At 32.6% G+C, this 237,399-nt stretch overlaps 9 protein-coding genes across 17 annotated transcripts; 4 read left to right on the top strand and 5 right to left on the bottom strand.

The window, feature by feature from the left end:
• The first annotated feature begins 11,435 nt into the window (after positions 1-11,435).
• On the top strand, positions 11,436-17,945 carry LOC129940124 (cytochrome P450 315a1, mitochondrial). Of its 2 annotated transcripts, XM_056048373.1 has the most exons (7): positions 11,436-11,865; positions 14,980-15,186; positions 15,268-15,464; positions 16,859-17,208; positions 17,265-17,477; positions 17,526-17,741; positions 17,798-17,945. In XM_056048373.1, the coding sequence occupies exons 1-7, from the start codon at positions 11,444-11,446 to the stop codon at positions 17,918-17,920; spliced, it is 1,728 nt and encodes a 575-aa protein (XP_055904348.1). In that variant the 5' UTR covers positions 11,436-11,443; the 3' UTR covers positions 17,921-17,945. The 2 variants fall into 2 exon arrangements, with proteins under 2 accessions (XP_055904348.1, XP_055904349.1); XM_056048374.1 differs by lacking the exon at positions 14,980-15,186 and having other exon boundaries at positions 11,437-11,865.
• LOC129940123 (sphingomyelin phosphodiesterase 4) lies at positions 17,943-28,092 on the bottom strand. Its single transcript, XM_056048372.1, has 12 exons — positions 27,968-28,092; positions 27,603-27,642; positions 27,226-27,525; positions 26,656-27,162; positions 26,296-26,558; positions 26,072-26,231; positions 25,894-26,009; positions 25,502-25,829; positions 25,247-25,369; positions 18,447-18,569; positions 18,285-18,393; positions 17,943-18,216 (listed from the first exon to the last, which is right to left on the bottom strand). The coding sequence occupies exons 2-12, from the start codon at positions 27,627-27,629 to the stop codon at positions 18,026-18,028; spliced, it is 2,247 nt and encodes a 748-aa protein (XP_055904347.1). The 5' UTR covers positions 27,630-27,642; positions 27,968-28,092; the 3' UTR covers positions 17,943-18,025.
• A 6,603-nt stretch (positions 28,093-34,695) lies between these two features.
• On the top strand, positions 34,696-41,510 carry LOC129944694 (uncharacterized). The gene is made up of 4 exons (XM_056054319.1): positions 34,696-34,711; positions 38,962-39,989; positions 40,067-40,357; positions 40,926-41,510. The coding sequence occupies exons 1-4, from the start codon at positions 34,696-34,698 to the stop codon at positions 41,436-41,438; spliced, it is 1,848 nt and encodes a 615-aa protein (XP_055910294.1). The 3' UTR covers positions 41,439-41,510.
• Positions 41,511-44,381: 2,871 nt separating this feature from the next.
• On the top strand, positions 44,382-46,138 carry LOC129939943 (putative nuclease HARBI1). The gene is made up of 4 exons (XM_056048136.1): positions 44,382-44,960; positions 45,015-45,453; positions 45,526-45,670; positions 45,719-46,138. Exons 1-4 carry the CDS (start codon positions 44,794-44,796, stop codon positions 46,102-46,104), a joined length of 1,137 nt encoding a protein of 378 aa, XP_055904111.1. The 5' UTR covers positions 44,382-44,793; the 3' UTR covers positions 46,105-46,138.
• Positions 46,139-46,236: 98 nt separating this feature from the next.
• On the bottom strand, positions 46,237-47,357 carry LOC129944691 (uncharacterized). Its single transcript, XM_056054308.1, has 3 exons — positions 47,331-47,357; positions 46,933-47,121; positions 46,237-46,857 (listed from the first exon to the last, which is right to left on the bottom strand). Exons 1-3 carry the CDS (start codon positions 47,355-47,357, stop codon positions 46,237-46,239), a joined length of 837 nt encoding a protein of 278 aa, XP_055910283.1.
• A 3,271-nt stretch (positions 47,358-50,628) lies between these two features.
• Positions 50,629-54,095, top strand: LOC129944684 (uncharacterized). The gene is made up of 2 exons (XM_056054294.1): positions 50,629-52,451; positions 52,571-54,095. The coding sequence occupies exons 1-2, from the start codon at positions 50,629-50,631 to the stop codon at positions 54,093-54,095; spliced, it is 3,348 nt and encodes a 1,115-aa protein (XP_055910269.1).
• A 3,595-nt stretch (positions 54,096-57,690) lies between these two features.
• Positions 57,691-149,799, bottom strand: LOC129943035 (uncharacterized). Of its 5 annotated transcripts, none has more exons than XM_056052239.1 (14): positions 149,687-149,799; positions 148,874-149,206; positions 95,727-95,781; positions 85,001-85,353; positions 81,772-81,888; positions 81,391-81,571; positions 74,611-74,862; positions 71,785-71,901; positions 71,537-71,668; positions 70,141-70,400; positions 69,940-70,084; positions 66,198-66,347; positions 63,333-63,510; positions 57,691-63,262 (listed from the first exon to the last, which is right to left on the bottom strand). In XM_056052239.1, exons 4-14 carry the CDS (start codon positions 85,330-85,332, stop codon positions 60,324-60,326), a joined length of 4,803 nt encoding a protein of 1,600 aa, XP_055908214.1. In that variant the 5' UTR covers positions 85,333-85,353; positions 95,727-95,781; positions 148,874-149,206; positions 149,687-149,799; the 3' UTR covers positions 57,691-60,323. The 5 variants fall into 5 exon arrangements, with proteins under 5 accessions (XP_055908214.1, XP_055908212.1, XP_055908213.1 ...); XM_056052237.1 differs by having other exon boundaries at positions 149,602-149,796; XM_056052238.1 differs by having other exon boundaries at positions 149,681-149,796.
• Positions 149,800-159,222: 9,423 nt separating this feature from the next.
• On the bottom strand, positions 159,223-174,841 carry LOC129938374 (zinc finger protein swm). 2 transcript variants are annotated; one of them, XM_056045885.1, is made up of 6 exons: positions 174,669-174,841; positions 170,201-170,477; positions 167,402-167,675; positions 165,071-167,341; positions 160,153-160,281; positions 159,223-160,091 (listed from the first exon to the last, which is right to left on the bottom strand). In XM_056045885.1, exons 2-6 carry the CDS (start codon positions 170,257-170,259, stop codon positions 159,876-159,878), a joined length of 2,949 nt encoding a protein of 982 aa, XP_055901860.1. In that variant the 5' UTR covers positions 170,260-170,477; positions 174,669-174,841; the 3' UTR covers positions 159,223-159,875. The 2 variants fall into 2 exon arrangements, with proteins under 2 accessions (XP_055901860.1, XP_055901859.1); XM_056045884.1 differs by having other exon boundaries at positions 165,071-167,675.
• Positions 174,842-181,110: 6,269 nt separating this feature from the next.
• On the bottom strand, positions 181,111-236,684 carry LOC129939714 (uncharacterized). 3 transcript variants are annotated; one of them, XM_056047829.1, is made up of 4 exons: positions 235,999-236,684; positions 187,572-187,650; positions 182,810-183,002; positions 181,111-182,417 (listed from the first exon to the last, which is right to left on the bottom strand). In XM_056047829.1, exons 1-4 carry the CDS (start codon positions 236,353-236,355, stop codon positions 182,153-182,155), a joined length of 894 nt encoding a protein of 297 aa, XP_055903804.1. In that variant the 5' UTR covers positions 236,356-236,684; the 3' UTR covers positions 181,111-182,152. The 3 variants fall into 3 exon arrangements, with proteins under 3 accessions (XP_055903804.1, XP_055903805.1, XP_055903806.1); XM_056047830.1 differs by lacking the exon at positions 235,999-236,684 and adding an exon at positions 206,206-206,834; XM_056047831.1 differs by lacking the exon at positions 235,999-236,684 and adding an exon at positions 196,431-196,632.
• Between the last annotated feature and the right edge of the window lie 715 nt (positions 236,685-237,399).

Here is a 237,399-nt window from a genome sequence, read left to right as displayed (position 1 = left end):
ATAATACTATATGGTTAATACCTATTCTGTATTTCAAAATACTGTGTCTCAAAATGCTGTATTGTCAAAATACTGTATCTCATAATACTGTATAATACTGGAAGTTTTGACAGATCAATTAGTTTGGTGCCATTGTTTATGCAATTGTTGATTATGATAGGAACAATTCATATGCAAATGTGAGAGAGATACAAACAATTAAGAAGAAGAAAATGAGAAAGAAAAAATAAAAAGAAGATACCATATTATCTTTGTTTTTATTATTTCAGATACTTATGAATTATCATAGGATATACAGTGGTGGACACGAATTTAGCACATTGAAAAGAGTACAAGTATTTTTCTACTTTCAATTCTTTATTACTTGCAAGTAACGGTTCATTTTTATATTGTTACTATGACTACCTTATATGGTAATAAAAATGTGTAAATGATTGAAAAGTAAAATACCGTTTTGCAAAATATGAAGATTGTTTGTGATTTGCGTTGTTTTTAGCTGGACATAAATTAAGCCTGTTTTGCAATCAAAGAGTGTTTTTTTAATTTTTTTTTTTTTTAAGAAAATAATATTTTTTGAAGTAATTAATTAATGATCTGTACTAAAAAAAATTAATTAATAAATGCAAAAGGAAAATGGTGTTCAAAGGAAAAAAGAAGTCTGATCTTGAAAATGAAGTCAAAAGGGTGGACGGTAACAGACATTTCTAAGTTGTTAGAATGCTCCAGGAAGCTAGTTTATAATGCCCTTCGTCATTTTAAAAAGTGAGTGATTGAAAAGGTTAAACAAAACCGCCGGGCCAGAAAGACAACTACAAATGAAGATAGAATTATTTATATAGGTTATCGACCAAGGATCCGTTTAAGGCATCCAGTGCCATTCCAAACGAACTTTCAACAAACTATGGAGTAAATGTTTCCTCATGGACCATAAGACGTCGATTAAATAAAAACAATCTACGTGGGTGCGTTGCTCAGAGAAAACCGCTTGTATCACCTAGACAAACCAATTCGTTTTTGAAAAACGTGTTCTGGAGCAATGAATCCATATTCTGCTGGTTCGGATGGGATGGGAAAAAATATGTATGCCGTCTAAAAAACGGAATATGATATGAATATTATTAAGACGGTGAAACACGGTGGAGGCAACGTTATGGACTGGGCTGCTTTTCCATGGCACCGATCGTAAAAATTGACACCAAAATGGACCAGAACGTGTACAGAGATGTCCTGTAGGATCACATGATACGCAGAGAACAATAGCTCGTGAACAGGAAGTGATACATTTTTTGTTAGTACATACCTATGTATGTAAGCATTATTTAAAAAAAAAATTTCAAAGGATCGATTTAGTCCAACATCGAATTCAATGCTTTTATTTTTGTTTAAGGAAATACAAAAAAGTTTAAAAAAAATTTGTTTTCTTTCCAAAAAAGTTTGCGTCAAGGTATTATAATGTTTGCAAATAGTTGTACATTTTGATCGCAGTATATTGTTGTTTGTTCGAGTGTGACAAAGTAGTGAATTGATTGTTTTTTGAGTTTCGCGAAATTAAAACAAAAAAGAGCTAAGCATGAATGAAAGGGAGTTGACAATTTGAAACATCTAGGATGTCAGCTCGGAACTAGAAACTCACCATTACACTAAAGTGCATCCAGAAACGGTAACCATAGTTTGAAATGGATTTAAATCGTGCACCGTTAGAAAAAAGCTATTAGTTCGCTTGCGTTCGCCAAGAAGTACGTTAAAAAGCCTTCCGAACTTTGCACAAGGTAATTTTCTCGGACAAGCCCAAGAGTAAAGAGTAAAGTTTGGAGAATGCTTAATGATTCCTCAATCCGAAATACAGTTTAAGGACTGTAAAGCATGCTTATGGAGATCTTATGTTGTGGGGTTGTATGGCGTCTTCCGGGGCAGGTAAGCTGGAAATACCTGAAGAAATTATGAATCAGTTTGTGTACATTCATATCCTCAAAAGAATTAAAGACTAAGTGCAAAGATGCTGGGTATTTCCAATGACTAGTTCTTCCAGCAAAAAACACACATTTAAAGTAAGGCCCGCAATTCAAAGACGCTTTATTACTCGAATGGAATAATATAAATATGTGGTTTTTACACTGAGAAACTTTTTGCATCCATGGAAATCCGTTTAAAATAAGTAATAAGATTTATAGGATATCAGACAAAATATTAATACCAAAAGTTTGAATTTGAAAATCATTTTTTAAAAATATATTTACAAAAATGTATCACTTACCGTTCACGAGCTATTGTTCTCTTTTTCCGTATTTAATCGTTATGCGCAAACTTTTGTGTAGCACTGTACATTTTTCAGTACTATCTTGTTCGAACCTTTGATTTTGTTATTTCTACCCTTTCTTCATTAAAAAATTTATTGAATTATATTATATGTGCATTGTGAAATATTTTAAACTGATGTACGTACATAGCTGTATGTATTATAATATATTACATGCTATAAAACAGTTACTCATTATTACTTCAAACAAAAATATTACGTGCATTAGTCATAAAGATGATGCAATTTGAAAACATTTCGTAAAATTATGCAAGGTCATAGGGAGCTCGTGATAATGCCTAAAACAGAGCTCGTTTTATTTCAATTCTTTATTTTAAATCTGCAATGTGCTATTTTGTTTTGATTATTTATATTTACATATTTACAAATGTTATTTTAAAAAAAAACTTAAAACTGGACATTGTACAATTCCTATAAACACTCTTTTAAAGCAAAATGTGGACTTAGAACAAATTATGGGAGTTAGAACAATTATTAAGAGTACTAAGTACTTATTATAATAATTATATTTATGTACTTTTTTCAGTTGTTCAATATCCTACCAATATTTAAATATTTGTTTAATATCAAAAAGGCAATCGAAATCAAAAACAAGGTTTAGAATAAAATGTGTTTATTTCGACAAAAATAAAAAATAAAAATTTAAATAAAATGCACGACTGGGTCGCACGAACTTGCTCCTGTATGCAAATAGTCTGTTTAAAAAATATATAGGTATATAAGATTTAAAAATAAACATGTAAATTAACTTTATCTTCAAAGATATAAATGCCATTTGATTTGTTAAAAAACGTGTGATTCATCCCAAGACTCAACTCATCCTAGGACAACTATCAAGGAAATGAAAAATAGTTGTAAGCATACTTATTACTTAACGAAAACAATTGTATGTGTATTCAACTTGTTCGTTCAAAGCTTTTTGCTTTGAATAGCTTTATTTTAATTTCATATTGGAAGAACCAGGATGGAAAATAAATTTGCTGAAGATAGGAAAGAGGAAGGTTAGGTTAGGTTAGGTTGGAGTGGCTGTCCAGATGTCATTGACACACGTAGACCTCAAGGGTCCATGGTGATACCACTAATGAGGTTACTCATGGGAGAGTAATGAATTTAAACAAACCATTTTGTACTTTTAATAAAGTTAGAGAGGCGTTTTGTGTCAATCGTTGCCAGTTCACTGGTGTTATCGAAGAAGGGATTACCGAGAAAGTTATTCCTTCTAATGGAGAGTGCTGGACATGTACACAGAAGGTGTTGGACTGTTTCCTCTTCCTCCTCGTCCATGCACCTTCTACAAAAGTCATTTGTGTAGACCCCTAGCCTCAGAGCTATCTTCCTATGAGGCAGTGTCCCGTTATTACTCCAATTGTAGAGCTTATACTTTGTCTGCTTAGTAATAACAAGCTTTTTGACCGTTTTAAGTCAATACTTGGCCATATTTGCTTGGTTGCTAGGCAGGTAGTACTTTGTGACCATCTAGCATTTGTTGTTTCTAGAGCATATTGCTTGAGAAGATATTTGCATGTAGCAAGTGGTGTTCCTATGTTATGTTTTTGTCTAACATAAGGCAAAAGTGTTCCGTTTTTGGCGAGCTCATCGGCTTTCCAATTTCCCGGAATGTCTCTATGGCCCGGCACCCAAATGAATGTTAAACTGTTCCGTCATCTCATTCGGAGATGATTGACAATCGTGGACTGTTCGAGAGTTTGTGGAGACAGACGCGAGAGATTTAAGAGCGGCTTGGCTGTCTGAGAAGATTCGTATATCCTTACAAGATATAACGTTTTCTTTGAGCCAGGATAGTGCTTCTTTAATTGCCATTACTTCTGCCTGGAATACACTACATTGATAGGATAGACTGAGACTCAGTTGTTCTGAAAAGATACCACTTCCAACTCCGTGATCGGTCTTTGAACCGTCAGTATAGAAGTGTACCGCATCGTCTTCCAGGGGTCCCTCTTCTTCCCAGGAGGATCTTGAAGGGATGGACACATGGAATCTTTTACCAAATGCCATTTTTGGGGTGGTATAGTCCAAGCGATCTGGGATAGATCTGAAATTGTCTAGAATAGTTGTATGTCCAGTATTGTTACTGGTCCATTAAGACGTGGCTCTAAGCCTTACACATGAGTTGGCAGCCACCTTTTTAGAGAAGATGTCAAGTAGTGTTAGGTTTAAAAGCACTTCCAGTGCTGCGGTTGGTGTTGTGAAGTGCTCCTGTGATGTACATACCTGCCGACCGCTGGACTTTAATGAGCTTATTTAGATTTACCATCTTGTCCAGTGCGGTCCACCATACGACGGCTCCATAAATGAGTATCGGCCTGATTACCGAAGTGTATAGCCAGTGGGTTATTTTTGGGGAGAAGCCCAATTTTGATCCTATGGCCTTTTTACAAGTAAAAAGCGCTACACTAGCCTTTTTGATTTTTTCATCAATATTTGCCTTCCAATTTAGTTTTTTGTCTAAAATGAGGCCCAAATATTTAGTTTGATCGAGAAAGCTTTATGGTATTCCTCTAATCTTGGGTGGGCTAATCTGAGGAATTTCATATCTTCACCTTCCAATGCTGTAAGTAGGTCGTTTACTACCATGTTTCATAAAAGAGGCGAAAGGACTCCACCTTGGGGAGTGCCTCGATTCACCGATCTGGTGGTAGTAAAACTTTTCATGTTAGAAATTATTGTCCTGCTTTTGAGCATGAGACTTATAAGATCTATGAGTGACTTCTCTAATTTCAGCTTATCCATTGCTGTTGTGATCGCCTGGTAACCGACGTTGTTGAAAGCTCCTTCAATATATAGGAACGCTACCAGGTTATATTCTTTGTATTCGAGGGAATGTTCAATAGTACGTACCATCTTTCCAAGGTTTTAAGAACTAAGGATGATAGACTGATTGGTCGAAGATATTAAGGGTTAACGTGTGAGGGTTTCCCTGCTTTGGGAATAAAGACTACTTTTGCCATTCTCCAGGCTTTGGGAATATATCTCAACCTTACACAGCTTGTAAGAATGATTTCCAATGGTGGAATAATCATGTCTGAGCATTTTTGTAGTTCGGCCGGAATGATTCCATCTGGTCCTAGAGATTTATATGGATCAAAGCTGTCTTTGGCCCATTGCAGTTTTTCCCGCGTTATAAAATCAACTAAATCGCTTGTATAAGCTAAAGACTCTGATGTTAAGTCATTGATTATGTTAGAGCTACCTGGAAAGTGGGTGTCTAATAACAGATCAAGAGATTCTTCATCTGTGATAGTCCACGTGCCTGCTTCTGTCTTTAAAGCACTGGGTATTGTTGGACTTTTTGAGAGAATTTTCCTGAGTCTTGAGGCTTCTAGTGTACTAAGATCTGTTGAAGAGTTTGCGACAGCTCTTTCTGAATGGTTCTACTTCTTTATGCCACCAATGAGGTTTCTTTTTACCCTTTAAAATGGTTACAGGGCATGAAGATCTCATTGATTCATTTAAGGCTTCGGTGAGATGATTTACAGAAAGGTCTAGTTCATCTTTACTGGAGGAGCTTTTAAGAAGGTTGTGATTAAGCAGTTGTGCTAGAACCTCCCTATAACGCTCCCAGTTTGTATTCCGGTGATTTCGAAATCCCGTAGATGTATTTGCTACATCTTTGAGCTCAAACTGAATGTATTTGTTGTCAGAGAAGGAATTCTCTTTTGAGACATGCCAGTTTAAAATCATATTGTGGATCGAGTCAGCGGTAAGTGTAATATCAAGTACCTCTTTCCTATTCTTGGTTACAAAAGTGGGTTCTTTACCAATATTACTTATGAGTAGGTTAGTGCTTAGTAAATAATCAAATATGTACTCACCTCTCTCATTTATATCAGAGCTACCCCATACCGTGTGATGGGCGTTAGCGTCTGAACCAATTAGGAGACCAACTTTTTTCGATTGCGCGTCCGCAATTGCCTTCCTCAAGGTGTTTCCTGGAATTGGGCTGTCGTGGTAGGAGGATATGAGCCAGTAGGTGACTTTATCCGTTATTAGGACAGCGGTGGTGGTGTCCTTATCGCTGTAATTGGGGAGTAAAAATATGTTTAAGTCATTTTTTACTAACATGCATGACCTTGGTTCACCTTTCTCTGATGCATACAATATTTTATAGCCAGGAGTCCTGAGACCTCTGATGATAGAGTTTGAGACCCACGGCTCCTGTATTAAAACGATGTCTTCCTTGTTCATATGCAATCGGAGTATCAGGTTGTTCGTGGCCATGATGGCATGATGGAGATTAATCTGTACTAATCGCAGCATTGCTACTATTAGTCAGATCAACCTCCATCACTGAGCGGGGAAGAGGTGGGGTGTGGAATTGCCGCCCTTGGGACTGCCGAGCGTCACAGCTGTTCCACTGACGGGTAATTCCTACAAGTAAATGTTGCGGCTAGTAGAGGGAGAAGGACTCTCGCCACTAGTAGCAACCACAGGGTTGACAACACGTTCACACACCTGATTTGGCTCGACAGCCTTTTCAGATGTTGTGACCGCATTGGCAGCCTTGGTGCGATTTTTTTGTTTTAATATAATTTTGTTTGTTTGTTTATTTTTTAATTTTTTCATTTTATTCCCACGAGTAATGCGCAAAGACGGTCAGCCCCGGCAGAGCCGCTTGCCGGGGTAAGGCAGAAATATGACGGACCTTGCCACAGCATCCGAAAGAGCTCGTTAACGGCTGGTTTATCCCCCAGCCTTTCATTCTTCGGCACGGTTTTCGTACTAGTACGCTCACACCACCACTGAAATTATGAACCTCTAAACTATGATTAAATTGGGTTTCCGAACGTTGCACTATTGAGGAGTTACAACAATTCAGCGATCCAACTCAACCTTAGCTAATCACCATCCTGCCAAAAACGCACAGGACTACTGTGGTGATCATTGCCCGCCTGGCACCCACTTGGAGGGTTTGAATGAGGATTTTGCCGGGCAAAGAGGAAGAACTTGCATGTTTAAATTGTAAAGCGATGGCCTATTGGTTGTGTTGTTAGGTAGGTGATTAAAACGAATAAAGAATAGTTCATTGGCGTGCTCAGCTTTATGCAGATAGATAGATAAACACATGTTTAAGATGATAATGAAGGGATGTTATTGGTAGGTACAAGTTACTTACTACAATGCAATCAAATTCCTTTTTTCCTACTAGTTTTCAGCGCAAAGATGGAGTTATTAAGTTCAGTTTATTTTTTTAGTTAAAGTTTAAAAAAAAAAACAAGCATACGAAAAGGTACAAGAAATTGCTATTCCTGTGTTGTTTACAGTCAGGCCCTTGTGCGTTTTGTATTTTAGTTATGAAGTGACATGTAAGCAGTAGTTGTAGAGGTTGTAAGTAATACAATATATAAGTGTACGTTTAAAAAGTGATCTAACACAAACCCGATGTAGTGGAGCTACATGGCCATCGTTGGTATTTACAATAGTTATAGTTATAAAAATACATAAATATGTACCAAACGCATAAACTTGGATAAAAGATAGGAATGTAATTAAAATGTTGTCAAAATAATGCGCTCTTTTGGGCTCATGCATAGGATTTGATCAGGTGAGATGGGAGGGGGTTACATTTAATACAGTTAAAGTAATTAAAAAAAAAAACTATTTTAAGATTCAAAATTAAATTGTACCTGAAAAATAAATTATTAGTTATTCTATGATACTACAAATCAGGAATCCGCAATCACTAATAGGCAAGGAACAAATGATAGTATTAATTCTTTTGTGTTTTAACTAAGATTACTTGAAACTTCTAAGTTTTGGATTCGAAAGAGAGCAAAAGTCGATTGAAAATTCACGCCTTTATTCCTCGTTTCTTCACCTTTTTTCGAGAGTTGCCTTATAGTGAATGCAGTTTCATTCATTGTTCAGTTAAGAACTAAGAAGGGGAGTAACAGCTTAATTGACATAAGCAATTTTTTAAATAATAATATTTTAGCTAAAGGTTTGACTAAAATTTAAACACAACAAATTTCATTTTGTTTTGCTTAATTATATTTATCAACATTTATTTTTAATTCGAGTTATTTTCTTTGTGTATTGTTACAAAAGCCAAATACAGTATTTACAAAAATGATAAATTAATTATTTTGACTTAAAAGTCAAAATAAAGGTAATACATTATTAAAATAAGGGTTGAAAACAAAATTCAATAAAAAAAATACACAGCTAGCATCAGGGGAACAAGTCAAAGCAAGGCTTTTTTTTGGAAACTAATTTTAAACTACGGTAACATACGAATCCTCATGCAGAAATGCAACTAAATTAGAAACTGTCGAAAGTTTTTGCATACAACCTTACTATTGATTTTATAGACTATTCTTGTAGTTAAAATTTAAACTATCACAAACAATTTGTTCAAGCAGCCCCCTCCACCTCCTGACTAAAATCCAAAGTATGCCCTTGCACAAAACTTTAACTAAAATTGACCACTAAACAAAAAAATTACAGAGTAATAAAGTTTAACTTTCAGTTGAATTCAAAACATGATCAGCTGATTTTTTTAACGTATAGTAATGGGGTTTTACCGGTTTTACATATGAAAATTCACATATTTTCTTCAAAAATTGCCTTTTTTTGTAGCACAGGGAACACGATTGTTTTTTTAATTTTCTTACTACATTCGTGTACGTGTTAACGAGAACGGTAGAGCTCTCAAATTTCCAGCTAACATTTTTTTTATAATTCGATTAGTGCAAAGAGGGGCCGAAAAGCCAGTTCTGCAAATTTGATCTTTTATTAAAAAAATAAATCAAATAATTTTGCCCCATGGAATGCCTTGGATTTCCTTTTTGTACTGATGATGTTTTCATTATGTATCAATAAATGAAGGAAGCTAATTTTCTAAGTGCGTACAAGATTTAATTATTTATAAATATTACACTGCATGAAATGTACAAATTTTAATATTTTTTTTAATATCATATATTAATAAATTTAAGAAAATAAATGTATTCTTCGCGAAAAAAATGTAGTTGATATGAACTGTCAAATTTTATTCGCGTTCCACATTATCCATAATCGCGCGTATTTAAAATAAAAAATTATTCTTATTTTGATTTCGGACTTCAGTGGTGAATGGTGTTTGGCTGTGGCTTCTTGTCAAACTTTATTCGCGACGAGTTAAAAACTCTCATGTGGAATGTCAAAATCGACGAATATTGGTTCATTCGTTGGTCGTGCTCATATGAATAGTGCTTAACTGCGTAATAAATGTATTGGCAGTAGGTAAAGCAGCTGCATCATATGGACTGTATTCGATATAATATACACATTCGTAAAAAGTTTTGAAAAATGCAAAAAGACGAAAACAACTTTTTCAAAGCAACTCCAAGATTAAACAAGGCCCTTTTTTATTAAATCTTCTTATCTTTTAATTTTAAAATGTGGTATTTAATTATTAAGAATACATACATATATGTAACTACTTTAAAAAACATAAGAAACTGTTTTATTTTTTCTGTCAAAAATTCAAATTTTTCTTTAAGCTACTTAATGGTAGGTATCTAAGAGTTCCAACATTTTAATCTTTAAAGCGCAAGCAAAATGCTTCAGACGAATTTCTTGCCGATATGTACTGTACATACACTCCGCTTCAATTAAATACGCACAAACAATTTTCAAAAGGCTTTTTACATTTTATCCATATATTGGAGATTTTTGTGACATCTGTCGATTCTAAAGTTCCATAAAAGTTCAATTTTGGTGTTTTAAGTGAAATTCAATTGCACATACTTTATAAGTGTTTCAAAAGTTAGAATCGACTTAATTAGACATCAAGACCTAACCAGACATACATCAGCTGATAAAACTCTTTATGGCTTTTCTTCTTACAATTTAAACCTCATACAGATAAAACATGAAGGGAGGTAAAAAGAACTGCAAAAACCACAGCTTGAAGACGAACAATTTTGAGGTGTGCATTTGATACTGATAAAAAAATGAGCGTAAACCCAAGTTATTAAAACTTAAGCCATTTTAAACGATTTAAACTTAAGAAAAAACCACTACTCGACCAACAACGGAAAGTAATGCTATAAGAGTTGTTCAAAACTCAAATAATCTGGAAAAATGGTATCACCTGGTTTTTCAGATGATAAAACTGTTTAATTTCGGTGGCCCTGATGGGTAAAACAGTGTTGTTATATTGAAACCTGTCAGTTATTATGGAACAGTTAAAGTTAATTACTGCAGCTGAGTATAAGGTAATCTCGAAAAGAAATGTGCCTAATGATCTAACATTTTTTCTACCCATAAATGCAAAACTAGCACTTCCTTCAACAACTGCCGTAATCATCTAATTTAAAAATTATGTAATATACTTGGGGATGTAAGTACCCATAGTTTATGAAGGTCATTAATTTGAAGACAAGGAATCCTCAATTTCGAGAGTTAAGTTAGCGTTGATCGAAATTTCGTTGAACTTTATCAAAAGACTGTTAGTACTAATTTACGAAATGATTAAAAGTAAAAGTGGAAGTACCCACTACCAAATTTAACAAAAACCTGTTTTAGTCCAATCCAACAACAAATTTTTCCTAGTGCAAGTATGCGAAAGAAAAACAAGTGGTTTCGGATGATTATTTTTAAATTCTTTTTTTTTTTACATCTTAAGATGTGACGGTGAAAAATATGTTCAAAAATAATTGTGCTTATTCAGTTGAAGCGGAGTGTATATCGTATGGCCCTATGATAAAAAGTATAGATGTACCTATATACATTCATAAAAGGAGTGCATAATCTGAGATTAAAAAGTACCTTTATCCCGGAGCGCGTAGTTGTAACTATGTACGTAGGTACATTCTTTTGATCTAGAATCTTTAAATCTATACTCCATTGCTAAAAAGGAACAACGTGACTTGATTACTGGGTACCTACTTTGTGTAGGAACTCTAAAATGACGATCCATATGTTTTTAAAATAAAGAGTATTGTTTCAAACTCAGCAATATTCTAAAGAAGATAAATATTAAAAATATCTTAGGTATAGACAGATACGAACAAAATGTCGAAGAATATCACAAAGAAGAAAGACAACGATGTCGATGAAGACAACGATTACAACTGTTGTGGTGCTGGTGAGGGTCAATAAAGACCCACCGCCAGCCAACTGATGATTAGTAACTCAGTGTCGCTGTCATCTTATACATTCAGTACTGGGTTCGTTAGAAGTTCTCACGATTCCATAGAAATCGCTTCAATCATGAGCGGCAAAGGCAATTCCAATTACAGATTTAAATTTCATTATTTGTGCGCGCTAATCGACCTGGCATATAGCTGGCTTCGGACTATTTGTTTTTTGTTTACAAAACGGTTAAAGCAAAAGCTTTTTGTACAAGACTTAAGGAAGGAGCCACGCTTACGACGAGGACGTTCCTTATTTACTGAGTGGAAAACAATATTAAGGAGTCAAACCAGTAATATTAGCTCCAGGCCCAGGGGGTCGGCAAAACGATATGAGGAAATTCCAATGGCCAAGGGTTGGCCATTGATTGGAACAACGCTTGAACTGATTGCAGCGGGTTCTGCTCCAAAGTAAGATGAGTATGCATTTTATAAGTAGATTCAATTACTGCAAGCTTTTTGATTTGAAATTAAGTATTAAATATGAGTGAACTGTGAAATTTGTATTTGGGCCTATCAATCGGACAAACAGATTGGGGTGAACGGAGTTCATTAGCTTAAGTTATAAATATTAAATGATTTCATTTATTACTCAAAGCTCAACACAATTATTATTAAGTGCACCCGAAGATAAAAATAATATGCTGATTTCAATAACAATATTTTTAAAATTTTGTATGAATAATGTTAAAAGCATTCATTTAATTATCATTTCTTTTGTTTAAATGCACTCATTATAAATATAACATTTATTTATCATTATTATGGGGATTCCATCAAAAATTGTTATTGATAAGTGCAACTTCGTTTACTTCTTAACGAGTGTGGTAGAGCTGTCAAATTTATAGCTAAACGTTTTTCTTTTAATTGTAATATTATAAGTGCAAAGAGGAGTAAATCTGCAGATTTGATCATAAACTAAAAATCTATTTTTTTGCCTCATGGAACGCAAAAACAGGGACATTTTTGTTTTGACATATCTGGATAAAAAATAAATTGAATTATGTTACCCATGGAAAACCCCCATTAGTTTAAAGGAAAAGTAGTTACCTTACTCAAATTTCGTGAATGATTAAAAAAGACGAAACCTGGTTATGCAGCTGTCACTTTCATTCGAAATGAAATTAAATTCGATTCAAGATAAAAATTGGAGTCCTGAAATTCATTTTTATCGATTTCGTTTTCATATTTTTCGAACTTAAAACGAAGTAAATTTACTTGTTTTATCCATTTCGGTTTTTGCGATTTTCAAGTGCTTTGATTTCGACCGCATTCAGTTGGTGTGATTTAAATTCTACATAAGGAAATGTTTAAAAACAATAGTAGATTCATTTAAAAGAAATAAAATGTAACTTTTTTATAAAATGCATTTGATAAGTGAGAAGTTTCATTTTCTACTTTGTATCATTGGGAACGGACAAAGTATTTAAGATATATTGTATACTGATATTTTAAACATTTTTAAAACAACTTTCAAGACAAATTCAGAAATTAGATAATAGAATCTTTCCCAACGATATTTGAAAACTGCTTATCGCAAAGAACCGCCAATCTGCAGCTAGCTGTCATATGCAATAACTAAATGAAAATACAAACACTAATTATGTATATTTATTTTATTGAAAAGTACAGAACAGATAAAAACATAAGAAATTATGAAAGTTATGACAATGAAAAAAATTGTTGACCGCCATAACGAGAACTGAATTTCGTTGTAAAATAATTTTTTGCCAACCTCCGTACTTTGAATTATATTCCGCTTTCAGGGGCCTTCTAATGTAATAACGAAATCCTTTCCCGTCTGACAATACAATTTTACAATACAATTTTACTTTCATCTGTCCATAGAACGTTGTGCCATTTCTCTGGTTCTCAATTTAAATAATGCCTTACAAAAAATAAACACTTTTTAGTATGTTTTGGAGTTAAAAGCAGTACTTTTCTGGGACTACAAACTGACAAATTGTGTTCCTCAGTGAGCTCAGTGGCAGGCTTAAGGAATTTTAATGGCTTTATTGGACAAGGCGTCTGATGAGAGATGTCATCATAACAGGTTTTCGTCTACGAGTTTCAGTTTTTGTTGTGCATATTAATGAATTTTGGAAATCTGCGGTTGGTGATATTATTTTTAGCGCCCAAAATATGTTTTTTTCCAACATGACCTTGTTTTTAAGTGCTCAAGAGTTAAATGTTTTCTGCATACACAGTCTTTAGCGTAGCCCCACAAAAAAATTATACAGCGGCGTCAAATCGCATGATCTTGGTGGACAGTTGATTTTACGCGGCTAGGAAACGTCTCTTGCAATAAAGCCATATTCGCTTGAGTTGTGTGGCATCGCCTTTTTGAAACCACAAATTCTCGAAGCCGTATTCTTCGATAGCAAGGAAAAAAAGTCGGTTATCATAGGACCATAACGCTCCGAATTGACAATGACAGTCGTTAAATCATGGTTTTCGAAGAATTAAGGTCTTATCACAACTCCGGATCATGCTTCGTCGCTCAAGAAAATTTAGTTCGAAAAATTGACGTACAATCTACGACGTTGTGAATGGTCTTTATATGGATATAGGTGCAGATCCAAATGCAAAATATGCCATAATGTGTTGTAAGACAGTCCTGATTCCTGAGAACGACGAGAAATCGACACATGATGCACAAGCCCTACAATATTTGTAACGAATCTATTCACTTCAAATTTCTTCATAATTGTGCCGAATGCTTGCGTAGTTGGACGATTGAGGCACTATATCTGGTTGTGGCAGAATCACCATTGTTGCAGTAGAATTTAACAATTTATATGCGTTGTGCGATAGTTAAGCGATCCATTTTCGTGAATGTCAGACTTTCAACTAAACAAAAAATTGGTTTAACAACTTAGTTTAACAGATGTCAAATTCCAGTCCTATACTTTTTAAACCGCCAAATGCATAACCCGTTAGAATGCTTAAAACAATTTAACTCGATCTTCAATAAAGAATTCAATTTTATTTTACTGGATTTTGGGAACCAAGCTAATGGTCTTTAAAATTTACTTACGTGTGCTGAAATTTTTGAACAATAAATAATATAATATTTCAATATTGAGGTCACCGCAAAATTATTATATCTATGCTAGCTTTAAAATTTTACTTTAAATTGTTTATAAAGTCTTATAGCTTTCTATTGATGTTTGTTTAAATATAATATATTTAGTACCTATAAGTCAGAAGTTTTGCAATATTAAACAAATCTAAACTACTGACATTTTTTAAATTGGTGAGACCGTTTTTGACTTTCTAACATCTCATATTATTAATCATTCCTACTTTTTTTTATATATTTGTTTAAGTATAATTTGTAATCTTTGTTACCGTTTTAGAACTTCTGAAGTGTATTTTTAACTACGAAAAATATGCTAAATAAGCGGTGTTATGGATGGTTTTTTTCCATAATAATTGTATTTGTGAATATATAATACGAAAATATATTTACATACATATATACTTATACATATCATATTCCAAAAATGTTTATTTCATCAAAAGCTTACATAAATACATTGACAAACGACATCAGAACTTTGGTCACATATTTCGAGAACGTTTGGGGACACAAGAAGCAGTTTTTGTCTCATCAGCAAATCTAATGAGATCTGTATTTTTATATGAGGGACAGTACCCCGCCCATCCTCTTCCCGATTCATGGGTTATGTATAATAAACTTCACAATTGCAAACGAGGTTTATTTTTTATGTATGTATTTGTATTTATTAGAATAATTATTATTATTGAAGTGAATAATAAAACCGAATCATTTTTGTTTGTTTGTTTAAGGGACGGACCTGAGTGGGAAACAAATAGAAAAATCATGAATCGGCTGTTATTGAATGGGAATTTAAATTGGTTGAATTCCCATATTGAATATTGTACAAACAATTTAATAAACGAATGGAAGAGTGCAGCAAAGAGTGTTGAAGGTTATTTGAAGGTTGATGATTTGGAAGGCAAACTCTATAAATGGGCAATAAATGGTAAATTTTGAGAATCATACCTATTTTGTATGCAACCACTTGCAAGAATTTATTTCAAATTCTTCAAAATTGTTATTAAAAATATAATTTCAAATCAAAACGAAAAAGTTACAGCAAAAAAGAGCACGGTACCACTATTTTTATTGGTGGGTGGTATGTTAAAATGCATTTTAAGACTTATTTATAATAAAAATAAGTTCTACACCCACGATTCGAAATCAATAGCTTTAATTAAATTAATATAATAGACGCATTCTAAAAATATATGCCGTCTATCTAAAGCTAAGTATATTCGATTGGAAGGTCTTCCAATACTGCCCGAAAAGTCTTCCAATAGCATCCAATTTAGTGACAATCGGCAGGTTCAGGCGAAATAAGGGACTTAAAAGTAAGGCAAATTTCTAGTATCTGATTGGTCAAGCGTCAAACAATGTTGTTTTCTGCTCAAAAACGTGGACAATCGTCCAATTATTTTTAAATACAAACAATTGGGTGAAAGAAGGCAACTAGTTACTTTTTTAAGCGTCATAAATTTCAATCTCGGAACTTCGCTAACCTCTACCTTCAGTTCATCATACATAAACTATCAAAGGCATTACAAAACAATCTTCAGATAAGCTAAAAGTTTATCACGATTTGTTTTTGTATTGTAATTTTAATTATTTATTTTCCAATTCGAGAAGGACCTCTTTTTTATATACATATTTTATATTGCATTGTAAGGAAATGTTTCTTATTTCGATTCCTAATGTATATACATGGAACCTTTTTTAAAAAAAACATTAAATAGAATTATCCAGAAAATAAATTAATCATAGAGTAATAAAGTTCATCTCTCAGTTGAATGAAAAAACATGATCAACTGTCATTTTGACATAAGTAGACTTGACTTGATACTTAAGCCTAGTACATACTTGTGAACCATCTCGTGAACCCATACAAATTTCAGTTTTTGGTTCACCCGTGAACTTTCTCGTGAAGCTGAGTGGAGAACAAAGTGGAGAGTTTTCGTTCACGGGCAATTCACGTGCAAAATGTACGGGAACTGTTGGTGAAGCTGAAGTCAAATGTTCACAACGTGTACTCACAAGTGTGTACCAGTGAGCAATGTCAAAAGTTCACTTTCTCCACTGGTGAACGTTCACTTCACGAGGAAGTATGTACTAGGCTTTAAAATCAACTTTCAAATAAAGTTGTGTTAAGTTGGCAACCCTCCCTACAATGCCTTGGCGGTGTTGCCATCATCCTAGGTACTATAAGCGTTAAAATTTAGGCAAAAATGTATAAAAAGCTTTCAACGTTGTTTAAAAATTGACATCAATGGTCAAAACAAATCTTTATTCTATTTATTTTTCAAGTTGATACTTGAATTAATTAATATATTTTTTTTCCAGTTGTGTGTTCGGTAATGTTCGGATACAAAGATGACGATTTGAATACCAAATTGAAAACAACCATAGATGAGTTTTCTAAAATAGTTCATAAAATATTCGAAAATAGTGCTCATTTGATGAATTTCCCACCAAAACTAGCTAGAGTATTAAGATTAAAAATTTGGACTCAATTTGAAAAAGACGTTACGGAAGTTTTGAAAGTGGGAGGCGAAATTATTGATATGCAAATGAAACAATCTTGCGAGTTGGGATGGGATAATGGATTGTTTGTAAAAATGCGATTAGCTGGTATGTCAATAGAAGATATAAAACGAATTTTTGTTGATCTAATTGTAGCAGCTGGTGATACCGTAACCATAAAATTGTATGTTTTGTTTATTTCAATTATTAATGACATTTATTACAGACGGCTTTTTCAAGTCAGTGGGCGTTATATTTGCTCTCACAGAGTAATGAAATTCAGACAAATATTCGTCGAGAAAATTTTACTAATTTGAGTGAATGTCCTATTTTACAAGGCCTTATAAAAGAAACATTGAGATTGTATCCGGTTGCTCCATTTATAGGAAGATATTTAAAAACAGATGCGATAATCGGAGACTATGAAGTCAAGAAGAATGTAAGTATAAATTCAATGTTTGTTTGTTCTTACTAACAAATTAATTAGGTAATGGTTATTCTTTCTTTGTATACATCTGGACGAGATGCAGAACATTTTCCAGAACCCCTTGATGTGCAGCCTGATAGATGGATTCGAGATCCTGACACTGGACACCTAAGAAACGTCTTACAAGCGCATGGTACTTTACCTTTTGCAATCGGCAGCCGTTCTTGCATCGGGAAAAAAATTGCTTTGCATCAAATGTATTCCTTAGTGTCAGAGGTATTTTTAACATTTTAGGTACTGCAATAAATTTAATAACACACATTTTTTTTTAGGTCACACGCAATTTTAATGTTAAATGCTTTAACACGAAACCAATTGAAGTTGTTCTTCGATTAGTCGCAGTACCAAATGCACCCATTGAGTTAGGATTAAAACTTTTAGATAAAAAGCATTGAAAATTGTTTAAGTATTCTTAAAGTTTTTTTTTTTTTAATTTCCAAAAATTTCGTTTACAAAAAATCAAAACAATATCTTTATAAAAACATAAACGTACGAGTATATCAAATAAAAGCTAATATAAATAAGTATATAGTTGTCAAAAGAAACAAAGATAAGAGTCCATAACTCGGAGCGCCCCATAAAAGTTGTCCAACAATTAACGACGCTCCTATAAATATCAAATTTTTGTAAGATGCCAAGGGGCGAAGGCATATTCTTGGTGGCAGTTGATCTTCACATAGCTGGCTTACACCTGAGTAAAATAAAAAGAAACAACAATCAGATCTAAAATTAAATTGATTTTTTAAATGTGAAATTCACCTCTTTGCTTGTCAAACCATTGTGCAGTCATAGGAGGACTCAAGACTTGTCTAGATAATCTACCCCAAATATCTGATCCGTTCCAAATATTTTGCATTTCTTCGGAAAACTAAAGATAAGCTTAGTACTCATAAATTTGGGCTATTTAAGTTATTATCTTACCATTTCGTTAACCTTGCAAGAAACTTGATGTAAAAATCGAACAAGAATGGCACATTCTTGACTTTGAATTGGTAATAATGCAGGGTCAATTGTAGTTTTAATGTTGGCAATATTGTTCCTCATCTAAATATTGGACGTAAAATATATTGTATTTACACATTGCATGTGCACAAAATTGACATTTATTTATTTATTAAATAATAAGGCACTTTAATAACGTTAGAACTTAACAATTTAAATATAATTTTAATAAACTTAATATTACTTACAACATAAACAAAAATATAACCAACATTAATTGTTGGGGAAATGTTGTTAACTTTTTAGGTTGCCGTTGATAAAAGTAATGAAATATTATTCATTTATTGAAGATAAATATCAATTTATTTTTCTTTTGCTGTAAATCGAACATAAATGCCTTTTTAGACTGTCAACTTATTGGAAAAAAGTCAGTGATGCTACACTGCGCCGGAGATTAAAAGAAATTAACATAAATAAGTATGTTCTGCGCAAAGTGATCGATATTTTTGAAAACGCCTTTCAATTGCCTTGGAGTACATCCAAAAGGCTCCACAGTTTTGGTATAATGTGTTGTGGACAAATGAGGCTGCATTTCAATTCCAGGGCTCGTTTAGTATAAACGTTATGCATTTACAACGTGAAAAGAGGGAAGATGCAGTTCAGCCGCTTAACAGATTCGGAGGTGGCACGGTGATGTTTTGGGCATGTTTATCTTACTACGGTTTTGGAGATTTGGTACGAATTGAGGGCACTTTTAAGCAGTCTGGGTATACAACAATCTTAAATGACCATGCCTTTGTATCCGGCAATACGCTTTTTCCAACTATTGACTGGATTTTACAACACGACAATTCTCCATGTCATAAAGGATGGTTGCCTACAAGACTTTTAAGTGCAAATTGATAAGAACCGAAAACGCAATGACACAATTGCTGAAATAACCGAAATTTGGTCCAAATTAACTGTTTAATTTGCGCGCAATTTGCTTGGATCAATTCCAGCCAGATAGCAGGCAGTTATTGATGCCAAAGGAGATGTAACCAATTATTAATTTCATATCTTAAAATAGTTAGTTAAGCTAAACTTCAAAATTTAAGAATTATCATTAATATGGAGCATAATAATTAATTTAAAGTTTTGTGGAAATACTTTTGACCAAATAAAAATGAGTGTAATACTTTTGACTACCGCTAATCATCAATTCATTTGCTTTGTTTTCTGTCCAATGTACCGTTATCCTTACCAAATAGACTTCGGTCGCCAATTCATATACAAGGCTTAAAAGAAAAAAGCATTTTGTTGGACTGCAAAAACAACAACAATGAAAAAGGTTGTTGTGTAAATATGTACTTTTGACTATCTCTGTATATATATATAATAATTGAATATGTCAAGTTAGTAGCTCAGTGAAAAATAGACTTAAAAATTTATATTAAAGGTGTGCGTTTGGAATTTATTTCCATAATGGATAATGGGCATATTTGCATAGATGGAATACGCCCCTTTTACAGTGAGTGCCATTAATATTCGGTTTTTTTGTTTCTTTACATAAAAACACTTTACTTTTCACTTTAAACTTTAAAAAAGTTAAAAACTAGTTTTTCTTTAAAATATTTTATATTTAATAATTTCAATATGTATACATATATACATTTTTCAATTAAAATAGCAAATTAAATAAATAAAATAAATAAAGAATACGACAACTCAAAAAACAACACTTCATTAATATTCCGTGTTATTTACATCTTTATATTTAATTAATCTTTCTTACCATTGATTTTAATATTTGTTGTTGTTGGATACCCTTGATTGAATAATTATCCGTCCAGTCGCTTGGGCATATTTTTTATAATTTTGTGTAGGTATTTAATGCCTATTTTGCTCCATTTTTTATACAAATTCTCGACTGGATTTATTTCTGGAAATTGTGGAGGTGTTTGGATAACTTTTGGACAGTTATAGAGAAGATCCCTTACAACATGCGGTAAAATTTGAAATTCCTTAAAATGCCCATTTTCTCAGCACTTTGCCTTAAATTTTCTTTTAAGATCCTCAAATAGTATTCTTAATTCAATGTACCGTCGATGAATATTAAATTTCCCATGCCTCTTGCCGAAATGCACCCCAAACCATGATGTGCCAGCCTCCATGCTTTACTGTTGGCTTTGTGTTCCTGCTTTTAAGCTCTTCATTTGGTTTGCGCCGCATCATAACTCTTCCATCCAATCCAAAGAGGTTGTACTTACTCTACACGACCCTTGTCTTTGTCTTTACGGTTCGGCGTACTGTTGATGCAAATATTTTCTTTTTGCATTCCATTAACACTTCTTCCACAATTTTTGGTGCTGTTAAACGAGGATTTACTTAAATTTTGTTTGCGATAAGTCGTTCTTCTTTCGTTTTTAACTCCTTTGGTTGACCCATCTGCTTCTCTGGGTGGATCCTTCCTTCTCTTTTATACCTCTGAACAATATCGTTTTTTCAAGGCTTGAATTTTTTCCTTTGCGCTCCATGATTAACTTTTTATATAAAAACAAACGATCTTACACTAAATTGTTTTAAAAATGTATGCAAACGTGTAGTGAACATTTTATTTTACCGGTACTCTTGATTAGACAAACTGTTAATCGGGGCAAATGTCAAACTCAGCCCCGAATATTAATGAAGCGCTTACATGTGTCCTTTTTGCGTTGCATATCGTATATCTTAATGCAGTTAAGTGACTGCACCATTTTGTTTAATGAAATATTTAGGGAATATTATACTAATTTATAAAATAACCGAATAATAAACCTAAATTCAACTTTTACTACGGGAAAAACACCAAAAGTACATATGTTTAAAAATAAAAACCTAATATTAATGACACTCACTGATGTAACACATTGAGACCTTTATCACTGAAAAGGTCTTAATTAATGCAAAAATAGCAAATTTCTTTATTGGGTGCTTGGAAGAAAGCCCTTCAATGATGTTTTTTTATTGATTTAGTTTTTTTAATTTAAATTAGGGCCATTTAAAAAATAAGGAGGATTCGCAGTTAACAAGGACCAGGCCTATTATTTTACCCAAAAAGTTTGATCAGCGCACAGTGATTTAAGTCTGTTTGTAGAAATTCATCATTTTATTTATGTACTATCAGTTGCAACACATGACCAGTATCACGAAAAATCTATCTTTTTTCTATGAGTTTAAAGCTGTACAGTTTGCAGGAAAAGCAATTTTTTAAATAGTTATTTTGTACGAATTATACTAAATTAACTTTACTTTGAGATGAATTTTCATTAAATGTAAAAGTATCAAAAAAAAAAAAAATGGTATGGGATTGGAGGAGTAAAGAAGGAAAGATTTTGTATTTTAATTGTGATTAGAAATCACCATCCTAATACAACTTTTTTTAAAGCCAGAAATCCATTCTTGAGTGATATTTTTAAAATAGAGCTAGTTCTGTCCATAGTTTTGTGAACAAATAGTTTTTTAAACTCAAATTTAAAAAATAAAAATATATCCTAACAAAAGGGGAGTTAATAAAGTTGCTTTTATAAATAATCCAAGTTTATTCCACGAGTAATGAAACCAAGCAAAGTCGCTTTTTTTTCATTTGCTGGATATTTAAACACTGCTGGAATAAAAATGGGATTGCTCGGAAAGACCAAAGGACTAAAATTGGTATCATATAAAAGGTGACGTTTAGCTTGATATATGGGTGTAAATGTATATGAATTATTTGGGATTGAATTTAAGAAGTTGTAAAAAGAAAATGATTGTGTTTTCTGGAATAATTGTTATATCTTGCGTGATGTAATAGATAGGAAAATAATTTGGCATTGAATGAAAGATGTTTTTGTTGTTCAACGTAATTAAGATTTTTAGAAGTTCGAGTATACAGTGACCTGTTTTGGTGCTGCTGAAGGGAAATATCTTAAAAATAATTTGGCATGAATATAAAACTTATTTGAATGCATTTAAATTGATATATAATTTAGTTATAATAAATTAATTAAAAACCGTGCAATAAACATAAATATATAGTTTTAAAATACACGTAATATTCCAACCGATTTTGGACGATGTATGGGAGCATAATTTCAATCTCTACAATAGTTATACATACATTTCTTAATAATCTGTACCTTACGTTGTCGTACACAATTTTTTAGAGAGATAATGAGTGGTTCTTCCACAAGATTCGACCTTTTCTTCCAACAATATTAACAAAATTATCTAAATAAAACTGCTAGTCTTGTTTTCATACGTTGGCGTAAATGCAAGTCTCTTAACAGTTAAATTCGAGTCACCTTAAATGAATTAAATTTAAGAAAAAAATAAGAAAAACTACTTGACGAACAACAAAAAGTTATGCTATTAGTGTTTTTCCCAGCTCAAACAATATGGACAAAAGACTGATACAACGTGATTTTTTTTAGACGCTAGAACTATTCGATTTCGATGGCCCTTATGAATCAACCATCTAATTTCAGCTTCATCAAAACTGTGAAGGAGTTGTTACAATGTGAAAAGCTGTCAGTTACTATGGAACAGTTAAGGTAGAGGTTGTTACAATAACTATTACTGCAGCTTGGTATAAGGGAATCTTGGAAAGAAATTTGCATAAATAATCTAACATTTTTGTTCTGTAAACTTGGCCTACCAACATTATAAAGCACTTATTCACTCAGTGCGCATAATTAAAGCTTGGAAATAGGAGCAAATGACTACTACACTCATCTGATGCAAGCATTATTAAATGTACTTAAGGATGGTTCACAGTTATTGAGGTTGGCCGTCAGTTTGAAAACCTTAATTTCTGCAATAAATTTTGCGATGAGCAAAATTTCGTTGAACTATATCAAAAGGCTGCAGGATCATATGTGTGGTAGGTATTCTCTAACTAATAAACTTGGTCAGTTTTTCATGAGTCTACCTTTCACGAGGGTCATATGGGATCGGAAGTCTTATGTAGGGAGACAGATTAAAAGTTAACATATAAACACTTCCAACCATTAGGATGAGGCCACACATTTTGAAACAGATTTGCGCTTGGAAGTGTTGATCTCCAAAACTTTTACTATTAAAACTTTTATAATCAATATTAGAAATTACTAAAATGTAAGGAAAATTTAGAAACAAGCTTTGGAATAATAAACTACTAAAAAGCGTATACAAAAATGTTCCACTAGGATGAAGTAACTGCGAATATTTCCGTACAGTAGTTTTCAATTGCGATCTTTTAAAAACGTTTGTATAAAATGTTCTAAAAGAGTGGTTAAAACAACAGTTTTAAATTAATTTGAAACACATAAGGGCTTTGGAATGACTTTGACAGCTATAAAAAGAGCAACAATAGATGTTCTAAAGAATTTACGACTCTCAGGACGTGCAATAGCAAGGAGACTTAACAGAAGCAAGAAAGTTGTAAGGAATCATACTGCTGATCCACACAAATATAGGAAAAATCAAAAAGAGTACAAGGCAGAAAAAAAGTTTAACTCAGATCGGTCTTCAAAGTTTTTTTGGAAGGAAGTTAAGAATATTGGTTTGAGAAAAGATGTTCAATCTTGTGTAGATAATATTCATTTGGAAGGTTTGAATGTTCTCTACTTCACAAACCCAATTATGTTAAATGTCTTCTAGACGTGCAGAGAATGATACTACTAACGCCTTTTTGGTAAGTGCCGTAGATGATTATCAGGTAGGTTAAGCAATTTTCTCCATAAAATCTAAATGCACCGGACTTGAAAATATTCATCCTGACTTTATTAAAATCCTCCTACCCTTCCTTCTTTCCCACATAACGCACTTATTCAACACTATTATAATGACATCTACATATCCCATCCTATGGAAGACATCGAAAATTATCCCTATCCTAAAACAGGAAAAAAGAAGGAATATAGAGCGATAGCTATCCTACCTTTTCTATCTAAAGTTAACCAGATAAAATATTATATTAAAGACAAGCAATTATTGGATCCTTTGCAATCTGGATTTCGGTCTGGCCATAGTTGTGTCTCATCTTTACTCAACGTATCAGATGACATTAAACAATAAATTTACAACCTTACTTGACTTTTCAAAGGAATTTGACTGTGTAAACCATAATCTTCTCTGTGATAAATTGACGACCCTATTTAGCTTCTCTGACACAATTAAAAAACTTATTTACTCATATTTGACGAATCGTATGCAAGCCGTTCCCCAATGATCGATGCTTGGACCTTTACTATTTACCGTTATATTGAAATGACCATTTTTAATTAATTTTTTGTTAATTTTGTTCTCACACGTTTGTAAATATTTCTTTTGTTAATTGTATCTTAAATCAATGTTTTATATCCTGTACTATTTATAAGTTTAACTTGATGTACAGTTGACATAAATATCAAAATATCAATCAGAAGAATAGGAACTTTTGCCATGGCCTCTATATTCACCGCAATTTAACATAATTAAAAATTTGTGAATTCAAACGCTTGTTTTCAATGAACCCTTTAATTTCATAAATTTGTAAAGGTGAAATATGTACGCACCTACCACCAGCTATAAAAAGCGAAAATTAATTTTAAAACCTGTCACCTCATCCTAGTGGTTGGCAGTGTATAATTTTTAATTTGCTTCTAAAAACTTAAATATATTTCACAATATCTGTTTATATTCTTATAGAATGTATTCATCTTAAAAAATAAAGGGCACAATTACAATAAGGAACCAGTTAAAGGCTCATACACATTTAAAAATTAAGTTTAAAACATATTTTCTTTTTAATCAAAACTCACCTGCATTGGAGAAATTTTTGAAATATCCAAATATTCACTATTATCGTAAAGCGAAAAGTTGACATGCGAATTATATTGTTCTTTGGAAAGCAGTTGGTCCATTGAAATTTCCGGAATACTTACCTAAAATTAAATTAAATAATCGATGTTGGATGTTTCCAAAATCATTAAATATTATAGTAATTAATGTATGAAAAATAAATTGAGAATTTAAATAACGATTGCATACATTCAAAATAACAAATGTTTACTTACATCAAACATTATACCTAAAGATTGCATTGCCAAATCCAAGATATCGGGAATCTTGACTTTTTCCTGTAATTTCAATTCAGTTGTTGATACGTCTTCAAATAGGCTTTTCATCGTTCTTGCGAAGAAACCAATATTATTTCGTTTCTCCAATTTATCACTTTGAATCATTTGAATTTCTTGTTGAACATACATCTTTGCAATGTTCACAAACTTAATAAAATTTTCAATTTCATATTGAATGCCCGGTCCAAACATTGGAATATAGTTGTCTTCATCGAACAAATTATCCCATTCTCCACCACTACCACCTGAACTATCAAGACGGTTTCTAATGTTAAAAAATGAATAAATAAAACTGGTCGGTTAAAAATAATGTGAATTTCATTAATCACCTATAATTACGACTTATTTGTGTGGAATTTAGATGATTAATACCGAGCGTATTATTTCCACAAAATGCTTGTTCATAGTTGTATAATTTTTGAGGAAGCGAAGTCTGACTAAAAACCTTCGAAATGAAATCTATATTTACATTTAACGCTATAAAATTTTGTAGTTCAATTTTTTTACCTTCACCAAACGATGCAACATTATGACGTTTCTGAAAGTCGTAAAGTCCAAACGCTCAAACCGGGGCAGAATGTGAATGAAGATCTGTGTGTAGATTGCAAGATTATCTTGAATAAAGCTGTCAAAACGGCTACTAATGGGTATTTCAACATTTCCATGACTGCAAAGATAAATTGAGTAATTTAATAAAACAACAAACAAAATAAATCAAATCTGATAATTACTTATAAGTTTGCCACTCGAAAGTATACCTCCAAGGTTGAATATAGCTAAGCCAGAGCTCTAAAACAACTGAAAGTGAACTATCTAAGGGCCAGCGAGCAATGATGCTTTTAAGAAATGGAAATATTCTTGCCTTCATCATCGGCTGTGACATTTTTCGAAGGGAGGCCATAGGTGTGGTATCAAGGTATGCACAATTACCAAAAGTATGCATTTGTTTAACTAAAATCCGGACAACTCTAATAAATTCGCTGCTGGGAAGATCCTAGATTATACAATATTATAAGTTTTGAAACTATACGCTTAATTTTAAATCAACCAAAACAATGATTTGAAATAAATGTGTATATAATTAAACATACTCTTGCTTCTTCTACATCGTAACGCAGCCAAGAATCAACAAACAAATGTAATACAGATTCTGTTCTCCAAGCATAAGTCCTTGGTGATTCTGCCGTTCGTGCAGCTTGGTTGTTTGCAGCTGAATAAGGTGACACATTTGGAATCTTAAGATATTTTGGAGATCGTGTTGGCTGAAGTGGTTGTACGGGCATTGGTTGGGGGGCTTTTACAGTCACACATATATTTTGAGGCATCACAATCTGATCGGGACTCTCAGGAAGGAATGTGCACAGATATTGGGCTGATAAAAAAAAGTAAATAGTCTTCATTCGCTCGTTGTGTACTTGCAAAGCTGCAGCAACACGTTTATGAAGGGGAAAAGTTCCATGAATTGCGAAGTTAAGAATGAAATAATCGAATGCGTTAAGAGAAAGCGCTGTAACACATCTTCGAAAAGGATCTACACTAAGCATGTCGGAGTAAAACATCGAATATTGACCACTTTGCAGCATTTCGCCCAATTTATGCTGAAATGAAGATGAAGCTGTTGTAAAAACTATTAGTGAGTGAACAATCTAGATATAACTTACAGGTAGCAAGTCCATACTGAATTCAAATTTGATAGCATCATTGAGTAGTCGATAACAAAGACGAAACATTGGCCCATGTGGTATGAAGAAATCATGTAGAATATCAAAAGCATGCGGGGAGTTCTCTTTGGTTGTACACCTTAAGCCCCAGCCAATGCCAGCACTGGGGATATCAAATATGGAATTAACTATTATTGGAAATAGTTCTTGCATTTCACGAACACTGCAACGATCAAAAAGCAGACCAAGTTCAGGACATCTTTCGATGACCGGTTGACTAAGAAGTTCCAAAATACGATTCTGAAAGAACAAATCACATTTTTAATATCTTGCAAGTCTTTATTTTCGGGAACCGGTAGATAATAAAAACTACTTACACCAAGCTTTTCACTGTAATAACTCATTGCGGGTGATTTTCTGTTAAATATATAATTAATTAGTTCCGAATTGAAGCTACAAATTATAAATATTATTAATTTAAAAACTATTGTTTACAAAAAGCGTTGGCGCAAATAAAAATAGTCGGTTTTGTGATTGTGACATATGACAAATGGCACCTATTTTTAAGCTGTCATATTTTAAAGGTTGGGGTTGAAAATCACTGCGTTTACACACAACGGTCAAACAGATTTAAACTGTATAGCAACTTTACATACTCGACTGTGCCCTGAAGTTGCATCGAGTTGAAATGAGTTCGATTCGACTCACTCGCAAAAGTACACTATTTTGGTCATGGACTTACAAAATATGGACTGCTGTAGCCAACTTCAGGTTGGTGTCATCTTTTTCGAAACGCAATTTTCGATTTTTTAGATCAAGCCAAAATAGAGTTAAACTTTTGAATTTATGTTGCCAAATTGTATTTTTTGAAATAAAATCCGATGATATGTTCACTTCTCAATTATATTGAAGAGGACAATTAAGGTGAGTATTTTGTGTTTAATTTGCATGTAATTATTTGCTCAACAAAAGATATGTCTTTGTAAAGTAAATAATGTGACCTTACGCAAATGCAAACACTTTACATCCGATAAAAGAAGAACTAGGATCCCACTGCTGATAGAATTTTGACGTCTGCTCGAGTCTCGAATATAAATGTTGCTACTATTGATAACTCTTGTGTATCTATAATGAATGCCCGTTGAGTATGATAAGTAGTTTGTTCTTTAGTTTTGTTTTCATTTTACAGCGAGAACAAACGCTCTTAAATGTGTCCTGAACTTTTTGAATTTGTATGTCTTATCTGAAATCAAGCAACAGCGCACCCGTGGCATGATTTTAAGTGCGTCGAGGAATTTTATGTAAAGCATCCCCTTCCAATTACAGAGGGTGATATTGTTAAAATTCCAAAAATTGTCGCTAACATAAACTAATACAAATTAGTTATCATTGTTATGTAGCGCTCGCTGTTGACGGTGACCGCCTCACTAACGTCGTTTTAAAAAAACTGAAGACCAATTACGCCGCCATGCCACCGGCCCAAAATCCACAACAAACGGTAACTTTTTGAGGATGCATTATCGCCTGGTGAACCTCGCATGGGTTGGTGTGGTCCCATATACGGCAATTCTGCTTGTTAACACAGCCATTCATTTAAAATTGCCCCTCGTTTTGGGGTATTCTTCCAAACGATTCGAAGCGAACAAACAGCTTTTTCAATAGTCAAGAACTTTGAGCTCGTGGGTCAGTTGGATCTTGCAGGGGTGTAGGCCCAAGTCGGGACGCAAAATTCACCAAGTTGAAATCTGTGAAAGGCCGAGTTCTTGTGCACGGCGAGGAAAAGACTGCCTCGGGTTCTGCTGTACACTTTCACAGGCCGCTGCGATGTTCTCGGCCGACCTTGTGTTCCTTGAACAAACGAGTGTTGGATAATTGTTTACTGAACCGGTCGTCTCAAATTTGGCCACCAAATGTTGAAGAGTCGAAGGGCCACCACTTCTACCGTAAAATGAGCGGAATGGGTGCAACGTTTGCGTTAACGAACATTCATTTTGATAATAATGCTTTATCATTTGAACGTGCTGTTCAACCGTGTAACTTGCCATGATGATTTGGCATAATCAACTGAATAATAAACAAAAGATTTGACAGCTGTCACCAAAACAAAATTGCCACCACAAGGCGCCAAAATCTAACAGCGCCAATTTAAATACACTATGCATACATACATACATATGAAAATTGTATGCAAGGAGAATTTGGTATCTTAAGTATTATTGTGTTCTATTTTAAAATTAAGTTTAGTTTAAGTTTTATTTATAGTTTTAATGTTTAAGTTATACTAGCCAAAATAAAGCTATAATCATAATGTTCGCCGGAACAAGTTAAACTTGTTTGTATTCAAATTTATAATTGAATCGATCATGTTTTTAAACATTAGAATTGTTTTAGTCAGACATACAAGTATCTCTAAGTCGAAAGGGGACTTAAGTGCGGCACTCGCAAGTAAAATGTTATAGAATCTCTTCTCAATTCTATTTTCCAGAGATTGAAGGCTTTTATACTAAGTTAATATATAAAAAAAATCAGCATGTTTTTTTCAATTAGTTACATATTTGTTTATTTATGTTTATATCTCAATTCTAGAACATTAAAAGCAATTTCAATTTCAATTTTAAAAATCTTAAAACTTTTTGTACTTAATAGATAACCAATTTTAAAAGATAAAAAACACTTTTTAGTAGCCTTACACCTTAATGTGAGTAAAATAAATTAAGATGCATAATTGAAGACGGATTTTAAGGAATATAAAGGTAACTTTATATCAAATTGGTGGTCTTTTATTTAGGGTTTTTTTTCTAAAGAACTTCAATATTTTCCCTTTCTCCCATTAAAGATCGTATGAAAATAATTCAAAGCATTATTTAAGTTTTACCAAATTTTAAATTTTGTGAAAACCGTTAAGATTATTACATAGATATTAGTTCTTTCTGACAGCCAAATTACTTTTTTTTGAATATAGTAATTTACTAACATATCTGTTGATGAAATTTTTGCTTACAAAATTAAAGTGTATGAGTTTCATGGCTTATATGACCTCTACATTGGTTAAAACTCGATGAATATGTGAGGCGCGATTGGACTGGATTTCGGATTCATATTGTGGTCTTGGGCCAGTCCTCAGATAAAAGTGGCCCCATGATTAAAAAATGTGGTAATTTCCAAACAAACTTTAAAACGCTATTTCTCTGGACTATCTGCATACATACAGTCCCTGGCCATATTATTAGACTCATTTTAGATTTTATGCAAAATTTTAATTTCCAGTTATTTTAATCAGGTTTTCGAGTATTTTAATTCATTTAAATTATTTTGTATGAAGAATATAAACTACTTCCTAGAAATAAAGCAACAGATTTAAAGATTTTTTTAAAATTAATATTTTCAGTTTTTTGTTATTGTTATTTTTGTAATTTTTTCAATATTTTGTTGAACCACCTTTTACTTTAAAAAGAGCCTCAAATCTTCGCGGCATACTATCAATGCATGATTTGACTATTTCCTGCATTTGTGCGTGGTGATTCCGCATCTTCAGCTACTTCCCTCTTCATCAGCTCCCACACGTTTTCAATGAGTTCAAATCAGGGCTGTTTCCCGGCCAATCCAGCAGAGGTATGTTTTCTTCCCTAAAATAAGTTTTAATGGACCGAACTGTGTTCCATAGAGCTCCATCTTGCATAAAAATGTATCTATAAAGCTATTCTTGAACGTTAAAAATATTATATATTATATGTATAATAATCTAATAATCATAAAAATTCTGGGACTGTATGTGCCAATTTTCATTGTAATCGGTTCAGTAGTTTATGCGTCATTGTGTACCACAAACAGACAGAGCTGCTTTCTTATTTATAATATTAAATATTAAATATTAAATATTAACAGAATCGAAAGTAAGGATAACAGATTTTGATAAAAGGTCCAAATTATCCATAACTTGGTTAGGATATATACAAATAGTTTACTTCAGTTAAAAGATTATTTTTTACTGGACTGTGATTTCATGTTAGCACAACAACAATTGCATAAGTATTAATAACAAACAAAACTTATTGAAAGTAGGTCAACCCAATCATTTACGATTGAAAACAAACTAGGTTAACATATTTTAAAAACAAGATCGATATAGAAGAAAGCTCAGCGAAGAGTTCTTAAAAAAGTAAATAAAAAGAAATACAAAAAATCACAAACAATCACAAACAATCTCACACATTAAATAAAGTGATCAAAACAAAATAACCAAGTTCGCTTTTATGACAAAAAAAGTATAGAGTAAGAAGTCTAATAAATATGTATATATATTTTAAAAGTATAAATGCAATGTGGATATTTAAATGCAATAGAACTAAGAATTATCTTTCAAAGTAAATTTATAGATATTTGAAGTTAGTTATTTTAGTTTTTAAAATTCTTTAACTACTTTATCTTTCAACAGTTGTATATATGTGAGTTTGTAACCGTATGATACGTAAATAATAGCAACCGAACATCGTTTTTCATTTAAATTGAAAGGCGTAAATACACTTGGTTAAAATTATGTCAATAACCTGGTATTAATCCCGAAGTCAATATTCTAATTGCACATACTCGTAATTGAAATTCTACCTTTACGTATACTAGGCTTTGAGAAAAGGCAAACATTCTTTCCTTTATAAGAAATAAAAAAGTTATATGTTGGCAAGAAGTCAATTTTAAAACAGGATGCAAAACTTAATTGGAGAGTAAAGTCTGGATACAAATCAATAGGTACATTAAGCAGGCATTTAAGATCATTCAAAGATGTAATAACCTAATAATCCAGTGGCGGTACACATTCATTTGATATACCTATTAGATAAGCTGGGTAAAGTTCTTGTAACATAGGTAAACGAATGTTTGTGAAAATGGCAAGGTATGCTAAGTTTTAGTGCTCGACCATTTTCTTAATAATGCGTTTCTTTTCGAAAGATATCTAAATGCAAGAAAACAAGAAACGCCTATTTTTTAATTTCACGCTTGACACACATTTTACCAAGTTCTTAAATTGTTTTATCAGGGTTTGTGTCGAAATACTGTAGGTATGGATCAAAATCCTGTATTTAAAATACTGTAATTCAAAATACTGTACGTACAAAATACTGCATGATCAAAATGTTGTATTTTAAAAATTCTGTATTTCAAAACTGCACACTTTTTTACATTATCAAAACGATTTTTATTTTTTAGCGTTATAACAGCATTTTGAATTACAGGATTTTGAAAATAAAATACTTTTTTCAAGAAAACATCATTATAATTTTTCATTAGCATAATGTTCTAATATACTCCCTTCAACAATAACATATGTACCTATGATAATTTATAAGTCTCTGAAATAATAAAAACAATAATAATATAAATGGTATCTTCTTTTTATTTTTTCTTTCTTATTTTCTTCTTCTTAGTTATTTGTATCTCTTTCACATTTGAACATGAATTGTTCCTATCATAATCAACAATTGCATAAACAAATGCACCAAACTCATTGATCTGTGAAAACTTCCAGTATTATACAGTATTATGAGACACTATATTTTGACAATACAGCATTTTGAGACACAGTATTTTAAAAAACAGAATATTTACCATACAGTATTATGACCTTACAATATCGTACAGTATCATACAGAATTTCGACCATACAGTATTTTAAAATACAGCATTTCGACCCGCTCCTGTTTTATCAAACCTCCCCCCCCCTTAATGTTTGGTGAAGTTTTAATTTCGAATGATTGTAGGTATTTCATATATAACTTTTTACGCAAACAATAAGTTTTAACATACATTCGACTCTCCCTTATTCGAAACTCTACTTATTCCCTACAGTTTGTCATACAAAAGCATTCCCTAAGTTAGTCTTTTACTAAGACGAATATCGCTCTAACTCGAACTACACATAGTCCAAAAAGTCTCCGTACAGCTGATATCTTTTCGTTGATTCTGATATAAAATATTTATTATAATGTATTAAAAACAAGTATATATTTTGAAAATCACAATCACAATTTTTTTTAAATTTGGTAAGTAGGTGAAGGTGGAAACTAATTTTTTTTGTTATGTTTGGTTTTTAAGAATTTGAACTCGAGGTACGATGGTAGAGAAATCGAAAAAAGTGGGTCCGCTGATTCCATGATGTCTCAATTGAGTTTGAACAGATTAACGTTAGGCATTTTTTTCTTTTTTTTTAATCAAAAAACAGTAGTCACAATACAAAATTTTAGTAAAAAATCGAAAATTCGAGTTTTCTCAAAAACAAACCGATAGATTTTTATTAAATTGTCCCTAAACATTTTTTTCTTAACTTGGCTTCTTTCAATAGAAAAAAAATGTGTTTGTATTGCTCAAGATGGTTCTTCTTGAACAAATATCAATAATTTGTTTAAGCATAAGATCTTATGTTGTCTAAATAATATTTGGTAATTTAAAATGTAAACATTTTTGAAGAAAAAACTAATATTGCTGGTATATATATATTTTTAAACATTCTCTTTGCATACCAGAGGAAGTTCGTGCGATCCAGTGTACATTTAGTTTTATATTATATTATTTTAATATTGCACCGTTTGTTTCTTCTTATGTCGATTTTGTCTTGTTTCTTTTGACTCAAAACCAAAAAGTAAATCAGTTGGTGCTGAGCATTACAACAAGTAAATGTATAGTATGTAATTGTTCAAAACGTAAACGTAATGCGGAACATTTTGGGATTTACCGGAAAAATTATGGCAAAAATTACAGCAGCGGAATAACTTGTTAAAAGCAATATTCTTATTTTATTTTAATGCAGCTGGAAACTTTTATTTTTATTTGAATCATTGTTATGTGTTTAGTTTTTACCAACTAAAAATTTTAAAAAATGTATAAATGTGAAATAGTTTTTAACAATTAAAAATTTTAAAAATGTATAACTTAAATTTTCCCAAAACTCTCTATAAATCCAGCTCTGGTTTTCCCTGAGAAATACAATTAGGGAGAGTCTACTGTATTTATATTCATATTATTTTTAATTAAACGCTTTTAATTTAACTGCGTTTCTAATCAAACAAAAATCTCAAGCCAAATACACGTTAATTTTAGAATTTAATTTCTTTTTTCCGTTTTGTAAATGGCCTTCTAACACCCGAATTCAAGTTCTAAGTCCCTGCATTAACTATATTTTGCGATATCACGCAGAAAACTCGATACTGCAAGTTACTAATACACGTTTATTATAGGCATTTTCAATCTTCGCATCTCAGTCTAATAACAGTATACGAGTACATTATGCGGTTCGTGATCTGCAAACAAGTTCTTTAACCTCTTTAGCTGCTAAGACTCTATACGATATACCTTGAGACCACGATCCCAGATTCTACACTTGGACTTGGACTTGAGGTTTTGTAACTTCATAAAATTCTTTCACTTGGTAGCGATTGAGTCACTCGTTGTATTGGTTTCATTCTGATCGCATCGAAAATGGAAGTTTTAGCAAGTAAGTTTAATTTGCTAGAAAAGAAAAGAAATTCTTATAAATTTGTTGAGCTCTCTTATACATATAGTGCGTTAGAGTTATATGTTTTCTTTTTATAAAAAAAAAAGTGATTTGAATTATGTATTTAGATTTAAAGTATATGATAACGGAGAATTGAAAAGGTTTTATTTAAAAAAGTCCACATTTTTGAAGTTGTATAATTGAACAATCTTATGTAAATAATTTTACAATGTAGGGTTTTTTTAATTATTAATTTTGATGGAGATAGTTTTTGGTGCATAAAAATAAGTGATTCAGTTTATATATTTGTTCTATATTTCAGCATGCAGACTTAATTATTATTTGCATGTGTAAAGTAGACAATAAATTTAAAATTTTGAGAAAATTTTAATGTCATCGGTATTTAGGTCAGTGATAAACATAAGCAGTGAATCTTATAGTTTAGAAACGATAACTGGTGCGCTAAAGTTAATAACGGTTTTAAGAAGATGGTTCGGAACAAGCATATTTTAGAGTGCACGGATAGTCTATCGCAGCCCGAGGAAGGGGCAATTTAATAAAAGAATACTTATGTAGCAAACAAAATATTTAAAAAATGCAATGATAACAGTAAAGTATTTATAATCCTAAATTAAAATCATTTTAATTGTTTTTGCAAAAATTCACAAATTAAATCAAAATGTGAAATGAAGTAGTAAATCCGTTTTGGGGTCAATGTTTTCTAGTTCTAGTTTTTGATAAGATCAAGAATTACCAAAAACACGATTTTTGATTTTAAGTATTAAGGGTGATTTCAATTTGGGGATTAATGTTAGTATTTTTTTTTTTGAAGTCAAAATCAATATGCTAAGGTTAACCCAAAATTTCTCACGACCAGTAACGCTAATGACTTAATTTAAATTTTATATTATATATTGTGAATTGATACTAAAGTGATACAATTTTGAAAAACAAATTTAACTAACGATTTATTTTTATAAATCAAAAAAAAAAAAATTAAAAAATATTTGTCACCTCGGATATATTACAAATAAAAAACGAGGTTTTTTACATCTAGTCAAATTTTGAAAAAAAATCGAAAAGACAATCTTTTTTTACAAAAAGATTAAAACCTTCTTCTTTTTAAAAACTATTGTTTTCAAAACTCAAAACAATTTTGAGAAAAATCAAATTGACAAATTTTGTACAAAAAAAAACCTAGGAAACACATTACTCATATATAATATTGGCTTCAAACTAATTTCATCTTTTTTGCAAAAGAATCAAGATCTACAAAAAATAGAATGCAAAATTGGTAAAAAATGATGTTCGATTCTCGTTATCTCGTGAATAAATGAAGGTAATTGTTAAGATAAGTAATAAAAACTTTCAAGAAAAGCTACTAATAGTTGGTCAAAATAAATATTTAAATCAAACATCATATATGCAAACTATTGTTAATTTTTATTAAATTTAAATAAAAAATCATTTGACCAATCTCTAAACAAACCAAGAAAATCTACAAAAAAATTAATAACAAATGGCTTTTGGCTTATGTTTTAGAAAAACAAAGAAAGATATTGACATCAAATTATTTACCTCACTCAACATATTGTTATGAATATTTTGTGAAAGTTGCATCCCAGCGTCATTTTTATTTTTGTGTACAAAATACACCATGAGGAAGTAGAATTGAATGGTATTCCGAGTCTCAGTCAATCAGTTTGTGAGTTTGTAAGTCAGAAGTTATTCTTATCACTTTTGCGATAATTTTCAATTTTCAAAAACATGTGTAAGTCTTTTTGATGAAGTCATCGTCCGTAATGTTACTGCCAAATTCGTAAGTCAGTAGTAAGTTAATTCATTCTTGTTTAAATTTTTCAATATTCAATGTATGTACTTAAAAGAACCTTACACTTTTTCACGCTAGACATAACAAGCTTTTAATTATTGTACAGTTTTTATGTATAGCTATTATTGAAATGAATTCGGACTTTTTTTTGAAATAGATATTTGATTGTGTTTTCCTTTTATTAACAACTTTCCCTGATTACAAAAATGTATGTCCCAGACTTATTGGTTGCAGCACTCTGATTGCCAGACGCATTTTAACCTTGGATGGTTATGCATTTTTAACGCACACTAAGGATATGCTTTGTCGAATCGACGAGGTTCATCTTCGGTTATCTTTTTTAAATAATATAATATATAATATAATAAAAAATAAGATTTATTAATAACATCGATACGTTTTTGTATCATTTTGTTATACAAACAGCCATTGGTATAAGAAAAAAACAAAAATTAATAACTAAATAGTAGTATCTTAATAAATTATTGCAAAAATTAAAAGTTATAATCCATATCAACTAAAAGAACTTTAAAAAAAATTAAAACAAAATTATATACAAGAGGCACAAGCTTCAATTTTGTGTTCACCACAGATACTTTTTTTGCACTTATAACACATGGATTTTGTCATTCGTCTCTTTGAATATGGGTAAACCGAGCAAATTTGTCTCTTCTTTTCCAATTTTGTTTCCATAGTGTTGTTCTGGCGTCCTGCTTGAATATCAGCCAAAACGTTTTGCAAGGTTGACAGACGTAAACCAGTTGTCCGTCGTTACGTTTCTGTTTGAGACATGAATTTTTTTCGTCAATTCTTTCACATAAAATTCACCAAGAGGCAGGTCACTAGAGTTTGACCCCTTACCCAAATAGGGCATTGCATCAACCATATATTTGGTAAAACTGTCACATAACAAAACTGTTTTCAAGCCGTATTTTGCAGGTTTATTAGGAATATACATCCTGAACGCACATTTCCCACGAAAAGCCAGAAGTTGGTCATCTATTGTCAAATAGGAACCAGGAGTGTAATTTTCACGACAGTTGTGGATGAAAATATCTCATATTTTTCTGATGGGGGCGAATTTGTCATGAACTATTTGAAGCCGAACAGTTTTATCGTCGAAACGTAAGAACGATTTAAGAAGTTTGAGTCGGGCCTTAGTCATTGTCGAAACGCACCTAGATCCACTGTAGCTCCTTTGAAAATAGTTGGTTACTTTTGGAGACAGCTGTCAAGCACAATATACCAACAAGAGCACTTATTTCTTCGGGATTGGTTTCTCGTATTTGAGATATATTTTCTGTAGAAACATTTTTTCTCCGCGAATTTATTTCGACATTTGTCAATTGCACAACTTCACCTACTATATTCACAGTTAGAAATAATTGAAAACATTGCAGTGGTTCAGTAATATTTTTACAGTGGCGTGTTCGTCAACTGGCCTGATGAACTACATTCATACCGTATCGATGGGATTTGCCTTTTATTGATGACCACTTGTAGTTGTTTTTGCCCCGAAGGATAGTTTAAGTAAATGCTGTTATCCCTGTTTTTTTTTCTTAGTAAATTGAGAGGAATCCGAATCTGAAATACCGTCTGAAGATGATGCATCACTCTCAGGTCCATCGGCATCCTCCATAGCGAAGTTGTCATCACTGCTGCTTCCGAAATCTCCTTGAATGTCATCTTCTGAAATGTAAACATCATCTTCGCATATTCCAAGAAAATTCTGGACTTCATTGTTACTAGTTGGTGACTGGCACTCATTTTATTATTCTAAAAAAAAACCCGTAACAAACAAATACAATGAAAAAAAATATATAATAAAAGTTATGCTTTGCTGTTTCGACGAACATACCTGCACAAAAAAAGTATTTCCATTCACTGCACGACACCATACGTCCGTCCACTGGGCACTGGTAGATACCAACTCCAGAGAGAAAAAACTAATCGAGAGAGTCAAATTCCCTCGTCTCTGTCCCTTTGAAACATCTTACTCTCATTTTTATAGCGTGTTGAATTCGTATCGGTGTATACATGTTTTCACCTCGAAGAGCAGAGAGTGAGAAAAAACTTCAGTTGAGAGATTGAGACACTTGATATTTCCATCTCTCTCTTGTTTTCACGAATTAATTCTAGCAAACAGTTTTCGTTTGTCAATAAATTACGGTAAACGTTATAACGGTGCATCATGGTGAATGTAATTTAAATTAAAGACTGAATATTATTTTCAATTTAAAGTATTATATAAAGGAATAGTTTTGTTTTGTGACCCTAAAGATATCTTTGTGTATTAGCAAATCATTTCAATATGATTAATATTTTGGGTCCAAAAGAATCCTTCTTGTGCCTTTTTATTTCTTATAACAACATTTTGTAACCAGTTTTACAATGATTTTGTTCTGATTATTCCTTTTAGCACTAACCCTTCTAGCACTTGCGATTACAATAAGCTTTTCTCTACCAACTGAATTAATCAATGGCAAAGATCTTAAACCCGATATCAAATATGCCAGTCGTTTATCACAACTCATTGCTACCAACTTACTCAAAGATAATATGGAAATCGATGGAAATAATGTATATTCACCACTTGGCGTTGCTACAATACTAGCAATATTAGGAGAAGCTTCAGATGGCGAAACTTACAATGAATTTGTAACATCTCTTAATGCACCTTCTTCAAAACAAGAACTTCGGCAATCGTTTAAAAACATTTTGAATAATATCCAAACTTCATCTAGTTCTTTTTCTTTGAATCCGTCCTTCAAAACATGGTTTTATATTTATCGTAACTATACAGCTCGAGAAGAATTCAAGCAGATATTGAGCGATTATTATTGCGTAGAGGTAAAAGATATTAATAATAGCACGTATAATTGGGATGAACCAAGCATATCCCTTGATTCACCACCAGAGTCATCCAGCATAAGCAATAGTAAGGATGTTATTGGTTTTGAAACACTTAAGAAATTGAATAGCAACGTTGAAGAGCAAAGGGATGAAATCGCCGATGCGGAACCAACAAAGAAGGCATCCAAGTTTGATAAATTTGTCGATGATAAACAGTATTTGGAAGTGCCATTAATTAAAGAAGAAATCGCCCGTGAAAAATTACAAAAGAAAAAAGAAGAAGAAAACAAATCAGTGACAAAGGCACAAGATGAGAACAAGAATATTTATAATCTGGAGTCTGATAAAACCAAGCTTACATCAACCAAGTATGAAGACCAAAATAACATTCAGGAAAATGAAACAGTCCAAGACGAGGAGAAAATGGATTCAATTCAAAAAAACTTAGTTGTGGCAGAAGAGACTCAACCAGAAAAACAACCAATCGACCAAGAATCTAATGAACCACACAAATTAACATTACCATTACAAAAACTGGAAGAAGGTGGCTCTGATATAATTCAAGCTCTTGGTTCCCATTTTAATTCGAAAAGGGTACGTTTACTGTCTCCATAAACTTTTGTGCTTCTTCTTTTTCTTCGAAGTTTTGTTTAGTTTTTTAATAATTTTAGCTCAGTGAAGCACGAAGCCCGTTCGGCAAGGATGACATAGCATCAGCACTTAGCGCTAATTCGATAAATGGCAGGGATAGTGGTTCACGAACAAAAATGTTACTTTTTAATGGATTGTACTATCGTGGTAACTGGGCATACCCGTTTGAGGAGGTGCGTTCCAGTCCAAATGAAATCTTCCATTTAACATCCGACCAGTCATTACAAATACAAACGATGCACGCTCGTGGAAAATATCTTGTAGCTGATTTAGAGGCATATAATGCATGCGGGGTGTCATTGCCTTATGAAGTAAGTATTCTATAAATCCGCTGTTTAGAAGAGGTAAAGAGTGTATTTGTTCGATCAACCAGGAATTTTTGCAGATACTTATGTGTTATCATTAAAGTTTAAATTATATTTTTGGTTCGCTTTGCATTTCGAAGACTTCGTCAAAAAATTTCTAAAAATAAGTTAACTTACGACAGTGACATATGTATGTACATTCTTTTCATGAGTTTCAATTTAGCAAAATCATTTAGATTTTGTCTTTACATATTTTGTTGTTGCTTTGATATCAACGTAACAACGCATCTACGAGAAATGTCATATTTACAATTTTGTACTGTCTTATTATGTCACAATTTTCTTACAATAACAAATAAATAAGCCTTAACAAAAGGAAAGGAAAAATATAGAGAACGTTAGACCATAAAATCACAACTGTCAAAAATATTGAACGAATAATTGACGGCAAGTTAATATAAATTTTTCAATCGGTGAATTTTGTTTTGCAATGTCCACACTCATCTTTTTTTCGTCATCAATTCAAACTGACCATTTACAATGTTTAGAATTAATGTTTTTTTTTTATTTTCAGAACAAACGTTATTCATTGCTGATAGTGATGCCAAAGGATGTAGAGGGACTACATAACTTAATTGAGAACTTTAATTCAGACATTTTTTCGAACTTTAAAAACGTTTCCTCAGAAAAGGATATATATTTAAGTATTCCTAAATTCCAAGTAGAAGAAACATCACGATCTGAAGCTATGCTTAAAAATTTGGGATTGCAGAAAATTTTCGTTCGAGGAGCGGCAGATTTAGGCTTACTTTCAAAAGATACTGACCTACATGTAGATGAGATTGTTCAGTTTGTTAGTGTGCGAGTAGATGAAGGTGGCAGCGTTCAAAACGGATTTTCTGCTACTAGCAATGTGGGCAGAACATTGGATGGAGTTGCACAACAAAAGATTGAAGTGAATCGACCATTTTTGTATTTTGTTATGGATACCGAAGAAGATTTTGTTATTGTAGCGGGAAAAATAACAGTTCCACAGTTTAAGGCTCATTTAGATGTTGACATAGATGTTGAGTACGCTCAATCTTAAATGTTGGACTAAAATATTATAAGGATTCATTTACGAATAAATATAGTTTTCTATAAAATGGCCACTTGTTAATGTTGGGTATTTTTTTTTAAGTTGCCGGTACTGGATTCTTAAAAGTATGGTATTATTAAATCATTTCCTTTTAACATTAATACGAAAAATTAATACTATTGTATGTAACTGAAAGCAATACATACGCATAAAATATACATGAAGTTGGCAAGGAGTTTAAAGGTCACTTGGAACCACTTGTTATAACTTTGCAGAAATGTTACTCTCTTACAGTGGAGATAAAGTTTGCAGTTGGTTTGGTTCAATTGCTTTTAATTCCTTTGGATTGTGGATTTGTGAATTTCAAATCGGCTTCATAAAAGTGCACACTAAAAATGTGTGTATACTAATGGCGAAAAGGACCCTTGCTTCTCAGCTGCTCAACTATATTATTCTACTCCGTTTTCAAGTTTTTTTCTCAATTCCCTTCTTCTGCATCGGATCTACGAGCGCTTGAAATTAATTTTGATTTGCTAACTTCAACTGCGAAACTTTTTTTGTTTTATTTATTACAAAACAAAATATTAATGAATTCCACAAAAAAAAATAATTTAACAAGAATAGGTACTTACAGTTTTTTGAGCAACCATTTCTCTGTCGTGAGCAAATTTTTGAACAAGAGAAACCGTCGACGAAAAAAAAGTTAAAAACGACTTATTGTATATATGTATTTATGTTTCGGGAATAGAGATGATTATTTGAGGATTGTCATTACTTTAAATACGGCTGTTTTATTTAATTAATGTATCCATTCAACCAAAAATAAACTTCATCGCTAAAAAGAATCCCTTTTGAAAATGGACGTAGCGATACATATTTCGAAAAGAACGTGGTTTTTTAACTTTGCACGATTTGAAAAACACGATCAGGCGTCAGTCTATTTATGTATATTAAAATACCAAACCAAAAGCTAACTACTTTTTTCGGTATATTGGGTACATCCGTAGCTTATAAGCCGATTCTTATAAGAACGTGTGCAGCTAATCGAACTGTCAGTTATTAAGGCGTGCGACGGATTCAATTGCCGGTTTAAAGTTATATACCTTCAAAGTAAATCACTTGACATCTGAAAAAATGGCCACTAGTTTAAATAGTGTTGCGGGCTTAAAATTATATACCTCTAAAAACACTAGCTGCATACACGTTTTCTAAGGTTTCTATAAATATTTACATACATTGAAATCAGTGACAAAGAAGGGATGTTAAAGTCAATTAACGGTAAAGGGATTTTGTTTTTGGATTAAAACAGAACAAAAAGATGGTCAAAAAATATATTTATAAAATAAATAGAATATTAATGTTAGGTTATTAAAAACTTTGAACTACAAACAGATTTTTAAAATACATCGACTTGTTGCTTTAACTCCAAATAAAGATTTTAAAATTATAAAATCATAAACTAGCAATACAGTCTTACATTTTGGTATATTTTCCTGATAGTCCTTAGCAAATTTTTCGAGGAAAGAAATTAGCGTAAATATGTAAAAACGACTAACAAATTCACGTTGTTTAAATCCTTACGGAATAAGGTCATTATGTGTGATATTCGACTTATTTTTGCACAAGCAGGGATTGAACCCAAGACCCTTTGCATGACAGTCCAACGTACTAACCATCATACCACGGATACATTAGTAATATGCACTATAAATATAATGCTGGAATACATATTTTAACTGGCCAACTATAGATTTTTACAATTGAATATGTCGGAATGAAGCTGATGAGTTGTAGATACATTATTTAACCCAGGTAGAACAGCAATAGTACAGCGATTAAGGCTTTACCATCACGCTGCACAGGTGATAAGTGATTGTCAAAATTTTGATAGTGAAATTGACTAGCTCCGAGCTTTCCGCTGCTAAAGATTTATCAACTCAATTCAAATCGATTAAACAATTAAGATTAGAATTGTCAAATTTCATTGTTGCCATGGTGGGATTTTAGATTGGTTCTTATAAATAATAATATGCAGTATAAAAAGTATTAAATTGGCTGTTTTTTAATAACATTCTTACTTTTCTTCTTTTTTCCAATGGCGTGAAAAGCTTACAGTACCTATGTTATGTTTCAGTAATTTGTGTAAGTGCCTGGTAGCTCTATTCAGAAATAACATATTTATTTGGAAAATGACTATTACATTTTTGACTATCACGTAACGTAAAGCAATTTCGCTCTACTTTTGCGCTCCTTACTTCACAGCAGAATGAAATAGAACTTAATTCGCACAAGATCAATTGCTTCTCTGCACAATTTTCTTCTGCCAAATTATTCTGAAGTTTTAGTTTCAAGACACAAATTTGAACTAAATTTCAGCTCGAGCTGTTGAACAAGGCTCAGGCCGGATCCTTGTTGTGGCAACGATGACGAGTCATCGGTCAGGCCGACAAAGTAAATAGAAATGTGTACTTAATTTTTACATAATTGGTTCAGCTTTGGAATTCTGTGGAATGTTCTCAATTCCCTTTTTCTAGGTTTTCGAGTTTTGTTAAAAAAGTTATTAGCTGAATTTTTCTAAAAAAAATAACTAAAAATTACCAACATTTTTAATATGTTAAAATAGTTTGATTTCAAAATCTTGATTCAAAAAATGTTTGCTAACGATAAAATTCATTAATGATACAAAGGCCTCAGTCATATGACATTTAAATGTAGTCCTCAAGATCTTCCTCCAAGTGAAAATGATTTCATACTACCACAACGTGGAATATTGAAGGAAAGAACCTGTACAACAAAGTTAAGAGTTGCATTTGTTGGATCATCAAAACCAGTCAACTGGAGTTCTCTTAATGAAGAGCTTCTTCCCGGTCCATTGTTAAAAAACGGTTTAAATTATTTAAGGAAATTTAGCACAGAATGAAATCATTTTGATGTCAATCTGCCCTAGCGAGGTTTCCGTCGGAACGGAAATTTTTGTATAACGCATACTTCGTCGGAGGTTCAAATTACATTCGAGGTATCCTTCATCGGAAAATAATACTAAACAATACAACGACGCATTGATTTGATGTGCGTCAGATTAAAGATTCTCATAGAGATCGACAAAATATCGAAAAGTCGATATCGTTTCCGATATTTGTATTTATGAAAACCAAAAGTACTTAAACTTATGATATCCTGTTATTGAGGGATACATTTCCTAGTATATGACATGGAAGTGTATCAATGTGCCGGAGAATTATACGTTGGAGCTAATTAAAAAAAAAATTGCACCGGCATTTACATTTGAAAAAAATATCGAATCGGTAAATATCGATATACTTTTGAAATCGCCAACTCTATTTTAAATCAGAACAGATGTTTAATGTTGTCAAAAAGTGTAAACAAAATTTCATCTTATCAAACAAATACAAATATGGATAGTGTCGCTTTATTTTTGGAAGCTGAATCTAGGGAATTAAGGGCACAGAATCAGGAAAAAAGGAGGATATTAAGGAACAATAGTAAAATAAAAGATCTATCTAATGCAGCGTAAGTTGCGTTATCTAAGATCTAATTTCTTAAAAAATAACAATTTACTTACAGATTTAAAAAAAACTATCGCCTCAATAAGCCTGCATACGAGTATGTCTTTGAACAAATTAAAGATAAATTTAAAGATGATCATCGCTCTGATGCTGTGAATCCAGAACATAAGCTAGCAGCATGCTTAAGGTTCTTCGCTGAGGGAAACTACCAACATGGAGTAGGGAAAGATTTCCAATCTGCTATTGGCCAAACAACTTTTTCGAGTATCCTCAAGGAAACACTGGATATAATGGAACATACTTTATGCAAGAACTGGATATCGTTAAAGATGTCCGAAGAAGAAATCCAGCGGTCCAAAACGGATTTTTTTGAAAGGACAGGCTTCCCGGGAGTCATTGGCTGTGTGGATGGCACTCATGTTCAAATAGTTGCCCCCATAGAAAATAAGCATCTGTTTCTAAACCGCAAGGGACATTTCAGCCTCAACGTTATGATTGTAATAATCTCAAGCTAAAATAAAATTATAGGTACATACATACTCTTATTCATTTCTTTTGTTTGGTTTTAGATTTGCGACTTTAAAATGAAGATAAGAGCTGTAAATGCTAATTATCAAGGAGCCAATCACGACTCTCACGTCTGGGCTTTGAGTCCAGAACGTCGTTTTTTTGAACGAAGCTTCTTAAGTGGTACAAGAGGAAGTTGGTTGCTAGGTGCGTATAACAACCATATTGTTCAAATTTAAATTTCAATTTATTTAGGTGATTCGGGCTATGCATTAGAACCGTGGCTAATGACACCGTACCGAACCCCCAGAACACATAGCGTTGAAAGCTGCTTCAATAAATCTCATAAAAGTGCAAGAAATATAGTTGAACGAACTATAGGCTTATTAAAAAACAGGTTCCGGTGCTTATTAGGTGCTCGACAACTGCACTACGACCCATTAAAAGCCGCACAAATTGTTAATGTGTGCTGCTGCTTACACAACATATGTCTGTACTTCGATAGTGATTACGGTAACATAGAAATTATGGATGGTATAGAAGCAGAAGGGGATCAGGCACCCAACCAAGGTCCACCAACCTGCCTTCGCAACCAGGCAGCTGTAATTAGAAATGAAATTGCTACACAATTCTTTCAATAAATTTATTACAAACATAAAAAAAAACAAAACTTAATAATTCATGTACATATAAAAAAAATGACTATAGCCTCCTTGGCGTTTATGATTTTATGGATTGAGATCTGGATCTTAGTAAAGTTTTATGAAATGGAATCATTGCAACATGACATTAGTTCTTGAAATCTCAATTTCAAGAATTTTGGCCTTGATTTCAAGTTTGCTCATTGCAATTTTTCGCATCTCAGCGTTATGAAATTGCATCTCTTTAAACTTTTTTTTTTCTATTTCACCCGTATATTCCACCGATCTATACACCCTTTTGAGATGTACTGCTGAGTCTTGCAAGGTTTTAGCTGTGTCCCGCAAGATATTTGTGGTGTCCTGCAATGCTTTTGTTGCGGCCTGAAGGGAAGTTTTCATATGGTCGTAATAAGACGACTGATTTTCGACCTGCTTCCTAAGAAGTTGAATAGACGACAGAGTCTTTTGTCGGCAGTTCGAGTTAGAGTTTCTATCACCTTCGATGTTCTCTGCATCTGCTGCAGTTGTGTTTGGTGATGATGGTTCACTGGCTGCTTGTTCATTATCATTACCTGTTCCAAACGATTTTGCTCCAATGCCATTAACAGAATCGTTGGAATTTATCAAGGCTATGACAGCATCCTCCAATGGTGTGAACGATTTCTGTTTATGGGGACCACCACCTGTGCCCGTGATCTCCTTTTTATTTGCCGCCAACTTTTTTTTTATGTACGTCTTATGGTCGCTCCAAATCTTTTAAAAAAACACAACGTACGTAAGTATGTATATATAGTTTAATCATGCACACCGATCAAATCATGAACAAACCTTTTTCCAACCAGCTACATCTCGTTGACGTCCTTCCAGTTGGTTGAGTTTGTCAGCAACCTCTTCCCAAAATGCAGCAACATCTTCTGTGGACCTTTTCGTGTAATTTCTTGCTATATCGGGTTTTTCTTGCATTAAATTAACCAAATGCTCGATTTGTTTGGTTGTTGTTTTTCGTTTCCTCGTGGCCTAAAAACAACAAATTCAAGCAATAATTACAAAATTATTTTGTTAAAATGTTTATTTTTTTTGAATTTCTTACATTTTGTTTATAATTTGAACAATTCGGAAAAAAATCCGCAAACAATTTCTGGCGGAGGATATTGGAAAAATAAATTTAAGAGCTGTCAAAATGTCACTCAAAAAAAGCACTGGATCGCACTGCAAGGCACTCTAACGCAAAACGCCGGTCTGCGTTTCATCATGTCGGACAAATGTTCCGAACACCTGTCTGAAAGAATACCTCGAAGCAAAAATCCTACGATTCGTAGAAAATCGGAAAACTTTCCGCTCCGACGGATACCTCGCTAGGGCAGAATGTTTTTGATAATTGAAAAGATATTTGAGTCTAGAATCAATTTTTACCAAGTTTTAAGAACAAGTTTTCTAGTTTTTGTAAAAAACTGTGTTCGACCTCTTCCAAAATTTAACTGAATGTTAAAAACTTTATTTTTTAGAAGATGAAATTAGTTTGAAGTTAATATCTGGTATTTTTAAAGAGGTATTTAAGTCGAACATCAACTTTTAGCACTGAGACATGGTCGACGAAAAATGCTTTTCGAACGTACGGACACACACACAATTCTCTAAAAATCTTTTATATAGATTCTAGGGATCTTGTAAAGTCGAGAAATGCCAAAATGTTTAATTCGACAATTTGAATCAATTACAATAGTAAGTTCCTGTGGGAAGTTAAAAATGTACCACTTTCCACATAATAAGATCTTTTGCCTTGTGATCATTCTTTCTCAAATTTCACATCAACAAAAACGAAAAAATCGCATGATGGTTTTGTGAATCCCATGGCATAATACTAAAACAATTAACTATAAAATAGTCTTTGGTACAAAATTTTCAACGATTTAGTAAAATTGTTGGCAATACTGCCACCACATCAAAAACGCCACCAAGCAGCGAACTTTTGAACCTCCAGCTGATATGAGGAAAAGCGACAAAACTTACCAGAGAAAGAAGGAAAATACAAAAATTGGTCCAACGATCTTTTTTTTCGATTTGATTCTTTTTGTTCGACGAGACCACATGAGCGGAAGAAAATACGAAATTTAAAGTCTTCGTTTTTTGTATTTTTTCTAAGTTAAATAAATAAGTTAAAGGTACAATTGCGAGTTCTATTATTTGTGCTAATTTATGGAATAGATTTTCAACATTTCTTTAAATTTCCTTAAATTCGTCGAAAATCTTAATTAAACGCCGAACAATCGAGAATCAATTTTAAAATGAGCAAAGAAAAAAATCACTTTGAAGGCCATTCCTGTAAGTTATGCGATCAAAAAGATTGCATGGAAATGGTACAATGCGATAAATGCGGTAAGTGGTATCATTTCACATGTGTAAAGGTGACTTCAGAGATCGAGAAGGAGGACTGGATATGTCAAGAATGTTTCAACAATCATGATGAGGACGGCAAATCCATAAGATCTAAGGCTCAAACGAAGGGATCATCATCCAAATGTTCAAGACGACATCACCATAATTTGGCACTTCAACGACTGGAAGAAGAAAAAGAACTGTCAGACAAGAGAGAGAAAGAAGCGCATCAACGTCAAGCAAAGTTAGATAAAGAATATCTAGATAAACGTTTCGAACTCTTAATGAATTTCAGCAGCGAGTCAGAGGCAGAAGATGACGCTGTAGAAACACAGATAATGGCAAAAGAACGTGTTACTGATTGGTTGGAAAAAGAACCAAAAGCTGCAAATGAAAAGCAAAACGACAAAGGGGTAATGAAATTGCCACAACCTGCGCGTACTGCAACTCAACTGAGCATGGAATTCCACCACGAAGTAATCAAATGTCAGAAGCCACAACCTCTGCAAACATCGCTCGCGAACTCAAACCAGAATAGTGGAGATTATAATGCCGGCCGTTCTTACGAACAATGGCATAACAACGAATCTCAACGTCAACATCTGAGACAACGAGAAAACAATCATCTCAATCCTTCAGGGAGTCACTATTTTGAACCAAATCTTCCAACTGCCTACCAACTTGCCGCCAGACAATCACTTCCAAATGAACTACCTATATTCACTGAACGTTCTGAAGAATGGCCCATCTTTATCACCATGTTCGAAGGCACAACGCTCTCATGCGGTTTCAATCAAGTTGAAAATCTTTTGCGTTTGCAAAAATGCCTGAAAGGCAACGCATATGAAGCCGTCCGCAGTAGACTGACACAACCAAAAAATGTTCCTAGAATAATCGAGACCCTCAAGGAGATTTATGGCAGACCCGAAGTAGTTTTAGACTCACTCATAATAAGAGTGCAGAATGAGCCAGCCCCAAGAGCCGATAAACTGGAGTCTATCATCCCATTTGCCTTAGCTGTCGATAACATATGTTCAACAATGGAAGCCTGTGACATGTTCGATCATTTGTACAACCCATCAGTGTTGCGTGCCCTCGTCGAGAAACTCCCACCCACAATAAAACTACAATGGGCATCACATATGGAATCTCTACGCGATGTTAATCTCATCACATTTGGTGACTGGCTAACAAAACTCTCCAGAACTATAAACCGCGTCACATTCACAAGTCCTAATGTAAATACCAAGGCAGAAAGACGGGGTAAAAAAGGTCATGTCAACATACACAACGAAGAGAAGTCGCAGAAAATAAAAACTTGTCGTATATGCCAACAGCAATGTAACAAAATTGAAAGCTGCCAACAATTTAACACCATGACTCTGAATGAGAAGTGGAATGCTGTGAAACAAAACAACCTTTGCAGAACGTGCTTGCATTTCCACCCGAAATCAAGATGCTCAGTGAACTCTAAATGCGGAGTCAACGGCTGCTATTTCCGCCACTCTAAGCTACTTCACAACCCAAAGAACGATGCATCCTCAGTCGCACAATGCAATGCTCATCAAAACAAGGCAACTTCAGTTCTGTTCCGCGTCCTTCCAATCATTATCCATGGGCAAAATGGCAAAGTCAAAGTGTATGCCTTTCTTGACGAAGGGTCTTCGCTTTCATTGATGGATGACGCACTCCAGAAAGAATTAGGAATCCATGGACAAGCAGATCCACTTTGCCTCAAATGGACTGGCAATACGCACCGTATGGAAAAGGACTCAAAGATCGTATCCTTGAGTGTGTCTGGGATGAACAGCACGAAGAAATATCGTTTAAATAACATCCATACTGTAAAGTCGCTTGACCTACCAGTTCAGACAATCTGCATGGACAACTTGGTAAAACGTTATCCGTATTTGAAAGGAATCCCGATCGAACCTTATGAGCAGGCAACACCTAGGATCTTAATTGGCCTCGACAATGCCAACTTAGGATTACCACTGAAATTCAAGGATGGTGGGCGCAACGACCCACTGGCTACGAAGACTCGTCTGGGCTGGGTTGTCTAAACTGCCACCAAAGGTCGACAATCACACCCATGAGAGCTTCCACCATTGCGAATGTGAACAAAGCACAAACATCAAACTCAGCGATATGCTCAAAGATTTCTTTTCATTGGAGAGTCTTGGAATAGTTCCAGTTCAACCTCAAACAACAATGTCAAATGAAGACAAACGAGCCCTTCATATCCTGGAGTCAGAAACCAAACGTGTGAACAACCACTTCGAAACATCGTTGCTCTGGAAGTACGATCACGTGCAACTTCCCAATAGTCGGCCAATGGCAATTCGTCGATTTGAATGCCTACAAAAGAAATTAAGACGTGAACCGTCATTGAGAGAGAATTTAAAACACCAAATTAACGACTACCTTTCTAAAGGATACATTCGGAAGCTGACCCCAGAAGAACTACACGAAGATCATTCCCGCATTTGGTATCTGCCTATCTTCCCAGTCACGAACCCTAACAAACCGGGAAAGATAAGGCTAGTCTGGGACGCGGCAGCCCAGGTTAACGGAGTTTCGTTGAACTCGGTTCTACTCAAAGGACCTGACCAGTTGACTTCATTGATGGGAGTCCTCTACCGCTTCAGAGAAGGAAAATTTGCCATATGTGGTGATATTCGTGAGATATATCATCAAGTTCTCATCAGAAATGAAGACCAACATGCCCAACGATTCTTGTGGTCCCAAGACGATTCCCAATACGAGCCAGATACTTATGTCATGCAGGTAATGACATTTGGTGCAACATGCTCTCCTTCCTCTGCACAGTACGTAAAGAATAAGAACGCTTTAGAGTTCCAAGAAGCTTATCCGAGAGCTGTAAGATGCATCACAACAAATCATTATGTTGAGGACTTGCTCGAAAGTGTTGATACGGAGGCCGAAGCACTTCAATTGGCAACTGATGTTTCGATGATTCATAAACACGGTGGCTTCGAAATCGGCAAATGGATTTCCAACTCATCCAAAGTCTTAACGCAACTAGGAGAAAGTTCAACGACGAGCCAACGAAATCTCAACATAAGCGACGCTGAAACAGCCAAGGTACTAGGTTTGTGGTGGTGCACTTCCACAGACTCTTTCAAGTTCATATTAAATCCAATCAACAATGGCATGCTGCAGACGAACCGCAGGCCGACAAAGAGGGAAGTGCTCCGTGTACTAATGTCAATCTTCGACCCATTAGGATTGATAGCAAATTACACGATCTACTTGAAGATACTGCTGCAAGACATTTGGAGAACACCAGTTGAATGGGATGAACCCATAGGCGATGAACACTTCACGCGTTGGCTACGATGGATCAAGCTTCTGAAACAAATTGAAATTATTTCCATTCCTAGATGCTACTTGGACAAACTAAAATTTGACGATGATAGTGAAACTCAATTGCATATATTTGTCGATGCAAGTGACAAAGCGTATGCCGCCGTTGCTTACATCAGGGTGAGCTCAGGAGGCAAAGTCGAATGCAGATTGGTAGGAGCAAAGTCACGAGTGGCACCACTGAAGTTGGTTTCAATTCCTCGACTCGAACTAGAAGCGGCGAGACTTGGATGTCGTTTTTCCGAGTTCATAAAAGAAACCCATTCTAACAAATTATCACGTTCGTACTTCTGGACAGATTCACGCACCGTCTTATGTTGGATACGTTCAGATCATCGTCGCTATCGCCAATTTGTTGCCTTTCGTGTGGGAGAAATAGTTGAAAATACGAACATCAATGATTGGAGATACATACCAACTAAAGTGAACGTTGCAGATGAATGTACTAAATGGCAAAAAACTCCAACATTCGAATCATCCAGTCGGTGGTACATTGGCCCTTCGTTTTTAAAACATCCAGAAGAAGACTGGCCAGATGACATCCCAAAGACTATCACAACAGATGAAGAAGTCAAGAGTAATCTGTTCATCGACAAATATAAATATAGATCTGAATGCATCATAAACGTCAAACGATTTTCAAAATGGAAACGCCTACTACGATCTCAGGTATATATGTTTTCAGATTTATTTTTAATTGCAGGTCGAAAAGAAACAAAGTGCCAAAACGTTTGGGAATAATTTCGAAAGATGAGTACCAAGAAGCTGAAAACTATCTTTATCGCCAAGCACAACTGGAATCATATGCCAAAGAAGTAAGAATTCTCGAGGCCAAAGACAACTTACCATATAAAGAGGGAAAAGGGCTTGATGCAAGTAGCAACATTTATACTCTTTCACCGTATTTAGACAACGACAAGATCCTTCGCGTTCGTGGACGAATTGATGCTGCTGTTGGGGTATCACTAGGCATGAAAAGACCGATTCTTCTCGATAGACAGACTTACCTCACCGGTCTTATTATTCAACACTATCATGAGCAATATCATCATTTGAATAATGAGACAGTAATAAATGAGTTACGCCAAAGGTTCTGGATACCAAATATACGTGTCGCTGTTAAACATGCAATCAAAAACTGCCAGATGTGCAAGATTAAGAAAGCAGTTCCACAAGCACCGATAATGGGAGATCTTCCAGCAGCAAGGCTCTCAACATTCTCTCGGCCTTTTTCATTTTCCGGAATCGACTATTTTGGCCCAATGACAGTTGCAATCGGAAGACGAACTGAGAAACGCTGGGGTGTGATTATCACTTGCCTAACAACACGAGCCATCCACATCGAACTGGCAAACAGTCTCTCGTCTGATTCTTGCATATTGGCCATAAAGCGTTTCACAGCTAGACGTGGAATTCCATTAGAATTCTTCAGCGATAATGGCACTAATTTCCACGGAGCTGACCGTGAACTTCAGCAAGCGGCAAGTATATCACAGAGCCTGGCTGCAGAATTTACCTGTTCTACCAAAAAATGGACTTTCATTCCCCCATCATCGCCTCACATGGGAGGAAGTTGGGAGAGAATGGTTCGAGCAACAAAAACTGTGCTGAAACAAGTTATGCTAACACGCTATCCATCTGATGAACTTTTACATAGAATGATGATCGAAGTTGAACGAATCATTAATTGCCATCCGTTGACATACGTTCCAGTAGAAACTGACAATTATGAGGCGTTAACACTAAACCATTTCCTTCTTGGATCATCCGATGGAAGCAAAGTTGACAGTATACCAACTGAAGAAGGAATACTCTTGCGAAAAAATTGGATGAAAGTACAGCAATATGCCAATATCTTCTGGAAGCGATGGATCAATGAGTACCTTCCTACTCTCACCCGCAGGACTAAATGGCATGCACCAACAAAACCCATTGAGAAGGGAGATATTGTTATCGTCGTAGATGATTCTAACCCGAGAAATCTGTGGCCGAAAGGACGAATACTGGACACAGTCATCAGCAAGAATAGTGGACAAGTCCGACAAGTTACCGTACAGACAAATTCTGGAATCTACGTTCGCCCAGCAGTTAAAATAGCCGTTCTTGATGTTTTTAAGGATGGTAAGCCAACGAAGGACGTCGTCGTACCGGAGGGGAGTGTTGGCAATACTGCCACCACATCAAAAACGCCACCAAGCAGAGAACTTTTGAACCTCCAGCTGATATGAGGAAAAGCGACAAAACTTACCAGAGAAAGAAGGAAAATACAAAAATTGGTCCAACGATCTTTTTTTTTCGATTTGATTCTTTTTGTTCGACGAGACCACATGAGCGGAAGAAAATACGAAATTTAAAGTCTTCGTTTTTTGTATTTTTTCTAAGTTAAATAAATAAGTTAAAGGTACAATTGCGAGTTCTATTATTTTTGCTAATTTATGGAATAGATTTTCAACAAAAATGTTAAAGCCATTTTTAGTCAATTACTAACTTAAAAAATGATTAAATTTTCTTTAAACAATTTTAATATCCTACTATCACTTAAAATATTTGCTAAAATTAAAATCACAGAATGGCTATGACGTCTGTAGAATTATTTTTATATGAGTTAATGGAATGGTGTTTTCTAATTGGGAATTCCAAATAATAGGTCCGTTTAAGCGTTTTTGCTTTGTTTACTTTCATAAACTGTCATTTCTTTGACATGTTTAGATGCTAGTAAGTTGTTAAACCATAAAGCATTTTGCAAATGAGCTACGAACTGCGAACTGTGGATGTTCGCATATTTTGACTTTTCTTTCGCATGAGTTTATTTCTATTCGCAGACAGCGACGAATTGTCAATTTATAATTGCTCTTTTCAACAAACAAAACAAGAGTGGTATACATTTGAGGTTAAGTTGAGCGCAAACAATTTATTCGTTGCAGTGTGGATGGTATGTGGAACGCGAATAGAGTTTGACAATTGGTAGCAATCACACGGCAATTCGTTACTACCAAATTGATTTTACAAAATTGTCTTGTTTTACGAAACAAAATGCAAATTTTATTATGTCAATTGGTTTCTTATAATTTAAATGTGTTTTTGTTTGAAATTGACTTTGTGAAATGTGTAAAATCACGTTTGTTTATTTGTTGTTTTCTCTCATGTGCATGGCCCTTAACAGTATGTTGTTTAAAATTTGGCGCCCTTGGGTTTCACGAATAGGCTAAGGTTGAGTCGCCATTTATTTCGTTTTTAAATCCTTAATTAAAACTCTTTAATTAGTTTTTAGAAATATTTATTATGTCACATAAAATGTACTCTTCAGTTGGTTTGTTTCACAAGATTCCAGTTAATCTTTTACTTCAACAATATAATATTGTATTTATATTTTCTAGCCTATTGTGTGTTTAAGATTATTTTTTTTTTAAATTAAGTTATTATTATTTTTGGTTTGTTAAGTGGTGAACTTAAAACTATTTAAATTATAATGATATTATTTTATGTTGGATATGTTTAGAACATTTTCTTTAATTCACATAAAAAGCAGTGTATAATTTTGTCTTAGTAATTATGTAATAATATTTATTATTGCAGAATGTTGAATTATTGTTTGTAACAAAAATGTATCAGTTTATTGGTTTCCATGTAACATACATAACTTAATAAAGTTATATTATATTAAAAAAGTTTTTAAATGTTATGCTTATAATTAAAATTTTACAAATTTAATATTGTTTTATATGTAAATTGTAAATTAGGATTTTTTAGTATTTATAATTAATTTTTGATCATTACTCTTTTATATTTTTGAATTATTTTAAAATTTTTTTAAACATAATTAATCACTACACAACTTAAATATTTATATAACAGCTGCTTCTTATTCTGTAACTTCATTTAACAAATATAACTATGTATATAATTTACAGAAAATATAATGTTTTTTTATTTCAATATATTATTTTTTAAATTTGTATAATGTATGTATTTGGTATAAGTTGTTAATATTTTGGATTTCAAGAATGTATTTTTTATTTGTAAATTTTGTTTATATATTTTGTTAAGACTTTTACATATATATTGTTTATGAAAGAGTTCTAGAGTTCAATATAATATTATTTTTAACTTATATGTTGTCTAAGTTAATAAAAAACAGAACAAAAAAGTAAAATTAAATTCAATAAATTTCACGTTATTGTATTAATCTTAAGGAGGATATTTTGAGCGTAATTAGTGATGTACTCAAATAGTTAAGGAATTAAAACTCTTTTTCAACTTAGTGGCGTGCTACGATGCAACATTAAGAAATGTTGGCCTTAAGGATAATTTGAACTTCTCAATTAGAAGCAAGTTCAAGTTAAAGGGAGCCTTTCAATTTTGACAAATATTAAGTAGGAGGAGGCATTTAGAATTATTTTATTTGATCATAATAACACTGGTCGACAAAATTATATATTCTGTTCTTAAAATGCTAATGAAACTAAAAGCGTGTTTTTAAGGTTAAGTTTAAACACAATATTAACAATAAATTGTATTATTATTTTTAAAGTACAAATATTTATCTTTTAAATTTTAGTATCTCAATTTTAAGTTAGTGGAATTAGTTTTCGTAATTTTTCATTTGTTATGAGATGATCTACTTCATTTGACTCCATCTGAAGTTTTGAATGCAATTCCTTTATGTTTTTGAATAGTTCGTTTAAGAGTTGATTTTTAGTGCTGATTAGGAATTCGAACGCCGATTTTTGCTATATTTGCTCAAACTCAGAAATACCCGTTTTGAACATCATTTTATTAATATATTCCAAAATTTTGATGATATAGGAATTCTTAATAAGATAAAACATTGATTTTACCCCAGCAGCGTCATTCGAACGTTAATGCATGGCAGGTGAAGACTTAAGTGTAGTCCCAGAAATAGCTGACCTGAGGTGTAGATGGCCGTTGCCGTTTAAAAGAATGACTATAGTAAAGGGTATAAACTACGTTGTTCAGTATTTGTTTAGCAGTCATAAATAGTGAATTTGTAAACATGGACAAATTTGGTCAACGTGATACAATACTTTCATTTGAAAGGCCTCAGTTCAACCAATATCAACGACTACAAACGTACAAATATTGGGTAGCAGAGTTTAAAAGGGGTCGTACGACCAGACAAGACGAGTATCGCAGTGGTCGATCAAATGAGGTTAAAATAAATATTAAATTGGGTGGCACTCAAGCCGTTGAGAACTAGGGCCTAGTGACTTACAACTCTCAGCCATTCATGTGTGCGAGTAATGTTGTTAGGAATGGAGGAGACCTACACTTTATATGCCGAATCCGAACGGCTAATTTGAGAAAGCACTTTTTCATGACAAGAATTTGTCAATTCCTCGCAAGAGGCAGTACCCGTGAAAAGACTAGATGGCATAGGCAGGGATCGAACCCAAGACCTCTGGCATGACAGTCCAACGCAGAGAGAAAAAACTAATCGAGAGAGCCAAATTTCCTCGTCTCCGTCCCTTCGAAACCTCTTACTCTCATTTTTTATAGCGTGTTGAATTCGTATCGGTGTATACATACATGTTTTCAACTCGGAGAGCAGAAAGAGAATGAGACATTTGATATTTCTTTCTCTCTCGTTTAGTTTTTTTCTCTCTGGTCCAACGCACTAACCATCATGCCACAGGGACTACATATGAGGTTACCACCCCAAAAATTGTGTCACACCTGTGACGAAGAAACAGTACAAAAAATGGAATGAAAGGGTAGAATTGGCTTCAAGGAAGGCGAAAACAATTCCATCTACAGCATCAATTTTTTGGAATGCGCGTTGGATAATTTTCGTTGATTATAGAAAGAAATAAAAATAATCAACGGCGAGTTTAATGTGAATTTATTGCAGCGTTTGAGTTACAAAATCAAGAAAAAATAGCCGCATTTGACGAAAAAGAAAGTTTTTCTTCAACCGTTATCGCGATGGCCAAAATCAATGAGTTAAAGTTCGAATTGTTTTCTCACGCACCCTATTCGCCGGGTTTAACGCCAGTCAGATTTTTTTTAAATTTTTTTATTGAAAAAAGGGTTCTGGGCAGAAGACTTGCCAACAATGAAATTGGTGGAAGGTGGAGTCTGCGGTTGATCATCGATAGAATCATTACGTATTTTATTTTATTTTATTGAACAAAAAAAAACTTATTCGTGAATTTACATAGCCTCAAACAGCTTAATATAAGGTTTTTTTTATAATAAAGGGTAGTATCTCAAAAACCTGACATGATAGATTGGTTTTGAAGACGGATTTGAAAAAAAGCAATCAAAAACCTTAGAAAAAGTATAAATTACTTTGTTGACCAGTGTAATTGGGATTAAAATTGCAGAACTTTCCTTTTTTGATAACTAAATGCGATTATTTTGGAATATTTGTTTTAACAAAAATAAGGAATAAAGGAGAGCAAATTTTGAAGAATGTCAAATAAAATATACTTATTTGTATGTAATACGAGTATGGTGTTATTATTTTTTGTTGTTGTTTATGCCAATAGAATTGTAGTTTCCAAAATCGTGTTAACCAATTTTCAAAAAGATTAAACCTGCAATGAGTGACGAAAATACTGATTATACATTTTTAAATAATCTATAGTTTTTATTCATAGTCTTATGATTGTGTATTGAATTGGGTATTGAGGGTATGTTTTCAGGGCAGAATTAAAATGAATGGTAGCTTAAGATCGTGCACATATAGAAATTACAAAGTTACATTACAAATAAAAAAACAAAACATAATTTCCAGAAAATTAAAATGGATCATGCCAAGTAATATAAATTGTTTAGTTTATTAGTGCTTTGTATTTGAATAAGATGCACTACTGGATTGCACTTACTTGCTCTTTTATATATTCACCTGAAAATATTGAAAATTACAAAGAGCTGGGATCGTATTTTTGGAGTGAAAGGAAATCAGTTTATTATTAAGGGTGATAATAAAATAACTTGAAACATGTATATTTAGGCCCTTCAAAGAATGACATTCTAAAGCTGGCCGGGCATGAAGATCACCGCAACTACGACACTGAGTATTGTGGGGAATACCCACTTGTGCTGCATATTATTTTTTTTTTGACATGTCAGAAATTGCTTGAAAACTAAGAGTTTGAGATTCTTTAAGCTTTACACGTTCTTTTAAAGTTTAATATCTAGTTTAGTTGAGGATCTAGAACAAAACTGGAAGATAAGGACATATTTTGACAATTGAGAATATGTAGAGTGAAGGTAGGTATTTTATGTTTGGTAGGCGTTCATTTCAGTTTAGATCTGATAAATTCCTAGGCAATTATTAGTTGCTCAGTTGCTTACTTTCTTCAGAGCAATGTGCTCTTGTGTTTTGAGATGTCAAGCTTAACTATCGAGAATTCTTCTTAACCCTTGATTCCAGATCTTCTTCCGATTCTATTATCAGATTCGGAATATTATCTAATTTTGACTCGATAAAGGTGAGAGTGTAACCTCTTTTACAGGCAATTGTGATTAAAAAAAAATAACTCGTTCATTTATCTCCGAACTAGACAAAAGAGAATGCCTTGCGTTCGCATTACATAGAAATATATGGGCTAAACAGGAAAATGCTAACAGTAATGCAGTCTTTTTCTTATCTTCCATTCTGACAACTGGCAGATAGATGACCGGCGGAAAATTTATGTTTTAAAACATTAATATCTCAAACCTTGCGTAAAGGTTCTGATATTGTTTTCGGAGGGGATTTATTATTAACAATGTTACAGTAGTCCGGCATTTACTATCGAAGCGAGGTGCTCCGTATTCTAGAAAATAGTCGATAAATGTGAATTGTTCAAATTGTGGGTACATGATCAGAGATTAATATTATTCCAATTCACGATGACGTTCCTTATGCTCTTCACACACTTGGTTTTAACAATATGGCTTAACTCTTTATACCGCAATATTTACAATGGCGTAGATGTTGCTCAGCAACCACTTAACAGAAAAGATGATTAGCTGCTTTGCAGGCATCCCATGGTTTCTGATATTTTTGGGGGGTATTGCACACACAATAATAATCTATGACCCATGAGGGAGCTTAAAGAAAATATCCGCTTTGAAACTAACAATGTTCAGCCAAGCCTAAAATAGCATACTTCTTCCTAATAAAAAACAATTTATCAACACTTCAACTTTTCCTTTTCTTCACGTTTGAAAGCATAGATTTCCCATCGGAAACCCTGCATGATCCATACTCATGCTTTTATCTCAAATAGTGTAGAGCTTTTAAATAGAGATTTTATAAATTAGTGTAGGGTATAGTACAGGCTTTCAACTTAAACATACATTCTTACTTATTTAAAAGAAAACTAGCTTCCAAAATTAAGAAACTAACTTTCTATATAACAATTTACGAGTTTCTTTTATTGTACTTCTCAATTCAACTTGTAACCTACCTACATAAATAAAAATTTAAATTCGATTTAACATTGTTATGGCGAGAATACTCTTAAACTACGAAGCAAAGTTGCCAGCACATTTGCTAGGCACTCAGCCTGCAAAGCTAGTTGTCCCGCACCCAAGGGTCCTATCTGAGCTTGAACTAGTTCTCTGAAACTCGATGATACGTCGTGAACTTTGAGAACAATATTTCTTGTTTGAAGGGGTGATGATGTATGCTTTGTCATGTCCTGTGTCAATTCCGTTATTCTACGTAATGCTGTCAAACACGAAGTTAAATGTTCGGGTAATGTGACCAATGTCATATCAGACATAGCCACAACTAGTAACTTGGATGCTGTCACAAGACACAATGTTTGCTCTGTAAGTTCTTCGCGTGCTCTTTGGAATTTTTCTTCGTTGATGTGCGAACCTCCCCCAGCAGCTTGAGCAACTGTACATAGAGCAGCCACTTGATCTAATTTGACCAACAATCCGGCCATTGCAACATCAGTCTTTGCCAGAAGAGCCTGAACATCGATAACGTAACCATTTTTGTTAATAAGTCTGTCAGATTGTGTTGGAATATTTGTAAATTTGCGGGACATTTGTGGAGAAGACAAAAGAGTAAGTTGTGGCTTTTTGCTGGGGGAGGGATTTTTAAGGCAAACTGGAGGACAGTCGCTATTAGAACGATAATGTCCATTAAATCGATTCTGATCATTTGTGGTCTTTGTTACATTAAATCCTCTATCGATATCAATATACGCACTTGGATTACGATGAAGATGAAGTGATCCGATTGCAGCCAATCTAGCAGCCGAATTGCTTTGGGTAGGTCGGGTCGGTAAAGGTAAAGGATGTACTGCACGAATAAATGGACGCGAAGCTATTGGAGGCAGAGGTGGTTTTTTAGGAGGAAAACTCACCACAGGTGATAGACTCCGGTCTTCACTCCGTGGCGGTATTACAGGAGGAAATGGACTTTTATCCAATAAATTTACCCCTTCACGTTTAACTTCGAAAGAAATTTGTTTTTTAGGAGAGTATCGGCTCTGTAGTTCAGCGCTCTTAGGAGGTCGTGCCGGTGGACTTGAATTTTCAGAGTGTGTACAGCGTCTCGGCGGCAACACAAGTGCAGTGTTAGGAGCATTAGTTGAAGCTTCAGGGACATTAACTGATGTTTCCTCTTTTTTGCTTTTCGCACAGCAAGAAAACGTTCCTTTTCGTTCTACTGTAGCATATTCTATGACATGGGGTACATTTGCATTTTTCATTATTTTGACATTGGTAGTTTCACTGGTCTGGTTTTCTAAAGCAATGTCTTTTGAATTACTATACAGAGATTCCTGTAATTCATGAGCGAATTCACTACTCTCGGGCTTTTGTGCCTGTTCTTCAATATTTGGTGGGGGAGGAATGATAAATGACATAATTTCCTCAGGTGTAAGTTCTTTTGCAGGAGTTGTCTTATGTGTTGGGGGTGCTACAACAACCTTCGCTAAAAACGTATCCAAATCAGCATCACTATTTTCACTACGATTGCTAGAACTCCCATCGTCAAATCCTCTTGGAGCAGCATTTAAAATTGATAAGGAATCAAGTTCATCTGGCGTTTGGGGTGGTGGAATAGCGCGTAGATCTATTAAGTCTGGGTCAGTCTCTATAAATGTGTCTTCTCCTATCTCAAAACCATAAATTTCAGATAATTTCTTTGCTGCAAGATCAGTGTCTTGATTGTTACTGTCTATCTTGCTGTATTCTTTAAGCTGTTTAAGGTATTCCTTGAGGTTATAGTCCTTATCTTCTGTTCTTATGGAACTTCCGTCTGGACTATGAAGGCCAAAACTTGTCCTATATAAGTTCTTTTTGTTTTGCTGAGTTTGAGGACGTCGTTTCTGCGTAGGAGATGTGCTCGGGGTATGAATGGACTCCGAATCGCTTTCACTTTGAGAAAAATCATGTCCTAAAGCTTGTAAATCAATCAAGAGCTGACTTAAGCCATTCATTTTCCTAGATGGTTTGGGTGTTGATTCGTTTTGACTCACCACACCGCTATCCAAGCCTTGATTATTACTAGTACCAATTGAATTCAAACCTTTTGTAATGCCACTTAAATCTTGATTAATTGCTTCTGCCAGAAGGACCAACGAGTCACTGTGCTTTAATGCTCCCGGTGGAGGTGCATCTTCATTCGATGATACCTTACTACTGTTCAGACTATCACAGTCGCTATCAACGAATTCAATTGTCCCACCTTCTACACTAAGGTTGGATGAGTATGCACTGCCGCCATTTTTTCGTGATTGTTGGCAACTCATATATCCTTCTTTTGTAGCAGTTTCATATTCATCATCTATGAGCTCACCGTGCTCGTTCAAGTACTGTTCAGAATTTTCAACCATTTTTTGCATTTCAGCAACTCGTCGAAGAACCTCTTCGTTACGAGCTTCAATCAATCCATTCGATGCTGGGTAATACATCGCCGAACTACTTCCACCACCACTACTATCACTCAGTCCAGAGTCCTTTGAATCTTCGACCAGGTCAATTGCCATAACACTGTGAATGTCTAAATCAAGTGTGTTTGGCACAGGATGATGTCCCGGTCTTCCATTTGTTGCCAACATTTGCTGCGATTTGTGGTTATTGCTAGCTAAAGTAGTAGTATTCATATTGCGGTCACACCGATCGCCAATTGTTGTGTCCCTCATATTTTCTTCCAAATTACCATCACTGTTCTTGGGACTAGATAATGGTCTTGTTATTGCTGTAGTCGCAGCATTGGATAGAGCTGATTCTTTAGATGAAATAGAAAGTTGCTTCACCGAATGGTATGGTGGTGGCATCAAAAAGTTTATACTATGCGCACGATTATGGAATGGCAGAAGGTAACTCCATGTTGATGGCAAAACCGTGTGCTGAGCAAGATAGGATGGTGCATTGTCTTCGTCATATTGCTCACGTTCCCTATCAACAGGAAGGTCTTTCCCTAAATTAAATTATAAGTTCGATATTATGGTAGCAAAAGTGTACATTAATTTAAAAAAAAAAGAAAATACCTGTAAGCAAACGGTAATAGCCAGAAAGAACTAGTGAAAATTCACATGCATCCCGATCTTCCATTGAAAATTTAGCAATCCTATCACCAACCATGAATACCCCAACTGAACATGTAATATCGTCCTCACGATTAACAATCACTTGAGTCAAATCTTCAATAGATGAAATTGGCTGTGGCTGAAATTAAAGAAAATTGTATTATTGGTTAAAGGGTTTAAAATAAAAATTATAGTGAAAGTGCTTTTGTTTAAAAATGGACCTACAGTTTTTATGCTAAATTCGAACGGCTTAGAAAGCACATTCCATGACAAGCATTACTTTGGGAAAATTTGTCAATTTTTTGCAAGAGGTACAGGCAGACCTAGCATTACACTCCTACACACTAACCAACACGCCATAGGCACCACACTTAAATTTTTTATTTAATTTTCAAGGCTTTATTATCTCACGTATTATTTGACATAAAGGTTATTTATGCGTTGCCTTTTTACAAAATGTATAAAATGAAAAGTGTAAGCTTTCAATCATAAAAGCATTGAATCATAAAAATTGTATTCCAAGATTCTTGACATCAAAAACGAAAACGATCATATTTCTGAAAAGAGAAAACTGACATCTGACCCGTAAAATGTAAAAAAACAAGCGTTAATGTCAAATGTTATTTTGAGTAAATAAATGTTTAGTAATTCACATCTGTTGTGACAATAACAATAATGTTACCCACAACATGTCACACATGCAGTATGCACCAACAATCCTCACATTACAGTCAATGCTGAGGGTATGGAAAGACCACTTCTTCAGACTGAATGACGTCGACGACGAACCGAGTTCCGGTGTCAGGTAGGTAAGGCCCAACGTCAACAATCTCATAGGCCCTTACCAGCATGACTTTAGTCCATGGCTGCGTAATTTATCGGCGTGGCGATATCAACTGGCCACCGAGATCATGTGATTTGACACCGCTGGACTTTTTTTGTAGGGCTACGCGAAAGACCGTGTTTATATAGATAAGCCTTTAACTCTTGATCACTTAAAAACCAACATTTGTCAAGTTATGGCTGAAATACTGACCGAAGTCACTCAGTAAGTTCTGATTTATTTTTTTAATTCAGTAGTAGTAGCTTATGAATTGAATTTTTTAAAGTCAGAAGTCACTAATTGATTTATTAATAAAAATAATAATTGGGTGGCGCATCAGTCCGTTTGAGAACTAGGGGCTTGTGACTGACAACTCTCAACCATTGGGTTCAATTTGCAAGGAAATGAAGAACTGCACTAGCAAATTGAATGTAGAAAAATAAGAAATAATTCCAAAATAATGGAGCTGAATGAGAAAAGGTTTGTACATAAACGGTAGAATACGTTTACGGTAGAATATTTGAACGCATTATTCATAAAAAATATATGTACATATGTATACTTTTGTTTTTGTTTTGTTAAGAGCTATCGTTTTTATAAAGACGGATTTACATATGTATGTACTTACTTAACACTATATCATCCGACAGGACTACTTGCAGAAGACAAAATGCTATTCCGATTATCATTAAGTAGAATTTATTTTTTTTGGCAACAGGAGGGTACCAAAACCAAATCAGTGGTGACAAGAACGCTGGAATTGCACAGCAAACCATATCAAAAATACTAGCCGAAGTTTTGACTTCAATAGAAAGAGCCATGTGTCCGCTGATGATGAATTTTAAAATGAATAAGAAAGAGAAACGAAATTCGAAACGCTTTTTTTACAACTATCACGAATTCCCTCTGGTAGATGCAGCTCATATTTAACATTTTACTTACACTTTGACAAAAAAAACTTAGCTCACAAACACATTTGATGTAGAGTGATTATTTTTCTTGCTTTGAATTCTACTTTCGAGTTGCGTAGTTCCTCGTTTATTCGAAAGTTCATAAGAACATAGTGGCACTTCAAGAATAATTCCATTTTCCTTGATTCGAAAGTAGTGAAATAGATACATAGTACCAATTTTTCGAATTCGAGCAATTTTATTGCAGAATGGAGTTACATAGTAAGGCCCCTGGTTTTATTTAGCTTTACTCTTTGAATTAACCGTTTACATTTGAAAATGTTTAGTTTTTTTTTTTGTTGTTTTTTGGATAAGTAAGTAAATAAGAGCGAAAAAATATACATAGCGGTTTTTTTTTTCTTTAGTTACAGCCCATTTTATATAAATGAAACTATTGTCCGATTATGCGTTGGAGCCACTGTATGTAGATATTCTTTTGCATTAAGAAATGCATACAAACTTGAATTTTTAAATTTCCTCTTTATTTTTTTATATTTTTTGTTTTTTTTTTTTTTTTTTGGCTTAAAAGTGACGTGCTCTAATTCTATATTGTTTGACAATAAAAACATTTAAAAAGTAAACTTAAAATTAAATTTAAATGCGATCATCCATTACGTATTTACCAATTACTCAAAACAAACTTTAGTTCAAAAACAGTTATAAAACACATTGAAACTTCTGAAAATTGATGTTATAAGCAAGATGAAAATTTGTGGTACAAGGTTTTATTTTATTTCCATAAAGCGAGATAGTGACCAAGTTTACCATAGTAAATGCAATTACATTGGGAAAAACATAAATTGCTTCGTTGAACCCATCGTTTAATAGGAAAATACGGTGATTTGTACCATTCAAAAATTGGAAATTCCCAAACTTAGTATGTATGTTTGTATAAAATACATTTTTACAGCCGACAAATACAACCTCTCCGATTTTAAAATCAGTAAAGTAATTTGAAATTAAATCTATGTATGTATTTGTATTAATTTGCTTTCTTATTTAATAAAAGAAATATAACAATAAAACAATAAGCAGGTTTTGGAGTATACTTACCACTGAATTTCGAAGACCTGCAATCTGGCTGAGACCGAATCGTGGACTCACCAAAAGTACTCGTTCGACACCTTCTCTTTGGTTCGTGCTAAAGCATTTGGCTCCATAGCTAGGTAGACCGGATATTATATCAAGGTAGTGGATTTTCGCCTGAAAGTATAGAAGAAAAAAAGATACTTCATAATAAAAGATTGTATCGAGTACATTAATCAAAAGAAATGAACGACAGGATGCTATTGTTGTAAACACGTTCCATCTACGCCACCTGAAGTCTTGCTATACTTTACTTATATACATTTAAATATAGCTTTATATAATGTACTTAGATAATAAAGTGCTAAGTAAAAAAGGTTGTAAAATGTTCATTATTTGAAGAATCTTGATTGAGTATATAACCAAGACCGTAGCAAGAATATATTACTTTTTGAAAAATATCCTTAAACATTTTTTTTCTTAAATATAAATACATGTTGGTATTGGTCCTTCATTAAATATCTACATATATTTTCTAGATGAAAAAAGTGCAAGAAGAGTCAAAGAAATCAACTTGTGCACAAAAGGTGTTTTTTTTTCTTGGTGGTAATATGATTTGAACAAATGACATGTTATTTGGAGTTGTTTTTAAGTTTTTTTTTTTATTGACGTCTAGCTGACTGTTATAAAGCTATAGACGAAGAATGTTTTATTTTCAATCACCATAAATTGAATTTCAACAAAAAATAACTGCGTGGTCATGAAGAAAATCAGCTGAGCATTTTGATTTGCTACTGCTCTGAAAGTGCAGTCTAACAGAATATAAAATCATTAAATTGATTTTTTTATTTTATAATTAACAGGCACTCAAGGTGTTATTAATCCCCTTTATATTTTAATAAGAAAAAAAAAAGGAAAATAGGGAAGGATCAAAGAGTAGATACCGGTGCACATTGTTCTTAAAGTTCTGAACATCAAAGTATAAGGGAAAAACAGAGTTGTCAAAGGAAAGTTTAGAAAGAATCTCTATGCTTGTGTCAGGAAATTAACCGAATTCACCAAAATAAAAATTATTAGTTAATCTCAGATAGAATATTCCTTTTTATTGTCCTTCCTTTGTTAGATCTTGTTCCCGACTGACTACTTTCTAATTTCTATTCGTCTCTTGAAGAGAGACGACATAACAGTTGTATGACAGGGATGTAAAGTTTGGAAAAAAATGCAGGGATGACACTTGACAGTACGCTTGACATCGATCTCAAGGGTAAACTGATGAGCATTCCTGGAATGCAACTGACTAATTCGACAGAACATTGTAAAAATGTCGATAAAACAACGAAAGGCATAAAACATTGCTGCCTTGTTCTAGCGATGTAGATATTTCGGTTAGCCTTTTTTATAATTATATCTTAATTTGTTTTAGGGGCACCAAATATGCGAGTTATATTCAAGCTTTGGACGGATGAAGGCTTTGTAAATTACAGCTAGATCAAAAGGGGAGAAAAATGTCTTGCACCGCCAGAGAAATCCTAAGCACCTAACAGCATTTTTGGCAATGTCGAATATGTGAGCATTCCATAAGATGTGATCAGTGATACACATACCGAGTACCTACTGAAATAAAAGTAGATTATTTTCCTGGATACAAGTGCCAGGATCGGCATGGGGTGTGTGTTACGCTTTAGCGACAGGAGACAGCATTGAGTTTTTGAAGCATTAACTTCTACACGGTTTTTGATTACCCATTGGACAATGCTGTCAAGATCAGAATTGAATGAGTATATTGTATGCTGCAGCGGTAGTCCACATGCGAAGGACAAGGATGCAAATCTAGAAACAATTGTGAAAAGCTTAGGGTATTGTCTTCTGCGAAACAGTTTAATGTATTAGAAATGGCAGACAAGAGATCATTTATGAATATAAGGAAGAGAGACGGAGATAAAACGGAGCAATACAATTCCCTCGAAAGGTACCTGGTTTTTAATCCAACGAAGAAGAGGTTCATTAATGCCAAAAGCACGCATTTTTGGTAAGACACTAATGTCCGATTTCATAAACAAACACTAAAAGCACTTTTATCTAAAAGCTTTTTAAATTTTATCAGGCCTTTAAATTTGTTCAGTTCCACCAAGCTTAAAGTGGAAAATTTCAGGGATATTTTTGTTAAAAAAGAGTTCTCTCCACAACCCTATAGAAATAAAACCCCTTTTTACTTTTTATTAAGCGAATTGTGTAAGAAAAAAATGAGAAACCATTATGTGTTGAAATAAATGACATTACATTAATGCTATATGGTGAGTTACTTTTCGTGCGATGCGGCAAACAATTGTTTTTGGGATATTAATCATATCTCCGACGCAGATTTTGAAAGATCCTGTGGCATAAAATCGGAAAGTAATAAGCACTTGATTTAACGCACCGACGGGTTTATTTCGGTTAGTTTTATGCTCCAAATGATAACCAAACAAACTCAACAACTGATCCACAGATGCTTTGGAAAGTCAGAACCTCATTTTGAAATCAGATAAATTTGTTCAGTTTCACCACGCTAAAAATGGGAAATTTCAGGGATATTTTTGTTAAAATAGAGTTCTCCTCACAACCCTGTAAAAAGAAAACCTCTTTTTTCTTTCTATACATCGAATTGTGTGAGGAAAAATGAGAAAGCATTATATGTTGAAATAAATGACAAGAATCTCAAAATACAACAGAGTAAACAAATCAAAAATAAACGTTTGAGTAATCGTGTGGCTTGGATGGTGGCGTATAACTATATATGATGTTCTTCTTCGTCAGATGAAGATGACGAATCTAATATTCGAATTAAAAATTAAAATCATAAAAATAATATTATAAATAGTAATGCAATGTTGAATTGGTTAACCTATTCATTCCGTATCTAAAAATATTGAGAATAAACATTTTACGAAGTAAAACATCAGCTGTCAACCTGTCATTTTCATTTTTTAATTACACTTTTAAAATTTAATGAGCCAAAAACGGGCATTTAGATTTAAAAGGGGTTTAAAAGCTTATTTACATTAAAAACGCTTGGTGAAACCAAAATATCCCATTTTACAGTTTAAAATCTTGTTAAATGTTTAAAAGTTGTTTATGAAATTGGGCATAAAAGTTGTTGATGAAATTGGGTATAAGATGCCTTTGAAACATCAAGTACCAGGATGTACCCATTTGTTCCACTGTTTGGTGAAATAAACCTTGAGATCACCAGATCATTAAGAAGCTTCCGTTCTTCGATATATTTCTTGAGCTTATAATTAATTATCGTTTTCATGGCCTTGGAGAGAAGGGACTTGAGTTAGAGGGGTAGAATGTTTCGCCTTTTTTTGGGAACAGGATGGACAAATGCTGTTTTCCAATTGCTCGGAAAGAGAACAGAAGAGTAGGAGAGATGGAAAAGCTTACGAAGCGGTGTTGCTCTTCAGAACAATAGAAAGAATACTGTCTGTGCCTGCAGATTTTTGTACGCCAAGAAATGTTGTTATTCCAGTTGACAACCCGCTGCTCTACGAAAAAATTCAAGTTTTTTTTGATCATTAGAAAGTATGCCTTCGATGATTGAAATAAGATAAGATAAGAATAAGGCAAAATTGAATTTAATTAAAATTAAATTATAATTTCATTTAAAATCAAAAAGGTCACTGGACCGACGGAAAATCTTACTTTGAATCTTCAAACTGGTCAGTAAAATCATCTTCATGAGTATATGCCTGCTTCATACAATTAAAAAGTAAAAAACGAGACTCACTTGAAGCTGTGTTAGCATTTTTGTTGACGATCCAGTCATTTGAGCATTTAATTTAAGGAAGTGTGCAATCAGACGTCTCAGTTCTTTTCGTTTCATTCCATCGAAAAGTGATGAAGGCACAAAACGTTCCAATCCAAATTCTCGTCTATAAAAATAATCTTGATAAACATTATTTAGATTATGTGTTATTAATAAACTTACTCTACAACCTTTACGGTTAGTTTTGCTGGTGAAACGCTATTTGCCAACGCATGTTGATGCATTTGCAAAGCTGCAAGACGTAACGCTACTTCGGGTTGCAATTCGGGAGCGAATCGTTCTTGTGTTACATCGTTACAACACTGCATATACAAATAGTCGACAGTGTTTAGATCTTTTTGGGCCAATTCAGCTGCTGAAATCGGCACAAAAGTTACACGAAAAAGGCAACGCAACTTATGAGCACCAGGACGTGCTGCTATCTGTAATAGAAATTAAGTAAAAGTTAAAAATGTATAACGTAATATTTTCATAAATATTCGTCGTATAAAAAATGTTTTTTTACGAATGAAATAACAATTTTCATAACTTGGTTCTCTTTTTATTATTCATTGAAAATTTTTAAAAATTAAGTACATTTGGGCTGCAGTCAAAATATTTTCAGACCTTGTTACTTCAAAAACTCAATCGATATTTCAAGACTTGTTTTGACCATCCGTGATATTTCAAGTCCTCCCATGATATTTCCAGACCCCCCTTAGCATTTGAAAAACTCTCTAGGTAATTCAAGACCTTCCTTCACGTTCCTTTGTATTTGTAAACCCCTTGATATTTGTAAAGCTTCCTAGATATTTGAAGACCTGGGTGGAATCAGCTCAAAAAGGTTTGATAGTCATTTTCCACCAAATATGTCGTTTCCGAATAGACGGAAATCAGACGTTTACACAAACGAATGCAAAATTTTCTTAGATACCTCACGACACGTTCAAAAAAACACAAGAGAAGTAAGAATGTTATTAAAATACAGCCAATTTGATAGTTTTATTTTGATTTTTTATAGGAATCATTGTTTTAATCTGAAATTGTTCATTCAAATTGAATTGATTTGAATCATATTACACAGACAGATGATAGTCAATTTGACAATTATTGTCAATTATTACAACTCAGCCGATTCCACCCCTTACTTGATATTTCTATACCTCCGTTATTTTTTTAAAACTTTAAGAGCTGCCTTGATATTTCACGACCGCCCTTGATTTCAAGAAATTTCTACAACTTCCTTGATATTTCCAGACCTCGCTTATTGTTTAAAACTTCCCTTATTTTTTTTTTTAGAATGTCTTATGGTAGCAAGGACGAGACGTTGCTTCGCAAAGAGCGTCAATAAATATTCTGCCATTCTCATAGTAAGTGGTAGGTATCTTTCTCCGTCTCCTCGTCCTCATATCCTTTACATTAATTGCATGAGCTGATCCATTTGAAAAAGGGCCCAATCCCAATGAGCTGTGTTTCTTGCACTGTCATATCGTCAAATAATCATATTCGATTCTCTACTCCCATATTTTTATTGACAGATACATATGTAAATTTGTAAAAATAAACTAATTTAGCTTACCCTGGCTAGCGATTCTTCTGGATCCAAAAGAGTCAATTTATTTCTCTTCAGACTTTTCACATGTTCCAATACGAGACTGAAGTGTTCCCCAGCTGTCAGGTATAACTTATCATTGAGCGATGATACGACATCCTGAAAAAAATGTTAATTAAAATGTTTAAATACAAAATAATATTTTTGTAAATGGATAATTTTGCTTGCTTAAATAAATAAAGAAGAGTTGTCTTAATGTTGATTTTGTTATTTACCTGTACAGTTGTTGTGGCATCATATTTAAATGATTTCGTTTGACCATTTTCAAGGAACACTTTGAGCACATTTGCCATTGGAGGAACACAGATGTCACCAAGGGAAAATGCTGAAGGCTGTTGATAAAGGAGACAAATTGAACTATAGTATAATAAATTATGTATTCCTATAAGTAGGGTGACCACGATATCTTTTTAAGGAAACACAGAAACTATGCATATACCCAACATCGCACCTAACCCAATACCATACTATATCAATGGAAAACCAATAATTCTCGGAGTAAAGACACAATTTTATATTTTGAAAAATATGTTATTTTATATTAAAACAGAAACAAAACAAATGTGGTTAAAGGCCTATAAAGTTCAAGTTTAAAGAAGAAGTTTCCTTTAAGACTTTTGCAATACCAAGCTTGGTCTTCTTTGCCATCGTTATAAACATGCCAAAATTCGGAATTTTGAAAGCATACGACTTGTGAAAAAATATATGGAGAGAAGGATCCATGAAAATTTCCAGTGACATTATTAAAGCCAATATTAATGATGACAATACCAGTAGAAATTTTTTTTTAACAGAGGCTGTAGAAGTTGATGTACGTGCGGTGTTTCCTCCGCTTAACATTTAAATCGTTTCGAAAGAAAACTCTATTCAAAAGTGATTTTCGTCCCGAATCAGCTTTCGTACTTAGCAAGGCATTCGAGACGGAAAAAATAGAACTAAATACTTTTTCCCTTTTATTGGTTTATATTTTTTTTCAAGTATCGAATAATTTCCCACGAGGTCTGTTTAATCGAGGAATCATAACAAACAAATTTTGCAGTCAAGAGAAAATTAGTATTTTTAAAGAAAGAATTTATACAAACATTATTATTATAAAAAAATCTAATGGATTCAGTAGCTCTTTGGATGGATACCGAAAGCAATAAAGAGCGAGTTGAGAGACAAATTATGAGGGACATTATATGGAAATGTGTGATAAAAGATAACATTTTATTGTTGGAAAAGATTAAAATTTATTATTACGCGTGTTTTTTTCGGCATTCTATAGATATTATAGTAGAAAATTCCCAAGAAAACACATCGGCAGTAGCCAGATTTTTGCATTTAAAAATTGGTACAAATTAAAGAAGACCTGTCAGTATAATAATAATAAAAAAACACAAATAGAAGAAAGTTTTGTGAAAATCAAAAGTTAAAATTAACTTAAGCAAAAAAAAAAAAAATAACTAACTAAATTAATAAAATGGACAATTTTCAAAAAGAAATGTTTAGAAAACATCTGGAAATTGAGGTTCTATGAAAAAAGTTAATTTAACAATTGCAGCTTTGTTCGTAGATTACTACATTAACATTTGGTGTTGAAGCGGACTTGAAGCTCGCTTTAATTGTTTACATACCTCAATAGAGTTGAAATGAGCTTGATTCGACTCGATTCTGGTCGGGGATCGGAGTCGAGTGAAAATTTTCGAAGAAAAACCTGAGTTGGTTTTACAGATAATGCATTATGGTCTGTTTATTTGCATGTTTGTGTACAAAAAAATATAGTTTTATTTTAATCAAATTAAAAAAAATACGCTATCTACTATCTAGTTCTTCATGGTTTAACACGAATCAATCAAACTATCTCACTTAAACTTCATAAGAAACATCGAAACACCATTTGCATTTTAGAAAGTGCTGTTAAACTTAATCAATTTTAAATCTTCTTGGCGGTAGAAACACCAACAAAATGTATTTATTCTAAACTGAGATAAACCTTTGTTGTTAACATAGTAAAACTTATTTATCTTTTCTATTGTTTTCTCTTGCAAAATAAGCTCAGTTAGTTCATTTTCATGCTTGAAACTAAATAATATCAACCGTAACAGATTGATTTGTTTCCCCAATGAAAATAAATGATTCCAAATGCACAACACTCAACGAAGACAGCCATCGAGACACAAATGCAATATTAATCGTACCAATACTTGAGAACGAAATCACATAAGATCCATTCGAGACTCGATTCGAAAACGCTTTCGGAATTGTCACTTCAAAAATATTTGCTTTCGGAACTTCCAAACAAAGTACAAAGTAGGGCCCCTATTCTATTTAGACTCTACCCTATGTCTTAAAAACGTACGAATGCACTTTTTGTGTAGGTACAAGAAATTTTATTTTCTTGTCGTTTTTGTGCAGATGGAACAGAGGTGTTTTTATGCAAAGGCGAGTTAAAAGTTTTTTGGTGTGATTTATTAATATGTATGTACATATAACTATCACAACAGAGGTTTGGGTTTAATTGTTATGTTTTAATGGATACTGCCTTTTGCGTGGAATGGACAAATAATCCAAGGGTGGTGTGAATTTGATATCGGCGAAAAGTACTTATAAAAGCTCTACACACTATCAAGTATTATTGAAGGCTTTTTATGTCAGGTAACATTGATGAAAACTAGCCAACACACGCATTAGTTAACAATTGCAATCATATTACTATATTTTTGTTCAATTGTTTCTAGATTTTCAAAGACGATTTACGCTTATGATTTGTGTGTGTTTGCAACAGGTTGATTTAAAAGAAAAACCAACGCACCAACCAGAAGTTGCTGATAGGTTGGCTTCAAAACGTACACGCCTACCGAGTGTCAAACGTTAAACGTTTTGGATAAAAAACATCGGAATTGCTTTTTAACAAACGGGATTTACAGGGCGGATTCGTTTGAACATTTAAGATCTTTACATGGAGTGTCATTACTTATGCGATCGAGGGATTGAGGTGATGACATTTCCTGAAGACAGTTGTAATTGTTGATTGTAATTATATAATAGTAAAAACTTACGGGGAATAAAGGAGCTCCATTAACACATACACTTTCAGCAAAACGCACACGACTAGGACGAGAACGTAACTTCGCTCGTTTTCCTGCTGATAATAATGTAGATTTTCGACCAGGAACCGGATGATTCGCTGGTTGACAAACTTCTAAGGTGACTTGTGATTCACAAACACGTACTAATTGTATAACTCGATCCCTTGGAGCCTCTCTTACATCTTCGCCGTTAACAGCAAGTATTTGATCACCAGGTAGAAGCTAAAAAATGTAAGAAAAAAAAAACGTTACTAAAAATAAAAAAAATCATAAAAAACCCATAAGGGTATCTAAGAAATTTGTATCTTTAGGAGCAGAAAACAGATTTGCCATAGTTATTTTGATTATAATGGGTGGTTAAATTTTAAGGTGCGATGCTGATTTTGAATAAAACACAAATTATTAAAGACATTATTGTAATTTCTTTTTATCATTAAAATATTGGTATGGAACAAAATATCAGCCACCTCCACAAGATATGGTCCAATTTTTGATGACGCAAAAGAATAATAGAGGTTTTATGTCGTTAATGTGCCGAATTATCGTATCCAACTAACAGTGTGAAATTCCATGATCTATCATTGTCCTGTTGAAGCCAATAATCGTCCACATCTAAACCTTCCGATATGGGCCATAAAAAGTTCGTTATCATCTCACGATAGCGAACATCATTCACAATAACTGTCAGATGATGGCACCAAGAGCGTTACCACTTCTCAAAAAAAAAGTGGAAGTAAATTTTAGGAAAAAAGTGAAGTAGATTGAGGAAAATGGAAGTAGATTTCAAAAATTTACTTTTTCATATTATTCTACATATTTTTAAATTATATTATTTCAATATAAAAGTAGAAAAAAATATAATTATCATGTACTTCAATTGTTAATGTAACATTTCTTAAATTAAATCTTGGTTGTTAGCAACGAAAAAGCAAAGATTGGGTTCGTGTTGGTCATATCAAATGACTTTATAATGTTTTTATTGCAAAGGACGAGTTCTTAAAGAAATAGTTATTGTAATCGTAATACAATTTTAGTACATCAACAAACATTTTATCTTTGTTTTTGGACAACTTGAAAATATCTTTTTATATTGAAAACAAACAATCAAATCCATAATAAGACTAGGGCACAACTTAAAACATTAACAAAAAGAAAAAAAAGAAAATGCACGACTAGTTCGCATGAACTCGCTCATGTATTTAAAAATGTCTGTGTAAAACTATTTCCTGTATTGAATTAAAATGTACCTGCAAAAAGGTTTGTTTTCAAAAATGTAAATGCCATTTGATTTCTCGAGAAAAAATATTTTTTTTTTAAATTTGCGTTTGAAAATCGTTTTTGAATTTTAGTTTAATAATATTTTTGGTATGTATATAATTTTAAACTTATTATTAGACGACTGGCATTTCAATTTTGTAAAAAATGATAACCCATTTTCAAGAAATCAAATTTCGAAAAAAATAATATTTGTTTTTAAATTAAAAATAAACCCAATAATTTTTGGCAGTTTAGTTCTTGAGAAAACTTAAAAGCAAAATAACTGTTCTAGCTGGGATGGGATAGCCTTTATATATTTTTATATTGAAAGAAGCTAAACTAAGAACACAAATTTTAGAAAGAATTTAAAAACATCTATCGGTTTGTTTTTGAAAAAAAAAATCGAAGTATCGATTTTTGACCGTACAAATTTGTATTGAAACTACTGTTATTTTTAGTTTGAAAACATCGGGACCACTTTTTTCGTCATCTCTACCATCGTAATGTCATTTTTGATTAAAATCTCGAATTCGAGATTACGAATGCAAAACTTGCCATACAGGCCCTATATGTACCTATGATAGATAAAGATATTTACAAAATCAAACTATGTAAATTTGTTATTGAAAGATCGATAAGCTTTGAAAACGTCGTTAAGGATTGTTCGAAAACGAAACAAAAACAGTAAATAATTTTCGTCTATTGAAAAGTGAAACGATGAGAATTAGGGCATTATTTTCTAAAATCAAGTCGTTGTTATTGAAATACGGCCTTGACATTTTCAACAACCCTTTTGACTAGAAATTATGATAAAGGTCCTTTTAGGCCCTTTCATATACAATGTCGAAAATGATAAAAGGGTTACACTAGAATACATTAGGTAAGACGTAACTTCACTGCAAATGCAAAAACTCAAGCGATTTTTAATTCTCTAGAAAGTCTTAAGACTACATACAAGAGTGAGAGAAAAAAGGAGTAGATTTAGTCTATTTTTTTTAAATTGAAGTAGGTAAAAAACCAGATATTGAAAATGAAGTAGATTTCAATATTTTGATGATGGTGCGAAGTAGGAAGTAGATTTTAAATTTATTTGAAAAAAAAGAAGTAGATCTACTTCAATTGAAGTAAAGTGGTAACGCTGGGCCCACCAACCCATAAACCGCACCAAACATGTGGGTGCATTAAAAATAAATAAATTTTGTGGCGCAACTGTCCGTTGTGAACCAAAGCCTAGTGATTTACAACTCTCAACCTAGGCCTAGTGTTTTACAACTCTCAACCATTCATGTGTGCGAGTACTGTTGTCAGGAATGGAAGCGACCTACAATTTTAGGCCGAATCCGAACGGCTAATTTTTGAGAAAGCACTTTTTCATGCTAAGAATTACTCTTGAAGGATTTGTCAATTCCTCGCAAGAGGCAGTACCCGCGAAAATTAACTTTTTATTTTTTTTAACTAAGGTGGCAGAGGCAGGGATTGAACCCAAGACCCCTTGCATGACAGTCCAACGCTATGCGGGTGCATTGGTTTTCGGATAATCACTCTTCGATTAACGTTTGCCCATCTGCTTATTGACGAATCTATGCTAAGGTACAAATGTATCTCATGACTGAATATGATTTTCTTAGAATATTGATCATCGTATGTGTATCTTTCCATACTTCAAAATTATTTAGTCTGTAATTAAGAAATGTCAAATGAAATGTAGAAAAAACTGAACTTTTAGGTGTGGTTCACTTTTAATATTGGCATTTAAAATTCAACCACCCTTTATTTGAATTCAGATATTCGCTTCAGTCTAATTTTTCCCAAAAATTACCAATAAGGGCATTTCTCAAAGGTGCGGGTAAATCTAAGGACTTCATAAATACGCATTATGATCATATTTCTTGTTGCGTTGTAATATTGCAAAAAGAGTAATTACAAGATGTAAGAATAATACTGTACGAAATATTTTAGCAGTCAATAAGCTGCGGTAAAAGAAAAAATCATCAAACAAAAAACAATTTTTGTTACGAGTTCCTTTTTCTATATATGTACAACGTGAAATTCAGTTTTGCTTGAACTGTTTTGTCATTATATAGTAACGGGTTATCCATTTTGCGGTTTTAAAAGCATTGGGCTGGAATTCGACATCTCTCAAAATAAGTTGTTAAACCATTTTGTTTCAGTTAAAAGTCGGACATTTACGGAAATGGATCGCTTAACTATAGCACAACGCATACAAATTGTCAAAACCTACTACAAAAAAAGTGATACCGCCACAGCTACATATCGTGCTTTAAGAGGAGATTATGGTTCACATAATACACAAGCAATTGGAAAAATTGGATTGGTTAAAGATATTGTAAGGCCTGTGCATCATCGTTGTGTATGTAACATTGAAAATATAGTTGCTGTAAGTGAAAGGGTTGCCGAAGACCCGAATATGTGGATTCCGCATCAATATCAGGAATTAGAACTGCCTTATGGCACATGGCGTCGTACTGCTATATATATAGTATATAACTCTTGAGCACTTAAAAACTAATATTCGTCAAGTTATGGCTGAGATGCCGCTCAATGTGTGTCAAAAAGTGATAGAAATTACCCCAAAAAATCTATGCCTGAAACAATTCGCGTGGTGGTCATTTAATTGATGTAATATAAACGTTCAAAGTTTAAAATAAAAAAGAAATATCATAAAGAAAAATATTTTATACGTCTTTTATCTACGTTTACTTTTGAAATCGCAAATAGATAACCCGTTGTTATCGAGATCATACTAGCGTTAAAAGTATATACAAATACCGACTTGCTTCATTGGAATCTTCTCAAAATGAATCCATGTCGGCGAACTACATAATTTAATTTTACCTCGTTAGAACCAATTGCTAGATTCCACTTTTTATTTCTTGAGGACATAAATTTAGGTATTTTACTGCTCCCAAAGCAAGATTTCAAAGCAACACGTTTATTTAGCGTATAAATAATACGTGTATGTCTTTAGAATAAAGAGAAGCACGTCAAACCATCAACGCATTATATATTTTAAAATTTCCTATTGAATTCTGATTGCCATTCTAGCTATTTTTTTTAAGGACGAGAGGAAAGTGAAATTTTAAATAAAAAAAAAAAAAAACAATCTCAAAATCTTTTTTTTTTATTCAATTCAATTTGTACTTCCTTTTTCTATTTCCCATGATACTCTTTTAATAACGATTTATAAATAACAGCATATGGAAAATAATAACATAACTTTTCTTACAGAACTTCAAAAATAACTTGCAATAAAAAATTGAATTCATATTTATCATATTGGTATATTTTTGAAAGGCAATTGGATTCGTTTTTCATTTTATCAAATATTGTTTGCAATTTATTTTAAATATGATGAAAAAAGTTCAAGGTAATGTTTTACATTATTTTCAAGGTATTCGATTCCAAAACGGTTTTTATGTTTTGTTTTGCGGACCAGCACTATGCTGAAACTGAAATAAGACTGGGTATATCTATAGCGACAGTGCAGATTAGAGAAGAGAAAGCGCATGGCAACAATTTGGAATCAGACGTAATTCAAATGGTCAAAGTTATACCAACAACTTTGCTTTCGAAGTTGTTTTCCACCCGGGAAAACGAATAAGAACCAACTTTAAGGAGCAGAAGCTGGTTTCTGGTATAGATAGCCCCAGGAACGACATCCAGGTTTATCAAACGAAACGTGACAACAAGAACAGACCATATAAGCAAGACTGCAAGCATTGCAGACGACAAGAAGAAAAAGAAGTGGTTACTGTCCAACGAACCAGAGCCGATGCCATATATGGCTGGAGCAACGACTAGTTGAGGAAGGCTCAACAAGAAGACTTAGATATTGAACCCATCCTCGCAAGGAAGGAACACCAGGAAAAACCATAATGGATTGATATTTACGACAGAAGTCCGATTTTGAAGGCCTATTGGGCACAGTGGGACTCGTTTCATGTTTAAGAGGGTGTTCTTAGACGTAAATGGGAATCATTGGAAAGGCGTATGTAATGCAGCTAGTCTTCCCGAGATCGAAGATTATGGACGTTCTGTGAGAGATACCTGATGGAGTTTCGGGAGGTAATCTAGGAGTGAACAAGACGCAAGAAAAAGTTCGACAACGATTCTACTGGCTACATGCAAGAGAAGATGTCGAGAAGTGGTGCCGAAAATGCGATACTTGTGCTGCCACCAAAGGCCCGAACAAAAAGAATCACAGCAGCAGTATAATGTCAAAGCACCCTTCGAAAGGATTGCAGTAGACGTGGCGGGTCCATTTCCGGAAACAAATAATGGAAATCGTTATATTCGTGTCGTCATGGATTACTTCAGAAAGTGACCTGAAGCATACGCTATTCCAAATCAAGAAGCCAAAACAGTTGCAGACCAAATTTTCTTCAACTGGGTGAGCAGATTTTGCGTTCCATTAGAACTGCATTCCGAACAGGAAAGGACTTTTGAATCAAACATTCCAGCAGGACGTGTGTGGGCTTCTTCACATTAAGAAGACAAAAACAACACCACTTCACCCACAATCTGATGGAGCGGTCGAACGATTCAATCGAACCCTGAAGGAACATATTTGCAAAGTTGTGGACGATAACCAGCGAAATTTGGATCGAAACATTCCACTGTTTTTGATGGCGTATCGAAGTGCAAGACATAGTTCAACTGGCCATACACAGTCTGGGGTTTTGATGGAAAGGAACATCAGATTGCCGAGTGAAATAAAATTTGGATGTCCCACGTCGGAGCCGCAAGCCGAAGATGACTGAAAAAAACTGCTAAGTGTTACAGGCACGGATTGAACCCAGACTTCTGGCATGCCAGTCCAGCACCCTAATGGCTGAATCACAAACACGCTTCAGCTTCGGCTTCGCCTCACATTTACTAGTTCAGCCATAGGAATTCAATGCATGCTATCACAATGAAGCTTCGACCTCACGTTTCGTTTGACAATCGTAAGGAAAAGAACGTAATGTAACGTAATGTGACTCCAAACGGAAGCTCTAGTTCAATTATCTGAACATTTGCTTTGTCTGACAGCTCATCAGCTGTAAAAAAATGTCAACAAACAAAATATTTGCTCTTTGGAGGGATGAAATAATAGAAATGTCATTCAAAGCAACCTCGAAGCAGGCCTAACGTAACGCAGACGAAGCCGAAGCTGAAGCGTGTATGTGTTTCAGCCATAACTGTCTCCCACTGGAAATTCCACCATTTGAACTTTGTAAATAAATATTTAACTACAAAAAAAGTACCGAGTTAATGCTTAAGTTTACATAAAGGGACAGAATGATAAAAAGGATTAACAGTAACATTAAGAACAATAAAAGTAGTGCCATTTAGAGAAGTATTTATGTACTCGTAATTAGATAAGTTTTTTTTTTATAATATATAAAGAACAAATACAGGCCGATCGTCTAAGGCAGGAATTAAAAAAATGCATACAAAAAGTATTATATTTTGTGCTATCTGTGAACATACCTTGTTCATGCTAGGACCGCCATCGGTGACAAAGCGGACTATCACAGGTCGTTCACTGCCAGCAACAAAGCCGAAGCCCATATTTTGGCTCCGTTGAAGAACTACCACTCTTGGCTCTGGTGGATTTTCATCCCATCGTACACAGTCTGGTGCCTCATAGGTAGATGTCTTATTCAGGTGGCTGTGAATTAAAACATAGGTAAAACTTTATTGCGCTGCAAATACACACTATCACACGCAAATATGTAGAATTCTGATACAAATGATTATTATTTTGATGATAAATATTTTTTATATATTACATAATATTTATAACGTTGTAAATATAATATGTTTATGATTGAGCTTATGATCATTTGTATAGCGCGTAAGGTAACTTACTTTATAAAATAATGACGTCCTTTTGAATCAACTGCCCTCTCCCACCCGTATGGTAAATCTAGACATTGGTTCCAGTTGTCATAGGGCGGAAGCCAACCAGATGTTTGTGTTATGTGACTGAAATAATAAAAGGATACGCATTTAAATCAAGGTATATTTGTTTGAATCAATATTGGTATATTTAAATTATGTTTTCCATATAAATTGACTCATAATATAAGTTTTTATACGCACGGCCTCAACTGTACTATTATTGGGGAAGTCTTCACTCTTGAATTTAAAAAAAATATTGTCTTTCATTTTACATTATATATTTCGTCTTGTTCAAACCCAAATAAGGATTAAAATATAAATATTTTCAAAGTAATAATTATTAAATATAAGAATGTAGTGTTTATTCTATTTGAAAATTTTTTTTCTGAGAACATCATCATTTAACTTTCTAAAAATGAATTACAATGTTAATTAGGGCCTCACCCAACAAACTTCTTCGTCTAGCTGTGTGCTTAGCTAGATTTGTCAAGTTGCGCACTCCAAGTTTGGTGAGGTCACTTTGCAATGGTGTGCACCTTTCAGTTCAGTTCTATGCGCTCTAAATAATCCAGCCATTTTAGACATTGCTCTTTTTTCTCCTGGCTATTTAAAAAGTTAAATGTTTTTCTCCACTCAACGGCTATGCCTACGGAATCGTAGATCACGCAAAGAACTTCTCTTGGAGAAACCCAAGGTGCATTCATCCGCAATTGTGAAGACATTGCTTCAGCACCGTATAGCAGAACGGGGATTATGAAGGTCTTATATAGCGGTTGGTTCCTCAAAACAGGCTTTTCTAATCAGTTGCTTTTTTAACTCAAGGAAATAGCGAAAAAAATCATAATGGTAATTAGTGGCTATTGTAACAATGTTGTCAATTAATTTTACAAAAACCAATTTATTTGTCGAATGTGTTTGTAAAGTGATAAATGGAATTTTCTAAGTCGGTTGTCGCGAGCCGTACCCGTTCCCATTCCCGTTCTTTACAAGCGTTTATCTTTTAAGATTTTCATGAGATCTGACTTGTGAAAAAGTTGTCAAGAAAGCCAAATGTCACTGGCTTACCTCTTTTGGCGACTTCACAATAGACTCGTCATAATACGTGTGTATCAGCTGACTGTTTCCAGTAGATACACATATTCCCTAATGATATCCCGAAAATAGTGAGATACCAATGCAAATTTTCAAGGAAAAATTTTGTTGGTTCTTTTTTCAATTGCATAAAACAGAGTCCGAATAACAAGTTGATTCACCGCGGAGTAAAACATTTTTCAAAAATGTTTACTTCGTTTCGTTTTGGCCGAATAAATCTGAAGTGCAGTTTTGAATTCTACACAAAGTATGTTCGGTTAGTTTGACTTCTTCAACTCTGATAATGGGACATCATCGCTATTTAATACGTTCGTCGTCAGCCATTTAATAAGCTTCCACAAAATCCTTAACCTTAAATGAAAAATCATATGGTGACAATTTCTTTGTTCTCACATTTTCTTCATATATATCTTTTTGTCCATCACATATCTCGGCGATATGTGGATAACCATGCAGTTCTTTTAAGAGCAATTAAATCATACATCTAAAATTCGAAGTCGACTCTTAAAATTAGTTTAAGAATTAGGATTGACTCTTTGATAATTCTTAAACGATATAAAGTATACTTTAACGCTTAAGCACTCGTCTAACTTTTCTTATGTCCTATTACTCAACGACGAAAGTTAGGCGTATGCAAAGGTTCTTTGCATTTAACACACAACCTAGCACCTATCCCAAATACTATAGTGAGTCCAAAAAGGGGGTCGTATATCGTTTTCTGAAAGTAAATTAAATCCAAAAATATTTGCTACGTTTCTTGACGTTCCGAGTTTTTGTTAGATCTGACATTTATTTTCAAATGTAAATGGGCACGTTAAAACCTTTTTTTAGTTAGAAAAGCTGTTTAAAATTAAGAAAAATTTGGCTATGAAAATAAATGCGTTTTTTTACGAGCTGAGTTCAGCTTTTGATTCTCGAAAATTAAGGTAATATTTGATGACTTGTTTTAACATTTTGTTTGTTTTTTTTTAAATAAAAAAAAGTGTTTAATTACGAAAAAGAACCGGAAATGAGAAAATAAACCCATAAAATGATCTGAGGAGCCCAAAGTTGTTTTCTGTGGTGAGGACCATGGAACACTCTGTATTTGGCAAACTAAAATATCACAAAGGGTGTTCCTTATAATAAGCAGCCTGACGGTTTTGTATGCATTTTTTTTCAAACGCAAGTTGATTTTACGATTGATGGCTGATCGTTCGCGATCTATCATAGCTTGCTCAATATCAATTAGAGCTTTTAAGAGCGTATCGTTTTAAAGTTTAAAATAATTTCCTTTCTTTGATAACGAAGAATACGAATTTTGTGGGCTTTCTTAGTGTGGCAGGATAAACTCTGCCACAATCATTGATAATTTTTCTATAATTTAATAATTTTTATCACGGTAGTATATTTAACTAGTTTGTCAAAACAGGTTCTAGTTTCTTTTTTGAGAATTAAGCTTTAGATTCTGTATAAGATGACGGAGATAGAAGATCCCAACTATCGAAGATATTTGAATCTTTAAATCACAATTCTAAAACGACAATTTTCACACAATACTTCAATTTGATTAGCCGAATAACATGAACATTTTATTTTGTAAACGACAGTTTGTAGACTATTTTGAAAGCAGTAGTAAACAAAATCGGCCTTAATGTTTAATATTTGTTGCTAACATTGTACTTTCCAAAAAAATTTATTGTAATTGTTTTGATTTGTGGAGTTGAAAATTTGGACATTTCTTAACGTTTTAAGGTCTCTAGAATCTAAATCGAAGGTTTTTAGAAAGATGTCTGTGTGTCCGTGCGTATGTATGTTCGATACCTTTTCCCATGTCCCAGTGACTTACAACTCTCACCTATTCCTGTGTGTGAGTACTTTTGTCAGAGATGGAGGGGACCTACAGTTTTAAGTTTAATCCGCCTTGCTAATTTGAGATAGCACTTTTCAAGGCAAGAATTACTCTTGGAGGATTTGTCAATTCCTCGCAAGAGGCACTACCCGTGTGTGAAATAAAAATTTAGATTTAGGTATCGGGTTCAAGGATGGCACCACCAAATTAGGTAACTTATGTTGTTTTTGTGTAATATAAAATACTTAGATATATTTAATTGGTAGCTCTTACTTGCAATAGTAAAGTCGTCCATCTTTGCCCGTATGAACAGTCCAGTCACTTTTGAGGTTGTTCTGTAAGGCATCAAGATGTCTTCCGATTTCATTCCAATTAGAAGCCGAAAAGGTTTTAGCTATTACAGTCTTTCTTTGTATTTGCCCCTCTCCATTTGTTGCTGTGATTGAGTCTCCAGTGGTTGCATTGTGCATTTGTTGTTGTTTTTGTTGATGATTTCTCGCATGTCTCATCGTCAAGTCGTTTTCACTTTGCGGTAAGGACAATGACGACGATGATGTTGCTGGTTGCTGGACATTGCTGTTCGTATGCCCTGAAGGCAAAAGCATCTCGTTTTAACTCTTGTTGATCTGCAATGATGATAATATAACCAAGACTTTATTTTATATATATACATATATATGTGTAGATGAAAAATATAAGAAAGAGAAATATATATAAATAATCCTGTTTTTTTTGTGGGACTATTTTTAATATTAACCATAAAGTATCCAACCAGGAGCTTTCAGGGGGCAAAATACCTTCCATATACAATATTAAGGTAAAGCTCATCTAGCTGGTCCATAAATCATTGAGCCTGGACTTTAAGTTCGTTATGCATTTATAGACCCAATTCAGCCAAGTGAGCCAAAAGCTCATAACGAAAACTATCGACTATCGCCTTAGATAAAATTTTATTTTATTCATTGTGAGGTCTTACAGAATTTTTACGAATTAGAAAAAGAATCAAGAACCAGATTTTTATAAATCAAAAAAACTGAAAACAAATATTTGCAGCTAGACTATTCTATGAACAAGGAATGATATGTTCATATATACATATATATATAGACAAATACATACAAATACTTTAAAAAAAAATGTAAGCCCTCTTAAAAATTTAGATTGACATGTCAGGGCAACCGAAATTAAATAGTTTTATCGGCTGAAAAAACCTTGTGATACCATTCTTTTTCCATATTGTTTGCGTTCAGAAAAAACTCTAAAAACATACCTTTCCGTTATGCGTCAAGTAGCAGTATTTTCTTAAGTTTAATTCGTTTAAGATGGCTCTAGGTTGTATACTTTTTAAGACTGTTGAGAGAGAAGTTATTGTAATCGATCCGATTTGTCGAATTGAAAATTTTGACATTTATCGACGTTTCAAGGTCTTTAGAGTCTTAATAAAAGATTTTTAGAGAGATGTCTGTGCGTGCTTGTGTACGAACATGTGTACGTCCGTATGTTCGGTATGCTTTTTTCGTCGTCCATATAAAGGACCAACTTCAATCTAATTTAGTCTTATAAAAAATATTGTGTTAACTTTCAGTTAAATTTGTATAAAAAAAATGATAAAAATAAAGATCTACAAAAATTGTACGCAAAATTGGTAATAATTGATTTTCGATTCTCGATATCTCGTGAATAAATGAAGGACTTTAAAATGATTTCATTCTTTGCTAAATTTTAAATCAATTTTTAAGAAAAATTCAATTGAACTTTTGAACCTACAAAAACAAAAAAGTGGACTTTAAATTATTTATCTCACACAAAATATAGTTATGAAAATTAAAGTTAAAGTTTTGAGCAAGACAAATCGAAAGACAGGATGGAAAGTTAACGGTGTAGGTCGCATTCCAGCCTCTTTTTTTGTTTTATTTTTGCCCCAGAATCACAAGAATCACATGCAGACCTTAAAATTTTGTTTAGAGTTTTTTTTCAACCTCTCTTCCTTTTATGTTTTATCTGTACGAATCTTTATTTTAAGTAAGAATCAAAGCCATTAAGCACGTCCGGTTAAGTCTTTGTGTCTAACCAAGTGATTTTAGCTTTTCAAACATTTCCAATGTATGTATATCTACCCATTATTCTTAAAATTTTAGATCAGAAATATAATTTCACTTAAAGTACTTAAATTGTTTATCTAAACTATCAAATACTTAAAAACTCTCATAAAAAAAAGTTTAAATTGTCTTTGTACCCATTCAGTTGACAAAACTTCTACTTGCAAAGCATAATGATGCGTACTATTTCTAAAAATATGAGCTTCTGACTTAACAAAATTGGCGTCTAGTTCAGTGTTAATAAAGACTATGTCAAGGATTCGACCTAACAAGTTTACAACATAATTAAGTTGGTTAAAATCAAAGGATAGCATATTATCAATAAAACTCGACTTAAGTTCATTTGAGACATTAAAAGGAAGTAAACATTGATCTGTTTCAGAGTAAATCCATTTTATATGAAAAAGATTAAAAATGTGCAATATAGGTAAGAAAGAAATGTGATTTTTTGGCTACAATAAAAACTATTATTATTAAACTAAAAACATTACGAATATTGTCAATATGCATCTGATAAACACTTATATTCAAATCAGGTGGAATGTATGATATAATAAAATAAATACAATTTAAACAGAAAGGCAAAGTTACTTCAACACAAATTGTTCTACAGCTTTGAATTCAAGAGGAACTTCTCTACATATTAAATTAGATCTTAAAGCTAATAACACACCACCACCTCTGCGCAATCCAGTATATCTGCAAACGATCTTTCTCTTCTGAACACATTCAAATCTTCAGACCAACATAGTTCAGCAGAAAGTACATCATCAGACAACCATGTCTCAGTCAAAGCAATAGCATGATAAGAGCAGCAGGATACAGCGAGGTAAAAGTCAGTTGTCTTATACCGCATACCACCAACATTTTGGTAATAAACAGAAAGCATATCAGCAGCAGTTTGCAGAGCAGGAGATCAATTTAAACTATCTATAAGTTCACATTCCCCTCCGGTGAGACGTAGTTTTGTTGGAATGTACCGAAAATTACGAACGTAAACACCAGCTGGCCAACAGCTCGAATCAAATGCAGCATCATAAAGTTCAGCAGGAACACCAATTTAAAATTAACATTATCAATAGGACATTCATCTGTTCCTTTCTTCGACAATTTAAAACATTCGAATTTAGCGGGGCAGCATTAAGGTTAGTAGCGATTAAATTTATAATTGATTGGGCTGAAGGTTTGAACTTAGATAAATGCAATCATTTTTTGTTCTGGATAACCTCAATTTCGTCAGTAGCAATATTGACTTTACTTCCAATGACACTTGAAAAAAAAAAAAAATAGCTTGATTCCTAGGCGTAACATCTATATCAACACCAATTCGATTAGCGATCTCAGTTACTCCAGATGATCCCAGCATAGGCAGTTCAATTTCCTTTTCTTGAAGAAGGAACGATGGAATTGCTTTCGTGCGTCCACCATATTCATGGTATGATCACCTTCACTAGCAGATGAAACAGATGGCAACGAGTGGAGTGCAGAATTTTGTTCATGGGACTGAGGTAGAGGGGGAGTATACGGATTCTGATTAACGTTTAGCAAATTCGGAAGGGTGGCACACGAATTCTGATTATCTTTAGACACAGAAACACTTTTACCTCTTCCACTTTTTTTACTTGGTTTCTTATTAGAACTTTTTGTAGGCTTAGTCAAAGACATTATCTTTAATTTTCATTGCTTTTCACAAAGCAATTTACAATAGGAATGTCCAGAAAACATTTGCACAATTTTTTAGCAAAGAGAAGTCTGTTTCCGAAATGCTAACAAAATGATTATCAAATACCACAAGCAATGAGATTTTCGCCAATTGCGCCATTACATTTAGTACATTCAGACATATTAGACAAGACGACAAACACGTCCGTACTATACAACAATTAGCCAAACACTCAAGATTGCTTGCATTTTTGAATTGAAGAGTTATTTTTGTATACTAAGTTCACTTTTCACCATTTTGATTTGAATTTTCAATTTCTATCTAATTTTTTTTGTTTAATTGAATATTTAATTTTTTTAACACGAAAACACAGCTTGCTTCGTTGTTATGCAAATAAAACACATTATAATCCTACACAATTTCTGTCACTCTGCAGACTTATCTACTGACACATTTAGGCACTCAAATACCTTAACTTGCCTCCTTATAAGATACCTTTAGATTCAAGGCAAATATTTTTAATACTCTTCTTTACATATACATATGTACAACACAGATAGAGGTTCATTCCCTAAAATTGTTAACATTATTATATAATGTTAACGTGGCACAGTTAGATACCTTCACATAGCGTTTGTTCTCATGCCAGGCATTGTTTGGCAGAGCTTCCTTCACTTCTCAAGAGTAGCCAATTTCGTTCTATGAATAGGAACTGAACGTCATTCCTTCACACATTCGTGCAAATTTTGTAAACCCACCATATTCTATACGATGTTGACGCATCAGCATATCCTTCAAACCTTTTAAGGTATCCAGCACACTGCGGCTTGAGAGCTGAGAAAAGAATTAAATTGCGTGGCATGGAATACCTACAACTAGCAAAATAAACTAAGAAACTTAAAAGATGGATCATTCAGACTTACCACGTTGCAAGAATTTGGTTTTGCAACTTTGTTTATTTTTCACGAAGCAAAAATGTATTTAAATTTTACAAAAAATCCGGAAACAAGGAATTTCATTTACACAAGGTATATGTACATATTTTTGTATAGGAAATCTTTAAAACTAAATTCTGAATTTATGATTAAGGACACAATTAAAACAGTTGTAAGTTTTTGATCATTTTGTTTTAATATTATAATGTAAACATCGCGTAAGTCTACCAACAGACATTACTGCCTTAGATTTTTTGATAAAGGACTCTGCAGGGTGGATTGTCAAAGATTTGTTGTCCTTGTTAATGCGGTTGCTGGATTGCAATAGTTTGTGTTAGCTTTTATTATTAAAGAACAAAAAAAGTTTTTTCTAGGTTAAGTGGGACTCTTCAGTAATATGAAAATGCAAATAGTTGTGAAATTTAGTGGTGGAACATTTTTTTTACAGTGGCGCGCTGGTGCAAGTGTGTAATTCAGTATAGGATTAAGTGAAACACACCATTGCAAGGTTGCATCATATGATCGTTTTAAACGAACAAATAAATAAACTATGAGTTGCTCTAATGTAGAAATGCATTTATATCATGAAAGAAAAACATTTATAGAGTTTGAAAAGGGCTAATGACATTTAATGTTTACAATTTTTAAAAACATTGTTAGAGGCCTGATATCCATTAGTAGACTAGAGATTTTTGATAACAGGTTTAGTGTGGTGTTGGATGTGGATACGTCTAATTGAAACCACAGGACTTCAACATCAAAATCTTTTGAATTTAGAACAAAAAGTGAATACTTCTATTTAGAACACTTTTTCCTAAGAAGTTAAAGCAAATGCTTAATTGCACTAAATTTGATGGTTTGCTCCTTACTTAGCTTTCAATGGAGAACATTTTTAATTTATTTATTTGAAACAAATATAAAAATGTATACACTGTCATGCCAAATATTGAACTTAGACATTTTGTCACTATTGCTTGTCAATGAAAAGTGGATTTAGAGTTTTAGACCATTCTCAACATTATGTAAACTAGGGCCAGGCGATTCAAATTAATTTTGTTTTCCTGCAAACTGGCTTTCAAATGTCTTTCTGAAGTAAAAACTATAGTTATAACTTAAGTCCTAAACATAACTGAGAGCTTCCGCAACCCAAAATTATACTTCTTATACTATTTTAATTAAGAGTAGGTTGGTGTAAGAGAAGAACAAAATCGTGTCTAGATAGATAGATAGATAGATATATAATTTTATTTTCAAAAACATTTTACAAAAAATAAGTATTGCTAGTTTAAAATTAGTTTTGACAATAACTTTAAGTTGGCTGTCAGGTTAAAAAGGAAATTTAAAAAATATATAAGCTTAGTAAGTAGATTACGTTACTTATGTACATGTGTTATGAAAATTCATTTATAATAAGATTGCGATATTTAATTGACGCTTTTAAAAAGTAATATAAATTTGAGTAGCAGTAGTCATTAAGAATGTTGAGAAGTTGAGAATGAGAAAGTATGCCGCTGCCAAGAAAATTTCTCCTGTACGTTTTGAATATTGGACAGGTTCCAATAAAGTGCATGGTATTTTCCGATTCATCTATATTACATAATGTACATCCATCAGTATCTCCTTGGAAGATTCTTCCATTGATATTAAGGAACCCGCAGCGTGCTTTAAAAATTATGGAAATGATATCACGTGAATTGGAGTCATCAAAGTAGTTCGGTATGCCAGAGTACATCAAGTTGCAATATTCATCGTGATGTGTCGCACTAACTGTAAATTCAGTCCAGTGTTTTTCTTTCATTTTCAGTAAGAAAATTTTATGTAAGCTGGGCCATTCAAGTAGATTCATGTCAAAAGAAAAATCCAACTAACATCCATGGAAAAGATCCAACCATTCCTTAGCCCAAAAGATTTTCTTGTTTATAATGGCTTTTGATAAAATGTTGGGTAATCTAAGATTTAGATTTCGTCCTATAAAAGAAAAATGTATCTAAAGTGACGTTCAAAAACCCTTCGGTAAACCTGTTTCAATGTGCAGAGCATAGTTAGGCGTATTTTCGGGCAGTAAAAAGCATCTTTTCATGAAGAAACGCTGCAATTTTTGGAGTTTTGGACGGTATTGTCTCGCAGCAGTATCGCCCACGTTGCATTGAAGGAATTCTTAGATGCTCCCAATCTGTTTGTTAGATGCTCACTCGAAGACATGTTGTAATTAAACACTACGCCAAGATATTTGTATTGATTCACACCTTTATTTCTGAATTATTGTAAAACCATTTTTCGCACGCTGTTCTTCTTCCACCATTTTCTCAAATTTTGCTTTGTTAAATCACTTCTAAAGTAGCACACGAATTTGAATTTATATATAAAGATTGCGCTATAAAGAAGATATTGTATCTTACTGTGTAATGCTATTCCTTTTTAATAAAGAACTAAAGAAATATTACTATTTCCGACTCATCAAGCTTTATTTCAAGATTCCATCGAATGCAGTAAGTCTTAAAACCCTCAATTAGGTGTTGCAAATTGGAAGGATTATGTGATAACAGTACGATATCGTCCGCATATAAAAGGGCGTTAATTTGAAGACCGTCTAAAAAAATACTGATTGGAAGTTCCGCATGAATATCATTTAAAAACAGAACGAAAAGATGAGAGCTAAGCACACATCCTTGACGAACACCTTTCTTCGAGGGTAAAGAGAATTTATAGTAGCCAGTATTGTCGAAGATATTCTCAGAGTCGATAGCTTATAAATAAGAGCATTCCTGTCAATGCTATCAAAAGCAGCACTTTCGGGCTGAATGAACATATTCAAGACTCCTAGTAAGGTTAACGAAATTTACATAAAATTCTATATTTTTTGTTGGCATCATAGTAGTTTATACGACATGTTTCCGGATTCAGTTATCTGAAGGATTTAAGGTGTTTAAGAGCGTTTTTCCTGGCTATAAAACAAGCTAAACCAAACCAAGTTTCTTTTGGCTCAAACTTAACGTTTTGTTGCATTGGAGCTTTGTATCGTTCTTCAATTGAATCTGTCGGTATTATGATGGAGGGTACAAGTGACTCGAGCTTATTTTAATAAGTAACACCTCTTTGGTCATACCATTTTATTTCTGCTGTTACTGAAGATTTTAGGGAACAAATTAATGGCATGTGATCAGAGAAGGTTACACAATCTACACTTAAATCTTCAACCAAATTAGTGGTTGCGTATGAAGGGCAACAGTATAGTAAATCACTGAACTGCTCACAAAAGTATATATAACATTTTTTTCACTAAACCCTCTGCCAATAAGAATAAATGCACCAATATCATCAAGAAATTCAATGAATTTGGCGCAGTAACTGTCACAGGTATAATCTTTTGAATATCTTCTTTACATAATCGACGATGTAGGAATCAAGTTCCAGTTCACTATTCCTCTAGTGCCTGTTCTCACATTGAAATCCCCTCCGAGAATGAAATTGGTGGATGTGAACTCAGAAAAAAAGTTCTTAAGAAGTGTAAAGTCTCTATTCCAATGACTACAATTCAAGTAAAAAGGTATTAAATTTAGTTAATCTCCGGCGTAACATCCTTGCAGCATAATCATATCATTCGTTGTTACAAACTTTAATACTTTTCTTATAACCAAATAGGCATCCGCCACTGGCTCTTCCGAATTTGAGCGTTTTTGTAGCAGATATCCATTTAAGTTTATAACCTACGAAGTATTTCTCATAATTTTCAAGATTCTCAGATAAAACAAATGCTTCGAATTTTAAAGAAACTTTGAAATTTACAAATATATTTAAAAAAAAATTACATAAAAAAGTTTCTTTACAAGACCAGCTATATTGTAGAACAAAACCTGATAGGCAATGTGTTGCAATTATTAATATTGTTTTGTTGAGTTTTATAAATTGCTACATTGACAGGAATGTCTACGCTGCTTTTTTTTTAAAGATTATCCAAGTACGCCTTATCGGTTTCGTTAAATGAAGTGATAATACAATCCTTGTTGCATTTATATTATATAAATCTTGTCTATTTCCGCCGTTTAGGTGGGAGAGTTTAAGTCAAAAAACTGACAAACGTGCTATCGTGTTCATATTTGAAGGCTTGATATCTTTGATTCCTTTAATAAGGATCTGGACAACATGTGAACTTATGATCATCATAATGGAAAATTTTATTTTGTTTCCGTTCAACAAGGTTCAGGCGAATCCATAGATGAATTTATCACAACGCTCAAGAAATTAAGTCTTACATGCGGTAACAACCATTTCAAAATGTTTCGCAACATATTCATTTCTTTATCCACAACAAATGGTCTCTCTTAGAAGAAAAAATTTTCATTGAAGATAAAAGCATGTAGCTCAACAAAGAACACATCCAACAATTTCAAGCCCTCCAAATCAGTAGTTTCACCGTTACTTTGTACTTCCATAAAAACTCTTCATCAAAAGCACATAGTTTTCATCATCAATGAAAATTCTTTATTCGAGCTCGACAACATTATTCAATTCCCTTAGATAAATATTTTTATAACAGTTAATTTGGTAAGCTACCGCAAAATTTACATACAGAGTTTTGATATTTGATATAAATCTTTCTTCTGAACTAGTATTTGTATTAGGTTGTAAATAGAATTTAAGTAATAATTTTAAAGGAAAATACAAACAAAACCTTCAACTCAAATTGAAACGGGCAGATATATTTTGATTCAAATAAAACTAAGATTTCTAAACATCTGTTCAGAAATATGTTAGCAAAAACAAAGTTTAAATGATAATTGATAAATATATTTTAGTATATTAGTAATTTGTTAGTAAAAATTAACAAATTGTTAAATAAATAAATATAAACAAATAAATAAGCTTATAAATAAATAAATAAAATAATGACAATTTGCATATTTCCCCCAAACCTGGCATCCATTCAGAAAAATTGCTTGGAATAATACTTTTTGAATTATATTGTCGTTGCTAAGACAGGACTTTCTATTCATAAAAGGATACAAAATGTTTATAGAAATTGTTATGGCCTTTTCAGAATTAATAATCAATCTAGAAATATTAGTTATTTTTATTTGATCTCTCAGTTTTCGAATGAATCTTAAAATTAAAATTATGTATGACAAACATAGTTTATGTATAAAAAAAATATATAGTATTATTGAATTAAAGTAAATTTAAAACAGGTACTCTTCAACTCGGCCTTTCTGACCATTTTATTCGACTCGATGAATTTGTAAACGTTAGAATTGTACAATCAAATTTAAAAATTATTTTAAAAAAATACCTAATCTAAATGTATTTCTGAACTAGAATTCAAACCATGTGAATCCCTCCAATCAACCCAGGAACGTATACGTGAGGCTTCAATTACACCGTCATAAGGAATTTGCGTTAACTGACAATTTTCAATATCTCTGATTACGTATCGATCATTTGGGAATGCTTTATGCACTTTGTATGGACCGCGGAATTTAGGGATTCATTTTTTATTACTACCAGCTGTTGTATCAATGTTTCCAATCATTACAAAATCTCCTTCTGAAAATGTTACGTGTGGGTTATGTACATTTTCATAGTATTCAGACATTTTTTGTTGATGCAACTCTACACTATCGCAAGCTTTCTTTCGTAAAGCAGCTACGTCATGTCAGAAGTCAAAAAATAGAAGAGCAAAATCCCATCCAGTGAAAGTGTTATCTAACCTGATATAGTAAAAACTTTTTCGGAATCTAGTCCACGATAAAACAAAAATCAAGAAAGTAAGAAAGGCAAATCACGTATTTTGACGGAAACGTGTTATTTACAAATAAATATTTGTAATTTACGAAAAAATTCTTAAATCTTAAATTGTACAGAGTTAATTAACAACAATGTAATTGTAAATTTAAACTACAATTACATTTTAAAGATTACAACATATTCAGAGCAATCTCAAATAAATATTTGAAATCCAGAGTGAATATTCAATATTATTGTAAACTAAAACTACAAATTTGAAATTACAATATATTTAGAGTGCAAATAATAATTTCAATCAAAATTTTAAGATTACAACCTATTCGGAGTAATTTACAAATAAAAATTAACCAGAGTTAATTTACAATAATTCTATTTTGATATGAGACTACGACTTAAAAGTTCTTATTTGTATTTAAGAAGTTCTTGTCTGTTCTGCAACAAAACAACTTAAGTTTTCAAATAACGCTTTGTAGAAACAAAATTTTACAAATTTATAGAATTATTTCTTATATGATTCAATAAATTTTTTAATAAAATGAAAATAAAAAATTTGTACTTACCAATACATGTGATTTCTTGCTTGAATTTTGAAATAAAACGTTATTCAATTGATATCTGAAAAAAAAAATAATTTGTTTACTCAAAAGTACATATTCAAAACATATTTTATTTTTAATATTAGACAAAAAATATATAGTTTTTTTATATTAGTCGTGTTTTATTTTCCCCGTGATCCAAATAAGATCATTATCCCTTTATTTGTGTTAAAATAAAAAGCGAAATCCAACTTTATACTTTGATCTATTTTTGTCATCCAATAATTAGTTTTTCTACTACACACCAGCTGACATTTTGTCTTGCCTATTTCAATAAAAACAGTGTACCATTTTCATTTAGCTATAAATTAAGTATTTTTTTAATTACGCACAACGAAAAGCTTAATAATTTTATAGTTTGAAAATAATGGAAATCTTTTACAAAATAAAATATAATTTTTAAAAAATTAAGATGAATTAATAAATATAACAATACATATAAGAAATTATGATTTGACAAGATACGTAACTATTATTTTCCTTCGAAAAAAAGGACAGCAAAATGATAGAGGGGCAACTTCGTTTTGAACGTCAAATACTTTTATTTAAATATGATGATCAGAGCTGTTTTGATCTGATCTGAATTGGATCATTTTGATAATAAAACTCGTCTAGTATAAGAACTTTAGATCAGAGTTTAAATTGAAAATGGGCATGTTCAGGCCAAATCAAGTCAAGTCAAGTCTACTTTTGTCAAAATGACTGTTGATCATGTTTTTTCATTCAACTGAAAGCTGAACTATATTAATCTATGGTTTATTTATTTTCTACACAATTATATTTCATATTTTGGGTTAAAGTTTTCCTTGTACAATTGGAATAGAAATAAGTAATATTTCGTAATGGGCTTTTAGCTTGCCTGAGGAGTGTTTTGTATGAAATAATGTTTTAGATAGCCTTCGTTCGATGAACTAAAGGTAGAAAATATTGAAGTAAAGTTCCAAGTTTGTGCAAAATGTACGGCCAAGAAATACAGTTGATTGCAAATGAAGTCCCTTAGGTTATGTGAACCTGCCCAATGATGAAAATATCTCAGAATCAGAATAAAAGGCATTCTGTGAGTGCAATAACTAACCCTTTATTTCATAGAAAATGACAAAATTAAAGTTATTTGATCTTCATATAATGCTCTCTCAGTTCATTTGCGCTCTACGTGTCATTATTTTATTTTCATCTTGGGTTCATTAGGGATTACAAATCCCGTAAGGTGTAGGGATGTTTAATGTAAATGAATACTTTTCATGACCTCTTTTTTTTCTCCCTCTTAGCCTAAGGTTTTTTATTTTAAGTTTTAACACTTTAAGCAAAGAAAGGCACAGCCACAGTAAGGATGTTCGCATTAAAATTTTATAAGGAGTTTTGAACAAAGCGACCACTAGTCCAGGATCTAAAGAAAAGCGTGCGTTAGAAATTAAAAATAAAAAGACTTTTCCTTTCCGGCGCAATATGTAACCAACTTTAATGGTGATGCAAAATAAGGATAGGTACCTATATTTTATAAAAAGTGTAAAAAGAAAGAAAATTAAACATGGAGAAGTTGTTGCCAACAATCACTTCATTTTATGTCATCTGTCACAAAGCAGAAAAGAGCGATATTTCTCCATACTTCTAAAACTCTACAATAAAGTAGGTACTCAACACTATACTACACAGATACATATCTACACCTACAGAATGTATTTATGCAGAAGGATGTTCTTTGTTATAGATACACACAAAAACAAGAAAGAATTTTAAACGGATGTAGCAGGAGCTTAATAGCACTAGTGCCGTTGCTCTCCATTTGGGACAGACGTTTTATTTGCGATATGTAATATCTTTGATGTTTTGAAAACTATAAACAAAAGATATTATGTTTTGCTGGCTGGAAAATTGCTCATAGTAGCATACTCTATTGTCTGCCCGTGTGGAAGTAAAGATATATGTATAGTGTATTTTTTAAGCGCCTTAGAACTTTAAAAACTAATTTGAGAAATATTATTAGATTTTGTTGTTATATTGCGGTAGATAATTTGTTGGAATTTATTTTTTAAATGTTATTTCCAGTTTTTCTTTCTTATATTTTGTTACGTAACTAAATACAGAATAAAATACCCCAATTATTCTGATATCATTGAACAAAAATGCATGCCACTAGAAATCTTTATTAATATTATAAATGCGAAAGTATCTTTGTGTGTCATTAAAGTTATCTATGGTAATATTATTAAGCTTAAAGTTTGTTTGCTTATTTGGACACACTAAACTCAGAGATTATTGATCCAATTTGAAAAAAAATCTTTAGTGTTAGATAGCCCATTTATTGAGGAAGGTTGAAGGCTATAACTAGGCCAAAAGGAAAAGGTTCTTAAGTCGACTTAATCATTAATTCTATAACATTTGTTTGTATATATTCTGTCTACAAACTATTTTTCTTTTTTAACCTCGTTGAAAAATCTTTTACAATGTTTTGCAAAAGGTAAAACAACTTAAGTAGAGTATGTTTCGTTTTATATATTAATTTATTTTATTTATTAGATTATAGGCAAAAATGATTCTGGTAAAATATCTAAGGTTGTTTCTATGTTTTTTTTTTAATAATCAAAAAATTAAAATCGCTTACTCAACTTAAGATATTTTACTAAAAAACTTTTAATGCAGTTAAATTTCTTATATTGATTTAAAAATTGTATCATATATGATAAATACAAACAGAAAACAAATGAAAACACAATAACTGTTTAAGTGAGCTAAATTTTACTTTTTATTTTTTATATAATCGTATATATGAAGGCACTAATAAAAAATGTTTCAAATTCGAGAAAGTATTGTGTAAAACCACAATACAGAAAAAACTTAAACTTAAAAAAATGTAATAGTGTAACAAACAAGAATTTGTTCTTGTGTGGCAGAATCACCATTTTTTAGTAGGTTTTAACCCGTCATTATTGTAAAGTTTTATTGAAATAAATTCAGTAATTTTTTAGTGAAAGAGTAGCAAGCTTCTATCCATACAAAAATTAAACTTTTAAATTTATAATACCAGTAGGGCTGTATAAATAAAGTCTATTTGTTATTCAGATATATAAGCAACATTATTGTAAAGTTGTATTAAAATTCATTTAAGAGTTGTATGCGAAAAAGAAATAGAAAAATTCATGTATTTATTTTCGTATTACCGCGAATTAAATAGAAAAATCTCAGACTCAAAATTATTAAATTTGTCTGTCCACCTGTGATATTTGTGTAGTCGACAAAATAACATAATCAAACCTTCATTGTTTCATTCGTTTTAACAATTTCTCTTTGATTCTCAATTCATCGACACTTACTATAAATATTTTTGGTTCGCTAGCATTCCTGTGTATGATTTCATTGTGTTCCAAAGCCAAAATCACTCTTCAGAAAGTTTGGTTTAAAACATAAAATACTTTCCCAAACAATTTAGTAAATCAATTGACACTTTATTGATCACGTCCCAAATGAAAAAAAAACTTTATTTTAATTTTGCATGTACAGCCAACACGCCCAAAAGTAAAAACTAAAGACATTTTTGCTATCATGGTCTTCAGTTTGGCATTGGAATGAAAGTTAAAAATAATGTTTGTCTTCGTTAGATATTGATAGCAACGCACATTGGCATCACGATTAATTATGTACATAGGTATGTATGTATGTATGTATGTATATCTATAAATGTTTAATTGAATAATTTTTCAAAATGAAAATTCAAGGTACAAAAGTTTAAATTCTCATTTATTCAATGAGGTAAAGTAACCGGATGCTCTAGTAAGTCAAATTCAAGAATGGAAGCGATTTCTTACTTGAGATTGTAGGTGCGTAAACCATATGGGTTATTTTCTTTCACGTAATGCCGCCCAACGGCTGATCCCAGGGGTCGAGAGCGGGTTTAGTCGTAGGGGTCATGACCCACATCTGACTTTTTTAATGCTTAAATTATTTTCATAATATCCTTTTTGAGAGAAAGAGCAAGTATTGAAGTTCTTAATAAAAAACCTTGAATAAAAGACCGTCGGTTTGATATTAAGTAACCTTTAAATCCCTGAAACTCGTCTTTAATAATATCTCATTTTATTTGACTCGTAGAGTTCAAGGGTATTCAAAAATGGATTTTCTTTCAAAATTGTTTTAAATTAAATACCAAAACTTTTAAGATCTTAATAAACTAAAGCAAACTACTTTTTGGGGTGAATTAAAAACATGAATTTCAAGAATATAAGTGTCCCAAAAACAGCAAAAGGGACAGTTTGATTGTTACGTGCCATTTTTGAGTGTCACGCTATAGTTTCTTCCCAGCTTATTTGTTTGCGTTAATTTGTTTTATCTTTTATTTTATTTAATTTTGTCCCCACACTCTTATTGTCTCATTTTATATAATGCAATGAATGAATATTCTGGATGTGCGGCTTTAGAAATAATCTCTATACTTTAGAGTACGTCCGAAGTTGTGCTTAAGGGTTAATTTCTAAACATTCTTAGAATTGCGAGTGTTCTAGCTAAGTTGTTTAGGGGTGGAATGCAACTGGCTAATTCAACAAAACATTGTTACAAGAAAGATACAAAGTTGGTCATTGGACACTTCCTAACGGTAAACCGGAAGAAAAATGTTTTCAATAAAGGGTTATAAATGCATATCAATCAATAAGCGAAAGATTCATTTCGTCTTTAATCTCGAATCTAAGAGATCACAATAAAATTTATCCGACTAAGAGTTCAAGTACGTTTCGAAAAAATCTCTTTACCAAAACAAATATTTTTACTATTTTTGCTTCAGTTATAAATTAATTCAATTACATACACACCCACCAACACAACGTTCATACATGGGTTAACTACAATGACACAAAAAGTGACTATTCCCAAGAAATCTTGTAAGAGTGAAAAGCCTTGCAAAAAACAAGGACTATATTTTCTGCATTGGATCGTGCTCTTTTCATAAATAACAGGCAATGGCCTCATCGGAACTCTTGTCAATAAAGAGCCTTCTTTACTTCACCGAGTTGATATCCAAATAAGTCATATGAGATTGTAAACTAAAAAGTTGATGCAGAGTATCCTTTGAAAAAGTAAGTTAAAAGGGTATAATAACAATCGATTTTTTTTATAGTCTACAAGTGTTTTTGTTTTGGTTGGTGCTTGTTCGTTAGCGATTAAAAAAGTCTACTTTTGTAAAGAAAAGATAAAATGGGGGTTTAGATATATAAAGAAGGATTGATTAATTTAGATTTAGTTTACCGTTATATTAGGAACTGATACATTTGATAGAAAAAACTTTTAGTCAAGCGGAAGTACAAACATATCACGAATAATTTTTTTGAAACAGCAATCTGTTTGATTCCACTTGCAATAACATTGTTTTTGAGTCATTGAATTACAAGAATTCGGATAAGGGTACCCGTCAAGGATTCGCACAGGAATACTTTAATTGTCGGATGAGAAATTATATACACTCATCGCCACTTGAATAGGACACACTGTACACTCTTTTTACTTTGCTTATAACTCATAAGCGGAATGATAAAATAATGGTACTTTGCCCGTTATCTTTTTGCAACTCTTTTGTCTATGACAAATTGCATGTTTTGGAAAAAGCCGTTATATTTTTTTTCTACTTCATGTTAACTTTCGTCTAAATAAAAGTAATATTTTTGTGCCACTTGAATAGGCCATGCATTGTTTAATCGTTATCTTTGTCACCCGGAATTGTATTTTTCGTTGATCAAACTATTATGTAAAATTTCGATTATTTAATTTAAAAACAACGTAGAATGGGTCGAGGAAAAATGTTGACCGAGGCGGAAAAAGAACAACTCAAAGCATATAAGGACGGTGTCTTATCTATTGCCAAAATAGCTAAAAAAGTCTAGAGAAGCCGAGAGACGTGATATCCAAATTTTTAGGTAATGAGCTTAAATATGGGGAACACATGAAAGGCCGCACAGTATGCTTACTAATGCGGAAAGGCAATTTATATTTTTAAAAAAAGCGTCAAATTCTCACAACTCTTTGGAAAAAATCAGGGAAAAATGTGGTGTTAAAGCAAGTCTAATGGTGAATTGGTTTGGGGAGTTATTTCCTATTATGGCACCTTTAAATTACATTTTGTGTCAACTACAATGAATGCGTTGTCTTAAAATGTGTATATTGAAAGAGTCCTTTCCATCCTTTTTGGACCTCTGACCTGGATTTATCAACATGAAAATGCGCCAATACCCACAGCCCGGGTAGTTAAATCGTATATACAGAGCCAAAATGTGGAGCTATTGAGCTTGCCGCCCTACTCACCGGACTATATCCGAACTAACCCAAGCCATCGAATTGGCTTGGAGCTCGATTTCGCTAAATTATTTGGACAGTTTGTATGCATCCCTTCCAAACAGGATGTGTGAAGTTTTGGAGCAGAAAGGTGGCCCAACACACTATTAAAACATTTTTGTTTATTAAATAAAATACTTCCGTTACCTCCAATTAAAGTAACGTTCGTAATAAAAAGAACAATAATTACTCTAAAATGGTTTTTTATTAAAGTGTCCTATTCAAGTGGTGCGAAATTCGGACCTCGCAGTTTGTCTGTTTTATTTAAATCCTTAGCATTAATTTTTTTTCAGGTGAAATAAAAACAATTAACTGAACTTAAAAAAAAATAGGTCTCTAGTATGTTTTGGTTTGGGAACTATGGACGATAGATAAAAAATCCTAAGGGGTATCCTATGGACGATAGAAAAAAATCCTAAGGGGTGTCTAATTCATGTGGCGAGGTGTGTATTTTATCCTTTTCAATTCGTAAAAATAATATAAGAACAATATCATGAGTTTGCAAATTAGAATTAATTTAATGAAAATGCGGGAGACATTTTTCCTTTATATTTTCTTTGATGAAGTTAGAAATGATAGTCATGGAAGTCCAAAGGACTTTGTTCGTCAACAAAGTGAGGACATTTCTAAAACTGTTTTTCATTTGTTTACTTATCAAGAAGACAGTTAATCCTCAGCACATCCATATTTTGGGCTGTGAATTTTCCGATGGTTGCCTACCACAAGCTCATGGGAATGCATCATTTATGACTCATTTTATGATTTTGCAATCAAAACAAAACTCTATGAAAACATTCAAAATAGCCTAGATAAATGTATTTTTGAAAACTATAGAACATAACCTTAAAGCTCATGGTGATGCCATTGAAGAAAATAGAGCAGAGGAATCGGAAAGAAAGTTTTAGAATTTAACACCGGTTCGGATCGACTACCTGTCCGAGTCACCTAAAATTGCTCACTACTCTTCATGGAACAGATATCGATCTTTTACCAACAAGTCATACCTGTTTTCAAACGTGTTGCTCCCACCCAACTGTAGCAAGAAGAAAGATAACTGAATGTTGTTATTCAAAAGGATTTGCGATGCTATTACATTCCAAAATAATGGAAGAAGTTAATCAAAAATGCGGTGTATGAAATTTTTTTATGTTTCATTTATTTCTACATTGGTTATAGTTTTATGTATGTGAGTATCTTAAAAAGCAAGGCATGCAAAGTATTTATAAAAAGAACAATAAACAAAGAAATATGCATGGACTAGCTTTCCACTAATCGGCATCTTCGCTGCTTTTATTTAAATAATTTCGAAACAAACAAATAAAATCAAATTCACATCAGAAATAGAGCAAACTTTTGAAACTAAAATATAGAGTTTCTAGAAAACCCAAGACCACCGATACAACCATCTAAAATGATTCACGTCTGTAGACGCAAAAATAGCAGCATACAGTGTATTTATTAGAATTCTATTATATTTACTATGCTAATGAATGATAATGACTACAAAAACAAGATATATATAGTATTAAACAAATAGAAATATCGAATAGATATAATATACAAAAATATAGACACAATCATGTAGAAAAGAAAACGTCAGATATTAACAATTATATGTCAACACAGTACACAAAAATTCTACTGGATATATATCATAAGCAACACTTTTAAAAAACTTCAATCAATCTTTTCCAAAACAAATAACCATATAGCCATAACTCCTTCAGACAAGAACCAATAACAATAATAAAACAAGCTCAGGTGAATATAAAATATAATAAGTGTAATAAGTACTATAAAGGTCAAATAGGGAGACCCTCTTACTCGTAGATAGATTCAACGAACGTAGACGAAAACAAAATACCAAATCAAATTTCGCACTATACTTAAAGGGAAGTTACCACAATTACACCGATTTCGACACCAACCTTAACCCATTAAATTATTATAGAGAGGTTAAACTACTTGACGCATAAGAAGAGGAGGAAATATACAAATCATGTTAAAAAGAAGGAGACAATTAGGTTAGGTTAGGTTAAAGTAGCTGTACGGGATGAAGTAGGACACACCGTGATACCACATGAATCTGGAGGCTTTCTTCTAAGCTCAATGAAACCAGTTTAAGTTCCTTCCGAAACGTTAAAGACCTATTATGTTAATATGATTGAGATTGTTAAGATCGTTATAGAAGAATATTCTTAGATACGTCGTTTTGGGCTAATGCAGGGCTCGTACAGAGGAGATGAATAACTGTTGTCTCTTTTTCCTCATGCAAAAATCGTTTGAGAAAAGCCTAGCCGTGTGGCTCGTTTTACTAATAGACAGTACCCAGTTATGACATATCGAGCTTATATGCTATTTGTCATAGATATAGCAAGCACCTTGAGTGCTTTAAATCTAGTGTAGGCAAGATACACGTTGCGATTGCTACGGGGTAGCATGGGTTTTACTGTACCAGTTTTGTCGAGTTCATCCACCATACAATTTCTTGGGATATATCTATGGCCCGGCACCCAGCAAGAGAATGTTAAAATGTGTTACCATCTCCATTATAAATGATCGGCAGTTATGGTCTGTTATAGAGTTTGTAGAGACAGAGTCCCGAGATTTGATAGCTGCCTGACTATCTGAGAAAATACGGATATCAGACGTTGATATCACGTTCTTCTTAATCCAGGACAATACTTTTTTTATCGCTAAAAGTTCTACCTATAATACGCTACAATTATCGGAAAGGCGGGATGAGATACTTAAACTTAGTCGTTCAGAGTACACGCATCCACCAACACCTTCATTTTTGTTTGTTCCGTCTGTTTAAAAGTAGATTGACTTGCCTTCCAGGAATGTCCTATCTTCCAAGGTCTGGAAAGTATAGAAATGTGGAAGTTTCTCTCGAATTGTAGTTGGGGGATGAAATTGATTCTAAATTCTTAAGAATAACGGAGTGTCCAATGTTATTGTTAACTCACTGCGATGAAGCTTTCAGGCAAAGAACAGAGCGTGCAGCTATTCTAATTGGTGTTGTTAGGTAGATTAGGATATCCAGTGCCGCAGATGGAGTTGTGCGAAGCGATCCGCTTATACCTAGGTAAGCTGAACGTTGGCCTTTACTAAGTTTGTCACCTTCAATTAAAATCAGTCTGATTACCTGTGTCCACTGAAATCTTTATTGGTCTGGATGAGGGATTCATTGCTATACTCTTACGCTTTAGATAAATTTATATTTTGGGCGGTGTTGTTTTGCCATTTGGTCAAAATACCGTATGTTAACTCTCCCTATATTAAAGGTTTCTAATTAAAGTTCTCAGACAAGGCTAAATATCTGGGTCTTATTTTAGGAGACAAATTTACTCGACGACAAAATTACACTGAAGAAAAACGCAATATTCTCTACGAAAGTTTAATAAAACACACAAATTAAAAGAAGACTACCTCACCGCACATCACAATTAAATCAAGAAAACTATTAACAACAAAATAACTACAATGCAAATAGAAAACAAAAGAAATGCACATCCAGATAATTTTCAGTCAATAGCCCGAGGATGGAAATCGCTCCGAAACGCGGTGCCAAATATAATATACATAAAAGGTGAAAGATAATAAAGCAATTAAAATTTAATTTTTTATTTTGTTCATATTTTTTGCTATTGTTGTTAATAGGTTAAATATTTAAGTACATTGCGTCAGGTATTTGTCTTATGTCCTGCTTATTTTTCGTCGACTGCACGAAAACCAAATGCACAAAAAGTGCTCTTAAGGCAAGTACAAACAACTAAGAACGAAAGATGTTAAGTCAGATACTAATATTTTGAGGGTTTTTGTTTATTTTTTTAAGAAATTATATCCATATTTATTTACGTTGAGCTGTCAAAATACTTAATACATTTTTAATCTGTTAAATATGGGCCAGTCCGCATTGCAATTCTAGGGTGCGTTTACACTTTTCCAGTGCGTGCACCACCTTATGAACGTTCTTTCTCTACTGCGCTATCCTGTGGGGATAGATTTGTAGGCTCTCCAGGAGCTCAGCTTTTATCCTCTTGCCTCAGTCTACGTCGCTGAACAGCTCATCATTTCATCTTCTCCTTAACTTAATTTTAATGCATACTGTACCGTTTGGATTACGCGAACAACTTTTCTCTCAAACGACACAACATGGCCCAGTCTTCTGAAACCCAAGCAGGGCAGAGATAATAAGATTCTTTAGTTTGTACGAGTTTTGGCAGGGATGGAAGAACTAGAGCAATAACTATTATCTGTAGTTACTATCATATGCAGCCTTGAAATCGATGAAAAGATGAAGGGTGTCATTTGATGGCCTTGGATTTTAATTTGAATATTTGATAGCCTGTGGATTTTTCTGGTCTAAAACCACACTTTGAGAACCTATCAGGTTATGGACGATGGGCTTTAGACGTTTACACATTACGGCAGAGTAGTTTTTGCATACTATGTTGAGAAGATTGATTCTTCTATAGTTGGTGCAGTTTAGAGAGCCTCCTAACCAAATTATCTTTAGCTGCTTGTAGAAGCTGAGCAATCAAGTCAATGGGTGCAGGGGCAAGTCACGAAATTTGGCTTTCTTCGTGTATATTTTATCGATCATCCCAAGTAGAATTTAGTTCTTCGTTGCCTTAATACAGTCTGCAGATTTGGTCCTTCCATATCCTTAGCACTTAGAACTTCATATATGCTTAAAAACTTGTCAATATCTTCGACTGCGCCTTTCTTTATCTGAGCAGTCGGTGTTCATTTCTCCTTTCTGCTCGTAGAGCTCTTAAGCAGCTCTCGTCCTTCTTTCCAGCGTAACTTTGCGTGCTTGTTATTTGGCTCCATTTGCCTGGCCATATTCCTCATCCAAACCAGGGTTTCTTGTTGGTAGCCGGTTAAACCCAGCACCTCAGAGGCGGCTTATCTCATTACATCTTGGCAATGTAACCACTGGTTCGCCATACATTGTGTAAGCGGCAAAGAACTCTAAAGGTTACTCGTGACTTGGTCGGGGAAGTAGTTGGTAATCTCTTGTGTATGTAGCATATCGAAATTGTATCTTATTTTGCCTTCGTAAAGACTGTTTTCCCGAATATTCCACCAAAGATGTCTTTCGTTTCTAGCTTGGCATTAAGAACTACTCGTAACAAGGCAATTGAAATATTATAGTTAGGGCACTGCTTATAAGTTTTTTTCAAAGAGCTCCAAGAACATATCTTTGATGTTGCCAACCTTTTCGTCTGTTGGGACGTGTGCGCATATTAAGCTGCTTTTAGTCTAGATAAGAATTGTCATGAAGCAGTTCTTCAGCCCATCCCATCTGTTTCCTGGATGGCGGTAATATGTGCTTTCCTAATATTCGGCTGTACGTGGTCTATTAAGGGACCTAACGTTTAACGTTCTTTTTTAACCTGCTGCTTAAACGATACACTTTCTTTTTCTTTTTGCATTTATTGTTGCATTTTTTTTGTTCTACTTATCTCACTTGTGCTTGTAATCGATCTTATAGGAGTGCAGAAAGAGGGAAACAACCAAAAACTAATCAAAACACTACATGATTATACAAATCCGTTGCATTTACCAGCCTCTAAAACACATTGCTCGCATTGTATTTTTTTCGTTTTGTAATTTCGGTGGAATTTACATCTAACAACGATTTTTAATGTGTTTTAATCGTTAATAGAATAAACAACATTAATAGAATCAACTCCGAAATCAGTTCCTTAGATTAATTGTAGACAAAGGAAAATGACTAGTACCGAGGATTAGTATCTTCTTTTCTTCTGACTTCACTTTTATAAAGAGTCATTTAAATGAAGTATGAGGTCGTCGATCGGGGACACCCAGCATTGAATTATGTTGCAAATCCCCTTAACTATAAAACTTTATTCAACTCCACAACAGACACTCGACTTAATCCAATTAAAGTGAAAAAGCTTTCCCAATACGTTTATATAAAATCAACGGCCTACATATGTAAATATGCATCCAGATAAGTGTAGGTAAGGTAAATGTACAAGGGTGCTTTTTATATACATAAATCAAAGGTTTTGTATACAAAAAGATTGCATATCATAATATTTATTTATATTACGTGTGGTTTCAAGCAAAATGTAGGAAACAGGCATGAATGGAAGAATACAATATAACGCCACTTCTATTTTTCTTCTTCGTTGTTCTAATTTTTGACAGCCGGTTGTGACGTATTTGCTGAAAAAAAGAACTTTTCATCCTATTAGATAAAGTGCGCGAAAAAGTTCAATTATTTGAATTTTTTTCGAATTTGCTTAATTTATTTCAAAGTGCTCCTGGTTGTAACAATTACAACAAAAAAAACAAATAAATTAAGAAGATACGATGTCTCTTAATTCAGTTTTCCCAAACATCCTAAACTTCTAAGAAAATGGATTTTTTTTGCAAATGGAATCAAAAGGATGTTTTTAACAGGACAATGGACCATATCCGATGTAGTACCCGTGGTGTCTTAGTCTTGGGTTCAATCCCTGCCTGCGATATCTAATTTTTTTTAACGGGTACTGCTTCTTTCGAGGAATTGAAAAATCAACCAAGAGTAACTCTTATCATGAAAAGTGCTTTCTCAAATAAGCCGTTTTGATTCGGCTTAAAATAGTAGGTCCCACCCATCCTTGCCAACATTACTTGCCCACAGAAATGATTGAGAGTTGTAAGTCGCTAGGCTCTATTTCTCAAAGGATTGTTTAGCCACCTGATTTATTTATTTAAAGGGTCATATCCATATAAGTAAAGTACTTACTTCTAGTAGGAAGTAAACCCAAATACTGGTACTGTAGTAAGAGGCAAAATATACAGTAGATAAACTTCATTTGGTGTGCATAAAAAAATGATATACTATTAACTTTATACTAATGGTAAATACTAGATTCATCCAAGTTAATCCTACAAATTCATCCAAAATCACCAGTGTAAGTGTACACTGCCAACCACTAGGATGAGGCCACTAATTTTGCATCGATTTTCGCTTTTTTATAGCTGGCTTAAGTGTTGTAACCGGAAACTTTTATTACCTTGAATAGGTACGTATTTCACCATTACAAATTTATGACATTAACTCAAGGGTAAATTGGAGACAATCGTTGGAATTTCCCCATGTCAAAAGATAGACTACTTAAAGAGGGTATATAAAAGTTGGTTCCTAATAAATATTATCATTTTATGGTTTAACAATATTAATTTGTAAGGTCGTTTTAAATTAGTAATGAGTATGTCCACCATTTTTCGGATATTACCTCTATAAGGCGGTTTGAAATAGAATCATTACATTTTTTTTATTAATCACAGGAAATTTGGACCCATGAAAATCGAAAATCTTCGATTAAGATGGCAACTTCATAAACTTTACGAAAAAGCCATAGCCAAACGTTTTTATTTATGTTAAAGTGTGGTAAATGTGAAGCCATCGCACAATTTACAAGGTTTCTGATTAAATTGTACTTCTAACAACCTTTGAAGAGTAAATGGTGGAATTGTCTTTTGGAAAACTCAAGGTAGGGGTCCGAAAATGATTATTATTTTGAAAATTACAATTGTAGCAAACATTTATAGTAGTAACCGTTAATTAATGTGTACCAAAACTAAAATTCGATTGTGCCATAATACCTCATAGCTCCTAACACCATTACATTCGATATTCAGCTTTGATATCTTTCCAAAAGAAGCTCATCCTTTATCAGATCATGGAAATGCAAGTTGTAACCAAGTTTCCGTCAACGTTAAACTTTTTTTCATCTGAAAAGACACAACGTTTCCATTAATTGCTGCAAGTAAAATTGCAAAATTTGCGTACTTCCTCAACGCGGGTTTATTTTTAAGTTTTCTTCTCTGGATAGTATCACTTTTTGTATTATTCTTTGAAGTTATTTTGCTGATACTAACCTTTTGGCCCTTATTAACCCCTTTTTCATGATGTTGTTGTTTCTGCCTGGTACCTTCTTTGATTGTTCTTATATTTTTGTGGATCAGTAATATGATTCCTTTAAACTTTCTTGCTTCTGTAAAGTATCCTTGCTATTTCACGTTCTAAGATTCGTTAATCCTTCAGAGGATCTATTTTTGGAGTTCTGTTCAACACTCTTTTAGATATTCTAAACATAAGTTTTTAATATTTCTCACTTGTAAGCTTCTGCACGGACATATTCGCAGTAGCCTTATCCTGATGGAACATTTTTATACGCTATTTTAGTAGCTTATTACTTTATATTGGAAAATTCCAACCCTCCTCGGTTTAATTTTCCCTTTAATTTTAAGAACTTTTAATGGTAAAAACGTACGTACCTATTCAGAAGTAATAATAGTTTTTTGGTACAACACTTCCACCAGCTAAAAAAGCTAGAATCGATTTCAAAATGTGTGGCCTAATCCTAGTGATTAGCACTGTACTTATTCTACTTTAGCGACCAGGTCTGATTTCTTTATGTGAAATGTTGTTGGCTTTTTGCAGTACCGTTATAAAGATTACATAAATTAAACGTATCTGTAATTTGTTAATAATAATAAATCATTGATGAACAACAGGTACCCACAAAAATAAGTTTTAGTTTGGTACACGCAAGTATTTATTTATAAATGATTTTTAGCTTTTAGATTTTTTTTATTTTTTCAATAAGAAAGTTTACAAAATTATATATATATATTACATTTATTTATAGTGTGATCATATTTTTTTTGTAATGACTTACAATATTTGTTATTTTATTACAAGACGTATTAACAAATAAGGCTGATTGTTTCTCAACGCGATAGCAGTCAACTTAAAACTGTCCATAAGAGTGTAATGAGTTTTTAAGATTACCGCCTTAAACACACAACGAGTTACGTACCTGAGGTTTTTCTTATGGCCAAATCAAAAACCAGCTACAAGAGTACCTACAGTGTTGGCCAAAATAAAAGCAACTTTTATTGCCTCTATTATTAAACAATTACAAAACAAATTTAGGATTCAATTATTGTATATTTTTGGTTTTAAAATTTAAGTATATATTAACAGTTTCTTATGAAACATAAAATAATATCGTTTTTGTAATAATTCAATAAATATAGCACAAATAAAAAATACATTTATTTGTTTTAGACTTACTATAATATTGCTAGTATTTTGTTCCAAAACTCATGTTTTTAATCACTTCAACACATCGTCAATGCATAGAGTCAATTAAATTGTTATTAAATAATTATTATTATGTTATTTATTAATTATGCTGTTTGGGAAACTTTATTTTTGCAATTAGTCCTTACAATTCGTCGACGGACGATTTCCCATAGAATTCCCAGTCCATGCTTTGAAAAACATCCCCTCCTTCGTGATTCAAAGTAGCTTTGGTGTGACGAGGATTAAGAAACCATTAAAACCCTTGAAATTGAATTTGGACTCGTCATCCATTTCTAACGGTTGATGTGGTCTTGTTTTTGGTTGAAATAAAAGGCTTTTTACAGTTTTACAGATTTTAGTTCACCATCAACAGGTCATCTCCGAATCGTTCTCGCGCTTGCGTTTACGTCGAGTTGGGTTCTTATTTATCGCGATGTAATAAAAGAGTCTTTTTGAATTGATCTAATCCTCTTGTGTTGTTGTTTTTCTTGGTCTGCTACCTCGATGAACCGTTTGGAATGACTTTTAGGATAGTCATTTTTTTCTCTATTTCGTTAGTTTTTGTTTCCATTTTACAAAAGTAAGCTAAGAACACTGATAAGCTTACCCGTGATCTAAATAACATCTAAGAAATAGATTCAATTGCACTCGTTTGCCAACACTTTTAAATGAGCTATAGATTTTGTAGTTAACGGACTAACGTTTCTCTATTAATGATAAGAGAAAGGAAAGACAGCAATACAAAGTTTCTTTTGTTTTGACTAACAAAAATTGGGTTAACTGTCCTACTTATGTCATATCTAACGAACCATTTTGAAACCTATTTTCTCTTGTACTCTATTCAGAAGTACATACTCGTACATACATAATGTAATAGATTTTAGAAAAAAAAGTAACATTGTTAGTTAGTAATTAATTTTTGAATGACATCACATAAAGATAGAGGTAAAGTTTTTGTTGCTAATTTTTTGGCCAACACTGTATAAGACTACATGTAACATGGCTTTTACATGGCTCAATCCCTAGTGAGCTGATCATATACTTGTTTGTCTTGTTTGCAATCAAAAATAATCAATTACTTACATGGTCATGAAGTTTTTTTTTTTTACAATAAAATATTCCTTTTTGTTTGCGTCCATGTCCACATCAAATCAGAGTTACCATGGAAATGGTTATGCCATAAATTTGTACTCATGTTCTGATTTTTTAGGAGAGCTTTCAAGAATGGAAGCCTTTTATAAGCTTTGAAGGATACTTGAAGACAACATTTTTTCCGTTTCCCTTTTTTTGTTTTATTGTTTTGTTTTCTTTGTGGTTTTTAAAACAATTATAGAGCCTTTTTGAAGGTGCCTGAACGACTATTATAAGAGGGAGTTTCCCAGCGCGTGCGGTTTTGACAGTAAGAACTAACAGAGAAAAAGTTACCAATGTATTATCTGCATCTGCATTTGCAGGGAATAATAAAAACAGCTAAACTAAAAACTAAAATTTGAGAGAAAGTTCTTTAGCATACAATCAAAGAATATGAAGTTTATATGTGTTTATGTGGAGATGGGTATGGATAATAAGGACAAAAAAGCAATCTCAATAAGAGTATCATTGTAAAAGCATTGAGAGAATTATTGAAAGCCCATAAAAGGCAAAAGCTCTGAGAGCGGATGGCAATATTTGTGTGAGATGCTTTATATCCTTTGACATTAAGAATTAATTTAGTGCGGTTACTAATAAACGCCAGTGAATAATTTAATTTATATGGCACATGATTTAGGTAAGCGTCGAAAAAAGAAGAAATAGTTGAAGTAACAAATTTACACTGGGATTCTATATTAAGAGAGTTACATTTGTTATAATCTCAAAAATAAAGCATAGAAGACAACCCTTAAAGTTTGTATCAAAGCTTTTTGTTTTCTATAATATGCAGTTTCGAACACCTTTTTTGTTGGTGGTTAAAGTAAGATACGGATGTTCTATATTTACTGTGCTGCACAAATCAATTGGACAGAATATAGTTACTTATGTATATGTATATGAATCGGAATGTATATTGTTGTAACGAAAACTTTATTTTTCCCTCAACTCTGATTTTATTAAAATACAATTCACCACCTCCTGTCATTATCGATATTGAGTGACAATAATTACTGATTATTGGTATTTCAATTTCAATTTTCATAAATTAAATCTTCCATTAAAAGTGTCACACTGTTAAGTGTAAGTAGGTAGGTACTGGGTTAACCATAATGCAATAGTAAATGCATTGAATTGATTTCCTTAAAATTTAGTTGTTTGATATTTGGATCGTTCATAACTTTTCTCTATATTCGTCCTACGGTATTTTTTTAATTTTTTACTTAATGATTAGCTTTTTTAACTTCCCATAGAAAGGTATCTTATAATAATAAATAAATAACAAAGTAAATAACCTTCCTAAGATACTACTGAAAATTTGTAAAAATTGATTTTATCTCTAATATCGTGAGACAGATAACGGTTTTGATTTCAATAATTTTTCATCTTATACAAAATATTGTTTTTAGCTTAAATAGTTCAATAACTATACACAGCACCGGTCAAAACAATAGCAGTGAAACCTCCCGATTAATATCCTAAAAAAATGCATTTTTGGTAATAGAACATTTTGCCTTCCTGGATAACGGGAACTTGATCATATATTTAATTTGTGAGAAATTTTTTGTTTCTTTGGCTTTGATGATCAATCAGTTGGATGCGATTAATAATAAAATAAAACTAATCCATCTTGATTTTACCCTACGTTTCGCCAGTTGTTTTCCTTCCTTTTTTTGATCCTGTGCACATTTAAATTGTCATCATTTTGAGCTTTAAAGTAAGGTTTCAAGGGCTTATAATATTTACATATTTACATTTAGATACATTTACAATATGAGACGTAGTAAATACTGCACTCCGGAGAAAAGCCGAATCATTCGCTAAATTCTTTCTGAAGAAAAAACATATTTGTAAATCCAAAACACTCTTTAAGGATGATTTCAAATGCTAAAAATTAGAAAACAAACCTAAAACACGCAGCAGAAAACAAGTTTGATCTCCGAAATCGGCAAGAAGGATTGTAAGATGCTCGAAGGCCTTAACACACTTGATTGCTGCTGGGATTAAAACCTATAATTTGAATGCAAGCGTGAAAACATTTAGAAGAGTATTGAGAAGAAATCATCTCAGAAAGTAAGTTGACAAAATCAAAAATTTAAATCAGCGGCAACTCCTAAATTAATGCCATATTACTTTTTACATATATAGAAGTCCATCCTTGCAGTAACTACAAAATTTTAAAAGTATCAGAAAAAAAGAATGTTAAAAACAACAGAAACATTATTTAAAAATTATTTTAAAATGTATGCTAATGGGTAAAATTTTTATCATTAGTAAAAGTGCTTGTCAATTATTGATTAAACCAAAAAGCAAAAATAAAAACATAACAGGTTATCCATTATAAAAAATTGTTGAAACTTACTACAAAAATGGTGAATCTGCCACAGCCACATATTGTGGTTTAAGAGGAGATTATGGTTTTGGCAAAATTGTGAAGAAATTTGACTGGATTGGTCACTTCAGTCCAGCTCACACAACAAGTAAAGCCAGCTGACGATGGACCGACTATCACCGTCAATTCGAGGTGTTATGGTAATATAATAACCGACTTTTTGTTGCCTGCTATTACAGAATACGATTTGGAGAATATGTGGTTTCAGCTGGACATTTTTTGTGTGATTCTACGCGAAGGACTATGTTTATGCAGATAAAATTTTAACTCTTGAGCACTTAAAACCAACCTTCGTCGAGTTATGACTGAGATACCGCCCAATATGTGTCAAAACGTGGTCGAAAATTACCTCGAATCGATGCTTGCAACAGTTCGCGTGGTGGTCATTTAAATGATGTAGTGTTTCACACAACATTCAAACTTTACAATAAAAGAAAATATTATGAACAAAATATGTAATGTGTGTTTTTGTTTACTTTTACTTTTGAAACCGCAAAATGGTTAACCCTGTAAAAACAATTGGCATTTTTATAACAAAACAAATTAAATTTCTTTAAAATTCTATCGACTATCTCTACAAGAAACTGTTAGATCTTCATTTATTAATAATTGCATACTTTTCGAAATTCCTTAAATTACATAACTTGGCTTATTCCATACGAAGAGCACCAAAGGGAAGTTACCAGTGTTGTTCGCATTCCAGTGTCTTTTATATTATGGATATGGTTTTGGTATATGAGGGTTGAGTGTGTTTATAATTTCTTCGGTAGCCTGTTGAAATTATCAGCTGGTCAATCATATTACATTTTTAAAAAGGAGTTGTTTTAAAATTAATATTGAGACGATAAATCATAAGGAATTTTCCGATTTGGAAAAGACATCCACATATACATTTTGTTGAGCTCTTAAAGAATGTGAGTTCGTCTTCGTTTTCACTTATTAAACTGTTCGACAACAAATCCAACTTCAAAACATGACGTCAGGTTTTGAGGTAACACTTTTTAAAATAAAAAAAAAAAAAAAAAGTAAATGAGGCTTTTTGAGGCTATCAACATTTATGGAGTAGAATTTTTTTCAATAAAATCCCTGATGATTTTTCAAATCTATAAATATTTTCTTTACCATTCAATTGAAATGTATAATGTTAGTTCATATAATATTCGAATAAACTTAAAAAATTGCTAGATTTCACCGATCTTACAAAAATCTAAGAGAAATGATAACAAATAAAATGGTTTTCAACAGAACAAGGCAAAACGGTTTCAAAGTAAGCTTGGTTCTTGTAACGAATCTGTTGTCAAAAAATTTTATTATATCAAGTATTTGAAATTTATCAAACAAAAATATAAAAAAATGTTGAAAACGGGTATTTTTATAACTAGAGCATAGTTATATTGTTAAAATAAGAGTTGGGATTGGGAATCAGTACTAAAAATTAAGTCCAAAACGTAATTTCCAAAACTATTAAATTATCAAATTCAATTTTTCATCGAAATCTCATACAGATTCAAATAAAGAATCATAACTTACTTACTTACTACAGTCCAGGGCGGACCTGAGCCTCAATCAACATGCGTCTCCAGCCAGCTCGGTCCCTAGCTAGCTGTCTCCAGTTTTGCACGCCAAGTTGGTTGAGGTCTTCGCGCCGTCCCTCGGGTTTGGATTCGAAGACCTTCGGGGCTGGAGCGTTGATGTTCACTTGCTCTACATGACCTAGCCATCTAAGCCGGTAGACTTTAATTCTGTTAACTAGGTCAGTGTCGCTGTACAGACCGTACAGTTCGACGTTATATCTTCTTCTCTATTCTCCATTTATGCGTACGGGACCAAAAATCACCCAAAGAATTTTTCTTTTGAAGCATCCTAAGACGCTATTATCTTTCTTTGACAGAGTCCAGGTTTCAGCGCCATAGATGAGAACCGGGATGATGAGTGTCTTAAAGATGGTGATTTTAGATGCTCGAAAGAGGACTTTACTTCGCAACTACCTTCTAAGTCCAAAGAAGCAGAGATTTGCAAGAGTAATCCTTCGTTTGATTTCAGCGCTGTTGTCGTTGTCTGTGTTAATAGCGGTGCCTAGGTAAGTCCTTAACTACCTCAAAATTATAGCTGTCCATGGTGACGTTTTGTCCAAGACGTCGTTGTTCAGTGTCCTTTTTTGATGACAGCATATACTTGGTCTTGCCCTCATTGACCACTAAACCCATCTTCTTCGCTTCCGTCGCAATGCTCAAAAACGCTTCACTTCTTCACGCTTTGATCTTCCAATTATGTCAATATCGTTTGCGTATCCGAGTAATTGGATGAACCTTGTGAAGATTGTGCCTCTAGTGTTGACGGTTAAGTTTTGCACAATTCTTTTCAAAATGATGTTGAAGAAGTCGCATGACAGTGCATCGACTTTTCTAAATGTTTTTTTTTACCTTTTGATAAAGTTTACGAACCTCATTCCTGTTGTGACATCCCTCTATCTCCTCGATCACGCGCTTCTCATGCTCTCTTTTTTTCCATCTAAGAAGCCACTCTCCTCTTCTGCTCGAAGAGCTCGCGAGCTGCTCTGGTCCTTCTGTGCAGCGCCGTTTTGTATGCCTGTTGTTTCGCTGTGTTCGGTTCCCGGCATCGTCATCAAACCAGGGGTTTCGCTGTGATGGCCGTGTGAAACCTAGTACTTCAGAGGTGGTATCTCTGACTCTAATGGCTGCAAGGCTATATTGCCACTGGTTTTCAATGCTTAATGCAGGCAGCATAGGACTCCTTAAGAGGTCATTAGAGACTCAATTGGAAAAGGACATGGCAGTCTCTTGCGATTGTAGCCGTCTAACGTCCAATCTTCTCACAGTACTTCCTTGTTTTGGCTTGGATCGGGATATCCGTAGCCGTATATTGGCTACAACGAACTAGTGATCCGAGTCAATGTTGGCCGCTTGGAATGTTCGGATATCTTGTATACTGGAGAAGTGTCGTGCGTCGATCGCAATGTGGTCAATCTGGTTGACGGTTGATTGATCAGGAGATTTCCATGTCCCCTTGTGGATATTGAGATGTGTGAACTGCATACTAGCTACCAGAGCCAGAATCATAACATAACTAATGCGAATTTCCAGAAAATAACTTTAAATGCTTTAAATTTATTGTTAAGGCTTAAAAACCTCGTTTTTGGTTGTTATTAGTCTTAAAACTACAACTAATACTTCTTTATTAAAAAAACCTAATATAATGTAAGAACACTCAAAAAGCAATATTCAAGTATACCAAAATAGGCATGGTATGCATGTTCCAATTCGAATACGAAAGTCCATTGTTTACTTGCTTATTTATTTTTTGGTTGCTTTTCTCTTTCGAATCCTTTCTTCAACCTCTCTCAACACATCTTTTCAAATTTCCTTCGTATATGTATGTGTTTAAACATAAAAGGTGCTAATATGTCTCCATTATAATGGAGCATTTTCTACTTGGCGGAGCAAAAATATATATTTTTTTTGTTGAACCCTGTGTAGTTGAAAGGATAAAAGGAAATCTGTTCCTTGCTACTCTTTTCGATTTTCCTCCAGGGAACATTTACTATATGATGTTCATGATACATAGGGTCTATATCTGTATGTATTTAATAAGTATGTACAAGTGTATAACAAGTATCTGAAGATTCAACTCGCAAGTTTAATTTCGTTTTAATTATAGTTTGGAACTTCAGAAAAAGTCTACACAACAAAACTGTTGGCAAAAAGTTTCTTGGCAAGAGATTCTCTTGAATTTGTATTTGGAAGTGGACCTCGTGTTGAAGAAGCCAACAAAGTCTATATGGCAAAGATAATACTGATTTTCCAGATGGAAAATATCTTAATTTTATCAATTTTTTCAGAAGCTATTTAAAGTCTATTTAAAGATTAAAAATATAATTGGTCATTCACACTTCCATTACAGCTTTATGTAGATACATCAGATATCGCTTTTAAAAACGATTTTATTAAATAACAGAAAACACTTCAAACCAGATCATAAGCTAATAAGATTTTTCATCTCACATATTTTGTTTGTTATTTTTGTGTGCCACAAATTAGGACTGAAGAAAACTTTTTCCTTTCTATTTTGTATAATTATTTGTTTCGATCTATAGAAGTATAGAATAAACATCGTCTCGTTAAGGACGGTCCAAACTGAATATAGGCTAGGTCACGACCTTTCAGAAATTGTTAACAAGTTAGGTTTCTTTCAGTACTCGTGGCCAGACAGTTAGTGAGTGAAGCCGTCATGCTTTAGGTCACTAGTCAAATTATTTATGGCTTACAAAAATTTTAAATCAGCCAGGCAAACTCTTTAATATTGTTACTTTCGATAGCTTTTAGCGGCAGCCTGTTTTTTCTAAGGAGGTCTATTTTTGATAAAAAAAATTTGAGAAAACAAACAAAATACCTACCTAGTACCTAGGTAGGTAAAATGATTTCAAATTTTAGAAGTCCTTAAATGGGTTGTGATATTGCTACCTTAAAACTACTGCAACGTTTATTAGTTAATATAGTTAATAGGTATACAACAACAATACACCAATATCATCTTAAACTTTGGGATGTACTAATCGGAGAAATCTAGAAAATAATTTGTATTTAAAAATACCGAATCTATCAGTACAAGTACTTGGTACTGGTACTTAAGAAGAACAAGTACCCAGTATTTTAAATTAATTTTCAGCTATCTTTTACTGGGTATTGCGATACCGCATTTACTTTTACTTGTTTAAATATTTGTCATGTACTTCTTAGATTGTTACAAGTCTTTTAGAATCAGAGATGAATAATTAATTAATTAATGTTTGATAAGTACTTGAAAAGTACTCGGTAGTACCAGGACTCGGTACTTGGTACTAAATAAGTACTACATTCTAAATGTACTTAAGTACTTTAGAACTCTGCCAAAAAAGCTTCATGCTTTTATGTCTCCTGTCACCTGTGGAAACTCCCGCATCTAAATTTTGTTTCCAGGTGAAGTTATTCAATATAAATTATGTTTCTCTTATGTTCTGATGTTAGTCTCATGCTTTTTATGAAGTTAGCAGAACCCTTTTTAATTGCTGGTCAAAAATTAATCTTCCCACTCCGAACTTGATATTGCCCATACCACATTCCAAATTACAGAAAATTATAAAAATCATTAAATTCGGTTGATACTCGTGCCTCCCTACCTAACTTTATTATATTGATATTCATACCTATGTACATTGTACACACCTATCTACATAAATCTGAGCAAAGACATAATTTTACTTAACACCAGAAACTTTGTTTTCAACCCTGGTTCCTCCAAAGGATCAAAGGAAAATGTTTACGGAAATTTCCGAAAAAAAAAATTCTGCTAAAAATTCCAACATCCACGTTGACGAAAAATTTAATAATTATTTGAATTAACTCCAAACGAAAAAAAGGACTAACACCAACCATTTATTTCCCAATGTTACAATTTTCTAGGATGAATGTTAACTTCCGATACGAGTTGTCCCTGATGAGCTGAGATGGACATCCGCACGGTTCATTTGATTGTTTAGCTCATCCAAAGGCCGCTCATTACGTAAAGAAAACCTCACCCCATGAAATGTGAATTTCGAGAAACCTAACTTTTCGAACCAGGGCCTAGTGACTTACAACTCTCAACCATTCCTGTGTGCGAGTAATTGCAGGGATAAAGAGGACCTACAGTTTATATGCCGAATCCGAACGGCAAATTGGAGAAAGCACTTTTTCATGAAAAGAATTACTCTTGGAGAATTTGTCAATTCTTCGCAAGAGGCAGTAACTTTAGGTGGCACAGGGATCGAACCCAACCATCATGCCACGGGTACTCCTAAGGCATTATTTTTAATATACAGCATAACAAATTAAAGTATTTATAGACCTTTAAATAAATTGGCATTCATTTTCAATAAGAAAAACGCGTATCGACAAAATTGAGTTTTGTCGAAGCACAACTTTTTTCGAGGCTCACCTTAAATTTTTTTTTATGATAACATATTTTTGAAATATACACCTTTAAAAATTTTAAAAACAGTCAAAGGTAGGATTTTAAAGGATAAGTTATATCACAACGTATCCTTTAACAATAAATTATATAATGACTTTGTAAAGTAAAATTATCTGTCTTCTTGATACAATTTAGTTAAATGACTTAAATGAGTTACTTACTTTCTGAAAATTCTCATTTGTATGATTTCTGTTTGATTTTATATGAAATTTTAAGCAAATATTGAATTAAATGCCTTAACAGTTTTGAAAAACAGATATTGGAGTTAATTGTTTCGTTTGAATAATAATACTTGCTTTTGAAAATATTTTCCCTATTTCAGTTGTAAACCATTTTACCACAAACTGTCTAGCGTTTCTATCAAATGTTTGTAAGAAGATTTTGAAGATTTTTCGAAAATTGTATGAAATTATCTAAATATTTCAACTGAATATCGAAGAAAGGGATTTTGATTTGGGATTTTCATTGAAAAATTGCTGCTTCATGAACTAAGATGGCCTCTAAACCGATATATATGTATGTTATATGTATTTTTTCGAATTTTTAGAAGTAATATGACATAAACCTTACGTGATCGAGTAATTTTTAAGTTAGGTTTGAATTAAGGCCATCAAACCAAATTGGAAAAGTTCAATTTAATTGCCAGGAATAACACCTTACCGAACAGTGTAATTATGAAACTGTTTCTATAAATGACAATTTTAAAAGTTAAACATTTATAGAAAGCCCTTGAAACATTTCATTGTAGTTATATGATATATTTAGATTGTAGGTTTTTTAAGTTTATTAATCAAAGTTATCGTTGGCGATGGTTGAGTATCAACAGTTGAGACCGTAAAAATACGAATTATTGTTATGTTGCAAACAAATATATAAGAGCAACAACAGTTTCCTTTCCTACTTTCCTAAAGTGACAAAGTTTTAATATTTGTACAGGGAATTTTTAATTCAATGAAATCGCAACTATCTTTCAATAATGAATGGTAATAATACATTTGTGTTTTTTCAAATATCATTCAGAAGAAATTCAATCGGTCATTTCCGGAGTGAGAAATAAAAAATAAAAAAATTAGACTTTTCACAAACAAATTCTTAAGACCTTCTAATCAATATGTTAACAATGTTGAAGAGTAAATAATATAGGAAAGTGTACACAGTTCACAAGTTCACATGCATAAGAAAAATATACGGTTTTGATATTTAAAAATATAACAACGTATTTGCTTCAAAACATGTTTAAATATGAATTGCTTTATTTTTTTAAATGAGCTACACAACAAACGAAGATCTTCCAACCCCTTCCCTCTCAAACTTTTGTGAAAATGAAATTACGCTTTATAGTAAGCGGAGCAACAATAAAATGAAATACGTATTTGAAATAGATATAGGGCATCAAAAATGTGTACATTGGCGTTCCGTCCCGGTACTCATCAGTTAACAAGTGAGAAAACCTCGCAACTTTTGTTTGAACTGACAATGTGAGAACACTGGGACGAAACGCAAAAATCGCCAAATCGTAAAATCGATATCACGGAGAGGGATAACTAAAGTTATACGTTAAAGTTGAGATAAATATCCACCATTTGATTTTTTAACTCACTGTTTAAAACTACTTATTTCAATCTCAAATTTTACAGATTTGCCATGACCGATTTCGAATATTTTGCCAAGCTAAACGTTACCTTTCATTTGTATTTTGTGGCATAAAATTCACGCTATGGAAGAACATAAGAAAAGAAAAGTTATGATACCTTTCTGGTATTAAGCGTATCCAGAGTGTATGGGGTAAGTTGTAGTCTTAACAGATTCGGAGAACGATTGACATTCTCATTAAACTTAACCGAATGAAGATAGTTTATAAGATGGCTCATGGAAGAAGAAGCTACATATGTGAATATCTATCTGCCTATCACTTGCGAAAACTCGTTTACCAGGTAGTGGTGAATTTCAATTAAAACCTTGTATGTATTATTTATGATTGTTTTTCAATAATTCTAGGAACAATTGGATCTATTAATGGGTCTAATACACAAAACAAAAAAATCAATTGTTTAATAATATTTATATAAACAGTTAAATTCTCCTGCAGAAGTATCATAAATACATGACGCCCTTTTATTGTAATTATCGGAAACCATTAATAAAATCAACTCAGGTAAAATACACTTATAGCTTATATTGCTAAAATTTGCAATTTTAAACAACACTAGATTTAAAGCGATGAAGGTGCTTGCTATCCTTAAGAAAGTCGCATATAAGCTCGATAATAGGTGCCATAACCGGACACTGTCTAACAGGAAAGCACACCACGCGGCTAGGCGTATACTCAAATGACTTTTGCAGAAGCTGTATAGACGAGGAAGAGGAAGAAATAGTTTTTCAATTCCTCTGTACATGCCCTGCTCTTGCTCAAAAATGCAAGAATTACCTAGGAGAATTCTTCTATAAAGATCTAAATCATATTAGCATAATCAGGCTCTCACGTTTCGTAAGGGACTCAAACTGGTTTCGTTGAGCTAGGGAGGAAGCCTCAAAATTCATGTGGTATCACAACGGGCCATGAAATTGGTTTAAGCGTGTCCTATTTCATCATGGACAGCCACTTTAACTTAACCTTACCTAACATTAGACTTGAAAAATCAATCAAAATATCAAACTCAAAAAATCATGTGAAAACATAATTTATTTAAAAAAAAATACTTCATAAAAATAAAAATAAACTTTGTTCATCAAACTTAAACTTATTTACATGTATGTAGATACAAAAATGTATAAATTTCTATTTTATTTTTTCGTGACTTTTGGTAGTCTATAACTTATATTTACATACATTTTCGTCTAGGGTATTTTTTTAGGTTGCATCGTCTCGTTCAAGTTTTGCGGGTTAGCCCCGGTGCACAAATGCGTAATTTTAACGAGCGCTTGCATTTGGGTTAAGAACTGTTTTCTCAAAATATTAAAAATTGTATAAATTGTCCTCATCCAAAAGTGTCCGTGCAACCTTTTTCCTTCAATCAATTTGAAAACCCTAAGTAAATCCGCTCCTAGACTATGCTCACTTTATTTTCCACGTTGTGTATAGAAGAGGAAATATTTCATTATTTCCATTGAATGAGTTCTATGTCCTTCAGTGTGTCACAAAACAATAATCAGTTAGATGTATACTGCAGGATGTGTATCTACCCAACATATTGACGAAAATAGAACACTATTCTCATATGATGTATTTTGTAGAAATAATCCAACCGTATTTATTTTGTCAACAGAATATCTAAACTGGAACATACAAACATATGTGAACATTATACCTTGGAAACATCCTGTTTTAAAAATTTGTCACGTTGATTTTAATGTTTTTATTTTCAGAGACATCCATTAAATTCATTGCCTTAGTGTCGTTGAAAGTAAGTAGGTTGAAAGTATGCTACTTACAACATTTTTCATGGAAAATATTCATCCCTATCAGGAGTTCCGCTAGAACCTTATTCCACACGAGTTTCACTTGAAAAAATGCCATGTTCAAAAAATGTACGTTATCATTAGCATTTAATTATTAATTGGGGCGAAATGTAACACAGTTGACAGCTTAAAATTTCACTTAAATGTTGGAGGCGAAGAGGGTATGGCAAAAACGTTGAAAGTAAGTTTTTTGACCAAATTTTGTATAAGTGACATATTGTATTTATTAATTTTGGTTTAATTTCAGGCAAATCAATCAAATCCAAGCAGTGATATGCTTTTTCTGAAAATGTAGGAAAGCCCTGGCGGTGCGAAGGTATTCGGGAAAGAAAATCGAATTTTTAGTTTTGTATTACTACAATAGTATCAACAAAATTAATGTTCTTGGTATTCGACGCATGATTTAATTCTTGCTGTTTGTCAACAACGGCGAAAGACCATGACATAAGGATGAAAAAAATAGGGTTGCCTACTTATATCCTGGCCCTATTGAGAGGTTGCCTGGCGAGTCTACAGATTAAATATACCCTCATCTGTTTTTTAATTGATTTTGATATCAAACTAAAGGTAATTAAATTCTATTTCAAACAATATCGGGTTGACAAACTAAAGCTCGACAATATTTTATCAACCCTGCAGCCCAGAATTGCCAGCATTTAAAGTGTTAAGTCTTTAGTAAGTGTACAAAATTGTTTACATGTGTTATTTAATCTATTTTTGGTTTAAATAAAAGATAATAGAAAAGTTAGATTCGATATACCGGCTTTAGTATTACCTTTTTTAATTACCCCGTTTTTTATAATCCCGCTTTTGAGGTAGAGGACTGTGTCTACCTAGGATCCGCTATGGACACAGAAAACAACACAAGCGTTGAGATCAAACGAAGAATTACTCTTGCTAATAGCTGTTTCTTTGGGCTAAAAAAGCCCTCTTTCGAGCGTCCGGCTATACGGTGTTGCAGAAGCATGGACTATGACAAAAGCGGATGAAATTACCATCGGTCATTTAGAGACACAAATTCTTCTACTTTTCTAGTACGCATAGAAAGTGAGTGGAGGTGAAGATGGAACCACGAGCTCTACGGGCTATTCAGCGACGTAGAATTAGCCAGAAGGGTAAAAGTCCAAGGACTTTGATGGCTGGGTCGTAGAGTGCATGGAAATCAATTCTTCGAACCCGCTCCCACAAAACAGCGCAGTTCAAGTGCGTGGAGTGAGTGGATCGAGCGAGGAGGGGTTTGTTGGGTTTTTTCTTTTACTGCTAACAGCTTTATCGGAAAACACCACCTCCTTGTTTTTCAAGGTGATAACCGTAGTAATAATTAACAATTAAATTTGCTTTATAATAGTTAATATTATAAACAAAAAAAAGAGGCTGGGATGCGACCCACACTGATAACTTCCCATCCCGTCTGTCGATTTGTCTTGCTTAAAAGTTTGTCCATATGTACTCGTATCAATTTTTACCAAATTTGCGTACTACTTTTAGTAGATTTTATTTTTTTATGAAATAACGGACTGTTGGATTTTTATATACAAATTACTTAATATTGAAAACAATATTTTCTGTGAAATAAAATAAGTTTGAAGCCAATATTTTTAATTTTTGAAAAGCTATTTGAGCCGAATGTAAATTTTTACCAAGTTTTAGTATTGTTCTTTTTTTAGAGTTTTATTTTTTGTAAAAAAACTTTCAATTCGAATTTTTTAAAAATTTTACCAAATGTTGAAAACAATATTTCTTATAAGATAAAATTAGTTTGAAGCTATTATTTCAAAGTTTTTAAAAGATATTTGGGTTGAAAATCATTTTTTACCAACTTTTGTTAATTTTTTGTTCGGTTTTTAATTTGTTGTGAAAAAACTGTTAATTCGATTTTTTTAAAAATTTGTCCTTATGTTGAAAACAATATTTCTTACAAAAAAAAGTTAGTTAGAACCTATTATCTCAAATTTTTGAAAAGATATTTGAGTCGAAAATCATTTTTTAACAACTTTTGTTAATTTTTTTTTCGGTTTTTAATTTTTTGTACAAAAACAGTCAATTCGATTTTTTTTCAAACTTTAACTGAATGTTGAAAATGAGATTTTTTAAGAGATAAAAGTAAATTAAAGCCAATATCTCAAAGTTTTGAAAAGATATTTGAGTCGAAAATCAGTTTTTACCAACTTTTATACATTTTATCAGATGTCAAAAACATTATTCTTCGTAGCACAAAATTGTTTTAGAGATGAAATCATATTTCAGTCGTAAAATATTGCAGGTGACAATTTTTTTTTTGGTTTTATTGATTTATAAAAAAAACCGTTAAATTGATTTTTTTAAAAAATATACTTGTATGGTATCACGTTACAATATATTATATAAAATTTAATTCAAGTCTCTAGCGTTTTTGGTTCGTAAGATATTTAGGGTTAACCAAAATTTTCACCTTTTTTTCAAACTGCTATAGTAAAAAAACCACCCACGCAATTTTGTTGAAAGCCCTTTCTGCATCTTTCTGCCTTATTATCTGTATAACAAAATTTATTTGAAGTCGATATCTCTTCTGGTTCTTGAGCTATGGACGACGAAAAAACGTCGCGAACGTACGGACGTACAAACGTACGTACACACGCACGCACAGACATCTTTCTAAAAATCTTTTACTTCGACTCTAGGGACCTTGAAACGTCGAGAAATGTCAAAATTTTTAATTTGACAAATCGGACGCATTACAATAACAACCTATGTGAAGTTAATAAATGTTTACGTACAATTAAAAGAAAACCAATTACTATATTATTATATTTCAGTCTAGTAATTTAACATTTAAACCTTTGACTCACATTACTATTTAGTTTAATGAACGTATTTTGTAAGAAAACGGAACTGTCGCGATTTGAAGGGTTTTTTAAAAGCGGGATTGTAATTGATCGAGATTTTCAATAAGCGTCATTTCAAAAGACGGGATTTTAAAAAATCGGTATTTTAGAAGACGGAATTTTAAAACATTTTTTTCGGGATTTTTTAAAAACAGGGTTTTCGATACTCTCCCATTATTAAATTGTCTGTCTTATAATATGGGGTTGTCTAGACAAAAGCGGGCATAACTTAATGCATTTTTAATGTAGACAATTTGTTTTTTTCTTTTGTCACTTTGTTAAAGTGTAATAAGACCAACTGTTAGAAATTGGTTCGATTACTTGGCTTTTTTTCCCGGCACCCTTAATTCAGATTGTAGGTACAGTGGAACTTCCTTAAGTCGAACTCTCAAAACTTTGGTTTAAAGAAATGAGACAAAAGTTAGTGAATTGCTGCTTTTCCAACTAAAACAAAATAAAACAAAACTAGGACCTTTTGGGCATACAAACTAGTAACCCGTTCAAAACCGAAGTTCAAATGAAAAACATACAAACTCTCAATAGCCATCCCTCTTCTTCCAATAAAACTACAGATATTAATCACAGTAGACTCAAGTATTTTTCAAATAATTGAAACAAAAGGGGGTTTCCCAAATAAGAGCAAAGAATTTAGAATGTATCTACTGAACAAACGTTTAAAATAATTATAATAGAATAAGTAAATTTCAAAAAAGAGGTTAAATAAAATGGGATTTCCCAATAGGAGAAAAAGTTCGATTTAAATATACTATCAAACAGAATCTAAAAAATTCGATTTATATAGAAATTCGACTTCCAGAAGTTCGAATTATGGAGGGCAAAATTCATGAAAATAAGGTTGAAAAATCAAAGTTTTTAATAATATTTTGAGTTATAGAAAAATTCGACTTCAGGAAGTTCGAGTTATGGAAGTTCAATTGGATAGATTCAGATTGATTCTGAATTACCGTTGTTTTTCTTTGCGAGTCCCCAAACTGCTCAGTACGGTACAAAGTAAATTTTAAAATTCTTGACAGACAAATCTGTATCTAAAAGTATTTGTATAGGAAAAGGCTTTTTTCTGAGCTATGTGTATAAATGAAAAATGTTTTAAAAATTATGTTTTTATTTGCTCAGATTAAAAAAAATGGTTACATATGTATGTAGTGCTAACTTGAAAAATATAATTTTTTTGTGAAGTCTTGCCGTTGTTTTTGGTGGACACCCAGCTGCCTTTTGTCAAACTAAAGTTCACTTTTTTTTAATCTTCCTAACTACGAGTCTTTTATTTACCTTTTCACTATGAAGGAAGGAAATAATGAACGTATGTATGTATGCATAATGCATATGTACCTACGTCTATGAGTTAATTATGTGCTACAATTGTTTTGAATTTCTTAATAAACTCTCATATTTGTATTTTTGTCTGCTCAAACCATCGCGATTTTTTTTTCAATTTAATTTACCGTAGCTTCCTAGTTTCAGGTAAATTTAAAACATATATTACGTATACAAGTTACATACATATACATATCTATACAAATCAAGTTTGTTTGTGGCAGAAAACGAAAGCAAACATGAGACAAAAGCTTTATTCTCAAGATACAAAACAATAAGTCGCACAAGATGTTAACGGCTCTATCATAACAAATATGTATCATTTTTTTATGGTTAAAGTGAGTTGAAAATTAATTTATTTACTGCCACCAAGTGCAAAAGGAATGAAAAATAATGTATGCACATGTCACATTTTGAAAACTATATACAAACAGCATACAGTACTGCATAAAAGTTTACGTCCAACGATTGAATAAGAAAAAAGTGGCTGGGGTGTGACCCACATTGATAACTTCCCATCCCGTCCCAATTTAAAAAAAAAAGAGGCTGGGATGCGACCCACACTGATAACTTCCCATCCCGTCTGTCGATTTGTCTTGCTTAAAATTTTGTCTATATGTACTCGTATCAATTTTTACCAAATTTGCGTACTATTTTTAGTAGATTTTATTTTTTATGAAAAAACGGACTGTTGGATTTTTATATAAAAATCACTGAATATCGAAAACAATATTTTCTGTGAAATAAAATAAGTTTCAAGCCAATATTTTTAAGTTTTGAAAAGATATTTGAGTCGAAAATCAATTTTTACCAACTTTTATACATTTTTTTTAGGTTTTTATTTTTTGTAAAAAAAACTGTCAATTCGATTTTTTCAAACTTTAACTGAATGTTGACAACAAGATTTTTTAAAAGATAAAAGTATATTAAAGCCAATATCTCAAAGTTTTGAAAAGATATTTGCGTCGAAAATCAATTTTAACCAACTTTTATATATTTTTTTTTAGGTTTTTATTTTTTGTAAAAAAACTGTCAATTCGATTTTTTTCAAACTTCCACTGAATGTTGATACCAAGATTTTTTGAAAGATAAAAGTAAATTAAAGCCAATATCTCAAAGTTTTGAAAAGATATTCGAGTCGAAAATCAATTTTTACCAACTTTTATACATTTTTTTCAGGTTTTTATTTTTTGTAAAAAAAACTGTCAGTTCGATTTTTCTCAAAATTTGTCCTAATGTTGAAAACAATATTTCTTATAAGAAAAAATTAGTTAGAACCTATTATCTCAAATTTTAAAAGATATTTGGTTTTTAATTTTTTGTGCAAAAACCGTCAAATCGATTTTTTTCAAACTTTAACTGAATGTTGAAAACAAGATGTTTTGAAAGATAAAAGTAAATTAAAGCCAATATCTCAAAGTTTTGAAAAGATATTTGAGTCGAAAATCAATTTTTACCAACTTTTGTTAATTTTTTTTTTTGGGTTTTTATTTTTTGTAAAAAAAACTGTCAATTAGATTTTTCTCAAAATTTGATCAGATATCAAAAACATTATTCTTCGTTGCACAAAATTGTTTTAGAGATGAAATCATATTTCAGTCGTAAAATTTTGGAGGTGACAAATTTTTTTTTCAGTTTTACTGATTTAAAAAAAAAACCGTTATATTGATTTTTTTCAAAAAATATACCTGTTTGGTATCATGTTACAATTTATTATATAAAATTTAATTCAAGTCTCTAGCGTTTTTGGTTCGTAAGATATTTAGGGTTAACCAAAATTTTCACCTTTTTTTCAAACTGCAATGGTAAAAAAACCACAAACGCAATTTTCTTGAGAGCCCTTTCTGCATCTTTCTGCCTTATTATCTGTATAACAAAATTTATTTGAAGTCGATATCTCTTCTGGTTCTTGAGCTATGGACGACGAAAAAAACGTCGCGAACGTACGGACGTACGGACGTACAAACGTACGTACACACGCACGCACAGACATCTTTCTAAAAATCTTTTATTTCGACTCTAGGGACCTTGAAACGTCGAGAAATGTCAAAATTTTCAATTTGACAAATCGGACCCATTACAATAACTTCCTTTGGGAAGTTAAAAAAACTGTCAATTCGATTTTTCTCAAAATGTTATCGAATGTTGAAAACAATATTTCTTGTAATTTAAAATAAGATAGAAGCAATTATTTCAAATTTTTGAAAAGATGTTTGAGTCGAAAATCAATGTTTACCAACTTTTGTTAATTTTATTTTCGGTTTTTAATTTTTGGCAAAAAAACTATCAATTCGATTATTTTCAAAATTTGACTGAATGTTGACAACAATATTTTTTGAAAGATAGAAGTATTATAAAGCCAATATCTCAAAGTTTTAAAAAGATATTTGAGTCGAAATTAAATTTTTACCAACTTTAAGTAATGTTTTTCTTAGGTTTTTATTTTTTATAAAAAAAACTGTCAATTCGATTTTTCTCAAAATTTTATCAGATGACAAAAACATTATTCTTCGTTGAACAAAATTGTTTTGGAGATGAAATCATATTTAAGTCGTAAAATTTTCAAGGTGACAATTTTTTTTCAGTTTTTTTGATTTATAAAAAAAACGTTAATTGGATTTTCTTCCACAAATACAATTGTTTTGTATTGCGTTACAATATATAATATATAATTTAATTCAAGTCTCTAGCGTCATTGGTTCATGAGATATTTGGGTTTAACCAAAATTTTCACAACAAATCCGACCCATTACAATAACTTCCTATGGGAAGTTAAAAAGAGAACCGTAGCTCGTAAACGGCAAGTGAAACAATTTTGAAAGAATATTTCAAAAAATGATTTTCAAAGGAATTCAATATTTGGTGTGAATATCGTGTGTGCATATTTTTCCCACTGCATGCCACATATGTTCGATTTTGTTAAGGTTTGGGCTTTGTTGTGGAATTCGTAGTTGATGTTTGGTATTATATAAGAGTGACATAAACGCGTTATGTGCAATGTATTTGAAGTCATTATTTTGCTGGAAGCAGTAGTCGTTGGAAATACCCAGCATCTTGATACTTACTTTTAAATTTCACGTACTAGTTAACGAACTGATTCATAATTCCTTCGACTTTTTTAACCTTATCCACCTTTAAAGGCGCCCTACCACTTCACACCATAAGACTTCCACCACCATGCTTCGTAGTCTTTATTTCCGATTAAGGGCATCATTTGGAGGAATTCTCCACAACTAAGGCGACCGTCAAACCCTAAAATTTTATATTTGGGATCGTCTGAAGAAATAACTTTGTGCCAAAATTCGTGAGGCTTGTTAACATACTACTTGTCAAACGCAAGTCACTTCTGCTTGTTGACTTTGTTCACTAATGGCATTTTTCTGGGTGTACACGACTTTAATCTATTTTGAACTATGGTTCTTTGAACCGTTTTTGGGTGCATTTTAGTGTTTTGATGCGTTTCTAGTTCCGAGCTGATCAGACTAGCTGTTTTGAAATGATTTTGATCCACCATCTTTTCTCCTACTGAGAGTTTCCACTGTATTTTTGAAATATATGTCACTTACCGTTCACAAGCTGTGGTTTTATTGTTCAGTTTTTTATCGCTGTACGAAAACTTTTGTGCAGCACTGATGTAATTAAGTTTATAATTAACATAGGTGTAGGAACTGATACAGAACGAAGCTTTTGAAAGAAGTATTACGAGTATGACTTTGCATAAGCCATACACAAATTAAATTTCATGTTAACATAAAATTTATTCTACTGCGAAATATTAAATTACAAACATGAATGAATCTACACAAATATTTAAAAAAAAAGCTAGTGCACAAAAATGTAGTGTTTTTATGCTTCAAGCGTTTTTTTTACATCATCATGTACCCTTATCAAGGCTTATATGTATGTTTCAAGAATAGAGAGCGGTTAAGAACATTTCCTTCGAGGCATACTTTGGCATGATTAATTTACCCTACTTAAAACTCAAGTCAAGACCTCCCTCAATTTATTGACTGCAATGCTTTGAAAGAATTAAGACAGATATCTTGCATATTGTTCAAATACTCATATTTTGTTTTATCTTCCCTATCCCGTTCCTCTTATGGCTCAAATGAACCGTTCGAAGAAAAACATTTTCGATTTCATTGCAAAAACTTCTTTCGGTAAGAAGTGTTTCTAAAGGGTGGCGTAATTTAAAATACCAAAGTGGAATCTGAACCACACCTAAACGGCAAAGTTTTTTTCCCACATTTCATTTGACATTTCTTAATTTCGGACTTACTCAATTTGAATTAAAAAGAATACAAAATCGAGCAACGTGTTAAAGTTTTCAGGCTTGTTATAAGAATGGGCGTTCAATTTTAAATGCATATCGTGCATATCGTGAATTTTGACTGTTATTTAATCGTCAAAATGGGCGTCTTGAGGAGATGTTAAAACACCAGTGCATGCTCGTACAGATTGTACTGCTGAAAGTATTGTTGCTGTTCGAAATAGTGTGGCTGATGAGTCGTTTACGTTGATTTGTTGTCGTACAATTGCACCTCCCAGGCCCGCCGTTGATGAACATTATGCATAAAGACTAGCATTTATATGCTTACAAGGTGCAATTGGTTCAAGAACTAAAGCCTCTTGACCATTTCAACCATCAGTAGTGGTTAGAATAGTGGCAAAAAATAGTAATAGTGGATAAACAAAATACGAAGAAAATCTTCTTCAGTGTTGAGGCACATTTTTATTTCAGTGGATTTGCCAATTACCATAAAATTGCCGTATTTGGGCGAATGATTATCCAAGAGTTATAAAAGAATTTGCATTAGAAACGTGCGGTCGAAAATGTTGAGAAGTTCAGAAGCTGATATAAAGTTCGAAAGTTAAAAATTCACAAGTGCACTAATCTCAAACCGAAGGCTGCAAAGACGAAATTGGACACATTATGTTACAACTGCAGTCAATACTGACGATAATAGAAGGAACAATTCTGCAGACTGTAATACAGGACAAAGTAAAATATAGGAAAGCCATTGGATCAGATATCTTGAAAGCACCTAAAGATAATTTGGTTAGGAGCGTGTAAAATATGATAGTAAGAAAGAATTCCCGATGAATGGAACCTCAGTATTATTTGTCCGATACTGAAAAAAGAAGACCATTTAAACTTCACCAAATATAGATGAATTAGTCTCCTCAAAATAGTATACCAAATCTACTAAAGCCGAAAGTCACATTAGAACATTAAGATCCAAGGTCATCAAATCGACACCCATTATTTTAACGATTTCAAGGCCGCATATGACAGCATGTATATAGGCGAGTTATGTCAAGTTTTTGCATCTATTTAAAAACTCGTCCATTTGTGCAGGATGGCATTGATCGATAAAGGTTGGAAATAACTTAACTGAAACTTTTGATGTCAAAAAATACTTTGGATAAGATGATATTTTGTCATGAGGGCAACAAAAATGATGTGCTTGTAAAGGACTTAATCCAGTTAAAACGTAGAAAATAACACCGGTGCGGCGGCCGCTGAAAACAAGAGAAAACTAATTACTTTTGATAATAGTTGTTGGTTTGAGCTAAAAAAGCAAGAGTAGCAAGGTCCTCTCTCGAGAAGACAAAGTGTCGAAATGCAAGAAATATGATAAAATCGGATGAAAGCACCTTGGGTCGTTTCTAAAGAAAATATCTTTGCGTGATCTAAAGTCCTGTACGCATAGACAACAAGTGACAACGAAGATGGAACGACGAGCTAGCTAGTAACCGAGCTATACTCGTAGATGTAGAAGCTTCGCCACAGTTCACACATGATTGTCGGCTCATCTTCCTCTTAGTACTGTCTACAGTCACTCGTGTTGTGAAGCAGAGAAGTTCTGCCTTGTTGCTGTTGATCTTTAATTCCTTATGTAGTATGCTCCTGGGATTTTTGTAAGCTACTGTAGTCTCTCACCAGAGATTCCTAATGAAGAAGGTTCAAGTTTAGATCATTAATATTTTTGTTAAGCTTTATGTAAAATACAATTTTGAGTAACCTTAATAAGTAGTTGGAAGGTCTACGCTCCAAGAGTTACAATCAAAGTTTTTTTTCTATCCAAACACTGTTAAAGCTTTCTATGGTCGTCTTCATTTTGTTAAGTTCTCGAGTAACTTTAGCATGAATGGCAGTGTTTTTTAAAATCCAGAGTTACTGTTTTTAGTTTCTTATGAGCAAAAAGACAATTATTGGTATACTCAGTATTCATAATTTCGAAAGTTGTCTTGCTAACTTTATATTGCTTTGCTTTGTATTAACAGCACTTGCAAATTATTTAATTGTATTATCAACATGCTGACGTAGAGTGGCATTGTCAGTGATTACTTTGAATTTATAGATTTGGCGCCATTCACAGAATTGGGCTTCTGTTACTTTACTACGGGGAAAATTTTAAGGAAGGATTTAGGGGTGATGCCTGTTAAAATAAAGCTGGTATTAGAATTAAAGATTAGCCACCTACTGCATTCACCGAATGGGTGAATGGGCTCTTGAAAAGTTGACGGTTGATCCAGTTTGTTATCGTGTTCAACGACAAAACTCATTTCTGATTAAATGGATATGTGAACAAGAAAATCATCCGTATTTGGATTGATGACAAGACAGAAGCATTCCAAGAAATTCATTATTGGATTATGACCGTATTTCTTCAAAGGTGGTACGCAACGCTACGATTATAATATGACATGTAAACCATTCGCGGCCAACATTTCCATGGAATAAACTTGAAACATTTTATTATATAATAAAATACTCTTATAAATAAAAAGTTCGAAATAAGTTATTTGTACTTGTCAGACCAAAACCATAACATACGTTTTTGTTCTTCAAACTTTATAATATTTTAAAATAAATATACTTTCCGGGCATACTATTTGCACATAGGTTATCTTCTATGTCCTACACTTCAACAACGTATTTCCTGACACAGCATTCCCTACCCGCTCAACTCATTCGATAGATTTCCCCTATTTTTATATATGTATATCTTTAATTCAGAAGCAGAGCAATATATACAGATTCTAGATACGATAAGTGTCTCCCCATGTTTTTAACTTTTTTGTTTGCTTTGATTTTGCTATGAAAAATGTATTTTTAAATATTATAGGTATAGTATATATACAAGATATTTGCCTCCCTAATGTCTATTCGTATGTCGAGCATACATATATTTAATTAGAAAGATATATAACATATGGTAATCATTGCGAGATCATTTTTGAGGGTTAAGTATGAAAACTACAATAGATCAAATTTTGGGTATGAAAACTAAATGATGTCACGTTTGCCATTTCAATATAATTATATTCATTCCTATAAAAACTGTCAGAAAAGGAAAGGTAAAAATGTTTGACATTAATTTTTATTATTTTTCTATTTAAGTTTTTTTTTTCATAAAGTATTCCATAGTTCGAGTACCATGTTCAAGTTGGTTTTGATCTTCTGCGGGCTGGTGTGGTGCGAGAAGCAATTTGATGGTGTAGCTAAACGTCAAGGATGGAATCAGCTAAATGACTATCAAAATAATCGAATTCAGTCTGTCTGTCAAATTGATATCTAAAAAACTGTTACAACAAAAATGTGATAGCCATTTTCAAAAAATATGTTTATTCCGAATAGAGCTACCAGACGCTTACACAAACTAGTGGAACATTTTCTTAGTTAGTTTTTTTTTCAAAAGACAAATTCTTGTGACAGATAAAGCTTAAGACATTCAAAATAAATAAAAAAAGTATGAATTTTACTAAAAAAAACAGCCAATTTGATACTTTTATTTAAAAAATGTTTAGGAATCAATTTAAAATTTAACCATGGCAACAATGAATTTTGACAATTTTAACCCGAAATTGTTCAATCGAATTGAGTTGAATCATCTTACACAGGCGGAATGAAAATGATAGTCAAATTTGACTATCAATAATATGATAAAATACTAATAAAAAGAATAATCCATGGATGGCACATGCATCGAGGAGCCTGAACACCTCGATATTCTCAGTATGTATGTGTATCAGGAAGTAGATCTACTTTAATTGAAGTAAAGTGTTAACGCTATTCACCACCTCTTTTGGAACGATTACATACGCGATGATGTCGCCAAACATGCCGCAATATGTTTGGGTTTTCTAAGGTGATGCAAAAAGTTTGTTTCCCCCTTTGATCTGGCTGTTATCTACAAGACTTATATATGTCCAAAGCTTGACTATCTCTGGGCTACGGCATTGAACGTAGAGCATTTTTATTTATTGGTGATAATACCACTATAGGGATAGGATCATATAAACATTAGCGTAAAGTTTCTTTTTCTACTTTAGTTTGGTTCTTAATAGGGTTGTTATATAAATCATTAAAGGTTGTAGCTTTGTTTAGTTATACAATGTATATAGTTGAAGAACCATTTTTTGTTGGTTCTACGGCACTTTCCTCTGGAACATCTTAAAATTATTTTTTTTTCGAACTCTTCTATATCTTTTGCTGCCGTGGGAAAAATGTTTTGACGAAATTTGTTATTTTTTAAAATAGTATTGGCTATTTCAGCTCTGTTTGATACGTATCGTGCATGTTTGTTAAATTTTAACTTTTTTGTTAGTTAACTCCTTAATATTTAGTTTCTGTTTCTAATGGAAGTATCTTGTTTTCAATACTTTTATAGGACTTTCTAAAACAGATTACGCTACAATTTTCAGCTTTTATTTTCAAGCCCCAAGACTTCAAATACATGAGTAAACTAGTTAAGGCAACTTGTAATTTTTTAATGCATGGCTTTGCGTAATAGCAGCAGCTAAAAATTGTGTATCGTCTGAGTACAGAAGTGCTTTAGACTCGGAACATAAATTGCAAAATGGTATATTATATAAAAAGACATTGAATATTTTCGGCCTGAGCAACTAGGAAAGAATTTAAAGACTCTGATCCAATGGCAATGGACGAGGTTTAAGTTAAGAAAACTGATGATTATTCTTTTAAGAGCGTCAGGACAACTCTATCTGATTAGCTTGAAGATAAGACCCTTTTGCCAAATATAATCGAATACCTATTGCCTCTAAATCGATATCCAGGACAACTGTACACTTTTTTGTCTAATTTGTCTTTGAATTATCTTATCATTAAGCACCAGAAGACAATGTTCCGTTAAGTGCTGTTTTTTAAAACCAAATTGTGTATTTTATAAAATATTTGAAGTATTGAAAAACTGTTAAGAGAATGTGCAATAGTTTATTCGAATAGTTTTCCTATGTTTGAGAGAAGAAACAATGGTCGAAAACCTTTTATTTTCTTGGCGTTATTCTTTTTTACAGAGTAATAATTATTGTATACTAAGCTCAAAACATAAAAACAAATTTTACTTACGATTTCAAGATCCCGAAAAGCATAATTTAGAGAGCAAAAATGAAGGTACAATGCAAAAATCTCGAAAAAAAAATCATGAATTTAAAAATCCCGAAAAAATTTTGTACAAAAATAGAATTTCGAAAAAAAAAAATGGTTACTTGAATCTAAAATAAATATACCAATTATTAGCACCTTGTTTAGATATACGGACATGCGTTTACATGTTAGCTATTTTTAAAGTGGTATCAATTTGTTTACAAATTATTATAGTTATTTCATGTTATTAAATTTTAACTTTCTTTGCTAAACAGACAAAATAAATGACAATTAAAATCCAAAGGAATATGACTTAGATCGGTTCCAAACCTACTGCTTCGTTTTGATTTGGTTGTGTGGCACAAAAAACTTAACGTTTCTGGAGGAAGGTCATGCAATATTTTTTAATAAATTAATAAATTCTGGCTTTTGTTACCAAGTTAAGCAAAATTCAAAATGGTGAACAAACCCTGATTTAAGGGTATTAGGATTTTTATTATTAATTGTTGATTTTGATTTTGTTCACTAAAAGTTGACTTTTTAAACTGTCGATTTCCTACTTATAATAACCTTAGATTTGTATAACTCCAAAAAAATGGAAGTTTAAAAGTAAACTTTTATTTTGAAATATTAATTTTGTTTGATTATTTGGTTGAAAACAAAAGTTTTTAAGTGAAGTTGGAATTTTGTTATTTTAATTTGTAAGAAAAAAAACATCTCTATTTAATTTTTAAAGTATGTAGTATAATTGAAAAGTTGGAAAATGAGTGCTTCCCAAAATGTTCACTTAGCTGCAAAACTCTGCATTTTTCTTTGTATATAGTATTTGAAATGAAGTGAGTGTCTTCAACAAAGTCTTTTTCAGCGTGCGCCACCTTCAAAGCCAGTAGGTGACTACCAAAATACTGAGAATGGTGACGATAACGATACGATCACGAACATATGGGTCCTTTTTAGTCTTTGGCGAAATTAAACCGCTTATTGTTTATAGTGCAGAATTTATCTCTTAATCGAAAAATTAAACTCCAATCTTTTGAATTCGATATTTTATCATGAAACGGATAGTTTTTGCTCCATTTTCTAAAATAGGCCAACTTTGATTTCATGATTGAGTTGAAACATTGACTTATTCCGAATAGTTACTGATTTTTAAATTAAATTAAAGTTTTACTACTCTTACATATATGTACATATATATTTGTATTACTTTATATGGGCCAATTAGTTGCTTAAGTAAATGCGCATAGAAAACCTTGTACTAAATCGTGATAAGGCCCAATGATGAAATGATCAATCCGCAATGGTGAAAATCTTCACGGTCATTTTGATTTCACAAATTTAACAGGTATAACAAATATATCTTCAATAAAACTAACTTGAAATAATTAATAACAAACTGTTTAAAAAATGCTGTTTTTCGGAAACATCGTTTTGATAAAAACCGCAATTTAAACACAAGTTTGCTAGTTACTAAAATTGACGCAAATTTACCAAATTTCAGGTAGATAAATAGCAAAAGTAGTTTCACAGATTGCGAAAACGTTAACTGACTGATTGATTCACTGACTGATTGACCGATCATCAAATTTGGTATTTGTAGTATTAGTATTGGTATTTATAGAAGGTATGATTTTAAAATACAGTCAATAAATGGTATTCAGTATAGTGGCAGATATGCATATTTACAAAGAAAAACTTCAAAACACAAATTGTGCACTTGGGGGCGTGACATCAACCCACTTTTATTTCTTTTGGCGCTTTGTGTACAGTGGAAGTGATTGATCTTAATTTAAAGAAAAAAATAAAATCTGGCAGTATGCTCTCAGGGGACGTGGTACTCATCCAATTTTCGTGTATTTAAAAGTAAAAATTATAATTCTAGGATAATAATTACATTTAGCATAGTGGAAGGAGTTGATAATATAATGTTATACACTTAGGGTACATAATATCGACCCACCTTATATCAACTTTAAAAATGGTTGCACACAAATTAAAATATACTTAAATTGTTCTACTAGGGTGCTGAATCCACACATTGCGTTTAAATTTAGTAGAATGATGTAAGTGGGGCTTAAAGTACAATGATCAAAAATCTTTGAAAACCTAATATTTTTAAGTCAATAGGTTTGGTTTTCAGTGAAATCAAATCATTTACAAACATTTTAGAAAATGGAACCAAGTTCTGTTGTAGGTACACAAAACAAACTGAGTAATGAAGCTGCCTTCCAGAGAATTGAAATCTAATACTATGACAAGTTCATAATTTAAGAAGGTTGTTTAATATCAATTTATTTTAAGCATAGAAACATCGAAGCAATTCACGATAAAGACAAATATTTGGAATTAAAGGATAACTGTCTCAAATTAAATGGGTTTACATGCCAAAATTTTCTTTTTCTTTATTGCCAGTGGGCCCATTAAATTTAAGCTTTAAAAAATGTTTTATTATTTGTATATATAGATAACTTCGTATTATGAATGCATTCCATTATCATTATGATTATCTTATTCAGAAGAAAATGTATCTTTTCTGAATGTTCACGAGGAAAAGAACTAAAAAATCTTGAAATGAGGTTAAGATACGAGCCTCACTGATATCATTGCAATGGTTCTAATAAAAATCTATATTTTAGTATAAAGCAAAACTTTATTTAAAGAACCTCAAGAAGTATGTAATGCCAATATAGGAATATTTTGTTTTATTATTTTTGTTCCTCAAAAGAATTTCGATTCTATGTATTTTGTAACTGAGGATGTTTATATTGTAAATGAGAACAAGGTCATTTTTTTAAAAACAAATAGATGAAACGTTAAAAAATGTCCGCATTTGTTGGGTCTAGTGGAACCAGTGAAAATGGTTAATGAAATAAATTAATTAGTATCAAATAATTTAGCTTACAAAATTAAGAAAATACTTCAAGCTATAAATAACGGATATCAAACGAAACTCGCTACAATTTTGTTTTCTATTCAAATACCGAAATTATTCGAAATTTACGACTGGCATCAAAAATTCTCTACTGATTCAAGAACTGAAATATAAAGTTTGGTAAGTTCGGATGAATTTTGTAGTAGTAGTACCCGTAGCGTGATGGTTAGCGCGTTGGACTGTTTCTTCTGAGCATCAGCAAAATTTTCGAAAAGATCATTAATGAAGTACCTCGGTATCTGATTAGATCATATAAATGCTGCTCTGACCAGGGCCAGAGGAGCCTTCGCTCTAACGAAACGGCTGTTTTACAGCAGTCGGCTTGACCCCAGAGTGAAGGTAATTTGCTACATGGCCCTCATACGGCCAATGATCGTTTATGGTTGTCCTGTGTGGTTCAACGTTGCCCCTTCCCAGATGGAGAAGTTTCGGGTGTTCGAGCGGCAGTGTTTACGACGCTGTACCGGCTTATACCGAACAGCCGAATCTTCTCATGTGCATTACTATTCCAACGAGGTCCTATACAACGGGGCTCGAATCAACAGAATTGACAATTTCGTGATAAAACTCGTTCGAGGTCACATTGCAAGAGCTATGTCTTAGACAAATGCGGTATACAGGATAGATTGGCAGTTCCGTTAATCTACCACGTCAGACGAAGAATCATGGATAGGCGACTCCCGTACAATCGGGACGTCATGGCACAAGGCGGAGCAGAGCTCATTCGGTTCAGTAGGGCTGTATCCGAACGGGACCGAACTGATAGGGTGAAGCAGGAGAACCAGTTTTGGTGGCTTCAATCGGCACTTGATAGTGGGTAGTCCGGATGGGGTTTCAAGCCTTGGCTGGCTTACATACTTGTTTTATAGTTTTAGGGTATAGTTTTAAGTATGATAGGAAAAAAAATAAAAAAAAGTGAAAAATTTTATTTACCCAAATACCAAACAAAAAATCAATCGAATTCAATTGAATATACACTGCACATGGAGATTTCATACCAATTGGTAACAACATAAAATAATAAAGGAAATTGTCTATTTTTTAAATAAAACTAACACAAATATTTGCCACCACCCGCATTTTATGAACAAAAAACAGTATATGTATCTAACTTTCGGAATAATTTTATTTAATATAGGATAACGTCTTATACAAAATATTATTGTGAAAATTCCCCCAAAAATTTCAATTGACAGTTTAAAAAAGAATTAAAATTACGTTTGTAATACATATCTCAAAAAACAGATACCTTTATACCTTAAAAGGTTCACAGTCTGTCTGTGTGTCCTCGACGATTGGGTTGAAACTTGGAAAATAAGGTTTTATAGAACTTGGAAAATAAGGTTTTGAGCAGATCCGCATACATAATGCGTTTTTTTCCTCGTACAAGTGTTTTGATCAAAAATCGTGAATTCGATTTAATGAAAAAAGACGCAATAGGTTTTCAGCTCGGCTTTTTTAGCTCGGCTTCTTTCAATATAAAAATGAATGTTTTTATAGCTCTAGAAGGATACCCCTTTAGTACCGTTATTTTGTTTTTAATTTTTTTCAGAAACTATTTGAATAATATTTTTTCTGACAAAATCTTAATATAAATAAATATCATGATCAACAATTTTGTTGGATATTCAAATTTTGATATTTCAAAAACAGGTCAATATTTTTTTAAGGAATTCAAATGTAAAAGTTTATAAATAAACACTAAACACTGCATACTTAGTTTTAGTTTAGTTTAGTTTATAGGTAATTGTTACTAACACATTAAGATAAATACCAAAAAATATGTTTAAGAACAGAAATTAAATCTTTTTTAAAAAAAGGCACTATCTTCGAAAATAAAATGTAATAAATGAAAAGTATGCCGCCCAATGATGGAGAAGCATCTCCGAAACGCGTATATATTATATATATCCGAAACACAATTTTAAAAATTAAGTTGTATTATTAAAAATTTAAATAAAAAATTAAATATCTTGTATTTATTTCTTTATTTTTCATTATAGTTTAATTGATAAATTAAATTATTTAAGACAAACTTATTTTGCATTTAAATGTTTAAATTCTTAAATAAAGGTACTTTTTTTAACAGTCTTTTTGAATACAGAAGCAATCTTGTGCAATACAATAAGTCATACAGAATATAAATCTTTTATGGTTATAAAGTACATAAGTAATTCCTTTGTCTTTATTAGGCTAGAGAATCAATGCCAAAGTTTTGATTTCTTGACTATTTTGGATTGAATCTTGTTTTTGAACACATTTTTTCCAGTAAAACTTTGGCCCCTAAGGGTGATATTGTTCCATTTTTGCTAAGGAATCTTCTTCTTTTTTGCACTGAATTCAAACGGGCCTCACTATAAAGTGAGACATTTCAGTCAAATTGGTACTTATTCAATTGTAGGGAATATATATATTACTAAGTTGATGTATAGGCCTGCCAGCTTTTGTCGGTTATCCTCTTAGTAATGATGGGTCTTACAATCATAGGATATTTGACGTCAATCTAAATTACTTGCTTTCAAGTTAGTTACTTCGACATGGTTGTTTTATAGAATTTTGCAATCTAGTGCTGAACTCACCTTAGGTAGTCTTCTTTAAATTATGTCACGCAGTTTCATTAAAGTGTTAAAAGAATGTCATCAGCAAAACTTATACATTCTATGTTCTTAAGAACAAGATTTATTTATTACTAGGCTCCATAGTAGGTTTCATAATTCCGCTTCCTGTTGGTTAAGTTTGCCCATCTGGTTACTTGGTTTGCTTTTTTAACGGGCTATTCCTCATTGGTTTTTTCGTTTTAATAGCACTTATCAAAAATTAAACAAAAATGTCAAACCTATTGCAACTCTTTGTTTTCTCAAAACTTTGTGAGTGTCCTGGAAATAAATAATTTTCAACCATCACTTCAATGTATTTCAACATTTCTTTTTTTTCTTGCCTAGACCCAATCTACTCACTCCAGCCTTTAGGTGCACCAATCAGGCAATCAACCTGTATAGTTAGTTTACTATAATTATTTCTTATTTAGGAAGCCAATAAGACTACGGTAATTTTGATACCTTGTTTACTAACCTACATGCGTGGCCCCACAACGCCATAACCTATATCAAAAATCTATGAAAAAATCGATTGAATTGATTGAATAATAAAACATTTTTTATTACAATAAAGTCTTCATATTTCTATAAAGTTTTTAAAAATGGAATTTAACTTTAGTAAATCTTTTCAGATATTTCAAAATTAAAACATAATGTAGATTTCTTTTTGAAAACCCTCTCTGCACATCTTGATGGTATTATCTGTCAAACAGAATTTATTTGATGTTGATTTATCTGTTTGTTATTAAGTTTAAGAAAAATGCAACCCAAACCGACGGACGAATGTTAGTCCTTTTTTATTTGCAGATAATATACAGCTTATCTTCAAAGCAGGAGGATTAGGTATCCCTAATAATAGTGTAAGTTGATTTTTGGGGTTGTGAGAGATTTTTTTTTAGGTTGGAATAAAAAAAGAATTTTGAGTTCAATAACTTTTGAATTGGTTTTTGAAAATAGCATTCGCTGGACAAACTTTAGCATTAGGTTAGATTCGTTAGGTGTTGTAAAAATAAAAAAATTATTACCTTTAAACTAAGAGTGGACAAAATAAATTGTTAAAAGTTGCTATAAAAAAGGAATGTTGCATAATTTGTGAACAAAGTTTAGACAAATATGTATTTATTTGGATGCATAGTAAAGATAAGCTAAATGCTCAAGGCTTCATAATTTTTCTTCCGAAGGTATTCTTTGTGAGGAGATTTTCAAGTGTAAACTTTGTGGTGTTGTATGATTAAATATTCAAGGCCTAATTTCGCCGTTCTGGTTGTTTATTATGACTACACTTTTGTCAACAATACATTTTACTATGTGCATAATTCTTTGATTTATATCGGTACTTCAAAATGAGGTATGGTGAAGGTTTATGTTAAAGTAGTAAACAATTAATTTTACTTCATTTGATGAAATATTTGCTAAGTAGGCTCCATTCCCTTATTACAATAGTGAAAAGATAGCCCTTTATGTAAAATTAGGTTTGGTTTCGAAACAGGAGCCTATTTCTTAAACATTGACAATTGCTAAAAGTATAGTACGAGTACGAAAATAATTTGGTCCCATAGAATTTACGCGATCAAGAACTGGGGGAGCCATAACACTATCTGGTATGGTCGAATAATGACGATCCTCAGTTGGATCTTATATATAATGCGTCGCCGGTGCCCTTGAGATTTTAAACAAAGAATAAATAATGATTTCGAATCTTTAAATGGCCTACAATGTAAGAAAAATGTGTGTATGCGTTATAATTGGAAGTGGAACTTAGCACCATTTACTTGACGATGGACAGTCTTTTTCAAAATCATATCAAATTATCGGTGAGCATTCGTAATTTAATAGCAGAACAACTCAACGAGGAAGAAATCCACAGCGTTTTAGGAGTTTTGAACAATTTGTATATTATACGTTGCTGGAATTGTATGCGTATGTGGATAGAAATGGTGACCATTCAATTAATGCCACGTTTGTATGTGGTGAGAACTTGGAGTTCAATTATTTACTTACTTACTTACTTAAGGTGGCGCTACAGTCCTGTGTGAACTAGGGCCTCACCCAACAAACTTCTCCATCTAGCTCGGTCCCTAGCTAGATGTCTCCAGTTTCACGCTCCAAGTTGGGTGAGGTCACATTCCACTTGTGCGCGCCACCTGATCCTCGGTCTTCCGGGCCGGAGAATTGGTTTCCATGCGCTCTATGTGAACCAGCCATCTTAGTCGCTCTATGTGAACCAGCCATCTTCTGGCTAAGTCTACATCGCATACGGGACCGTAAATCACACGAAAAACTTTTCTCTCGAAGCGACCTAAGGTGTTTTCATCCGCTTTTGTCATAGTCCATGCTTCTGCACCGTATAGCAGGACGGGGATGATAAGGGTCTTATATAGCAACACTTTGGTCTCTCGAGAGAGGACTTTACCACTTAATTGCTTTCTTAGTCCAAAGAAACAGCGGTTAGCAAGAGTTATTCTGCGTTTGATCTCAGCGCTGGTGTTGTTTTCTACGTTTATTTATTTAAAACATTAAAAATGTGGTATATTAAAATTAAAAGACTGCCACCATTCTGTTACTTATAACATGGACATTGGTCGAGAAACGATACAAATTTAAACAAATTTCAAAGGTTTTATTCCATATTTCATCGTTTTTCGATAATAGCACATTTCAAGATTATACGATGTAATTGTCACAGCAATCTGTCAGTAAGCACATTTTAAGATTATACGATGAAATTGTCACAGCAATCTGTCAGTAAGTATAATTAGGTATGACATATGTGTAAGTATATGACAATATTGTTATAATTTATTGGATGTGGAATTGCTTCAATGGACGTCGTACTCATCCTACCTTAACTCTATTGAAAACGTGTGAGGGTGTAAAAGACGTCAATGCTGCATTTATGTAATTAAACGTAGAGTGAAGTTCCGCTTAAAGGCGGTACGAGATGGTTTCATATCACTCAATTAGTTATTAATATTTGCGCCTATTTAGCTGACATAGATAAAATCTGTATTTTCCAAATCTTTTTCAGTTAGCATCATCAAATGATAAATAAACGCCTAGGGTTTTTAAAAAGTGGTATATTAGATCATAAATTGTGTGTGCTTATTCAATTGAACCAGAGTGTATGCAGCAATGTAGTTATCTTAGTTCTTAAACTTCCGCTCACTTGAAGAAATCCAAAGTTTTTTTTAATTTATTTTGAATTTTTACCAACGCATGGTGACACCTGTTTTAAACTACCTACATACATTCCTAAGACATAATACTCAATGTTAAACATAAGAATCTTAGATTTTAACCATTCCATTCAATAAATAAATGACAACAATTATTTTTGGAGAATTTGTCAATTTCTCGCAAGAGGCAGCAGCAGTGAAAAAATAAACATAAGGTGGCACAGGCACGGATTGAACCTAAGACGTCCGACTTGAAAGTCCTACACGTTAACCAGAAAAAGGTGAAAAATATAATTTTTCATATAGTGAAGAGTATTAAACAGGAAAATAGCAGAACAACTTAGAAGATAACTACGAACTTTATCTTTATAACTTTAAAGATAAATAACGAAAGAATTTTAATAAAAATTGATGATATACATACATAATGTTCATAGTTTTTTTTTTCTAACAGAGAGAATTTAACGAATAAAATTGGTGATGACGAATGGCTTTTAAATTCATTATTTATTCCAAACTAAATAAATTTAACTTACAAGCAATTCAATTTGACGGTTCAACATTTGCTATTGTTTCAAAGTCTGCTATTACACAATGAAACTGAATGCATGTTACACTTCAAACAACATAAGCGCAAAAGATAGAAAAAATGCAACTATTTGACGTTTTTCTTTCCTCTTTTCCGTTTTTTTATACTATTCTGCTTCAAATGGTTTCAGAAGAAAACAACTTCGCTAGCATTTTTTTTAAATCATAATCAATGTCGATGGTTTTCGGCAACGATTAGGCTTGATACGCATAAAAACCAAACGAAAATCAAACAAAAATAAAGAGAACTGTCAAATTGGATCTATGACTTTTGTTTGAACGTGTAAAAGCGCTTGTAACAGCGGACAAAAAAATACAGAAGAATTCGAGAGAAGGCGTATGCATCTAGATTGGTCGTGTAGTAGCATAAAGTCTTACTATTTGGCACTTCAACAATGAGTTCAGCAACAATGTGTGATCACGTAACGTAGTAACAAATCGTAATAATGGGCGAATTCATAAACTAGTGACTACTTAGTCAAAATACGACTAGTGTTGTGAATACAAAATTGCAATACAAAGCTAGTCAGTCCAGAACTTATATATTATTGACAAATGTTTAAATTTAACGGGTTATCCATATTGCGGTTTCAAACGCAGAGGGCTAGAATTCGACATCTGTCAAAATAAGTTGTTAAATCATTTTTTTTCAATTGAAAACCTGACATTTACGAAAATCGACCGTTTAACCTATACAAATTATTAAAACTTACTACAAAAATTGTGATTCTGCCACAGCCACACACCGTGCTTCAAGAGGAGACTACGGGTTTCATAATCATCTAACTACGCAACAATTGGCAAAATTGTAAATGTATTGGTTAGAGGCCTGTGCATCATCGTTTCGCTCGTACCACTGAAAATATCGTTGACGAAGGCCCGAATGGGTCGTCGTTCGCAGGAATTAGGGCTGTTTACGGCACATTATGGTTTATTTTGTATTTGCATCTGCACCTATGTACATCCATATAAAGTCCAGCTCACACAACAAAGCCATAGATACGTGGAGAATGGGTGTTTGAACAGCAGGCAACATACGTACATTATACTTTTGAAACTGCAAAATAGAAGACCCTGTATTTTTAAAAGTCCTCATTCTAAATATTTACTACATTATCTTAAACTACCCACCTTACTACTCATTATTAAAAATGTTGTTAAAATGTCGTTGATTTGAAGCAAAACCCTTTATTTGCTTGCATACCTACATACATATTTTAATAACCTACAATAGATGAGTGAATAATTTCTATTTGAAATGTTTTTCATTGAAAACAAGTGCTACCTTGAAATGTGTTTCATTGAAAACAAGTGCTACCCACTAATCGGTCCAAAGAAAACTCAACTTGAACTTTAACACAGCAATGGATTTATTCAAGCGACCGGGAGTGTCTTTATCTATCTTGTCTTTATATTTATAAAATCAACCACAGTGCGTCGAGGTTTCTTTTATTTGCAGTAAAGGCAGTTAAACTTTTATAAATTATTGTGAGTAATGTTGTTGCTGCACCTGAATACCTTTAATACGAGTATATGTAGGTACAAAAAACTACTTATATTTTTGTATATTGATACTAAAATTAAATGCGTTCAATTTATTTACCCACTTAATCAGCTATATTTAGATACCTACATATCCTAAATTTAATTTTGATATGTTTTTCGTATTATCGTGCAAATAAACTTAAAAGACGCTTTTGATTAGGTTTGGCAAACACGAATGTTTCAACTTTGAAATTACTGCCAATGACTAAAAACTGGTTTGTATGAAAAAAGTAAACAATTTGTTGACATCACTCACCGTCAGTTTTAGTAAATAAAACACCTACATTCCTTTTAGTTACACATTGTTCGTTTGTTTGTAGTCGAAATAATTAAATAATATTTGTATAAGTAAAAATTATGGTATTGGGATGCACGGTATTTAAACATACAATATGTATTTATAAATTATAGCTTTTTATTATTTTTATTTGAGGAAAACTATCTTTAACCGACGCGACGACGACTTATTTAGCTAAGTAGGTACATATCTCTACATAGCTCACAATATTTTTTTTTTTTAATTTATCACAATATTACAAAAATCATTAAGCTGGAAGATAATTTGTTTGAGTAGATACCCATAACCTACCTACAAACAAAATATTATTACATATTCAAATTTGTTGAAAGAAAATAAATAAAAATGTGTATATAAATTGCTCGGTACTTAGAACATACAAATGTACGTATGTTAAAATATTTAATATTAGGTAGGTAGGTTAGGTACCTTACCCAAGCAATTTTATTTTGATCAAGTAGGTATGAAGAACAACACGTTTGCAGAAAATATTTGTTTTCTTTTATTTTTAGATCATTTTCTCAGAAAATGGAAAAAATGTGTCAGGTAATCTACTATAATTTTTATAACACTACTCTTGAAACAATTGCACATATGTAACACTAAACAAAAAAAAAAACAATCACAAAATTATTATATAGGTATGTATCAGAAATATTGAGATACAAATTTTAAAGGATAAAGACCATGAGGCGTTTGCGAAAAGTGGGCCAACAGGAAGCTGATTATAACAGTTGGTAAAACAGAGGCATTATTGAAACGCACTCACACGATTGAAGAAAAACAAAAATACGATGGTGAAGCAAAGAAACCCGTCCGACGTTAAAAACTCTTACAATATGACTAAAAACTAAAATGCACCGGGGAGTAAATTCCCAACGGTGCTCTCACAGTGTAGTGTGTAATGTAATGTTAAGTGTGTAGTGTCTTTCTAGTGTATATGCTTTTAGTGCTTCTGCTTCACAGAAAACTTTCAACTTTCATGCAAGATTGCAAGAGCTTAGGTTCCACACGAAGCTCTTGCAAGATGTAGTCCCATACCAATCCATAGAAATACATACAGCTTTCAGTTAATAAAATATTATACACAGATTTGTTTTGTGTTGAAGTTGGGCTGTGAACGTTTTAATTACATGTATGAATGAATGTATATACGTATGCGTGTATATATGTATAAGTGAGATGTGGGAGTAAATATTATTACACAACAAGAACAGTTATTCGAATGTAATTTGGACACAGTTTTTCTTTTTGTAAACCGAAACAATACCAACAAGTTTCTTTTTATGTCATGAAAGAGAATTTTATGGATATGTTGATGCTTTCCGCTAATATCATGATACATTACATACTTATACAAAATAATATGAATACCTATGAGATAGTAGGCTTTTATATTTATATACCTACATAAATAAAAATGGAATATATAGAAAATATTAGAGAGGAGAGTCAAAAAAGAATATTTATTTAGGGATCTGCCATACAATTTTATAATAAACTAATTTATTGAACCAGATAACAATTGAAATTTGTTACATAGGTATGTTTTTAGGTAAATAATATTATCTACAGTGGGGAGCACAAATGCGTACATGTTTATGCAGGGTTATCCATTTTTTAGTTTCAAAAGTAAACGTAAAAAAGAGGCTGGGATGCGACCCACACTAATAACTTCCTATCCCGTCTGTCGATTTGTCTTGCTTAAAAGTTTGTAGGTTTTTGTCTTTTTTTAATATAGGTATCAATTATTAAAAAAAAATGATTACAAACAATATTTTGCATATAATGAAATAGTTTGATTTCAAAATCTATTACAGTTAACGAGATTCTTAGCCATAAACCAATTTTTAGCAATTTTAGAAACATTTCTTAAAAGTTTTTATTTCTCATATAAGCAAATACAAATTTGATAAATTAAATTGATATAAAGTCAATATCTTCTATTGTCGCGAGATGTCGAGAACCGAACATCAATGTTTACAAAATATGCGTACTTTTTTATAAAAAACGGACTATTGGATTTTTATACAAAATTTACTAATTGTCAAAACAAATTAGTTTGAAGTTACTATTTTTAATTTTTGAAAAGATATTTAAGTCTAAGGTAAATTTGTACTAAGTTTTAGTACTGTTTTTTTTTTAGGTTTTTATTATTAAAAAAAAACTGTCAATTCGATTTTTCTCAAAATTGTACTGATTGCTGAAAAGCCATAATCTCTAGATTTTTTTTTTAAACTGTCAATTCGATTTTTCTAAAATTATGTGGAGTGTTGAAAACATTATTTCTTATAAGACAACATTAGTTTCAAGCCATAATCTCAAATTTTTGAAAATATTTGTGTGAAAATCATTTCTTACAAACTTTTAGTAATGTTTTTTTTTTAGGTTTTTATTTTTTGTAAAAAAAGCTCTGAATTCGATTTCTCTCAAAATTTTACCGAATGTTAGAAACAATATTTTTTATAAGAACAAATTATTTGAAGTCAATATCCCAAATTTTTGAAAAGATATTTAAGTCGAAAATACATTTTTAAGAACTTTTAGTAATTTATTTTTTAGGCTTTTATCTTTTGTTAAAAAAAAAAAAACGGGGAAAGTAACTCAGGCTAAAAAGTTTAATTACGGATTTGTATAGAACAGCTAAAAACAAACATGTTTTACTACAGGAGGTGGGGTTTATCTCCCCGTTTAGGAGGTAGGGGCAATTTAAAAAAATATGTACATACGTTAAATGGAAACAAATTATTAAATAATATTGGTAATACTTACAACTAAGTTTATACATTTTTCAAAGCCGAAACTTCTGTCTATTAGCTTGTCAAGTCAAAACTATGCATAGTTTAAAAAAAAATGTTAAACTCAAAGTTTGTGCAAAAACAAAGGGTAATTTTTCAAAACTTTAAGATAATAGAACAGATTGTTGGCTTTAAAAATGTATAAAACTTAATTGTAAGTATTACAGTTATTTAGTAACTATTTTTTTTTAAATTACCCCTCCCGACTAAAGGAGGAGTTAGGCCCCTCCCATAGTAAAAAATGCTTGCTTTTAACTGTTCCATACAAATCCGTTATAATATCTTCTCGCCTGAGTTATCGTACTCTTGCCTTTAGTTTTTAAATTTTTATAAAAAAAAAAACCAGTCAATTCGGCATTTTTCAAAATTTTAACAGATGTCAAAAACGTTATTCTTTACTGCACACAATTATTTTGGAGATAAAATCGTTTTTTGTCCGTAAAATATTCAGGGTAACAAATATTTTTTCAGTTTCTTTTTTTTTCTTTTTCGATTTTTTATGTTTGGAATGTTTGTCCAAAAATATACTAATTTGGTATCACGTCATAATAATTTAAAATATAATTTAACTCGCTAGAGTTATTGGTTAGTGAGATATTTTGGGTAAACCAAAATCTTCTGCATAATTAGTCGATAAATCTACCGGTTCTTGAGCTATGGACGACGAAAAAACGTCGCGAACGTACGGGCGTACAAACGTATGTACACACACACGCACGCACATACAGAAATCTTTTATTTCGGACCGATTACAATAACTTCCTATGGGAAGTTAATAAAACCCATATAAAATGTTTTCTTTTTTTTTAATAACAAACAAACAAATAACCGAGGATAGAAATTACAACCGGGCCATGGCTATAGGCCGAAGGCCATGATCAAGCCAAGCCATGGGAAGTAATTTCTAAGCTGTTTAATTGTTGGATATTTTTGGGCCCTTTTGCACCGCTTGCACATTGTGTTTTTATTTTAACCATGCCTAATCGAAAATATTAAAAGTAAAAGTAAATTGATAAAATAATTTCATAGCTATTTAAAATAATGAGAAAACTATCACGACAAACTGTCATGATGGAGATTGGCTTTAAAAAAGATTGCTAAGCAGCTTAAGGGGGTATTCTGGTCTAGAAATTAAAAAAATCGATTTTTTTTTTCTTTTCATATTTTCATAGTTTAATTATTTAAGAATATGTCTACGAAAGGATTTTCCCAAATTCAAATTATTTTCGGAGAAATAAGTATTTTGCTGAGCAGCCATCCAAATCGGTTGGGCTGCAACTAATAGAACAAAAGACATAATGGGGTACTTTAAACGCGTTTTTCTCAGAACTGTCTTTTTGAATCTGATACCCACGATTTCTCAGGTTCTGCAGAACCGATTTACTTGAAATTTTAAGAGATTCTTCTTTAGGGACTTGTCTACGTCCGGAACTACGGCCATCCCCAAATTTTCATTTTTAATATTTTTAACAAATCGAAGAATGTTCAAAAAAATGGTAAATTTTTTATATTTTTCTTTAGACAGCCGCCATTTTGTAAAAAGAAATGTTTGTAACTTTTCCGTAGTTCCAGACATTGCGACATTATTGTAGATTAATAATCTTTTTTAGTTTTTGATTTCAGATTTCTAGGAGAGTTAAAATCGTGGGTATGGTCACGCACCAAATTTTTGAGACGCACCACTCCATGAACTGATAACTAACGGAATTTTGATTTTTTTTTTTACTTTTTTATTTTTTTTGTATGCTTCTAATGTGAATAAATAATGTATAAAAAAATGTATGGTAAAATTGTTGCTTGTTTTTTTCTACAGCACTTCAAAAATTACCTAAAATTCATGTCTCTAGACCAGAATACCCCCTTAATATAAGCCAATCAGTAGGCATTAGAGTTAAGAAAAGGAATTAAGATTTGAACCAAAAGCTCAAGCCAAGTAAAACAATACTAACGGCTGCGGACGCACGTCTCATGGTAACACAGACAAAAAGAGAACAGTTTTTAACACCAAAGGATGCTTCTATATCTATTAATAAGCCCGTTTAGCCGATGGACTGCAAGAAGAGCCCTCCATGACATTGGCTGCATCTCAATTGTAAATGCACAGTTAAAATTTGCTAGAGAACAAATTGAACAATCGATGACTGCAAGCGTATGTTGCGGTCAGATAAGTCAAAATTTAATCAGTATCAGTCCGAAGGCAACCAATATTTCTGGTCCTATACAGAACGAAAAAGTGATCCTTTTGACTATTTTGGTAATCAATATGACTATTTGGTAGTCAATTTTCAGCCGATAGCAGCGATAGTTTTTTACAATCTGGTAGTCAAAATGACAACTGTAGTAGTGAATATGACAACTTAGGTTGAAGGAAATTGAAACTACAGTTTTCATATTGAATAATGTGTTAGTCAATACGACAACTGCCGCAGTCTATAGGACAATTGCGGTAGTGAATGTGACAATTTATCCTCGATAGTCAATTTTGGTAGTCAATATGAAGTTGTTGTATTGACTTTTTGACTTTTGTTGTCATATTGACTACCCAAAATTGACTATCGAAAATTGTTCTATTGACTATCCAGTAGTCAATTTGTTTAAAATAAAGTTTTTTTATATTGACTATATTGATAGTCAATATATCATATTGACTATATTGATAGTCAATGCTACAATTTGGCCAAATTTCAAGTTGACTATCGACCATTAATTTGATATGATAACTATTTTTTCTGTGTAAGGAGACCATGTAAGGAGATTATGGTTTATACAATCGTCCAACGCGCCGTTTGCACTTTGTCGTGTTCGGGGCAATTTTGTATGATTTTTACCATGATAATTGAAAATGCAAAATTAAAAGTGCTCGAAATGCAATTTTATTGGTATAAATAATGCTACAATTTTCTGTTTCATTCAAATGTGTTCTATTAGTAGAAGCAATAGCAGTAATTCAAGTGTTTGTTTGTACAATTGTTCAGAAAATAAAGTCCGCGAAGAAAGTTTCGACTCGGAGTCCAGTTACCATCGAGGACAATTAACAGACACGGTTGTCACTTGAAAAAAATTTGCATGACCAAAGCTGAAAATAAAAATGACGACGAAAGCCAACAATTCCGTTCTCCCGACTTAGACGAAGTAAAAATTGCCATATCTAAACTGAAGTTTAATAAAGCCGCTGGAGCGGATGGCTTGAATACCGAGCTCTTTAAAGCAGCTGAAGATAAGTTGGTTAGGAGCATGCACCAACTTATCTGTAAGATATGGTCGGAAAAAAGCATGTCCGGTGAATGGAACCTCAGGATTGTTTGCCCGATCCTGAAAAAGGAGACTCTCTAAACTGAACCAACTATAGAGGCATCAATCTATTTAATATCGCTTAAAAAATCTTCTCTTCCATAATATGTGAACGTCTTAAAGCCATCGTCAACAAACTGATAGATCCTTATCAGTTTGGTTTTAGACTAGAACCACCATCTTCTCATCGATTTCAAGGCCGCATATGACAGCATCTACAGGGACGAGCTGTATAGAGCCATTTCCAGTTTAAGCATCCTTACCAAACTCGTCCCTTTGTTCAGAATGACTGTGCGCTACTAGATAAAGGTTGGAAACAACTTAACAGAACCTTTCATGTCAAAAAAGGTTTTAGACCAGGTGATGCGCTGTCATGTGATTTTTTTAACATCGTGCTTGAAAGAATAGTACAGAGCTCACACGTCAACACTAAAGGCACTATCTTTCAAAAGTCGGTCCAATTACTAGCATATGCTGATGACATTGACATAATTAGAAGAACTCAGCGTGATGTTAATGAGGCTTTTGTGAGTATTGAGGCAGAGGCGGCAAAAATGGGTTTAACGGTTAATGAGGGAAAAACAAAGTACATGGTGTCGTCAAGAAAGGACCAAACGTCACCATCGCCAGACGTAACTTTGAGGTAGTAAAGTACTTCGTCTACTTCTAGGCTCCGCTTTAAACGCAGAAAACAACACCAGCGCTGAGATCAAATGCAGAATAACTCTTGCTAACCACTGTTTCTTTGGATTAAGAAAGCAATTGAATGGTAAAGTCCTCTCTCTGGGGACCAAAATGCAGAAGCATGGACTATGACAAAATCGGATGAAAGCACCTTGGATTTGGTAATAATTAGATCTTTAAAGGTTCTTATGTCAAAGATTGGAAATCTCAAGTGTGTTCATCGGTTGGAAAAAAAGCTTTTGTATACTATATGGATTTTAAGCAATAAAAGAGAGTTCAGCACACAAATCATTTTGTGAGATTCTGGATTTGTTGTGTTCCCTTTTGCCATCAAAAAGCCAATATAATGATATATCCCGTAAAATGTTCCTAAAATGTTTGACATATTCAATTCATCATTTTGAATAACACATACATAAATATTCTAATAAAGGTATTTCGAGAAAAATCAGAAGGTAATATTCCCGAAATCGTTGGTGCGATAGATGGGTGTCACATTCAAATCAAACAGCCGGTCCAGAACGTTATACACTACTACAACAGAAAAAATACCCATTCAATTATTTTACAAGGTACACTTAATATGTATTAATTTTAACAAATATATATACATATCAATTTCTTTAACAGTAGTTTGTGACCATCGACCTTTTCGAAAGGCAAATCAATTTTAATATCCAAATTCAAGTCACAATATGGAGAGCCAAGAAAGAAGCAGCCGTGCTAGAAAAAGAAACTTCTAGTTGGACAATTTTTAAAAATAACATACTTTTTTCAATAAATTGTTTTATTTGTACTTTGTATACAAAAAAAGGAACTTTGGTTTGTCTTCATGGCTAAAAATCTTACTAATAAACTTATAGCTAACTTTCTTAGAAATAAAAATAACACACTTACTAAACTTTTAAGATAAAAAAAAATAATTCACTTAAAAAAAGTATTTTATCACAGTTTAAAAAAAAAATATTACAGAATTCATTAATTAACAAAATTAGGTGTTCAGCTCGGAAAAATTCCCACCTAGCTGAATTTTGGTACACATCTTTTTTATATTGTTGTTAACAATGTGTAAAAAGTCGACCTCGATATCATGAGGTCAAAGTTCATGGAATTGGCCTTTTTTAATATCTCGTTTTTTATTGGTCGTACAAAATAAAGTTTTAGGCACAAATTGTAGAGGAGGTAATTATCTACAAAAATGGTCTTGTAACATTTTCACGTTAAGTTGATAGTTTTTCCGTTATAAGGCAAACAAAGTGTACACTTTTAATGAAATATGATTTTTCGCTAAAAACAAGTAGCCTTTGCGCTAATATCTCGCTTCATACTGTTTGTACAGTAAAAAGTCTTAAACAAAAATTGTAGAGGACAAAATTATCTACAAAATGGTTGTATATATACATATATATCCAATCGCACTTGCGCTATCCAAATTTGTACGTTTACCATACAAAATTACAATAATATAGGTATAATATTATATCATATTATTAACGATAATAATAATGCATTTGTTTCCACACCACCATTGAGGTAGAAGCAGGGGTGCATTTTTTTCATGGTTTCCCCAATAATTGTTAAATAGTTATTATAGGTATCATAGTTATCGTCCAAACAAAGTAATAAATATTACATTTAAATTAATATTAATCATCAACATCGCTCTCGTCTTCATGCATTTCTCTTCTTCTTCGTCATTTTGATCTTCTTCATTTTTTCAAAATTCTATGTATTGTATTCTTCCGTTAAATCCGCTGAAAAACCGTCAAGTGTGTCTATATTGCTATCTAAAGCATTATCGGAACTTGAATTTAAACATGACTGCCCACGACAATGTCCACAAATAATCGAAAATTTGATACCATTTTTTTTGAAACTGCAGTTAGTAATATTAATAAATATATTTTTTTAGCTTATTATTGAATTGAAATAATTTAAGATCACTCAAAATAACTCAAATTTATCTTCCTTCGTATTTTCTGCATTTTGTGCCCTTAAATTTTGTTCCATGAATGCTTCGGCATACACTGGACCTGAAACAAAATTGCTAAGTGAATTGTTTTGTTTATTGCGCTTAAAAAAAATTACCTGTTAAGATTTGATTGCAAAGTTCTTCAGCTGCCTCTATTTCGTAGTTTATTTCTAAGTACTGAACTAAAAGTTTTATTTTGAATGTTTGAATCTTTTTAAAATTCTTTCAACAGCTAATTGTAAAACGTCAAAATTAGTGCCAACTATCTTTATAGCCAAAATTTGTATACTACGTCGGAGGGGAATTTCCTTGACTACGTAAATCGCATGATCTTGGCGGACAGTTGATATCTCCACGACGAGAAATAACGCGGGCGGGCAATAAAGTTGCTCTAATTGTGTGGCATGTGGCACCGTCTTGTTGAAACCACATATTCTCCACGTCGTATTCTTCAATAGCAGGCAAACAAAAACGGTTATCATATGACCACAACGCTTCGAATTGGCGGTGACAGTAGTTTCATCGTCGGTTTCACCTCTGGACAAAAGAGCGCACCAAACAGTGAATTTTTGTAGATGTAATGGCCTCTCTTCAATTACTTAATGATTGTCAGAACCCCAAATACGACAATTTTATTTTTAACATACCATATCCACCGAGTGAGAAATGTGCTTCGTCGCAAAAGAATATTTTGATCGAAAAATCGCCGTCCACCGCCTGCTGTTCACGCACCCATTCGACGTCTCTATTATGTCGTTGTTAATAGTCGTCTAGCTTCAGTTGTTGTGGTTGCTGGATGCTGGACTTTATATGGATGTATGTGCAGACCCAAATGCAAGAAAAAACATAATGTGCCGTAAGACAGTCCTAATTCCTGAGAACGACGAGAAATCGACACCTTCGGTTCTTCGTTGGTCATGAACACATGTAAATGGTATTTTTTATAACCAAAAACTTCCAAGTATTTCGTTTATATTTTAAAATTTTAACAAATTGTAGCCACCCAAATATGCATATGTTTTTTTTGTAACAAAAGTCCAGCAGAGAGCATAATGCATATGCAATAAGAACATTTAAATTGCCTATTTCACTAATCAGAAGCCGAAAAAATTCCAAGTTGAATAAAATAGCAGCAATTACTAAAACATAATTGGTTTCAAATTGATACAACTTATGTGAAGAAATTGGTTGATACGGATGTGAGCACTGATTCTACGACTAGTACCGGTACTAACGTGAAGGCTGTGGAAAAATTGGGAGTTAACAAACATCCCGGATCATTAATATATTATCCCCCCCACAATAAAAGACATTTTTTAGCTTGAAAAAAATTGTTGAGTAAGCTACTCAGTTTCTTTTTATATTTTCACCTTAATTTATGTGTCTTTGTTTTTGTTTTCCTTTTTTTTTATTTTTTTTATAATTTAGCTCACTTTTGTTTTCTTTCTTTTGGGTTTTTTATTTTGTTTTTATTTTACTTTCTTTATTTTTTTCGAGAATATTACTTTTTTGTATGAAAAACTTGCACTGTTTTGTTATAATTTTATTATTATCAGTTTCTATTTTTGTTTTTTTTTTAGTTCATGTTCATTTCTTTTCTCTTTAGAATATAATATTTTATGTTTCATTAATAAAATTAAATAAAATTAATAACAATTTTTGTTTTTATCTTGCAAACAAATATTTTAAATGTCGACTCGATTTAATGGATGCGAAAATATATTTTTGTTAAAAAGAAAAAGTTTATTTTTATACATAAATGAGCCTTCATTAGAAATTCATACGGCAATACTAATATTCTTACGCTTTTGTTTTACTTGTTCTTAAAAGAACTGTATTATTCTTTAGACTCTATGTTATTCACTAACATACAGACTACTTTAATTTATTTTCACTAAGTATTATTTTCTAAAAAAAATGTTTAAATTTACATTTACATCATTATATATAATATTCTTATATAATTTATATATCTCATAGTCTAGGTGTTTTGCTGAGCACGCTTATTTTTTTTTGTTTAACTACATTTGTATTTTTGTTTACATATATATTTTAAAAAGCGTTTCGCAATTATATTATAATAGGTTGGTTTGTAATCATTTTAATTATAAAACATGTTTTGTATCAGTCATGAAGAAGTTAAACGACTGATCGGTGTTGCAACTACATATGTAAAGGTGATTTTAGAGCCTACATATATATAGATGTAGCGCTATCAACGACGCCAAGAACGATCCTCAGACTCATCTTCCTCTTCTTCATCTTCAAGGCGAAGTTCTGGCAGAGTGTCAGTAGTGTCCATGTCGCTGGTAACGTTAGTGTTGCCTGTGTTGGTTTTATCGGTTGACTTGTTGTCCGCGTTGTTGTTCTCCGAGAAAGACTTGCTAAGTATTTGTGATGTAGAAGTTTGAACTATGGGTGCCCAGGCAATCTAAAATAAATGTTTGTAGAAATTATTTACGAAAGTTATGAAGTTTTTTTTTGCTACGAACTTGTAAACGCTTGTCTTTAAAGACCTTTCCGCGAAGGACTGCTTGTTCAGCATTGGAGCGAGTAGCATAGGTAGCTATAAGCTGTGGAATAGACTTGTCTATATCGTGTTTCATGACCTCACCGAAACTCTGTGTAAATGAAAATTTAATTTTTTTTAATTGAAATAATATAAATGATGTAAGTAAAAAATTAATTAATATTAAGTTTCATGAAACGTATTTCGCTGATGGGATAAAAACAGTTTTTTGAAAAGATACAAAGACGCTTCATTAGAATTCACCAATTGATTTGCCTTAGCCAAAGTATAAACATATTTGGAAGTGTATTTAAAATAAATGAAGATTAATTTGTTAAAAGTAGCATGTCTTTTCGGAATTTTCTACTTTACAGAGGTTTTAAGCTAAATAATTTTTTTTTCAAACCAGATTAAAAGGAATAATCTATTTCTGGTACGAACACAAAAAAATTGTTGTGGAAAATAATTTTGGTTTTAAATTGAAGGTATTTTTCTTAACTTTAAAATATAGGCGAAGATCGGTTTTTTGTGGTTTTTTCAAGAACTGTCCTTATAAACCTTATTTGAAAGCCTTCGAATTGTTCTATAATTTAATTTTACTTTTTAAATAAATACCTTGTAACAAACATTAGCTGTTATTTTTAGAGAATTGGGAAACAGGAAATCATAAATTCGAAATCTTGAATTAAGTATATAGGTGTATGTAGGATACCATCTTTTGCAATACTTTTAAAATTATTACACTGTTTAAAAATGAAAAACAAGTGATTATTATTTATAAAATTAAGTCTGATTAACCTGCTTGACGTATTTTGTTCCTGCCAATTAAATTGCACTTTTTCAATTGGTCTTGATAGCATTAGTTCAAATCTGACTCTATCGCGTAAGGTTTTTGCGATATACATAATTAAAATTCGAAAAAAAAACACATACATATATAAGGCTTTTTGGGGCTATCTAAATTTAAGAAGTAGTTTTTTTTAATACGATTCGTAGTGGTTTTCTAAATCTATAAAAGTATTTTTTACTATGTAAAAACGAAATGAGCTCCTTCATCTAAACAATTTAATTATATCAAGACGAACGCTATTGATAATACCACCAAACTGTTAATTCACCAAAACATTCGACTTAAGGCGAATTTTCGACTCGCGATAAGTAACATACCAAATGATTTAAACTGTATCTAAAAGAAAAACATTTTTTCTTTGCTACAGTTTGCGTGTTTTAAATTTGCCTTAAAAAACCCGAGTTAGGTTGTATTTACCATATTTTAAAAACCTTATGTGATAGACAAATTTTGAGGCTAGATTTGAATTCAGGACAAATTAATTTTTTAAAAAAGTATTTGTTTGTTTGACAAAAAAATTAAATTTGTCGGCCAGTGTTATTAGTTTTTAAAAAGTACTATCTTCTTTTGTAAGTTGATTTTTGTGTCATTTATAAATAAATTGGGTGGCCTAGTAACTTAAAACTCTTGACTATTCCTAACTGCGAGTAATGCCACGGGTAAAGAGGACCTACACTTTTTACGTAACGGGTGACCACACAAAGATGCCCATATTTCTTTTTTGTCTCGCTCCGGTGGTAACACTGCTATGTTGTCGAATGCGCGATCCAGTTGAAGTACAGGTAAGACAAATTTGTTTTCATTTGTTATCAGTCGTCATGTATAGTTATACCGATAAAGAACGAGCATTTTGCGTCGAGTCATATTTTCGCGAAAATTCGTATGTAAAAGTACGACGTGCACTCCGGCGTCAGTTCAAAGGTCCTCGTCATAAACGCGTGCCTTCATGGAAAACTGTCAACAGATGGGTTCAAAATTTTCGTGGTTCCGCCAAGGCAACCGATAAGAAGCGCCCGGGCCCGTCGAGAAAGGTCCGTACGGCTGAAAACATTGATTGAGTCCGTGAAGCGATTCAGGTTAGTCCGCGGTGTTCAGCGCGACGACACGCGTCTTTTTTGGGCCTAAAAAGGGAATCAGTTTGAAGATTTGAATTTTCATCCGTCATGATAACCAATGAATTGAAAGATACCGACTACAGACAACGTTTACTCTTCGCTCAGACAGTGCTTAGAAAATTGGCAGATGGTGAGATCGTTTTGGATAATCTTTTAATGAGCGATGAAGCTCATTTCGAGCTCTCCGGCGCCGTAAACAAGCGAAACTTTAGGTATTGGGCCGAAGATAACCCATTCTGGATACACGAAAAGCCGTTACACAGCCAGCATGTGATGGTTTGTAGCGCGGTAGCGGAGTGGGGTATTGTCCGTCCCTACTTTTTTGATGGAACGGTAAACGGAGAGCGGTACAGAAACATTTTAAGCAACTTCCTAATCCCCGAACTTCACCGTAGACGTCGTTTGAGTCGAACAATATTCCAACAGGATGGTGCGACGACGTGCCATACTGCCTGCCTGAAACGCTCACTCTGTTGAAAAAAACGTTCGGTACTCGTTTACTCTCTTGATCGACAGATTTCGCTTGGCCGCCTCGTTCTCCCGATATTTGAAAGGGCGTGTCTACACGACTCGTGTACGTGATTTGGAGGATATAAAATCGCGCATTCGACAAGAAATTTCTGAGATTACGCAGGAAATGTTAAGAAATGTCTTCGAAAATTTTGTCAAAAGATAAAACGATTGTGTAAGCCAAAACGGGCATCATTTAATAGATGTAATATTTCATAAATAATTTGTCTAATCTGTATTTTCGAAAAAAAATCTGTGTCGTTGTTGTACGTGCTTTGGTTCTGGAGTTATTTCAAAAAAAAATATGGGCATATTTGTGTTGTCACCCTGTATTACCCGTGGCATGATGGTTAGTGCGTTGGAATGTCATGCAAGGGGTCTTGGGTACAGTACTCGCACACTGGAATGGTTGAGAGTTGTAAGTCACTAGGCACTGGTTCACAACGGACTGTTGCGCCACCCAATTTAATTTTATAATACTTTTTACGCTAAATTTAAACGGCTTATTTAAGAAAGTACTTTGCATGACACAAATAAGTCTTGTCAATAGGCAGAGGCAGTCCTACGCATTAACCATCATACCTTGAATACGACCGATTAAGAAGATCGGGTGGATAAATCTGACCGATTTAAGATAGACTTTATACATGCTTAACACCATTCTAAGTTTAACCTTTTTTGACGTTTTTTTCTGACCAGGGGGGTCCCGTAAAACTATAGCGTTTCGACAATAGTCTCACTTCACGTAAGACGATAATCATCAAAGTGATATCGTCAAAACGATAACGTTTGCACGATAGCTAAGTTAATATCGTCTGCTATTAATTTCCATTGATAACTAAGCAAATTTAAGTACAAAAGTTTTGGTGTAGTTAAGTTTTGTTACAAAATGAAATTAAAAACTCGAAGAAAATTAAGAGATTAATGGGACCTTCTATCTATTCTAACCCATATGTAAGCATTTCTTTATACACAAAACATTAGTAAGCTCTCTTAATTATTGTTAAATAAATAAAACAATTGTGGTCTTGGAATTGCAAAAGAGGACTTTATAATGATATAAACAATAAATTTGCCAGACGGTTGTCGTTCTACATATGTACATAATGTATATACCTTCAATATTAAAATTTGCGTAACTATTGAAACTTTGGGCGCTCTTGCACAAAGTACAAATCCAAAGTAGTTTTGGAAACAACAGATATTTTTGAAGCCAAGTTATGCTCCCTGTGGATAAAATGGAGTCTTCACTTCCTTCCCTTGGACAAAATTGGGTTTATTACTGCAGCTGATTTAGAAAAATATCAGACATTGAACAAACATTGACAATTATCGTTTCCGAAATTACGGAATGACTCCCCAGAACTTTAGACGTGACTACATACAAATGTTAAGAAATTTGTGTGAATTGGCGGTTCTAAGAGGCTCTTAATAATGTCTATACTCTAAGCTGATGACTAGTTCTGATAACTACTTTCAATCAATTTCAATTATAGTTGTTTAAATATCGATTGGGGTTTTAAAAGATGTTCGCCGTTTAAATTAATATATTCAAAACGCCAAAAAGAAATAAAAATAAGTGTTAAGTCTTTTCGCCCAAAACCATATCGCTCAATCTTAAAATGTCATAACATCTAAAAATTGGTCACAAAGACCTAAAATTAAAAAAAAAAATCCTAAAGCAAATGTCGTTTTTAATTTTTACATGGGTTTTATGACATAGGGGTTGGGATTTGTGACATTTATATTGGGCATTACTTTATAATTTCTATCGTTTCTTATGTCTTATCAACAAACGCCATATAACCCAAATCATAAAATGACATAAAGTCTTAAAAGAGATATGTCGTACAAAAAATATCACTATTGGCCTTTTCCTTCCTGAAAATTAAATAAAGCCAAATATATTTGTTTAGCTTTCTTGACGTTTCTAGTTTTTGGGTGATCTGGCTTTTTTTTTTTAATGTTTGGGTTTGGGCGCTCAAATTTTCAACTCAAATCGACTTAGTATCCAAAATAAACACAAATTTTGTCAGAATGCCCATGTGGAAAACAAATTACATCTTTTCGGTGGTGTGTTAGTTAGTAATTTGGGCTATATGATATGACATTGATTTGGAGCTTTGTGGCAATTTCTTCTGAAAAAGTTTTTGGGCGATAGAGCCATTTTTAGACGATATGAAATGTTTAATATCTTGGCGTTATTTTATTGGGAAACTTCTTTTTATTTGGGCTGTCATAAAACCCAAAAAAAGTTCTAACGCCTATTGGTTCGGTAGCACTGCCCATCAACACAACAAAATGTTAATTAAGTTTTTATAGGGCTATGACATTTGACATTTTTAATTTGGTGATAAAAAAGTATTTAACAATTTATTAATTAAAAAAGTTTTTTTGTATCTTATTTAATAATATGTTGTAGTTACCTTGAAATGAGCCAATACTAAATCACAGTCTTCGCTCGAAAAGCCGGTAACGACAATTGATTTCGGTCTTCTGTCAACACTAGTTGACCCGGCCGCTGGTAATTGTGGACGAACATGCTTATTAGTCCTTGTTCCGCTTAATGGAAAGTGTGGCTTAGTACTAGATCCAACTCCTAAGCTACGTTGAAGATCTTCTAAACGTTTTTGTATGGCTGTTGTGTCGTTTCCCTCTTGTTGCTGTGCAAAAAGCTCAAGTTCTATATCGAGAAGTTCCTTTTTCTGTTGTTCCTTAGTTTTTTTCAAGGGAGGCTGTTGGTTTTGGATCTGTGCAGCCATTTGCTCTTGTTCCGTAGCTATTTCCTTCCTTAGCTTGTCGATAGTAGCTTGAAGAATTTTTATGGTTTCTACAGTCTTAATACGTTGTGGATCTGTAGGTTCACAGCGTTCAACGAGTTCAACAGCCGATTTCATTTGCTTTACGTAACCTTGGAGAAGCTCGTGTTTGCGTTTTCGTAAACCATTAGCTAATTGAACAACTGCTTTAGCTTGTTCTTCCTGTTTTTTGCGGATAATAGCCGTAGTTGCTTGCGTAACACGTTGAGTATTATTTTTTACTCGCAGCGATGGTGGTGGAACATGGGCCGCTGCGACGATTGTCGGCGAATTAGAAGCCGTTGTCGTGGCTGGTGTTGGCGTGGCTGGGGTGGTTGGCATAGATAATGGTGTTTTGGCTGCGTCCGCAGACGGAGTGGGAACAGCCGAAATGTTACTTAGGTGATATTGAGAGTTTTTGCGTACACTACCATTGACCGGGGCAGCTGCACCACCATCATCTTTCATGAGGGTGGTCATCTGTGTATTGCCTGCACTTCCAGCCATACTTTCCTGCTGACTATGCCAAAACACCTTGATGAATCGGTTATTTAAGACGGCTTCTGTACTACGATAGGCAACATTTGCCTCAGCATGAGTTGAGAATGTAATAATGGCAGCCTCTGGATCGTCATCATAGGAAATTTGAATATTGACTATTTTTCCGAATTTTGCGAAATGATTATTCAGATGGGCAATAGTATTCATTCCTCGTGGTACCTTGCGCAATTCTAAAGAGCAATTATTTTGAATATTCGTAATACGTGGGCCAAGACGACTTGAAAGCGGTAGTTTACGCTTGGTTGGACCCTCTGCTATGGCAACGCTGTCTTCTAGCTCAAAACGACGCTTTGACTGTGTTGCTGAAATGTCTCCGCCGGAGCCATTTGCATCAACTACTGGCACTGGGATCAACTCTCTTTGAAGAGGGGTAGCTGCCGAATTAAGAGGAAAGGGAAAAATCGGCACTGAAGGACGAAAACCAGCTCCACCGGTGCCACGAGGGTATGCACCAGATAAAGCTCCAGTGCCACCTTTGTGTGAGAAACTATTACGTGGGCCAGAACTGAATGGATTTCCAACTGTTCCGCTACTGGTATTTGCAGTGTTTCCCCCAGAGGGCGCTGCCGAAGATGATCCACGGGACCAAAGATCCGGTGCGTCTGGGTTATATTCTCTTAAAGACATACTGATCAATGCAGAATTATTTATTCCCTCAAAAACTACTGGATTTATTCCATGATCCCATGGACATGTTTCTCCACGAACACAGTAACCCTTTTCATCGAAGTCACGACAACGTTGTCTCTTTAAATTTTCATTACAGTAAACTGGTGACCTGTTGTTAACGCCACCCGGCGGTGATCCTCCTCCCTTGCGTCTTTCTATTGAAGGTGATCTACTACGGGATGCTGAATGACTTTTTGTCCGATTTTTTGTGGCGAAACCTACTCTGGGAGATCTCTCATCATTCATATGAGTTCCACGTCTGCGATCAGGAGCTCTCCTATCCCTTCTGTCACCATGCAAAGGTGGAGACTTATTTCTAAATTGGCGAGTATTCTTCTCTCGTTCATTTTGTCGACGATCTCGCGACCTTGACCTGCGCGATATGCGTTCATTAGACCTTGATCGTGAACGAGATCTGGATCTGAGGGAGGCTCTTCGACGCCGGGCTTCACGAGGTTGGTTTTCCTTATCTGAAGTTGCTTTGAATGGACTTACACTTTTGGTAGGACCCATTAGTGGAGGTGGAGGTGCAATTGGTACCGACGACGAAGATGGAGATGTTATTTCTGTTGCCGTGCATTCAGTAGCCAAGTTTTCTGTGACAGCTTCACCCGTTGATGGAGTACTGTTGCTTTCTTCGATTTTATTAAATAATTCTTTGGTTTTAGTCTGCAATAAGAGTGTGGTGGGTATGAGTATCGTGTCATCAGGAAGACTATCATTACTCACATCATCTAATGGTGGTGTAAGTTCTCTGTCAGTACCAATTATGGCTGCGGCAGGAATACTCTCAGCCGCATGTTCAGTGGCTGGCAAGGGCATAACGGGTATATATTCTTCTGATGTAATTGCATTGAACAGACGCTCTACAAAGGGTTTTGTTTCTTCGGCTAAAAAAACGTCTAACTGCTCGACCATAACGTTTTTCAAGTCATTTATAGGCTTTTCTTTTTTAAGAAGAGCCAAAACATACCGGGCTAGTGCAGATGAATCAGCATCACAACTGTAAAGATATAATATGATAGCAATTAATTTTATTTAGAAACATACTTACACTGAAAATTTTAAAACCATAATTTAAGCTTTTAATAAGAACCTAATATTTTAAATGCTTACACAAATCTTATTTGAATTAAAAAAAAAATGTTAGCGGCAAATCTTTTGTCAATCTAGAATCTGATGTCAAACAAAAGAAGAAGTGAAAATTCATTGTTGAGTATTCTGGTAGATTGACAGCAAGGACAGATCAAAGTAAAAAAGGGAAAAAGTATTCTAATAGAAACTAAGCAAGAACAAACTAAAAGAAAAATAATCTATGGGTCGATGTGGGTTTTGTGTACTCGGAGCAGTGAAAATAAAAACAAAAATACTTAATGAATTATTTCAAACTACAAAAATAAAAACTATTTAATTCATTGAAAATGTATTATACTTTATTAAAACTTTTAGATATCAACGATGAAATTTAAGATCTTAAACTTATAGTATCTATGGATTTTAACAATATTTCTTTTAATTATCCGTTTGAATAATAGTCCACTTGTAGAACGTGACTTTTTAAGAAATAATTCCTTTTTTGCTTTACAGTAAACTTTACAAGGATTGGAACATAAATAAAGCAATGATCGCGACAATACTGATTCAATAATAAAATAACTTATCTGACAAGAGTTCAAGTAACAAATTTGCCAAAAATATACTGACGCAAATTTAGACAAAAGCAGCTAAATAGTAGGTGGGCAATCTATTAACAATTTGCCTCACCTTTAAGTTCCTTGTGTAATCTGAGCCTACCATATTTAAGTGACAAGGAAATTTGTTATATTTGTAAGAATCATATATACATATATGTAAGTGCCTGCAGATATTTTTTTCAGAGGATACACACAAAAAGAATTCAATTTTTTAACCAATCTAAAACAAAAAACGTGAGGACAATCTAAACGTGTTTAGATTCAATGCAGGTTAACGTACAGATCAAAACAAGTTTCACCTGAGGTTATCTACGTTTTTACTATTAGTTAAAGAATATCAAAGCTGATAAAATAAAGAACATATGTATAAAACGGTGCAAATATAATTTCTTTTACATATCCGATTAAAATTTCATGTTCACAGGCTTAAATGGAGACTTTTTTATAAATTTATTAATTGAAAACTTTATATTTTAACTACATTTTTTAAGTTCTCAGATTTCAAAAATACAATTGGACACATACCTATGACTCACAACTCTCAAACATTCGTATTGAAGTAATCCCTAGGATGGAGGCGGTCTACAGTTTTTATTCCAAATCGGTACATTTGTCAATTCCTCACAGAAGAAAAAAAATGTTGGTAGCTGAGACTAAACCCAGAAGCCTGGGATGACAGTCTAACGTACAAGCTATCAAGCCACGGGTATACAGATTGTATTTACTACATTTTAAATCACGTTTTACAGTTTATTCGAGTAGTGCTATGAAATATTCTCTAATCTATACATTTTCTGCGTTATTGAAATTAGAGCTTTAATCATGTCATTAATTTAATAGAAATGGATTTAAACTTGAATTTGAAAATCCAAGAGCAGTGCTACGGGCCGTTATTTTGTTGACATATCACGTACAATGCACGAACTGTCTTTAATTATTTCCAAACACTTTGAATTTATATTCGTTACTCCAAACGATCAAATTTCAAATACCACCAGATTTTGTAAAGATGTCTTTACGCGAAACGAAATCAAAATCGTTCAATATTTTTTTCGGCACCTGTTACTGCTGTCAAAGATTCCATACATATTCTTATTCTTGAATCAACTTCCCTGTTTTTGCGCTAATATTTCTACATCATGGTCCATCTTCATTGGGGCTATAATTAGAGGGATCCTCTTTGCTAAACCTAGTGATTTATAGAATGCAATAACAACAATCCCAGTACATGTAACTCACGAAGAAAAGCAGTAAGAACTTATTAAATATTAGAATGTTTAGGTGATGCTTTTTGGTATGATGTACTTGTACTCTGAAGTCTCCTTGTAATAGAAAACCCAAAAGCCTAAAACTGTTTCGGACAAATAAAAAAACACAGTATTATAGAATGATAAGGTCTTGCGAGCTAATGCTTCAAATTGTATACCGCTAAAACTTCAGTATTAAAAATAACATTCCTCTTATAAATTGAGAAGTTATATAATAATTTTCAACATTTTTTAAAGTGGTCCTGTTGTTTTGTTCGTTGTTTTTAAACTTTTTCTTTTCTAAGCATTTAAAGTATGAATATGTAAGGAATAATTGGAGATTTTTTTTTTCAAGTAAAAATCCACTCTAAGAATGGGTTATTATCAAAAAATATCATCTGTTTTTAAAAAAATATGAATTTAACAATAATTTAAGCCAATGAATATGCTGAAAACAAAACGGACGTTTTTTATATGCATCAAACGAAACAATTCGAAACATAAAATAAAATATTACAAATGACACACAAAAAAGTCAACTTTTAAAATTATTTAAATGCTACTAAAAATAATAATGTTATACTCACAGCGGCTCCAGTATTATCACAAGCCAATTTTTAAGCGCTTCTGGGTTGTTTATAAGCATATTTGTTTATGATATTCTATCACACGTATTATTAGTTTAGTCTTTCAGTTGAAATAAAAATCAAGAGCTATTCGTACCGATGGATTTTTCTTTAAGGTTTTTCAACCTTATCTTCAAAGCTTCCTGAAATATTTTCTGACGTAAATATGAATTTGTACTGAAATGAATGTGTCTAATTGAAAATGATGTTATGTATTTCTAGGAGAGCAACTCGGCTTCTGAAAATAGAAAACAAATTAAGTATTAAGGTTACACCTATAATAATTATTCTGTTCATATTGCAACAAAAAGTATAAATGAAGTACAGACAAAAATAATTTGAAAATTGAAAGATTTAAAATAAACTGTTTTTATATCCTCAACAACACATGAAGTTTTATAAAATAAACAAAAAGGTACAAACATTTATTAATTTTCTGTTTACATGATTTACTAAACTCTACTACAAATTATGGCAATAAATAAGTGTCTGTACGCAGTTAGTACGCGTTTATACAAAAAGTGCCTATCCATTGGTTATTTCGTTTGTGAACCATATATCTTTAAGTCAACGATTTTCGAGTTCGAAACAATTAGATACTTAAAGTTAAAAATATCACAATCGTATTTTGAAAATTTAATGATAAAGAAATTTAGGGTTTTTTGTGCTAACTTAGTGGTCTAATCCGGGCTTGGCACACAAATCTCTTCACTCTCAAAATTACGCACATTTAGATTATTCCAAAAAAAACAATGGGAAATAAGTAGTTTAAAAATGTGTAATCTATGATTGGTCCTTCAAAATTAAGTAGAAAACTCCTAAGTTATAATGACTTTCTAACTTCTATTTAATTGTAATTATGTATATAGCACTGAATTCCCCCAACAATTATTTATTTTTTATTTTGATATTAAGTTATGTGTGTTGCTTAACGTCAAGCAAAGAAAACCGTAAGTTTTAGAAGGAATGATTTGGCTTAAGTCACGGTTACCGCAATTGGCGTAGCACCTCAGTCTAGTGATAAACCACTTTAACACTTTGAAACTCGTTCTCAATAATACATTTCTTTCCTTTCTTCTCCAAAACAATAAATTACAGTAAGGATATCAACAGGAACGGCATCCTATGAATGTAAAGAAAGAGAATCTCTTACTCAAACCATTCTCTAACCTAGACATGGAGGTTAATTAACATCGGGGCAATTAAAGTTGACAGTGTCACCTTAGGTCTATTGACCACTTCCACGTGGAACGAAGTATCCAACTGCAAGAGATTGATAAGGAGATTAGGGCAAATGAATTGGGACGAAATGAACTTGAACGCAAACGACTTCATAACCCTCGTACCTTCCTTTAAAATTGTAGTTGAGAACAAGGCTAGTAACACAAGGATTGAGTTCTCAACGGAAGAAAAATAATACGCAGGCAAAAACGCAATGCTAAGATGATTGTTCGGTGCTTTGCTTTTCATTAACGGTAAAAGGGAACTAGCTCTGAGCAGATCCGATCACAGGCTAAAGACTTTAACAGCAAACACAGACGAACGACAAAAAGACAACATGAACGGAATAGTTAAGGTAGGTGAGGAACTCTCAAACAACCAGAGACCTTCGAAGAGCTCCTCCAAAAGACCGAAGAACACAGGCTCGTCGCCAAACAACCGATCAAGGCTGCTGATAGTGCTGAGAGTCCTGGAAAAGGTAAAATTGTAAAGAACAGTTCCCGCTTTAAAAACAAAAAAGCGGCTTTCTACCGATCATATGTGCAACGATGCAAGGGGCAGTCACACTTAAAAATTTACTGTAAGGCAGACACTTCTTCCATAATCCTGAGAAACTCGAAGACCTTCCAGGAAAGAAACTTTTGGCATTTAATAAAACCTTTAAAACGCAAGAACAAGACAATCGATACTCATCACGGGTTTTATATACCTATTTATTTTTATTTATTGGAAGTTCAATACTTCAGGGTATCAGAATGGATCTAAATGTATTGGTAAAATAAGCAATTGCCAGCCCATCAACTTAACCTAACCTAGCTTAAAAAGAGCACCAGATTCCTTTTGAACTTCGATTGTAGTGTTTCTAGCTTTTCGGACCATTATGGCCATTATTTTGCCACACTTCAATAATTATTGCTAGACCTTATTTAATTATTGTAATGCAAACTTCAAACTTAAGACTTAAAAGACAACAAAATAAGGGTATGAGAATTATTTTGAGATTCAATATTTATACTAAGTACTATTCGTGTTTTACTTGAATGTTTGTTTTGGATGAGTGTGAAACAGAAATTAACGTTTGATGCGGATTTTTTATTTTAAAAATGAGGAATGGTTTGCTACCGAATTATTTATCAGATGGATTAGCTTAAGTGTAAGCAGTCAAACTTTATGTTGGAGAAATAGAACCCAAATTAAACAGCGTTATAGGTTGAGCAGTGCACAAAGTTCAATTTTCTACGATAACATTAACTGCTTGAAGAATGAAACTAATTTGAATACTTTTACGGAAAAGTTATAGAGCTGCTCAATCTCTTTTATAAGGCAGGTTTGCAGAGATTCTGTTATTATTTTTTGTATTATTATTAAAATCTACAAATATTATTTGTAAATAAATAAAGTAAAATAATTCCCTTTATTCTTTTGTGTTCTACTGCCTAACAAACGACTATTGTTAAAAATTGTTGAACTGCAATACCAACTAAAAATTTAAAAAAAATGTGTTTCTTTCTTTAAATCGCAGTAAATAAAGAAAAATAGAAGCTGCTCTTAAATTGCTTGAGAAATTTCATAAAAATAATATTCTGAGTCGATTTTTTTTAACAAAATGAAACAAATTATTAACAAAAAACTTGCATCTATTGCACTTTAAAACTCTTTGGTTCAATTTGGATGAAAATTGAATTCCAGTTCATTGTTTTCTTCCAACTCATCTCCTAGGGTTGAGTTGGGGATTGTTATAAATCGTAACGATCATACAGTTTAGGAATGACAACAGTTAATATTTGTTCCGAGTAGTAAGAAAAAGAGACGTCAGGTGTAGTTCTATCATTGCTCTCCATGGATTGCATGTACCGCGTAGGATACAAATTACTCTTTTGTAAACTAAACTAACATTACTAAAAGTTACACAGTAAGATCCCCAACTTTCGAAATTGAATTGAAAAGGTGGGATTTGATTTATAGAAATTAGTTTGTTGGCTGTATTAAATGAAATTCAGGCATATTGCCTGCAGTCTACATTAACTGAAAGGCTTTTTTAGGAATTAAACAATTTTATTTTGTAACGTTCAAAATATTACATTTCGAATATCTAACTACATTTTTTTTTAATATGCAAATACAAACATTTAATGCAGAGCTGCAGCCATACAATTTGTTTGCCGATTTAAACGCAAATTTATATTATTTTGAAATTCATAAAGAAATTATTAAAAATATTTTAACATTTATTAGGCCTCTTCAGTCCTTCATTATTTATAAAGAATATACATCATGATGATATTAAAAATTGGGAACAACTCACAATAGATATACACCTTATTGTGTATGTAAAAATAATAGAACTACAAAATTTATATTAATGCTTTGTGCATCCTTTAAAATGGTTGTACTTTCTTTGAGAAGCGTGCATAACAAAAAAGAAAACTGACAGTGGTGTCAATTAAAATGGACAGGTACATATATTAAAGTAGCTTTATTCTTTTTTCAATTTTTACTAAGTCAAAGCAACTCTGTTTAAGAGCAAGTGTGTTGTTATTGTGACCGAACATCTGCCTCGACTGAAAAGCAACAACAACCACAAACTCTGGCCCCGCTCACACATCCAGACTACTTTATTTTAATATTTGCCTAATTTTTAGAAAGTTTTCAGAATCCGTTCGAATGTCCAGCTCAAGAAAACCATACAAAGAAAAGCTTGGAATGGAGCAGTTGGTAGAAGCAGTTTTCATTTCCATGTAGCCCGTTTCACAATAATATTATTACAAAACTGCACCTAAAAAAATTAAAGCGGAGCTCGTCATGGAATATATATGTAAATAACGCCAATATTTCTGCCATGAAAATCACTCAAACCCTTTAGCCTATTATTTCATAAGCTTAGCTAATGTCTCAATTCATTTCACACGGAATTAGTTTTAAATATATTCTTGCTTAGGGGAAATTTTTTTAAAAATATTTTCCAATAACTAATATAAATTTTAAGATGTGGACAAAAACTGAACCACGGGTGGTAAGTTAGAGTCTACATAACAAAATATTCTAATTTTCTGTTTAGTTATAGCCGCACTCGTCTCGCACACACATTCTTTATTTCATGCAACTACAACCAACATTCGAGAAGCCCTCGACACATTTTTTGCACTTCAATCAATTCTTTTAATTTTGTCTGCCACAAGTTTCTATCCTTCTTCCATACTTAACTCACTTTTAAAATTGAAATTTTGATTGATATTAAGTATTATTATTTTCCTAACACTGTTTTTTCCAAGGAAAATGATTTTCACAGCACTTTATTGCAATGTAAAAGCAATTTTATTTTTTGACGAATAAAATTGTTCGTGAACGACCTTTAGCTCAGCGAAAAATCTATCAAGACAAGAAAGACGAAAGTGACGTATTGAGTATGAATTGCTTTAGATGTGTTGGTCGTTGGACTGGTTTTATGGGTTCGACAGTAGATGGCATGCTAGTTCTGCAATATATACATTCTCCAATAGATGGCAACACAAGAGATAAGAGAACTAAGGGCAAGACTACATTTGATGAAATTTTATTTCTGCCAGAAAGTGATGATAAATTTAACATTTATGTTTGTGAGATAGAGAGAAAAGTCTAAACTGCAGATGATATTCACTTCTACATGATAGGAGATTAATATAATGCAGAATTCAAGACCATAGTCCGGTACTACACAGAGCATGTATTTATTGCGGATTAATCGGCTATTTTATTTGTAAGTGTCATTCGGTGATGAGCGCATTATTACACGAAGATTTTTCGGATGTTTAAGTCTGTGCGTTATTTTGACAAATATCTTTTATTTCTACTTTCGTTGCTCGCTCGGTGTACCTATCGTCCACGTAAATTCCCATATTAAGGTATTAGCTCAGCTAAACACAAACACGAAGTCAATCAAATGAGAAAAAATACGAAGAAAAGGAAAGACAAACGTCAAAAACATTTCGTATTTTGTCTCTCACTTTAGGGTTTTGTCATATACATCTGCCTCCTTCTACTTTTCTGTATTATGCTTAAGTAGACACATAGTCGCCCTAGTATTGAAGTGCCGTAAACGCCATTTTTATATTTTTGGGAAATCGCTTTTGAATGCTTGGATGTCTATTACGAAAAATTAACCGTTGACATTTTTTGATTTTTATATGATATATAGTTGAGAATTCTCTTTCATATACACGTTGTTCATCATCTGTTAGTATTTTAGTTTTCAAAATATTTAAATTTTTGTCCAAAATGAGTTTGCAGTATACGCCAAAAAAAATAAGATTCTGTATTCTCACTTTCTAAATTTAAAATTGTTTTTCATAATAAAAGGCACAGTTTAAAACAAAACATACATTTTATTTTAAAATTTATTTTTAAGATACAATATAAAAATATATCACAATATTGTACATAGGTACTGGCTTTTCGTATTTAAAAGAGTTTGTTTTGGTGAAGGGTATAGAATAGATGCATAGTTCAATTGGCCTGAATCGTCAGCTTGCATTTGAATTAATTTGAGAGATGTTTTTGGATAGTTCATGCTTTTAAGTTGTCGAAATAGTGACAAAGGACTGTGCACTTCAATGTTTTTGAAGTGTTTGTCTATTATGACACTACGCACAGAGTCTACCTCCTGTATAAGTCAATGGCCAGGAATAGAAAACTTTTGGAGTATTGTTCTTAAATTTGGCGACTTGTGGAGAAAGTGCATTAATGCGGTAGTCATAATTTTATTCCTATTTTGTGGCACACAAGAATCACTCCAAACGGTCAGCACTTCAAAGTTCAAAGTCCCCATATTCAATGAAAAATTGTTTTAAAATTTTGATTAAGGCACTGGCAATATCATCACCAGTTCTACCGCTGTGCACCTCACTCCAAATAGCACAATAGATAATCTTTTGTTTTTGTTGCTTTCAAATTAAAAACATTCAACTTTCTTTTATAATAAAAAGATGATGCGTTTCCTTTCGGAAGCGAGATCTTGAGATCAAAACATATTATTAAGTTTTTCGTGTCTAAATTGTTTCTGTCAAGGTCTCTCAGCTTTCATGGATATTTTTTCATCCCTGTGCATAATAAATTCAACAATTTCAGAATTCGTTGGGTTGTGTTTTGCTTTAAAAGATAGACAGCGATCGCACTTATTCAGTTATTAAATTCCTTTCGGTATATATTATCTTTAACCGGATCTTTTGAAAACTCTCTATACAAGTTGTACATTTTTGTGATGTTGAGGTGGCTCTCTAAATATTTTCGGCCTGAACTTGCCCTACAATAATACGAGTATACTGTTGGGAAACTGTTGATCTGGTCGTGTACTAATTTAATTTTAGTTGGTGGAGTAACCTTCTTAACATTTGTTCCTTTTTTGGAAGGATTATGGGAGCCGGTTTCATTTAAATTATTAAAGTAATAGTAAATTCTTTTTTCGTTTATGCATAGCGTATTCAAGAAAAATTGTTTGCAGACTTCATGAATCCTTTCACCAATTTGAATATAAAAATTGAAAGTTTTTTTTTGTCGAATCTAAAAACATCTAAAACATGTGAACCATTAGAATAAAACTTCATTCCATTTGAATTTATGTAATTCTTACGAAAGAAGTTCCGCATTCATATCAAGCACTGGAGAATTCATTTTGGCACATCCTCTCTTCACGAGGCTAAGCAGACTACTGATAAATATTTTTCGTCCGCATTTTTTTTTTTTTTACATTTTAAATTATTGAACCATAAAAAATGTATATACATTTGGCTTAATTCTGACATAAATAATATTTAACAATAACTTTAACTAAAACATTTGTTGGCACAAAGGGGGCCTAACTTTATACATTGATGAAATTCAAAATTTAACATGTGTTTAATATTCATCTCGGGTTGTTCAGTCCCGGTTGTCCTGATGGAGGTGTGTTGGGTGTGGCGGTGTTCAGCCGCGGTAGTATGCTGACTCCAGGCCAGCATAGAAGGAGACGTCGTCGTCAGTGGGGAGTTTGTCAAAGATATCCATACCACAAAGGTATCTCGGGTCCGGGTGTCGTTCCTGTTTGGCCATCCTTCTCATTAATTGGTTAGGGTGGCTGGCGACTTTGGTGATTATCTTCCTTGCTGCCTGTGCAAGGAATTGGTCAAGTGGCTTGATTTCAGATTCTTCATAGACTCTACGATTACTATAGTGCGTCTGTCGTTGACGGTCGAATTGTAGATCGGTGCATATCCTTAGTATCTTCCTCTCGAAGACATTAAGTCTTTCCATTGCAGTTTTTGATATGGTGAACCATATCGGAAAACCGTAGGTGATAACCGGTCTTAGCAGTTGTTTGTATATCAACATTTTCGTTGGTTTACTTAATCCAGTTTTCTTCTTCAAGAGAGGATAAACTCGATGGAGTGCGATGTTGGCTTTTGTTATTACAGCCTTAGAGTGAGGGTTGAAGCGCAGCAGCTCATTGAAGTGTATTCATAGGTATTTGGCGTTCTTCTTGGCTTTAATCCTTGATCCATCCGGGAACGTTAGAACAAGGTTTCGGGCCACTGCCGCCGATCTACAGCGACTGTTGTTGGTGACAGGTCTCCGGAAGCATACCAGTTCCGATTTGGATGTATTTATCCTCATTCCCCACTTCTGGTAGTACTCGTATAGTCTTCTTATGTGTGCTTCTACTCTTCGGGTTGCGATCGTAGGAAACATGGAGGACTAATCCAGAAAGAATCCAACTGTGGCTCGGTGGCTATTGAGAGCAGCGGTGGCGTCAGACTGAAACTTTAGAAGTGGATGGATCGTTGAGTGAGCCTGTCGGAATCCAAACTGCATGTCGGGGATGATGCTATGCTCGTTGCAGAATTTCTTCAGTCTCCTTAAAATTACTTCTTCTAAAATTTTGCTGATGTTGTTGAGGAGTGAGACAGGCCTGTAGTTAGAGATCATATTCGTACTGCCTTTCTTCGGATTGCCACTACTTTAGCTGTCTTCCACTTTTTTGGAAAGTAGCCGTTGTTGATGCAGTTATTTATGATAATAGTCAAGATTATCAAAAAAAACTTGAGGAAGTCTTTTCAGGATATATGTAGTTGGAAATCCCGTCCATTCCAGTTGACTTCTTCGGCTTCAAGTTGTTAATGATCTCAGCTATCTTCTCAGGATTGCAGAATTTATGGGTATTTGCTGGTTCATCGGCTTTGCAGTTGTCGTCAAATTGAACTTCAATGTTTAGCTGCTGAATCAACTGGATGGAGTTTTCTACTTTGTTGAGGAAGGCTTGGTCCGTTGATGGTTTTGGAGTGAAACTCTGTTCAAAGTGTTTGGCAAAAGCTTCCACTTTGTCATTCGTTAAAGTTAGCTCGATGTTGTTGCTCATCATGACTTCCGGCAATGGTTTTCTCCTACCGATGAGGCGGTTTATTTCCTTGAAGGCGTTTGGTCCCGGTTTTATCTCCCTCAATCTCTTTTTGAAGGAGATGTCGTTGTGGTGTCGGATGGAGTTTCGGAACATGATGTTCAAACATTCCAGTTCGCTCTTGCCAGTCCGGTATTCAGAGTTCATCATGTTGAGTTCCCTCTGATGGATCCTTTGGAGGAGCTTTCTCAGTCTTTGTCGGTGGAAGCATAGGTTTTGAACATATTTCGGGAGGTGTTGGTATCTGTCTTTTGTTGTACTGTGGATTTTTTGGGCATCAAGTGCAATTGTGATGGTTGATTCCATGGACTCGACAGCCTCATCAATTTCGTTGTCCTGTAGGTTTCGGTTCGCCGGTGGAAGCATCAGGTTTCCTTCGATGTCCAACTGCAATCTTTCGAAATTTAGGCTCTTGTAGTCGATGAAGTCCGCTTGAGATCTCGCTGCTAAAATGGCTGGTTGGCTGAGTTTTATGGACAGGAGTACTGCATCGTGGTCCGAATCGCTTGGGACAGTTGAACACGTAAAGTTGCAGATGTCTGGAATGACAAAAACAAAATTTGAACTTGACAGAAAGAAATCAAGAGTTGATGGAGTTCTAGGGAATGTTGACTTTGGCTGAGACACTACCACCAAAGAATGTTCAGCAACATGATCGTCCAACCAGTCCACTATAGCTTTCCCTTCAGTACTGATAGTTGTATCCTGTCATTGATGGTGGCGTGCGTTGAAGTCGCCTCCAATGAGTAGGTAGGTAGTACGTTTCAGAACGTTGTTGAGGATTCCCAAGTCGTTTCGGATGTTTTCGTTGGTGGAGCCGCATTTGAAATAAATGCTTATAATAGTGAGGGACTTACCTTGTCCCAACTCTATTCTCACTGCAGTTGCTTCGCTGGTATAAAGTCCTGGGATGATAACTTCGCTGGTTCTGTAGGATATAGTGTCCCTAACGAAGATGGCTGTTCCTCTACGACTCTGGGTTTTATCCTGTCGGAAGGTCTTGTATCCGACGACATCGATGTTGTTTCTGCGGGCTACGATGGTTTCACTGATGAGGGCGATATACGGCTTGTTGTTCTTCATAAATGTGTTAAATGATGTCCTTCTTTCCTAGCTGTACAATGAATTCACATTATACGTCAGGATGCGGAGCTTCTTCAATTGCATATCTGGAAGATGAAACTGGCGAAATCCACGGACTTTTCAGCTTCACTCAGATTGGTGTAGTTCGCTGGGACGGTGCTTTTGGCTTTCTCCATGATGGTGAGCAGAATGCTTCCAAAAATTCGTTGAACTTCGTTGTTAAGGTTCATCGATTGAGTTGGTTTCGTTTTGTTTGTAATGGTCTTCAATGGGGTCACTTTAGTGTAGCTAATGTTTGGCCGAGTGGTTGGACTCTTCGCCACATTAGCGTAGCTAACGTTTGGACGAGGCGTTATGCATGCTGATCGGACAGCGATCAATATCGCGAAAAGTTTTTGGCTTATATAATTTATTATTAGTACCTACCGTATCATATCTTTAAGTAAAGCTTTGTATAGTTGTTGGTTTTGAATCGTTGGGATGAGTTACATTGCGTCGAGATAAGTTTATTTTTTATTCGACACTAAAAAAAAATATTAAAAAGTGCTTGAGTAGCCAGCTGACCTCTTACATAAGCCCTAATGCAACACATTACGCACCTAACGTCATCAGAGCGAACTTATATTATTGTTCTATCGGACCTTTCATTAGTACAAAGATTTTATACAAAAAAAAACACTGAAGGACCTGCCAGACTATGGCATCCGGAAAGGGGTACTAGTTTTACGTCGACGTTCACTGCTCCAGATGCCTTTCTCGACACCATTATCATAGATAACGATAGTTAATTGCATTTTATTATTTACCAATTATTAAAAATGTAGATATAGGGTACTGCTGTGGTAGGGGGAGGGTCTAGTTAGCTATTAGTACATGCATAGTGCATAAAACCTGACCAGAAAAGGCAAGCTAGTGTATTTATATTATAACTCTTAAACATATGTAAATTGTTTCCATATTGTCCGTTCGGCGAATAAGTTATGAGGGGGAAATACTCCCTCAATATAGCTAATCGAGACTAGTGCCATAGTAGTCGTCAATGTACGTCAAAATCCCGTTCTAATGGTATGAGACTTATCACTATTAGAACGGGGGTAGGCCCATACAAAAATATCCATTTTCCTTTGCCAAAGTTTTTGTCAAAAATTAACAATACACAACGTTGAACTGCATGAAACTTTTGTATTTGATTTATCTTTTTAAATTTTAACCGATAACAATTCAAAAGTAAATATAATCTTACTCATGTAAAGGTTTATTTTTAAATGTCTGAGACAGTACATTTTGGTGCAGGGTTGTAAATTTAATTGATCAATTTGATCATATTTGATTTTGAAAAACAAATTTAGGACGATGAATATTGGTAAATAGCATATGAGTGAACATAATCAACATAATCTCTTGTTGCGAAAAGTGCAATTTATTTATGTTACACGTACGACTATCCTTAAACTTTAGAAAGAGTCATCTTTCTATATTTGCCAAGCCCTGTTTGTCCCAAGCTCTATACAATTTTTGCACTTCTTCTTTGATTTATTATATTACACACATTGATTATTTATTTGAAGTATGTTCAGTTCAGAAATCATGAAATATATTTAATATTTTGGAATATGTAGGATGTAGGAGCAACATAAACTTGTAACATTGCATTGATCGGATAATAAATTCAATCGACATTAATTAAATTATTAAAACACAAAATTGTTCATTAGCTTATAAATATAATTAAAGCATTGTTCAATTAAGTAACTTTTACAATAGAACAAACAAGGGGAAATTTTATTTATTTCTTATTTTTTAAATTAAAATTAAAAAACCACAATTATAATTTTTATTTAATAAAATCAGTTTTTAAGAACTACATGTATAACTTAATTTATAGACTTAAACTAACAATTAAATCTATAAAATTATTTCGTTTATTCAAAGTTAATTTGGCATATAAGCAGAGTTTTTATAAATATGAATATTTACAAAAAAAAAAGAAGAATCACGACAAAAATAGTGCGACATGATATACGAGATTATTTAACAAAATATTACAAAATTTGTTCATAACGTAAAAATTATAAATAAATATTTGATTTTCTCCTATAAACCTAACATATTTTTAATACAATCAAATTTTAATTTAAATAAAATAAAAGCAGGTAGAAATAGACTTAATCATCTGTTAAAAAGTAGACATATGTTTAATTATATTATTTCATCTCGATTCGATTGCGTAATTTCGCTCGAGCACTTATATATTCAGGATTTACATGGTCTTCGATGTCTGATTTTGAAGATACTTTTTGTTTTTCAAGCTTTTGGGCTCGTTCCATAATAACGCGATTGAGTTCACTTTTAAGACCAGTTTCAGTTTTCTCTGCCTCTTCTTGCTGTTGTTGAAGGAGAATTTGACGTTCACGTTTCTTTTCAAGTACTCTTTGTAGTTCTGATTTTTGGTTGAGGACACTTTTACCACTGTAAATAAATATATGTATGTACATACATATTAGTTCAAGCCCAAAAATAAATATGTAAATATAGTATATGACTTAATTTAAATCTAGCCCTAAGTCTTTCTCGAGAAAACAAATAAAGTGAAGTAAAAATGAAAAATAATGGACCCAGAACTCAGTTCGAGGTATTTAAAAAGCATTTACTTATAAAATGGGCTATATTTACGTCATTTTAGGATTATCCAAAGTTTACCGGTTACCTATACATGACACTTTATTTTGTTTTTAAATACAAAACTGGGTTACGTAGTCGTAGAATTAAGGTAGAAAATTAAAAAAGGTACAACGAGGATTTTAAAAGAAGATTCTAATACAGAGAATATTGTACAATCCAATATGCTACAATTTACTTACATTTTATTATTAAACATTAACTCTCTGTGAAGATTCTTTCTATCTGACGATTCCAAGCATGGATTTGGTATTTTCTTCGGAAGTATGAGACCATCGGAATCAGTCTGTACGCCAGAAGGCGGGGTGGACATCATCATGCTGTTACCCGGCGATCCTTCCCGGAAATCCTCAGCACTACTTTCCGAATTTTGATCTGGAAAAGAAAAACAAAATTGAATTAATTAAAATGTATGTTAATTGAAATTAAAAAGAACTTATATAAACGTTGCGGTGTGTACTGTTTCCTGTAATCAAGTCGGAGGGACAGGAAGTAATGAAAAGTCAAAATAAATTCAATGTGAACATATTTATAAGATAGAATTACCATAATCTATAACCTCTTAACTACAGCTTAAAGAATTGGTGTCATTTAAATCGCAGAGAGAAACGAAAGCTGGAAAAAGATTGTTTTTTTTTTTGTATTAGCCAATGTTTATGGCGTAAGGTGGCAACAGCATTCGTTTTATTTATTTGCTTAAAACATAATACTTGAAATAGTTTTCATTTAAGAAAAAAAGTAATAAACTAGAAATATCTGATATTTGAAACACAGCTTGAAGAAGCACCAAGACAGCAGGAATCTAAACTTGGTTGAATTTTACCTGCCGTCCCATGACAAAAGGACGTAACCGCCAAAAATCTAAAATTTAGTTTAAGGTATTTTTTGAAACGGTTAACAGTTTGTAATTTTTATATGTACATGGAAAAGAAGTATGGCTTATTGCAAGGCTAAAATGCACTAGTCACAATTAGAACTTATTCGTTTTCTGTTGTCTATCTAAGCAAAAAGCATATTCAATTTTTGCAAAACACCGCGGCTTTCGATCCACTTAGAGTCTTTTTAGACAACCGACCTTGATAAACTTATATTGATGCTGTTAAAAGTGTTCACTTTTTGATGTTTGGAAAAATATAGCCTTAATTTTTACTATTTGTTTTTTTTTTTTTAAGTTCGATATCTGTACTCTTATTTTTGAATACTAAACAAATTGGCTTTATTTCTGATAGTTAAACTTTTACTTTTCTCAATCAAAGGTATTTCAAAATTTTGAACTCCTTCCATAATCTAAATGATAGATATTGCATTTCAAACAGATCGCTAAGCATACATAGAGCTTTCTCATCTTACTTTCAAAACACTTCATCTTTTCAGATATTATAGACGAAACATGCGACCTTATCATTTTTTGTTATTTTAATTGAACACAAAATTTCAATATTTAATTAAAACTATTACTCTAGAAACACTTGCATTCAGCAAAAATAAATTTCACTAACTGAATTAAGAGAAGCATTAATTTTTCCCTACAGGGGATTTATTTAGAAACGTATATGTTATAGGTAGAACTATGTATTTGTTCTTTTTTGTAAGAAGTGCAAATTTCACGGAGACCATAAAACTTGCTTTACAACCACCTGCCTTGAGTTTTTATCACATTTATGTGTTATATGGAGAATGCGCGCTGCATCAAATGCATCAATTTTCAATTTCTATTGGACATAATAGAAAAATAAAAACGAGGCGGTAGGGCTTAAAGGGACAACACTGATGAATTTTATAGATTTAAATCAATTGTTCAGTTAAAATAAAATTATAATATTGATTACAGAAGGACAACTTTCAAAGAAATAACTTTTCCTAATAAATGTGGCTTATATTTAAAAACTCTCAATCCAAAACAGAGAACATATGTATACTAAAAGCACATTTCAAGTAATATGCCTACATGAGTAATATAATTGAAACAATTAGGAACCTGTTAGATAAAAGATCAGGTATAAGTCACCCTTTTTTTATAAATTTAAAGGTAATTTAATTATAATGTCTACCCAACTATTTAACATCCAGTTTATAACTATGTGCCTACATATTAACATAGATGTTAAAAAAGGAACGTTTTGAATCTCTTCTGTCTTCTGATAGAAAACAGTATAAACTCAGCATAGTAGGTTTCTAAAGTTAAAACGCGCCATAACGTTATAAGTTTCTTTATAAAGGTTACGCAAAGAAAAAGGAAACATTTAAAGCTAAGCTAATGTGTTAATGTTAATGTAATGTAAACAATATCCAACTAAATTTACAAAACTAAATTTAATAACCTAGTAATTTTTTAAAATGAGTCACTTTTGTTGACCCATTCTGCACCGAATTGTGGTTAACAAAACATAGTGTATAAGCACAAGTTATCATATTCAGATGTCTCGAACCTATAAAGAAGATTTGCCTATGAAGTCAAAAAAGCTTTACAAAAAGAAAAGGGAAAGGTAGTACTTAGCTATTGATTTTGCTTGAACTATTATTTAGTTCATTCTCTGCTTGCCTTTTCTTACACTCTCGCAGATGATATGCGATGATTTTTCAAGGTCGTCTCAGATTTCTGACAAGGAATGCAAGAAGAAGCGTTTATTTTTGGTCTATCGACCGATGTGTTGGTTTACAACTATTTACATATGTATGTATATTACATATGAATGGGTAGGTTAATGTTTTTCTAGGTAAGAAACGATTTTTCATTCTGAAGGGAATAATTCCAGGATTTTGGTTTAAACTGAAATTTTTCAGTTTTAGTTTAAAATTATTTTTAGAATGCAGTTTTTCAATGCTTATTTTCATTAAAAAATAGTATCCCCCATTTGAGATTGTGGAAAAAAATTTAAAGTAAAGGTATTAAAAGTCAAATTTTACATTTTTGATCATAAAATATTTTTAAGTCGTCTTTGAGAGAAATCTAATTTTCGATTTTTGACCAAAACAATTGTATGTGGACTATTTAAAACCTTAACTTCGAAGTTTAAACTCAATCGACATAATGGTTGGGGCTGTAGGGTCGAGAACAGAAAGACAGACTGGCAGAATCGGGGCACCCGCTTTTTTCGACTTCAATTTTAAAGAGTTCTTGGGATCGTTAGCTTCCTGAAAGTGACATGTTAGTGGCATATCGCTCTAGCATACAGAATCAAGCATTTCCTCTTTCGAAATAAAGGGTGGGTACATTTTAAGGACCGATTTTAAATGTGAACCACACCTAAACGATAAGTTTTAGAATAACTCTATTTAAACGAAAGAAAAATACACTATCGAGCAATGCTCGTACAACTCGTACTGCAGAAAAGATTGCGGCTCTTCGTGAAAATGTGGCTAAAGAGCCGTTCCCCTCACTCGTCGTCGTCGTGCCCAAAAATTGCACCTCTCACGTTCGACGCTGGTGAACATTATGCATAAGGACTTAAATTTACACGCTTATAAGGTTTAATTGATTCAAGAACTAAAGCTTCGTGACCATTTAAAGCGTCGTCAATGGTCAGAATGGTGGCAAGAATCGCAACAGTGGATGATCAATTTTCGAAGAAAATCATTTTCAGAGATGCACATTTTCACCTCAGTGGATTCATCAATAAGCAAAATATGTCGATTATTATCGAGAAACCAATGCAACAACAAAGAGTCGACTGTTTGGTGCGGTTTATGTGCTGGGCAGTATTTTTTCCAAAATGAGACCGGTCAGGCAGTTACTGTGATTGGTTTTCGCTATTGGACATGATAGAGAACTTTTAATGGCCTATTTGAAGATACGTGTACCACTTGCTCTTTTGCGCGTGTTATCTCACGTGGTGGCGATATAAATTGGCCGCCAAGACCATTTGAGTTTACACCGGTGGACTTCTTTCATTTGAGGCGTTTAAAAGAAAAGGTGTACATACATCAATAAGTCAGCAACAATCCGAATTCAATCTTATTGAAAAATTGGACATTCGGATTGAGGTGTGCGCAGTTGTCGCGGTGACTATATTTGGCCGATATTTTTGTCATAATAAAAAGAATTTCCTAAATAATTTGTTTTTTTTTGTTCAATGAACACCGGCCCTTAAAATGTTAAAACCAATCACGATTTTCATGCATTTAGAAGATAAGTCCAACATTAAACCAAAGAACACAAACCCACATCAAGATGCTCAGTTTTTTTGTATAACGGAAGTAAATCTTTTATTCTTTGTCTCAAATCTGGGAAGACCTTGGGAATTATGGTACAAACGCGATAACAAGAGAATAATAAAGTAAATCATTACTTGGTCGGAAAATGCTATTGCTGTTGGCAGAAACAAAACTTGGGAGTGGTAAAGGGATAGAATACAAAAAAATATTTTGGAAAAGAGCTTTAGTTTTGTAGAAAAAAATATTTTGTATGCATAGGTCAATCACTATAGGAGTAATAATTTGTATTAAGATTATAAGTGCCTTCAGATTATTTTTATTAAATAGAGTTTCTCAAAACAAAAACAATGCATGCAGGTATCTTAACAAATTTTGGGGCAGAGGGGTTAAAAACGGGTTACTTCCTGTGTATTTTTCGACCATAGACCATAACTTAGTTCATTGAGCTTATGATTAAAACTAGTTTTCAACTATAGAACTCTTGCACAGTTCAATTAGTAAATCAGCGGACCTTTTACTACACGGTTTTAAATAAATAATAAATACACCGTACGAACTATAGATTTCATGTTTTTGTATTGAGGAATGTGTTTAATTTAACAACATTTAAACAAATTACTTTACTTACTCCATTATTTTTTATATCAATGTGTGTATTAAAATGAAATTATTGGGTACTACATACATATTTGAGAAAGATAGAAAATGTTCAGAAAAATATAAACTTCACTAAATACACATTATTTTGTTTCACAAAGTATACAGAATTTACATTGATGATAAACTTACCAAATTCAGTTTTTCTGTGCGCTTCTTGTTTTTCTAGAGCAATTTTTAAGGCCTTTGTTAGGATGTTCTCAGTCTTTTCCTGAAAACAAAACCACACAAAAACAAAACTTAGTCTTAATTTATAAGTTCAATTAAAATTGTGTTACTAAAACTTAAAAAAAAAAAAAATGCGTATTGAATTATTTATATGGATATGGAAAAAGAAGGAATATAATTGTATAATAACACAGATATGCATAGTAGGCAGATTGATGAAAATAAAACGTCTTACATTTTTGGTTAAAACTTCTTTAAATAACACAACTGTCCAAATTTCAGCTTTTAAAATTGATATTATCCGGTGCTTTATCGCTTTTTCTATTTTCCAAAGAAATTGTATAAGAGCTTTAGTTTTTAACTCTTTTAAAACTTTAGATCCTGTTATATTAAAATTATGATTTGGCATCTAAAGAACATGATTCCCAGCAACAAGACAAAAAATATGTTCTTCAAATTAAACTACAAACATCACCCTAACAAAGACATAATATTTCTTGTATCGTCATTGCAATTACTGTAGCTGTGTTTGTAATCCCGCCGCCAGCTCAAAAATTACATTTCAAGTCAACCAAAATTGTAAACTTTCTAATTCAAGATCTAAGTAGTTATTCAATCTACCAAAGTTTCATTATTGATCAGAATATAAGTGGGTCAAACTTAAACAATATATTTTATGCTCTCTTCGCAGGTACACTGCCTTAAGAAATTCCTTAACAGTAAATATTTAAGAATTGTTTATTTGAAATTTTTCACTTCAAATCATAGAGTATGGAATAAATTGTTGGGGGAAGCTTTTATAACTTGGGGATTCTGCCCCTGAACTTATTCTCGCTACGCCATTCTTCCGAACAACCCATTTAAGGAAAACGATTATTTCATACAGAATTTTGTAATTAGCTATCAATTGAAATAAGTTGAATTCGAGCACTCTTCTTTAAAGAAAAAAATGTAAGATAGTGTCTTTTTGAATTTGATTACGATTAAATACACCGTGTTGCCAAAGCCTTCACACATTCCACTCACTAATATTAAAGGGTTTTACATTAATAGAATATGATTTCCATATTTGTCACTAATTTAATTTAAATTTTATCATCACCAATTTGTGTTTTGCTATAGAACTGTCGCAACTACACAACATGTTGCTTTCCAACCATTTTTTATTTCAAACGTGTTGCTAAATTTCGTGGAAATACCAAATACCACTTTCCGATGACATTATCATAAAATTATTATTTAACTCTTTGACAGTTGCAGTTATTGCTTGAACATCTTCCTTTGCCTTTGTAAGGGACTTCATCTTTTACAATTAGATTTTAAGTTATTGATAAAAATAACATATCACTGCAACAATTTTGTTCGAAATATAAACAATTGTATATAAAAAAGTTATATTTAAAACTTTTACTCGATAATAGATCGAATGATATTTAAACTGTTTTCATACACAAAACTTAAAATGCATTTTTCCTTTATTTAAAGAAAGCTTTCTTTTTAAATTATGTTCTTATTCTTAAGTACAGTCTAAATAAATAAGTCAAACAAAGAAGTCAACCATTTTTTGATGCTGTTATTTAAATAAATTTTAATATTAGAAACTACATATATGGCAAGTTTTGCATTCACAAAAAAAATTTAAATTAGGGATTTTAATCAAACAGGACATTAAAGTAGTAGAGAAGTCGAAAAAAAGTGGGTCACCCGATTCCTTCCATCCGTCTGTCCTGGCCCATACAGGCAGAAATCGGTTTGTTAAATTCGAATTTGGGAATTTGGGTTTTGAGCTGATTCGCGTTAGGCGTTTTTTTTGCATTCTTTCTTTAAGACTAAAAATAACAGTAGTCAACATATACTTTTTTCGGTCAAGAATCAAAAATTCGATTCGAATTTCTTATACGGCCATAATAATATTTAATGATGAAAATGTCATTGTTGTTATTAAAAAAAAAAATATTTAAAAATTTTTCGAAATTCGATATCTCTAAAATGTGATCATTTTTTACGAAATTTATATGTAACATAATATATTTATAAGCTCTATTTTTGAACTTAAATTGAAAACATTTGTATATAAGAAATTAAGTAAAAAAACGCTCTAACGATTTTCAAATAAAGAATTTGAAAATTGAGGTTTTTTAAAGACATCAAATGGCATTCAAATTTTTGAAAACAAATTTTTCTTGGTGGTACATTTTTAAATCCTAAAATACGGGAAATACTTTCAAGCCGATTCTTTAGATACAAGACCAAGTTCGTGCGAACCAGACTTGAATTTTATTTGTAAATGCTAAATAATCATTACACAATTAACAAATGTGGTGCAGAGTCTTTAAAATCAATAAAACACAAAACACGAGATCTTAACTATATGGCAGTTTATTTAAGAATCGACCCATACAGCTATTGATAGAAGCTTTTATAACATTTAGCATAATACGGTACATTTATGTAATCTTGAAGATCATACGATCATTACCATTGAAATCAAAGCAATGGAATTGGTTTCTATTTACTTAGCTTAAAGACAAAATATTGCAAGTATAAGACAGTATGGCTTGCAAGAACAGTGACTACTAATAAATTATCGCCTACAGATCGGCCATCCTGATCGTGAAATCGTCCCGATTACATAATACAAAATAAAAATAATATAATATCGATAATAAATTCTTGAGAACTTATAAAATCATTTGACATGTCAATCGTGTAAGAACTTATAAATTTCGTGTAAATACATAGAATATGTAAAAAAGAAATTAAATTAAATGAACATTTAAATAAAGAAAATTACAAATCACATTCAAAGCAATTAAGAATAAAAAGTTAAATTATAAATTTGTCGATAGTAAATCCATTGAGATTATTAGTGTGGGCGCATTATAAAATGAATAAGATTTATTAAGTTGACTTTTATTCTTAAGATGCATTCATCTTATCATGCTTCAAGTCAACGTTGGGTACCGCGTACAATCTCATATTGCTCGGAGAGCTTATACCTTTGTAAGGTAGCCGTGATAATTGTAAGCCGTCGATGTCACCAATAGCATATCTGTCATTAGGTAGGACGCTTTTAACCTCGTATGGTCCTCGATATTTGGCCAACAGTTTTTTATTTATTCCCGGAGTGGTGACGACATTTTTTACCATAATGTAATCGCCAGGTTTATATTTTGTCGGACTTTTATGATGATTGTCATAATAAGTTTTATTTCGTTTTTGTTCCCTTTCAATATTGACTTCAGCTTCATCCCTAATGTCTTCCAAACTCTTTCCTTCAGAGGCTACCTTTTCAACTAAATATTCTCTGACCTTGTCACAAAACTCTCCTTTCTGATTTCTACCAAATAATAAGGTGCTTGGAGCAAAACCGGTGCTTCGGTTGACACTGTTGTTGATAGCAAACTCAACTTTATCCAAATGTTTGTCCCAACCACTGTTCGATGAGGCTTCACACTCTTTTGCAAGCATAGGTGTTATTATGCGGTTAAGGCGTTCAACCTGACCATTAGATTGTGGGGAGTGAGTTGCCACTTTAACATGTTGAATATTGTTGGCTTTCATATACTCAGCAAACTCCTTTGAGGTGAAACAGGTTCCACGATCTGATATTATGCGATTTGGTCTTGAAAAGTTGGCAAAATATGTTTCTAAACAAGATATAGCTTCTTTACTCTGAGTGCTTTTAGTCGCATATAACTTTGCAAATTTGGTAAAACCATCAACTACCACAAGAATATGTTTCTTGCTAGAACGGGAGTTAGGAAAAGGACCGAGATGGTCGATATGTATGGTATCAAAGGGAAGCTTTCCTTTAGGTATAGAGTGCAGAACTCCTTCGGTTTTCCCTGATCCAGGGGAGAAATAGATGCATTTGAGACACCCTTTAATAAAAGTCTTGATCTTGTCCTTCATTTTAGGAAACCAATATAATCCGGACAGGTGTGCAAAACATTTCTCGACCCCTAAATGGCAAAGCGCTTCGTGGTGTGTTCTAATGACCTGATCCTCCATATGAGATGGGACGTAAAAAACTATTTTATCTTTAATCTTTCGATAAATCAACCCATCAACCATTTCATACAAAGGGCTTTCAGTCCTACTCAACTCTGCAGCAATTGAAATTATCTTAGGGTCAAGTTTCTGGGCAGCGGCTAGAACAAATTCAAAAGATTCATCGTCTATATGCATGATATTAAAAGATCTGCTCAAGGAATCCACATGTGACATGCGATCACTTTTTCTATGCTCGACCGAATACTCGTACGCTTGCAGCTCCAACGCCCACCTTGAGATACGAGGATTCAACGATTTTTTGCTTAAGGTTTGCACTAGAGCCTGACAATCTGTCACAACCTTGAACGGAATTCCGAGAAGATATATTCTGAATCGTTTTAATGCATAGATTATAGACAATGTCTCCAGCTCGTAGCTGTGGAATTTACTTTCAGCAGGTGTCGTACGCTTGGAAAAGTAAAATACCGGATGGAATCTTCCATCACTTTGTTTTTGAAGCAACACCGCTCCGAAGCCTTGCGCACTTGCATCACAGTGTAACTCTGTGATGTTATGTGGACTGTAAATTGATAAAACTGGGGCTGAAATCAATTTATTTTTTAACAATTTAAAAACTTCTATTTCCCTAAAACCAAAAATGAATGGAGCATCCTTTTTAAGTAGGTCGTATAAAGGCTTTGCTATGTTTGCAAATCGATAAATAAATTTTCTAATATAAGAACACAGTCCGAGAAAGCTATGCACATCTTTAGTTGAAGTCGGTGTTGGAAAATTTTGAATAGCTTTGAGGTTTGCATCGTTTGGGCTGACACCAGCTTCGGTTATTCTGTAACCTAAATAAGTAATTTCTTTTTGTAAGAAAAGACATTTGTCCAACCTGAGCTGCAAACCCTTTTCAACGACTATATTTATGACTTCTCTAAGAATCTCCATGTGCTCTTCAATGGTTTCGGTGGCAATAAGTATATCATCTAAATAGGTCATGATTTTTGATTGTGAAATCATTTTCCCAAACAAATACTTCATATATCGTTCAAAAACAGAAGGAGCATTTCGAAGCCCGAAAGGCATCCTTGTGAATTCGAACTGACCAATGGGAGTAGTAAATGAAGTATACTTCATTGAATCATCTTCCAGTGGAACGTGATAAAATCCGTTCCTTAAATCTAGGGTTGTATAAAACTTTTTATCTTTTAACCTGTCAATATTGTCCTCAATCAGAGGTAACGGGTAGTTGTCACGCTGAGTAATTTTGTTCAACTCCCTAAAGTCAACACACAGCCTGAACTCTTTATTTTTCTTTTCGACAAGCACAATAGGGGACGCGTATTGTGAACTAGATTCTCGAATTATACCCTTATCTAACAAATCTTTAAGAATCTTTTCAAGTTCAATTTTGTGTGCAAAAGGCAATCTTCGCGGAGGGCAATGAAACAAAATATCTCTAGACAAAACTATCCTCATCTTAAATTGACTTTCTTTCAAACAAATTTTATCAGAACTCGGGTGAAAAACTGGTCTTACTATCTCTACAACACTTTTCCGAATATTAAAAGGTAAATCTTCATTCACTTTAATTTCAAACTCTGAATCCTCATCACTGACGTCAATATTTAATATTTGGGAAACAAAATCTACACTATCATTAACATTACTTACAGATCCATGCAATTGATGACATTGACTCGACGACATTACAGACTTATTGACACCAGCATGCGTTTGTTGACAATCACTTGACGACGACGGCAACGACAGACTTGAAACACGATGACTCTGGACATTGATAGATTCTGTTGATAATTCATTCTCTTGACTCTCAGCTACTTCGCTGGTTCTTTGCAGCACCATACCAATTTTCTCAATGAAGTTTCTACCGAGCACAACAGGATAGGTCATCGAATGATTTTTAACTACAAGTAAAGAGAGATTAGTTGGAAACTTATCAAAAAATATGAGAGAGTTAACACTTCCCAAGACACTAAGTGGGCTGTTGTTGACGCCGCAGTAGGAGCGACTGTTTGGTTCCAACGGTGCGATCATAAACGGTGACAAAAATTTCTCTTGAATAAAACTTATTGGACTCCCCGAGTCCAAAAGCGTTGTTAAAGTGATCGAACTTTCTGCATGGCCATGTACAAACTTATAAAAAACATCTTTCTCGAAATCATTAGCTGCTGAAGAACGTTGTTTTCCAGAACCGCTGGATGCATGATGGGAAACATTGTTGTTGACTGCTGGATTCATCTTGCTGTTATCATCTTGAAGTGTCATAACCGGTTTCTTGCTGGGACAGTTGTTGGCAATGTGTCCCCGGCAACCACACTTGAAACAGGTGAACTCTTTCTTCTGATGATAAGAGCCAGTAGCTGGAGCCACATTTGCGTCACGTTCTGTTGTTGTTGGGCGATTACTTGTCCGAAATGTATTGTTTTGTTGTTTGCTGCGATTGTACACTTGATGTGATGTACTGGGCTTTGCTGGCAAATTGTCACGACTGTTGTTCTTGTATTTCTCATACTTTCGTAACGCGAGCTTGAGCTCATCGATGTTATTGGCGTTGTAAAGAATGCTTTTGTTGACTTCTGTATCGGCAATGCCTTTGATAATAAATTGGATTAGGTCTTCTTCTTCCACGGGATTATGGGATGCGATTTCTTGCATGCACAAAACATATTGTTGAACAGTTTCATCTCGTCGTCTTTTTCTTGAGCTAAGTTCACGAAAGATATCAGCTTTTGTTACATAACACTTAAACTCACCAACGAGTGCGTCTTTCAGTTCTGTCCAGCTTCGTAACTTCAGGGTTCTCACGAAAAGCCTTGCTGTACCACTTAGGAGTCTCTTCCCATATATAAACTTTGTGCGGTCGACTAAATGAAGAATTTCTGCATACTCATTGAAATGTTCAACCCACCGATCAATAGGGAAGTTATCATCTCCACTAAATGGACACATTAAATCTTCCATATCCTTGAAATTATGCGAAGCATGTGACTTTTGGTTTGAGTCTGCGTCGTCCATCTGCAATTGTCTCACTTTCTGCTTCAGTTGAATTATCTCCTCTTTCTTTCTACAAGCTTCTCGAAGAAGGTTTAGCTCCTCATCGATCTCCTCGCTATCATCATTAGACACGTGTTCCTCTTCCATGTTTCTAGCTCCTTCAGGCCTATGTTCTTGAACCAATCTTAAAAGATCTTCCTCTTCATAGCCTGCAACTGCTTCCTCTACACGAAGTCTTAACGTTGCTTTACTACCATAAGTTTGCATATTCAAAGAACGCAAAACATTTTTGAGAATAGCAACAGTTGCTACTTCTAGGAACTGATCGAATTCTTCTGGCATATTAACTTGTTAAATATTCTCGAAATTTAAAAATTAAACTCAAAATGACACTGTGGTAAGATCCCACTTCTGAAAACTGTGGTGCAGAGTCTTTAAAATCAATAAAACACAAAACACGAGATCTTAACTATATGGCAGTTTATTTAAGAATCGACCCATACAGCTATTGATAGAAGCTTTTATAACATTTAGCATAATACGGTACATTTATGTAATCTTGAAGATCATACGATCATTACCATTGAAATCAAAGCAATGGAATTGGTTTCTGTTTACTTAGCTTGAAGACAAAATATTGCAAGTATAAGACAGTATGGCTTGCAAGAACAGTGACTACTAATAAATTATCGCCTACACAAAGGTTTTTATTCAGTTTAAATAATTTAATGTCGTAATTAAACAATTTGAATTCGAAACACAAGGTATCATATCCGTAGCAACTCGATAGATACCACAAATTCGTCCATCACGTAGAATGTTTTTCACGATAACCGATTGTAAACACTTCTCTATATTAATAAAATAAAAAAGTCCTTAACATTAAAATAGACTCACACTCTTTTCATGTGAATATTTAAAAATGCGTATTGAGTTGTAATCTAGAACTTAATTTCTGAAACTATGAGAAGTCACAAATTGGAATTTTGTGAGCTTATTTTGTAAGGAGTCGCTAAAATTTGAATTTTCATTTGTCACATTGACGACGTATTTAAAAGAGCCAAAATAAAACACAGTTATTTTATGTAGTTTTTCTTTATTTTTATATATATTTTGTGGAATTACTTCAATTATTTAAATTCTTTGTTTTAAATTACAGCGCTATGCAAAACGTATATTAATAGGATTATAGTAAGAAATATATGAAATAAAAAATTATAAAAATTAAGTTTTTTTTTGATAAGCTAAATGGCGTTTACATTTTTGAAAACAAATTTTTTTGGCAGGTACATTTTAAAATAAGGAAATATTTGTTTGCATTGAGTTATTATGGATGGATGCTGGTCTTTGAGATAAAGCTGACGTTAAAGATTGTGATGAAGTACAAAAACTCCCAATGGGGAGTTAAACGGTTGCATGTGGTTTTCATTAATTTACTTGACGTATTACCTAGACTTTGAAGTCGGATTCTAACTCAGGCCATCAAGAATCTTTAGGAAAACTCAATTTGATATCAATTACGAAAAACATTTTCATTCAAATAGACAAACATACGCAGAATGAATTTTACTCTCAGTCATTTACACAAACTGTTCGTACCAAGCTCAAATAGCAAACATTCGCATCTTCACAATTAAAATTAAAAAAAGATTGTCTGATAACAAAATTCATGCAGAAAAGCGTTTTATATCTACAAAGCTATTGTAACTCTCCATTAATAAGTTATACTGGATGCATAAGGCTACAAATGCTAGGTTTATTTAAGATGAGGTGGCCAAGGACTTTTAACATCTAGACACTCACTTTATCTACCCACATGATGATATTTAATCGTCTGAAGATCCTTGTGTGTCGAGTAAATTATTATTATAATATATAATATAAGTTTTCTTTTCTCTTAATATATTTTATTTATTCCTTTCATGAGAAAAATTATAAAACATTTATAGGCAACTAAGTTAACAGCATCACAAAGGTGGTTGTGTAACAGTTATTCGAATACGAAACTCACAATATTCATTTTATTATGTTTATGTACATATTCAGTGACCACTGTTTTTTCTTTATTTAAATTGTTTTTTTTATTATGCATTTAACGAGGGGATAGAAACTAACGCAACGTTTAAAATGACGACGTAAACAACAGATATTCAATTCTAAGTCATTCTAAAAAGGACCAAAGTCTTAATTGAACCGAAAAGGAATGACGTTGGATGTAAACACAGCCAGTAGAACAGACGAAGAAAAAGCTCCTTTTTGGCAACGATGTGGCATTGGGGCTTTTGTTGGGAAGCTTACTGCCTGCAAGTTTGTTTGTAAATATTGGGAAAGGATACAAAGGGAGAAAACGAATAAGGGCGAAATTCTATGTCTATGGATTATTTTATTTTTCTTGCAGTTGACAACCTTGAAATAAAAAAGCAAACTTTCCTTGTGGGTGGTTTTTTGCAGAACCATTGGATAACCCATTTTTTTTTATATATCTTTGTTTACATTCGAACCCTAGATGGGTTTTGTATTGTTAGACTTTTGTAAATAATATACATATAGGCATCTTAGGTTGTCTTGCGTTTTCCTAACAAAGAGATTGGGCGCATGTCACACGTCATCACCAAACAACAGAACTTTGAAGTTCAATGCATGTGATCATAGCATTTTACTTGGGTTGCTGTTTGGGATGGCGCCTGCCATTCCATGGGTAACATAAACGGATTAATTTTATGTTGGCAACTAAAATGCAACGTGCCATCAAGGCCATATTCATGAATGAATGAGCCAAAACAAGGACCGTCAGGAGTAAAAGCATTATGGTACAAGTATGCACAATTGCACAAACATATGTACATAATATATAAATGTAGATGTATCTGCAAATATATATGCATACATACATGTATATGCCTATTTATATGATGTCCTTAAATGTTTATAAGCTATGAATCGATTTTGGCGTCTCTGGGTTTTGACAGGGACTCATTTATCTTTAACCTAATAAACAATACAAGGACAAATCCAAATTTTTACTCAATAAAAGGGGAGGGAGTTCGGGGGGGCGGTGCAGATTGTTACACACTTACCATAAAATAGAACTTTCGTACATAATCTACAAATTATTTTAAATGCCTGCGAACGCTGTTGAATTAAATTTGACTTTTATCTGAATTATATATGTATATAATACACAGGGTGCCCCATACAAAACTTTTCTAAAATATAATTTTAATACTGTTACTGGGTTTCTTTATTTTGCATTAAATATAGTTCTTTTTTAAAGATTAAAAATCTTCAGCTTCATTTAACAAAAAATGCCAGCGTTTTCAAGTTCTACACTGGTATTATTCATTCAAGCCATTGTTGATTGAAGATTTAAACTAAAAATGACTTGCAACTAAAATAGAATAAATAATGGAAACTGCAATGTTCATATTAATTTAACAACTAATATTTTTGCGACAAGGGTTTAATCCTATTTGGTAATGGAAAACCTTTATTGGTTTAATGGTGGGTTGTTCAAGAACTTTTAAAAACTGTGCCATAACTAGGTTATTATTGCCAAAAAAAATATTGAAACCACCATTAATAGTTAAATTAAAATTAATTTTATAACTATCTGTTAACGACTTCAAATTGGTATAGCTTCCAATTTGAACTTATGTGTGTGATGATAAAGTTTAAAAACAAACCAACATTTTTAATGTCATTTTTTTATTTTGGACATAGTAACGCTTATAATTTGTATTCATCCTTATTTGTCGTTTTCGTTAACGTAGGCAAATTCAATGCTTGGTTTCGCTTAGCAAATCTGCAATTAGTTCTGTAACTCTAATGCATTAAAATTAGTGTACATGTCTTTAATTCGTTTAATTCTAGACTATTGCCTCATTTGTATGGTGTCCTTTTTCATCCATATTTTCGTATTATCCAGAGTCAAGTATACATGAGTTAGTTGCAAAATAATTTGTATAATATTTCTAAAACTTTGCATACATTTTTTATTTTTTGGAAATTCAAGACAAAGGACCAGCTTTATTAATTTCATTTTTAAAATGTTCGTCAACTGGTTGTTCGTTGATCGACGTTTTATATCTATGTATATTCATAGCCACTCTCTCACCGTCTACCTATGTACATATAATTAAATGCTTTGGAAATAAAAAAGGTTCCCGTTCAGGAAGGGGAACAAACAAACATTTAAAAAAACAATTCAGAAATGATTCGCGAGCGTGCAGACTAAAAAAAAACATTTCGAAAATGTTTCACTGTTCCTGAAACTTTTTTAATTTTTTTAAAAATTTGTTTTTGGTCTGGGCGCACTCCAGAATTGGAATAGTAGATATTTACGGACAAATAAAGTGACTTTCCCATTTAAAACATTAGTATAGATTGTTCGATCTATTTATTTAATCCGTTAATTATCTAACGTTAATATAAACTTATAGCTATTTACATAATTTTTAATTTAAAATTTTTATTAATATAGAAATAAATAAATACTATAACAAATTAAAAATGCTTTCTTTAAATTGTTTACTTTTAACATTGTCATTAACAGATGAAATTAAATTATAAAATTTATTGAAGACTGAAATCAATTGATTTAAAGGGCTATTCATACCATAGTTAGTTCTGCTTAAGATCGGACATAAAGGTATCTGTCTTCTTATGCTAGTCAGGTTTTCTCAGATTATTTTGTGAACAAATATAGTTCATAAGAGTTATTTAGCAGCAAAATGTTTTATTTTTCATGAATATGCTTCTGGATTTACAAAACTTTAACTTGGTTTTGTAGTGAAAAAATTTTCCAGATTTAACGAAAAAAATGTCTACTATAAAACATGATTTTAAATGCAGTCCACCCCAATGTTATCCTTTAACCTTTAGTTATCTCCTTTCAGCCCCCTACAATTATTTGATCCGGTTCCAAATGAGAGCAATTTGTATATAAAGCTCTCCACCAAAATTAAGCTTTATCGGAACTACCTTGAAGTAAAGCCATTTTTGTAACTAATATTTGTGAACGGCGAGCTTTAGCAATTGCAATGGTCTGAACAATTTGTTCAAGGGCAACATGTGTTTATGTGAAGCAAATCCTTTATTACAAAAAGAATGTTGTTAAAATAATTAAAAAAGAATTATTGTTTTTCTTTGGTTAAAATTTTTGGAAATAACTTTAAAGGGCTATCCATTCTGCGGTTTCAAAAGTTAATAAAACACATATAAAATATTTCTTTTTCATGATATTTCTTTTTTAATAGAAATTTTGAACGTTGAAATTATGTGTGAAACATATTATCATTAAAATTACAACCAAGCGAATTATTGCAAGCATCGATTCTTTTGAGGGAATTTTCGTCATTCCATCGTGCGTCGTTTGCGAAGAAGTAAGGTTCAATCACACCTCCCTGACCAAAAAGCGAACCAAACAGTGACTTTTTGGGGATGTTATATACTCTCTTTAATTACTTGAGGATTCTCAGAACCCCCAATGCGAACATTTTGTTAATCAACTATATAGGGAGAAATGTGCCTCGTCAAAAAATCGTTGTTCACCGCCTGTTGTTCAAGCACTCATTTGACGTATCTACGACGACGTTGTCTCAGTTGTTGTCTGAGCTTGACTTATGTAATATTCATATTTATAAAATACCATAATGTGCCGTAAGACAGTTCTAATTCCTGAGAACCACGAGGAATCGACACATTCGGGTCTTCGGCAATACTTTCACTTACATCAGCGATATTTCCTGTGGTACGAGCGAAACAATGATGCACAGTATCTGTAACCACTCCAATCTCTTCAAATTTCTTCAAAATTTTGCCAGTTGCTTGCGTAGTTGGAGTTTTAACAATTTGTATGTGTTGTGCGATATCGCACAACTTATATAACTTAAGCGATCCATTTTCGTAAATTTCAGACAAAAAAGAAATAGTTTACAACCTAGCTGGACAGATTTCGAATTCCAACTATACACTTTTGAAACCGAAAAATAGATAAACTGTTAATAAACATAAGTTTATTTCTACTAATTTTTGAGCAAGTGGAACATTTTTTTTTGTATGCCATCATCACAGATAAAACATAAGTGCTAATGCTATTTTTCCTAAACTTATTATATTTTAGAAGAATTTGAATTTTTTCAGTGTTCCGTATTGCGATAATAGTAACATTTAAAAAGAAAAAAAATTAGACTTAATTCAAATTTATCAAGAAACATTTAAAAAACTACATAGGACAAAATCAATTCAAATTGCTCTCCCGAAAAACTACAAAAAGTAACTTATGTTGTTTTTCCTTGTGGCCACAGATTACAATCTGTAAAGAATTGTTATAGAAAGTTAAAAATATGCTAATCTTGAGCTTATTTCAATTAAATAAATATGCAGTACAAAATTTAATTTAAAACTCACGCACGCAAGGAAATCTCGCTAAAAATCTTTTTAAAGATTTTAAACGCTAAGAAATTTTCAGTTTGACAAATCGGAACGATTCAAATAACATCTTATGGATTCATAATATAATATTTTCATTATTCTTTATTTTGAAATAACATAATTTTTTATTTGAACAATTTGTTATAATCAATATTGTTTCTTTGATTGTGTCTGATTTTTAGGTAGAAATGGCGATCTCAAGGCAACCTAGCCTGAGATCCAATTAGCGCTGCAGTGCGCCGTTCTAAAAATCTAATTGTTAGTTGATGAACAATATTTTTAGCCAATCTTTAATTAGTACGACGGGTTTTCTACATTGTGACTTATTAGTAGTCATGGCAAATGTCAAGCGAAGCAGTCGTCTAAATGGAATTGTTGAATCTGAAGGCACTATTGGGTTCGTGACGTTAGAATAACTTCACCTTCAACTCTGGCGTTTAAAATTGTAGCTTCGAGAACATTGCCCATAATTTTGCATGATTAACCTTGTACCGCATATCTTAGATGCATTTTAAATTTCGAAGCAAGATAGGTGAGCATATTTTTAATAGCAAGTTATGTGGCGGCGTTCCTTTAAAATCCAGCGAATTTAAGAACTCAACAGGGTGTTGACTGATTCGAAAATTTCAACAGGGTAGTTGACTGATTCGTCAGGTTTGGCAACAGTGTTGACTGTTGTATTTTGACCCTATCGAGGTAACCGTCGGAGAGTAGTTTTCTCCGCAACGCATCCTTCAACGGAAACCCAATTTCGGGTCGAAGTAACTTTCATCGGAAGAAATTTTACAGAGTTTCGCCGACGTATTGCGTTGGATTTACTTTTCAGGCAAAGATGTGTTAATTAACCGATATATTGATAACCGATATATTGAAAATAAATAAATGCAAAATAGACAACATTTGCGTAATTAACCATGTCTTATTGTTTATGAAAAGGAAATTTTTCAATTATATTGCGCTATCGTTTTTAAGTAATGTTATAAGATGCACGATTTTTAAGTCCACTCCCTACATTCAAACATATGTTTTATGATTGAAGAGTCAAAATAGAATAAATGGAAAAAAAAATAAACATTTATTTATTTGATCAACTTAATACAAGCAATAATAATTACAAATGGATGGCCTATTATTATTTTTGGAAGCCGAACGTAAGCTTAGAGCACGAAATAAAAAAAGGAGATAATTGAGAAACGAAAGCAATGTATTTGTACGCGGACTTAAAATCTAGTTCTTATCTCAAAATTCTACAATTCTCTTCATCATCTAAATCTCTTTTAGATTCGAGAAAAGCTTTTGCTTTAATAAAATTGAGTTTGCTTTTATTTTGGAGCAGATTAAACGCAAATACAAAACAAAGCATCGCTCTCCAAAAGCATATTCCGCAACAAGAACCTGTAGCAGGATTTCAAAGAAAAATTTGTTGGTATCTGTCAAAAATAAAAATCCATTATAAGTACTTAATCGCAAAGGATAGCATTTTAACTGCATGCGTTAAAATTTGTTGGAGAGAATTCCCGATCAGCTGATCGGAGAACTACTCCGAAGCAAAATGTCTCCGATGCGTAGGAAATCAGAGAAAATTCTGCCATTAATATGAACAATATAATTACCTAAATTATAAATCTGTAAATATAAAATTCCAATCAAGGCATCATTCGAATTTAAAAACTTCTACAGCATGACTCTTTATGTGTTCCAGTTATTTTCTTTTGTCTGTTTTAAGAAATTTAAAAAAAAATGCACCTCACGCCTGAATGGGGGTAAAAAGTCCCAACCTCCCATACAATTTTTGTCTTGTCTGAAACGAAACTACTGGCTCAAGCCTTTCGGTGCACCTTATACCAATCACCATGTATAGTATAGCTATGTATTTATATATAGTTCCTGATGGATTCAAATTATTTTTAATTGACAATTATGTGGAGCAGTACACTATATAAGGTGGGATCTGTATGCATCTTGTGATGTTGTGTTGATTATTTCAAACAATTTTAAAAATTTATGTCTAGTTATAGATAAATAAATGTGGTAACGTGATGGTGTCCAAGTTACGACGATGTCGATTTATCATTCCGAATAAAGCAAAGCAACTAGTAGAAGGGAAGGATGATAGTTACCTTTAGGTTGCTATTTGTATGAACACTCTTTGGCACAGTTGTGATGCTTTGGTAGTATGCACAAGGCAAAAATCCAGAATCCTGATGACTTCAAAATTAAATTCCAGGTGCCATCCGGCATGAAATAGATGTAGAATACACCTCCCTTCCTAATTACATTTATCATCGATGGATGGCTTGATTTGCAGACAGGAGCTCCAGACAGATATTACCGGTTCCAGACATAACAGCAAACAGTCTCTATGGTATATCGATAGATACAGTCAGAGAGGCTTTTCTATTTTCAATCTGCCTTTTTTCGTTGAGTTTTAAAGTTTTAAACTTTTTGCTAGAATTCAATTTGCCTAAGGTGCTAAGGTATGTTGAAGGAAAATTCTATTTGAAGCCTTATCAGGCAGATGATGAGAAAATCTTAAAACCTTTTTGACGGAAGGTAATTTACGAGGTGCTGCAAGTGTTATGTTTAGGACGAAAGTATAGAGAATTTTAGTACTCATAATATTGTGATGTTAAGTGATTAAACTTGTTGTTTTTGTGTGCTGTGCATGTTTATTATGTTCATTTTTATTTATTTATTCATTGACATATCACATATTATATACATATGCTCATATAATACGAACTTTTTAATTGTTTTAGAGTAATTATTTTCTTAATTTATCCCTTCGCATAATTATTATCAATGTTTATAAATTTGCAAGTACTATCATATAAAGTTTTGGGTTTAACAAATTAATTCCGATTTCGTGATTTTTTTTAATTTTGTAAACAAGTGTCGCGGTGTGAAACATATGCAACTAATTGTAATTTTATAAGAATGAAAGTCGGACTCTGCTTCTTTGGAATTGAAATATTAAAACAGTTAAAAAATTGATTTTGTTGAATTCCTTAATACAAGCTTTTCAATTTACAAATCACCGGCAAAGATTTATGGTTACTTTCTGTGTACATATTTGAATTTTAACAAGTGGGGCTATGAATTTGCAAGACTAAATATTATTTTACCAAACAAGAATTCTCCAAAGTTTTAATCATCGGTGATTTAAATGTGAGAATAGGAGTGGAAATTGGCAGGTCTTGATAACAAGATGCTGAATGCGAAAGGAAAGCAACTGCTGGAATTATGGTACAAGTTTGAGTAACTGTACTGGAGACTTCACTTTTTTTATCGTCAAGGCGCACCTGTGATCGATTATACTCAAATCAAAGATTGGGAACAATTTCTTTTTGATCTTGAGGTTAAACCAGTATCCTTTTCAGACCATTTACCATTAAACATTACTTTTAAGACAGAGACTCAGTTTAATGAAAACATTATCATAATGAGTTTACCTTCTAGAATGGAATGGAAATCTGATAAGGCGGAAGCTTTTCAATTGGACTTTGTTACACTTGAACGAATGATAAGTACAAGTATCCGCAAATATCCAGGAACTGCCTAATTGATAAAAATTGATCATTATTAGAGTCAGAAAATTATCAAATTTGCTTTAACTAACATGCTAAACGAGTTCTAAATAGGATTTGAAGTATCTATTTAACGATGGACAATATTTTCGCCTTGAAAAGTATTTCAGAAAGCCTTGAGTCATAGCATATTTGCAATCTTCTTGGATTGTCTGATAGACAACTTTTCTGTCAGAAACATTATAACGTATGATTAGCATGATGTATGAGTATTGTCAGCTAAGCAATATTCTTTTAAACGATTACAAAATTTAAAACTATGATTTTCAAAAGCGAAACGTAAGATAAGCTGTAAGTGAAAGATACATTTTCAATGCAGAATTCATTAAAATAGTCAAGGATCTCAAATATCTTGGTTAAATATATACAAGTAGCATAAATATGGAGACAGATCTCAGTGATAAGCTACAAAACGTTAATACAGCAGTAAATTTCACTTGAACAGTTCGGTTTCCATTAAGAACTCTGAACTACGTTGGAATGCCTTTGTTTATACAAATTATTAAGCTTTAAGCTGATTATTTGCTTCTGAATTTTGATTGTAAAAAAAGCTGTCCTCAAATTGATTCAAGACGGTAGTAGTTTGCACACATTTTTTTATAAAATTTCTATTAAATTATTACGTATTTACGGAGAGACAATTATCATGAAATAAAATGTAGACTACCAAGGTTATCTATATACATGGTAATAATTAGAGCTCCAAACAAAGATCCTTGAGGGACGCCCACTTAGTCCAATTTTGGCATACTATTTTCAACATTTTGGCATCTCAGGAATAAATGCTTCAATGTTGTTTTTCAATGCGTCAATTGAAGCGGGCTTCTCTGCGTAGATATGACCTTTAACATAGCCCCACAAAAAATAGTCTAAAGGCCAATTGACCGGTTCCGTACGTAAAATAAAATGTTCACCGAGCTCGCCTTTCAATAAGTCCCACCCGCTTTTAAATAAATTTATTGTTGCGCGTGCTGTGTGGCATGTGTCACCGTCTTGTTGAAACCACATATCATTCAAGTCAACCTCTTGCATTTTGGGAAAATCATCTCAGTAGCGCTCACCATTCACCGTTACGATACAATTCGCATTAGTATGCAACCCGAATATTGTCCTGAACTCTTAGAACATCAAAACCACATTGTAGACGTGACAAAAGATAATGAGATTCAATGAAATCTATCAACTGACTGAACATCAACTCTTAAAATCCCTTAGAAAGAAAGGTACACTCATAAGTCCATAGTTCGACACATCATTACATCAAATTTCTCGGCCGTCAACGCAGAATATCTATTAACACCTTTTTTCAAAGGATAGCTAGGTCCTGGCTGATACATTGATCAATTGTCACTTGTCAGAATTTAAGTGGCTTAAGTAGAAACCCCATTAAAGTAAGGGAAAAAGACTTTAAACGTCTTAGGAAAAAAAACATTAAAGCAACGACAAATTAAAATGTTTTAAGTTATAAAATTTAAACTTAAGTAAATAAGTAAAAATGATATAAGTATACATACATAAGATAAGATATTTATAATAGATGATTTATAATGATGGACTACCTTCAAGACAGAACTGCAGCGAGTTTCGGAATTCTTCTCGTGACGTTTCTTCGGCCTTATCATCATGACTTTCGATGATTTTTGCCACTTTTTAGGGAGTAGGTTGTCCTCGTGAATTACAATGAGACAACGAGGCCACTTCTTCCAAAAGTGAGCTTTGATGCAAACTTTGTTGATAACAGACGTCAGAAACGCCCAATGCTCAGAAACTTCGTTAAGCGGTCCAATTAGATGTAATACAATGAGGAATTCAACGTCAATAGGATCTGTCCACATCTGAATTATTGGCCTGGAGTTTGTTATAATCCAGATACCCAATAGTGCAGTTTACAAGTATCAGTAATATTTAAGTCAAACAATTTTGGTTATTTAAAAACAAGCTTACTTCGCATTTTATTTAAATAAAAAATAAAATAACATTCGACAACAAGTTTTAAGAAAATAATTTGAAATGAACTATCCAAAGTCAACAACTAAGTTTTGCCTTCGCCCACTTACAAGTCTTTCTTCCAGATTTTTTGTGAGTTTTGAAAAAGTTTTATAGCATAATTTTTCGTTGTGAGTGAAGTAGCGGTTTTTTTTGTTTAATTCGTTTAACGTGGGTCGAATTTTGATAATTCTTGAGAGACGTTTACGCCAATTTTTTTGTTTTATTATGCCCAGAATGAAAAGATGCACACTTGCTGCTGTTTTTGGAGTTTTTGTTACCCCCCTTTATGTTTAATCTATACGAATCTTTTAAGTAAAAGTAAAAGCCATTAAGACTTCGTCCAATTTAACAGCTGCAGCACGTCCGGTTAGGTCTTGGTGTCTAATCAAATTGATTTAAGCATTTGAAACACTTCTTAGACATGTACTCGTAGACCTAACTATTAGTCTTAAAATTTTAGATCAGAAATTGAATTTTACTTAAAACACTAAAATTGTTAATTTAAATTATCCAGTAATTGAAAACGCTCAAAAACAAATTGTCTTTGTACCTATTCAGGTGAGTCAAAAAAACTTCTTTACGTATGAAATACTTTTAAAATGGGCGAAAACACGACTCGCTGTTTTATTTCACAAAAACCCTTAACATTTGTAAAAATTTAAAAAAGCATTTTCGAAAGTGTTTGTGCGTATTCAGTTGAAGAGGAGTGTTATTCAATGAGGAAGGGCGATGTTATTTTATTTACATAAATTAAGTTTTGTAATTTTAAAAATTTCCTACACATGCCAAATTCAAACTAAAATCGTTTGTTTCTGACATTTGACGTCTAAAATCCAATAAAAAGTAAGCTTTCGTTCAGTGCAATAATCGTGTAGTAAAATTTCCCCCACGAAAACGACAAATAAAAATGAGCTTTGAGCGAATGATGTGTAGGTGAAATGAAGATCGATGCACTGATATAAAGTGTGAACGATGAATGTGTTGAAATATAACGAATTAAGCAATGGTGTAGTAGTTGGCGAGAGCAGCAAAAATAGTTCAGAACGAAAGCTTTTACATATTAATGATTGTGCGCGCGTTTGTATTGGACACACATGTGGATCGTAAGTATATTTTTGTATGGATTGTATACTATTTTTTCCCACGAACGCACTTATGACAATGGGGATACTGACGATAAATAGATTGTAGGTATTTATGGTTTAAATCTGTAGAATTTAATTTTGTTATTACATTTTATAAAATTGTTATGTTAAATTAAATAAATGGCAATGACGATATAAGTTCTTCATTTGATAATAAATTTTATCAATTGAAGAGCAAATTACGATGTACGTTTTAAAATTTATTTGAGAATGATTACGTTTTAAAATTTATTTTAGAATGATTACAGATCTTTTTTTTAATTTTGATTAACAGCAGCAACAGCGATAAATATTTATGGGAACATTGAACATTAATGTCAAAGTTCTTTCACTAATATTCATATTTTTTAACACGAATCATTTTTGTGATACTTTAAAGTTTTTAATATTGATTTAACAATAATAACTCTAAGATACAGTTTTTAAAAATGCCTCAAAAATTAAATATCATATTTATTTGATCGTCGACCAAGAGTTCTAGATCGGAGGGACGGGTAGATCCCAGCTGCGAGAAGGACTAAGTGGCTTACGAAATATATCATTAAAGCAGGCTTCTGAAAATAATTTAAATGGCTAACTAAAAAAGAACATTTAAGTAAGCAAAAGCACAACAACATTCATCTGTAATATAATGAAAAATGAAATTTAACAAATATTTTATGATTTGGATTTGTTTTTAATTTATGGTCCGCTAAAATAATTTTTTTTGTCAAGTTGTGAGTTGGTTAATTTTATTTTTACAATGCAAGGCAGTAAATTGCTTAACCTCTCCTTTTTTCGAAGTGACAATATTAAGAACTTATTTACTTATTTATTTTATGGATATCAAAATTATTTTTAATAAAAAAACTGATACAATTATAACAACTAACAACTATTTTTAACATCAAAATTAATACAAGAGAAATTGTACCTACTCAGAAAATAACGCTAAAACTTACTTCCTTACATAAATATCCCAAACATTTTGCTTTTAATACAAACATAACGGATTGTCTATTTCGCGGTTTCCAAAGTATAGGGCTGAAATTCAACACATGTCAAAGTAAGTTGCTAAACCAATTTTTTCCAGTTGGAAATCTGAAATTTATGAAAATGGATCGCTTATACCATTCGTACAACGCACATACATTTTTTAAAACTATTATAAAAATGGTGGTTCTGCCACAGCCATATATCTAATAAATTGACAAGCCAGTGGCACATGCCACCCACATTGAGCCAATATAGCTTTATTGTAAGAGACATTTCCTGGCCGCGTTTTTTCTCGTCGTGACGAAATCAACTGGCCACCAAGATCATGCGTTTTGACACCGCTAGACTTTTTTTGTGCGGGGCTACGCGAAAGACCGTGTTTATGCAAATAAACATTTAACTCTTGGGCACTTAAAAACAAACATTCGTCAAGTTATGGCTGAGATACCGCCCAACATGTGTCAAAAAGTGGTCGAAAATTACCTCAAAAGATATGATGCTTTCAATAATTTGTGTGGTGGTTATTTACATTATGTAGTGTTTCATACATAATTTCATCGTTCAAACTTCATAATAAAAGAAATATCATAAAAGAAAATAGTTTTGTATGTGTTTTATTTACGTTTACTTTTGAAACCGCAAAATGGATAACCCTTTATTATTTCCCCCTTGGATCGGTTTTTAGTTCTTATTATATAAGAACATGTAAACAAGAAAAAATATCACAAATGGAAGTGTTTCTGAGGACTATCGAACTTTCAAAGAATGCCTTTTTTATAGGAAGAAAGCAATAACAAAAATAATAATAATATTAAAAGCTTAATATAAAACAAAAACTATAACGATATAAATTTAATATAACCAATTCTTTGGCGTTATTTTTATTGCAAATAGATTTTTATTTCCATTCCAGTCTAAGGATGTCATTGCAAATAAATGTCTCAGAAAATAAATGCAACCTACAAAAGTGGGTATAAAATAATTGAGAGATTACAAGTTTACAAGTATAGAATTTTAAAACTTACGACAAGAAATATAGGTATGACGTTTCAAATTACGCCAAACTTATGCCAGGCGGTAATGGAAAGAAGAAACTTAAAAAAACATGCCAAATTGAAATCTCTCTAGGTAAAACTATAAAAATGTATGTATTAGGGAGCCTAACAGTGATTAATAAAAGTCATAAGGGGTATTTTGACCCTGTGCTACTCCATTTTGGGTATACCATAGGATTTGTTTTAGATGCTAGGTTTGTTGTGTCTAAAGTTTATTTTTCTTAGAAGTGATTTATAACATTGAATAAAATCACAATTATGGCGAAGGCTTATTATGGCATTGTAACTAGTGATAAAGTATAACATTGAGAAACAAAGTTTAAATACGCAAAACAGTGATGTATTAAGGGGGAAAAGTTGGCTTTACTTTAAAAGAATTTTAGAGATAGAGCCGAAATTGTATAGGTCATTATACTGCAATTAAAATATCCTGTCTGAACAAAACTCTGTATGGTCAAAATTCTTTAGAGCAAAGTTCTGCGTGTCAAAATTCTACTTGGTCAGAATTCTGTATTTAAAAATGCTGTAAAAAATCATATTTCGAACTGTTCCCATCATTTTTGTTCACAACTTTGAATAAGGTCACGATCCTAAAGCGTGTCAAGAAGTTGTGATAATAATGTGCCTTCAATTTTCGATGAAACTAGCTTTAATAATTAGACCTAAGTAAAATAATACTCCTGTCCAAATGTGCGGTTTTTGGATTGATATTTTGAGGTCGATTATCGTGTTAGCCAAAAATTTTGTTTACTTGACCTTAGATATTTTTCGTCTGGTCACAGAAAAAATTATGGCGGAAATATCTGTGATAGTAAATTTTAAAAACGAGATAATATAATATCAACCAAAATGTATCTTTAAATATCTTGAGGCTTGCAAATAAAGATGTAAGTGAACATGATTTTCGCCACTAAGGCTATGACCAGGAACTTTAAGACATTACAATTGACTGACGTAATAAGTTAAAACATATAGAACAAGAGCGATTAGATTACTTTTTTAATCTGAATTCGGTATATTTCATATAAGATTTGTTTACTATTATACGGTTTTTGACATACATTTTAAATTTAATAAATATCACATTTCTCAAGTGAACATTCAATCTAGAAAACAAATTGAATCGACTATCAAAGAAAAATCAATATTGAAAAGCAGGACATGAAGAGCACATAACACTTTCAAAAGAATATTTCCATTCAAAATTGATTTTAATTTGTTTGATTTAATTAATATATTTAATAACATATAATTACAAAATAATCCAAAGAAAACATGACGAAGTAAATCATGTATTAATGTTATATTAAACTAGTATTATTATTTACGTGTTATTTATTATCTCGAATGTTTGAATCATTTACAAAGCTAAAAACTTTTATTTGAATTAAATTCAAATAAGATAATAAATTTATTTGCTAAGCAGATGAGATTAAAGATAGAACTATATATTAAAGAATTGGTTTCGAAATTCAGTGAAGATGAATTGCTTTCTGTTCAGATTTAAATTTGATTAAATAGGTTAGGTATATTGTTTGACTGTTCAGATTGGAATCTACAAGCTATTTTATATGAATATTTAAATTTCTAAGTTGTACAAAAAACTTAAAAACGGTTGAGAATTGCAAGCACCATATTTTCTTTGAAAACTCTGGGAGTTGCTTTAGGAATGGAATTAGATGTCATACAATTATTTGTGTTGACAATACGCATTATTATTTTTATAATTATTTTAATAACATTAACCTAGGCCATGAGAGCAAATCGAAGGATAAATATCTTTACAAAATTAACAAATTTTTAAAGACGATGGACGCATTCATAAAGCTTGTGGCTACGTATAGTCAAAATTCAACCAACTTTGTGAATGCAAAATTGTACTACAAAGCTAGTCAGTCTGGAACTATCATATTAATGACAAATGCAAATATATAGAATAATACCCTACCAATTTGTGTTTTGAGGACTTTATATATTTAATTTTATTTTTATTTTATTTTGAATCCTTGAGTCTTAACCGAGCAGCTGTGAAACGTCTGTGTAGATGCAAATTTTAAACAATCGTAGGGGGAGTTTCAACTCAATTTGTAGTTGCATTTTTCCAAGAATGCCACTACTTAGTAGCCACTAGCTTAGTGAATGTTAAAGATATTTTATTATTTATTTTAAAAGCTTAAAAGATAATTTTAAACGATTTCAACATCTTACTACCTCTTAACAATTTGCTAAAGTTAAAATCACGGAATGGCTACCTTAACTTTTATCAATTTTCTAAATCTATATGACCTAGTAAATTTTTAAACCCATTACAATAGGTTGTTTAAAATTTTTCACCAATTTGGAATGAGCTAATTGTTCACTTTTTTGCTATAGTAAAAAAAATATCCACTCAATTATTTTAACAGCCCTTTTTGCATCTTAGGATGTCATTATCTATAGTGAAAATAAAATGTTGACCCATAGTAAATAAATAAATTAGGTGGCGCAACAGTCCGTAGAGAACCAGAGCCTAGTGACTTAAAACTCTCAACCATTCATGTGTGCCCATTGCAGGGATGGAGGGGACCTACAGTTTATATGCCGAAACCGAACGGCTACATTTTATGACAAAAATTACTCTTGGAGAATTTGTCAATTCCTCGCAAGAGGCAGTACCCGTGAATAAAACTTTAGGTGGCACAGGCAGAGATCGAACCCAAGACATCTGGCATGACAGTCTAACACACTAACCATCATGCCACGGGTACTGACCCATCAGGGCCAACGAAATCAAACAGTTTTACCGTCTGAAAAATCCACATGATACCATTTATTTTCAAATTATTTAAGTTTATAAAAACTCTAATAGCATAACTTTCCGTTGTTCGTCAAGTAAAGTTTTTTCTTAAGTGTGATTCGTTTAAAATTGCTCGTGTTCAAGCTGCTGGTTTTGTAGTTCTTTTTATCTTTCTTTATGTTTGAACTATTCGAATCTTCTTTTTTTTTAAGTAAGAATAAAAGCCATTAAGACTTTGGTCAATTTTTTCAGCTGCTGCACGTCCGGTTAGGCCAAATTAATTCGATTTTAGCTTTTGAAACACTGCTAAGGCAGTGTAATGGGTACATCATTGGCATTAAAATTTTAGATCAGAATTTTGCTTAAAACACTAAAATTGTTAATTTAAGTGTTTGAGAACGTTTATAAATAACGATTAGTTTGTCGTTGTTCCTATTGACTCAAAAAAAACTTTTAATCTATGTATGAAATACTTTAGAAGTGGGCGAAAACAAGACTAGGAGTTTTATTTGTAAAGTTTTTTGAAATTCTTTTCCTTCGCATCTTAAGTTATCTGCTAGCATTGACAGATGTCCCAAAAACCCTCAATATTTGGAAAAAATGTAAAAATCATTTCCGAAAATGTTTGTGCATATTCAGTTGAAGCGGAGTGTAATATTCTGTATGTGTCACGCCTTAATTTTTGTATAAATTTCAAACGTTTGGTTTTTGTATATAAGAAAAATATGTTCAAAAATATTTGTTTGTTTTGGCTTCACTAAATTTTGCTCATAACATTGTCGTTATCTATAAGAAAAGCAGCTATTTCAACTATAATTTCTATCAAAAATAATACAACACAGTAAGTGCAACAACCTCGGTTAGTGCAACTGCTCCAATTTCTTTTAGTTGCGTAACTTGAGTTTATACTGCATATGCAAATTTCAAAGCAATGGGTAAAGTATTCCCGTAGAGATTAAAACCATTCGAGTATTATTCGAGTACTCGCTCGAAAAAAGCTAGTTTGAACAAACATAAACAGCACAACAAACATTTTTACGAGTTTTTCTGTTTACGAATATGATGAATAGTAAAAACTAGCACAGCGATCATGAGGACAATCTTCACGATCACTTTCTCCATAAAAACCTTTCTCGTACTTCAAAGACTGCCTATAGGAACAAAAGTGAGGCTAATCGGTTTAGCTGTTATCGATCACATTTCATTATGTTAATATATTATATATGTATATGTTAATATATGCATTAAGTGATTGTGTCAAAAATTAATATATTTATTCTAGATTTTTGAATTCGAGTCTTTTTTTGTGTCAAGATTTTTTCTTTCGGGATTTTTGCAGTTTAGATTTTTTCTTACTAGAGTGTTAGTTTTCGAGATTTTGTTTAACTTCAATTATTTTAATATTCTATACACAATTCACATTTAATGTACTGTTTCATACAAAAACAATGAACTCTTTCATTCAACAGCGTGTCAATTTGTAATATAGTATCTCTAGTAACAATTCCATTAAAACATGAAAGAGATCTCTCTATACAAATCGCCCAGTTTGACTTCACTTCAAGACCCACGTTTGATTAAAAAAAAATCAGATATGTAAAAAAAAGAGATTGCTACAACAAATGCTCCATTCATTTTAATGAACTATCAGCCGAACGAAAGCGATAGTAAAATTTCCATTTCAGCCGACAGACTTGAGACGTTCAAATATAACTTGTGCTTTTCAATTTAGTTGGCTCGTTTATTGCTACACCAACTTATTGCAGTTACACTATAAAACAGAAGTTCAATTAACCACAATATATATGTAGGTATGTTATTTTTGTGTCATCGCGCGTTAGGCCGCAACATTTCTTTGAAAATAATACTCTTATTTTATAGTTTCACATAGTACTACTAATTATTTTTTATTCATCTCCTAAATCATCATTTCCGTATAAAAAATTACGTTCAAATTTGCACATAGGCACACAAACAAGGACAAGCAAAACGATGAAGAGAGAGAAGTTTTTGTTTTGTAGTAGATATTTTTTGCAATCAATATGAATTTTCACTCAATTTTTGAGAAAATATTTTCCAAAAGGGGCTGTGATGCGACCCACACTGATAATTTGCCATCCCTTCTGTCCATTTGTCTTACTTAAAACTTGAACAAAATATTTATAACAATATTTTGTGTGAGATATATAATTTGAAGTCAATATCTTCTTTTGTTCTCCTTATACTTGAGTCGAAAACCATTCTTATTCGATGCTTTTGAGATTTTGTTTGTTTTGTTAAAAAAGTTGCCAGTTGAATTTTTCTAAAAAAATAACTAAAAATTATCAATAATTTTTTGCATTATTATGATTTTGATATTTGATATTTTGATATTTATTGATTAAAATAACAGCTGTACATTAAGATTGACTTATAAATAGTACAGGATATAATACAATATTTATTAATGATAATGCAAGTATGTAAACACTATGTTTAAAGCAATTGTACCAAACTATTAATAATTTATACAATAACAATCAATTAAAAACAAAATTAAAAGTTAAAGTCGCAAGAAGAAGAAATTACAATAATTACAAAAAAGTTACTTTATTACAAAAAAGTTACCTCAGTTCAAATTTGAGAAATAATCAAAACAAAGTTGATGAAACCTTCTATATTCGATTCCAGACCTCATGTGACTGGGAAGATTATTCCACAGTCTGACAGCATAAACGAAAAATTGCCTCCGTGATGTCAAACAGGTAAACCTGGGGGAGCGCAACAAGGTAAAACGATTTGAGAAGCAAAAATCAAGCTTATTAAACAAATAATTTGGAGTCTTGTTAAAAATTAGTTTGAAGAGAAGCAAACAACACCGATATTTAAAAAAAGCTTCCAAGTTGCAATTTAAAAGTTGACGAGCCTGAAACGAAACGTGATCGTATCTTCGAAGGTTGAAAACAAACCGAGCAATGGCATTGAATGCTACCTTTAGCTTACGAAGCGAGTTGGAGTCAGGATCTGCAAATATCTCACACCCATACGTTACTATTGGTATGATAAGTGATTTAACCAGCTTTAATTTAACTTGAGGAGGCAGAATTGATCTAGTAACAGATAGTCCTCGGAGTGAAGCATAAATTTTGGAGATAACAGTATCGATATGGGTGTCCCACGTTAGCCTACTGTTGAAGGTTATACCTAGGTTTTTTGCATTTGTGACATATTCGATTTGGCAGGCGTTCAAGTAAAGGGGTGGAAAATTTACAAGGTGGGGTTTATTTTTACATATTGGAATAGCTTTTGTTTTTTCTGGATTAAGTACAATTTCATTGCGAGTTGACCAATCGAATATTGAGCATAAATCAATGTTCATTTTTTTTATCGCATCTTCAATCATACCGATAGGAAAGCTAATATATAATTGTACATCATCAGCGTAGATGTGAAACTGGCAGTAAGATAAAACAGATGGCAGATCATTAATAAACATAGAGAACAGTAAAGGACCAAGGATAGATCCTTGAGGAACACCTATATTGACAGGAAGAAACGAAGACATTTTACCTTTACACGAAACGGCTTGCATGCGATTAGTCAAATACGAATAAATAAGATTTTTAGTTGTGTCAGAAAAATTGAAATAAGTCGTCAGTTTATCACAGAGAAGGCTAGAGTTAACGCAATCGAATGCTTTGGAAAAGTCAAGTAGGGTTATCACAGTTGTATAATTAGAGTCTAAATCTTGTCTTATATCTTCAGAAACTTTTAAAAGGGCTGAGATGCAGCTGTATCCAGATCTAAATCCCGACTGGAGAGGGTTAAGAAGACGTGAATCTTCAATATAATTTTTAATCTGGTTACTTAAGATAGTTTCAAAAGCCTTAAAGGTCTGTATTCCATTTTCTTTCCTCGTTTAGGGATGGGTATAACTTTAGATTTTTTCCAGGAGGTGGGATAGATGGAGGTCATTATGATGGTGTTAAAAATGTGGGTCATGTGAGGAAGTATGAAAGGAAGAATGATTTTTAAAAAGTCTGGGTGTATGTTGTCAAGTCCAGTTGATTTGGATTTAATGGAAAATATTGCTTTACCTACTTGATATTCATCTACTGAACAAACAGAAAAAGCATCGACTCTATCGTTTTCCGAAACACTAGATTGCCCAGTTGGGAATTGGGTTGGGGGAGTAGAGAACTTTCGATTCAACTCCTCTAAATCAATATTATCATCGGAAATAGAAGAATCTCCTCTTAAACCAATGCTCTTGACTTCTTTCCAAAAATACTTGGAGGAACGATTTGAGTTGAACCTGTTGTTATAAAAATTGTATTTAGCTGATTTTATTAATTTAGTTACAAGGTTCCGAGATGTTTTGAATTGCCGAAGCATTTCTAAGCAACCAAATCGTTTCCAACGTCGGTATAAAACGTCTCTTGTTTTCATAGCATTAATGATCTCAAGAGAAAGCCAGGGACAACTACGCGATCTAATTTGACGAGTTTTAATGGGAACGTGTTTATTAAAAAGGTAAGTAATTGCAACGGTAAGACATTCAATTTGATTATCAACGTTTGATGTTGCATAAATTGAGTACAAGTCAATAGATGAGCAATCACTAAATAAAGATTCGACATTTATGTTACGAAAATCACGATACTCGAAGTTGAAATAGTTTGATTTTAAATTCAGTTATTTTAATTTAAGTAGCATTTCTTAAAAGTTTTTTATTTCAAGTATCGATTATCGAATACCAATTTTATTGAAAACATTGACTGTTTTATTTTTATAAAAATGTAACTGAATGTCGAACATAACATCTTCTTTAAGATGAAATTAGTTTGAAGATACCTAATATTTTTAATTTTTGAAAAGATATTTGCGTCAAAAATAATTTTGTATGAACTTTAAGTAATGTTTTTTTAGGTTTTTAATTCTTGTAAAAAACTGTCAGTTCGATTTTTCTTAACATTTTATTGAATGTTGAAAGCAATATTTTTTTGTAAGATAAAAAAGTTTGGAGCCAATATATTCCATGTTTAAAAAGGTATTTAAGTCGAAAATCAATTTTTACCAACTTTTAGTTCGATTTTTTTTCTCAAAATTTAATTCGATGTCAAAAGCGTTTTTCTTCATTAAGTAAAATTATTTTTAAGATACAAATTTAAGATACTAGGAGCAAAATAATGGAATAGTGGGATGGACGTTATATCAAAAAATAACAAAAGCATATTTTAAACGGTCAATTGGACCTAGAAGATTTTGACCAAATCAAAATGATTGTTTAAAGATGACAAACTATACATTTGATCTTCATGTTTGGGTGTTTCGAAAATGATATAATAATTATTTTTGGGCGATATTTTCTCTTTAAACTAAACAATGTTAAAATGATAAAGATCCCAGCCTGAGATTATGCGTAAAGGATTTTTTATTGACAACTAGATGACGCGACAGATGTTGTTCTGACAAATGATAAAACAGCGAAAATCGTTATTTTTTTTTGCAGATATTCACGATTTTAACCCTTATGGACTAAGTTTCTTTATCAAAAATACACTCTTCGATTTCAAGCTAACTGAATTTTCATTATTTTAAGCCCAATTCGGTCTGCATATGACCAATAATTAAGCAAGCAATTTATTTGAGTCTTGGCATCATACAATTCATTTGAAGCCGATTATCCAACATTCAATATTAGCGAGAAGTTCGTGTTTACAAGGTCTAGATAATAGGACCGGCTTGGTTTTTATTCAAAAAGAAATTGTTTTAAATGTAAATCATTAAATCTTAAAAACGTCATGAAGCTGTTTATGAATGTTAAATATGTTACAATTAGTTATCAAATTCCCATTCTATTCAAAACTGTACTAGTACTTTTACTTGTTCTTCTGCATCGCAAAACTTCTCTTTTATTCAAACTTAACAGTAAAACATCAGAAACCTCATCATCATCAAAACAAATGCCAACAGCATAGCCAAAAACTGTCAAGTACAAACTGTTCTTTTGGCTACTGTGCACATTAAAGTTTTAAAACCAACTTGCAAACCCTTGTTGATGTCAATATTTCCGGATTCTGGATCAGACGTTTCTTTCATAACCATCTAAGAAATATTAAAAAACACACGACCTCACATTACCTCTGAATATATCTCTGGAAATTGCTTGTCCTGATATAGAACTAAAGAAATGATTTAGATAACTTCGCTACAAGGTTAGATCATTGTACAGAATTGGTGTCAATCCTCATAAAACTGATCTTGTCTTATTTAATAGAAAATACAAATTTCACAAATAGACCATCCCTATGTTATCAGTATACCGCTTGAATTTTCAATTGAAGCAAAGTACTTGGGTGTTATTTTGGATAAGAAATTAAACTTGAAACGTTATATTGAAGAGAAAATAACGCTTCTGCAGCACTTTTTTCTTGCAATAAAGCCGTAGACAATAAATCGGATCAACAAACCCATATTAAACAATGGCTGTACATCTCGTCATTAAATAAACTGCACTGGATGAAGCAACAAACTCATCAGCAACATCTATGGAACAATAGCTTAAGTTCTGTTCCATTTGGAAGAATGAGCCTTTCTTAGCAGACAAAACGATTCACGTCTAATCAGATTTATATAAAGCCGATGAGGGTATCGGAGGAGACATATTTCTTATACAAATACGCCCCTTTTTTTGTCACCAAATTATTGTAGCGGCTTCCAAGCAGTTATTCTGGTCATCTAAGAAGTCATTGCTTGGCTAAAAAAACGTGATATCGACAACCCATATACTCATTACATGGACTTATGCCCCTAATTATTTGACGACAAAACTAATTTCGCCAATTATTGGTCCTTAACACTCAAAAGGACTTATTTCTGAGTTTTTGTTTTGGTCGATAAAACTTTGCTTTACGGATTTATCAGTTCACTTAAAGAAAATGTGATTCAGAAAATATGAATAAAATATACTTATATGATCAGTGCTCATTACATATAAAAGCATTCGATGATTCCAACAGGATTCTAAATATGCCATATTTTTCTTTCTTTGTATTTAATAGAAACTTTGTTTTAAAAGAAAAAAATCGCTTAAGATAGCCTTACATTTGGAGTTTTTCTTTTTTAGTTCAGAGCAGAGCTCAAACTGTCAAACAAATAATTGTGTTTCTTTTTTAGCTCTGATGGTTCAGAGCTTCAAACTCGTGTTTCTTTTTTAGTTCTGAACATGTTCAGAGCGCGCTCTGTGAGCTCAGAATGAAATAACAGAGTAAACGGAGTAAAATGCTGAACACAAACAATTTGATTCTTGAAAGCCGTGAAATTAAAAAAAAAAAAAAATTACTTCTTTTTTTTTTAAATAAATCTAAAATCTACTTCCTACATCGCACGATCATCAAAATATTGAAATCTACATCATTTTTAGGGTCTGTGTTTCTACCTTCTTCAATTTTTATAAAAATAGACTGAATCTCTTGTACGTAGTCTCAAAATTTTCTAGAGAATTTAAAATCGCTTTAGTGTATGTATTTGCGGTGAGGTTCTGTTCTTTATATGTATTCTAGTTTAACCCTTTTATCATTTTTCATTGCGACATATACCTAGGGCCTGTATGACTAGTTTTACATTCTTAAATTCAAACTCAAGATTTTAATCAAACATGCATCTTAATATCCTAAAAGAACTCTTACAAAATGCCTTTGACAGACTAATACTTTGGGCTGATCGGTGTGGACTGGGTGTTAACCCACACAAAACCGATCTGGTCTTATTTTCGAGGAGATACAAAATTCCATTTGTCAACCGTCCCTATATTAAAGGAATCCAATTAAAATTCTCAGACGAGGCTAAATACCTGGGTCTTGTATTAGACAAAAAACTAAATTGGAAACGCAAAGTACAGGAAAGAGTCAAAAAAGCTACTGTAGCTCTCTTTTCTTGCAAAAAAGCTATTGGTAATAAATGGGGTTTACTGCCTATGTATAAGCGGATGGCTTCGCACGACCCCGTCTGCGGCACTGGACACCTTGCTATACCTTACACCTTTTGACATATTTAGCAAACAAATAGCTGCAAGCTCTGCTATTCGCCTCAATGCTTCGTCGCAGTGGACTAACAACAACATTGGCCACTCCGTAATTCTAAGGTACTTAGAATCAATTCCAAAGCACACAGACTACACCATCCCCCAACTACAATTCGACAGAAACTTCCAGATTTCTATACCTACCAGACCTTTTTGGGAGGATAGAACATTCTTGGAGGATGAGTCAATCCATTTTTACACAGATGGGTCAAAAACAAAAGAAGGGGTTGGTGGAGGTGTGTACTCTGAACGACTGAAATTAAGTCTCTCATTTCTCCTTCCCAATCATTGTAGCGTGTTCCAGGCGGAACTTTTGGCGATAAAAGAAGTCTTGTCTTGGCTCAAAGAAAACGTGATATCAACATCTGATATCCGTATTTTCTCTGATAGCCAGGCCGCTATCAAATCTCTGGACTCTGTCTCTACAAACTCTATAACAGTCCATAACTGTCGATCATCTCTAATGGAGATGGCACAACAGTTTAATATTCACCTTTGCTGGGTGCCGGGCCATAGAGACATTCCAGGTAACTGTAAGGCAGATGAACTCGCCAGGAACGGTACAGTACAGCCCATCCTACCACGTTTGGCAAGTACGGGCATACCAATCGCTACTTGTAAACTGCTGCTAATGCAAAACGCTGTGAGGAGGACAGGCACCAGGTGGAACAACATCACCACCTGTCAAGTCACAAAAAACATCTGGCCAACACTGGATTTAAAACGTTCAAGGTGCTTACTCTCTCTAAGCAGATCGCATATAAGCTCGATAATATGTGTCATAACCGGACACTGTCTAATAGGAAAGCACGTCACGAGACTAGGCGTATTCTCAATTGACTTTTGCAGAAGCACACGCCATGCTCTAGCTCGATAACGCAAGAATTACCTAGGAGAATTCTTCTTTAACGATCTAAATCATATTGGTATAATCAGCCTCTCACGTTTCGTAAGGGATTCAAGCTGGTTCCATTGAGCTTAGGAGGAAGCCTCAAGATACATGTGGTATCACAATGAGCCATTAAACTGGCCTAAGTGTGTCCGTTTCCATCTTGAACAGCCACTATAACCTAACTTAATCAAACATGATATTACGACGGTAGAGAAGTCGAAAAAAGTGGGAGAAATGGGGGCATTTCTTCGGTTTGGTTGTATGGTTTTACTTTTTTAAAACTAAAAATAACAGTAGTCCCAATACATATTTATACGGTCAAAAATCGATAATTCGAATTTTCTCAATAACAAAATGATACATTTTTTTCATAATTTTTTCTTAAATCTTTGTTCTTAGTTTGGCTTCTTTTTAAGAACTAAATAACTTTTTCCTGCAAAAGCTCTTATGTATACTGTCTCAATACTATTTGATAACCAAAAATGTCATTATTTTCATTTTTAATTTTAAAAAAATATGATTTTTTTCGAAATTTTATATTTTGAAAATTGATCATCATTTTTTACAAAATTCATAAAAGATTTTCAAATAAAATTAAAAAAATTAAGGTTTTTTTTAGATCAAATGGCATTTACATGTTTGAAAACAAATTTTATTTGCAGGCATATTTTAAATCTTAAATTACAGGAAATAGATTTAAACAGACTTTTTTGGATGCATAAGCGAGTTCTTGCAAACCATTCGTGTATTTTATTTCTTTTCTGTTTGTTATTGTTATTTTTGTTCAGCTGTGCCCTAGTGTTATTCTGGATTTGATTTTGTTTTCAACATAAAAAGATATTTTTAAGTTTTCCAAAAAAAAGACAAAAGTTTTGTTAATTTACTGAAACTGTATTATGATTACAGTAACTATTTCTTGTAAAACTCGTCCTTTACAATCAAAACATTCTAAAGTCATTTCATTTGACCAAAACGTACCCAATCTTTCCATTTTCGATGCCAACAACCAAGAAATCATTGAAGAAATGTTACATTAATACTCGTATATTGAATTATATGATTGGATGCTTAAATAATTGTATTTTTTTTCCATGGAAATAATGTAATTTAAAAATATGTAGAATAATATAAAAAAGTAAATTGTTGGTTTCTACTCCCATTTTTCTCAATGTACTTCGTTTTTTTCCTAAAATCTACTTCAACTTTTTTTGAGAAGAGTATATTTCTGTTCATATAAATATAAATATTTTTATTTTCGTAAACAGCTTTTTTTTAAAAGGGAATCGATAAAAATCATAGCAAAGTTTTTTGATCAACACAAAAAGATCTTTCTAACGATATGTATATTACTATTATTGGATTTTGGATAAGAATAGTACAATTACCATTTTGTTTGTTTGTATAGATTATTTCACTTGTTTTTCTTAATTCAAACAATTTTCAAATTTTGAAGGGGTAAAAATAACAAAACGGAATTATAGTTCAAGGTTTGAACTAATAAAGCAAAAGAATATAGTGGATGAATAGCAATTTCAAATACTAAATAGAGCTTAATTTAATATTTCGAGACCCTAAGGATAATTTCATTAAAGTTTTAATAAAACTAAAAATAGCGAACAATTAATTTCAACGAATTTTATATGGATGCATGTATATTGTATATCTTGACTGTAAAAAGTATTGAATAAATTTGTCTGTTTAATCTTTTATTCTAATAAAAGTACAAAAGAAATAAACAAATTAGTGTATGTATTTCTTAAAGTAAGGTATACAAAATACAAATGATGCCTTATATGTTCATCTGCGTAATATACAATCTATATCCAATTATATGCTTAACAAATTATTTCATTGGCAGATAAATGTTCTCCGATCAAGTTTTCCGGAAAAGTGAATAAATTTATTATAATTTCACTGGATACAAATTGTTCTGTTTATGGTTTGTATTGTACAAATATGGTTGAGTTCTAGATTATAGTTGAACAAATGCAAAAATCAAAGTCAAGATAATTGCTTTAAAGTGATAAAGCTTTTCCTACTAAAAATAGTTTTGTTCCGCTAGATTAGTGAATTCAACAACTGTGAGTTGGCGACGAATGACAAATGTATAATTAATCAATTTTAATTAAATTTTTTTACCAAACAAGATTGCATTAATTTGGGTTAAGAACATATGTAAGTAGTTTTCCCTAATAAATTGTTGTTCTAATAAGTATAGTCAAAGCCATTTTTGGACAAAAAGTTATCAGAGTTGCGTTGAAATTGAACAACTTAGGTCAACTGAACAAAACTTAACTAAGAAGTAAAGGGTAAGTCTCATGTTTTTATTATATGTAAAATAATTTGTTTTATTTAAAGGCTCAAGATGAAAATGAAGATGTCTGTCCTGTGTTGATTTATCGTGCGTTGAATTTTTCCCTGAAATTTAGTGTTTCGGTTTAGATGAGATCGAAATGGAAATAGACTTCGGAGCAACAAAAGAACTCCAAACAAAAAATCTTAGCACTTGAAACTAAGAAATAAAACTACAGCTCTGGAAAAGCTTTTTTCTTATGACCCTGCCGGTCATCAACAAAATATATCAATGAACCTTGAGACAGCTGCAAAATTCAGTATGTTCGGGATTGATTGATGTCTTCTTAACTACAGATAGGAAGTTATTGTAATGGGTCCGAATTGTCAAATTGAAATTTTTGACATTTATCGCCATTTCAAGGTCCCTAGAGTTGAAATAAAAGATTTTTGGAAAGATGTCTGTGCGTGCGTGGGTACGTACGTTCGTACATCCGTACGTTCGCGAAGTTTTTCGTTGTCTATAGCTCAAGAACCAGAAGAGATATCGACTTCAAATAAATTTTGTTATACAGATAATAAGGCAGAAAGATACAGAAAGAGCTCTCAAGAAAATTGCGAGTGTGGTTTTTTTTACCATAGCAGTTCAAAAAAAGGTGAAAATTTTGGTTAATCCTAGATATCTTACGAACCAAAAAAACTAGAGACTTGAATTAAACTTTATATAATATAGTAATACCAAACAAATATATTTTTTTTAATCCAATTAACGGTTTTTTTATAAATCAAAAAAAAACTGAAAAAAAATTGTCACCTTGAAAATTTTGAGAAAAATCGAATTGACAGTTTTTTTACAAAAAATAAAAATCTAAACAAACAAATTAATACAAATTGGTAAAAATTGATTGTCTGCTTAAATATCTTTCAAACCTTTGAGGTGTTGGCTTTAAACTACTTTTATATATACTTTAAACTATACTTTTATGTCTTTAAAAAAATTGAGATTATGGTTTCTAACTAATTTTAACTTATAAAAAATATTGTTTTCAACATTCGGACAAATTTTGAGAAAAATCGAATAAAAGTAGGTAAAAATTCATTTTCGACTCAAATGTCAAACTTTGAGATATTGGCTTTAAACTAATTTTATCTTTTAAAAAATACTATTTACAATACTTAAATTTTGAGGAAAATCTAATTTACAAAAAAATTAAAATCTATCAAAAAAACAATACTAAAACTTGGTAAAAATTTTCTTAAGACTCAAAATTCTTTTAAAAATTGAAATTATTGTCTTTATCCAATTTTTAAAAATTTAAGAAATGCTACCAAAATTGGTATACAACATTTTTCTACCAAAAATCTATTTGACAAAACTAAATGTTCAAACTAAACTATTTCTTTATTTAATACAAATTATTGGTAATTTTAAAATTTGTAAGAATAATTCAACTAACAAATTTTTTAACTCAACACGAAAACCTACAAACTTTTAAGCAAAACAAATAGACATAAGGGAAGAGCATCTTTTTGTTAAATGTATTAAAATTATTGAAGTCTTTTTTTGGAAAGTCTGTGGTTATAAATTTGCAAAAGTAATTCTTTTTAATGTAATAACAAAGTATCTTTTATCTAGATATGTATTATTGCGCCAAATCCATTAGATTTGAAGCATTAAGTAATTTGTATCAACTTCGTGCTTTCTTTTAAAGCTGAGCATACACGATTGGAAGATCTTACAATATTGTGCAAACTTTTAAATCATCCATTTAGGCGCCAATTACCAATTTTCTATCAAGTGAAAATTTCCGTTGATGCGGGTTGTTGATTTCATCGAAATATTAAATAATTTTTTGCTAGAAAATAGTCTGACAATTTTAATTTTAATTTATAATTCTCAGTGTACACGGTTACAAAAAAAAATTGGTAAATTAATTTAAAGACAATTTTCTCGGCTGATGACAGTAAAAAATAAAATTTTAAAAGTGAAAATATCAGGCCGTGCAACATTGAATAAAGTAAAACAAATATGAAACAGGCAATGACTATCTTGTTTAATTTGTTCATGCGTCCAATTCTTTTCAAACTTTTTTTTCTTTTAAATTTTGTTCGATATTTTGCCGAACGATGACTTCTTATTTCTTTCTATTTTATTAGTTTTAAATTCTTTAAAACCCTGTAAACTTTTGTTGTTATTTCCAGCTTAAAAATGCCTTCCAAATAAAAATTAGAGAATGTTGTTTGGAAAGATCATTATCTAATATCTAATTATTGGACAGTTGTCCACTTATTTGAAAACACAAATTATAGTAGAAAAGATTTCAAGAAGTCGCCTAATTTTTGATAGAAAATTTGCCGACGATTGGCTGCCAATTTTTGTTTGTCACTTTTGCAAGAAAAAATTGGGTGTTTACATAGGACAGGTTCAGGCGACATAAGAGAATTAAAAGTAATGCAAGGTTCTAGAATTTGATTCACCAGCTGCCAAAAAATTGCCTTCTATTTAAGGCAACTGTTTATTGGAAAGTTAGTCAAGAAAAATGTCCCTAACTATCAAGTAAAATCCACTTATGTCAAAACGACAGCTAATCACAATTTGTCAAATTGGAAAAGTAAGAAGTAATATGGGTGATTATACAAAAGTTGGGTAACTCGATTTCAGAAACCAATATATACAAAGTATTATTATATTTTATTGAGATTATAATTTATTTTTAAACAATGGAAAGACCTTTATTTAGTCACCTAATTTCAGTTCTTCATTCTGAATACAAGTTATTAAAAAAACACAATTAGTTCTTAAAACGTCAGTCCTTTAGCATGTCACAACCCCGAAAACCAACAATTGTCTATTAAACATTATCATTGATTTGAGAAAACTTATAAATTTAATACAATCTGTGATGTATATAGTAAAATATATACTACAACTTTCATAATGCAGTGCTCTCTATTTTATTTTAAAAAATAAGAAATTTTGTGTTCAGTTTCATTCGTCAGTCCGTTGTGTGTTATTTAAAATTGAAATTCGAGTGAAATATTGCCGACTCAACGTCAAATCTCACTTTGAATTTTAAAAGTGGTTATAAAGTTAGTTGCGGGTCGCACAATTTGACGGCCACCATAACTGTACCAGAGTACCAGTTGTTAAAATGTAGTTTGTTAATATTCGAATTTACAAAAAAAAACATTAGCCCTGATTATAATCTCAAATTTGTCTTTTTCGTCAGTCCTATGACGTCAGTCCTGTGTCAGGTATATTGGTATTGTTCTTCATTTCATCATCATTAGTAGATAGATAGATAGATAGATTTGGATTTTATTGGATCAACATTTGAATTTAACAATAGAAACGTTTTTACATTTACATTTACAAAAATCATTATGACATGGCACTTGCCGTCTGCCAGAGCGACAACTATATTATATTAATTTAATTACAAAGATATTACCGTTTTAAATAACATATGTGTTTAAAATAAGGAATTATATGGAAACCAATAAAATTTAAAATTCAAATAAGATACAGTTAAAGGTTTGTTTAATCAAAAATCTTCGTTAATTATTCTTGCTCTATATCTGAGCGCAATTACACAATATTCATAAAGTCTATTAACGTTCATTTGATTCAATTCGTCCACGACTTGCTCTTCAGATAAAACATCGCTTCCAAGAACGCTTCTTCTGGTTTCTTTCAGAGTTGGGCATCTTCCCAAAAAGTGAATTACGTCTTCTCTTTCTTTCATGTTGCAAATGCTGCATTCTAATGGTAGATCAGGTCTGTGAGGCATGAAGTTCAGATTGATAAGCTCGCTGCGAAGTCTGACCATTGTAGCGATAACATTAACCTTATTAGAGTCATGAAAATAGTTTTTCTCTGCCAAATTGTGATTTAATCTACTGTAAACTGTTCTGTAGATGGAACTGGAGGCTTCAGCTATATATTCAGCTCTACATTTCTCATCCACCTTGGAGATTACATTGTAGAAGAGAGTCTTGCAACTACCAATGTTTTCCAGGTTTAAATCAAAGCTTAAATTGCATTCTTCAGCTAGTTTTGACCAATCTCTATACCAGCTGTTTCGTTCGTGTATGGCACTGATAGCTACCTTCTTGACTAATCTGGATTCTGATTAATTGAATATGTACTGAAGAAAATCGGCTTGCAGCTTCAAGGTCTTTATGTGTAAAGGTGATAGTCCTGTTTCGAGCATTACCACGTAATTTGGTGTGTTGACTGGTAAGCTAAATATCCTTTTAATATAGTGTGTCAAGAGTTTTTCCACCGTTTGAAATCTCATACATCCCCAAACTTGTGCGCCATATAAAAGTATGCTCTCCGATACTGCTTCAAATACCTTGTGTTTACTGCTATGCGCAATGTTTCTGTTCATGAAGAATCTTTTCCATGATATGTTAATGGCTGTTTTCGCCTTTTCTAACTTCACAGTTAAATGCTTCTGCATGCTCAAACTTCTCGTAAAAATTACCCCTAGGTATTTGTATTCGGTTACACACTCTAAGGCTTCTCCGTTAAATGACCATTTCTCGTTAGAAGCATTTCTTCCACCACCGTTTTTAAATATCATCACTTTAGACTTTTGCGTATTAACGATTAAGTTCCATAAGCAACAATAATTATATAACATGTTTATCATGAGCTGTAACGCTTCCGGCGAATACGCAAACATGACAATATCATCTGCAAATAATAAGGCTTTCATATGTGTTCCTGCGAAATCCACGCCACCAGGAAGATAATCAATCAGGTCATTTATAAAAAGTGAGAACAAAGTGGGGCTCAATGTGCAGCCTTGCCTTACTCCGGATGAGGTCACAAACCAATCTGACAACTCTGCACCATTCCATACAGCCGCTCGTGTTCCTCTATAGAGATTCTCTAGCGCACGTCCAAATTTCATCGATAACCCCGCGTTATATAGCTTGTAGAATAAGGCACCTCTATTTATTGTATCGAATACCGCTTGAAAGTCGATGAAAAATACATATAATTTCTTTTTTTGAGCGATAAAGCTTTCTGCAAGACTTCGGAGTACAAAAATATTGTCCATTGTAGAGTAGCTTGCTCTAAAACCTGCTTGAAACTCTTTCAGTATGTTCTGAGACTTAATCCACTTGTTGAGCCTTTTCTGCATCATCGTTGTAAGAATTTTATATGTTGCATTCAAGAAGGAAATGCCCCGATAGTTTGAAGCATCCGCGTATGATCCTTTCTTATGTATATATATCATCATTAGTACTTTTAAGATGAATATTGTTAGATTTTGTCTATATTGTTTGCTGATTACTTACAAATATTTAGTAATAGTTATTATTTGAAAGTAGTATAAGATAAGTGAATAACGTAACGTTAAGTGTCAAAAGTCTGTTTTGCAAACTGATATAGTATTTTCCCCCAGTATTACATATTAATAATTATTTTTAATAGTTACTAAGTGATTTTAAGTGATCATTATTAATTCGTAAAATATTTTTACTATTTTGTATTAAATTTCATTATAATACTTTCAAAACTGTGTATACTTTGTCAGCCCCTGGTAGTCAAATTCTGAAATTTTTAAATATCTTACAATGCACTCAAAAAAGTTCAGCAAAGTTGACTGTAAATAAAGTGCATTATGTTGTATGAACCTGCCCTATGTTAATCGAAAACTGGTTAAAATGTTTTGCCAAAAATATGCCAATATTGGAAGATCTTTCAATCGTACATATTTCACTTAAGTACCATCATAAAAAAAAAATATGTAGGTATGTGTTTTTAATGTTATGCAACGGTTTTATCTTTTTCAGCTTCATATTCAGAAAAGAATATTCTAAAGGAGACATGCTCTTATCTGATGTGTAAATAAATTTTACCAACAAGAAATTTCCGATTGACTTAAAATTTAATAATCAACATCCACAACTATAAAATTCATATCACCAATGTTCAACCAGTTGAAAATGATCTTAAATCTGAAGCAGGTTCATTGTTTATCAATAATTTTGATTGCTGATAACGATAATAACAATTTATGATTTTTATTAAAAAATATCAAATAGTATTAATAATTAACAACGGTAACTTTGTGTCCGCGCAAAAGATTTATCAGATACCTATAGGTTTTGTGACCATATTCTGACATATCTCAAAATATTTTAAGATCTTTAATTCTCCTGTGCTTAGTTTTCTCTTAATAGGTATGTCATTATGCTTCAAATGTCTTATAGCCTTGGCTAAACATATTTTAAGTGAGGTGGAAACATTTTTATTCTTCAATGATTACACTTAAAATTATTTCCAAACTTAATAGGACATTTTTTTGTAGATAATATTATTCGTTTTAGGGGACAGTTCGGCTTCTAGAGCTATCTACATACCTGCCCAGACGCATACATGTGTATTATTTTTCAGTTTGTTTTTTTTTCAGATTTGAAGAAATTCAAATCAGTTTCATATTTAGGAGACTTTTCTCTAACATTAATATGTACCTATGTACATACATATGTATATCAATCAAATAAGGAACATGATCTGTTTTTAAATATTAATCAAAGATTCATACATGTAAATACTTTCAGTGTTTTTTTTTCTTACTATACGTACATATATACAATTGTACATACTTACCGCACTTTTTTGTTCAGGAAGTTAAGGATGCAAAAATCCGGATGTAAACATATACCTATTTAGTTAAAATATTACCCGATTACGCACAACACTTTTGAAACGGAAACTGGTTATTTAACTACTTTTATTTGGAAGTTGCAGCTTGGATGGCTAAGTGGTAAAACCAGAAGCGTTAGCAAAAATATGTGACCAAGCAATAAGTTTGAGAGATTGAGAAAACTTGCCACAAAATTTGATGCACGACACTAACTTAATACAATTTTTAATTTTTCTACTTTTCTCTGTGTTGCTGAAGCAATGAGAATGGACCTTTTATGGATTATAACCTTTTTTGAACGAACAAATATATTTACACTTTGTCAATTTGATAATAACAAAAACCAAAACATTCTATAAAACGATACCGAAGAAAACAAGATTCGATTTATGTACACACATTCTTTTTTTTCATGAGCGGGACATCGATACAACATTCGTGTTTATACGAAGACTATTCAAAACAAACTGACATCGTTGCATGCGACTCTTTTTTGTTTTTCACTGCGTCGCGAAGCGTCGGTTTAGGTACGACATGCGACGAACAGCGGCAAACTTGTTGAGTTTATTTTTATTTGACTTCTTTGTAGTAGAGTTACCGCATTACATTAACGCTGGATTTGGCGTTATTTTAAAATTGATTTTACATCTTGGTGAATAATTTAATTGATTGATTGGTGATACATTTTTTTATTTTAATTTTCGTCTAGAGTTTATGCGAAGAGCTTAAAGTCGTAAAACAAAAAAAAAATTAAAATGTCTTTTGAAAAACAGACACACTTAGGCATGTCGTTTGGCATAAAAATAATACATTTTTAACTTCCCATAGGAAGTTCTTGTAATGGGTCCGATTTGTCAAATTGAAAATTTTGACATTTCTCGACGTTTCAAGGTCCCTAGAGTCAAAATAAAAGATTTTTAGAAAGATGCCTGTGAGTGCGTGTGTAAGTTCGTTTGTACGTCTGTACGTTCGCGACGTTTTTTTCGTCGTCCATACCTCAAGAACCAGAAGAGATGTCGACTTGAAATAAATTTTGTTATACAGATAAAAAAGGCAGAAAGATGCAGAAAGGGCTCTCAAGAAAATTGCGTGGGTGTTTTTTTTTACCATAGCAGTTTATAAAAAAGGTGTAAATTTTTGGTTACATTTTTTTTTTTTTAAATAATTTAACTCACAAACTTCTTTATCCCAACAAGAAAACCAACAAACTTTTAAGCAAGACAAATCGACAGACGAGATGGGAAGTAATCAGTTTGGGTCGCATCCCAGCCTCGTTTTTTGTTTTCTTTCAAAGTAGAATGAGTAAAGTACTAAATTAATTGTCAAAAATGACTTAAAACGAAAAGTATCAATTTTTTTAAGACTTATTAGACTTACAAAATGTCACAAATAAAAAAGCGTAGAAAATAAAACTTACCTCTTCGTTTCGAAGTAGTCTGACATTTTTAGATTAAGACTTGTTCGTGCGAAAAAAACACCACAAAATGACGTTTTGCATGGAACTGAATAGTTTAGTAATGGTATCTCAAATGTAAAACGACACTTATGCCCTCATGCCTTCAATTTAAGAAGTGTTTTAATGACAATTTGACAGTTTATTTGTGATTTTTTGTGTACTTATACTCAACTCAAAGTCGGTGAGTTTTGAGATAGAAAACTTTGCTTCTGAGGCGACGATATGTAAACAAAATTTTGTCGTACCCAACAAATTGATTTTAGGTAAATCTTTAATTTTTCCTTGTGAAATTCATTACTTGAAATAAACTCTTGTCCAAAATTGTAAATAAAAATTACCAAATACCATTTGTCAATAAATTATGCACATATTATATAAAAGAAGCGAATGCATAAATTATCGAGCCTTCATCATGAGAAAAAATGCGTTAAGTAGGTATGTATGTGTTAAATTTTTGAAAATAAAGAGTAAATTGAGAGTTAATATTTTTTCATTTCGATTAAACTGAACAATTGGAATAAAAAATGAAAATGTGAGCAAGTAACAAAAATAAATTTAAAAGTGGCAACTCTGTATGTGGGTACTATTTTTTCTCCGCCTACATTTGGATCAACAAATTTTTACCCGTTATTTATAATTTATTTCAAAATTTTGTTTTCGAAAATGCAGTAAAAATTGCAAATAAAACATTCCGAGTAGTTGGAAAACTGCATTTGTTCAGCCAATCCCAAAAAAAGGCGAATCTTCTTCTCCCCCAAATTACCGACCGATAACACTAACGTCCCTTCTTTCTAAGGTCATGGAAACGCTGATTAATTATATAAGCTTAAGAAATATCTTGAGGAACGAAAGCTTCTTAATGACCGGCAATACGACTTTTGTAGCAATAGGTCCACTGTTGATCTCTTGGTTCATCTCACCGAACAGTGGAACAAATCTTTACGTCGTTTTGGACAAAAACAAATTATTGCACTTAATATTTCAAAGTCATTTGATAAAGTCAGGCATCTTGCTCTCTTATAGAAAATGCGTGCTTTCGGTATTGACGAATCTCTTCTTCGTTGGATTAGAAATTTTCTTTTGAATTGCTCAATTCAAGTTGTTTTGGACGGATTCAAGTCTGAAACTCATAAAATAAATGCAGGTGTGACCCAGGGCTCCGTTTTGTCTCCGACCCTCTTCCTCATTTTTATAAATGACCTCTTGTCTGCTACTTCTAATACAATACATTGTTTCCCTGACGATAGAACTCTTACCTTTTTATATTCGTTTCCAGACTCACAACCCTCCTCTTCGGATGTGGAACTGCAACGGCAAACGCAATGCTGTCTTGTATTGTTAAGCGAGATAAACCCTCTTTGCCACTATCTATGAGAGGCACTTACATCAACGAAACGGAAAATCTTGACATCCTCGGAATGTGCATCAGCAACCACCTTTTGTGGAGCGATCACATACGCGATGTTGCCAAAAATGCCACAAGATGTCTAGGTTTTTTTAGACGTTGCAAGAAATTTTTCTCTCCGTCTGATCTGGCTACCATCTACAAAACCATACATACGTCCGAAACTTGAATATATCTCTCATCACTGGACTGGTGCTCCAGTAACTTAATTAAGCCTTTTAGACAGTATTCAAAAAAGAACTTTTAAAATGATTGGTGACATTAACATCATCAACACGTTTACGTCACTCGAACATCGACGCAAGGTTTCTTGCCTCACCCTTTGTTACCGTTATTTTAACGGACTATGCTCTAGTGAAATAGCCAGTTGCTATTAAACAATTTAACCGTAATACCCGCGCTTCTAGGAATGCCCATCAGTTTACCCTGAGCCCAACTTCGACCGTACTATGAAGTACAGAGATTCTTTTTTTACCCGTACTACGCGAATGTAAAGTGTTCAGAAATTTAAAATCAATGTACACTTCCTATCCAACCCTTCCCTCTTTTCCTAATGCTCAAAATGTGTCTTTGGCATATTGAAGGTATATAAAACCCTTTTAGTGTTCCCTAATTATTAAAAAAAAAAAAAATTCTTAAAAAATTTTCAATGCAGTTGTGAAATGGAAATGATTTAATAAAACTGTCAAGTTGAAACTATATACACTTCGTGTCAAATAAATAGGGACAAGCTTTTTTCGTTTTCTATTTGCCAATGTTTCTTAAACCCTTAGGTTTTTTGGAAAAACCCACATGTGGAATGAATGAGGTAAGTATTAATTTATTGTTTATTGCAAACAAACATTTGTTGGTGGTTGTTCCAAAGAAGGTTATAAAAAGTACCTGTTTTTTGTGCCACATGGATAAGGACAAGATCTAAATTAACCTATTAGAGTGTTTTAAATCAGATAAAAGGATACTCTGATGTTTTTTGGGAACTTAGTATGAGTATTAATTTGATAGGATCAAGAATTGTGGGTAGAGGTAAGGGTCTATCTAAGGAAATATCCATACGTTTTATAGCCTGCTAAATTAGAAGAAGTTCAAGAGTTGTATACAACTACTTATGGACAAGACCACAAAGGAAGAGGCTTGAAAGCCACGCCATTTCAGAAGAAGCGGACGATAGTGAGAATTACTTCAAATTCAAGGCTTGCCATAAGTAAATTCAAGGCAGAAGCTGGGGTTAATGCTAGTAGAAGGACTGTACCAGGTACCTGTACCAGTACCAGATACTTGTATTGGTACTGATACTTGAAAATTTACAACTCTGGGTAAAAGAACTTTACGGTTCTGTCAAACGACTCTTATTGGTTTGCCTCTATATACATATACTACACATATTGATCTTATTCGACGATAGCATGACCAACCAACCAAGACTGCTTTCTTAATCTAACCTAACTATATGATATTGCCCAAAAGGCTGTGGATGCAGTCCAATTTTATCAATAGCTAACTATCGACATGTTCCCAAAAATCTAAGTCCATTGTTATTACTTCTGTACGTTCAAAATACCATTATTATGTAAAATATAATTTTAAGAACAGTAGCAGAGATATTGGGCAGGTTCACACTACATAAGGGACTTGAAATTTAGGCAAGTTTCTAGTATCTAAAAAATTACCTTCTAATTAAAGCAACTTTAATGGAAAGTCGACTGGAAAGTTAGTCAAGAAAAATATCCCTAACTATTAAGTCAAGTCTACTTTTATCAAAATGGCAGTTGAGTATGTTTTTTCATTCAACTGAAAGCTGAACTTTATTACTTTATCATTTATTTATTTTCTGTATAACTTCATTTAATGCTTTCTGTTAAAGGGTTCGTCAATTTAAAAAAAGAAATAAGTAATGTTGCTTTACAATACAAAATACAAATCGTAATGGACTTGTAGCTTATCTGAGGAGTGTCTCTTATGTTGCCTGAGCCTGCCCATTGACTTCAACAAACTTGTCAATTATTGTGTAGAGATGTGCTGGAAGGACTTCCAAAAAGATACGGTACGATTGGTTTCCCATGTACCAAGAAACAAAAATGTTATCGATTTTAAATAAATGTTATTACAAAAAAAATTGAGCCGAAGTTACTTAATTTTATGCAAAATATTAATGTTATAAACATCCTAAAATAAGAACAATAACTAGTAAATTGGTTTAAGGTCTCGTTAGAAAACATTTTAAACTACATTTTTGTATTGGATACTTTGTTTTTAAGTTGAAAATTTGGCTTATTTCAAAAATATCACATGTATGTAGCTGTTTTTGGTCGCCAGTCTATGCAACCCACTCTCCTCTCTTTTTTTTATACATTTGGAAAGAAAATTTACTGAAAGTGATATAATATGTATGTATATCGTAAGATTTAACTCTGTTCATAATCCTTCAGAAGTGTACATATTATAAGACAGATTCAACTACTCCGAGAAGAATGCATACACTTATTTAAGCAACGCATGTTTAAAATTCTCCCCTAATGAAAAGTTGATTCCGTAAATATATTTTAATTTGGGGGATGAATTTAATTTAATATATTGTTTCTTTTGTATGAGAAATTATGTAGATACTTCTTAAAGAACTTTCTTAACAGAACTTACGTCTCCCTTGCTGTGTTTAACATCCGGAACACTGGTGGTCCCACCCGAATCTTCCGGCTGATAGTTAAGATGTGTCTCCGATCTTGACTTACGTCTCATATGAAATCTAAGGTCATTTTCAGAATTTGATAACGGTGATGAGAGTGGAGTATTCGGAATGCTATCTTTAGTAATCGATGAGAACTTAGCGGCAATGGCTCGTCGTAGAGTAACTTCTTGATAAACATTTCTTTGATCAGGATCAAGAAAAACGCTCTCCAGACTTCGATTCCTTTCACCCAAAGCTGGGTTATAGCGAAGATTATCAATATTTTGAATGAATTTATTAGAGGATGAGTTCGATTGTACGGATTCCATTTAAAAGCTATTAGTATCACTCAACAATAACTTCGAACGGTATTTTATGGAACGATTAATTAAATTCAATACTAATTTATTAATAACTTGAAACACGTGAGCGAGGTAGAATAAGTCACAGGAGATTTTCTAACTTTTATTTGAATAAATACATACATATGTAGATTATATTTAAGGTTTGAAAAAGGCACAAAATACTACTGAGGTTTGAATTTGTTAAATGATTAATAGTAACTCATATTTTAAATTGATTGTGTTGTGCGTTGCGTTGTTAAATGAAAAATTTAAAGAAAAGGCGAAATTTACACCCGACCGTATTGGTTTATTATTGTTATTGTACTGGGGCGTTGTTTCCTGGGTGGCATTTTTTTCAAGGGTTGAAAACGAATTGGGTATGTATCCTTATAAAGTTGTTGTCAGTAGTGACATTATCATAGTAAAGATAGGGGAAGGGCGCATGCGTTTGTTTTGAACCATTTGTATGTTTGTGGACAAAATGGTTATACTATTCTAACGAGCGTCTAAAACAATTTGATTAGTTTAAGGCCCATGTTTTAATAACAAATCAAATGTTTGAGTAAAACTGAATGTATTTTAAAATAGAAAGAACAATATTTCTATGTAGGCTGTAAGCCCTTGTTTAGTTTCTAATTTTATTTAAATTTAAACAATTATGAGCAAAATAGATTCAAATTATTTTTCTTTAAATATCATATCATAAAAACATGAATTACTCACCATTTTTGGGGAAGCTCAACTATAAATTTAAAAATTGAAGATGTTTTTGTGGAAATGGATAGATTCCTGAAATGATGAAGCATGTTATGTTATGTACGAGTATTTATATTTTGTTTTTATTTCTTCTTCGTATTCAAGTATTTAGGATCGATCCAGAAACGGGATCTTTACTGATAAAGCATCGGTTCCCATCGATCACCGAAATCAAGCATCAGTGTGCGAGGTTACCAGACAGATGGAGTGCCATATCGAAACCTACCGTGTGTTAGCATGTGTTCTTTTTGTATGTTGTTCTTTCTCCTTGTA

This window comes from Eupeodes corollae, chromosome 1 (genome assembly GCF_945859685.1).
Source record: "Eupeodes corollae chromosome 1, idEupCoro1.1, whole genome shotgun sequence".
Taxonomy (NCBI): Eukaryota; Metazoa; Arthropoda; class Insecta; order Diptera; family Syrphidae; genus Eupeodes; species Eupeodes corollae.
The sequence above is the reverse complement of the archived record's forward strand: the minus strand, read 5'-3'. Positions and strand labels throughout refer to the sequence as shown.

Bases quoted from the DNA above. Each gene is read 5' to 3' on its own strand.
- LOC129940123 (XM_056048372.1), bottom strand. From the start codon at position 27,629: ATGAGTTATTACAGTGAAAAGCTTGGT. The intron at 26,232-26,295 runs GTAATTATCAGA...TTATCTTTGCAG, and splicing joins TTCGAGTGGCAAACTTATAA to TCATGGAAATGTTGAAATAC. The intron at 18,217-18,284 runs GTGAATTTCACA...TATTTTACTCAG, and splicing joins ATGGTTTGACAAGCAAAGAG to GTGTAAGCCAGCTATGTGAA.
- LOC129944684 (XM_056054294.1), top strand. From the start codon at position 50,629: ATGCTCAAAGATTTCTTTTCATTGGAGAGTCTTGGAATAGTTCCAGTT. The intron at 52,452-52,570 runs GTTCATCGACAA...TTTTAATTGCAG, and splicing joins GAAGAAGTCAAGAGTAATCT to GTCGAAAAGAAACAAAGTGC.
- LOC129944694 (XM_056054319.1), top strand. The intron at 39,990-40,066 runs GTACGTTTACTG...TAATAATTTTAG, and splicing joins CCCATTTTAATTCGAAAAGG to CTCAGTGAAGCACGAAGCCC. The intron at 40,358-40,925 runs GTAAGTATTCTA...TTTTATTTTCAG, and splicing joins GGGTGTCATTGCCTTATGAA to AACAAACGTTATTCATTGCT.
- LOC129938374 (XM_056045884.1), bottom strand. From the start codon at position 170,259: ATGCTTATAAACAACCCAGAAGCGCTTAAAAATTGGCTTGTGATAATA. The intron at 160,282-165,070 runs GTAACTACAACA...TCATTTACACAG, and splicing joins TAGTATTGGCTCATTTCAAG to AGTTTCGGTGAGGTCATGAA. The intron at 160,092-160,152 runs GTTCGTAGCAAA...CATTTATTTTAG, and splicing joins TTAAAGACAAGCGTTTACAA to ATTGCCTGGGCACCCATAGT.
- LOC129939714 (XM_056047829.1), bottom strand. From the start codon at position 236,355: ATGGAATCCGTACAATCGAACTCATCCTCTAATAAATTCATTCAAAAT. The intron at 183,003-187,571 runs GTAAGTTTATCA...TTTCTTTTCCAG, and splicing joins GCACAGAAAAACTGAATTTG to ATCAAAATTCGGAAAGTAGT. The intron at 182,418-182,809 runs GTAAGTAAATTG...ATTTATTTACAG, and splicing joins TTAATGTTTAATAATAAAAT to TGGTAAAAGTGTCCTCAACC.
- LOC129944691 (XM_056054308.1), bottom strand. From the start codon at position 47,357: ATGATGAAACGCAGACCGGCGTTTTGC. The intron at 47,122-47,330 runs GTTAGAGTGCCT...TGTTGTTTTTAG, and splicing joins AACGCAGACCGGCGTTTTGC to GCCACGAGGAAACGAAAAAC. The intron at 46,858-46,932 runs GTTTGTTCATGA...TTTTTTTAAAAG, and splicing joins ATGTAGCTGGTTGGAAAAAG to ATTTGGAGCGACCATAAGAC.
- LOC129940124 (XM_056048373.1), top strand. From the start codon at position 11,444: ATGATTAGTAACTCAGTGTCGCTGTCATCTTATACATTCAGTACTGGG. The intron at 15,187-15,267 runs GTATGTATTTGT...TGTTTGTTTAAG, and splicing joins AAACGAGGTTTATTTTTTAT to GGACGGACCTGAGTGGGAAA. The intron at 17,478-17,525 runs GTAAGTATAAAT...CAAATTAATTAG, and splicing joins ACTATGAAGTCAAGAAGAAT to GTAATGGTTATTCTTTCTTT.
- LOC129943035 (XM_056052239.1), bottom strand. From the start codon at position 85,332: ATGCTTTTGCCTTCAGGGCATACGAACAGCAATGTCCAGCAACCAGCA. The intron at 81,889-85,000 runs GTAAGAGCTACC...TTATTATTTCAG, and splicing joins GGACGACTTTACTATTGCAA to TCACATAACACAAACATCTG. The intron at 66,348-69,939 runs GTGAGTCTCGTT...CTATACTTTCAG, and splicing joins AAATGCTAACACAGCTTCAA to GCGAAAATCCACTACCTTGA.
- LOC129939943 (XM_056048136.1), top strand. From the start codon at position 44,794: ATGTTGTCAAAAAGTGTAAACAAAATTTCATCTTATCAAACAAATACA. The intron at 45,454-45,525 runs GTAATAATCTCA...GTTTGGTTTTAG, and splicing joins TCAGCCTCAACGTTATGATT to ATTTGCGACTTTAAAATGAA. The intron at 45,671-45,718 runs GTGCGTATAACA...CAATTTATTTAG, and splicing joins AAGAGGAAGTTGGTTGCTAG to GTGATTCGGGCTATGCATTA.